The sequence below is a fragment of the Manacus candei genome, unplaced genomic scaffold, assembly GCF_025592945.1.
Source record: "Manacus candei isolate 608988 ecotype Guabito, Panama unplaced genomic scaffold, ASM2559294v1 h1tg000150l, whole genome shotgun sequence".
Taxonomy (NCBI): domain Eukaryota; kingdom Metazoa; phylum Chordata; class Aves; order Passeriformes; family Pipridae; genus Manacus; species Manacus candei.
In genome coordinates this window covers 930,450-1,198,033 of record NW_026138198.1, presented here as the reverse complement: position 1 = coordinate 1,198,033, position 267,584 = coordinate 930,450, and the positions used below count along the sequence as shown (strand labels likewise).

The following is a 267,584-nucleotide window of genomic DNA, read 5'->3' as shown; positions in this document are numbered from 1 at the left end:
GGAGCCGAGCTCCTTGCCAAAGCTGCAGGAGGCACCCAGCAAGCCAGCAGAGGCAGGCAGAGCAGCAAAGAAGAGAAACAGTTCTTCCAACCCAAAAGCACAGCAAGGACTTGCTCTCCCAAATCAGGGGTGCCAGGCAGATCTTGCTTGGAGACTGGGGAAGCAGCCCGGGGACACTCAGGGCCCATCTTGGTGCCAGGAGACCTCGGCTGGGATCCTGGTGACCTTTCCATGGAGCATCTGGGGGTACCACGGCGAGGGGATTTCGGGCCGTGCCCAGGGACTGTGGGGGCTGTTGGAGCACTGCTGAGGGAGCTGCTGCCTCTCTGTTCCCCTGCCAGTTGGGCTTCTGTGGGAACAAGTTAAGCCAGCAGCAGCTGCATTCAGTGAATTAGGATCAACCAGGAGTGTTTTGGCCTTGACTGGTTGTGGGAAGTAGCAGAGACTGTGGAAAGCTGCCTTAGGGAACTAGGGGGCAGAAGCATGAGAGAAATAGTAACATTAACATGGTATAAAAGGTAGCAACTGTAACAAAGAAAGGTCTCAGTATCCCCAAAGAGCTCAGTCCATGATTTAACACGCCACAAATGGCGCCCGAACAGGGACCTTAATAAAATCCCAGAGGGAGGACGTCTTACCCGCGGCGTAGCTGGGCTGGACGATGGGCTGAAAGGAAGCCCAGGTGCACTGCAGTTACCTTCCTGCTGGACAGCAGGGAAGCAGCCGAGGACGTGATGGGGAACTCTCTACCCAGAGAGCATAAGAATGTAATCCAAGTATTTAACATAATTTGTGGAAGCAACAGCGAGAGCTATCAGCTATGGACTTAAAGTGGCTGTTAGCATGGGCTTGTGACAATTGTCCTAACATAAATCCATACACTGTTTGTGAGGTGGAACGATGGGACAAAGTCGGAGCCTGTCTTTGGGACAAAGCTCTTAAAAAAGACAAGGAGGCCGCAGGACTTGTAAGCCTTTGGCAGACCCTCTAGGAGGCCCTGAAAGTCTCTGTTGAGTGCTTCTTTTGGAAGCACTTTCCTTGGGAAGCAAGCCCCTTGCCTCCCCAGGGATGAGCCAAGTCTGCAGCTTTCTTGGGGAAGCCCAGCACACCCAGCACTGCAGATCAGCAAGATCTTCAAGTGCACAAAGCTGTGCAAGTGGTCCTTCAGGACAGGCCCCTTTGCAGCCTGAAGTGCCCGTGTCCCAGGGTGTTTGCCCACAGTGCAGGGGGCAAAAGAGAGGCAGGAGCGGGCCCGTGAGCTGCAGGGCTGAGGGTTTGTGCCCTTTCAGTTGCACTAAGACACAGATAAAGACGCAGATAAGGGGAGAAAGCCAGGGTTTATTAACATCAGGGCAAGGGGAAGGATGAAGTGGGGTCAGGAGAAGGGAATGGAAGGAGGGAGCCGTCCCTGGGGCTGCAGAGGCCAGGAGCTGCCTGGCCTTGCGGGCTGGCTCAGTTGGGCCCAGCATCAGCTGGAGCTGCAGCCGCGCTGAGAAGTGGTCCCTGGGCTGTGGTGGGGGGCTGTTGCAGGGACATTGGTCGTCTCAGCGGAGCAGGTGGAGCTCTCATGGCACGGCTGTAAGTGGCCACGAGTGCAGCTCTCATGTTGGAGACGGAGGGGCAGTCGTCCTCGCTCATGGCTGTAAGGCCTGGAAGAGAGAGGAAGGGAGCTGGGGTCAGAGCGTGGCTGTGCAGGGACCCAGGAGCCCCTCCTGCCAGGGCCATGCCAGGCAGCTCTTGGCACGTCCAGGAGGGAGCAGGGGCCAAGGGGATGAGCGGGAAGGTGCTGGGCACCAATGGGCACCCTGCCCCTGCCATGTGTGTGTGCTCTGGCCACGGTGTGCAGGGAGCAGAGCCCTGTGCAGGCAGGGCAGGGATTGCAGCTCCCTGCCCAGGGTCTGTGCTGGTCCCCGGCAGCCCCCAGGGAGGCCCCTCTGCCCTCACTCACCCTTGAGGATGGGCCACAGGTCTTGCTGCCACTCCCTCATGTGCCAGCCGGCGACCCCTGGGAACACAGAGGCTGTCAGGGCCCAGGGGCTCCGCATGGGGAGGCCCCGGGGCTGGGCTGGCAGAGGGCGGCAGCAGCCGCCAGGGCACTCGGGGCTCCCCAGCACATCCCTGGGCCCATCCTGCTGCCGCTGCAGCAGCCGGGGCTGGGGCCGAGCTGCAGCGGGGCGGGGAGGGACCGCGGCCTTGGGGCTCACCCATGAACCTGACGGCCGCCTCTCGCAGGGGCTCCTGTGGGCTCTGCAGGTAGGGCAGGGCCTGCTGCAGGTGCTCGCCCCTGTGGCTGATGTCCTTTTCCATCTGCAGAGAGCAGGGGGTGTCTGTGGTTGCAGCAGTGGGCAGGGGCACAGGGCCAGCCCCACGCACTGGGCATTGGGGGCTGGGGACTTCTCCAGCCTGGGGCTGGGCCTCCATGCTCGTCCTTACCAGGCAGTCACAGAACCTGAAGGGCTGCTCTGTCTCCAGCAGCTGCTCCAGGTCCTTCCTGTGGAGGAAGCTTGCAGCCCAGAGCAGCGCTTCCCGAGCGGCCTGCAGAGCAGCAGAGAGCGGGACATGGCAGCGCAGCCCAGGGCACAGCCCCTGTGTCCCTGCTCCAAGGGCAGCAGGAGGCCTGAGCCCTTGAGGCCCCAGGGCAGGAGGCAGCCCAGCCCCTGCCCCGGGGACACCAGAGCCCAGCAGTGCTCACCTCTGCCACGCGCTGGTTCTCGTCGTGCCAGCGGAAGAACAGTGGGACCAGGCTCTGGCGCACCTGCATCTCCCAGGGCTCTGTTCCCTCTTCCGCCAGCACCTCCATCACCTCTCGGAAGAGGCGAATGGACAGCAGCTGCACGTGGCTGTTGTCCTGGGGCCAAAGAACACACAAAGACCTCAGCACTGCCTGCTCCAGGCCCTGAAACTCCACAAGTTTCCTGGCAGCACCCAGTGCCTGTGGCTGGGGGCACAGAGCCTTACGTTGTCAAAGACTGGCCGGAGCGCCTCAGCCAGCCTCGGGGCAGTGGAGCTGAACTCATCACTGTTGTCTCCATCCCGGAGCACATTCCGGAACACGGAGAGGGTCATGGTGACCAGCTCTCCATCTCCATCCCGCAGCAGCTCCAGGAGGGGCTCAGACAGGCTGCAGATGTCTTTGGCCTGGGTGGAACACAAGGCTGTGCTGGGAAGCCCTGAAGAGCTGCCCCACTGACCCCACTCTGCCACTGCAAGCCCACGCTGCTGCCCCGGGGCCCAGAGGCCAAAGGCCTGTCCCACAGGGCCTGGGCAGCTGGAGAGGGAGGCAGGAGAGCTGGCAGCAGCTTCCACAGCTCCCCAAGCCCAGCCAAGGCCAAGCCACTGCCCTCCCCAGCCCCAGGCTGCCCGTGTGGCTTCATCCCCTGCCCCCTTCTCACCATGGAGGGATCCACGCTCAGCACCAGGAGCCTTCGCAGAGCCAGGCGCCGCCTCTCTGGGCACTGGCTCTGCAGGTGCCTCGCCAGGATCTGCAGGACACTGTCGGGACAGGTGTTCACGTCCAGATAGTCGAGGACCTGGAAGGCAGAGAGCAGTGCCGGCCTGGATGTGCAGTCAGTGCTTGCAATGCCCTCAGTCGTGTCCTCAGATTTGGCCCCGACATCAGTTGGTGCCGTGTCAGAGCTTGTGTCGGTGTCGGCCAGCGCGGTGTCACAGGTGACTGTGCCATCCATCGGTGCCATGTCAGAGATGTCCATGCCATTAACCGGTGCCGTGTCACTGGTTGCTGTGCCCTTGAGCTGTGCCATCTCAGCGGTGTCTGTGCCATCAGTTGGTGCCATGACACAGGTGGCTGTGCAATCACTGGCTACCATGTCCGAGGTTGCTGTGCCATCATTCAGAGCCATGTCACCGCTGGCAGCACAATCCAGGGGTGCCACGTCACCGCTGGCTGCACAGTCACTGGGTGCAGTGCTGCCATCAGGCTCCACCGCGGGCTGCGCTGCCGTGTCAGTGGTTGCTGTGCCCTCGAGCTGTGCCATCTCGGCGCTGTCTGTGCCAATAACCGGTGTCGTGTCCAAGGTTGCTGTGACATGAGTTGGTGCCATGTCACCACTGGCTGCACAGTCCCTCGGTGCAGTGCTGACATCCGGCTCCGCCTCGAGCTCGGCTGCGCTGGTGTCAGGCTGTGCCGGGAGCTCGGGCGGTGCGGTCGTGGCTGTTCTGCGCCGAATTCCCACGAATTTCAGCAACCTCTGCAGGAGAAGAAAGGGCAGGGAAGAGAGGGAAGTGGCATGGAGTGCTCTGACAGCGGTGCCAGGCGGAGCAGGCACAGCAGGCCCAGCCCAGGGGGGGATGGCTGCAGGTACCTGAACTGCCCTGCGCAAGCGGCCACGGGCGCGGTCCTGCTCTTCTGGGCGGTCCCGGCCTGGATCTGGCAAAGAGCGAGCGCAGTCAGAGCTGAGGGGCCATGGGAGAGGCCAGAGAACACAGCCCAGCCCTGTGCTCCACAGGCAGGGCCAGCCCTGGGATGCCCAGGGGATGGAGCACGGATGCCGGGGGGATCAGCCTTGGACCCCTTTTCCCCTCCCTTTCCCTGGCCATGTCCAGAGGGGACGGCAAGGGGTCCAGCTGGCTGCAGCCACCATCCCTGGGGCCCAGCTCCAGCACTCACCCTGCTGCAGTGGCTGGAAGTGCTGCACCTCCTCCTCTGCTTCCTGTGCTGGGCCAGCTCCAGGGCCTCTCCTGTTCTTCCTCTTCCTCCGGAGCAGCCGGCACAGGCCGAAGCATCCCCCCGCCATGGCACAGTCTGGTCTGGAGGGCACCTGCGGGGGAGAAACCTGGGAAAAACCCCTGGCGGCCAAGTGTGACTCAATGGCCTGCGGGGCTCCTGCCACAGGGACTGGGGATGGCTTGGAACAGCCCCTGGTGGCAAAGTCTCAACAAATGGCCTCGAGGGCCACTGCCACAGGGGCTGCTGATGACTTGGAACAGCCCCTGGTGGCAAAGTCTCACAAAATGGCCTCAAGGGCCACTGCCACAGCCACTGGTGACTCCTCGGAAAAGCTCCGGGACACCAAGGCCCGTGGCCTGGCCTCGAGGGCCACTCCCACAGGGAGTGGGGTCACCTCAGAAACGCTCCGGGTCCCCAACTCCTGTGCTGTGGCCTCGAGGGAAGTTGTTCGAAAAAGAACTCTCAGAAACGCTCCTGGTCGACGAGAAAGGAGTTGGCTGCGAGGAGGCTCCTCACAGCACCGCTCTGTCCCGTCCTGCCCAGTCGCCCGCTCCGAGCACGGTGGCGTGGCCGCGTTGCCGCCGACACCTTTATCCCCACGGGTCACAAAGGACACCGGCCCATCCCCTGGGCGACGGCCACCGTGTCACAAAGGGCCCTGTGACACACTGCCATGGGCCCTGGGGCCTCCCCCAGCCCGGCCAACCTGACCCAGCTCCCAAGGAATCCATTCCCAAAAGCGGCTGCAGCCACTGGGGGCAAGGCTTGGCATCTGTGCCAAAGCAGAAGCTGTGGCTCCTTCCTGCCATCATTTCTTCATGGAAGGCTTGACCTGCAGCACAAAAACACCTGGGCTGGCAAGGCCCAGAACAATCTGGCATTGAGTAATGCTACATTCAGGAAAGCCTGACTTCCCATTCCTCAACACAAGGAGATGAAAGAAGTTGCAAATTTCCCAATGTCACTGAACTGGGAGGACCCAAAAACTATTTGGAAGTTTGCTTCCCATCTCAAACCTGCAGCTCACTTGCCTTCATGTGGTCCATTGAGAGTCAACTTCCAAACATGAACAGAGACAAAAAATCTGGGCATTGATTGGTTTGCAAACGCTTTTGCAGGAGGGGATAATAACAGGACTCTTAAAAGCAGGGAAAAATAAAACTACTCAGAATGATCACGGCTGAAGCTAAAATGCATTTCAGAAGGAACATCAACACCCACACCCCACACACCCCTCTCAGCACCTTCCCAGTCAGGAATTTCATCCAATCTCTAGGAGTAGAGGAAGGGAGGGCTTTGCTTGGCAGTGATAGGATTGCCCAGAACTAACAGAGAACCTGAGCTGGGGAGAAAAGGGGACTTAAATGCTGCTTGACAGGAGCAATATTGCAGCAGCTGTCAGCAGTACACGGGAGGAATTGTCAGGGATGCACTTGGGGCTGGTTGGGCTTGCAATGAGTTGAGAACTTTCCGGACAAACCTGTCCCTCCCAGGCAGCCAAGTGGCTGCAGGGGGACAGTGTCACCAGGGGGTTGTCACCGCAGGGTCGGTGCCCTCCAGGTGTGCTTCAGTGGGATGCCAAGGATGCTGGCTTTGTCCCCAGAGAGCCCATTTCTCATTTCTTCAGGAGAACAGAGGTTTATGGGCAGTAGAGGTGTTGGGACAGCTTCCTTCTTCCGACCAGCTGGCTGGGAGCAAGCTGGATGCACTTGGGAAAGGCTGGGTGGATGGTGAGGTGTGGCTGGAGGGATCCCCATGGATCTGCAGAGCAGAAGGCTGGAAGAGAGATGTTTTCAGGGAGCTTTTCTGAGGAGTGGCTTTTCTGAGAGAGCTGTGGGGGCTCAGCCTGGAGAAAAGGAGGCTCAGGGGGGACCTTCTGGCTCTGCAGCTCCCTGACAGGAGGATAGAGCCAAAGCAGGGTTGGGCTCTGCTCGCAGGGATCAAGGGGGCAGAAAGAGAGGAAACAGCCTCAAGTTACACCAGGGGAGGTTCAGGTTGGCTAAAATTAGGGAAAATTGTTCATGGAAAGGGTTGTCCAGCCCTGGCACAGGCTGGGCAGGGCAGTGGTGGAGTCCTGTAAGACTCCAAGCCCTTGGAGCTGCCAGCTCATGGGAGTTTGCTGGGAATTTTACTTTAATATATTGATGCAGGGTTCTTTAATAGCTCGAGATAGCACCAAGAGAATAAGCCACGGGCTTGTTCCCGAGGAATTTCTTTTTTACTTTAGGGGAGCAAATAAGGGCACTTGGCCAAAGTTCAAAAGGACACCACAAAGTGGGACAAAGATGTTCCACCACAATCCTCACTCAGCAGATCCTAGGAATCACAACACCTCAGTCAAAGTCCAGTAAACCAACAAGACTGAATCAAGATCCACTAAACCAACAACACTTAAGGCAACATCCAACCAATTCCCCCACACTTCAATCAAGATCTGATCCCTCCAGCTCCAAACCACCCCAAGCATCAGGAAAGGAGCAGAGAAAGAGAAGCAGAGGCAGCAAGAAGAGAGGAGGAGAAGGAGGGAGAGACAGATGCTGGAGCTACCACCGCAGCCCTGGAGAGGATCAGCTCTCCCCAGTCCCGTGGCAGGGCCAGCACACCAGGCCAACACGTGCCCCTGGTTTTCTTTGCTCCGGTCCCTCTGGCCAACCCCCAGGTGGGGTCTGTGACCCAGCAGCCACTCTGGGGCTTCCCTGCCGGGCTGAGGGGCCGGGTTCTCCCTGTCCCTGCCAGTGGGAGCTGGGTGTGGGGCTGCAGGAGCTGTGGCTGTTCCAGTTTTCCCGGGCTGGTTTGGACTGACAGCTACTGTGGGGCTTGCCCAGGTGAGCTCCTGGGGCTGCCCTGAGGGACACGAGGCCACCCCCCCTCCATGAGGTTCCACCCATCCCTTCCCCCTCCACACCCATGGAGTGGACTGATTAGAAGGTGGAGTCTGATTGCCAGGTGGAGTCTGTTTGCCATTGTCTCCAGCGTGGAGTTCAAAAGCCTGGATGGCACAGCCGGGCTGCTGCTGGAGCTGAGCTCCTTGCCAAAGCTGCAGGAGGCACCCAGCAAGCCAGCAGAGGCAGGCAGAGCAGCAAAGAAGAGAAACAGTTCTTCCAACCCAAAAGCACAGCAAGGACTTGCTCTCCCAAATCAGGGGTGCCAGGCAGATCTTGCTTGGAGACTGGGGAAGCAGCCCGGGGACACTCAGGGCCCATCTTGGTGCCAGGAGACCTCGGCTGGGATCCTGGTGACCTGGCCATGGAGCATCTGGGGGTACCACGGCGAGGGGATTTCGGGCCATGCCCAGGGACTGTGGGGGCTGTTGGAGCACTGCTGAGGGAGCTGCTGCCTCTCTGTTCCCCTGCCAGTTGGGCTTCTGTGGGAACAAGTTAAGCCAGCAGCAGCTGCATTCAGTGAATTAGGATCAACCAGGAGTGTTTTGGCCTTGACTGGTTGTGGGAAGTAGCAGAGACTGTGGAAAGCTGCCTTAGGGAACTAGGGGGCAGAAGCATGAGAGAAATAGTAACATTAACATGGTATAAAAGGCAGCAACTGTAACAAAGAAAGGTCTCAGTATCCCCAAAGAGCTGAGTCCATGATTTAACACGCCACAAATGGCACCCGAACAGGGACTTTAATAAAACCCCAGAGGGAGGACGTCTTACCTGTAGCATAGCTGGGCTGGACGATGGGCTGAAAGGAAGCCCAGGTGCACTGCAGTTACCTTCCTGCTGGACAGCAGGGAAGCAGCCGAGGACGTGATGGGGAACTCTCTACCCAGAGAGCAAAAGAATGTAATCCAAGTATTTAACATAATTTGTGGAAGCAACAGCGAGAGCTATCAGATATGGACTTAAAGTGGCTGTTAGCATGGGCTTGTGACAATTGTCCTAACATAAATCCATACACTGTTTGTGAGGTGGAACGATGGGACAAAGTCGGAGCCTGTCTTCGGGACAAAGCTCTTAAAAAAGACAAGGAGGCCGCAGGACTTGTAAGCCTTTGGCAGACCCTCTAGGAGGCCCTGAAAGTCTCTGTTGAGTGCTTCTTTTGGAAGCACTTTCCTTGGGAAGCAAGCCCCTTGCCTCCCCAGGGATGAGCCAAGTCTGCAGCTTTCTTGGGGAAGCCCAGCACACCCAGCACTGCAGATCAGCAAGATCTTCCAGTGCACAAAGCTGTGCAAGTGGCCCTTCAGGACAGGCCCCTTTGCAGCCTGAAGTGCCCGTGTCCCAGGGTGTTTGCCCACAGTGCAGGGGGCAAAAGAGAGGCAGGAGCGGGCCCGTGAGCTGCAGGGCTGAGGGTTTGTGCCCTTTCAGTTGCACTAAGACACAGATAAAGACGCAGATAAGGGGAGAAAGCCAGGGTTTATTAACATCAGGGCAAGGGGAAGGATGAAGTGGGGTCAGGAGAAGGGAATGGAAGGAGGGAGCCGTCCCTGGGGCTGCAGAGGCCAGGAGCTGCCTGGCCTTGCGGGCTGGCTCAGTTGGGCCCAGCATCAGCTGGAGCTGCAGCCGCGCTGAGAAGTGGTCCCTGGGCTGTGGTGGGGGGCTGTTGCAGGGACATTGGTCGTCTCAGCGGAGCAGGTGGAGCTCTCATGGCACGGCTGTAAGTGGCCACGAGTGCAGCTCTCATGTTGGAGACGGAGGGGCAGTCGTCCTCGCTCATGGCTGTAAGGCCTGGAAGAGAGAGGAAGGGAGCTGGGGTCAGAGCGTGGCTGTGCAGGGACCCAGGAGCCCCTCCTGCCAGGGCCATGCCAGGCAGCTCTTGACACGGCCAGGAGGGAGCAGGGGCCAAGGGGATGAGCGGGAAGGTGCTGGGCACCAATGGGCACCCTGCCCCTGCCATGTGTGTGTGCTCTGGCCACGGTGTGCAGGGAGCAGAGCCCTGTGCAGGCAGGGCAGGGATTGCAGCTCCCTGCCCAGGGTCTGTGCTGGTCCCCGGCAGCCCCCAGGGAGGCCCCTCTGCCCTCACTCACCCTTGAGGATGGGCCACAGGTCTTGCTGCCACTCCCTCATGTGCCAGCCGGCGACCCCTGGGAACACAGAGGCTGTCAGGGCCCAGGGGCTCCGCATGGGGAGGCCCCGGGGCTGGGCTGGCAGAGGGCGGCAGCAGCCGCCAGGGCACTCGGGGCTCCCCAGCACATCCCTGGGCCCATCCTGCTGCCGCTGCAGCAGCCGGGGCTGGGGCCGAGCTGCAGCGGGGCGGGGAGGGACCACGGCCTTGGGGCTCACCCATGAACCTGACGGCCGCCTCTCGCAGGGGCTCCTGTGGGCTCCGCAGGTAGGGCAGGGCCTGCTGCAGGTGCTCGCCCCTGTGGCTGATGTCCTTTTCCATCTGCAGAGAGCAGGGGGGTGTCTGTGGTTGCAGCAGTGGGCAGGGGCACAGGGCCAGCCCCACGCACTGGGCATCAGGGGCTGGGGACTTCTCCAGCCTGGGGCTGGGCCTCCATGCTCGTCCTTACCAGGCAGTCACAGAACCTGAAGGGCTGCTCTGTCTCCAGCAGCTGCTCCAGGTCCTTCCTGTGGAGGAAGCTTGTAGCCCAGAGCAGCGCTTCCCGAGCGGCCTGCAGAGCAGCAGAGAGCGGGACATGGCAGCGCAGCCCAGGGCACAGCCCCTGTGTCCCTGCTCCAAGGGCAGCAGGAGGCCTGAGCCCTTGAGGCCCCAGGGCAGGAGGCAGCCCAGCCCCTGCCCCGGGGACACCAGAGCCCAGCAGTGCTCACCTCTGCCACACGCTGGTTCTCGTCGTGCCAGCGGAAGAACAGTGGGACCAGGCTCTGGCGCACCTGCATCTCCCAGGGCTCTGTTCCCTCTTCCGCCAGCACCTCCATCACCTCTCGGAAGAGGCGAATGGACAGCAGCTGCACGTGGCTGTTGTCCTGGGGCCAAAGAACACACAAAGACCTCAGCACTGCCTGCTCCAGGCCCTGAAACTCCACAAGTTTCCTGGCAGCACCCAGTGCCTGTGGCTGGGGGCACAGACCCTTACATGGTCAAAGACTGGCCGCAGCGCCTCAGCCAGCCTCGGGGCAGTGGAGCTGAACTCATCGCTGTTGTCTCCATCCTGGAGCACATTCCGGAACACGGAGAGGGTCATGGCCACCAGCTCTCCATCTCCATCCCGCAGCAGCTCCAGGAGGGGCTCAGACAGGCTGCAGATGTCTTTGGCCTGGGTGGAACACAAGGCTGTGCTGGGAAGCCCTGAAGAGCTGCCCCACCAACCCCACTCTGCCACTGCAAGCCCACGCTGCTGCCCCGGGGCCCAGAGGCCAAAGGCCTGTCCCACGGGGCCTGGGCAGTTGGAGATGGAGGCAGGAGAGCTGGCAGCAGCTGCCACAGCTCCTGAAGCCCAGCCAAGGCCAAGCCACTGCCCTCCCCAGCCCCAGGCTGCCCGTGTGGCTTCATCCCCTGCCCCCTTCTCACCATGGAGGGATCCACGCTCAGCACCAGGAGCCCTCGCAGAGCCAGGCGCCGCCTCTCTGGGCACTGGCTCTGCAGGTGCCTTGCCAGGATCTGCAGGACACTGTCGGGAGAGGTGTTCACGTCCAGATAGTCGAGGACCTGGAAGGCAGAGAGCAGTGCCGGCGTGGATGTGCAGTCAGCGCTTGCAATGCCCTCAGTCGTGTCCTCAGCTTTGGCCCCGACATCAGCTGGTGCCGTATCAGAGGTTGTGTCGGTGTCGGCCAGCGCGGTGTCACAGGTGACTGTGCCATCCATCGGTGCCATGTCAGAGATGTCCATGTCATTAACCGGTGCCGTGTCACTGGTTGCTGTGCCCTTGAGCTGTGCCATCTCAGCGGTGTCTGTGCCATCAGTTGGTGCCATGGCACAGGTGGCTGTGCAATCACTGGCTGCCATGTCCGAGGTTGCTGTGCCATCAGTCAGAGCCATGTCACCGCTGGCAGCACAATCCAGAGGTGCCACGTCACCGCTGGCTGCACAGTCACTGGGTGCAGTGCTGCCATCAGGCTCCACCGCGGGCTGCGCTGCCGTGTCAGTGGTTGCTGTGCCCTCGAGCTGTGCCATCTCGGCGCTGTCTGTGCCAATAACCGGTGCCGTGTCACCGGTGGCTGCGCAATCAATGGCTGCCATGTCGGTGGTTTCTGTGCCATCAATTGCTGCCGTGTCCAAGGTTGCTGTGACATGAGTCAGTGCCATGTCACCGCTGGCTGCACAGTCCCTCGGTGCAGTGCTGACATCCGGCTCCGCCTCGAGCTCGGCTGCGCTGGTGTCAGGCTGTGCCGGGAGCTCGGGCGGTGCGGTCGTGGCTGTTCTGCGCCGAACTCGCATGAATTTCAGCAACCTCTGCAGGAGAAGAAAGGGCAGGGAAGAGAGGGAAGTGGCATGGAGTGCTCTGACAGCGGTGCCAGGCGGAGCAGGGACAGCAGGCCCAGCCCAGGGGGGGATGGCTGCAGGTACCTGAACTGCCCTGCGCAAGCGGCCACGGGCGCGGTCCTGCTCTTCTGGGCGGTCCCGGCCTGGATCTGGCAAAGAGCGAGCGCAGTCAGAGCTGAGGGGCCGCGGGAGAGGCCAGAGAACACAGCCCAGCCCTGTGCTCCACAGGCAGGGCCAGCCCTGGGATGCCCAGGGGAGGGAGCACGGATTCCGGGGGGATCAGCCTTGGACCCCTTTTCCCCTCCCTTTCCCTGGCCATGTCCAGAGGGGACGGCAAGGGGCCCAGCTGGCTGCAGCCACCATCCCTGGGGCCCAGCTCCAGCACTCACCCTGCTGCAGTGGCTGGAAGTGCTGCACCTCCTCCTCTTCTTCCTGTGCTGGGCCAGCTCCAGGGCCTCTCCTGTTCTTCCTCTTCCTCCGGAGCAGCCGGCACAGGCCGAAGCATCCCCCCGCCATGGCACAGTCTGGTCTGGAGGGCACCTGCGGGGGAGAAACCTGGGAAAAACCCCTGGCGGCCAAGTGTGACAAAATGGCCTGCGGGGCTCCTGCCACAGGGACTGGGGATGGCTTGGAACAGCCCCTGGTGGCAAAGTCTCAACAAATGGCCTCGAGGGCCACTGCCACAGGGGCTGCTGATGACTTGGAACAGCCCCTGGTGGCAAGCTCTCACAAAATGGCCTCAAGGGCCGCTGCCACAGCCACTGGTGACTCCTCGGAAAAGCTCCGGGACTCCAAGGCCCGTGGCCTGGCCTCGAGGGCCACTCCCACAGGGAGTGGGGTCACCTCAGAAACGCTCCGGGTCCCCAACTCCTGTGCTGTGGCCTCGAGGGAAGTTGATGAAAAAAGAACTCTCAGAAACGCTCCTGGTCGACGAGAAAGGAGTTGGCTGCGAGGAGGCTCCTCACAGCACCGCTCTGTCCCGTCCTGCCCAGTCGCCCGCTCCGAGCACGGTGGCGTGGCCGCGTTGCCGCCGACACCTTTATCCCCACGGGTCACAAAGGACACCGGCCCATCCCCTGGGCGACGGCCACCGTGTCACAAAGGGCCCTGTGACACACTGCCATGGGCCCTGGGGCCTCCCCCAGCCCGGCCAACCTGACCCAGCTCCCAAGGAATCCATTCCCAAAAGCGGCTGCAGCCACTGGGGGCAAGGCTTGGCATCTGTGCCAAAGCAGAAGCTGTGGCTCCTTCCTGCCATCATTTCTTCATGGAAGGCTTGACCTGCAGCACAAAAACACCTGGGCTGGCAAGGCCCAGAACAATCTGGCATTGAGTAATGCTACATTCAGGAAAGCCTGACTTCCCATTCCTCAACACAAGGAGATGAAAGAAGTTGCAAATTTCCCAATGTCACTGAACTGGGAGGACCCAAAAACTATTTGGAAGTTTGCTTCCCATCTCAAACCTGCAGCTCACTTGCCTTCATGTGGTCCATTGAGAGTCAACTTCCAAACATGAACAGAGACAAAAAATCTGGGCATTGATTGGTTTGCAAACGCTTTTGCAGGAGGGGATAATAACAGGACTCTTAAAAGCAGGGGAAAATAAAACTACTCAGAATGATCACGGCTGAAGCTAAAATGCATTTCAGAAGGAACATCAACACCCACACCCCACACACCCCTCTCAGCACCTTCCCAGTCAGGAATTTCATCCAATCTCTAGGAGTAGAGGAAGGGAGGGCTTTGCTTGGCAGTGATAGGATTGCCCAGAACTAACAGAGAACCTGAGCTGGGGAGAAAAGGGGACTTAAATGCTGCTTGACAGGAGCAATATTGCAGCAGCTGTCAGCAGTACACGGGAGGAATTGTCAGGGATGCACTTGGGGCTGCTTGGGCTTGCAATGAGTTGAGAACTTTCCGGACAAACCTGTCCCTCCCAGGCAGCCAAGTGGCTGCAGGGGGACAGTGTCACCAGGGGGTTGTCACCGCAGGGTCGGTGCCCTCCAGGTGTGCTTCAGTGGGATGCCAAGGATGCTGGCTTTGTCCCCAGAGAGCCCATTTCTCATTTCTTCAGGAGAACAGAGGTTTATGGGCAGTAGAGGTGTTGGGACAGCTTCCTTCTTCCGACCAGCTGGCTGGGAGCAAGCTGGATGCACTTGGGAAAGGCTGGGTGGATGGTGAGGTGTGGCTGGAGGGATCCCCATGGATCTGCAGAGCAGAAGGCTGGAAGAGAGATGTTTTCAGGGAGCTTTTCTGAGGAGTGGCTTTTCTGAGAGAGCTGTGGGGGCTCAGCCTGGAGAAAAGGAGGCTCAGGGGGGACCTTCTGGCTCTGCAGCTCCCTGACAGGAGGATAGAGCCAAAGCAGGGTTGGGCTCTGCTCGCAGGGATCAAGGGGGCAGAAAGAGAGGAAACAGCCTCAAGTTACACCAGGGGAGGTTCAGGTTGGCTAAAATTAGGGAAAATTGTTCATGGAAAGGGTTGTCCAGCCCTGGCACAGGCTGGGCAGGGCAGTGGTGGAGTCCTGTAAGACTCCAAGCCCTTGGAGCTGCCAGCTCATGGGAGTTTGCTGGGAATTTTACTTTAATATATTGATGCAGGGTTCTTTAATAGCTCGAGATAGCACCAAGAGAATAAGCCACGGGCTTGTTCCCGAGGAATTTCTTTTTTACTTTAGGGGAGCAAATAAGGGCACTTGGCCAAAGTTCAAAAGGACACCACAAAGTGGGACAAAGATGTTCCACCACAATCCTCACTCAGCAGATCCTAGGAATCACAACACCTCAGTCAAAGTCCAGTAAACCAACAAGACTGAATCAAGATCCACTAAACCAACAACACTTAAGGCAACATCCAACCAATTCCCCCACACTTCAATCAAGATCTGATCCCTCCAGCTCCAAACCACCCCAAGCATCAGGAAAGGAGCAGAGAAAGAGAAGCAGAGGCAGCAAGAAGAGAGGAGGAGAAGGAGGGAGAGACAGATGCTGGAGCTACCACCGCAGCCCTGGAGAGGATCAGCTCTCCCCAGTCCCGTGGCAGGGCCAGCACACCAGGCCAACACGTGCCCCTGGTTTTCTTTGCTCCGGTCCCTCTGGCCAACCCCCAGGTGGGGTCTGTGACCCAGCAGCCACTCTGGGGCTTCCCTGCCGGGCTGAGGGGCCGGGTTCTCCCTGTCCCTGCCAGTGGGAGCTGGGTGTGGGGCTGCAGGAGCTGTGGCTGTTCCAGTTTTCCCGGGCTGGTTTGGACTGACAGCTACTGTGGGGCTTGCCCAGGTGAGCTCCTGGGGCTGCCCTGAGGGACACGAGGCCACCCCCCCTCCATGAGGTTCCACCCATCCCTTCCCCTCCACACCCATGGAGTGGACTGATTAGAAGGTGGAGTCTGATTGCCAGGTGGAGTCTGTTTGCCATTGTCTCCAGCGTGGAGTTCAAAAGCCTGGATGGCACAGCCGGGCTGCTGCCGGAGCTGAGCTCCTTGCCAAAGCTGCAGGAGGCACCCAGCAAGCCAGCAGAGGCAGGCAGAGCAGCAAAGAAGAGAAACAGTTCTTCCAACCCAAAAGCACAGCAAGGACTTGCTCTCCCAAATCAGGGGTGCCAGGCAGATCTTGCTTGGAGACTGGGGAAGCAGCCCGGGGACACTCAGGGCCCATCTTGGTGCCAGGAGACCTCGGCTGGGATCCTGGTGACCTGGCCATGGAGCATCTGGGGGTACCACGGCGAGGGGATTTCGGGCCATGCCCAGGGACTGTGGGGGGCTGTTGGAGCACTGCTGAGGGAGCTGCTGCCTCTCTGTTCCCCTGCCAGTTGGGCTTCTGTGGGAACAAGTTAAGCCAGCAGCAGCTGCATTCAGTGAATTAGGATCAACCAGGAGTGTTTTGGCCTTGACTGGTTGTGGGAAGTAGCAGAGACTGTGGAAAGCTGCCTTAGGGAACTAGGGGGCAGAAGCATGAGAGAAATAGTAACATTAACATGGTATAAAAGGCAGCAACTGTAACAAAGAAAGGTCTCAGTATCCCCAAAGAGCTGAGTCCATGATTTAACACGCCACAAATGGCACCCGAACAGGGACTTTAATAAAACCCCAGAGGGAGGACGTCTTACCTGTAGCATAGCTGGGCTGGACGATGGGCTGAAAGGAAGCCCAGGTGCACTGCAGTTACCTTCCTGCTGGACAGCAGGGAAGCAGCCGAGGACGTGATGGGGAACTCTCTACCCAGAGAGCAAAAGAATGTAATCCAAGTATTTAACATAATTTGTGGAAGCAACAGCGAGAGCTATCAGATATGGACTTAAAGTGGCTGTTAGCATGGGCTTGTGACAATTGTCCTAACATAAATCCATACACTGTTTGTGAGGTGGAACGATGGGACAAAGTCGGAGCCTGTCTTCGGGACAAAGCTCTTAAAAAAGACAAGGAGGCCGCAGGACTTGTAAGCCTTTGGCAGACCCTCTAGGAGGCCCTGAAAGTCTCTGTTGAGTGCTTCTTTTGGAAGCACTTTCCTTGGGAAGCAAGCCCCTTGCCTCCCCAGGGATGAGCCAAGTCTGCAGCTTTCTTGGGGAAGCCCAGCACACCCAGCACTGCAGATCAGCAAGATCTTCCAGTGCACAAAGCTGTGCAAGTGGCCCTTCAGGACAGGCCCCTTTGCAGCCTGAAGTGCCCGTGTCCCAGGGTGTTTGCCCACAGTGCAGGGGGCAAAAGAGAGGCAGGAGCGGGCCCGTGAGCTGCAGGGCTGAGGGTTTGTGCCCTTTCAGTTGCACTAAGACACAGATAAAGACGCAGATAAGGGGAGAAAGCCAGGGTTTATTAACATCAGGGCAAGGGGAAGGATGAAGTGGGGTCAGGAGAAGGGAATGGAAGGAGGGAGCCGTCCCTGGGGCTGCAGAGGCCAGGAGCTGCCTGGCCTTGCGGGCTGGCTCAGTTGGGCCCAGCATCAGCTGGAGCTGCAGCCGCGCTGAGAAGTGGTCCCTGGGCTGTGGTGGGGGGCTGTTGCAGGGACATTGGTCGTCTCAGCGGAGCAGGTGGAGCTCTCATGGCACGGCTGTAAGTGGCCACGAGTGCAGCTCTCATGTTGGAGACGGAGGGGCAGTCGTCCTCGCTCATGGCTGTAAGGCCTGGAAGAGAGAGGAAGGGAGCTGGGGTCAGAGCGTGGCTGTGCAGGGACCCAGGAGCCCCTCCTGCCAGGGCCATGCCAGGCAGCTCTTGACACGGCCAGGAGGGAGCAGGGGCCAAGGGGATGAGCGGGAAGGTGCTGGGCACCAATGGGCACCCTGCCCCTGCCATGTGTGTGTGCTCTGGCCACGGTGTGCAGGGAGCAGAGCCCTGTGCAGGCAGGGCAGGGATTGCAGCTCCCTGCCCAGGGTCTGTGCTGGTCCCCGGCAGCCCCCAGGGAGGCCCCTCTGCCCTCACTCACCCTTGAGGATGGGCCACAGGTCTTGCTGCCACTCCCTCATGTGCCAGCCGGCGACCCCTGGGAACACAGAGGCTGTCAGGGCCCAGGGGCTCCGCATGGGGAGGCCCCGGGGCTGGGCTGGCAGAGGGCGGCAGCAGCCGCCAGGGCACTCGGGGCTCCCCAGCACATCCCTGGGCCCATCCTGCTGCCGCTGCAGCAGCCGGGGCTGGGGCCGAGCTGCAGCGGGGCGGGGAGGGACCACGGCCTTGGGGCTCACCCATGAACCTGACGGCCGCCTCTCGCAGGGGCTCCTGTGGGCTCCGCAGGTAGGGCAGGGCCTGCTGCAGGTGCTCGCCCCTGTGGCTGATGTCCTTTTCCATCTGCAGAGAGCAGGGGGGTGTCTGTGGTTGCAGCAGTGGGCAGGGGCACAGGGCCAGCCCCACGCACTGGGCATCAGGGGCTGGGGACTTCTCCAGCCTGGGGCTGGGCCTCCATGCTCGTCCTTACCAGGCAGTCACAGAACCTGAAGGGCTGCTCTGTCTCCAGCAGCTGCTCCAGGTCCTTCCTGTGGAGGAAGCTTGTAGCCCAGAGCAGCGCTTCCCGAGCGGCCTGCAGAGCAGCAGAGAGCGGGACATGGCAGCGCAGCCCAGGGCACAGCCCCTGTGTCCCTGCTCCAAGGGCAGCAGGAGGCCTGAGCCCTTGAGGCCCCAGGGCAGGAGGCAGCCCAGCCCCTGCCCCGGGGACACCAGAGCCCAGCAGTGCTCACCTCTGCCACACGCTGGTTCTCGTCGTGCCAGCGGAAGAACAGTGGGACCAGGCTCTGGCGCACCTGCATCTCCCAGGGCTCTGTTCCCTCTTCCGCCAGCACCTCCATCACCTCTCGGAAGAGGCGAATGGACAGCAGCTGCACGTGGCTGTTGTCCTGGGGCCAAAGAACACACAAAGACCTCAGCACTGCCTGCTCCAGGCCCTGAAACTCCACAAGTTTCCTGGCAGCACCCAGTGCCTGTGGCTGGGGGCACAGACCCTTACATGGTCAAAGACTGGCCGCAGCGCCTCAGCCAGCCTCGGGGCAGTGGAGCTGAACTCATCGCTGTTGTCTCCATCCTGGAGCACATTCCGGAACACGGAGAGGGTCATGGCCACCAGCTCTCCATCTCCATCCCGCAGCAGCTCCAGGAGGGGCTCAGACAGGCTGCAGATGTCTTTGGCCTGGGTGGAACACAAGGCTGTGCTGGGAAGCCCTGAAGAGCTGCCCCACCAACCCCACTCTGCCACTGCAAGCCCACGCTGCTGCCCCGGGGCCCAGAGGCCAAAGGCCTGTCCCACGGGGCCTGGGCAGTTGGAGATGGAGGCAGGAGAGCTGGCAGCAGCTGCCACAGCTCCTGAAGCCCAGCCAAGGCCAAGCCACTGCCCTCCCCAGCCCCAGGCTGCCCGTGTGGCTTCATCCCCTGCCCCCTTCTCACCATGGAGGGATCCACGCTCAGCACCAGGAGCCCTCGCAGAGCCAGGCGCCGCCTCTCTGGGCACTGGCTCTGCAGGTGCCTTGCCAGGATCTGCAGGACACTGTCGGGAGAGGTGTTCACGTCCAGATAGTCGAGGACCTGGAAGGCAGAGAGCAGTGCCGGCGTGGATGTGCAGTCAGTGCTTGCAATGCCCTCAGTCGTGTCCTCAGATTTGGCCCCGACATCAGCTGGTGCCGTATCAGAGGTTGTGTCGGTGTCGGCCAGCGCGGTGTCACAGGTGACTGTGCCATCCATCGGTGCCATGTCAGAGATGTCCATGTCATTAACCGGTGCCGTGTCACTGGTTGCTGTGCCCTTGAGCTGTGCCATCTCAGCGGTGTCTGTGCCATCAGTTGGTGCCATGGCACAGGTGGCTGTGCAATCACTGGCTGCCATGTCCAAGGTTGCTGTGCCATCAGTCAGAGCCATGTCACCGCTGGCAGCACAATCCAGAGGTGCCACGTCACCGCTGGCTGCACAGTCACTGGGTGCAGTGCTGCCATCAGGCTCCACCGCGGGCTGCGCTGCCGTGTCAGTGGTTGCTGTGCCCTCGAGCTGTGCCATCTCGGCGCTGTCTGTGCCAATAACCGGTGCCGTGTCACCGGTGGCTGCGCAATCAATGGCTGCCATGTCGGTGGTTTCTGTGCCATCAATTGCTGCCGTGTCCAAGGTTGCTGTGACATGAGTCAGTGCCATGTCACCGCTGGCTGCACAGTCCCTCGGTGCAGTGCTGACATCCGGCTCCGCCTCGAGCTCGGCTGCGCTGGTGTCAGGCTGTGCCGGGAGCTCGGGCGGTGCGGTCGTGGCTGTTCTGCGCCGAACTCCCACGAATTTCAGCAACCTCTGCAGGAGAAGAAAGGGCAGGGAAGAGAGGGAAGTGGCATGGAGTGCTCTGACAGCGGTGCCGGGCGGAGCAGGCACAGCAGGCCCAGCCCAGGGGGGGATGGCTGCAGGTACCTGAACTGCCCTGCGCAAGCGGCCACGGGCGCGGTCCTGCTCTTCTGGGCGGTCCCGGCCTGGATCTGGCAAAGAGCGAGCGCAGTCAGAGCTGAGGGGCCGCGGGAGAGGCCAGAGAACACAGCCCAGCCCTGTGCTCCACAGGCAGGGCCAGCCCTGGGATGCCCAGGGAATGGAGCACGGATTCCGGGGGGATCAGCCTTGGATCCCTTTTCCCCTCCCTTTCCCTGGCCATGTCCAGAGGGGACGGCAAGGGGCCCAGCTGGCTGCAGCCACCATCCCTGGGGCCCAGCTCCAGCACTCACCCTGCTGCAGTGGCTGGAAGTGCTGCACCTCCTCCTCTGCTTCCTGTGCTGGGCCAGCTCCAGGGCCTCTCCTGTTCTTCCTCTTCCTCCGGAGCAGCCGGCACAGGCCGAAGCATCCCCCCGCCATGGCACAGTCTGGTCTGGAGGGCACCTGCGGGGGAGAAACCTGGGAAAAACCCCTGGCGGCCAAGTGTGACTCAATGGCCTGCGGGGCTCCTGCCACAGGGACTGGGGATGGCTTGGAACAGCCCCTGGTGGCAAAGTCTCAACAAATGGCCTCGAGGGCCACTGCCACAGGGGCTGCTGATGGCTTGGAACAGCCCCTGGTGGCAAGCTCTCACAAAATGGCCTCAAGGGCCGCTGCCACAGCCACTGGTGACTCCTCGGAAAAGCTCCGGGACACCAAGGCCCGTGGCCTGGCCTCGAGGGCCACTCCCACGGGGAGTGGGGTCACCTCAGAAACGCTCCGGGTCCCCAACTCCTGTGCTGTGGCCTCGAGGGAAGTTGATCACAAAAGAACTCTCAGAAACGCTCCTGGTCGACGAGAAAGGAGTTGGCTGCGAGGAGGCTCCTCACAGCACCGCTCTGTCCCGTCCTGCCCAGTCGCCCGCTCCGAGCACGGTGGCGTGGCCGCGTTGCCGCCGACACCTTTATCCCCACGGGTCACAAAGGACACCGGCCCATCCCCTGGGCGACGGCCACCGTGTCACAAAGGGCCCTGTGACACACTGCCATGGGCCCTGGGGCCTCCCCCAGCCCGGCCAACCTGACCCAGCTCCCAAGGAATCCATTCCCAAAAGCAGCTGCAGCCATTGGGGGCAAGGCTTGGCATCTGTGCCAAAGCAGAAGCTGTGGCTCCTTCCTGGAAGAATTTCTTCATGGAAGTCATGACCTGCAGCACAAAAACACCTGGGCTGGCAAGGCCCAGAACAATCTGGCATTGAGTAATGCAACATTCAGGAAAGCCTGACTTCCCATTCCTCAACACAAGGAGCTGAAAGGAGTCGCAAATTTCCCAATGTCACTGAATTGGGAGGACCCAAAAACTATTTGGAAGTTTGCTTCCCATCTCAAACCTGCAGCTCATTTGCCTTCATGTGGTCTGTTGAGTGTCAACTTCCAAACACGAACAGAAGCAAAAAATCTGGGCATTGATTGGTTTGCAAACGCTTTTGTAGGAGGGGATAATAACAGGACTCTTAAAAGCAGGGGAAAATAAAACTACTCAGAATGATCACGGCTGAAGCTAAAATGCATTTCAGAAGGAACATCAACACCCACACCCCACACACCCCTCTCAGCACCTTCCCAGTCAGGAATTTCATCCAATCTCTAGGAGTAGAGGAAGGGAGGGCTTTGCTTGGCAGTGATAGGATTGCCCAGAACTAACAGAGAACCTGAGCTGGGGAGAAAAGGGGACTTAAATGCTGCTTGACAGGAGCAATATTGCAGCAGCTGTCAGCAGTACACGGGAGGAATTGTCAGGGATGCACTTGGGGCTGGTTGGGCTTGCAATGAGTTGAGAACTTTCCGGACAAACCTGTCCCTCCCAGGCAGCCAAGTGGCTGCAGGGGGACAGTGTCACCAGGGGGTTGTCACCGCAGGGTCGGTGCCCTCCAGGTGTGCTTCAGTGGGATGCCAAGGATGCTGGCTTTGTCCCCAGAGAGCCCATTTCTCATTTCTTCAGGAGAACAGAGGTTTGTGGGCAGTAGAGGTGTTGGGACAGCTTCCTTTTCCCAACCAGCTGGCTGGGAGCAAGCTGGATGCACTTGGGAAAGGCTGGGTGGATGGTGAGGTGTGGCTGGAGGGATCCCCATGGATCTGCAGAGCAGAAGGCTGGAAGAGAGATGTTTTCAGGGAGCTTTTCTGAGGAGTGGCTTTTCTGAGAGAGCTGTGGGGGCTCAGCCTGGAGAAAAGGAGGCTCAGGGGGGACCTTCTGGCTCTGCAGCTCCCTGACAGGAGGATAGAGCCAAAGCAGGGTTGGGCTCTGCTCGCAGGGATCAAGGGGGCAGAAAGAGAGGAAACAGCCTCAAGTTACACCAGGGGAGGTTCAGGTTGGCTAAAATTAGGGAAAATTGTTCATGGAAAGGGTTGTCCAGCCCTGGCACAGGCTGGGCAGGGCAGTGGTGGAGTCCTGTAAGACTCCAAGCCCTTGGAGCTGCCAGCTCATGGGAGTTTGCTGGGAATTTTACTTTCATATATTGATGCAGGGTTCTTTAATAGCTCGAGATAGCACCAAGAGAATAAGCCACGGGCTTGTTCCTGAGGAATTTCTTTTTTACTTTAGGGGAGCAAATAAGGGCACTTGGCCAAAGTTCAAAAGGACACCACAAAGTGGGACAAAGATGTTCCACCACAATCCTCACTCAACACATCCTAGGAATCACAACACCTCAGTCAAAGTCCAGTAAACCAACAACACTGAATCAAGATCCACTAAACCAACAACACTTAAGGCAACATCCAACCAATTCCCCCACACTTCGATCAAGATCTGATCCCTCCAGCTCCAAACCACCCCAAGCATCAGGAAAGGAGCAGAGAAAGAGAAGCAGAGGCAGCAAGAAGAGAGAAGGAGAAAGAGGGAGAGACAGATGCTGGAGCTACCACCGTAGCCCTGGAGAGGATCAGCTCTCCCCAGTCCCGTGGCAGGGCCAGCACACCAGGCCAACACGTGCCCCTGGTTTTCTTTGCTCCGGTCCCTCTGGCCAACCCCCAGGTGGGGTCTGTGACCCAGCAGCCACTCTGGGGCTTCCAGGCCGGGCTGAGGGGCCGGGTTCTCCCTGTCCCTGCCAGTGGGAGCTGGGTGTGGGGCTGCAGGAGCTGTGGCTGTTCCAGTTTTCCCAGGCTGCTTGGGACTGACAGCTACTGCAGGGCTTGCCCAGGTGAGCTCCTGGGGCTGCCCTGAGGGACACGAGGCCACCCCCCCTCCGGGAGGTTCCACCCATCCCTTCCCCTCCCCACCCATGGAGTGGACTGATTAGAAGGTGGAGTCTGATTGCCAGGTGGAGTCTGTTTGCCATTGTCTCCAGCGTGGAGTTCAAAAGCCTGGATGGCACAGCCGGGCTGCTGCCGGAGCTGAGCTCCTTGCCAAAGCTGCAGGAGGCACCCAGCAAGCCAGCAGAGGCAGGCAGAGCAGCAAAGAAGAGAAACAGTTCTTCCAACCCAAAAGCACAGCAAGGACTTGCTCTCCCAAATCAGGGGTGCCAGGCAGATCTTGCTTGGAGACTGGGGAAGCAGCCCGGGGACACTCAGGGCCCATCTTGGTGCCAGGAGACCTCGGCTGGGATCCTGGTGACCTGGCCATGGAGCATCTGGGGGTACCACGGCGAGGGGATTTCGGGCCGTGCCCAGGGACTGTGGGGGCTGTTGGAGCACTGCTGAGGGAGCTGCTGCCTCTCTGTTCCCCTGCCAGTTGGGTTTCTGTGGGAACAAGTTAAGCCAGCAGCAGCTGCATTCAGTGAATTAGGATCAACCAGGAGTGTTTTGGCCTTGACTGGTTGTGGGAAGTAGCAGAGACTGTGGAAAGCTGCCTTAGGGAACTAGGGGGCAGAAACATGATAGAAATAGTAACATTAACATGGTATAAAAGGCAGCAACTGTAACAAAGAAAGGTCTCAGTATCCCCAAAGAGCTGAGTCCATGATTTAACACGCCACAAATGGCACCCGAACAGGGACCTTAATAAAACCTCAGAGGGAGGACGTCTTACCCGCGGCGTAGCTGGGCTGGACGATGGGCTGAAAGGAAGCCCAGGTGCACTGCAGTTACCTTCCTGCTGGACAGCAGGGAAGCAGCCGAGGACGTGATGGGGAACTCTCTACCCAGAGAGCAAAAGAATGTAATCCAAGTATTTAACATAATTTGTGGAAGCAACAGCGAGAGCTATCAGATATGGACTTAAAGTGGCTGTTAGCATGGGCTTGTGACAATTGTCCTAACATAAATCCATACACTGTTTGTGAGGTGGAACGATGGGACAAAGTCAGAGCCTGTCTTTGGGACAAAGCTCTAAAAAACGACAAGGAGGCCGCAGGACTTGTAAGTCTTTGGCAGACCCTCTAGGAGGCCCTGAAAGTCTCTGTTGGGTCCAAGAAATCAGACCCACTGCCAATGGAGACAGTGCTTCTTTGGGAAGCACTTTCCTTGGGAAGCAAGCCCCTTGCCTCCCCAGGGATGAGCCAAGTCTGCAGCTTTCTTGGGGAAGCTCAGCACAACCAGCACTGAAGATCAGCAAGATCTTCAAGTGCACAAAGCTGTGCAAGTGGCCCTTCAGGACAGGCCCCTTTGCAGCCTGAAGTGCCTGTGTCCCTGGGGGTGTGTGCCCACGGTGCAGGGGACGAAAGAGAGGCAGGAGCGGGCCCGTGAGCTGCAGAGCTGAGGGTTTGTGCCCTTTCAGTTGCACCAAGATGCAGATAAGGGGGAGAAAACAAATGTTTATTATTGTGAGGGCAAGGAGAGGGATGAAGTGGGGTCAGGAGAAGGGAATGCAAGGGAGGGAGCCGTCCCTGGGGCTGCAGAGGCCAGGAGCTGCCTGGCCTTGCGGGCTGGCTCAGTTGGGCCCAGCATCAGCTGATGGTGCAGCCGTGCCGAGAAGTGGTCCCTGGGCTGTTGCGGGGCTGTTGCAGGGACATTGGTCGTCTCCTGGCACGGCTGTAAGTGTCCATGAGTGTAGTTCTGATGTTGGAGACAGAGGGGCAGTCGTCCTCGCTCATGGCTGTAAGGCCTGGAAGAGAGAGGAAGGGAGCTGGGGTCAGAGCGTGGCTGTGCAGGGACCCAGGAGCCCCTCCTGCCGGGGCCATGCCAGGCAGCTCTTGGCACGGCCAGGAGGGAGCAGGGGCCAAGGGGATGAGCGGGAAGGTGCTGGGCACCAATGGGCACCCTGCCCCTGCCATGTGTGTGTGCTCTGGCCACGGTGTGCAGGGAGCAGAGCCCTGTGCAGGCAGGGCAGGGATTGCAGCTCCCTGCCCAGGGTCTGTGCTGGTCCCCGGCAGCCCCCAGGGAGGCCCCTCTGCCCTCACTCACCCTTGAGGATGGGCCACAGGTCTTGCTGCCACTCCCTCATGTGCCAGCCGGCGACCCCTGGGAACACAGAGGCTGTCAGGGCCCAGGGGCTCCGCATGGGGAGGCCCCGGGGCTGGGCTGGCAGAGGGCGGCAGCAGCCGCCAGGGCACTCGGGGCTCCCCAGCACATCCCTGGGCCCATCCTGCTGCCGCTGCAGCAGCCGGGGCTGGGGCCGAGCTGCAGCGGGGCGGGGAGGGACCACGGCCTTGGGGCTCACCCATGAACCTGACGGCCGCCTCTCGCAGGGGCTCCTGTGGGCTCTGCAGGTAGGGCAGGGCCTGCTGCAGGTGCTCGCCCCTTCGGCTCCTGTCCTTTTCCATCTGCAGAGAGCAGGGGGTGTCTGTGGTTGCAGCAGTGGGCAGGGGCACAGGGCCAGCCCCACATACTGGGCATCGGGGGCTTCTCCAGCCTGGGGCTGGGCCTCCATGCTCGTCCTTACCAGGCAGTCACAGAACCTGAAGGGCTGCTCTGTCTCCAGCAGCTGCTCCAGGTCCTTCCTGTGGAGGAAGCTTGTAGCCCAGAGCAGCGCTTCCCGAGCGGCCTGCAGAGCAGCAGAGAGCGGGACATGGCAGCGCAGCCCAGGGCACAGCCCCTGTGTCCCTGCTCCAAGGGCAGCAGGAGGCTGGAGCCCCTGAGGCCCCAGGGCAGGAGGCAGCCCAGCCCCTGCCCCGGGGACACCAGAGCCCAGCAGTGCTCACCTCTGCCACGCGCTGGTTCTCGTCGTGCCAGCGGAAGAACAGTGGGACCAGGCTCTGGCGCACCTGCATCTCCCAGGGCTCTGTTCCCTCTTCCGCCAGCACCTCCATCACCTCTCGGAAGAGGCGAATGGACAGCAGCTGCACGTGGCTGTTGTCCTGGGGCCAAAGAACACACAAAGACCTCAGCACTGCCTGCTCCAGGCCCTGAAACTCCACAAGTTTCCTGGCAGCACCCAGTGCCTGTGGCTGGGGGCACAGAGCCTTACGTGGTCAAAGACTGGCCGCAGCGCCTCAGTCAGCCTCGGGGCAGTGGAGCTGAGTCCCTTCCTGTCTTCCTCATCCTGGAGCACATTCCGGAACACAGAGAGGGTCATGGCGACCAGCTCTCCATCTCCATCACGCAGCAGCTCCAGGAGGGGCTCAGACAGGCTGCAGATGCTTTTGGCCTGTGGGGAACAGAAGGCTGTGCTGGGAAGCCCTGAACAGCTGCCCCACCAACCCCACTCTGCCACTGCAAACCCACGCTGCTGCCCCGGGGCCCAGAGGCCAAAGGCCTGTCCCACAGTGCCTGGGCAGCTGGAGAGGGAGGCAGGAGAGCTGGCAGCAGCTGCCACAGCTCCCCAAGCCCAGCCAAGGCCAAGCCACTGCCCTCCCCAGCCCCAGGCTGCCCGTGTGGCTTCAGCCCCTGCCCCCTTCTCACCATGGAGGGATCCCCGCTCAGCACCAGGAGCCCTCGCAGAGCCAGGCGCCGCCTCTCTGGGCACTGGCTCTGCAAGTGCCTTGCCAGGATCTGCAGGACACTGTCATCACCTGCGCTCACGTCCAAATAGTTGAGGACCTGGAAGGCAGAGAGCAGTGCCGGGGTGGGCGGGCGGCAGGAGCGCGGAGCCGGCCAGGGCTGGGCCCAGGCAGCAGCACAGGGCGCAGGCACCGTCCCGGGCAGCTGCGGCTGTGAGAGGGCAGAGAGGGGGAGGCAGCGGGGCCAGGCAACGCTGGCCATTGGGCTCACCTCGACAAGGAAGGCCAGGGCAGGCAGCTCCCAGCGGGGCCCCTCCGTGCTGAGCAGCCCCAGCAGGTGCCTTGCCAGCGGGCCATAGGAGGGGACCAACACGTGGCGCATCTCCCTGTCAGGGCAAAAAGGAACCCTCGGCCCTGAGTCGGGTGGGCAAAGCTCTGCCAGCACTGGCTGGGCCGTCCCTTGGGGCCAAGGCCCTCTGTCCCACGCCCACAGGGGCTGTGTGGGCTGCCCCGTGCCCAGGGCAGAGGTGCTGGGGGCAGCGGGGACAAGGCTGTCTCACCTGGCCAGCAGCCCCACCGCGTAGTGGTGGGTGTCAGCAGAGAGGAGCGCGTCCCAGCCACGCTTGCGCTCCACTGACACCAGCTCCTGGTCCCACTGCAGCCGGCAGAGCAGGGCCCGGATGGTCTGCACCACAAAGCTGTGTGCAGAGCAAAGGCCATGTCAGGCTGGGAGCCCTGGCCCCAGCCCCCAGGGCACGGCAGGGAGAGGGGACGGGCATGGAGCACCTGTTGGGGTGGGCGGGAAGGCCGTGTAGCTCCTGGCATCCCCTCCAGAAGGTGCTGACCTCCTGTGGCATCTGCTCAGTGCTCATAGAAACTTGGCAGAGCAGAGCCAGGAGGAGACGAGGGGCATAAACAAACAGTGCATCTTGGCACTGGAGCTCCTGGACCATCAGCCACAGGGCCAGGGTTGCCTGCAAGAAAGCCACATGGAGACACCATCAGTGCCCAGAGGGAGGGAGAGGCCAGGGAGAGCCAGGGGGAGCAGCCGGCCTGCTGCCCCTGAACCTGCCCCTCAGCCCCATTTGCAGCCCAAGGCCTGAGGGAGATGCAAGGGTGGGGGAGGATGGAGAGTCGCTGGAGAGGCGACGTGGGGAGGAGCAAAGGCCACTTCCAGAAACTCACAGCCAGGGCAAAGACGTCCACGTGGTCCCCGTTGGAGGTGCACACGCTGTGCAGTGGCCAGTCCTCCATCACCCTGAGCAGCGTTGGCAGCACCTCGTGCGCTGTGGTGGCCGAGGAGGCGATGGTCCTCCACAGGATTGCAGCAGCTCTGTGGAGCCAGAGCTCTGGGTCAGGGGGGTCTGGGCCTTGGGAGCTGTGGGGGCCCAGGTGACAGAGCCACAGTGCCTTGAGGGGTAGGGAGGGCACATGGCAGCAGGATCAGGGGCTGACATGCCAGGGCTGGGAAGTGGAGGGGCCAGAGGGTGCTGAAATTGTCCACCTGTCTGTCAGACCAGGAGGGACAGGCTGGATGGGGTGCTGGGTTGTAAAGGCTGGTGAGCCCTGAGGCAGCAAAGCAGCTGGGCCCTGTACCTGTCACACGCTGGGGCACAGTGCAGGAGAGTCGTCACCACGTGCCCAGGGTGTGCGTGGGCCAGCCTGCGGATGGCAATGGGCGGCCTGACCTCTGGAGACACCCGGCACGTGAGCCACTGGTGGATGGATCTGACAATGGCTGGCACCTGGAGGGGAGTGGGAGACACTTGGAGAGCTGCCAGAGCCAGCAGTTTGCCCAGCTTGCCGCAGGAAGGGCTTCCCTTCCCACCACACTGTGCTGGCCTCAAAGGCTCTGGGGGCCCAGGAGAGCTGGCTTGAGGGGCCGCAAGACCCCTGGGGAGCTCGAGCCCTGGCCACAGGCTGCTTACTTCATTCACATTGGAGACAGTTTTCTCCTCCCAAATGTCCAGACTGGGAGCATCAGTGACACTGTCCATGGGCAGGCAGTCGGTGTCTGCGATGCTCTCAGTTGTGGCGTCAGCCTTGGCCCCGACATCAGTTGGTGCTGCGTCAGAGCTTGTCTCGGCGTCGGTCAGTGCCGTGTCAAAAGTGGCTGTGCCATCCATCAGTGCCGTGTCAGAGGTGGCTGTGACATGAGTCGGTGCCATGTCACCGCTGGCTGCACAGTCCCTCGGTGCAGTGCTGACATCCGGCTCCGCCTCGAGCTCGGCTGCGCTGGTGTCAGGCTGTGCTGGGAGCTCGGGCGGTGCGGTCGTGGCTGTTCTGCGCCGAACTCTCATGAATTTCAGCAACCTCTGCAGGAGAAGAAAGGGCAGGGAAGAGAGGGAAGTGGCATGGAGTGCTCTGACAGCGGTGCCGGGGGGAGCAGGGACAGCAGGCCCAGCCCAGGGGGGGATGGCTGCAGGTACCTGAACTGCCCTGCGCAAGCGGCCACGGGCGCGGTCCTGCTCTTCTGGGCGGTCCCGGCCTGGATCTGGCAAAGAGCGAGCGCAGTCAGAGCTGAGGGGCCGTGGGAGAGGCCAGAGAACACAGCCCAGCCCTGTGCTCCACAGGCAGGGCCAGCCCTGGGATGCCCAGGGGATGGAGCACAGATTCCGGGGGGATCAGCCTTGGGTCCCCTTTTCCCTTCCCTTTCCCTGGTCATGTCCAGAGGGGACGGCAAGGGGTCCAGCTGGCTGCAGCCACCATCCCTGGGGCCCAGCTCCAGCACTCACCCTGCTGCAGTGGCTGGAAGTGCTGCACCTCCTCCTCTGCTTCCTGTGCTGGGCCAGCTCCAGGGCCTCTCCTGTTCTTCCTCTTCCTCCGGAGCAGCCGGCACAGGCCGAAGCATCCCCCCGCCATGGCACAGTCTGGTCTGGAGGGCACCTGCGGGGGAGAAACCTGGAAAAACCCCTGGCGGCCAAGTGTGACTCAATGGCCTGCGGGGCTCCTGCCACAGGGACTGGGGATGGCTTGGAACAGCCCCTGGTGGCAAAGTCTCACAAAATGGCCTCAAGGGCCACTGCCACAGGGGCTGCTGATGGCTTGGAACAGCCCCTGGTGGCAGGCTCTCACAAAATGGCCTCAAGGGCCACTGCCACAGCCACTGGTGACTCCTCGGAAAAGCTCCGGGACACCAAGGCCCGTGGCCTGGCCTCGAGGGCCACTCCCACAGGGAGTGGGGTCACCTCAGAAACGCTCCGGGTCCCCAACTCCTGTGCTGTGGCCTCGAGGGAAGTTGATGAAAAAAGAACTCTCAGAAACGCTCCTGGTCGACGAGAAAGGAGTTGGCTGCGAGGAGGCTCCTCACAGCACCGCTCTGTCCCGTCCTGCCCAGTCGCCCGCTCCGAGCACGGTGGTGTGGCCGCGTTGCCGCCGACACCTTTATCCCCACGGGTCACAAAGGACACCGGCCCATCCCCTGGGCGACGGCCACCGTGTCACAAAGGGCCCTGTGACACACTGCCATGGGCCCTGGGGCCTCCCCCAGCCCGGCCAACCTGACCCAGCTCCCAAGGAATCCATTCCCAAAAGCAGCTGCAGCCACTGGGGCCAAGGCTTGGCATCTGTGCCAAGGCAGAAGCTGTGGCTCCTTCCTGGAAGAATTTCTTCATGGAAGGCTTGACCTGCAGCACAAAAACACCTGGGCTGGCAAGGCCCAGAACAATCTGGCATTGAGTAATGCTACATTCAGGAAAGCCTGACTTCCCATTCCTCAACACAAGGAGCTGAAAGAAGTCACAGATTTCCCAATGTCACTGAATTGGGAGGACCCAAAAAGTATCTGGAAGTTTGCTTCCCATCTCAAACCTGCAGCTCATTTGCCTTCATGTGGTCTGTTGAGTGTCAACTTCCAAACACGAACAGAAGCAAAAAATCTGGGCATTGATTGGTTTGCAAATGCTTTTGTAGGAGGGGATAATAACAGGACTCTTAAAAGCAGGGAAAAATAAAACTACTCAGAATGATCACGGCTGAAGCTAAAATGCATTTCAGAAGGAACATCAACACCCACACCCCACACACCCCTCTCAGCACCTTCCCAGTCAGGAATTTCATCCAATCTCTAGGAGTAGAGGAAGGGAGGGCTTTGCTTGGCAGTGATAGGATTGCCCAGAACTAACAGAGAACCTGAGCTGGGGAGAAAAGGGCACTTAAATGCTGCTTGACAGGAGCAATATTGCAGCAGCTGTCAGCAGTACACGGGAGGAATTGTCAGGGATGCACTTGGGGCTGGTTGGGCTTGCAATGAGTTGAGAACTTTCCGGACAAACCTGTCCCTCCCAGGCAGCCAAGTGGCTGCAGGGGGACAGTGTCACCAGGGGGTTGTCACCGCAGGGTCGGTGCCCTCCAGGTGTGCTTCAGTGGGATGCCAAGGATGCTGGCTTTGTCCCCAGAGAGCCCATTTCTCATTTCTTGAGGAGAAAAGAGGTTTGTGGGCAGTAGAGGTGTTGGGACAGCTTCCTTTTCCCAACCAGCTGGCTGGGAGCAAGCTGGATGCACTTGGGAAAGGCTGGGTGGATGGTGAGGTGTGGCTGGAGGGATCCCCATGGATCTGCAGAGCAGAAGGCTGGAAGAGAGTTGTTTTCAGGGAGCTTTTCTGAGGAGTGGCTTTTCTGAGGGAGCTGTGGGGGCTCAGCCTGGAGAAAAGGAGGCTCGGGGAGACCTTCTGGCTCTGCAACTCCCTGACAGGAGGGGGGATCCAGGAGGGATGGTACTCTGCTCGCAGGGATCATGGGGCAGGATGAGAGGAAACAGCCTTAAGTTGTGCCAGGGAGGTTTAGGTTGGCTATTTGGGAGAATTTTTCACAGAAAGGACTGTCCAGCACTGGCACAGCTGCCCAGGGCAGTGGTGGAGTCCAGATCCTGGAGGGATTTCAAAGCCATGTGGATGTGGCACTTGTGGTCATGGGTCAGTGGTGGCCTTGGCAGTGCTGGGGAACAGTTGGATTCCATGATCTTGGAGGGCTTTTATAACCTTAATGATTCCAGAATTGTTCTGGATCATCTGAAGGAAACCTGTATGCCCCATTGGTGTTCTGCTCTCCCTTGACTTGTGCAGCAGCAGCTGCAGGAGGGATATTGGAGCTGGGACGTGCAGCCATGCTGGAGAGAGGGCTTCAGCCTGTCCAGCCTGCTGTAGAGAAGGGATTGAGTCAGCTCCACGTGGATTTGGGGTCTGTTCTGTGTGTTCCCTGCCAGGAGACCTGAGAAGGCAGCACACTGGTTAAGCTCTGCCAGAAGGGCATGGAAGGCAGGCAAGAATCCTGCCAAAAACCTGTGCCAGCTGGGAGTGGGGGGAATGTGCTGCTGCAGCGAGAGGCCTGGTCTGGGTTGATCCTCACAGGGGAGCTTGAAGTGACTCCATTCAGGAGCATCCTAAATGCTCCTGGTTTAGGAGCATCTTCCTAGGGAAATAAACTTGCCAGCTGAGGGCTCAGCAGGCTGGGAGATGCTGATGCCACGGGATAAAACAAAGGGGAAGCAGCAGTGTAACATATTTATGGTGAGGCCCTAGCACAGGTTGCCCAGAGAAGCTGTGGCTGCCCCATCCCTGGAAGTGTTCCAGGCCAGGTTGGACAGGGCTTGGAGCAACCTGGGATAGTGGTGGAAGGTGTCCCTGCCCATGGTAGAGGGTTGAATGAGATGGTCTTTAAGGTCCGTTCCAACCCAATCTGTTCTGTGGTTCTATGCTGATATTTTGACAAGATATAAAGTGCAGATTTTACATTCCTGGCAGTAAAATCCAGGCTGATGGTGTTTCTCCAGAGTTCAGGGAAGCCCATGGATGATGGAGACGGTACCCAGCTGGCCTTGCAATCTGTGATTCCAGCAGAACAGTGGTTCTTCCTGGCCATGGGAGGCTCAAAACCCACCCCACATCACCCTCAGCTTCCTCAGTAATAAATACTGGCAGACAGGGTCTGTGTGAGGAAAAGTGTCACGAAAAGCAGGTGGGATCACAGAGGGTTTGCAGGGATCCCAGACCAGGATATGTTTGTTTATGCATGTGCTGTAAGTTTCATCTTATGAGTAAATATATTTTTGGGACTGTTCACCTCAGTTTAAGATGCCAAAGAATGTGTAGCCTTTGGAGATACACAGAAGGAAAGTTGTAAGGGACATGTCAGGGATATTCCATGCTTTCTGTGTTGAAATGGGGAAGTTTTCCTGCTGGGGCTCAGTGTTTGGATTTTGTATGAATGTTTTGGAGTTTCTGAGATATTGATGAGTGAACAGAATGGAAGAACTTTTCCATACCCCATCCTTGAGACTCATGGGGTGCGTGGGGGCAGTGGCTAATAAGGATTAAGTCAGCAATTGCAATCGAGTTTTGACTCTGGAGGGTTGGGTTACAATGTCTAAGCCAGGAGATGATGTGGGAATTGTCAGAATCACAGCAAACTGACTCCTCAAAGTGATGGGGCAGTGTTAGTCAAGAGTGGCCTGGGTGTAGCAGCCACTGCTACATCAGTGAGCATGTACCTGTAAGTTTGTAACTAGCACTCAGTCACTTCATATCATAAAAGTCATACAGTCCTCTTTAGGGTTTTGAAAATACCTGCCCCAAACTTACTTTGTGGCTACCAAACTGGACCAGGATAAAACAGCTGTTCATAAGAACTGTACTCATCAGTTGTGTCTGCAGGTTAACCTGCTGTATGATTCAATGTTGTAGTTATTGCTAGTCCTTAGAGTTCAACATTACATGTAAGTAGCACAGACTTAACAGGATGGAATCCTTTTCAGACTCTGAAGGGGGGAAATGTAGCCTGAAACCTCTATTATATAGCTTACTAATACAGAAATTATGCCTTTGCAGCAGTTTTCTAAGATGCTTTGTGAAGAGTTTCAACAGACAGGAATTTCTAATGAGATAAGAAGGCTCCTCTCCCTGTAAAAATGCCCTGAGAAAGAGATATACCAATGAGCAAAGCCAGTCAAAGGAGCCTGAAGCCATTCCAGAAGGCTGGTGTTGTCCCAAAGGCCCAAGGCCAGGAAAGGGACAAGAGGAGGATGAGGAAGATAGAGGTGTTTTTTGGACCCAGGAGGGGTGTCAGAGGCGTGGTGAGGGCGGTGCTGTGGGAGGGATGGTTTGGGAAGTGGGTGTAACAGGTGAAGTCACGTTAGATGTTACAGTATAAAACTACAGCACCTCTGTAACTCGGTGTGCCTACTGTGGAAAGGATTCCTACACACCCAGAGTGCTGGAAATAAAGAATGCTTTTCTTTCTACTACTCAGAAAGGAGTGTTAGAGGGTTCTTTCTGGAATCAGGGCTGTCTTGGTTGCCCCAGCTCCGAGGGGACACAGGGGACAAGAACGGGCTGTGCTGCCATGGGGAAGGGGAGAATCATGTTTTAAGCTGCCTTCAAAAAAACAATTAAAAACTTGGACTTCTAGAACAATCCCTGTGCTGTAATTCCTGATGGATCCCATGGGGTTTATCCTGACTCCCAGCCCCTGCTCCTCCTCCCCTCCCCAGGGTAAGTTCTGCACAGCGGGGCTGGGAGCAGACGGTGGGATCTGGGCCTGCACCTTCCCTCTCTCCAGAGCCAAGGGAATGTCTGGGGGGAAATAAAATTCTGCCTTCCCAAAGGAAGCATTTTGCACTGAAACTGCCCTCCTGGAAACTCCAGCCCCTGCCAGAGGCCTGGGGCAGGAAGGAGCTGAACACCACGGAGTTCTGCTGCCCCAGATCCCGGCACCTTTGCCCAGGGGTGAGGAACGAGAGAACCAACGGCTTGGGAGGACATTCCTGACCAAATGCCAGCAATTTACTTCCATGTTTGTATGCTATTGGTATCAGAGTCCATCTAAACCACGCTGCAGGACCTGGCCCTTGCTGCCCTGCCCTGTGGAAGCAATTCAGTCCCAGTAACACCAGTTGTGGGTCTGTGTCCGTCTGTCCCAGCTCCAGGTGCTGGTCCTGACTGCACCAGTTTGGGGGTGAGAACCCCCAGCATGGAATCACTTCTTCTTCCTGTTCAGGAGATGAGGTGCAGACACTTTCACCTTACCAGGAATATTCCTTGACAAATCGGTGTCCTAGAAAACAGTGAAGAGGAGAAATGGGACATGGCAGAAAAGCATTTACAGGCACCTTCCTGAGCCCTGAGCACAGGGATGATACATTTCCCACAGTGAGGGGCACAGGACACACCTCCAGCCTGAACTCCCAGGGCAAGCACCTGCCCCTGCCACAGGAATTCCCCCCCTCCCAAAACTAGAGGATTTCTTGGAAGATGCTGCTTTTGCCAGATAAGTTATTTTAGATCAGGAGTGACACAAAACAGAAACCCAAGGCCCAGTGATACCACTGAGGCTCAATTTCTAAAGGCTCTTCCCAGCCTAAGCAGCACAGGGTGCCCAGAGAAGCTGTGGATTTCCACCCCTGGAGGTGTCCAAGGCCAGACTGGATGAGGCTTGGAGCAATCTGGTGTAGTGGAAGGTGTCCCTGCCCATGGCAGGGGGTGGAACTGGATGGGCTTTAACATTCCTTCCAACCCAAACCATCCCAGGACTCTCTGACCTTCCCCAACAGTGGTAAAAAAACCCCAAAACAACCAACAGCACACTCAGTTTTGCAGCATTTCCCCCCAAAGTGGACATTTTGCTGCTGCTGTTACATTTGCACAAGAGAAATTCTGCAGAAGAAGGAGTCACCTTCACGCTGCGGAACAGGTCTTTCTCTCTTGCACTGGCTTCTTTGGACTGCATAAAATTGTGCAAGGCGATCTTGGCAGCTGTAAAAACACAGGGAAGAGTGAAACAGCTTGGAAAACCACACTGGCTTCACCAGGCAGAGCAGGGAAAAGGATTCAGGGCTTTCAGACCTTACCTTTGCCCTTCTTTTGGGTGCCCGGAGTGAGCTTGACTTTATACCTGCCCAAAGAAAAGGTTTCTCTGAGTAAAACACAGGCTGTCACCAAACCCTACCCCAAAAAAGTGCTGCCACTCACTTGTAGTTGGTCATGGCTGTGTAGGGAGCACAGATGGGGACAGCAAAGAGCAGGATGTCCTCAGGATGGGGCTGCCCAGTCAGGGAGTCCAGCAGGGCCTCACCGTCCTGAGGGGCAAAGAGCTTCACTGGGACCAGGCTGTGCCCTCCAGCCCCTCCCTGCTGGGCTTACTGGGGACTGAAGAGTCCCTCCCATGGCAGGCATTGGAACCAGGTGGTCTTTGAGGCCCCTCCCAAACCAAACCAAACCATTCTGTGATTCCATGACTGAGTGATCACAGGATCACTCACTTCACTTGCATCAAACCACCAAGCCACGATTCATGACTGACCCTCTTTGATTACTGAAATCACATCAATGGATGGATCTTAGTTTGGGACTCCCAGATGTTGTTACATCTTCACAGGGTCACCATCAGCTCCCCCCCTGACAGACACTGTTATCCTCCTTCATGAAAGAATTTAAAGGAATTCACTTATTCCCAGCCTTGGGCAACACCCACAGCCTGTAATTACAAAAAAGCTGGAAGCAATTTTATAGGTAAAGAAACTTCTAAACTAAAGAACCACCTGCCCTGCACACTGTGTCATCCTCCAGCCCAGAGCCACCTCTCCTGGGAGTGCCAGCACCTCCAGAGGCAAAAACAAGGGACAAACAGCCATGGAGCCAGCTCTGGTTTAATGGAGGCTGTGAAGATGAGCAGGGCAGGAAGAAAAGGAGGTTACTTTTAAAAAATACAATTAAGCTGGGTTCAAACAGCCCAGGGGGGCTCCTGGAGGGCTCCCATGGGAATACAGCCCTGGCCTCCACACTTATGGAGCTGCACACAAACATTTACCTCCACTCCTGGCTGATCCTGGTCCTGCTCCTCCTGCACACAAACAAAGGACAGTCAGAGCTGGAGGGAGCACACAGCTGCTCCTCCCTCCCTTGCCCCCGGGGACAATCAATGCTTTATCAGCAGTGCCCAGAAAGCCACATTCTCCCTGCCAGCAGAGCTGGACTCCTTGCAAAGCAAAGGTAAGACCATTTTGACGTGGGTGGGGGGTGGAGTGTTTCTTCCCACCCTCCGGTTTGCCTGGCACACGCCAGGCTGGGAGGGAGAGATGAGCCCAGAGATACCAACTCCCCCCAGCAGAGCTGGGAGCTCAGGTACAGCTCAGCTGAGTGGGAGTGTTGACTGCCCTGGATCCTGGGACTCCTCCGAGCCCCAGTTGTGGCTGTGCAGGGAACAGGACGTGCACAGGGATTGCTGCAGGGCTTTGGGAAACCAACGGGCTCCCTGAGCTGTGCCATTTGGCACAGAGCTCTCCAGAGTTCCCAAAACCCACAAGGAGCAGCTCAGCTCCCTCACAGTGCCAGGAGAGCACTCCTCTCTGGGGAGGCTTTTCTGCAGGAATCTGTGGGCAGATGGGAATGGAGCATCAACACATGTGGAGCAGCTCAGCCATGGACACACCAACTATGGGCAACTGGGTTGTAGCACTTTCAGCTTTCCAGTTCTTGAAAATCCCAGCTTTGGTGAATGGGAAAGGCAGGTACTGTGGGGGTGTCCATCCCTGTTCCATCCCTGCGGGTGCAGGGACAGCTCCGGGATCCCAGCAGGGACCCCGCTGCTCAGAGGTCCCGGCTCAGGACGGACACCCTGGATACCAGGAGGTATCCCCGGCTCAGGGATCCCAGCACTGGGCTGGCACAGACCCACCAGCGATGGGTTTGGCATCCCCAGGTTTTCCAGCCCTGCAGCCAAGCCACCGACCACAGGGAGAGCTCGACCCGGGGCGCTTTCCTGTCAGCCGTGGTGGAGGGATGAGCGTGTCACCTGGATGCTCAGGACACCAGGTAGGTGACATCCCTTGAGCTGTCTCAGGGGCGGCTCCGTGATGTGTGTCCAGTGCCAGCTGCCTTCCAGGACTTTGAGGGGCTGGTCCCCAAGGACAGAGTAAATGGGGCAGTGGGGCAGCAGCAGTGGGTGATGCTGATTCCACCGGGGAAGTGGTGGAAATGCAGCAGATGGTGATTCCAGCAGGTGGTGATTGTGTCAGGGAAGTGGTGGACTCATCATCCCTGGAAGTGTTCAAGAAACGTGTGGATGTGGCATATGGGGCCAGAGCTGAGTGATGGGCTTGGCAGTGCTGGGGGAATGGTTGAACTCGATGGTATCCAAGGCCTTTCCCAGTGTTAATGATTCCATGATTCCATGCTGTGGGCTGTCTGCTGTTGGCGGGAATGGGAGCACTCCTGGGCAGAGGGAAAGGCTGCAGCGTGTTCCTCCTGCAGCCTTGGCTGAAAAGAGCCAGTGGGGCTCCTGGGTGCTGGGAAGTGGGACCTGGAAGTGAAAATGAAAGGAAAACTCTGGGAAGTGGCAGGAGAAGGGGCAGCGGGAGAGCATCACTGCAAAACCCAGCGAGGCAAAGCACAGCAGGCAACAGGCTGGGATGTGCTTGGATGTTCCTCAGAGAAGGATCCTTGTGCTGCAAGATGTTCCCACAGCCACCCCTGTAGGCACCCTGATCCCTGATTCCAGCATGTCTCTTGGATCTGCACTGGAAGTCAGTGGGTCAGAGGCTGGCAGAGGAGCTCTGTTCTCAGGGCACACGCAGTGCCAGCTGTGCTTGCAGTCTCCAGAGCTGCCCCAGCGTGGCTTTGCCCCACAGGCTGATGAGTGCCCCTTGCCCTGTCCCTCTCCAAAGTGCAACAGGACACAAGGAGGGAAAGGACCACCAAGAGCCAGAGGGAGACATTTGTGCCTCCCTTCCCCGAGAACTGCTTGGGAAACACTTTCCATGAGAAGCAAGCCCCTTGCCTCCCCAGGGATGAGCCAAGTCTGCAGCTTTCTTGGGGAAGCCCAGCACACCCTTCAGCAAGATCTTCCAGTGCACAAAGCTGTGCAAGTGGCCCTTCAGGACAGGCCCCTTTGCAGCCTGAAGTGCCCGTGCCCCTGGGGGTGTGTGCCCAAGGCTCAAGGGGCAAAAGAGAGGCAGGAGCGGGCCCGTGAGCTGCAGGGCTGAGGGTTTGTGCCCTTTCAGTTGCACCAAGACACAGATAAAGACGCAGATAAGGGGAGAAAGCCAGGGTTTATTAACATCAGGGCAAGGGGAGGGATGAAGTGGGGTCAGGAGAAGGGAATGGAAGGAGGGAGCCGTCCCTGGGGCTGCAGAGGCCAGGAGCTGCCTGGCCTTGCGGGCTGGCTCAGTTGGGCCCAGCATCAGCTGGAGCTGCAGCCGCGCTGAGAAGTGGTCCCTGGGCTGTGGTGGGGGGCTGTTGCAGGGACATTGGTCGTCTCAGCGGAGCAGGTGGAGTTCTCATGGCACGGCTGTAAGTGGCCACGAGTGCAGCTCTCATGTTGGAGACAGAGGGGCAGTCGTCCTCGCTCATGGCTGTAAGGCCTGGAAGAGAGAGGAAGGGAGCCGGGGTCAGAGCGTGGCTGTGCAGGGACCCAGGAGCCCCTCCTGCCAGGGCCATGCCAGGCAGCTCTTGGCACGGCCAGGAGGGAGCAGGGGCCAATGGGATGAGCGGGAAGGTGCTGGGCACCAATGGGCACCCTGCCCCTGCCATGTGTGTGTGCTCTGGCCACGGTGTGCAGGGAGCAGAGCCCTGTGCAGGCAGGGCAGGGATTGCAGCTCCCTGCCCAGGGTCTGTGCTGGTCCCCGGCAGCCCCCAGGGAGGCCCCTCTGCCCTCACTCACCCTTGAGGATGGGCCACAGGTCTTGCTGCCACTCCCTCATGTGCCAGCCGGCGACCCCTGGGAACACAGAGGCTGTCAGGGCCCAGGGGCTCCGCATGGGGAGGCCCCAGGGCTGGGCTGGCAGAGGGCGGCAGCAGCCGCCAGGGCACTCGGGGCTCCCCAGCACATCCCTGGGCCCATCCTGCTGCCACTGCAGCAGCCAGGGCTGGGGCCGAGCTGCAGCGGGGCGGGGAGGGACCGCGGCCTTGGGGCTCACCCATGAACCTGACGGCCGCCTCTCGCAGGGGCTCCTGTGGGCTCCGCAGGTAGGGCAGGGCCTGCTGCAGGTGCTCGCCCCTTCGGCTCCTGTCCTTTTCCATCTGCAGAGAGCAGGGGGGTGTCTGTGGTTGCAGCAGTGGGCAGGGGCACAGGGCCAACCCGGCACACTGGGCACTGGGGGCTTCTCCAGCCTGGGGCTGGGCCTTTGCACTCATCCTTACCAGGCAGTCACAGAATCTGAAGGGCTGCTCTGTCTCCAGCAGCTGCTCCAGGTCCTTCCTGTGGAGGAAGCTTGTAGCCCAGAGCAGTGCTTCCCGAGCGGCCTGCAGAGCAGCAGAGAGCGGGACATGGCAGCGCAGCCCAGGGCACAGCCCCTGTGTCCCTGCTCCAAGGGCAGCAGGAGGCTGGAGCCCCTGAGGCCCCAGGGCAGGAGGCAGCCCAGCCCCTGCCCCGGGGACACCAGAGCCCAGCAGTGCTCACCTCTGCCACGCGCTGGTTCTCGTCGTGCCAGCGGAAGAACAGTGGGACCAGGCTCTGGCGCACCTGCATCTCCCAGGGCTCTGTTCCCTCTTCCGCCAGCACCTCCATCACCTCTCGGAAGAGGCGAATGGACAGCAGCTGCACGTGGCTGTTGTCCTGGGGCCAAAGAACACACAAAGACCTCAGCACTGCCTGCTCCAGGCCCTGAAACTCCACAAGTTTCCTGGCAGCACCCAGTGCCTGTGGCTGGGGGCACAGAGCCTTACGTGGTCAAAGACTGGCCGCAGCGCCTCAGCCAGCCTCGGGGCAGTGGAGCTGAACTCATCGCTGTTGTCTCCATCCCGGAGCACATTCCGGAACATGGAGAGGGTCATGGCCACCAGCTCTCCATCTCCATCCCGCAGCAGCTCCAGGAGGGGCTCAGACAGGCTGCAGATGTCTTTGGCCTGGGTGGAACACAAGGCTGTGCTGGGAAGCCCTGAAGAGCTGCCCCACCAACCCCACTCTGCCACTGCAAACCCACGCTGCTGCCCCGGGGCCCAGAGGCCAAAGGCCTGTCCCACAGGGCCTGGGCAGTTGGAGAGGGAGGCAGGAGAGCTGGCAGCAGCTGCCACAGCTCCCCAAGCCCAGCCAAGGCCAAGCCACTGCCCTCCCCAGCCCCAGGCTGCCCGTGTGGCTTCAGCCCCTGCCCCCTTCTCACCATGGAGGGATCCACGCTCAGCACCAGGAGCCCTCGCAGAGCCAGGCGCCGCCTCTCTGGGCACTGGCTCTGCAGGTGCCTTGCCAGGATCTGCAGGACACTGTCGGGAGAGGTGTTCACGTCCAGATAGTCGAGGACCTGGAAGGCAGAGAGCAGTGCCGGCGTGGATGTGCAGTCAGTGCTTGCAATGCCCTCAGTCGTGTCCTCAGATTTGGCCCCGACATCAGCTGGTGCCGTATCAGAGGTTGTGTCGGTGTCGGCCAGCGCGGTGTCACAGGTGACTGTGCCATCCATCGGTGCCATGTCAGAGATGTCCATGTCATTAACCGGTGCCGTGTCACTGGTTGCTGTGCCCTTGAGCTGTGCCATCTCAGCGGTGTCTGTGCCATCAGTTGGTGCCATGGCACAGGTGGCTGTGCAATCACTGGCTGCCATGTCCAAGGTTGCTGTGCCATCAGTCAGAGCCATGTCACCGCTGGCAGCACAATCCAGAGGTGCCACGTCACCGCTGGCTGCACAGTCACTGGGTACAGTGCTGCCATCAGGCTCCACCGCGGGCTGCGCTGCCGTGTCAGTGGTTGCTGTGCCCTCGAGCTGTGCCATCTCGGCGCTGTCTGTGCCAATAACCGGTGCCGTGTCACCGGTGGCTGCGCAATCAATGGCTGCCATGTCGGTGGTTTCTGTGCCATCAATTGCTGCCGTGTCCAAGGTTGCTGTGACATGAGTCAGTGCCATGTCACCGCTGGCTGCACAGTCCCTCGGTGCAGTGCTGACATCCGGCTCCGCCTCGAGCTCGGCTGCGCTGGTGTCAGGCTGTGCCGGGGGCTCGGGCGGTGCGGTCGTGGCTGTTCTGCGCCGAACTCGCATGAATTTCAGCAACCTCTGCAGGAGAAGAAAGGGCAGGGAAGAGAGGGAAGTGGCATGGAGTGCTCTGACAGCGGTGCCAGGCGGAGCAGGGACAGCAGGCCCAGTCCAGGGGGGGATGGCTGCAGGTACCTGAACTGCCCTGCGCAAGCGGCCACGGGCGCGGTCCTGCTCTTCTGGGCGGTCCCAGCCTGGATCTGGCAAAGAGCGAGCGCAGTCAGAGCTGAGGGGCCGCGGGAGAGGCCAGAGAACACAGCCCAGCCCTGTGCTCCACAGGCAGGGCCAGCCCTGGGATGCCCAGGGAATGGAGCACGGATGCCGGGGGGATCAGCCTTGGCCCCCTTTTCCCCTCCCTTTCCCTGGCCATGTCCAGAGGGGACAGCAAGGGGTCCAGCTGGCTGCAGCCACCATCCCTGGGGCCCAGCTCCAGCACTCACCCTGCTGCAGTGGCTGGAAGTGCTGCACCTCCTCCTCCTCTTCCTGTGCTGGGCCAGCTCCAGGGCCTCTCCTGTTCTTCCTCTTCCTCCGGAGCAGCCGGCACAGGCCGAAGCATCCCCCCGCCATGGCACAGTCTGGTCTGGAGGGCACCTGCGGGGGAGAAACCTGGGAAAAACCCCTGGCGGCCAAGTGTGACTCAATGGCCTGCGGGGCTCCTGCCACAGGGACTGGGGATGGCTTGGAACAGCCCCTGGTGGCAAAGTCTCACAAAATGGCCTCGAGGGCCACTGCCACAGGGGCTGCTGATGGCTTGGAACAGCCCCTGGTGGCAAGCTCTCACAAAATGGCCTCAAGGGCCGCTGCCACAGCCACTGGTGACTCCTCGGAAAAGCTCCGGGACACCAAGGCCCGTGGCCTGGCCTCGAGGGCCACTCCCACAGGGAGTGGGGTCACCTCAGAAACGCTCCGGGTCCCCAACTCCTGTGCTGTGGCCTCGAGGGAAGTTGATCACAAAAGAACTCTCAGAAACGCTCCTGGTCGACGAGAAAGGAGTTGGCTGCGAGGAGGCTCCTCACAGCACCGCTCTGTCCCGTCCTGCCCAGTCGCCCGCTCCGAGCACGGTGGCGTGGCCGCGTTGCCGCCGACACCTTTATCCCCACGGGTCACAAAGGACACCGGCCCATCCCCTGGGCGACGGCCACCGTGTCACAAAGGGCCCTGTGACACACTGCCATGGGCCCTGGGGCCTCCCCCAGCCCGGCCAACCTGACCCAGCTCCCAAGGAATCCATTCCCAAAAGCAGCTGCAGCCATTGGGGGCAAGGCTTGGCATCTGTGCCAAAGCAGAAGCTGTGGCTCCTTCCTGGAAGAATTTCTTCATGGAAGTCATGACCTGCAGCACAAAAACACCTGGGCTGGCAAGGCCCAGAACAATCTGGCATTGAGTAATGCAACATTCAGGAAAGCCTGACTTCCCATTCCTCAACACAAGGAGCTGAAAGAAGTCGCAAATTTCCCAATGTCACTGAATTGGGAGGACCCAAAAACTATTTGGAAGTTTGCTTCCCATCTCAAACCTGCAGCTCACTTGCCTTCATGTGGTCTGTTGAGTGTCAACTTCCAAACACGAACAGAAGCAAAAAATCTGGGCATTGATTGGTTTGCAAACGCTTTTGTAGGAGGGGATAATAACAGGACTCTTAAAAGCAGGGAAAAATAAAACTACCCAGAATGATCACGGCTGAAGCTAAAATGCATTTCAGAAGGAACATCAACACCCACACCCCACACACCCCTCTCAGCACCTTCCCAGTCAGGAATTTCATCCAATCTCTAGGAGTAGAGGAAGGGAGGGCTTTGCTTGGCAGTGATAGGATTGCCCAGAACTAACAGAGAACCTGAGCTGGAGAGAAAAGGGGACTTAAATGCTGCTTGACAGGAGCAATATTGCAGCAGCTGTCAGCAGTACACGGGAGGAATTGTCAGGGATGCACTTGGGGCTGCTTGGGCTTGCAATGAGTTGAGAACTTTCCGGACAAACCTGTCCCTCCCAGGCAGCCAAGTGGCTGCAGGGGGACAGTGTCACCAGGGGGTTGTCACCGCAGGGTCGGTGCCCTCCAGGTGTGCTTCAGTGGGATGCCAAGGATGCTGGCTTTGTCCCCAGAGAGCCCATTTCTCATTTCTTCAGGAGAACAGAGGTTTGTGGGCAGTAGAGGTGTTGGGACAGCTTCCTTTTCCCAACCAGCTGGCTGGGAGCAAGCTGGATGCACTTGGGAAAGGCTGGGTGGATGGTGAGGTGTGGCTGGAGGGATCCCCATGGATCTGCAGAGCAGAAGGCTGGAAGAGAGATGTTTTCAGGGAGCTTTTCTGAGGAGTGGCTTTTGTGAGGGAGCTGTGGGGGCTCAGCCTGGAGAAAAGGAGGCTCAGGGGGGACCTTCTGGCTCTGCAGCTCCCTGACAGGAGGATAGAGCCAAAGCAGGGTTGGGCTCTGCTCGCAGGGATCAAGGGGGCAGAAAGAGAGGAAACAGCCTCAAGTTACACCAGGGGAGGTTCAGGTTGGCTAAAATTAGGGAAAATTGTTCATGGAAAGGGTTGTCCAGCCCTGGCACAGGCTGGGCAGGGCAGTGGTGGAGTCCTGTAAGACTCCAAGCCCTTGGAGCTGCCAGCTCATGGGAGTTTGCTGGGAATTTTACTTTCATATATTGATGCAGGGTTCTTTAATAGCTCGAGATAGCACCAAGAGAATAAGCCACGGGCTTGTTCCTGAGGAATTTCTTTTTTACTTTAGGGGAGCAAATAAGGGCACTTGGCCAAAGTTCAAAAGGACACCACAAAGTGGGACAAAGATGTTCCACCACAATCCTCACTCAACACATCCTAGGAATCACAACACCTCAGTCAAAGTCCAGTAAACCAACAAGACTGAATCAAGATCCACTAAACCAACAACACTTAAGGCAACATCCAACCAATTCCCCCACACTTCGATCAAGATCTGATCCCTCCAGCTCCAAACCACCCCAAGCATCAGGAAAGGAGCAGAGAAAGAGAAGCAGAGGCAGCAAGAAGAGAGAAGGAGAAAGAGGGAGAGACAGATGCTGGAGCTACCACCGTAGCCCTGGAGAGGATCAGCTCTCCCCAGTCCCGTGGCAGGGCCAGCACACCAGGCCAACAAGTGCCCCTGGTTTTCTTTGCTCCGGTCCCTCTGGCCAACCCCCAGGTGGGGTCTGTGACCCAGCAGCCACTCTGGGGCTTCCCTGCCGGGCTGAGGGGCCGGGTTCTCCCTGTCCCTGCCAGTGGGAGCTGGGTGTGGGGCTGCAGGAGCTGTGGCTGTTCCAGTTTTCCCAGGCTGCTTGGGACTGACAGCTACTGCGGGGCTTACCCAGGTGAGCTCCTGGGGCTGCCCTGAGGGACACGAGGCCACCCCCCCTCCGGGAGGTTCCACCCATCCCTTCCCCTCCACACCCATGGAGTGGACTGATTAGAAGGTGGAGTCTGATTGCCAGGTGGAGTCTGTTTGCCATTGTCTCCAGCGTGGAGTTCAAAAGCCTGGATGGCACAGCCGGGCTGCTGCCGGAGCTGAGCTCCTTGCCAAAGCTGCAGGAGGCACCCAGCAAGCCAGCAGAGGCAGGCAGAGCAGCAAAGAAGAGAAACAGTTCTTCCAACCCAAAAGCACAGCAAGGACTTGCTCTCCCAAATCAGGGGTGCCAGGCAGATCTTGCTTGGAGACTGGGGAAGCAGCCCGGGGACACTCAGGGCCCATCTTGGTGCCAGGAGACCTCGGCTGGGATCCTGGTGACCTGGCCATGGAGCATCTGGGGGTCCCACGGCGAGGGGATTTCGGGCCATGCCCAGGGACTGTGGGGGGCTGTTGGAGCACTGCTGAGGGAGCTGCTGCCTCTCTGTTCCCCTGCCAGTTGGGCTTCTGTGGGAACAAGTTAAGCCAGCAGCAGCTGCATTCAGTGAATTAGGATCAACCAGGAGTGTTTTGGCCTTGACTGGTTGTGGGAAGTAGCAGAGACTGTGGAAAGCTGCCTTAGGGAACTAGGGGGCAGAAGCATGATAGAAATAGTAACATTAACATGGTATAAAAGGCAGCAACTGTAACAAAGAAAGGTCTCAGTATCCCCAAAGAGCTGAGTCCATGATTTAACACGCCACAAATGGCACCCGAACAGGGACCTTAATAAAACCCCAGAGGGAGGACGTCTTACCCGCGGCGTAGCTGGGCTGGACGATGGGCTGAAAGGAAGCCCAGGTGCACTGCAGTTACCTTCCTGCTGGACAGCAGGGAAGCAGCCGAGGACGTGATGGGGAACTCTATCCCCAGAGAGTATAAGAATGTAATCCAAGTATTTAACATAATTTGTGGAAGCAACAGCGAGAGCTATCAGCTATGGACTTAAAGTGGCTGTTAGCATGGGCTTGTGACAATTGTCCTAACATAAATCCATACACTGTTTGTGAGGTGGAACGATGGGACAAAGTCGGAGCCTGTCTTTGGGACAAAGCTCTAAAAAACGACAAGGAGGCCGCAGGACTTGTAAGTCTTTGGCAGACCCTCTAGGAGGCCCTGAAAGTCTCTGTTGGGTCCAAGAAATCAGACCCACTGCCAATGGAGACAGTGCTTCTTTGGGAAGCACTTTCCTTGGGAAGCAAGCCCCTTGCCTCCCCAGGGATGAGCCAAGTCTGCAGCTTTCTTGGGGAAGCTCAGCACAACCAGCACTGAAGATCAGCAAGATCTTCAAGTGCACAAAGCTGTGCAAGTGGCCCTTCAGGACAGGCCCCTTTGCAGCCTGAAGTGCCCGTGTCCCAGGGTGTGTGTGCCCACGGTGCAGGGGACGAAAGAGAGGCAGGAGCGGGCCCGTGAGCTGCAGAGCTGAGGGTTTGTGCCCTTTCAGTTGCACCAAGACACAGATAAAGACGCAGATAAGGGGAGAAAGCCAGGGTTTATTAACATCAGGGCAAGGGGAAGGATGAAGTGGGGTCAGGAGAAGGGAATGGAAGGAGGGAGCCGTCCCTGGGCCTGCAGAGGCCAGGAGCTGCCTGGCCTTGCGGGCTGGCTCAGTTGGGCCCAGCATCAGCTGGAGCTGCAGCCGCGCTGAGAAGTGGTCCCTGGGCTGTGGTGGGGGGCTGTTGCAGGGACATTGGTCGTCTCAGCGGAGCAGGTGGAGCTCTCATGGCACGGCTGTAAGTGGCCACGAGTGCAGCTCTCATGTTGGAGACGGAGGGGCAGTCGTCCTCGCTCATGGCTGTAAGGCCTGGAAGAGAGAGGAAGGGAGCTGGGGTCAGAGCGTGGCTGTGCAGGGACCCAGGAGCCCCTCCTGCCAGGACCATGCCAGGCAGCTCTTGGCACGGCCAGGAGGGAGCAGGGGCCAAGGGGATGAGCGGGAAAGTGCTGGGCACCAATGGGCACCCTGCCCCTGCCATGTGTGTGTGCTCTGGCCACGGTGTGCAGGGAGCAGAGCCCTGTGCAGGCAGGGCAGGGATTGCAGCTCCCTGCCCAGGGTCTGTGCTGGTCCCCGGCAGCCCCCAGGGAGGCCCCTCTGCCCTCACTCACCCTTGAGGATGGGCCACAGGTCTTGCTGCCACTCCCTCATGTGCCAGCCGGCGACCCCTGGGAACACAGAGGCTGTCAGGGCCCAGGGGCTCCGCATGGGGAGGCCCCGGGGCTGGGCTGGCAGAGGGCGGCAGCAGCCGCCAGGGCACTCGGGGCTCCCCAGCACATCCCTGGGCCCATCCTGCTGCTGCTGCAGCAGCCGGGGCTGGGGCCGAGCTGCAGCGGGGCGGGGAGGGACCGCGGCCTTGGGGCTCACCCATGAACCTGACGGCCGCCTCTCGCAGGGGCTCCTGTGGGCTCTGCAGGTAGGGCAGGGCCTGCTGCAGGTGCTCGCCCCTTCGGCTCCTGTCCTTTTCCATCTGCAGAGAGCAGGGGGGTGTCTGTGGTTGCAGCAGTGGGCAGGGGCACAGGGCCAGCCCCACGCACTGGGCATCAGGGGCTGGGGACTTCTCCAGCCTGGGGCTGGGCCTCCATGCTCGTCCTTACCAGGCAGTCACAGAACCTGAAGGGCTGCTCTGTCTCCAGCAGCTGCTCCAGGTCCTTCCTGTGGAGGAAGCTTGTAGCCCAGAGCAGCGCTTCCCGAGCGGCCTGCAGAGCAGCAGAGAGCGGGACATGGCAGCGCAGCCCAGGGCACAGCCCCTGTGTCCCTGCTCCAAGGGCAGCAGGAGGCTGGAGCCCTTGAGGCCCCAGGGCAGGAGGCAGCCCAGCCCCTGCCCCGGGGACACCAGAGCCCAGCAGTGCTCACCTCTGCCACGCGCTGGTTCTCGTCGTGCCAGCGGAAGAACAGTGGGACCAGGCTCTGGCGCACCTGCATCTCCCAGGGCTCTGTTCCCTCTTCCGCCAGCACCTCCATCACCTCTCGGAAGAGGCGAATGGACAGCAGCTGCACGTGGCTGTTGTCCTGGGGCCAAAGAACACACAAAGACCTCAGCACTGCCTGCTCCAAGCCCTGAAACTCCACAAGTTTCCTGGCAGCACCCAGTGCCTGTGGCTGGGGGCACAGAGCCTTACGTGGTCAAAGACTGGCCGCAGCGCCTCAGCCAGCCTCGGGGCAGTGGAGCTGAAATCATCACTGTTGTCTCCATCCCGGAGCACATTCCGGAACACGGAGAGGGTCATGGCCACCAGCTCTCCATCTCCGTCCCGCAGCAGCTCCAGGAGGGGCTCAGACAGGCTGCAGATGTCTTTGGCCTGGGTGGAACACAAGGCTGTGCTGGGAAGCCCTGAACAGGTGCCCCACCAACCCCACTCTGCCACTGCAAGCCCACGCTGCTGCCCTGGGGCCCAGAGGCCAAAGGCCTGTCCCACAGGGCCTGGGCAGCTGGAGAGGGAGGCAGGAGAGCTGGCAGCAGCTGCCACAGCTCCCCAAGCCCAGCCAAGGCCAAGCCACTGCCCTCCCCAGCCCCAGGCTGCCCGTGTGGCTTCAGCCCCTGCCCCCTTCTCACCATGGAGGGATCCACGCTGAGCACCAGGAGCCCTCGCAGAGCCAGGCGCCGCCTCTCTGGGCACTGGCTCTGCAGGTGCCTTGCCAGGATCTGCAGGACACTGTCGGGAGAGGTGTTCACATCCAGAGAGTCGAGGAGCTGGAAGGCAGAGAGCAGTGCCAGGGTGGATGTGCAGTCACTGCTTGCAATGCCCTCAGTCGTGTCCTCAGATTTGGCCCCGACATCAGCTGGTGCTGTGTCAGAGCTTGTGTCGGTGTCGGCCAGCTCGGTGTCACAGGTGACTGTGCCATCCATCGGTGCCATGTCAGAGATGTCCATGTCATTAACCGGTGCCGTGTCACTGGTTGCTGTGCCCTTGAGCTGTGCCATCTCAGCGGTGTCTGTGCCATCAGTAGGTGCCATGACACAGGTGGCTGTGCAATCACTGGCTGCCATGTCCGAGGTTGCTGTGCCATCAGTCGGTGCCATGTCACCGCTGGCAGCACAATCCATGGGTGCCACGTCACCGCTGGCTGCACAGTCACTGGGTGCAGTGCTGCCATCAGGCTCCACCGCGGGCTGCGCTGCCGTGTCAGTGGTTGCTGTGCCCTCGAGCTGTGCCATCTCGGCGCTGTCTGTGCCAATAACCGGTGCCGTGTCACCGGTGGCTGCGCAATCAATGGCTGCCACGTCGGTGGTTTCTGTGCCATCAATTCCTGCCGAGTCAGTGGTTGTTGTGACATGAGTTGGTGCCATGTCACCGCTGGCTGCACAGTCCCTCGGTGCAGTGCTGACATCGGGCTCCGCCTCGAGCTCGGCTGCGCTGGTGTCAGGCTGTGCCGGGAGCTCGGGCGGTGCGGTCGTGGCTGTTCTGCGCCGAACTCGCATGAATTTCAGCAACCTCTGCAGGAGAAGAAAGGGCAGGGAAGAGAGGGAAGTGGCATGGAGTGCTCTGACAGAGGTACCGGGCGGAGCAGGGACAGCAGGCCCAGCCCAGGGGGGATGGCTGCAGGTACCTGAACTGCCCTGCGCAAGCGGCCACGGGCGCGGTCCTGCTCTTCTGGGCGGTCCCGGCCTGGATCTGGCAAAGAGCGAGCGCAGTCAGAGCTGAGGGGCCGTGGGAGAGGCCAGAGAACACAGCCCAGCCCTGTGCTCCACAGGCAGGGCCAGCCCTGGGATGCCCAGGGGATGGAGCACGGATGCCGGGGGGATCAGCCTTGGACCCCCTTTCCCCTCCCTTTCCCTGGCCATGTCCAGAGGGGATGGCAAGGGGTCCAGCTGGCTGCAGCCACCATCCCTGGGGCCCAGCTCCAGCACTCACCCTGCTGCAGTGGCTGGAAGTGCTGCACCTCCTCCTCTGCTTCCTGTGCTGGGCCAGCTCCAGGGCCTCTCCTGTTCTTCCTCTTCCTCCGGAGCAGCCGGCACAGGCCGAAGCATCCCCCCGCCATGGCACAGTCTGGTCTGGAGGGCACCTGCGGGGGAGAAACCTGGAAAAACCCCTGGCGGCCAAGTGTGACACAATGGCCTGCGGGGCTCCTGCCACAGGGACTGGGGATGGCTTGGAACAGCCCCTGGTGGCAAAGTCTCAACAAATGGCCTCGAGGGCCACTGCCACAGGGGCTGCTGATGGCTTGGAACAGCCCCTGGTGGCAAAGTCTCACAAAATGGCCTCAAGGGCCGCTGCCACAGCCACTGGTGACTCCTCGGAAAAGCTCCGGGTCACCAAGGCCCGTGGCCTGGCCTCGAGGGCCACTCCCACAGGGAGTGGGGTCACCTCAGAAACGCTCCGGGTCCCCAACTCCTGTGCTGTGGCCTCGAGGGAAGTTGATCACAAAAGAACTCTCGAAAACGCTCCTGGTCGACGAGAAAGGAGTTGGCTGCGAGGAGGCTCCTCACAGCACCGCTCTGTCCCGTCCTGCCCAGTCGCCCGCTCCGAGCACGGTGGCGTGGCCGCGTTGCCGCCGACACCTTTATCCCCACGGGTCACAAAGGACACCGGCCCATCCCCTGGGCGACGGCCACCGTGTCACAAAGGGCCCTGTGACACACTGCCATGGGCCCTGGGGCCTCCCCCAGCCCGGCCAACCTGACCCAGCTCCCAAGGAATCCATTCCCAAAAGCAGCTGCAGCCACTGGGGCCAAGGCTTGGCATCTGTGCCAAGGTAGAAGCTGTGGCTCCTTCCTGGAAGAATTTCTTCATGGAAGGCTTGACCTGCAGCACAAAAACACCTGGGCTGGCAAGGCCCAGAACAATCTGGCATTGAGTAATGCTACATTCAGGAAAGCCTGACTTCCCATTCCTCAACACAAGGAGCTGAAAGAAGTCACAGATTTCCCAATGTCACTGAATTGGGAGGACCCAAAAAGTATCTGGAAGTTTGCTTCCCATCTCAAACCTGCAGTTCATTTGCCTTCACGTGGTCCATTGAGAGTCAACTTCCAAACACGAACAGAGAGAAAAACTCTGGGTACTCATTGGTTTGCAAATGGTTTTCTAGGAGGGGATCAGGATATGACTCTTAAAACACGGAAAAATAAAACTACCCACAATGATCACGGCTGAAGCTAAAATGCATTTCAGAAGGAACATTAACACCAATCCCACCCCGTCAGCACCTTCCCAGTCAGGAATTTCCTCCCAGTCTCTAGGAGTAGAGGAAGGGAGGGCTTTGCTTGGCAGTGACAGGATTGCCCAGAACTAACAGAGAACCTGAGCTGGGGAGAAAAGGGCACTTAAATGCTGCTTGACAGGAGCAATATTGCAGCAGCTGTCAGCAGTACACGGGAGGAATTGTCAGGGATGCACTTGGGGCTGCTTGGGCTTGCAATGAGTTGAGAACTTTCCGGACAAACCTGTCCCTCCCAGGCAGCCAAGTGGCTGCAGGGGGACAGTGTCACCAGGGGGTTGTCACCGCAGGGTCGGTGCCCTCCAGGTGTGCTTCAGTGGGATGCCAAGGATGCTGGCTTTGTCCCCAAAGAGCCCATTACTCATTTCTTCAGGAGAACAGAGGTTTATGGGCAGTAGAGGTGTTGGGACAGCTTCCTTCTTCCGACCAGCTGGCTGGGAGCAAGCTGGATGCACTTGGGAAAGGCTGGGTGGATGGTGAGGTGTGGCTGGAGGGATCCCCATGGATCTGCAGAGCAGAAGGCTGGAAGAGAGTTGTTTTCAGGGAGCTTTTCTGAGGAGTGGCTTTTGTGAGGGAGCTGTGGGGGCTCAGCCTGGAGAAAAGGAGGTTCAGGGGGGACCTTCTGGCTCTGCCACTCCGTGACAGAAGGATGGAGCCAAAGCAGGGTTGGGCTCTGCTCGCAGGGATCAAGGGGCAGAAAGAGAGGAAACAGCCTCAAGTTACACCAGGGGAGGTTCAGGTTGGCTAAAATTAGGGAAAATTGTTCATGGAAAGGGTTGTCCAGCCCTGGCACAGGCTGGGCAGGGCAGTGGTGGAGTCCTGTAAGACTCCAAGCCCTTGGAGCTGCCAGCTCATGGGAGTTTGCTGGGAATTTTACTTTCATATATTGATGCAGGGTTCTTTAATAGTTCGAGATAGTGCCAAGAGGATAAGCCATGGGCTTGTTCCCGAGGAATTTCTTTTTTACTTTAGGGGAGCAAATAAGGGCACTTGGCCAAAGTTCAAAAGGACACCACACAAGTGGGACAAAGATGTTCCACCACAATCCTCACTCAGCAGATCCTAGGAATCACAACACCTCAGTCAAAGTCCAGTAAACCAACAAGACTGAATCAAGATCCACTAAACCAACAACACTTAAGGCAACATCCAACCAATTCCCCCACACTTCAATCAAGATCTGATCCCTCCAGCTCCAAACCACCCCAAGCATCAGGAAAGGAGCAGAGAAAGAGAAGCAGAGGCAGCAAGAAGAGAGAAGGAGAAAAAGGGAGAGACAGATGCTGGAGCTACCACCGTAGCCCTGGAGAGGATCAGCTCTCCCCAGTCCCGTGGCAGGGCCAGCACACCAGGCCAACAAGTGCCCCTGGTTTTCTTTGCTCCGGTCCCTCTGGCCAACCCCCCAGGTGGGGTCTGTGACCCAGCAGCCACTCTGGGGCTTCCCTGCCGGGCTGAGGGGCCGGGTTCTCCCTGTCCCTGCCAGTGGGAGCTGGGTGTGGGGCTGCAGGAGCTGTGGCTGTTCCAGTTTTCCCGGGCTGGTTTGGACTGACAGCTACTGCGGGGCTTACCCAGGTGAGCTCCCGGGGCTACCCTGAGGGACACGAGGCCACCCCCCCTCCGGAAGGTTCCACCCATCCCTTCCCCTCCACACCCATGGAGTGGACTGATTAGAAGGTGGAGTCTGATTGCCAGGTGGAGTCTGTTTGCCATTGTCTCCAGCGTGGAGTTCAAAAGCCTGGATGGCACAGCCGGGCTGCTGCCGGAGCTGAACTCCTTGCCAAAGCTGCAGGAGGCACCCAGCAAGCCAGCAGAGGCAGGCAGAGCAGCAAAGAAGAGAAACAGTTCTTCCAACCCAAAAACACAGCAAGGACTTGCTCTCCCAAATCAGGGGTGCCAGGCAGATCTTGCTTGGAGACTGGGGAAGCAGCCCGGGGACACTCAGGGCCCATCTTGGTGCCAGGAGACCTCGGCTGGGATCCTGGTGACCTGGCCATGGAGCATCTGGGGGTACCACGACGAGGGGATTTCGGGCCATGCCCAGGGACTGTGGGGGGCTGTTGGAGCACTGCTGAGGGAGCTGCTGCCTCTCTGTTCCCCTGCCAGTTGGGCTTCTGTGGGAACAAGTTAAGCCAGCAGCAGCTGCATTCAGTGAATTAGGATCAACCAGGAGTGTTTTGGCCTTGACTGGTTGTGGGAAGGAGCAGAGACTGTGGAAAGCTGCCTTAGGGAACTAGGGGGCAGAAGCATGATAGAAATAGTAACATTAACATGGTATAAAAGGCAGCAACTGTAACAAAGAAAGGTCTCAGTATCCCCAAAGAGCTGAGTCCATGATTTAACACGCCACAAATGGCACCCGAACAGGGACCTTAATAAAACCCCAGAGGGAGGACGTCTTACCCGCGGCGTAGCTGGGCTGGACGATGGGCTGAAAGGAAGCCCAGGTGCACTGCAGTTACCTTCCTGCTGGACAGCAGGGAAGCAGCCGAGGACGTGATGGGGAACTCTCTACCCAGAGAGCAAAAGAATGTAATCCAAGTATTTAACATAATTTGTGGAAGCAACAGCGAGAGCTATCAGCTATGGACTTAAAGTGGCTGTTAGCATGGGCTTGTGACAATTGTCCTAACATAAATCCATACACTGTTTGTGAGGTGGAACGATGGGACAAAGTCGGAGCCTGTCTTTGGGACAAAGCTCTAAAAAACGACAAGGAGGCCGCAGGACTTGTAAGTCTTTGGCAGACCCTCTAGGAGGCCCTGAAAGTCTCTGTTGGGTCCAAGAAATCAGACCCACTGCCAATGGAGACAGTGCTTCTTTGGGAAGCACTTTCCTTGGGAAGCAAGCCCCTTGCCTCCCCAGGGATGAGCCAAGTCTGCAGCTTTCTTGGGGAAGCTCAGCACAACCAGCACTGAAGATCAGCAAGATCTTCAAGTGCACAAAGCTGTGCATGTGGCCCTTCAGGACAGGCCCCTTTGCAGCCTGAAATGCCCGTGTCCCTGGGGGTGTGTGCCCACGGTGCAGGGGACGAAAGAGAGGCAGGAGCGGGCCCGTGAGCTGCAGAGCTGAGGGTTTGTGCCCTTTCAGTTGCACCAAGATGCAGATAAGGGGGAGAAAACAAATGTTTATTATTGTGAGGGCAAGGAGAGGGATGAAGTGGGGTCAGGAGAAGGGAATGCAAGGGAGGGAGCCGTCCCTGGGGCTGAAGAGGCCAGGAGCTGCCTGGCCTTGCAGGCTGGCTCAGTTGGATCCAGCATCAGCTGATGGTGCAGCCGTGCCGAGAAGTGGTCCCTGGGCTGTTGCAGGGCTGTTGCAGGGACATTGGTCGTCTCCTGGCACGGCTGTAAGTGTCCACGAGTGTAGTTCTGATGTTGGAGACAGAGGGGCAGTCGTCGTCACTCATGGCTGTAAGGCCTGGAATAGAGAGGAAGGGAGCCGGGGTCAGAGCGTGGCTGTGCAGGGACCCCAGGAGCCCCTCCTGCCAGGGCCATGCCAGGCAGCTCTTGGCACGGCCAGGAGGGAGCAGGGGCCAAGGGGATGAGCGGGAAGGTGCTGGGCACCAATGGGCACCCTGCCCCTGCCATGTGTGTGTGCTCTGGCCACGGTGTGCAGGGAGCAGAGCCCTGTGCAGGCAGGGCAGGGATTGCAGCTCCCTGCCCAGGGTCTGTGCTGGTCCCCGGCAGCCCCCAGGGAGGCCCCTCTGCCCTCACTCACCCTTGAGGATGGGCCACAGGTCTTGCTGCCACTCCCTCATGTGCCAGCCGGCGACCCCTGGGAACACAGAGGCTGTCAGGGCCCAGGGGCTCCGCATGGGGAGGCCCCGGGGCTGGGCTGGCAGAGGGCGGCAGCAGCCGCCAGGGCACTCGGGGCTCCCCAGCACATCCCTGGGCCCATCCTGCTGCCGCTGCAGCAGCCGAGGCTGGGGCCGAGCTGCAGCGGGGCGGGGAGGGACCGCGGCCTTGGGGCTCACCCATGAACCTGACGGCCGCCTCTCGCAGGGGCTCCTGTGGGCTCTGCAGGTAGGGCAGGGCCTGCTGCAGGTGCTCGCCCCTTCGGCTCCTGTCCTTTTCCATCTGCAGAGAGCAGGGGGTGTCTGTGGTTGCAGCAGTGGGCAGGGGCACAGGGCCAGCCCCACATACTGGGCATCGGGGGCTTCTCCAGCCTGGGGCTGGGCCTCCATGCTCGTCCTTACCAGGCAGTCACAGAACCTGAAGGGCTGCTCTGTCTCCAGCAGCTGCTCCAGGTCCTTCCTGTGGAGGAAGCTTGTAGCCCAGAGCAGCGCTTCCCGAGCGGCCTGCAGAGCAGCAGAGAGCGGGACATGGCAGCGCAGCCCAGGGCACAGCCCCTGTGTCCCTGCTCCAAGGGCAGCAGGAGGCCTGAGCCCTTGAGGCCCCAGGGCAGGAGGCAGCCCAGCCCCTGCCCCGGGGACACCAGAGCCCAGCAGTGCTCACCTCTGCCACGCGCTGGTTCTCGTCGTGCCAGCGGAAGAACAGTGGGACCAGGCTCTGGCGCACCTGCATCTCCCAGGGCTCTGTTCCCTCTTCCGCCAGCACCTCCATCACCTCTCGGAAGAGGCGAATGGACAGCAGCTGCACGTGGCTGTTGTCCTGGGGCCAAAGAACACACAAAGACCTCAGCACTGCCTGCTCCAGGCCCTGAAACTCCACAAGTTTCCTGGCAGCACCCAGTGCCTGTGGCTGGGGGCACAGAGCCTTACGTTGTCAAAGACTGGCCGGAGCGCCTCAGTCAGCCTCGGGGCAGTGGAGCTGAGTCCCTTCCTGTCTTCCTCATCCTGGAGCACATTCCGGAACACGGAGAGGGTCATGGCGACCAGCTCTCCATCTCCATCCCGCAGCAGCTCCAGGAGGGGCTCAGACAGGCTGCAGATGCTTTTGGCCTGTGGGGAACAGAAGGCTGTGCTGGGAAGCCCTGAAGAGCTGCCCCACCAACCCCACTCTGCCACTGCAAACCCACGCTGCTGCCCCGGGGCCCAGAGGCCAAAGGCCTGTCCCACAGTGCCTGGGCAGTTGGAGAGGGAGGCAGGAGAGCTGGGAGCAGCTGCCACAGCTCCCCAAGCCCAGCCAAGGCCAAGCCACTGCCCTCCCCAGCCCCAGGCTGCCCGTGTGGCTTCAGCCCCTGCCCCCTTCTCACCATGGAGGGATCCACGCTCAGCACCAGGAGCCCTCGCAGAGCCAGGCGCCGCCTCTCTGGGCACTGGCTCTGCAGGTGCCTTGCCAGGATCTGCAGGACACTGTCATCACCTGCGCTCACGTCCAAATAGTTGAGGACCTGGAAGGCAGAGAGCAGTGCCGGGGTGGGCGGGCGGCAGGAGCGCGGAGCCGGCCAGGGCTGGGCCCAGGCAGCAGCACAGGGCGCAGGCACCGTCCCGGGCAGCTGCGGCTGTGAGAGGGCAGAGAGGGGGAGGCAGCGGGGCCAGGCAGCACTGGCCATCGGGCTCACCTCGACAAGGAAGGCCAGGGCAGGCAGCTCCCAGCGGGGCCCCTCCGTGCTGAGCAGCCCCAGCAGGTGCCTTGCCAGCGGGCCATAGGAGGGGACCAACACGTGGCGCATCTCCCTGTCAGGGCAAAAAGGGAACCCTCGGCCCTGAGTCGGGTGGGCAAAGCTCTGCCAGCACTGGCTGGGCCATCCCTTGGGGCCAAGGCCCTCTGTCCCACGCCCATGGGGGCTGTGTGGGCTGCCCCGTGCCCAGGGCAGAGGTGCCGGGGGCAGCGGGGACAAGGCTGTCTCACCTGGCCAGCAGCCCCACCGCGTAGTGGTGGGTGTCAGCAGAGAGGAGCGCGTCCCAGCCACGCTTGCGCTCCACTGACACCAGCTCCTGGTCCCACTGCAGCCGGCAGAGCAGGGCCCGGATGGTCTGCACCACAAAGCTGTGTGCAGAGCAAAGGCCATGTCAGGCTGGGAGCCCTGGCCCCAGCCCCCAGGGCATGGCAGGGAGAGGGGACGGGCATGGAGCACCTGTTGGGGTGGGCGGGAAGGCCGTGTAGCTCCTGGCATCCCCTCCAGAAGGTGCTGACCTCCTGTGGCATCTGCTCAGTGCTCATAGAAACTTGGCAGAGCAGAGCCAGGAGGAGACGAGGGGCATAAACAAACAGTGCATCTTGGCACTGGAGCTCCTGGACCATCAGCCACAGGGCCAGGGTTGCCTGCAAGAAAGCCACATGGAGACACCATCAGTGCCCAGAGGGAGGGAGAGGCCAGGGAGAGCCAGGGGGAGCAGCCGGCCTGCTGCCCTTGGACCTGCCCCTCAGCCCCATTTACAGCCCAAGGCCTGAGGGAGATGCAAGGGTGGGGGAAGATGGAGAGTCGCTGGAGAGGCGACGTGGGGAGGAGCAAAGGCCACTTCTAGAAACTCACAGCCAGGGCAAAGACGTCCACGTGGTCCCCGTTGGAGGTGCACACGCTGTGCAGTGGCCAGTCCTCCATCACCCTGAGCAGCGTTGGCAGCACCTCGTGCGCTGTGGTGGCCGAGGAGGCGATGGTCCTCCACAGGATTGCAGCAGCTCTGTGGAGCCAGAGCTCTGGGTCAGGGGGGTCTGGGCCTTGGGAGCTGTGGGGGCCCAGGTGACAGAGCCACGGTGCCTTGAGGGGCAGGGAGGGCACATGGCAGCAGGATCAGGGGCTGACATGCCAGGGCTGGGAAGTGGAGGGGCCAGAGGGTGCTGAAATTGTCCACCTGTCTGTCAGAGCAGGAGGGACAGGCTGGATGGGGTGCTGGGTTGTAAAGGCTGGTGAGCCCTGAGGCAGCAAAGCAGCTGGGCCCTGTACCTGTCACACGCTGGGGCACAGTGCAGGAGAGTCGTCACCACGTGCCCAGGGTGTGCGTGGGCCAGCCTGCGGATGGCAATAGGCGGCCTGACCTCTGGAGACACCCGGCACGTGAGCCACTGGTGGATGGATCTGACAATGGCTGGCACCTGGAGGGGAGTGGGAGACACTTGGAGAGCTGCCAGAGCCAGCAGCTTGCCCAGCTTGCCGCAGGAAGGGCTTCCCTTCCCACCACACTGTGCTGGCCTCAAAGGCTCTGGGGGCCCAGGAGAGCTGGCTTGAGGGGCCGCAAGACCCCTGGGGAGCTCGAGCCCTGGCCACAGGCTGCTTACTTCATTCACATTGGAGACAGTTTTCTCCTCCCAAATGTCCAGACTGGGAGCATCAGTGACACTGTCCATGGGCAGGCAGTCGGTGTCTGCGATGCTCTCAGTTGTGGCGTCAGCCTTGGCCCCGACATCAGTTGGTGCCGCGTCAGAGCTTGTCTCGGCGTCGGTCAGTGCCGTGTCAAAAGTGGCTGTGCCATCCGTCAGTGCCGTGTCAGAGGTGGCTGTGACATGAGTCGGTGCCATGTCACCGCTGGCTGCACAGTCCCTCGGTGCAGTGCTGACATCGGGCTCCGCCTCGAGCTCGGCTGCGCTGGTGTCAGGCTGTGCTGGGAGCTCGGGCGGTGCGGTCGTGGCTGTTCTGTGCCGAAGACCCATGAATTTCAGCAACCTCTGCAGGAGAAGAAAGGGCAGGGAAGAGAGGGAAGTGGCATGGAGTGCTCTGACAGCGGTGCCAGGCGGAGCAGGGACAGCAGGCCCAGCCCAGGGCGGGATGGCTGCAGGTACCTGAACTGCCCTGCGCAAGCGGCCACGGGCGCGGTCCTGCTCTTCTGGGCGGTCCCGGCCTGGATCTGGCAAAGAGCGAGCGCAGTCAGAGCTGAGGGGCCGTGGGAGAGGCCAGAGAACACAGCCCAGCCCTGTGCTCCACAGGCAGGGCCAGCCCTGGGATGCCCAGGGGATGGAGCACAGATTCCGGGGGGATCAGCCTTGGGTCCCCTTTTCCCTTCCCTTTCCCTGGTCATGTCCAGAGGGGACGGCAAGGGGCCCAGCTGGCTGCAGCCACCATCCCTGGGGCCCAGCTCCAGCACTCACCCTGCTGCAGTGGCTGGAAGTGCTGCACCTCCTCCTCTGCTTCCTGTGCTGGGCCAGCTCCAGGGCCTCTCCTGTTCTTCCTCTTCCTCCGGAGCAGCCGGCACAGGCCGAAGCATCCCCCCGCCATGGCACAGTCTGGTCTGGAGGGCACCTGCGGGGGAGAAACCTGGAAAAACCCCTGGCGGCCAAGTGTGACACAATGGCCTGCGGGGCTCCTGCCACAGGGACTGGGGATGGCTTGGAATAGCCCCTGGTGGCAAAGTCTCACAAAATGGCCTCAAGGGCCACTGCCACAGGGGCTGCTGATGGCTTGGAACAGCCCCTGGTGGCAGGCTCTCACAAAATGGCCTCAAGGGCCACTGCCACAGCCACTGGTGACTCCTCGGAAAAGCTCCGGGACACCAAGGCCCGTGGCCTGGCCTCGAGGGCCACTCCCACAGGGAGTGGGGTCACCTCAGAAATGCTCCGGGTCCCCAACTCCTGTGCTGTGGCCTCGAGGGAAGTTGATGAAAAAAGAACTCTCAGAAACGCTCCTGGTCGACGAGAAAGGAGTTGGCTGCGAGGAGGCTCCTCACAGCACCGCTCTGTCCCGTCCTGCCCAGTCGCCCGCTCCGAGCACGGTGGCGTGGCCGCGTTGCCGCCGACACCTTTATCCCCACGGGTCACAAAGGACACCGGCCCATCCCCTGGGCGACGGCCACCGTGTCACAAAGGGCCCTGTGACACACTGCCATGGGCCCTGGGGCCTCCCCCAGCCCGGCCAACCTGACCCAGCTCCCAAGGAATCCATTCCCAAAAGCAGCTGCAGCCACTGGGGCCAAGGCTTGGCATCTGTGCCAAGGCAGAAGCTGTGGCTCCTTCCTGGAAGAATTTCTTCATGGAAGGCTTGACCTGCAGCACAAAAACACCTGGGCTGGCAAGGCCCAGAACAATCTGGCATTGAGTAATGCTACATTCAGGAAAGCCTGACTTCCCATTCCTCAACACAAGGAGCTGAAAGAAGTCACAGATTTCCCAATGTCACTGAATTGGGAGGACCCAAAAAGTATCTGGAAGTTTGCTTCCCATCTCAAACCTGCAGTTCATTTGCCTTCACGTGGTCCATTGAGAGTCAACTTCCAAACACGAACAGAGAGAAAAACTCTGGGTACTCATTGGTTTGCAAATGGTTTTCTAGGAGGGGATCAGGATATGACTCTTAAAACACGGAAAAATAAAACTACCCACAATGATCACGGCTGAAGCTAAAATGCATTTCAGAAGGAACATTAACACCAATCCCACCCCGTCAGCACCTTCCCAGTCAGGAATTTCCTCCCAGTCTCTAGGAGTAGAGGAAGGGAGGGCTTTGCTTGGCAGTGACAGGATTGCCCAGAACTAACAGAGAACCTGAGCTGGGGAGAAAAGGGCACTTAAATGCTGCTTGACAGGAGCAATATTGCAGCAGCTGTCAGCAGTACACGGGAGGAATTGTCAGGGATGCACTTGGGGCTGCTTGGGCTTGCAATGAGTTGAGAACTTTCCGGACAAACCTGTCCCTCCCAGGCAGCCAAGTGGCTGCAGGGGGACAGTGTCACCAGGGGGTTGTCACCGCAGGGTCGGTGCCCTCCAGGTGTGCTTCAGTGGGATGCCAAGGATGCTGGCTTTGTCCCCAAAGAGCCCATTACTCATTTCTTGAGGAGAACAGAGGTTTGTGGGCAGTAGAGGGGTTGGGACAGCTTCCTTCTCCGAACCAGCTGGCTGGGAGCAAGCTGGATGCACTTGGGAAAGGCTGGGTGGATGGTGAGGTGTGGCTGGAGGGATCCCCATGGATCTGCAGAGCAGAAGGCTGGAAGAGAGATGTTTTCAGGGAGCTTTTCTGAGGAGTGGCTTTTCTGAGAGAGCTGTGGGGGCTCAGCCTGGAGAAAAGGAGGCTCAGGGGGGACCTTCTGGCTCTGCAGCTCCCTGACAGGAGGATGGAGCCAAAGCAGGGTTGGGCTCTGCTCGCAGGGATCAAGGGGGCAGAAAGAGAGGAAACAGCCTCAAGTTACACCAGGGGAGGTTCAGGTTGGCTAAAATTAGGGAAAATTGTTCATGGAAAGGGTTGTCCAGCCCTGGCACAGGCTGGGCAGGGCAGTGGTGGAGTCCTGTAAGACTCCAAGCCCTTGGAGCTGCCAGCTCATGGGAGTTTGCTGGGAATTTTACTTTAATATATTGATACAGGGTTCTTTAATAGCTCGAGATAGTACCAAGAGAATAAGCCATGGGCTTGTTCCCGAGGAATTTCTTTTTTACTTTAGGGGAGCAAATAAGGGCACTTGGCCAAAGTTCAAAAGGACACCACACAAGTGGGACAAAGATGTTCCACCACAATCCTCACTCAGCAGATCCTAGGAATCACAACACCTCAGTCAAAGTCCAGTAAACCAACAAGACTGAATCAAGATCCACTAAACCAACAACACTTAAGGCAACATCCCACCAACCTCCCCACACTTCAATCAAGATCTGATCCCTCCAGCTCCAAACCACCCCAAGCATCAGGAAAGGAGCAGAGAAAGAGAAGCAGAGGCAGCAAGAAGAGAGGAGGAGAAAGAGGGAGAGACAGATGCTGGAGCTACCACCGCAGCCCTGGAGAGGATCAGCTCTCCCCAGTCCTGTGGCAGGGCCAGCACACCAGGCCAACACGTGCCCCTGGTTTTCTTTGCTCTGGTCCCTCTGGCCAACCCCCAGGTGGGGTCTGTGACCCAGCAGCCACTCTGGGGCTTCCCTGCCGGGCTGAGGGGCCGGGTTCTCCCTGTCCCTGCCAGTGGGAGCTGGGTGTGGGGCTGCAGGAGCTGTGGCTGTTCCAGTTTTCCCGGGCTGGTTTGGACTGACAGCTACTGCGGGGCTTGCCCAGGTGAGCTCCTGGGGCTGCCCTGAGGGACACGAGGCCACCCCCCCTCCATGAGGTTCCACCCATCCCTTCCCCCTCCACACCCATGGAGTGGACTGATTAGAAGGTGGAGTCTGATTGCCAGGTGGAGTCTGTTTGCCATTGTCTCCAGCGTGGAGTTCAAAAGCCTGGATGGCACAGCCGGGCTGCTGCCGGAGCTGAGCTCCTTGCCAAAGCTGCAGGAGGCACCCAGCAAGCCAGCAGAGGCAGGCAGAGCAGCAAAGAAGAGAAACAGTTCTTCCAACCCAAAAGCACAGCAAGGACTTGCTCTCCCAAATCAGGGGTGCCAGGCAGATCTTGCTTGGAGACTGGGGAAGCAGCCCGGGGACACTCAGGGCCCATCTTGGTGCCAGGAGACCTCGGCTGGGATCCTGGTGACCTTTCCATGGAGCATCTGGGGGTACCACGGCGAGGGGATTTCGGGCCGTGCCAGGGACTGTGGGGGCTGTTGGAGCACTGCTGAGGGAGCTGCTGCCTCTCTGTTCCCCTGCCAGTTGGGCTTCTGTGGGAACAAGTTAAGCCAGCAGCAGCTGCATTCAGTGAATTAGGATCAACCAGGAGTGTTTTGGCCTTGACTGGTTGTGGGAAGTAGCAGAGACTGTGGAAAGCTGCCTTAGGGAACTAGGGGGCAGAAGCATGAGAGAAATAGTAACATTAACATGGTATAAAAGGTAGCAACTGTAACAAAGAAAGGTCTCAGTATCCCCAAAGAGCTCAGTCCATGATTTAACACGCCACAAATGGCGCCCGAACAGGGACCTTAATAAAATCCCAGAGGGAGGACGTCTTACCCGCGGCGTAGCTGGGCTGGACGATGGGCTGAAAGGAAGCCCAGGTGCACTGCAGTTACCTTCCTGCTGGACAGCAGGGAAGCAGACGAGGACGTGATGGGGAACTCTCTACCCAGAGAGCATAAGAATGTAATCCAAGTATTTAACATAATTTGTGGAAGCAACAGCGAGAGCTATCAGCTATGGACTTAAAGTGGCTGTTAGCATGGGCTTGTGACAATTGTCCTAACATAAATCCATACACTGTTTGTGAGGTGGAACGATGGGACAAAGTCGGAGCCTGTCTTTGGGACAAAGCTCTTAAAAAAGACAAGGAGGCCGCAGGACTTGTAAGCCTTTGGCAGACCCTCTAGGAGGCCCTGAAAGTCTCTGTTGAGTGCTTCTTTTGGAAGCACTTTCCTTGGGAAGCAAGCCCCTTGCCTCCCCAGGGATGAGCCAAGTCTGCAGCTTTCTTGGGGAAGCCCAGTACACCCAGCACTGCAGATCAGCAAGATCTTCAAGTGCACAAAGCTGTGCAAGTGGCCCTTCAGGACAGGCCCCTTTGCAGCCTGAAGTGCCCGTGTCCCAGGGTGTGTGTGCCCACAGTGCAGGGGGCAAAAGAGAGGCAGGAGCGGGCCCGTGAGCTGCAGGGCTGAGGGTTTGTGCCCTTTCAGTTGCACTAAGACACAGATAAAGACGCAGATAAGGGAAGAAAGCCAGGGTTTATTAACATCAGGGCAAGGGGAAGGATGAAGTGGGGTCAGGAGAAGGGAATGGAAGGAGGGAGCCGTCCCTGGGGCTGCAGAGGCCAGGAGCTGCCTGGCCTTGCGGGCTGGCTCAGTTGGGCCCAGCATCAGCTGGAGCTGCAGCCGCGCTGAGAAGTGGTCCCTGGGCTGTGGTGGGGGGCTGTTGCAGGGACATTGGTCGTCTCAGCGGAGCAGGTGGAGCTCTCATGGCACGGCTGTAAGTGGCCACGAGTGCAGCTCTCATGTTGGAGACGGAGGGGCAGTCGTCCTCGCTCATGGCTGTAAGGCCTGGAAGAGAGAGGAAGGGAGCTGGGGTCAGAGCGTGGCTGTGCAGGGACCCAGGAGCCCCTCCTGCCAGGGCCATGCCAGGCAGCTCTTGGCACGTCCAGGAGGGAGCAGGGGCCAAGGGGATGAGCGGGAAGGTGCTGGGCACCAATGGGCACCCTGCCCCTGCCATGTGTGTGTGCTCTGGCCACGGTGTGCAGGGAGCAGAGCCCTGTGCAGGCAGGGCAGGGATTGCAGCTCCCTGCCCAGGGTCTGTGCTGGTCCCCGGCAGCCCCCAGGGAGGCCCCTCTGCCCTCACTCACCCTTGAGGATGGGCCACAGGTCTTGCTGCCACTCCCTCATGTGCCAGCCGGCGACCCCTGGGAACACAGAGGCTGTCAGGGCCCAGGGGCTCCGCATGGGGAGGCCCCGGGGCTGGGCTGGCAGAGGGCGGCAGCAGCCGCCAGGGCACTCGGGGCTCCCCAGCACATCCCTGGGCCCATCCTGCTGCCGCTGCAGCAGCCGGGGCTGGGGCCGAGCTGCAGCGGGGCGGGGAGGGACCACGGCCTTGGGGCTCACCCATGAACCTGACGGCCGCCTCTCGCAGGGGCTCCTGTGGGCTCCGCAGGTAGGGCAGGGCCTGCTGCAGGTGCTCGCCCCTGTGGCTGATGTCCTTCTCCATCTGCAGAGAGCAGGGGGGTGTCTGTGGTTGCAGCAGTGGGCAGGGGCACAGGGCCAGCCCCACGCACTGGGCATCAGGGGCTGGGGACTTCTCCAGCCTGGGGCTGGGCCTCCATGCTCGTCCTTACCAGGCAGTCACAGAACCTGAAGGGCTGCTCTGTCTCCAGCAGCTGCTCCAGGTCCTTCCTGTGGAGGAAGCTTGCAGCCCAGAGCAGCGCTTCCCGAGCGGCCTGCAGAGCAGCAGAGAGCGGGACATGGCAGCGCAGCCCAGGGCACAGCCCCTGTGTCCCTGCTCCAAGGGCAGCAGGAGGCCTGAGCCCTTGAGGCCCCAGGGCAGGAGGCAGCCCAGCCCCTGCCCCGGGGACACCAGAGCCCAGCAGTGCTCACCTCTGCCACGCGCTGGTTCTCGTCGTGCCAGCGGAAGAACAGTGGGACCAGGCTCTGGCGCACCTGCATCTCCCAGGGCTCTGTTCCCTCTTCCGCCAGCACCTCCATCACCTCTCGGAAGAGGCGAATGGACAGCAGCTGCACGTGGCTGTTGTCCTGGGGCCAAAGAACACACAAAGACCTCAGCACTGCCTGCTCCAGGCCCTGAAACTCCACAAGTTTCCTGGCAGCACCCAGTGCCTGTGGCTGGGGGCACAGACCCTTACATGGTCAAAGACTGGCCGCAGCGCCTCAGCCAGCCTCGGGGCAGTGGAGCTGAACTCATCGCTGTTGTCTCCATCCTGGAGCACATTCCGGAACACGGAGAGGGTCATGGCCACCAGCTCTCCATCTCCATCCCGCAGCAGCTCCAGGAGGGGCTCAGACAGGCTGCAGATGTCTTTGGCCTGGGTGGAACACAAGGCTGTGCTGGGAAGCCCTGAAGAGCTGCCCCACCAACCCCACTCTGCCACTGCAAGCCCACGCTGCTGCCCCGGGGCCCAGAGGCCAAAGGCCTGTCCCACGGGGCCTGGGCAGTTGGAGATGGAGGCAGGAGAGCTGGCAGCAGCTGCCACAGCTCCTGAAGCCCAGCCAAGGCCAAGCCACTGCCCTCCCCAGCCCCAGGCTGCCCGTGTGGCTTCAGCCCCTGCCCCCTTCTCACCATGGAGGGATCCACGCTCAGCACCAGGAGCCCTCGCAGAGCCAGGCGCCGCCTCTCTGGGCACTGGCTCTGCAGGTGCCTTGCCAGGATCTGCAGGACACTGTCGGGAGAGGTGTTCACGTCCAGATAGTCGAGGACCTGGAAGGCAGAGAGCAGTGCCGGCGTGGATGTGCAGTCAGTGCTTGCAATGCCCTCAGTCGTGTCCTCAGATTTGGCCCCGACATCAGCTGGTGCCGTATCAGAGGTTGTGTCGGTGTCGGCCAGCGCGGTGTCACAGGTGACTGTGCCATCCATCGGTGCCATGTCAGAGATGTCCATGTCATTAACCGGTGCCGTGTCACTGGTTGCTGTGCCCTTGAGCTGTGCCATCTCAGCGGTGTCTGTGCCATCAGTAGGTGCCATGACACAGGTGGCTGTGCAATCACTGGCTGCCATGTCCGAGGTTGCTGTGCCATCAGTCAGAGCCATGTCACCGCTGGCAGCACAATCCAGAGGTGCCACGTCACCGCTGGCTGCACAGTCACTGGGTGCAGTGCTGCCATCAGGCTCCACCGCGGGCTGCGCTGCCGTGTCAGTGGTTGCTGTGCCCTCGAGCTGTGCCATCTCGGCGCTGTCTGTGCCAATAACCGGTGCCGTGTCACCGGTGGCTGCGCAATCAATGGCTGCCATGTCGGTGGTTTCTGTGCCATCAATTGCTGCCGTGTCCAAGGTTGCTGTGACATGAGTCAGTGCCATGTCACCGCTGGCTGCACAGTCCCTCGGTGCAGTGCTGACATCGGGCTCCGCCTCGAGCTCGGCTGCGCTGGTGTCAGGCTGTGCCGGGAGCTCGGGCGGTGCGGTCGTGGCTGTTCTGCGCCGAACTCGCATGAATTTCAGCAACCTCTGCAGGAGAAGAAAGGGCAGGGAAGAGAGGGAAGTGGCATGGAGTGCTCTGACAGCGGTGCCAGGCGGAGCAGGGACAGCAGGCCCAGCCCAGGGGGGGATGGCTGCAGGTACCTGAACTGCCCTGCGCAAGCGGCCACGGGCGCGGTCCTGCTCTTCTGGGCGGTCCCGGCCTGGATCTGGCAAAGAGCGAGCGCAGTCAGAGCTGAGGGGCCGCGGTAGAGGCCAGAGAACACAGCCCAGCCCTGTGATCCACAGGCAGGGCCAGCCCTGGGATGCCCAGGGGAGGGAGCACGGATTCCGGGGGGATCAGCCTTGGACCCCTTTTCCCCTCCCTTTCCCTGGCCATGTCCAGAGGGGACGGCAAGGGGCCCAGCTGGCTGCAGCCACCATCCCTGGGGCCCAGCTCCAGCACTCACCCTGCTGCAGTGGCTGGAAGTGCTGCACCTCCTCCTCCTCTTCCTGTGCTGGGCCAGCTCCAGGGCCTCTCCTGTTCTTCCTCTTCCTCCGGAGCAGCCGGCACAGGCCGAAGCATCCCCCCGCCATGGCACAGTCTGGTCTGGAGGGCACCTGCGGGGGAGAAACCTGGGAAAAACCCCTGGCGGCCAAGTGTGACAAAATGGCCTGCGGGGCTCCTGCCACAGGGACTGGGGATGGCTTGGAACAGCCCCTGGTGGCAAAGTCTCAACAAATGGCCTCGAGGGCCACTGCCACAGGGGCTGCTGATGACTTGGAACAGCCCCTGGTGGCAAGCTCTCACAAAATGGCCTCAAGGGCCGCTGCCACAGCCACTGGTGACTCCTCGGAAAAGCTCCGGGACACCAAGGCCCGTGGCCTGGCCTCGAGGGCCACTCCCACAGGGAGTGGGGTCACCTCAGAAACGCTCCGGGTCCTCAACTCCTGTGCTGTGGCCTCGAGGGAAGTTGATCACAAAAGAACTCTCAGAAACGCTCCTGGTCGACGAGAAAGGAGTTGGCTGCGAGGAGGCTCCTCACAGCACCGCTCTGTCCCGTCCTGCCCAGTCGCCCGCTCCGAGCACGGTGGCGTGGCCGCGTTGCCGCCGACACCTTTATCCCCACGGGTCACAAAGGACACCGGCCCATCCCCTGGGCGACGGCCACCGTGTCACAAAGGGCCCTGTGACACACTGCCATGGGCCCTGGGGCCTCCCCCAGCCCGGCCAACCTGACCCAGCTCCCAAGGAATCCATTCCCAAAAGCAGCTGCAGCCATTGGGGGCAAGGCTTGGCATCTGTGCCAAAGCAGAAGCTGTGGCTCCTTCCTGGAAGAATTTCTTCATGGAAGTCATGACCTGCAACACAAAAACACCTGGGCTGGCAAGGCCCAGAACAATCTGGCATTGAGTAATGCTACATTCAGGAAAGCCTGACTTCCCATTCCTCAACACAAGGAGCTGAAAGAAGTCACAGATTTCCCAATGTCACTGAATTGGGAGGACCCAAAAACTATTTGGAAGTTTGCTTCCCATCTCAAACCTGCAGCTCACTTGCCTTCATGTGGTCCATTGAGAGTCAACTTCCAAACATGAACAGAGACAAAAAATCTGGGCATTGATTGGTTTGCAAACACTTTTCTAGGAGGGGATAATAACAGGACTCTTAAAACCAGGGGAAAATAAAACTACCCACAATGATCACGGCTGAAGCTAAAATGCATTTCAGAAGGAACATCAACACCCACACCCCACACACCCCCCTCAGCACCTTCCCAGTCAGGAATTTCATCCAATCTCTAGGAGTAGAGGAAGGGAGGGCTTTGTTTGGCAGTGACAGGATTGCCCAGAACTAACAGAGAACCTGAGCTGGGGAGAAAAGGGGACTTAAATGCTGCTTGACAGGAGCAATATTGCAGCAGCTGTCAGCAGTACCTGGGAGGAATTGTCAGGGATGCACTTGGGGCTGCTTGGGCTTGCAATGAGTTGAGAACTTTCCGGACAAACCTGTCCCTCCCAGGCAGCCAAGTGGCTGCAGGGGGACAGTGTCACCAGGGGGTTGTCACCGCAGGGTCGGTGCCCTCCAGGTGTGCTTCAGTGGGATGCCAAGGATGCTGGCTTTGTCCCCAGAGAGCCCATTTCTCATTTCTTCAGGAGAACAGAGGTTTGTGGGCAGTAGAGGTGTTGGGACAGCTTCCTTTTCCCAACAAGCTGGCTGGGAGCAAGCTGGATGCACTTGGGAAAGGCTGGGTGGATGGTGAGGTGTGGCTGGAGGGATCCCCATGGATCTGCAGAGCAGAAGGCTGGAAGAGAGATGTTTTCAGGGAGCTTTTCTGAGGAGTGGCTTTTGTGAGGGAGCTGTGGGGGCTCAGCCTGGAGAAAAGGAGGCTCAGGGGGGACCTTCTGGCTCTGCAACTCCCTGACAGGAGGGGGGAGCCAGGAGGGATGGTACTCTGCTCGCAGAGATCATGGGGCAGGATGAGAGGAAACAACCTTAAGTTGTGCCAGAGAGGTTTAGGTTGGCTATTTGGGAGAATTTTTCACAGAAAGGACTGCTCAGCACTGGCACAGCTGCCCAGGGCAGTGTTGGAGTCCAGATCCTGGAGGGATTTCAAAGCCATGTGGATGTGGCACTTGGGGACATGGGTCAGTGGTGGCCTTGGCAGTGCTGGGGAACAGTTGGATTCCATGATCTTGGAGGGCTTTTCCAACCGTAATGATTCCAGGATTGTTCTGGATCACCTGAAGGAAACCTGTGTGCCCTGCTGGTGTTCTGCTCTCCCTTGCCTTGTGCAGCTGCAGCTGCAGGAGGGATATTGGAGCTGGGACGTGCAGCCGTGCTGGAGAGAGGGCTTCAGCCTGTCCAGCCTGCTGTAGAGAAGGGATTGAGTCAGCTCCACGTGGATTTAGGGTCTTTTTTGTGTGCTCCCTGCCAGGAGATCTGGGAAGGCAGCACACTGATTAAGAGCTGCCAGAAAGGCATGGGAGGCAGACAAGAATCCTGTCAAAAACCTGTGCCAGCTGGGAGTGGGGGGAATGTGCTGCTGCAGCGAGAGGCCTGGTCTGGGTCGATCATCACAGGGGAGCTCGAAGTGACTCCATTCAGGAGCATCCTAAATGCTCCTGGTTTAGGAGCATCTTCCTAGGGAAATAAACTTGCCAGCTGAGGGCTCAGCAGGCTGGGAGATGCTGATGCCACGGGATAAAACAAAGGGGAAGCAGCAGTGTAACATATTTATGGTGAGGCCCTGGCACAGGTTGCCCAGAGAAGCTGTGGCTGCCCCATCCTTGGAAGTGTTCCAGGCCAGGTTGGATGGGGCTTGGAGCAGGCCAGGTTGGATAGTGGTGGAAGGTGTCCCTGCCCATGGTAGAGGGTTGAATGAGATGGTCTTTAAGGTCCGTTCCAACCCAAACCATTCTGTAGTTCTATGCTGATATTTTGACAAGATATAAAGTGCAGATTTTACATTCCTGGCAGTAAAATCCAGGCTGATGGTGTTTCTCCAGAGTTCAGGGAAGCCCATGGATGATGGAGACGGTACCCAGCTGGCCTTGCAATCTGTGATTCCAGCAGAACAGTGGTTCTTCCTGGCCATGGGAGGCTCAAAACCCACCCCACATCACCCTCAGCTTCCTCAGTAATAAATACTGGCAGACAGGGTCTGTGTGAGGAAAAGTGTCACGAAAAGCAGGTGGGATCACAGAGGGTTTGCAGGGATCCCAGACCAGGATATGTTTGTTTATGCATGTGCTGTAAGTTTCATCTTATGAGTAAATATATTTTTGGGACTGTTCACCTCAGTTTAAGATGCCAAAGAATGTGCAGCCTTTGGAGATACACAGAAGGAAAGTTGTAAGGGACATGTCAGGGATATTCCATGCTTTCTGTGTTGAAATGGGGAAGTTTTCCTGCTGGGGCTCAGTGTTTGGATTTTGTATGAATGTTTTGGAGTTTCTGAGATATTGATGAGTGAACAGAATGGAAGAACTTTTCCATACCCCATCCTTGAGACTCATGGGGTGCGTGGGGGCAGTGGCTAATAAGGACTAAGTCAGCAATTGCAATCGAGTTTTGACTCTGGAGGGTTGGGATACAATGTTTAAGCCAGGAGATGATGTGGGAATTGTCAGAATCACAGCAAACTGACTCCTCAAAGTGATGGGGCAGTGTTAGTCAAGAGTGGCCTGGGTGTAGCAGCCACTGCTACATCAGTGAGCATGTACCTGTAAGTTTGTAACTAGCACTCAGTCACTTCATATCATAAAAGTCATACAGTCCTCTTTAGGGTTTTGAAAATACCTGCCCCAAACTTACTTTGTGGCTACCAAACTGGACCAGGATAAAACAGCTGTTCATAATAACTGTACTCATCAGTTGTGTCTGCAGGTTAACCTGCTGTATGATTCAATGTTGTAGTTATTGTTAGTCCTTAGGGTTCGACATTACATGTAAGCAGCACAGACTTAACAGGATGGAATCCTTTTCAGTCTCTGAAGGGGGGAAATGTAGCCTGAAACCTCTATTATATAGCTTACTAATACAGAAATGATGCCTTTGTAGCAGTTTTCTAAGATGCTTTGTGAAGAGTTTCAACAGACAGGAATTTCTAATGAGATAAGAAGGCTCCTCTCCCTGTAAAAATGCCCTGAGAAAGAGATACAACAACCTGCAAAGCCAGTCAAAGGAGCCTGAAGCCATTCCAGAAGGCTGGTGTTGTCCCAAAGGCCCAAGGCCAGGAAAGGGACAAGAGGAGGATGAGGAAGATAGAGGTGTTTTTTGGACCCAGGAGGGGTGTCAGAGGCATGGTGAGGACGGTGCTGTGGGAGGGATGGTTTGGGAAGTGGGTGTAACAGGTGAAGTCACGTTAGATGTTATAGTATAAAACTACAGCACCTCTGTAACTTGGTGTGCTACTGTGGAAAGGATTCCTACACACCCAGAGTGCTGGAAATAAAGAATGCTTTTCTTTCTAGTACTCAGAAAGGAGTGTTAGAGGGTTCTTTCTGGAATCAGGGCTGTCTTGGCTGCCCCAGCTCCGAGGGGACACGGGGGACAAGAACGGGGCATGCTGTCATGGGGAAGGGGGGAATCATGTTTTAAGCTGCCTTCAAATAAAACAATTAAAAACTTGGACTTCTAGAACAATCCCTGTGCTGTAATTCCTGATGGATCCCATGGGGTTTATCCTGACTCCCAGCCCCTGCTCCTCCTCCCCTCCCCAGGGTAAGTTCTGCACAGCGGGGCTGGGAGCAGACGGTGGGATCTGGGCCTGCACCTTCCCTCTCTCCAGAGCCAAGGGAATGTCTGGGGGGAAATAAAATTCTGCCTTCCCAAAGGAAGCATTTTGCACTGAAACTGCCCTCCTGGAAACTCCAGCCCCTGCCAGAGGCCTGGGGCAGGAAGGAGCTGAACACCACGGAGTTCTGCTGCCCCAGATCCCGGCACCTTTGCCCAGGGGTGAGGAACGAGAGAACCAACGGCTTGGGAGGACATTCCTGACCAAATGCCAGCAATTTACTTCCATGTTTGTATGCTATTGGTATCAGAGTCCATCTAAACCACGCTGCAGGACCTGGCCCTTGCTGCCCTGCCCTGTGGAAGCAATTCAGTCCCAGTAACACCAGTTGTGGGTCTGTGTCCGTCTGTCCCAGCTCCAGGTGCTGGTCCTGACTGCACCAGTTTGGGGGTGAGAACCCCCAGCATGGAATCACTTCTTCTTCCTGTTCAGGAGATGAGGTGCAGACACTTTCACCTTACCAGGAATATTCCTTGACAAATCGGTGTCCTAGAAAACAGTGAAGAGGAGAAATGGGACATGGCAGAAAAGCATTTACAGGCACCTTCCTGAGCCCTGAGCACAGGGATGACACGTTTCCCACAGTGAGGGGCACAGGACACACCTCCAACCTGAACTCCCAGGGCAAGCACCTGCCCCTGCCACAGGAATTCCCCCCCTCCCAAAACTAGAGGATTTCTTGGAAGATGCTGCTTTTGCCAGATAAGTTATTTTAGATCAGGAGTGACACAAAACAGAAACCCAAGGCCCAGTGATACCACTGAGGCTCAATTTCTAAAGGCTCTTCCCAGCCTAAGCAGCACAGGGTGCCCAGAGAAGCTGTGGATTTCCACCCCTGGAGGTGTCCAAGGCCAGACTGGATGAGGTTTGGAGCAACCTGGTCTAGTGGAAGGTGTCCCTGCCCATGGCAGGGGGTGGAACTGGATGGGCTTTAACATTCCTTCCAACCCAAACCATCCCAGGACTCTCTGACCTTCCCCAACAGTGGTAAAAAAACCCCAAAACAACCAACAGCACACTCAGTTTTGCAGCATTTCCCCCCAAAGTGGACATTTTGCTGCTGCTGTTACATTTGCACAAGAGAAATTCTGCAGAAGAAGGAGTCACCTTCACGCTGCGGAACAGGTCTTTCTCTCTTGCACTGGCTTCTTTGGACTGCATAAAATTGTGCAAGGCGATCTTGGCAGCTGTAAAAACACAGGGAAGAGTGAAACAGCTTGGAAAACCACACTGGCTTCACCAGGCAGAGCAGGGAAAAGGATTCAGGGCTTTCAGACCTTACCTTTGCCCTTCTTTTGGGTGCCCGGAGTGAGCTTGACTTTATACCTGCCCAAAGAAAAGGTTTCTCTGAGTAAAACACAGGCTGTCACCAAACCCTACCCCAAAAAAGTGCTGCCACTCACTTGTAGTTGGTCATGGCTGTGTAGGGAGCACAGATGGGGACAGCAAAGAGCAGGATGTCCTCAGGATGGGGCTGCCCAGTCAGGGAGTCCAGCAGGGCCTCACCGTCCTGAGGGGCAAAGAGCTTCACTGGGACCAGGCTGTGCCCTCCAGCCCCTCCCTGCTGAGCTTACTGGGGACTGAAGAGTCCCTCCCATGGCAGGCATTGGAACCAGGTGGTCTTTGAGGCCCCTCCCAAACCAAACCAAACCATTCTGTGATTCCATGACTGAGTGATCACAGGATCACTCACTTCACTTGCATCAAACCACCAAGCCACAATTCATGACTGACCCTCTTTGATTACTGAAATCACATCATTGGATGGATCTTAGTTTTGGGACCCCCAAATGTTGTTACATCTTCACGGGGTCACCATCAGCTCCCCCCCTGACAGACACCATTATCCTCCTTCATGAAAGAATTTAAAGGAATTCACTTATTCCCAGTCTTGGGCAACACCCACAACCTGTCATTACAGAAAAGTTGGAAGCAATTTTATAGGTAAAGAAACTTCTAAACTAAAGAACCACCTGCCCTGCACACTGTGTCATCCTCCAGCCCAGAGCCACCTCTCCTGGGGGTACCAGCACCTCCAGAGGCAAAAACAAGGGACAAACAGCCATGGAGCCAGCTCTGGTTTAATGGAGGCTGTGGAGATGAGCAGGGCAGGAAGAAAAGGAGGTTACTTTTAAAAAATACAATTAAGCTGGGTTCAAACAGCCCAGGGGGGGCTCCTGGAGGGTTCCCATGGGAATACAGCCCTGGCCTCCACACTTATGGAGCTGCAGACAAACATTTACCTCCACTCCCGGCTGATCCTGGTCCTGCTCCTCCTGCACACAAACAAAGGACAGTCAGAGCTGGAGGGAGCACACAGCTGCTCCTCCCTCCCCTGCCCCCGGGGACAATCAATGCTTTATCAGCAGTACCCAGAAAGCCACATTCTCCCTGCCAGCAGAGCTGGACTCCTTGCAAAGCAAAGGTAAGACCATTTTGACGTGGGTGGGGGGTGGAGTGTTTCTCCGGTTTGCCTGGCACACGCCAGGCTGGGAGGGAGAGATGAGCCCAGAGATACCAACTCCCCCCAGCAGAGCTGGGAGCTCAGGTACAGCTCAGCTGAGTGGGAGGTGTTGACTGCCCTGGATCCTGGGACTCCTCCGAGCCCCAGTTGTGGCTGTGCAGGGAACAGGACGTGCACAGGGATTGCTGCAGGGCTTTGGGAAACCAACGGGCTCCCTGAGCTGTGCCATTTGGCACAGAGCTCTCCAGAGTTCCCAAAACCCACAAGGAGCAGCTCAGCTCCTTCACGATGCCAGGAGAGCCAGAGCAAGGGACAGACATATGGACAGGTGAGGAGAGGCGAGTGCTCCTCACCTTCTTACCCTGCTCTTCACCTTCCCCTCCTGCTCCTCACCTTCCCCTCAAAATCCTCACCCTGCCATCCTGCTCCTCACCTTCTCATCCTGCTCCTCCAGGGCTGGGTCCTGTGCCTCGTGGAGCAGGATTCCTGCTGGGAGGGTGTCCTTGCCCCCTCCTGCTCCACGACGCGGGGCTTTGGGTTTCTGCTGTGGCTTCTTTGCTGCCTCTTCTTTTGTCTTCCCCTTCTTCCCTTTTTTCCCTTTGTCCTCCTTGTTGGAGCCTGCAGACTGTGGGCACGCAGGTGGTCAGAGCTGCTGAAGGAGCTCCTACAGCCCCAGGGAAGGCAGGACCCCCCTCCCTCACCCCCAGCAGCTTCATGATGAGCTCCCGGTCCTCCTCGTCCTGGTCCCTGTACTTCTCCTTCATCTTCTTCATTTTGCTCTGCAGAAGGAAACACCAACAGCTTCACAAACGGTGACTTTGGCAGAGTTTTGCATCCACAAACACCTGGGTGCTGATCCCACATGCACCCCCCTTCCCAGTACCCCAAACCTTTCAGTGCAGTTCGTCAGTAACCAAGAGACTGGTTCCAGTGAGCTCCGTGCTCACAGACCAGCAAAATCACCCCAAGCCCACTTAAAGCACCACCATGAGCCTAAGACCACGAGGCAGCCATGGATGTCTGGGAAATCTGGGATTTCTGTTCACACTTCACATGCCAACAGCTCAACCCGGGGGAGCCCCTGATCCCTGCCCACCTTCTGGCCCCGCTTGATGGGCTGAGGGGCTGGAACACCCTTGCTGCTGTTGGGAGCAGGGGGAGGCTGTGTCTCCGTCTCCTTCTGCTTCTCCTCAGGCAGCTCCGAGTTCTCAGAGTTGTTCTGCTGCTTCTTTTTCTTCATTTCTCTAAGGAAAACAATCAGGACACACTGCCCCTGGTTGTGACAAGAGAGGCTGCTGCTCTCCTGGCAGCATTCCCACCCTGATCCCTTGCCATGGAGCTCCGGAGGAACCTGAGGCACGATCTGTGGAAACAACCCCTCCTCAGGAAAACCTCTCCAGCCCACGAGTACACAAGGAACTGTTCACAACCAGCATTCCCAAAGGACAGGAGTAGGAGCCCACACTGGAACTGCAGGATGGACAATGGGTATGGATCTATGGATCAGCCCAGACTGGGAGGTGCAAGACATGCCCTGTGCCTAGGTCCTGGGGAGGGAATGGGGAGGAGGCGTTTGCCCAGAGAAGCTGTGGTTGCCCCTGGATCCCTGGAAGTGTCCAAGGCCAGGCTGGATGGGGCTTGGAGCAGCCTGGGCTAGTGGAAGGTGTCCCTGCCCATGGCAGGGGGTGGAACTGGATAAGCTTTAAAGTCCCTTCCAACACAAACCCTTCTGGGATTCTGTGATTCCATGAAACACGAAGTGGCTCTCACCTCCTCTCCTTGGCAGAGAGGTGCCTTCGCCCCTGGGCCTTGCTGTCACTCTGGGAAGTGAAAGGCAGTTAGAGCACACCCTGCCCAGCAGCAGCTCCCACTGCTCTGTGCCAAACACTGGAGTTGGGACCTTACCAAGCTGGGCTCTTCCTCTCTGGGAAGGTTTTTCTGCAGGGATCTGTGGGCAGATGGAAATGGAGCATCAACACACGTGGAGCAGCTCAGCCACAGACACAACAACCACGGTCCAGACACTTCCAGCTTTCCAATTCTTGAAAATCCCAGCTTTGGTGAATGGGAAAGGCGGGAATACTGGGATTTAGTTTCCAAAACAAGTCTTAGATCTCTGCCAGCTCCTCTTACACACACGAGCAACAATGTCTGGGCACCAAAGGAACCCCTGATGTGCAGCTTCCCAAGCACACGGCCCCCTCAGCAGTGGTGTTCCCTGCAGAGCTGTCCATTCCCACCCACTCCATCCCATCTCCTTGCCCCCCCTAAGGAATGTCTCTTCCAGGGACGACAGGGAGCTGAGCTCATCTCACAGCCCCATGCAGAGCAGGAGCTCTGCACCAGCCTGGCAGAGCAGAAATAGCTCAGGGCTCAGTTTCTCAGCTCTGAGCAGCCCTGCAATGAAAATGGGGCAGGATTCCCACAGCACTGCCTTGCTGACCATGGAAAGTAGGCATGGCAACTCATCCCAGTCCCTGTCCTGGTAGTGTTTTAGGAGACCCTCAGGGGTGCCCCCATTGCTGCTGCTTCACTCACCTCTGAGACTGGAGGTGTGACAGGTCGATTGTCGTGTCTGGGTAATTCACCTCCTCCTCCTTCCCTCCTCCCTTTGGCTCCGGAGGTTCCACTTCATCTTCGGATTCTCCATCCTCCTCCTCCTCCTCAGAGTCCCCCTCTGGAGCAGGAGGTGTGTTTCCTCCTCCCTGCTCCAGGTCAGCAACGCCCTCATCACGGTTACTCTCAGGAGGGGCTTCCACATCCTCTGGAGCTGCTTCCACATCCTCTGGAGCTTCCACATCCTCTGGAGCTGCCTCCACGTTCTCTGGAGCTTCCTCACACTCGGCTTTTTCCTCTTCACTGCTGCTGTCTCCTCCTTCTGGGGCACAGAGGGCAGGACAACACAGTCAGAAACACCAGACTGATCCATCACAGAATCACAGAATTATGGAATCCCAGAATCCCAGGATGGTTTGGGTTGGAAGGGACCTTAAAGACCAGCTCATTCCAACCCCTGCCATGGACCAGGACACCTTCCACTAGACCAGGTTGCTCCAAGCCCTGTCCAACCTGGCCTTGGACACTTCCAGGGATCCAGGGGCAGCCACAGCTTCTCTGGGTAACCTGTGCCAGGGCCTCCCCACCCTCCCAGCCAGGAATTCCTTCCCAATATCCCACCTAACCCTGCCCTCTGGCAGCTTGAAACCATCCCCCCTTGTCCTGTCAGTGATCCAGAATCCCACAGGGATCCCACAGGCCCCAGACAGCCCTGTCTGCCAGCAGCACACGCAGCACCCAGTCCCACTGTACCTAACAGCTCCACTTCTTCAGCCACCAGCTCACTGGCACTGCTGGACACCGTTTCCAGATCCTCATCCTGGACTTTGATCTTCCTCTCTTCCCGGTGTCTCCAGACACAGCTTTCATCCACCTAAAACCAGAGGCACCTTTGTGTCAGGACCAGCCTCAGTTCACTGGTCTGTTCACAGAACACCTCATTTGGCTTTTCCTTTCCTTTTTAACACTTTTTGCCATCAAAAGGCAAGAAAACTAGTCTAGCACATTTAAACTCAAGCGTGACAACCTCAAAAGTCAGGGTAACACACACAGCTGCACATCCACCTTCCCTGAACATCCACACTCTCCAGATTCCCTGAACATCCCATGCTCCAGCTGGGATAACAACCTGTCAGAGGCAGGAATGCTCAAGTCTGTTTTGCATGCAGACAGTGCACAGTGGGGAAAGATGGAAATGAAAGTAGAGTCATTATCAGCTAGAAGCGTTTTATGGGATTTGTCCCAGTGGGAAAAGAAGTAATTGGGAATATACTGATAAGCAAGACTCAGAAAATAAGCCTCCTACAGCTCAAAGCAAATTAAAAAAGCCAGGAGGAGCTGCACAGGAAAAGCTGTACCTTAAACAAGAAGCTGAAGCCCATCATCAGATAGGAAGGTGGAAGGAAATTCTTTTTCCCTGAAAAACAAAGGCAGAGTCTCATGAGGAGGTTTAACAGCCATGTTACAGGATGTACTTCCAAAATTCATTTTTATTAGAGGCTTTAGGCTACCAAAAAATTACACTGGGGCTTATTTTATCTCTCAGATGAGAACAGGAGAACTCAAAAGCAGCTGAGCCAATGAACTTCTGCCCAGGATTTGGCTAGAAATGCTGCTGCAACTGCCTGATAGTCGGTCTAAACCATTCCCCAACGGATTTTGGGGGAGAAGAGCAGGATCTGTTGGCTGTTCAGAGGGAGGGGGTGGCTGCCACTGCAGGACAGCCCAGCACCTTCAGAGAAAATGCCAAATTCCCACTGTTCCCTTGTGTCTCACCTCGGATCATGAAGCTCCCAGTAGTGAGATATTCTCCTGTGGGTGCAGTTTTAGAAACCTAAAAAAAAATCATGATATCCTATAAAAAATACATGTGACAGAAGGGCAGCATCATGTAATGACAACACCACCAAAGTAACTCCTGGGAACAGCTCTCTGGACTCCGTATCCCTCTTTTGCAGTGAATTTTCCTAAGGGATGTTTCATTCTAATCACACACTTACCAGCACTGTATTTTAGAAGTCCTGGGTGAGCAACTGGGTTATTCAGGAAATAAAAACACCAAAACATCAGAGCAATCTCTACACTCCTACACCTGAGTTACACCAAATTTGACCACATCCATCAGCTCCCAGTCTCAGTCAGAGACGCTTTGTCTGCAGTCAAAACCCTTTCCCTCAGATGTTCTGCCTGGAAAGGTCATGTCCTTACCTGGTTGTGGGAGACCCACCAGGCACTGGTGACCACCCTGGCGTCCCAGGCTGCACTGTAGCACAGGGCCATCGTTCCAGCCTCTGTCAGGGTCCGGGGTGGGATGGGCTCCCCTGCAAGGGAACACACAGCACACCATGACACAGGCACAGCAGATTAAACCCTAAACCTTCCATATGTGCCCTAATCCAGCGTGTGAGCTTTCCAGGATCCCACAGCAGCCCCAGCCAGGTACCTGAGGGGTTCTTGATGACGCAGCTCGTGGCTCCGTGGAGATCCGCGTGCACGTAGATGTCCCCTGGAAGAGAGGGGACTCCAATCAGCCACACACAGATCCCTGAGCCAAGGGGAAGTTTCCAGCTGGAAACAGCTGCTTTGGCTCCAAGCAGCAGGATGGGAAGAGGACATAAAAGCCTTTTAGTCCATCAGCTGTCCCAGGGAGAATCAGCTCCTTTGCTCCTGAGTGGGCCCATCCAACCCACTCGTGCCCACGGTGCCAGAGGGACTCCCATCACCAAAGTGATCCAAGACTTTGATCCATCCCCTTTGATCCAAGACCCAACTTAAGGACAAAGCAGACAGACCTTCCCATGTCAGTCCTGGACATCTACAAAACTGGAAAACAAGAGGCAAACCCCCCCCCTCCACTTCACTGGACTCACCTGGTTTAAGGTACCGCTTCACAATCAGCTCGTTCTGCTGCTGATCCCTCCCAGCAATAACCAGGTAATTCTCAGAGCTAATGAACCACAGGAACTTCTCAAACCTGCCAAACCACAGCAAGTCCACTGTGTGAGAAACTCCTGGAACTCATAGGACACTGCACAGGTGGGTTTTTGTAACAAACTGAGAATAACCATCTCAGCATCTACAATCTATGACACTGCAAATAGTTGCACGTCCATCCGTATGCCTGGGGCATAAAAACAAGGCATGGGACAAATACAGCACCACTGCCAATGATATTTTGAGATGAAACAAGAAGTACAATCACCACAAAGTCCTCCTACTTATTTTTATTTTAATGGTTCAGTTATTAGATGATTAAAAGCTTTGAGGTTTGGTTTCATTTGTTTGGGTTTTTTTTAAATTACAGAATCACAGAATGGTTTGGGTTGGAAGGGACCTTAAAAACCACCTTGTTCCAACCCCCTGCCATGGGCAGGGACACCTTCCACTAGACCAGGTTGCTCCAAGCCTCATCCACTTGGCCTTGAACATTTGCAGGGATGGGGCAGCCACAGCTTCTCTTGGCTACTATGCCTGAAAATCATTCTGGGATTCTATGATTTTAAGAAGCAGCTGCAAGGAGACTCAACACCAAGTGTAGTGCTTAGAAATCCTAATTAGCTCCACTTCTAAGCCAGTGGAAACTCAGCCTGACACAGGACATGAGAGAAGGACAATGGAGCTGTACTTGCCAATAGACCTTCCTGGCTTTCTGGATGGTGGTGACTGTCTGAACTTCCCTCAGTGTCTGCTTTGTCTTCTTCTCAGCTGATTTAAATGCCTGTATGGACAAAAAGCAGGATCACAATCCAGAAGGAATCACAAAATTGCTGGCTGAACAGTGGGAAATGGCTCTGAACTTTATCAGTGCAGGTTCCACACTCTGCTGTGCATCTCCTGCATGCACATGTGGGACAGCTGCCCTTGAACTTCCACCCTGGATAGCTGCTCCCTGAAATTATCAGCTCTTTGATTGTAAGGATTTGCACTGATTTTCCACTCCTGCCTCCCTAAATCCTGGTCTCTCAATATCCCCACCTGCTTTGAGCACTCCCAATGCTGCTGGTGGAAAGAGAGGATACATCAGGGATCTGCAATCCTCTGCTGAGCTTAAAATGTCAAGAATAAAACAGCCTTGCTTGGTTGTTTTTCCCTTTCATGTCTCATTATGGCTACTTAGACCAGACCAGGACTTCCCAGTTACCAATGACAGGGATTTTGCTTTTAAATATCTTCTAAAAACCAAGAACAAAAATACCTTTTCTGCAGCTTCCACTGTCTTCTGAGTTTTCTTGGCTGCGTGTCTTTTGTGATCGTAGTACCTGTGAAACACAAGTGTGTTTGTCCCTGAAATCCCAGAACATTCACTCATTTTTAGGATGTGCTTATCCCCTGCATTTTGTTCCATGTGTCACTGTGCATGATTGGACTCAAAATTAAACTAATGTGACAGGTAGAGACTTTGCACCAGTGGGTCTGGTCCAAGAAAATGCAGCTCCCAGAGCTCAAGACAAGCTGCTCATTTCAATTTTTAACAAGATATCCCAAAGCCCTCCCTCCTCCAATATTATCACCAACAACTGCAAACACAGGGAAATTTCTATCACCAAAGCACACATTTACTGAAAATCTTACTTTTTGGCATTGGCATAGGCAGACAAACTGAGATCAACATCAACCAACGAGGGTTTGTTCTTCTGAGGTTTCTTCAGCTGTTTGTTTTTATTCTTTTTCTTTTTTCCCTTTGGTTCTTCTGTTTCTTCTTTCTCTACGTCAGCATCTTCCTCCTCCTCTTCCTCTTCAGATAACACATATGGGTTCCTAAAACACATAACTATGATTAATCTTATGATTAAGAAAACTAGTTATTTTTTAATTCTTATGGCAAAGTACTCTTAATTTTATTCTCTCATGAAGCCTGCAAATGGCCTAAGGAGCTCTTAAAGCCTTTTCACTGTGCAGGCACAGGGAGGCCCTGGGATGCCTCACATGCCAGCCTGTTTATGTCCTGGTGTCAGCCAAATTTGGGGGGAAAAAAATAAAACAAAAGCAGAAACAAAGAGCCAGTTTTTTCCAATCCAAGGAACCGACTCAAAACAAGCTTGTTCCATGCAATGACATTTCTGTGAGGTAACTAAAAACTCATAAATTAACTTTGCACCTTCCAGCTTTTTCAGACCGAAAGTTCTTGCTATAAAAAAGAAATGTTGGTGGGTTTTTTTCCTCTCTAACATCCTGATACAAAGTCAGATGAGGTTTTTACAGACACTGGTCAGTGTAGTCACCTCAGCAGCATGGTGATGTGATTTGTCTGAAGCTTTAACTCTTTGATTGCACTGGCCACGGGGTCTCCCTGGGCCTGAGCTTCCTTAACGATGGCCCCGATCTCGGTCCAGTCGATCTGGTTGGCCAAGGCACTCCGGACCACCTGGATGGCTCTGTCCACCACGGCCAGGTTCATCTCTATGAGCTCCCCTTTCAGCTTATCAGCTTCCTTAGGGAAAGGAAAAGGTTATATCCATTGGAGCCAAACACACACTCAGCAACAGCTGAACAAAAAATCACAGAAAAGAGCCCTGAGAACATCGAGCCCGACGTTTGACCCAACAGCACCTGCTCTACCAGACCACGGCACCCAGTGCCACATCCAGTCTCTCCTTAAACACCTGATGAAATCCAAGGATTAAGTGATTGCATGGGATAATGGCCAACTTGATGCCTGCAAGCAGAGCAATGCAGAGATATCTCTGGAAGTGTCCAAGGCCAGGGTGGATGGAGCTCGGAGCTGGCCTAGTGGAAGGTGTCCCTGCCCACGGCAGGGGATTGGAATGACATGAACTTTAAGGTCCCTTCCAACCCACACCAGCCTGGGATTTCATGACAACGCATCTTCTCAGCTGAAAATCAAAATCTGTCTCACCTGAGCTTGCTGAAGAGCTTCCAGTCTGTGCTCATGATCCCTACGGACATTTTCGAGTTTCTTCAATGCTTGTTTTTCCTTTCAAAATTAAGATGGAAAAAAAATATATAAAGACAAATGATACCACCCAATCCCTGCAAGAAGCAAGTGAAGCCTCTGAAGCCCCTGGAGCCATCCCAGCTGTCCCAGTCCTGGATGAGGACACACCTGCTGCAAGGCCTTCAGATCAATCTTCTGTCCCTCCAGCTTGGAGTAGAACTCATCAGTTGCCTGCAAGAGAAAAACAGGTTTAAGAATCTCCAGGTGGTCCTGACTTAGACCAGCAACAAGCAGGCAGAGGAGGTTCCCTCAAGAGAAGTGGCTGCAAAGCACTAAAAGAGATAACAGAGGCCAAAACAACGTTCAGGAACTTCCTCCATTGACCTTCCCATGAGTTCAGCAAGACATGGATGTCTCTCACTGCAAACCAGGGGTTATGCACAAGTAAATAAATGGCCAAGTTATGGCTCATTTCTTTGCTAAGAGATGATGAAAAAAAAGCTGTTTTGATACAGACTAAATGGTTGCAACGACAGACTTGTCTGCCCTGAATTCCTGCTGCTTCACTGGGTCAGTTAAAAAACCACAAACACCCAGAAAAAATGCCTAAGAACTGCTCCTGGTGTTCCAGCTGTGCTAAAAAAACAAGATGAGGGAGGTTTTAGGCTGTTTAGGTCATCAGAGGGACTTTTCACAATGGCCTGGAATGACAGGACAAAGGGGGAACAGCTTCACACTGTCACAGGGCAGGGTTTGATGGGATATTGGAAAGAAATTCTTGGCTGTGAGGGCGGGGAGACCCTGGCACAGGTGGTCCAGAGAAGCTGTGGCTGCCCCTGGATCCCTGGAAGTGCTGGACAGGTGTCCCTGTGGAAGGTGTCCCTGCCCATGACAGAGGGTTGGACTGGATGGGATTTAAGGTCCCTTCCAACCCAAACCATTCCACGGTTCCATGATCAGTGCTCTGAAGGAGATGACAGAAATTCAGCCAAGAGGCAGGGCAGGAATGGGAAATGGGAATTCTGAAGATCAAGGTCAGGAATAACAGGCATTTAATGATTTCATGGGTCAAGGACCAGGAAGGACAACGCTCAAGGAAATAATAAATCAGGTGCCTGAAGCTTCCAAAGCAGTAACAGCAAAAGTATAAATGTGATGACTGTGACAACTCTCCAGAGACAACTCAGCATCCAACTCTCCACTAACAAAACATTTGGGATTCTAGGACTGTTAACATCCACCTTCCTCAGGGGTTCCACACACAGCTCCAGGATCTGAGTTCATGAGGACAACAATGCTCAGCAGGAGCCTAAAGGCCCTCTTTGAGTTGGCCTTTTCCCCCTGAAAGTATTTCTCCATAAAATTAATCATCTCTTCCAAGGTCTACATTTCCATTAACAACCCCTGCACTATATTTTAATTACTCTTTTTAGCATCAGCCCATTAAAGCACTTAAGTACAGTATCAGCAAAAGCACTGTACCTTATTGAATGAGTCAAATTCCAAGTAGGGACATTTTGAATGTTGAGAAAACAAGAAAGGATGAAATTCCTCATATCTGTAAAATACACATTTGATATTATCACCTGAAAAACTAATTTCTGTTATGCAGACTAGCAGAAAAAGGAGAAAATACTTCAAATATTTACGTGTAAATATCTTCTGCTGGTTTATCTGGTTCCAGACTTGGCTTTTTCTCCCTTTTCTGGATAATATATCCCTAAAAAAAAATACACAGATATAATTTATATTTGAAAAGGATCTTTAAAGTTTTAGGTGTAACCTCTGATCAGCACAAGACACCAAAGCATTCCAGCAGGGAGACCTTGTGACTCAGTAAATCCCTGACCGGTGGCTCATCCCGACCCCAACTTCTTCTGGAAAAAGAGGTGAACTCCTTACAACCCTCAGGACAATCCTACAGCTTTATCACACAAGTGCACATGTAATGTGCTGAATTTACTAAAGCACAAGTGTAACTCTCACAGGATTTATATCATCTGCTTGTAAATTATTTCATTGCTGCACAGTTTTTATTCCACATCACCCCCTGGAGCCCGAGCTCACAGAATAAAATCCACCCTGGTAACACCAGGAACAAGCAGATCCAGGACAATTCCTGCCTGCCAGTTTAATTCTGCAATTCCAAAATAATTTATAACCCATCCAGACCCACCTTTCCACTGAAGTTGTCAGTTAGTGCCATGTATTCTTCTGCTTTCTCTAGAGCTGAGAGCACTCTCTCAAGATTTTCTAAAGAGAAAAATAAAACAGCAGAAATGGTTTAGTCCTGATGCTTCACCCCAATTACTGTTCATCTTAAAAAGGAGTTTCAGCACACATTTTACATCTGGGAAATTTTTAATAAAAAAATCTATTTGAGTGCTTTTAAGGCACAATTATTCAAGTTTCAGGGGGGGGAAAAAAAGACCACACAAAGGCCAGCACTTTATAAAAGCAAATCTGCAGAGGCAAAGCATAAACCAGAAGCTGTGAGAGCTTATTTGTTGCAAAGTTGATTTACTGCAGCCCCCATAATGCTACAGGAAGTAAAAAATCCTTTGGATAAATGGCAAAAATAAAGCACACAAGAAAAACAAGGCTGTAGGAAAATCTATTCTGACTTTACCACCCAAATCCACAAGTTCCCAATAAATGTAAAGCTGCTACTTTATCAAATCCCCAGCCTTGGGGGGATTAAATAAAGACTATAAAGACAGACTTTGATGCTGATTCTCCTACATAGGATTCTTGTCTAACATCCTTTTACACAGACTCCACCTCATGAGTGAGGTGGTATCTCCTTATAAAATCATTTATAATGTATAAAACCTGATGTTTTATCTCCAATACACTCACAATGCAAGAGTTTTAATGTAAACAAGGTTTATAATAAAAAATATAAAAAACAAATAGTCAGAACTACAGGTTTAAGGACTACTCACCTCTTTGGGGAAAAAATACTACACAGACATAAAAATCACCAGCTTTTAAAATATTATTTCCTACATACCTTTATTTTCCAGGTGTTGATCTATTTTGACAGAGCCAGAAAATCCAGCTTCTATAAGGCAATGCTCGATGAGAGTGGCCCCATAAGCTGTTAAAGAAAATATTGAAGGATCATCTATAGTAAACATTCCCAATGAAATTTGTATTTAAATTTAATTTTAAGAAGTGTTTCAACAATCTAAGGCTGTGAAACTGCCTGCAAACAAGCTGCAGGCTATTTAAAGCTGCTGGTTTGGAGGTTCAGAACTTATTAAACAGCGGTCCAGAAAAATCCAAGGATGGTTGCCAGGACTAAACATCAGGAAAAGAGAAATTGTTACAAGCAAGAAGCTATCTGAAGTTGTGTCCCTTGTGGAAAATGGGAGACCAAATTCTAAAACACAGAAACAAAATGAATCTTTGGAAAATCTGGAAGAAAAAAAAAAAAACAAACACGACAGGATGAATAATAAAACCTTTTCCAGAGATATCATAAGCAGGAAGTCTGGTAGGGCCAGTAGGTTCAGAAAGCAACCAAGGGGCAAAAGGAAAACAAGAGCATGAAAATTAAATTTATGTCTGGAGTTTCATCCACAGTGCAGGGCACTGGGAAGCTCTGGTTGGAATGTTTCTCTGCAGGCAGGGAAATCGGCCTCAAATCCAGTCACTGGGAGAGGTGATGGATCCAACAAGCAAAACGAGCAGCAACTCAGAGGGGAGTTTAAGAGAACTCAAGGATGGAGATGCCAAACTCCTCTCCTGCCTCAGCAGCAGTGGCACAAGAAGGTTCATGCACTGAGAATTTTAAAAATGGAACAGAAAACCACCAACTCTTGTCGGGCTCCAGACTAAAACCAGCAGGGAGCTTTGCACTGGACAGAGAAGAACCAGCACATTTGGATTTTCCATCATAATCCAACCAGACAGCTTCAAGGCCCAAAGATAAGGGAGGTCACACAGATAAATAAGGTCTGCTTAGGCTTCTAGAAAGCACTTAGGAAAGCTCACCCCAAAGCTCTGGGAGAAAACAAGCTGCCACTGGATTACAGGATAGCTCCTGCCTGGATTGGGATGTGGTGAAAGACAGGGAACAGGGAGGAGGTGTGAACTGCCAGGATGCATCCTGGAGGGAGGGAGGGAGGGAGGAAGGCTGACCTCCATAGGTACTCAAATGGCCTGGGAAGGGGGACAAAGGGCAAAGCCTGGTGATGGAACACAACTCATCCAAGCCCCAACAGCCAGCTGGGAAGAACTGGAGGAGATGGAGCAACAACGAGAGCTTGGATAAAAAACTAACACATGAACTCACTGCAAAACAATAGAAAATAAAACAATATAAAATAATCTCCATGTGGAAAGACCATCCCACTTATATGTATGATCATTTCTATCTGGGAGCAAGACCCAGCAACAGCTGGCCCTGCAGAAACACAGGATCCAACGTCAGTGAACACAAGAGTCAAGCTGTGTGTGGGGAATTGGGAAAGGAACAGTAAACAGAACATGGGAATTCATGCCACAGCATAAAGCCATGGAGCATTTCCCATGTGAATGTTATAAACACTCTTACCATGTTTCACAACAGGCAGAGGCAGAAAAGGCACAGAGAAGAGCAACAAGGATCATCACAGGCTTGGAACACCAAACTATGAAATATGAAGGTGCCTCCTGCTCAGTCTCTAAAATTTCAAAGTGCTGGGATTGAGACTCTCCTGGGAAAAACTGGCAGGGCCAGAGAGCAGCACTGGCCTGAGGTTAAGCCCAGGGAATGGGATGTGAGAAACTGCTGGACACAAGTAGTGCCAAAAATCAGAGAAGGGCAGGAGGGGTGGCTGGATTTCATGGGTGGACAAGGAGGAGGGGGGTGGGAAACAGCCAAACTCCCATGGTAACTGAAGGGAAAAATTGTGGAGATTTTAGAGAGTGGAGCAGCTGTGCCTGGATAATCAGATCAGTGACACCATGTGAGGCCAAGGTTTCCTAAGTGACAGGATCAGTAACACTTAGGTCTGTAAATTAGCTCTAACAGAGGTACTGCCAGGTCCTCATCACTGCAGGATCATGGCCAGACTCATCTCTCTGCAGACAGCTTGGAGTCAATAAATCTACTCTGTTTCCCAAGGCTTAGGAGTTTTGTTGTTTTTCAAACATATATAAAAGCAGATTGCCATGAAAAACATCAAAAAAAACAAAGGACTGCTTGAGCTGGAGAGGGACTTTGGACAAGGGCCTGGAGTACCAGGACACAGGGAATGGCTTCTCACTGCCAGAGGGCAGGGATAGATGGAATATTGGGAAGGAATTCCCAGCTGTGAGGGTGGGGAGGCCCTGGCACAGGTTGCCCAGAGAAGCTGTGGCTGCCCCTGGATCCCTGGAAGTGTCCAAGGCCAGGCTGGATGGGGCTTGGAGCAACCTGGGCTAGTGGAAGGTGTCCCTGCCCAAGGCAGGGGGTGGGACTGGATGATCTTTAAGGTCCTTTCCAACCCAAACCATTCTGGGATTCTGTGAATCCATGGTAAGTTATTCACATTTTCAGCATGATCTGAACATAATGGGTATTGACTGAGCCCATTCCATTTCCTAATAAAGCCCAATTACTTACGAAGGAGTGGGTTAAGAACCCTCTTCAGTTGTTCCCCTTTGGGTGCATTTGATATTATCTCAGTTAACCTGTGAAAGAAAACGGAGAGCTGCAATTCCAAAGAATCATGTGCTTTAAACCCACCCTGTGTTACTTAGAAGCCACAAAACATTTTAAGTCTTAAGACAAGAAATTAAAAACCCTCTTAACCCACAAAAAAACACCTGAAGCTTTTCACGGCTCCAAGGAACTGGGGTTTATCCCAGCAAATACACCATGGAAAAGCAATTACCTGTCCAAGGTTGGCAGGGGCACAGCAGCTTTTGCACTGTCCACGGGGTACCGTTCCCGCACGGCAAACCTGACGTCGTCCGCCTCGTCCGTGCGGAACCTCAGGATGTTCAGGATGATGTACTCGTGGTCCGTGAGGACAACGTTCCCCTGGGGGCACAGGGACCATCAGCACAGCCACACTGGGTCCCTGCTCCAGAGAGGGACACCCCTGGAGCTCTGCACTCACCCTGTCGTACAGCTCCACGATCAGGTGATAAGCGGCTTCGTCGCTTCCGAACTGGAAGTCCACGATCCTGTCGATCCCCAGCTGGGTCACACTGACCAGTCTCCTGGTCTTCAAGTGCTTCCGGCACTGCCAGGGATGGGAAGAAGGTCTGTGAGGTGCTGCAAACACCTGGAAATGCCCTCCTGTGACACCAACCTCTTCTTATTCAATTAAAACATCCTAACGGTAAAAATATCTGTTCTTAGCAAGGTACCTTGATGCTTATAAATAATGTAATTGTTCCCAATTTTAACACTAAGACATCTTTTCCATTAAAACCGACTCCTTGGTTAGCCCAAGGGAGCAGGCAGTGAAAATTCAAAGGGTTTATTTTACAAGGAGAACTGGGATTATCCCTGCATCCATGTGGAAAGCCGTGGAAAGCCACCCCAGAGAGTCTTTGCTGAGTCACTTCCATGGGGTGGTGCCCAGAGGATAAGTAGGTCCATGTGAGCCAGTGCCCAGGTGTATCCCTGTGGATCTACCTGCAGGAACCCAGCCCAGGAGCCTGGAGCAAGAGCTGAACCCCCAAAGTCCAGCAGACTGAACAGCAGGAATCTATAACACAGGGTGCTGCTTAAAAATTCAGACAATCCAACTGGAACGACAAAGAATTTGCTGGAGTAAAATTCCAAAAGGTCTGAGTGGCCCAGAAAACATCCAGATTAGTACTAATTTTGTATAAATTTAAGTATTCACTGTTTTAGGCACTTAATAACAACAACATGATCCCAAGTCCATGTTTGCTCTTCCCTTGTCTTCAGTCACCCACCAGGTCAGGATTCACTGGGCAAATCCTTCCACTATTTTCCTGTCTCCAAGGACAGAACGTGAACATTCCTTCCTGACATCCAGCCACGTCACTAAATCAGGAAGTGCAGGTGAGTTTACCTTCATTGCAAAGCTGGATGGCATCATGTTTTTGGGCCACTCAAACTCCGTCAGGTGGATGCGAATCCCAGATTCCAGCAGCAGAGTGGCCTTGCAGTCCGGCCTGGGGACACAACAAAGCAGCTGGACCCCAAAATCCTTGTGGATCCCTCCCAGATGAGGATATTCTACCATTCCAAGGCACATGAGCAGCCACCTCTCACCACCCACCAGTCGGCAGAGTGTTTTTCTGCAGCATTTCACACTCCATACACTATTTGCCAGTGATCTTTTTGGAGTAAAAATCACTGCATTTTATCAAAAAACCAGCAGAATTTCACTGAAAACTAGTCAGAAAAGCCACATGAATTACTGCATTTTATACATACAGTAACAGCATTTTAAAAGAACTTTTAAACAAAGAAATTCCAAGTCCTTACTTTTGCAGGCGAATAAGATACGTCTTGTTATCCACATCATAAACGTTGTTCACCCTCATTCCCAGCAAGCTGCCAAAGGGAAAACACAGAATCCTTTGAGGAATCTGATACACGAGTGGCTGAAAAATTCCCGGGGGTAATTAAAATACAAAGAAGGGCAAGTTATGATAAATTATGAGGCAGTCACCAAAGAGGGAGCAAAGGGTGATTAATGGAATGAGCTGGAAGCAAAAATCCACGGAGAAATGGCTGTTAAGAGACAGCAATCAAGAGATGGAGAAAATTAGGAGATGAAGGAACTGCTATTAATGGATGAAGTACAAAAAATTGAACAAGTCACTTTGTTCAGAGTGGGGCTGGATGTGCAGACTGTCCTGGACACCAGAAATGTGTCAGAGCTCCACAGGGATGTGAGGAGCAGCAGATTCCCAGCTGGCTGGGAATCGTTCAGCCTGGAAAAGAGAAAGCTCCAGAGAGGCCTTAGAGCCCCTTCCAGTGCCTAAAGGGGCTCCAGGAGAGCTGGAGAGGGACTTGGGAGAAGGGATGGAGGGACAGGACACAGGGAATGGCTTTCTGCTGCCAAAGGGCAGGGATAGATGGGATATTGGGAAGGAATTCTCCCCTGTGAGGGTGGTGAGGCCCTGGCACAGGTTGCCCAGGGAAGCTGTGGCTGTCCCTGGATTCCTGGAAGAGTCCAAGGCCAGGCTGGATGGGGCTTGGAGCAACCTGGGCTAGTGGGAGGTGTCCCTGCCCACGGCAGGGGGTGGAATGGGATGGCAGAGCAGGTGAGGGGGGGTGTAAGCTCAGGCAGGGCAGGGCTGGGGAGCACAGCGGGGTCAGGCAGAGCTGTGCAGGCAGCACACGATGGGGGGGCTCAGCCCCCAGGGAGCAGCACCGGGGGCAGGGACAGAAACAAGAGTAGGACCAGAACCAGGAGCAGGAGCAGGACCCGGGACCAGAGCCAGGACCAGGAGCAGGACCCGGGACCAGAGCCAGGACCAGAAGCAGCGGAAGGACCAGGACCAGGACCGGAACCAGGAGCAGGAGCAGGGCCCGGACCCGGGACCAGTGCCAGAAGCAGCACCAGAGCCAGAACCAGTGCCAGGACCAGAATCAGTGCCGGGACCCCCCGGGCCGGGCCCCGCTCGGGGGGTGGCGGTACCTCTGCCGCAGCTCGGCGAGCACCGCGCGGATGTCGACGGTGCTGAAGCGGGACTTCATGGCGCCGCCGCCCGCCGAGACCCGCCGAGACCCGCCGAGACCCCGATCCCGCAGAGATCCCGGTTCCCGATCCCGCAGAGATCCCGGTTCCCGATCCCGCACACAGTTCCCGGCCCTCAGCGCTCCCGGGGCCGCCCCGCGCCTGCGCCGGGCACGCGCGCTACGGGTCGCGCCCGGTGCCAATTCCCGTCGCTCCGCGGCCGCGGGCGGGCAGGGCGGTTACCGCGCGCGCCCGGCAGGAGGCGCTGAGTGCGCGGGGCGTGAGGGGGGAACGGCGGGCCCGGGCGGGATAAAGGGATCCACGGTGTGGGATGAAAGGGTCCCGTGTGATAAAAGGATCCACGGTGTGGGATGAAAGGGTCCCCCGTGTGATAAAAGGGTCCACAGTGTGTGATAAAAGGATCCACCGTGTGTGACTAAAGGGTCCCGGGGGCGGCAAAAGGCTCCGCGTGTGACAGAAGGATCCCCCCTGTGTGAGAAAAGGGGTCCCGGGTGCCACTGAAGGATCCCTCGAGTGCGGGGGGAAGCCACAAAGGGATCTCTGCGTGTTTCCCAGGAAAAGGGATCCCACGGGTGTCCGTGTCGGGACAGCAAAAGGATCCCGAGTGTGTGGGTGCGTGTTGCCCAGGCAAAAGGATCCCACGTGTGTCCGTGTCGGGCGGCAAAAGGGCAGGATCTGGGCTTGGAGATTCGCGGCGTGCTGTTAATTTTTCGTCGAGCGCCGTGTCTGCGGTGCCGCTCGGGCCCATGAGGAGGCGCTGTTTGTGTGGGGTAAAATGGGGTCCGTGCGGGGTCGGGTGGGGTGTTGGGGATGGCTGTGGGGCAAAAGGGAGCCCGCGTGTCTCTGTGTTGCCCAGGCTACGCTGCAGGGCCTGTTCACAGGCGCGATCCCGCTACTGACCGCCACGGGAGCTTTGACCTGCTCCGTCTCCGACCTGGGCCGGTTCACCCCTCCTTAGTCAACCTGGTGTCCCGCAGCTCCCCGCGGGTCACCATATTGATGGCGGCCTTAGCTTGGACGCCCGCTCGGCACAGCGCCCTGCAGCCCAGAACTCCTGGGCTCAAGCGATCCGTCGGGCTCAGCCTCCCCGGTAGCTGGGACTACAGGCGCGCGCCACCGCGCCCGGCGAAGGAGCCGCCGGCACAGCAGCCATACAGCGCTCACGGCCCGCACGGCACCGCCCCCGACCCGCCCCCGGCCCTCCTACTTTCCTCGTTCCTCCTCCTCCTTCCCATCCTCGTTCTCCTCCTTCCCTCCCTTCTCCCTGACCTTCACCTTCCATCCCTTTCTCCTTCATTCCCTTCCCATTCCCCTTTTCCTCCTCCTTCCCTCTTTCCCTTCTCCCTTCCCCCCTCCCTCTTTCCCTTTTCCCTTTCCCCCTTCCCTCTTTTCCTTCTCCCTTTCCCTCCTCCCTCTTTCCCTTTTCCTTTTCCCCCTTCCCTCTTCTCCTTCTCCCTTCCCCCTTCCCTTTCCTTCTTTCCCTTCTCCCTTTCCTCCTCCTTTTTTCCCCTTTCCCCCTCCCCTTTCCCCCTTCTCTTTTCCCCTTTTCCTTTCCCCTTTTCCATTCTCATTCCCCCCTTCCTATTCACCTTTTTCCCCTTCCCCTTCCCTTCCTTCCCTCTTTCCCTTCTCCCTTCCCTTTTCCCCTTTTCCTTTCCTTTTTCTCCTTCCACCTTTTCCCTTTCTCCTTCTCCTTTCCCCTTTCCCTTTCCTGTTTTCCTTCCTGCTTCCCTCTCCCACCTTTCTCCTTCTCCTTCCCCCTTCCTCTTTCCCTTTTTCTCTACCCCTTCTCCTTCTTCCCCTCCCTCCTCCTTCCCCTTTTTCCTTTTCCTTTCCCCTTCCCCTCCTTACCCTTTCTCCTTCCCTCTTCTCTTTCCCCTTCCCCTCCTTCCCCCTTCTTCCCTTTACCCCTTGCCCTTCTCCCTCCCCTCCTATTTTTCCTTTCCCTCCTTCCCTTCCCACCCTCAGCACACATTCCCTTTTCCCAGCTGAGGAGGCAGCCAGGCCAAGGAAAGAGACCCTCCCCCCCATCCTCAGCACAAACACCGATTTCTCATTTCTTACACAATTTGGGGGTTGTTCCCAAAGCCTCACAGTGGGATCAGGGGCATCTCTCCAATGAAGGAATCTCTTCAGAAGACTGTTTCTGGGCCCTCTCCCTCCCCTTTTATAAAGATCTAATTTTTTGGTTCCCTCTCTTCCCCTGCAGACCCCCTGTGAGATGTGATCCCTGCTCCTCTCTCCAGGATGGGATTCTCCACTCTCCTGGCTGGGATTCCTCACTGTCCCAGCTGAAATTCCTCACTGTGTCCTTGCTGCTTGAGCCTCAGCATTAACAGATCCCCATACCTTGCTGACCCATTCCCTATGGAAAAGGAATCTGCATTTCTTTTCCATTCCCAGGCTGTGCTACAGGAAATATTCACCTACACCATCCCACTGCGGATCAACACTTGAATTTTGACCTGCTCCACTTCAACCTGGGCCAGTTCCCCCTTCCTTAGGCAACCTGGTGGCCCCCAGTTCCCTCAGGATCACCACATCCACGCCAAACTTCACACAGACACCCGCTCGGCACAGCTCGTTGCAGCCCAAAATCCCTGGAATCAAGCCGTGCTTTAACATCAGCCCGACCAGCACTCAGATTACAGGCACAAACCACCATATCCAGCTATTTTCCAGGTTTCTGCGTATTCCTCGGCATCCATCCTGTGCAGACTCTGCCCGGCCACACAGTGGCAGTGGACAACTGACGGAATGTCCTTGGGCTGCCGGTAGTTTATGTTTGAAAACGGGTGGATGGATAGACAGGAAACATTTCTGAGCAGGTTTAAGCTCCTGAGAAAACCCAAATTTCTCATTTTAAGCCAGAAGAGGCACACCCTGATGCTTTATTTTCATTTTAAGCCAAGTGAGGCACATCATGGAGCTGTATCTCCAGGATAGCTCTGCACGAGAGCAGCTAAGGGATGTCGCACTCCCTGCTTCGAAACACTCCCCGGAGAGCAAAGCTTCCTGATTTGCCAGTGTTTTCCTAAGAGTGTAAAGCTCAGAGCCGAGGACACAAATGAGCTGTGACAGTAAATACCCCGCGGAGCACTCTAATGACACGCCCAGGAGCTGGAATGCCATCTCAGCCTGGAGCGGGCTGCCTAAGCCGGGTGTTTGGGAGATGGGAACTGAGCCGGGAACACGAACTGGGAAATCCTGCTGCCTGGCATTTCCCAGTTTAATAGTTCCATCTGCCGGGATCCTGCAAGTCTGCCGTGTTTCGGAATCACACGACCCACCACAAAAACACGAGCGCACCCAGGCGAGCGGGGCTGGGGCAGCACCTTCGGGTCGAACGTCCCCGGGGAACGTAGGATGCTTCTGCCTTTCTTGACCTTTCTGTGGCTGCTCCCTGGCACAGAGAGCTGCCAAAAGAGGCTGGATCCCGGGCAGAAAGATGTCAAAAGAGGTTGGATCCCGGGGACAAAGGTGCCAAAAGAGGCTGGGTCCCGCTCTGTCACCCGGGCTGTGCTGCAGGGCCTGTTCACAGGCGCGATCCCGCTACTGACCGCCACGGGAGCTTTGACCTGCTCCGTCTCCGACCTGGGCCGGTTCACCCCTCCTTAGGCGACCTGGTGGCCCCCGGCTCCCCCGGGGCCACCATATCGATGCCGGCCTTAGCCTGGACGCCCGCTCGGCACAGCCCCTGCAGCCCAGAACCCCCGGGCTCACGCCGTCCTCCAGCCTCAGCCTCCCCGGAGCTTGGATTACAGGCACAAGCCACCGTGCCCGGCTGGCCACCGCCGCTGCCTCCGCTCTCCATCACTCCAGGACCAGCTCCTGCAGCTCGTCCTGCCTCACCACGGCAGCTGGGAACTCGCAGCGGGATGAATTAATGCCTCAGCAGCCCAGCGGGAACACAGGGGAGGAGCATCGGACACGGGAAGCAAAATTCAGCTCTTCCAAGTGAACATTCAGTGCAACACTTTGGTTTAGAAAGCACAAGTTAAGCTGTTCTAAGCCCAAAATTTAAGTTCATGGTCCTTCTTTTGGATGTGTCCAGTGAAAGCTTGGGAGGATCTGAAGAAAAGGGTCTGTTCACTGCAGGTGTAATGAGCTGAATGATTCTCAGAGAAGGATATAAAAGTAACAAAAATCTAATGCAAGGAGTAAAATGCAGGAGCCTCCTGCTTTTATCCATTCCCTGCCACAACGGGCAGCTGTTTAGAAACACTTGCACAGAGTATTTTTGATCTTCACTGTGTGTTTTGCCTCTCAAAGGTCTCAAAGAGACCTGCCCCAGGCAACCCATGGGAATAACTGCCAGGACTGTGGGTGCTGCAGGTCACCTCCCCTCTCTGATTCCACGAATGGCTCGAAGAATGGTCTCTGTATTGCATTTCTCCAGTGCAGAGGTCAAGGCAAGGGTGTCCTGCCCCAGCAGGGACGTGCCTCTGCTCCAGACACGGACACACCTCCTCCTGAAGGCACAGGGACACCTCCTGCCCTGCCAGACCCACTCGGGAGGTGTCTCAGCATTTCTTAGCAGAGCAAAGTCCAGGGCTAAAGTACACCTGGCAATCCCATCTCAGAGAAGAAAAACAAGATTTTCCCCTGTGCTGCACAAGACTGAAGCCTTAAGGGCGTCAGGGCTGCACGGGAGAGATCCCACATCCTGTTCTGGGCTCCCATGATCTACTTAAGGAAGAGCTGTCTGTGACAGCTGGAGTTTTGGTTAAAAGCATTAGGATAATGATTTAGGGGTCATGGGCATGAGGAGGTGGAGGCCTGGCATCCACAAACAGGGGAGAAAGGCAAGCCATGCACACAGAGAGAACACCAAACACATCCAGGCATCTTCCACCCGCTCCTCCTGCCACTGACACAGGGATTTGTTCTTCATGCCACAAATACACACATTTAACATGTGAAAAAACACAGCAGGAGGGAATTGGGAGAGCAGGGACATGAAACTACCTGTTTTCCCTGAGAAAATCTGATGGGAACGAGCTTGGCAGACTAAGGAGGGACAAGGATGACACAGATGTAGGTGTGACAGCGGCGCTGGGCTGCTGGTGAGGCACCAAAGCAACACTTAAAATAAAACCTGAGCCCATTCAGAGCTGGGGAAACCTCAGTTGCTCATTTTGAGCTCAGGGGCAGCTCTGCCCCGTGGAGCTTCTCTGACAGCCGGTTGCTTTGTCCTGCTCTGCGGGAGCAGCTGCTCCAGGATCCTGCTGAGCTCCTCCACGCAGGAGCTGTGGCTTTGTGCAGGGAGTTACAGCTAAGCTGAGCTCCAGCCTCCCAAAGAACCAGCTTGGGGATCCCACTGAGCTCCCTCTGAGGGCCAGGTAATCACAGAATCACAGCATGGAACCACAAAATACCCTGAGTTGGACAGGACCCACGAGGATCATCGAGTGCAGTTCATGGCCCTGCACAGGACACCCCAAAAATCACACCCTGTGCCTCAGAAATTGGTTTTACCCTTGTTAAGGCTTCAGGATTTTTCAGGCTGATGTTGCCATGGTGGTGATCCAGGATTTTGGCATATAGAGATTTAGTCAGGCAGTATCCCCCTCCCCAAAAAATTTTCTCTATCTCCTCCCGAAAATACCCTGGGAAACAGGGCCCAGTTTGTTTGCCAGTAAATTCAGACATTTTGATGTATTTAAGATATAAAATAACCCCAAACAGCCTGGAATCGGAGAATCTCAGAATGGTTTGGAGTGAAAAGGACCTTAAAGACCATCCAGTTCCAACACCCTGCCATGGGTGTTGGAACTAGCCCAGGTTGCTCCAAGCCCCAAACAACCTGTCCTGGAACATTTCCAGGGATGGGGCAGCCACAGCTTCTCTGGGCAACCTGTGCCAGGGCCTCACCACTCTCACAGCCAAGAATTCCTTCCCAATATCCCATCTATCCCTGCCCTCTGTCAGTGGGAAGCCATTCCCTCTTGTCCTGTCCCTCCATCCTTTGTCCCAAGTCCCTCTTCAGCTCTCTTGGAGCCCCTTTAGGCTCTGGAAAGGGCTTTAAGGTCTCCCAAAAGCCTTCCCTTCTCCAGGCTTCTTCTGGGTGTCGAACTGTTTTTCCTGCTGGGAGGCCACTTTGGAAGAGCTCTTCCTTGCTTCCACAGGAGGCTGGAGGAATACCAGGGAGACCAGGACCAGGTTTTCCCCTGATGATAAATGTAGGATTTCTAGTGATTCTACAGGATCCTCATTGCATCATTTCCATAGACACAGACTAACAGAAACCTGCTGCAGCCAGCATACTCTCCAACACTTCTTTCCCACCTCTACTCCTTCCCTAACTGTTCCATTTACCTTATGGGAAGATCCCAAGGATCTGTTTGGTGCCACTCTGCTGTAGAACACACACCTCTGCAGGCTGCAGGATTAGTTTCCTGCCAATCCCAGCTGCGCTTGCACAGGCACAGGCGTTGCAGAATCACAGGAAACAGGGCCCAGACATCCCTGGGGACAATTCCCACCCCTCCCTGTCCACAGGCAGGAGTCACCACGGCCAAGTGCTCTCTGAAAGCGCCTCTTACCCTGACTCACCCCACCAGAGGACACTTGGCCCATTGTGTCACGTATCTCCGTGACAGATCTACCCGTGGAATGCCATTGTTATATCAAGGATATAATTTGTTTTCACAACAGGAGAATTTATCTAACACAGATACTAAGCCCAGAGCCTTATTATATTCCCTTTTCCTTCCTTGGAAAGCCACAAAGGCCTTTGAAGGATCAGTGCAAGAGAGGTTTTTCCCATCTCCCTCTGCCAATAGAGCAAGCAAAGATGGGCTACACCTTATTAAAGCAGGTTTGGCCTGATGATCCAAACTGATTGGAATTTGATTTATATTCAAGGAGATAAAAACACGGATGAGTATCGATCCATTTCCTCGAGGTTTGGTTAATTCACTGTGACAGCACATGAACCACCAGTGGAGGACAGAACGTGACAACACAGCTGTACAAATCCATGGAAAACAATAAATGCAAACCCTGGTACCTACCCTGCCCACAAGTTCCTTAGGGATAATGAAAGATAAGGAACAGCCAGGCCCAGGTGAGTTACCACAAGGTCCTACAGATATTTGTTATCTTTTCCCTCAGGTTTAACCCCCTAATCACTTTATTACCATAATTGCTTTTTACTCTCCAGGCTGTAAATCAGCAGCGTACAACAGGCACTCCATCCAGTGACACGCTGTCAGTCAGGGCTTACCTCTAAAATATTCAACTTGCTTTTAAAATATTTAACTTACTTTTAAAATATTTAACTTCTTCAGGCTACCCAGTAACTCGCTGGGGGTTACCAAGGCCCCGAGAAGGGTTTTAATTCTTAAGCAGATGTATGAAACTGAACCCCTCCTAAGAGCTCACATTTTTCAGGTAACCCAGAACATCTTCAGGTGTTTTAAGTGCTTTTGTTGGGTATTTGACCTTGAAAATCAATCAGCACCATAAGACCCTGTGCTATATCGAGCATACAGTGCCCAAAGGTGCATTTCTTTCCCTGGGGATGGTTACAGGGAGTAGACTTATATCAATTTTCTTCAGGCTGAGCACCAAGGTGAAGAATCTGTCTTGCTCAGACCATCACACTTCATCTGTGGTGGCTCATTCCCATCCCACAGTGAATTAAGTCACTATCTTAAAAACAAGGACCTGTCTTTCAAAACTTCCTATGCTGGGACAAATTCCCAGTTTAAAGCCTCATCACTTTAAAATTCCCATTTTAAGGGCTGTGTTGTCTCCTGGCTCTCCAAGGGGAGCTGCAGTGGCTCTGCAGGGACACAGACCTGGGATTCCTCTCACAGAAAAGCCTTTATTCACTTTACTAAAGTTATGCCATTTCCATTCTGCTTCCTGTTTCCCGTCCTTCCTGTTCCTTCCTGGAAACCAACAGGACTCTACACTGAAGTGTTCCAAAAGTAGGTGGTGCTCTCTCTCCAGCTTCTCCCCCATTCCCTGGGGGATTGGTAAACGTGAGCTGCGGGAATTGACGTGCACAGGGTTTATTAGTGACTAATCTGAGATCTTAACTCCTGAAAGTGCTGAGTTCTCAGATGTCTTCTTGTTCTATCATCCTAAGGAGCACGAAGAATTACTTTAAAAACACATGCCAGGCCGTGTAAAACCTTCCTCTGGCGCACAGACAATAAGGACAGGAAGTTTTCCTGAAGGGCAGGGAGGATCCTTGGAAACAAATCCCGGTGCAGGTGGAAAAGCATTTGCCTGAGTGAATCCCATTTCTTTTTCCGAGGAAAAATTTCTCCCCTGTGTGGGTGACCATGCACAGGAACAGATTGCCCAGAGAGGGTATGGAGTTTCCCTCACTGGAGATATTCCAGAACCACCTGGGCAAAATCCTGTGGAGACTGGACCAGATGACCCACTGTGGTCCCTTCCAACCTGACCCATCCTGGGATTCTACGACATGTTGTCACATCCCCACATCCTCAGTTAAGCTTGGGCTTTCCTGTGTGAAGATGTGCAGCTGCACCACTTCTCTTTTCCAGGATTTGAGACATGGATGATGGGAAGATCAACTTTGGATTCTTCCAGCAGGTCACACAGTGGCAGAAGTGCAACCACAGCCTGGAGCAAACACGTCTCCTCTCGGCCACAGGCCCACCCAGGGCAGGACACGCACCAGGAAAGGAGCAGGTCTGAGCTGGCAAAGGGATAACAGAGATTGGAGCAGCCTCTCCTTGCTGATATCAAGCACAGGCAGGCAGGATCCCTGCAGGGAGAGGAGCTGGGCAGGAAGCGGCCGCTGAGTCATGGGAAGGGCCTGTCCCTGGGATCGGCCCCACAACGGCCCCCGTGCAGGAGCAGCTGGCACTGGAACACCTGAAGGTATTCCACAGTTTAGCAAAAGGAGAGAAGGAGTTCTGGAAAGCTGTGAAACGGGCAAAGCCAAAGCTGGCCAAGCCCTGTTTGCACCCCATCCCAAAGGATGAGGGACAACGCTCCAACAAACCACGAAAAGCTGTGATTCAAGAGGAGAGACCTGAGGAACATTATGTCAGGGTGCAAAATGTGGAGAAGGTGATGGAAAAGTAACTTTCCCACTTTGGTTACTCGTTGGGGTTTGTGCCTCGTGGTACCCACACAGGCACAGCCACCCCCTTCCCACAGCCCCGACAGCCGACTGTCCCAAACCCCATCCCGTGTTCCCCTGGCTGTGTGCTTCGAGATCCATGTTTCCCAGCTGGTGAAGAAAGCCCCAAAGGAAACTCTCAGCTACTAAAAAGGAAAGTAGAACGATCTCAGCACGGTCACACCCTCCCCTCAACGCCTCACACTGTCAGAACAAAAGCTCTAAAAAGCCATTTCCTGAAAGCGCAAAACGCTGCTCTGAGGCAGCGGGAAGGGCCATCCGTGCTGGAACACGGGCAAGGCAGGGCCTTAAAGCTCCTGACATCACCTTTCCCAAGTATTTTGAGGAGCACTTGTGGTCTCGTGCTGCCTGATTGACTGAACTTGTGCTCTCCAGCACGGAAGTGGCCACAGGGAGTGGAGCCAAGTAGAAACCCACTAACATCCACATCCTGATGGTAATTTTAGCCCTGCAAGCATTCAGCCCTCTGTTTAGATAAATATCCCTTGCTGGTTAGAGGAGGCTGAGCCAGCTGCATCCAGTGGGATCAGGGCTTGCTGTAAATCCTGATCCAGTTCAATAATTAGCAGTTTTATCTGCTGTTTTAATCATCAGAGCGTGAACTCTGGCACAACAGGGACACTCCTGAGCCCTGGGTCAGCAGGACATGCCCCTGGTGCTGCCTCTCATTAGGAGAGGCCACGGATGGCATGTTTTCCTTGGCATCCTCCCTCTTTGCTCACTGCTGGAAAGAGCAAAAGCTTCCTTGGAAACTCCTCTTGACGTTGTAGAATCACAGAATTCCCTGAGTTGGAAGGGACCCACGAGGAAATCACTTCTTGCTTTAGTTTTCCAACCCCTGGCCCTGAACAGGACACCCCAACAATCCCACCTTGTCCCTGTCCAAACCCTCCTGGAGCTCTGGCAGCCTTGGGGCCATGCCCACTGCCCTGGGGAGCCTGTTCAGTGCCCAACCACTCTCTGGGGGAAGAACCTTTTCCTGAGATCCAACCTAACCCTCCCCTGGCACAGCTCCAGCCATTCCCTCGGGTCCTGTCACTGGTCACAAGAGCTCGGTGCTTGATCCCTTAGTAATTCTGTGGTCCAGGAAACCTCCTGTCCCTTTAAAGACACCAAAGCATTTCCCTTTGGCTGTCCCAAGGGGGATTCCTTTGCATGTGCCACATGCCTGCCATAAAAATAAACTCAAAATTTGTGATGGGATGGGAGGACCTGGTGAAGTCAGGTCCCCCAGACACAATCCCAAGGGAACACACACCGGGAGAAGATGGATCACATCCCCTGGAGACCCTGGAGGGATCAAGTACATCCTAGTGGAAGGTGTCCTTGCCCATGGCAGAGGGGTGGAATGAGATGGGCTTTAAGGTCCCTTACAATGCAAACCACTCCGGGATTCTGGGATTCCGTGATTCTGGTTTTGTGTTCCCGATGCCGCTTCCCTTGTCTCTGCTCCACGAGCTCAGAAGGAGCCGCCAAACCAGAATTACTTTCCTGCCAGCAGGAATCATGTGTGCACCCCCTGCTCCAGCGCCCAGGCTGGGAGGAACAGCCCTGCAGTGTTCCCTGTTCAAGCCTCTCAGTGCTCCCCGTCCCAGCCCCGCTGGCACATTCCCAGGAGCGCAGGGCTGGGACAGGTCCCGGCTGCGGGACCGGCCCGACGTGTGTGAGCAGGAGCTGCTCTGTGTCACCCGGGCGTGCCGGGACACGGCTCCCGGAGCACCGGGGACGGACGTGGGCGAGCGCTGCGCTTCCAGAGGGGTTGTCCAGGGCTGGAGTTTCACTGATTGGAATTACAGGGAGTGTCCCGAGAGAACACGGAGTTGTAAACCCGATGATGCATCACAGAATCACAGAGTGGTTTGGGCTGAAAGGGACCAAAAGGATGATCCAGTGCCACCCCCTGCCATGGGCAGGGACACCTTCCCCTATCCCGGGTCGATCCAAGCCCCGTCCAACCTGGCTTTGGACACTTCCAGGGATCCAGGGGCACCCTGTGCCAGGGCCTCACCGCCCTCACAGTGCAGACCCAGCGTGCCCAGACAAGGATTTATCCCCACACATTCCCGGCTCTCTCCCGGTTCCCCGCGGCCGGTGCCGGGCGCGGTCCCAGCCGGCCGCTGCCCCTTTAAGGCTCGCCCCGCCCCCCCGCGCGCGCCCCGCGCTGACGCGCGATCGCGTGGCGCCTCTCCCCACCGCGGCCCCGCCCCCCGCTCTCTCCCACCAATCAACGCTGAGGCCACGCCCCCTCCATCCTCCTCCCTCCGCCCCGCGAGGGGCGCGGCACCGCCTCCCGCGCACGCGCGGCGGGCGGGCGGGAAGGCGCGGGCGGAAGGCGGGCGGGGCGGGGCGCGGCGCGCGCGCGGCGCATGCGCGGGGGCGCGGCGGCGGCGGCGGCAGCGGGGCGGAAGCGGGCGCGGGCGCGCGCGGCCCCTGTTCCGGCGGCGGCGGGTGAGGGAGCGCGGCCCGGACCGCCCGGCACGGCCCGGGCACCCTCGGGGGGCACCGCCCGGCACCCATGAGCTGAGCGCCGCGGCCGCCGCACAGCCAGCAGCGGGCGGAGCCGCCGCCGCGGGCCCGGCGGAGCAGCGGGAGCCGCCTCCCCGGCGCCCCATGCGCGGCCCGCGCTGAGCCCCGCCCGCCCCCTCTCTCGCCGCCGGGGCCCGGCGCTCGCCCTGCCGCCCTCCCTTGGATGCCGCCGAGATGGGCAAGGTGCTGTCCAAGATCTTCGGGAACAAGGAGATGCGGATCCTGATGCTGGGGCTGGACGCGGCCGGCAAGACCACGATCCTGTACAAGCTGAAGCTGGGCCAGTCGGTGACCACCATCCCCACCGTGGGCTTCAACGTGGAGACCGTCACCTACAAGAACGTCAAGTTCAACGTGTGGGACGTGGGCGGCCAGGACAAGATCCGGCCCCTCTGGCGGCACTACTACACGGGCACGCAGGGGCTCATCTTCGTGGTGGACTGCGCCGACCGCGACCGCATTGACGAGGCGCGGCAGGAGCTGCACCGCATCATCAACGACCGGGAGATGCGGGACGCCATCATCCTCATCTTCGCCAACAAGCAGGACCTGCCCGACGCCATGAAACCCCACGAGATCCAGGAGAAACTGGGCCTGACCCGGATCAGGGATAGGAATTGGTATGTGCAGCCCTCCTGTGCCACGACGGGGGATGGACTCTACGAAGGGCTGACGTGGTTAACGTCCAATTATAAATCCTAATGGGGAGAGGAACTATTTAGTCTACAAAGAATTAAAGAAACAAACAAACAAACAGAAAAACAAATTTAAAAAAAAAAATAACCCACGTGGCTTTCCAGAAGAATGATTCTCTACTGAAAAGTAAAAAAAAAAAAAAAAAAAAAAATAAAAAGCATCCATAGGATTACGATCACCTTTCTGCCACCCTTTCCTCCTGCACCCTTGGCTGGATTCCTGTTCTAACTCCTCCTGCTTGGCGTTAGGATGCTCTAACCTCGGAATGGGACACGAACACAGGCACTAGATGCTATGCCAGACTTCCAGCAAACAGGGGAAGGACACATTGTAGACTTGCTAAGTAACTTTTTTTTTTTGTTGGTTTTTTTTTTGTTGTTGTTTCCTCTCGATAGCCCTTTGCTGGTTTGAATTATTTTGGGGGGATGTTGGGGGAGGGGGTCCATTTTTCAGTGTATGCTTTCTGGGTCTACTTTTTTTGATTATATATATTTTATTTTTTTTTTTCCTCTCTCTCTCACTTTGCTGTAGATTGCTACTTTTTTGCATTCCTGCAGGATATGTTGCTAGGTCGACTTCATCTAGTAAACTGAAAATTATTGCTTAAAATCAAACCGCAGTCTGTCTTTTTATATTAAGGACTTTTTTTTTTCTTCTTTTTTTTTTTTTTTTTTTTAAAAAGAAAAGTTCTGTTAATCTGTAACTAAACAGCGACTCGGTCTGGCTCCACGGCTCAGGCTAACGAGGGGAATTCTTGCCTGCAGTGGCAGAGAGTGGGAATTCCACTGTTAACGTGTTGTTTCGAAGTGCATATCGGGCGCCGGGAAATGTAAGAACTGCTTTTGGAATGTCAGCTGGGGAGCTCTGCCCCGTCATACATCATGCATGAGGAGGGGATGCAAAGCAGCTCCCCACGCCACACAGCAAGCGAGACAGGAACGGTGTCCGTAGTTCCAGGTCAGGGTTTTTTTTTTTTGGTCTTAAAATGACGTTTAGTTGCAGTTTTTTGCTACTCGGTGCCGGTCCCCCCGAGTGGAGGTTCCTTCCAAAAGCAGATGCAGCGTTACAAATGTTGCAGCGAGTTTTGCTTTAAATCGCAGATGTTTAGGCGAAAATCCAGCACTGACTTGCCTCTACCTTAAAAGGATTCCTGGTCCTTTCCAACAGAAAGAAGGAAACTGTTGTTATTGTTATTATTTTTCCATGTTGGAGCCTTGAGAAAAGGGGCGAGTTCCGCGCTGAGCTCGACTCGAGCCCGGTGGTTTTGACATCAGTTATGGCCATTTTGAGGAAATCACTTCTTGCTTTAGTTTTCCAAGCCTGGACCGAGCTCCTGCGAGCAGCTGGAGCCTCCCGTGTGTCCCGGTTGTTGCTGTAGTCCTGTAGGAAAGGGAACTATGTTGGATGTGTGAAGCCCATTGAGTAACTACTAATGAGAGCTGGGAGGGGAGAGAAAGAGAGAGAGAGAGAGAATCGACGCTGAATGTAAACTTCCATAATTAGTTCTTAAAGGGCAAGCAGCTCGTTAGCCATGTCACAGCCTGTAGTAGAGGTGACTGGCCAATCAAAAACCCCACCCAGGGCGAGTATTTGCATAAAAAACTCAATCAAGTATTAATTAACGCTGGGTGCACAAACTGTTAAAGCAGCTGGTTCTTATTCAGCCTTAAGGATTAACTTCAGATTTCCTCAAGGAGTTAGAACTCCGGTGGGGAATTCTAGGAATGTATGCTACAAAACCAGAAGAAAATGGCTTTTATTTTCCTTTTTTTTTTTTTTTTTAATCTCTCCTTAATTTTTTTGTTTGTTTGTTTTGTTTTTTTTCCAAGAATATAAGTTTTACATGGCATTGGGGGGCGTTACACTACATTGCTGCAGTGGTGGCTCTGCATGGAGAGTACCTTGTATTATGGAGCTCTTACCAAAGATGTGTGGGAAGACAAAAAATCCTGAATTCACTTCTGAAATCCAATGCTTTGCTCGAAGTCCTTTTAGAATACGGTTCCAAAAAGACTTGTCTGGATGTGGGTTGCAAATGGGACTGGATGGGTTCTTGGTGCTAGAAGATAGAGCATTGATGGACTTTGTGAGTTAGGGAGTCTGAAGAAGCTCAATGTAGAAATAACTCTTCAATCTCAGCCCTAAAGAAGAGGAAGTGGGATTAGTTTACTTTAATCCAAGGCTTTTTTGCCATTGGAAAAATCATTGCTCTATTTTCTAGCTTTTCTTTTCTTTTTTTTTTTTTCTTTCCTGTTGCTGTAACTTAACAAACAAGTGTGGTGGTATAAAAACTTAAAAAAAATACAAGAGTATGGTTACTGTTTTCTTCTGGAGCATCAATAAAATAGCCAAGCACAAAGTAAATGCCTAAACTGGAAAACTTGAAGCTCTATTAATGGTTCTTGAACTTTCTTAAACCTATTCTCAGTCAACATGAAAACTTCAGTAACTTCATTTTTCGTCTGAGTTGGTTTCCTGTGTTTCCAAGTGCTGGGGCAGCCTTTGCGTTGACTTCACAACTTTGTATTCCCTTAGTGACTTTGTTATTCTGTTTTTGTAGGTGAAAGGAAACTGCTTTTGCTTCTGGAATTTTTTTAATGTTTTGGGGTGTTTTTTTTTGGGGGGGGGGGGAGGAACGGGGAAGGAGAAAGGGGGAGAAAAAGTTACTGAAAGATGTGGCAGAGACGTCAAAAATAAAGGGCCGTCGGTACCGAACAAACCCCACAGGTTTCACTTCCAACATGTCCTTTCTAGGCTGTAGCTGAACCTCCACCACGAGGTAGTGGCTCACAGGCAGGATAAAGTGGGAATCCTGTACGAAACCCGGTGATTTCCAAACCCATCTGGAGTTCCAAGTGCATCGATTTGTGTCCGTGTGAGTTCTGTGGAGTGAGTTCTGAGTGGCGTCAAATCGTGTCCGACCAGTGACTGAGTTTGTGGCCTGTGACCCCCCTGACTGGAGTAACCAGGAATTCTGTGTTCTCAATATGGCTGTAGTGTTGGTAAAGAACTACTAAGCAGAAAAATAAAGCAATTACACAGCGGAGCTCTCCTGGTATGTTACTTATATTTAATTACGAGAGAAACAGAAAGGGGCAATCTGGTGGCGTTGTGCTGAGATAAAGAGGGCTCTGTTCTGGATCTCCCAGCTCGGAAGCCTGGCTGTAATTCCTTGGAGAATTAGATGAGTGACTATTTTTATAAGTGGAAAAGGATGGTGCTTCTTTAATATTCCCACTTGGCGTTTAATAATCTCGAGCAAATTTCGGTGTCAGGGTTATCCAGCCTCGGTGCCAGCCCCACGTAACTTGGGAAGCTGTTCCACGGAGGGGATTGCTTGGAAAGGGAGGACAGGAGGCCGGTGTAGGACATGCAGGGATGGACAAAAGGGCTGCTGAGTGACTCGAGGTGCTTGTGGAGCGACAGATGTGACGCTGGGGCTCTGTGGTGCCTGAGCAGGACACGAGTGAGCCGATAAAAGGACTTGGGCAGGTGCTGGAGCTGTGGGGGGCTGGGATGGGAGCAGCGGGATATGGACACTGTGACAGCTGCCATCCCATGGGAGAGGCAGCGGGGTCACAGCCTGGAGCTGGGCTGCTCAGGCTCTGCCAGCAGAGTCTCCGAGGTGGCTCCCACAGCTCCAGGTGCGAGGCCGAGTCTGGGAACTGTCTTCTTGTTGCAAAGCTTTTGGGAATCCTCGGGAAACATCGTTACCTGGGCTGGTCAGTGGCATCCCTACCTGTGGCAGAGGGTTGGGAATAGATGGTCTTTGAGGTGCCTCCCCACCCAAACCATTCCATGGTTATCCAGCCAGGTGGGAGTCCCTGGGCCCAGGGGTGGTGGATTCCCCACAAAGCCTTCCCCTTCCAGGGTGTTCGGGCTCTGTCTGCCTGGATGTCAGCTCAGGGTGTGGCTGTGTAAATGAACTTACTCTGGCTTAATTAAACTCCTCGGAGTTGGGAGACAGGGCTCCAGAGGGGGAAACTCGTGTCTCTCTCATTGTAGTAGTGAGTCACATCTCAAAATGCCGGCGCTTATCGGGCCGCGGGGAGCGTGACTCTGAACTGCACCCTGACTCACTCAGGGCTCTGCCCTCGCTCACAGGGCTCTGATCCTCATGGACAGGGCTTGGAAAAAGTGTGCCTGCCATTCCTAATGCGAGATTACCCCTGCTAATCCAAGTCCTCCTGAAGGAATGTGTCTTGCTTTAAAAACGTTGTCAGAACAGCTGGACATGAGGTCTGTGAGAGCCCGTGGTGGACCTGTGGTTATATCCCTTCTCACTGGGAATTGGGAATGGGAAAAGCAACTGCCAGGGGTGGAGAGCTCGCTGCAGAGTGTGGAAGCAGCCTTGGTGTGAGCACTGTGACTCAGACTTCCCTCTAAAGCACGACTGTGCTTTTTATCTTGGATTTGCTTCCCGTATCTGTCCAGCCTGAAGGGCTCAGCGTGCGGGATCCGAAATCCCCTCAGCTTTGGAGCTTTCTGGAACGAAAAAGAAAAGCTTCCCCCTCACCTCACGGGGAAGAATCAGCTTCCAGGGGCTGTTGGTGAGAGAGTGTCACCCCTGCTGACTAACTCAGTTCCTCTTCTGGGGTCCCGCGCGCGACCCCGGCACCGCTCAGGGCTGTGTTTCGGAATTACGTCCGAACCGTCGCTCTCAGGGCTTCAGGCCGAGGTGGAGCCCCACAGTCCAGCTCACTTTCAAAACTGGGAGCACCCAGAGAGCAGAATGGTGTAATTTTAGCCCAGAGTGTTAGCTCTGGAGGGTGCAGGGCAGAGTCAAAGCTCGTGGGGAAGGTGGTTTTTACAGGCGGGAAATGGGGTGTGCGGCGGGTTGTCCAGGAAGTGCCTCTGCTCTTGCTTAAGAACAGGTATCTCTGGCCTCCTTAAAAAAAGGAGGGGGGAAAGAAAAGAGTCAAGATGTGACTCATCTGCTGAGTCTCACAGCGGTTTAACAGGCTCTGGCTCCTGCTTTGCCTCTCAAGTTTTCCCTTCCAGAGGATGCACTTCACTCCTCTGCTCCTGGTTTCTTTAGTTGCATCTCTCAGGACAGCTTTAGTGAGGAAAAATACTTCAGCAGGGTTTAATGGGTGTCCTGAGAGATGGAAGTTGGTGATGCTTGGAAATTGGTAGCACTTAAAACACTTGGTTTTCCCCGTGAGTTTTCAGGTGAGGACAACTCCCAGGGGTGCCACCAGCAACTCCTGGATCTGTGGAGGTATCCTGGTGCCCAAATTGCCCTTCAGTGGGTGAAAACTCCTTCGGTGGTTAAACAGAGGAGGGGAGGGAGCCAAGGTGTAGAAAACAACCTGAATTCCTGACTGTGAGGGGGTTGAGGCCCTGGCACAGGTTGCCCAGAGAAGCTGTGGCTGCCCCTGGATCCCTGGAAGTGTCCAAGGCCAGGTTGGACGGGGCTTGGAGCAACCCGGGCTGGTGGGAAGTGTCCCTGCCCATGGCAGGGGGTTAGAACTGGTTGGTCTTTAAAGTCCCTTCCAACCCAAACCATTCTGTGATTCTGGTCCTAAGAACTCCTAAATTATCCCTGTGTCTGTGCCTAGAATGGATTCCTTGTTTGTACTGTAATGGGTGTAACGCTGCCTGGGCCAGGCACCGGCTTCATCCCAAAGTTTCATTCTGATGTAGCAGGAGGGGAGGTTTTCTCTCTCAGCATTGCAGGAGATGAAAATACACAGAAAGCTGAAGCAAACACTGCACTGATCTGATGGTTCTTTGGCTGGTTTATGGGAGTGCACTTTTATTTCACATTTTGGGCTGAGCTGCAGCGATGCTCGTGAGGGTCCATCAGAGCACGGCACCCGCCTGGATGGAGAGGAGCAGAACCCCAGAATACCTCTGCCATTCATTTCAAGCTGGTGTTTGGAGAACAAACCCGTCCCATGAAGGGTGGGAGCTCCAGGGTTTGCAGGGCCTGGTGCTGACAGCTCCTGTCTGGGCAACACCGCTGGCTTGGCGCTCGCTCCGAAGGGGACTTTGCACTTTGCCCATGGAACGTGGGATTGCGTGGTCCTCCTGCTGTTAATATTTGCTGTTTTCTCCCTGAGGAGCTTTGTACATTTTCCCTTGGGAAGTGGGGGGGCTGTCATGGAGCAGCACAACCCCGTGGCTGGTAACTTCCAGCAGACCGGGATGTGCCGGTGCAGTTATCCCATAACTGAACATCTGCCAGGGCTCCTCTCCCCACAGGGGCTGGATTAGCCTGGAACTCACCCAGCTCTCTGGGAAGCTTTTCCTATCACGTACCTGTGGCTTCCAGGCTACTGCCCTGATTGTAACCAAGCCCAGCACCCACCTCATGCCATGGAGAGCAGGGAAGCAGGGATTTGGCTCTGCCTTTCCCTCCAGAGCAAGTCTGTCTGTTAAGTGTTCAAATTGCATCGTGTTTAAATGTCCAAATTCCACCCTATATATATCATAGTTACTCATATTTTCAACATGATGAGTGTTCTGGGCTGGGATGACCCACGTTGGGCTGGTTTTCATGTCAGCACAGGAAATAAAAGCATTTTGAGAGGGAGGTGAGGGGCAGCAGCAGGACAGACAGTGCTGGTGTGCTGGGTGAGTCCTTACTGCCCGGCACAAAGGTTTGGGACGAGCTTCCCCGGCACCTGCTCGCTGGAAGATGAGCCAAGCTCAGCAGGGCTGGGGTGGAAGGTGCTGAACCGCTGCCAACGAGCTGTCCCTACATCTCACTCTGGCTCATCTTACAGCCTTGGACTTGCTAATGAATCCAAAGTCCTCCAGCCCTTGCCTCCAAACATCCTGAGTATGTGGCGTTTGTGAGCCAGGATCACCGGCCAGGCTGGGATCTGGGATCTGGGAGCTCCTGCCGCTCTCCTGCGGCACCGCTCTGTCCAGGACCTGCTTCTGGCCACGTTGGCTGCAGCATTCCGGCCTCTCCAGGGAGGGCTGGGAATACTGCAGACCTGGGCAGTGATGTGTTTTCCTTTAAGGAACGCTGCCTGCAGCCTGGCAGCTGCAATCTCAGGATCTCGCTCCTGCCGTACCTGTTTGGCTGATTCCCCGTGGAGAAATCCTCCTCTGCATTTTCCCCTTGATGGGAGGTTGTGCTTTTAACCACGGCACCAAAACTTCCCAGCTTCTCTTTCCACCACGACCCTTATGATTTTGGAAGGGGGATGCATCTCCCCACTAGGACAAGCTGCAGCTTTTCCACCTCGTTGGAAGCTACCCGTGGGTTTCCTTGGCTCAAGGCCTCCAGGTCACAGCCTGAAACCTCTTCCCCCAACACTACACTCACTTTTTGCCTCCTCACCATTCCAGTGGTCCCCTGGAACACTGACATGGGGGAGAAGGGGCTCCATAGCTCCTCTTTCCCCTCTCCCAGGCTCTCCAGCACTCCTGCTCCCCCTGGAAACTCTCCGAGTAGTGAAACTGGTTAATCACGTTGACACTGGAGGAGTTCTGGCATCCTAGAGCGGGATCTGCGGATTAACTCCTTCAGGTGTTTGCCAGCTTCTGGGCAGCCTGATGCATATGTAACTTTTGGGCCTTTGGAAAATCTGGAGCTTCCCAACACTTGAGGGTTTATGAACTGATGTCTGTCCTCGCAGCTCCCTCCTCCCTCGGGTTGCCAATTAACCGCGGGCGCTCCGCGACAGACACGGAGTGTTTTGCCGCCGGTTCCGTCGTCTGGAGAAGAGGCCTCTGGCACCCACAGCTTCCTCCTGGGCTCTGTCCCACCTCCCAGCACCTGCCCTGGGAAAACCAGGTGCTACTTAAGGCGTCGGATCCGTGGATGTGTTTAACATCTACCAAATCCCCGGCATCCCCAGCCTGCACCAAGGAAGGCTCCGGGATATCCTCAGCTGCGTGGGGCCGGAGCAGCCCGATCCCAAACCTGCAGTTCAGGCTGGAGCACTTGCAGATGGCAGATAGGGAGGGAGAGGTGACTCATGGAGATTAAATATCCTGCTGCTCCTGCCTCCTTGGCAGCGATGGCTCAACACACCAACGGCAGATCCAGCCGGCTCCGTCATTCCTGGTTTTCTTTTGCCTCCGGGTGCAGGAGAAAATTGGGAAAGGCAGGAGGTGAGGTAGCCAGGATGCTCCTGGGGGAGGAAGGGGATGGGGACTGCAGGGATGGGAGGACAGAGAGGCAGAGCAGTGCCTGGGGGAGGCTCATTCTTCCTCAAACACGTTTATTTCCATTGGTCTCATTGGGAAAACCTGGAATGCTGCATCCTTTCCCGCTGAGTTTCTGCCGGCGGAAAGCACTTGCAGGGCCGTCAAGACAACGATTTCCCCTCTTCTCTGATTGTTCAAGGCACTGCAGAGTTGTTGTTGTCAGAGCCCGTTCCCCGTTTTGGAAACATAATTGGAATTATGCAAATTCCGGTGCGGCACCGGTGAGTGACTGACGCGCTCCGAGCCCGGCGCAGTGCTGGAATGTCTGAGCATGGAAGCCTCGTGCCATCCAGGGGGATCTGAGGGCTCAGCCCCGCTCCTGCCACAGCTCCTGAGCATCCCATCCCGCTGTGGTGATTCCCAGCAAAGCGCAGAGCTCGGCTGGGAACACCCAGTGCTCGGAGCTGTGACACCGCGCCGGTGTTGCCAAAACTCCTGTTGGTCAGGGCCTGGAGCTGCTTTGGGGATGCAGGATGCCAAACTTCCCAATGGCAGCTCGGAGGGCTGTTTGGTGGGAGCAGGGAGTGAAATCTGGAGCACGAGGCTTGAGGGATCGGGAGCAAAACTCTCCCTGTGGGGGTTGTGACTCTGCCACCCTTCAGAAACCACCCTGCCCTGATCCATGTGAGTGTAAGGGATGGTGCCTGGATGTGGCTGTGATTCCAACCAGGAATATGTTGTGGGCACTGGGAGTGAGCCCTGGCTGGGTGAGGTGCTCTCAGACACCCTTCGACTGGGCCGTGTCGGTGGGAGAGGTGACAAAGTCCAGGCTCCTGGGAGCAGCTGGATCCATGTCAGCGCTCATGGAGCGGGATCCTGGGAGGGGCTCTGACCCAAAGGGGCTCCTCGTACTGCCCAAAATCCTGCAGGGAGATTTTCAGGAGGGAGGAGGGATTTTGCCAGAATAAAAGCGCTTCCCCCCCCCAGCCATCTCAGCCTTTCCAACCGCGTGTCCCGCAGCGGTTCCTCTTTTAGCACCACGGCTCCTAAAAAAAAAAGTGTTGACTGCAGCTTTTCTGGAGGCTGCAGCGTTCCCTCCTCGGTGCCTGCACAGCTCTTCCCAGCCTCCTTCCCGCTGCGGTTCCTGGGCTGAAGGCAATCTTTTCCGGTCTGACCGCATGGCCAAGGAATGTATGTGCACATACAGTGTGTCTGGAGTAAGTTAAGTGCCAACAGCCAGGCTTTTGGGAGCAGCACGGAGGGAAAAATGATGTCCAGGCTGCTGCTTCCTCAGTTCCCTTTGGATCTGGGATGGCCACGGGGTGCCTCGTCCCGACCTCGGCGTCTCCGCCCGCGCCGTGGGTGTGTGGCAGCGATTTCTGCCTCTCCACGGTCAATAAAACCTTGGCCAACTGGAACAAAAATATTAAATCCGGTTAGTTGGGAAGGGAACGCTGGCTAATAAATAAACGGGGCCGGGAAGAAAAGCCGGGCGATCCAGCGTGTCCAACAGGCGTGTCATCCGCTCCTCGGGAGACGCCGCGGAGGGGGACGGGGGTAATTAAGAAAGCAATTAATGCAAGACATGGAGCTGCTTCCCGAAGACACGAGGAAATCCAGACTCCAGCTGTGCTGGCGTTGCCAGTCCTGGCAAAGGCCTTGCCCATGCTGGGAGGGGGAAGCACGTGGGGTGTTTGTTTGGGGGCTCCATTTTCCGGGACGAGCAGCAGGTTGGGGGTTTGGCATCTTCCAGCAGGTTCAAAACCTCTCCATGAGCTTTGGTGGGATCTGTGCTGCCCAGTCCCTTCCACCAGATTATATCTGGAAAAGGCCACCTGGAGTGGGAGGACCAGGAGTACCAGGGCTGGGTGATCCAGTGCCGGAGCTCCCTGAGCATCTTTCCAGCCCAGCTGCTTTGTCAGCTTGGAGCTCTTGGAAAAAAGAATGGGATGATGTTTCTGTAGCAGAGCCAACCTCTAACACACTCAGCTTGGCTGCAGTCCGTGCGTGGGGCCGTGGTCAGCCTGGAGCTGGAAGCAAAATGCCTTTAAACGTGGATCTAAATTAGATCTCAGTCTAAATCTGTGCTGGGGGGGAGCTCAGGGAAAGGAGAAAACCCCAGTGACTGCTGCTGGCTCCAACAACTGCAAAGATTCCTACATCTATATTTTTATATCTGTGTGTGTATAAATGAATTGCAAAGGTTTGTCTATACTGATGTTCGATGGATCCCAGATTTTATGGGCTCCATGAACCCGAAGACATTACACAGTGTAGAATCCCAGAATGGTTTGGGTTGGGAGGGATCTTAAAGACCATCCCATTCCACCCCCTGCCATGGGGGGTTGCTCCAAGCCCCGTCCAGCCTGGCTTTGGACACTTCCAGGGATGGGGCAGCCACAGCTTCTCTGGTCGTGGCAAGAAGGAAAGGCTCTGATGTGGCTCCTGGTGCCATCATATGATTTTTTGGACAGACACGCCGTCCTCTCTTGGTTTGTGGGAGACTCAGGGACTGGATCTGGGCATTTCTGCCCTTTCTTTGCATGAGTAGGAAGCCTTGGGGGGCACCCCCCCATCTCACAGCCGTGTCTTCCCAGAACCAACCCCCATCCTCCCAAAATATCCCCTCCACAAAGCCCAGGCTGCCCTGACAGTGTTCACAGGGCGTTGCCTGTGAGCCTTCCCACTGAATTAAATATAACACTTGGGTTTGGGGTGGGATTTTTTGGGAAGGAAATCTGTTGCCAAGCAATAGAGCTGTGGCCTGGCTTTCTCATCCCAAATTGAGCCCTAAAAGCATCTGCAAATAGCTGAGACGTCTGCAGTGGGGTCACAGGAGGCTGGATCACAGGAATGTGGGGGAAAAGCTGCTGCTGGGGTTGGGAGAAGGTTTCCCTTTCACTTTCCAGTGGCTGCCAAATTGAAAGTGGAGAGTTGTTTGGTCCCAGACGCTGCAAGAGATATGGAAGATCCTGAGTAATCCCAAAGGGTCTCACAGGGAGGGCAGCAGCAAAATTTCCCTATGGATTTACACCTGGCACGTGCACAGTCTCCTGGACACTGTCATGCAAAAACATCGGGTTTTCCCCCAAAATAAGGGTGGGATCAGCCCCGACACGGAGACGTTGGTGCCGCAAACTGGAGAAGGAAATTCCACACCCACTCCTCAATCCATGGCAGGTGTAGGTGAATGAGAGGGTCAGTACTGACCCACATCCACACCTGAGGAGCTGACAGTGCCCATCTGCCTCCTTGGAAAAGCTCCAGTGGGAATGACGGCACCGATCCAGTGACTGACCATCCCAGCACCGACGGGCGTCGTCTGCACCACAGCCCTGGGTGGTGGCCACAGTTCTGCTCCAGGCCCAAAACAGACCTGCAGGAGAGTTTCACCTCCCAGCAATCCAGAGGGGTATGAAGTTTTCCTGATGTTTTCCCCAGCTGTCCAGCTTCGGAGGGAAATCCCACCGGCGTGCTTTCCTCATTAACCGCTGTCACATTTTCCAGGCAGTGCCAGGCACTGATTTGCATCACCAGATCACAAGGATGTGACCTAATTAAATTTCAGCTCTTTTCAATATGATTTTCATACTCACACGGGGTGGGTTGTTATTATTTTTTTTTTTTTTTTGGGCTTGTGGAACCAGCTATCCCAGCAGGGATGTTTCAGGCTTGAAATGGAAGAGGAGAAAACATCTAAATTCCCACTGGGAGTGGCTGCGGAGGCGAGCTCTGGGGTCTCTCCCAAGCCTTCCTCTGCTCCCAGAGTTTGATTCACAAGAGTGAATTTTTTTAATGCTTCTTGCAGACTTTTTATTATTATTTATGCAGAGGGGAACATGGTCCTCCCACCCCTCTGCCCGTACAGGAGGGGTGGATTTAAGGCATACCAGGAAGAGGTGGGAGAACCTGGGATGAACAACATTCCTCCTGGACCAAACATCCTTCCCAGGGCCTTACAAGACGCCTCCAGCCAAGACAGGTCCCATCAGACCCCGTCAATGCTCATCAGCACAAGGCAAATCCAACCATTCCTTGCACCCAGACCTCCCCAGCAGTCTTTTAATCCCTGAAAAATATCACTTTGAGTCTTAGTTTTCCCTGGGAACGTCCCACTCACCAGTGAGGGTAACGTGTTTCCCAGGAGGGTATTCCAGGGGTTTTTTTTGGCTGAACAAGCAGGATACCCCGCATTTTCCCGTTGCTATGGCGAGGGGGAGAGCTGGGATTTTTTGTGCATGGGTTGGTGGATCCAGCCCAGTTCTGCACGGCTGGTTTGCCCTCCCATTAATTAAGGGCATTCTTCCCTTCCCCTCGCAATTAGCAGAAAGAAAACCCAATTAACTCCTGCGCGGTGGGCGCCGTCAAACCCTCCCGCTCTCCTGGGGGAAAAATCCCGCTGGCCAAAGACATTGTCCCGCTGAACATGGACCCCACACGGGTTCCCAGGGCACTCCAAGGCCACGTGTTGCCACCCCATCCCTATGGAAGCTCCTGGTTTTCCCTGAGTGAATCGCATTCTTGGCTTTGCCAAACCCACCGATGGCAGGGCTTGGCTGAGAAATTGGGAATTTGGGGCGGAAAAGGAGATTCCTTAAAGTTTTCTGGACACCCTCAGGCTGGTGCCTGTGTGTCCTGATTCCCACCACTCCCAGGCTTTACTGAGCACCCAGAGCAAACTCAGTAGGAAGGGCACCTCCACTTCTCCTGCCTCCCTCAGCCTCTCGTCCTCCTTTTTTTGTGGCTGGAGCCCTTTTTTGTGCAGCTGGAGCACAGGGTTCTCTCCGTCCTGCCCCAGCATTCCGGCCCCAGCGGCTCCGCCTGTGATCCCTGCCATGAGGTGCAGCAGGAATTACCTGTTCCTGGACTGCTCCAACTTGCCCTGCCTGGCTCAGGCTGCTCCGAGCAGCTCCCCGGCTACCCCCGGCCTTCCCAGATGGATTTGGGTCCTGCAGGACCAGCCTGGTGCCCGGGGCAAGGACGAGCCGTGCTCATTCCAGTCTCCCAAAATAAATATGGGAAGACCTTCCTGATGGGACAGGTTGGCAGACAAGGAGTGACTTGTGATACGGTCTGACCTGGCTCCTGCTGGTCACCAAATCCCTGGGATTTGCCCCAGGATTTGCCCCTGGAATTCCCTGTCACTGCCTCAACACATTTACTTTGCCTGACATGTCATTCCAGGGGATGCCTTGGTGGCCTCTGAGCAGGGACATGACTTGGTGACTTCCAGCTACCATCCGATATTACTCCCTTGCCTCCACTGGCTTCTCCTGAATTTTGGTTTTCCAGAGGATCATCTGGCTGATTTATCAGCCTGCAGATGACCCAGAGCAGATCTGTTGCTCTCCCTAAGCCTGGAATTGCCCCAAATCCCAAGTGCCAGCATTACCACACTTTCCTTTTGCTATTTTAACCCTAATTAGGTGTTTGTGGCCACTGCATAGCGGTTGCTGCATGTCCCCTCCAGCTAGATTGCCCTGACAAGTCTGGCAACAGGATGACTGATGTCCAGAGGATTTAGGGAGCTCACTTCCCACTCATTTCCAAGGAAATGAGGCCTTCCAGCTGCTCTGGAAAAGCAGGAGCCCTGTGGCAGGGAAGGGATATCAGAGGAGCCCCCTGTGATGCTCCTCTACCCTTGTGGGGCTGAAACCCACATCCACAATCCCTTTATTGGGCATTTCTGATGTTTTCCACCCACTGGGAACCTCCAGCTGCTGGGAACAAAAATCTCATCCCCTTCCAGAGAGTATCTCACCCCTTCACCTCACCTTGGGGTCCCTGCTTGCTTTAGAGACACCCTGTCCCAGGAAGGGCAGGATCCAACCCTGAGGATAACAGCCAACACCAGCAGCTAAAGAGGCTCAGAAAGGGCTGCACTAGGACATGTCTGGCTGCTCTGAAATTCCACAGGCCATCAGGAAAGGATGATTCCATGGTTTGCTAGTGGCTATTGGGTGGGTTTAAGGAGCTGCTGATCCATTTGGAGAGGTCATGGTGCGGGATACGGCCCCTTCCCATCACTTGGATGTGGACAGAGCAGCACCTGGAGCATCCTGTATCCCGAGGAGAGCTGGAAGTTTGTCCATGGAAGGGGTGAATCCCATAGCCCCCCATGCCCATCCCCAGGGCCACCCACGTCGCTGCCACAAGGGATTACACCGACCATCCCGAACATGATTCCAACCCCATCCATCAGCCCTGCCAATAATCCCTTGGGACAAAAGACCCCGAGGGCAGCTCCCGCCCCCGCCTGTAATTCCTCCCCTGCTCCCTAATCCCCAGCCCTTCTGTCACAGTGGCCAAATCCAATTAACTGTGCAAGGATCACACTCCACCCTCAAGGCCCAGCGGGTGCTCAAATGGAGCCACAAGGTCCCTTGGGATGGATGAGGTGGGATGGCACCACTGGGGGTCAAGAGGAGCCATCCTTGCCCTTTAGTGGGCTTTATTCCCCCCAAAAAAGGACCTTGTGAGAGCTGAGAGGTGCATCCAGGCAAGGTGTGCGGGAGGGGAGGTGGTCTGAGACCTGTGCCTGTTATTCTATCTGGGGTGACTCTTTTTTCCCATTTTCCCAGTTGGCTTGGTTGCAGTACCCGCTTCCAAGACCCCATTCCAAACACCCACATGGGTCCCACTCAGCCTCCAAGACCACTCCAATATCCACTTGCTCAGGGTTTTCCATGAGCCTCTGAGCTCCATTTCATGTCTGGTTGCAGAGGAAGGTGTTCTGGTCCTACTCTGACCTGGCACAGGGAATGGTGGGGATGGGAAGGATGCTCTCCAACCTGGCCACGACCCCCAAGGCCACGGAACCCTTTTCCCATGATCCAGTCTGACAAAAAAAAGGGCTCATGATGGAGGTACCACAAATTCAGGACAGTCCTGGTGAACCCCCACCAGGACCAGGGTGCAGCCAAATAAACACCCAACTGTTTGGATTTGTAGCCTTTGCCAGGATGAACTTGAGCTGCAAAATCAGGATGTGAAATCAGGTATTTTTGGGATTGTGAAGCTCATGGGACAGAAAGTAGGAGGGGGGCAAGAGGAACTGGAGGGTGCACAGGTACTGGGAAGGGAGTTTTGTGGGGACCACCAGGGATGTGCCAGCAGGGAGATGCTGCTTTTCAGGGCATATTCTGGGGGAAAAGGTGAATAAATGATGGTTGGCCCCAGGAGGCCACAGAAGGATCAGGAAGCACCTTAAATCAGGGGGAGAAACACGTGGAGGTGGAGGCTGAGTCCAAGGGGACGAGATCCAACCGGCAAGGGGACGGTTGAGGGTGGCCCGTCAGCAGCTGCTTCAAGACCTGAGCTAATGTTTAGCTTTGGACTTTGCCCAATTGTCCAAGGGGCAAAGGAGGAGGAGGACGAGGGCGGGAGATCCGTGAGGGGCGGAGTGTGGCCAGGGCTGTGACTCCTGCACGAGCTCTGGCTCGGAGCAGGGTGATTCTGGGTGTAGTTCCTACCAGTTTGCTCCTGGTTCAGCAGGACATTCCCTGAGCAGGCCTTGCTGAGCTCCTCCCTTTAGCTCAGCTCTTCCTGATGTGTTTTATTCCCGACACACCAGGCTCCAGAAGGGTGTTTGCAAGGGCTGCAATGAGAGAACACTGTCATGGGAACACCATCATGAACAGGGTGAGGAGCCTGGTGGCACCACTGACAAGGCTGCGAACGTGTCCCCAGCACTGGCACAGGGCTGAGCACTTCCCTCTGGCCTGGATAACCCACCCTGGGAGGTGCCTTGTCTCTATTTAAACCCCCCTCTCCCGGGATGTAATTAAGGACGTGCCTATTAATTGCTGTGTCACATCAGCTCGTCCCTGTCACCACCATCCCTGTCACCACCGGCACTCCCCAGGCAGCTCCCGTTGGACCACGGCCACGTGTTCCCTCTCCATCCCCATCCCCTTCACCCTGCAGCATCCCAAGCCTTCCCGTTTTGAGTTCTACCTTCCCAGGCAATTTTGCACGGCAACGTTCTCCAATCCCAGATTATTCTAATGACACCGTGGAAGAGCTAAAAATAGGAGCAAGGCATTTTCTGCCTCTCCCCCACCAGCCGCTGCTGGGAGTGCGGGTCGGCACCGGCAGCGGGAGCCTCCGAGGTGTTTGCAGGGAGCGTTTGGAGAGTATCACACCTCCCCTTTCCCTTCCCAGCCCCGGATCTTTAAATATCTGGCCCAAATCCACACGAGCCTGTAGTTGTTTAACTCCTTCCTTGCACTCAAATCCAAAGGAAACCGGGCACCTAAAAGGGTTTGGAGGAAACGGGGGGGGGTGTGCAAACACTGCAGGAAGCACCGAACCTGCAGGAGTGACTCAGCCACGGTGTGGGTGGTGGGGATGGGGTGGTTGGGCTCTCCCGGCTTCCCTGGGGACCTCCTGGCTCCCGTGGAAACCTCCCAGCTCCTGTGGGATTCACAGCACCCACCTGCCCCATCCCACTTGGCTTCCTCTCCTGCCGGGGCTCTTGGAGGTCTCAGGGTCCTGCATGCGCTGGGAAACACTGTGGGAAGCAACCCCTGAATCCACGCTGCTCTCCCAAAAATGCACATCCCACAAAAGTGATGTATCCCCCCTAGAAATGAAGCCCTCCAAAAAAAATGATGCCCTGCCCCAAAACCAGCCACGCTGGATTTAGCACCTGTACTGCTGGGCTGGGCAGGAAGAGCAAAACCGCTGTCACCAACAACTTTTTCCGTGGCTTTGGACCAGATTCCAAGAGTCTGCACTGGGAATGGGTCTGTGCATCATCCTGGACATGGAAGTCGGTGCTGGAATACAGGCATGGATGCCTAGGGGGTGGCAGGGAGCAGCCAGGGACACGTCCATCTCCAGCAGGGACACAACTGTTTTCCTCTTGGGACGCACAGATCCTATCCAGAGGGGAGTTAATCCCCTGCTCCAAGGCTCTGGGGCCAGGATTCTGCTGACGTGGAGCTGGAGGCAGGATGGGAGGCCGAGCAGAGTGGGAAGAGTAGTCACTGGGAAGAGAAGCAGCTGGTTCCTGGCCCACAGAGGGGAACAGAAACGCCGGTGAGCCGGTGGCTGCCACACGCCCGGGACTGCAGTGGAGCGGAGCAGAGACGGATGAGTCAGAGGTTTCGGGCACAATGGGAAGTGTGGGCTCAGCAGGGATGGGGACATGCAGGGACGGGGACACGCCAGGATGGGGACGTGCCGGGATGGGGCCTCAAGGCTGCCCTGAGCAAACCCTCCTCCAGGGCAGGGTGAGGAACAGCGGGGAGAAACGGTGGCTTTTTTGCTGCCTGGTCGCCGGGAGAGGAAGGAAAAGGGTGAACTCCTGGCAGTGTGCAGGGAGAGGGCCCTGCCACGTGTCCTGCCGGCAGCCGGGCAGGGGGATGTCCTGCACTCCTCAGCCGGCCCTGGCAGGGTACCAGGAACCACATCCCAGCTCAGCCAGAGCTGTCTCCAGCCCAGCTGCTTCCCCAAGGCCACTTCCCTCCCGCCCACTGCTGCCTCCTCACTTCCGCAGCCTTTTCCTTTTTATAACTAATCCCCAAAACCAAACCCAGAAGTGCAAGAGGAATAAAAAAGCGCCCACAGCAAAGCAGGAGCTCTGCTCTGCCACCTGATCCAAGCCACCCCGACAAGGCCTCGGCTGCCCCCACATTCCACATGGGAGCTCGTGAGGGCAGAAATAATGGGCACAAGTAATTACAGACCTGAAGATGGAGGTGCTGCTTGTGGGCCATGTGTTCCCACAGGGATGGGAGAAACCTCCAGTGGCAAACCTGGGGTGGACTCAGATGTCCAGTGGGAGACATCCTCCAAAAATGTCTCCAAAGGCCAAAGACAGAGTTTCAGCCCCTTTTCTTCCTTCCCCTTCCCACAGGATGGTGGCTGGGAGAATTTGAGCCTCAAGAGGCCACTGAGCTTGGACACAAGCCTGGAACACCATCACCCTGGAGGTCCCAGGTCACTCCCTGGGGTTGGGAGCACCCAAACACTTGGGCTCAGGGCTGGAAACCAGGGCTGTGGTTGCCCAACGGTGCAGGAACAGGCACTCACTGGGCTCTGTGCTGCACGAACCCCACAGTTTGCATGGTCCTGGAAAATTAACTTTCTCTTTCAGGATGTGAAAGGAGACCACGAGACTGAGGTCCCACAGCTTCCCCCCCCAGGATGAGAGCAGCAAGCTGATCAAACTGACAGTTTGGGGAGGCAGAGGGAGGTGAAGGCTGGGATCCCTTTTCCTCATCCCACACGCTTCTCATAGGACAGTTCCTGCAATGCCATCGAGGAGTGTCCCCATCCCCCAGCTCAGGCTGCCCAAACGCCTGGGGTTTGAAATCACAGAATCCCAGAATGGTTTGGGTTGAAAAGAATCTTAAAGCCCATCTCATTCCAACCCCTGCCATGGGCAGGGACACCTTCCACTAGCCCAGGTTGCTCCAAGCCCTGTCCAACCTGGCCTGGAACACTTCCAGGGATGGGGCAGCCACGGCTTCTCTGGGCAACCTGTGCCAGGGCCTCACCACCCTCACAGCCAGGAATTCCTTCCAAATATCCCATTTAACCCTGTCCTGACCTATGGCCCTAAAAGGGGGGAGGCAGGAGCAGTGGGATGGGAGCCCCTGGATGTGTTTTCTCATCACCAAGTGGGGGTGTGACAGTGTCACTGAGCCGTTTGCTCCCCGGGTGAGGCTCAGGAAGTGGCACAACGGCGGCAGCCACAGCCTGGGAGTGGCTGCTCCCACAAAATCAACGGGAGACACCGTTTAACGGAGCTGTTTGCCACATACCGGGAACCCACCGCGGCCAGCGGGAGGGAGCGGATCCTCTGGAATAAAAGCCATTTTCCAACACTCTCTCTTAACACTGCAGGCAAGAAGCATCATTTTCCAAGAGGAAAACCCATTTGTCCAGGATCACATGCCACGGAAAATGATTACAGAGCTGCAGGGGACAGACTTTCCCAAGCGGAGCCACCAGTCCCGTGGGATTGTGTGGGCGCAGGTCCTGCTCCCACACAGTCCCAGGGGGCTCCGCAGCAGCACTGGGAATCACTCATGGATGGATGGATTGGGACACCGGCACTCTCTGCGCCAGCTGCATGGCATTCCAAGCTTTTCCTAGGAAAGGGAAAAAATAATGACGGAGCATCACAGGCCCTGCACTTTCTGAGCCCTGTCGTGACTGGTATCACGACAAGAAGCCACCAGGGGTTTGTGCAGCTGCCACCACACACTGAGCTCCCTCCCGGGCCACGCACGCGCCGTGGATCCGAGGGGAAGTGGAAAAGCTACGCCGGCTGTCACAGCAAAGGGTGAGCAGCCCAGGAAAGCCCCAGCAGGGCCACGGGATGGTGGCACTGCCATTACTGTCACAGAGACACAGGTGACACCGGAGAGACCAATCCGAGCCACCCGCCAAGGCTGTACGAGGCGATGCCGCCCCGGCACAGGAGCACCACAGCTCTCCCGGGAAAAATCACCTCCACACCCACATCCCACACACTTTCCCATCACTCGAGCTGGTGTTGAAACCATTCCAGAAAATCATCCATGATTTAAGTGTGACTCCAGGCAAACGCCCCGGTGTCCCAAACGTCTCTGCCTGTGGCACCAAACCGGCTCCCACAGCAGCGGAGTGGGGAGGTTTCCTGCTCTCCCTTGTGAGGGTGTAACCAAATTCTGGCAAGATGAAGCACAGGATGTGGTGGCTTTGGTGCTGCCAGTTCTCACCACAGCCAGCCTGGAAGCAGCTGCACACCCTGGGATGCACTCTCCTGTGTGGAAAGAGCTGGACAGATTTGGGCTGGCAGAAGGGGTTGAACAGAGCCCGACTCCAGCAAAGTCAGACCTTGCTGAAGAGCCCCTGTGTCTAATGGAACCAGAACACCCCATCTCTCCAAGGAAAGGGGACAAAAAGCCAACAGGGACAAACCAAACAGGTGAGAGAGCAGAGAGGTCACTAAGAAGGACCAGCACTTCCCTCACATCCTGTTTTCCACAAGAACCCCGACACCCTCTCCTAGTTCAGAGCAGGCACCACCAGCCTGCTCAGACACGGTGGAGCTGAGCCGCAGTACAATCCCATCCCCTTTTCCAAAAGCCCTTTTTTGTCCCCGAAAAGCAGCAGCCATGTCACGTGGTGGCCCCTCCCTGCTGCCCAGGTTAGCGGCAGTTCCCTCCCCACGGAGCAGCAGAAGTGGTTGGGTTGTACATCCCCCTCGCCGGGTGACGGGAGGTGACACGGGGGGTGACGGGGCCCAGCCCTCCTCCCACGAGGTCCCTGTCACCAGCCAGGGACAGTCACAGTTGAGGGCACAGAGCAGCAGCCAACGAGGAAGAGAAAGCACAACTTCCTCCCTTTTTCTTCTGAGCAAGAGATTCGAGTCCTGTGCAAAAGGCAGTGCGGAAACTGCACATCCTGTAGGCAAAATAGTTACTCCACCAGCTCCAAAATCTTGGGAAAGGCTGCTGCCCCCTTTATCACCCTCAGCACCTGGCCCAGTGGGACACCATCCCCACCACCACCGGGATTTGGGACACACTGGACAATGCTTTTGGAACAAGAGCTTCCAGCCGGGAAGCCACGTTGGTCTGAACACGCCGGTAAATCCCTTCCTGCAGGCCACTGGGTAATTAAGGAGCTCCTCTCACAACGAGGTAACAAATAACACGTGTGGTTTGACAAATTACATTCTCACCTCCGCTAATCGTCGCTGCTGCGCTCGGCAAGCCAGGACAGTGTCTCAGGATGTGTGGAGTCTGCAAGGAACACTCCTACTGGAGAGAAAGGGAGCCCGAGCTCGGGGCAGGTGCAGAAAACACCTGGGAACCTGCAAAACTCCTCCCAACCCCCCAGTTTTTTGGAGAAAACCCCATAACTGTGCCAAGCAGCACCTCTGTCGCAGCCCCAACTCCCACAGCTGCTCCAACACCAAGAGAAGCGAGAATTCCTTTGAAATGACACCTCAAAGCCACCACTGTGCTGCGAGAGGCAGCGTGGTGGGAACACCGAGAGCCATGGCGACCCTGCGCACCAGAACAACGGGAAGGTGTCAAAGCTGAGCTGCAGAGCTTTCCACCCAAGAGTGCAGGTGGGAACAAAAGGCACAAGGATTGCACACAGGTGTGGTGTGTCCATGTAGGAACCACCACCACGACAGCCCCAGCTCCTGGGATAAGACTCCCAGGAGCTCTGCAGGAATGACACAGGATGAAAGAACAACCCACCATCCGAGACCCATCCCGGGTGCAGAAGTTTTATTGCCTGGCCCAGTTCTGGGTGTGGTGTCCTCGGATCTGCTCGTCAGTGCTGCCCCAACAAGCCCAGCAGAGATACCAGAACACACATCCTGGGCTGCTCCAGGTGAAGCTCCAGTCCCATTTCCTGCCTTCCTCAGCCCACAGGCATGGCCAGCCCACATCTGTCCTGCAGGAGATCTCAGCTGCTGAGCCCACCCCTGGTGCCTCGTGCCAAGTCCACCAGGGAGAAGCTGTTTGGTGTGGATGAGTCACCAACCACACCGGAGACAGTCCCTCTGTGGTGTTATCCTACCCCCTTCTCCCTCTTCTCCAGAGCTCTGGCCAGAGGACACATCCTGCGGTCAAAGGCCTCACGATGGAAAATTCTGTGAAGAGATTTTTACAAAAATCATGGATTTATAAGCACTGAACCCACATGTTGTGTCAGCACAATATGCAAAGTGTTTTCTTTGTGCTTCATTGATTAACCCCAAAATGATCGAACCAGCCCTTGGAGGTGCTGAGCACCACAGTGCCAAAACCATGGAACAAGACGATCTTTAAGGTCCCTTCCAACCCAAACCATTCTGGGATTCTGGGATTCTCTGGACCCACCGTTTGCCTCCTGTGGATGTTCATGATGTGGATGTCTTCGCTGCGATACTCCTCGTCGTGCTTATCCAGGGGAATTTTTTCCAGCTCGAAGTCCATCTGAAGCAGCTGGTTGTCCAAGGACACACAGAATGATTCCACAGAGGCCTCTACAACCACCCAAGCCATTTTTCCCACCCAGTGCAGCACATTCACCCTTGGTTTAACCACCCCAGCACCAATTCAAAGCTACGACACCTTGTAACACTTCAGAAGAATCTATATAAAGCTTGTGCTAAAACATTCTGGGGGGGATTTAAAAGATGTGTGGATGTGGCACTTGGGGACACGGGTTAATGGTGGCCTTGGCAGTGCTGGGGGAACGACTGGACTTGATGATCTCAGAGGACTTTTCCAACCTTAACAATTCTGTGGTTCCAAGATTTTGCTTCCCCCAATCTCTGAAGCGCTGAGCCAAACCACAGCACCTGCCTCTGTCTGCCAACCCTCTCAAGTGGAAGAGAGGGGAAAAAACAGGCTAAACCACCCCACCGTGGGCTCTGGACACGCTCAGATTAACTGGGCTGCACCTGGCAAGCCAAGGAAGGAAATAAATCACAAAAAAAAGCAGAAAATCAGCCAGAAACACCCACACCTGTTGTTAGTTGTGGGAGTGGCACCTCAGCAGAGCCGAGCCCAGCCCTCCTCACAGCCAGGGCCCCACAAGGGTGAGAGGCACAGCTAATTATGAAACAGGTGCTTTTAGGAACACATACAAATCAACCTGGCATTCTCACCATTCCCCTTTTTATTGTATTATTATTATTATTATTACTACTACTACTGCATATAATGCTTTTCAACAGCCATCACAGGTGCACAGTTAAATCTGCACTGACCACCATCCCACAGCTGGGAGGGATCCAGGTGTTCCCCCTGTTTCTTTCCTTTGCCTGCACACGTGACACAGCTGGAACATTTAAATAAATCACCTCAGTAGAGGACAACAGTTTTTCCAAGAGCAGCTCCATCACTCAGAAGAGAGTGCTGAGTTCCTGAGTGAAACTCTCTGTATTTTCCCCTCTCCTTTCAACGAAACAGCCTAAAAGAAAATGTGCTAAAAACCACTTACTTCAAAGTATTTTCTCTCGATTTCAGGGTTCTTCCCCATGGTTCTTTGCTCGTAGCAGCACAAGACACACGTGTCAGGGCCAGTGAGGTCCTTCAGCGTCTTCAGCAACGGCTCCAACGACTGCCCAAAAGAGGTTAAACATTTCCCACTTGGATTTCAAGTTCGTTTCCCTGGAACGATACCCTCCAGCTAAAGTCTTCACCCAAGAGAGAAATTCCCAGTTTTGCTTTGCAGGGAGTTATTTTTAGTGCTTTAACTGGGACGAGAAGAACATGGGGGCAAGCTGGGAAGCAGAGGAGAAAGGGAGACTGCACAGGAGAAGAGTTTCACAGACTGACCAAGAAAACTGAGCTACAACCAAAGCCAAAACCATCCCACCCTGCTGAGCGGGCACTTCCTTGAGGCACAACAGTATTTCCTGACATGTTTCAAAAGTGAGAGTTTTCTCAGTTATTCCTGGAATATGGCTCAGATCCAAACCACTACGTATGGAAACGGGACCAACGTGCAGGGAGTCAATGCCAGGGGCTGGTAAAACCATTGGAAGGGCACTGGGACATGGGGTTCTTCAGGTCATCTCCCTTTTCCTGCAGCTTCTCTTAGCTCTCCATGTACATCCCACAGAACTCCAACTGAGGACGTGGGTCAGACTACAACAACCACAAAGCTGAAGCATGATTCCTACTCTTGCCTTCCCAAGGGAAGCACGAGGAGAACCCAAACTGAGCAGATGTGGCACTTTCACATTTCATTTACCAATGACTCCAACAGTTCACAGTGTTTTTTGCCTTACGCTTCATTCCAAATGTAAAAAAAAAAGGGGGAGGAATAAACATTAAATTTGGGGTTTAACATAAAGTCCCTGTTTGAAACTCAAATGGCCCTGAATCTATTCAAAATGCCTTTTTCAGTCTTGTTCTATGTATTCCTCAAAATCACAGGGACCAAGACACACTATTTATTTGAACACTTCTCATACTAAACACACTGAATCCATCCCCCCCTTCCCAAGGAACCTTTCCTTAGGGGTTTTGCAAAGTCCTCTTTACCTCCTCATAGTAAATGCAATCAGCCATGAGTATATAATCAGGGGGAGGCTGAAATTCTGTTACATCTTCTCCCCTAAAAAGAACAAACAAGAAAAAAAAAAACAACAAACCAACAAAAAGTGAAAACGAGCTTCAGCAACAACACATACAACTAAAGGACTGAGTATAAAATTAACTGTGCTTTCAAATTAAGCATCCCTTAACACAGTGATGTTTTGAAGTATATTTAGCAATTTAACAAAGCCAGTACAGAATTACAGAACCACAGAACACAGAACAAATAGGAATATGGTTTGCATTGGGAGGGACCTTTAAGATCATCCAGTCTCACCTCCTGCCGTGGGCAGGGACACCTTCCACTATCCCAGGTTGCTCCAAGGGATCCAGAGGCAGCCACAGCTTCCCTGGGCAACCTGTGCCAGGGCCTCCCCATCCTCCCAGGGAAGAATTTTTTTCCTAGTATCTAATCTAAATCAACTCTCTTTCAATTCTAGCCCCGTTAAAGCCGAACAGAGACATTAAAGGTTCATACAAACCATTTCAGTACCTTGGCTCGGACTGACCCTGTGACCAGGTGCTTGTTGTTCTCTATATTCACCATCAGCAGCTCCTGCAGCTCCTCGAGGTCCGTGACCGTCACGTTCGCCCTGTAACACAGACACGGGGTCAGGGACCTACACAACGGCACCGGGCCGCCAACGGTGTTTAAAAGAGGCGTTTAAAGGCAGGCAAAGGCCCTGAGGGAGGTGGCGGCGCGGCTCCCCCTCACCCCAGCGTGGCTGCCATGATGCCGACGGCGCCGGTGCCCGCGCCCAGCTCCAGGACGTGGCGGCGGGCGAGGGGACAGGCGCCGGTCTCCAGGAACTTGGCGAGGACCAGCGCGGCGTCCCACACCACGGAGCCCACCCCTCCGGCCGCCCGCTGCTCCAGCCGCAGCGCCGGCCCGGCCCGCCGCTCCAGCTCCCGCACGAAGCCCGCCATGGCCGCGGCTCTGAGGCGGCGCGGCCCCTCCTCAGCCTCCTCCTCCTTCCCCCGAGGGGAGGAAATGGCGGGCGGGCGCCGCGCCCTCCCCTCAGCGCGCCCGCCGGAGGGGGGGTTTGCCACCGAACAGGGCAGATCTCTTTAAATCACTTTATGCTTCCTTATATCAGCTCATGCAGCAGCGGCGGGGAGTCGTCGAGAGGAGATTTAAACCCGTGAAATAGATAAAGCGATGACAGGCAGGCTCTGGAGGCGGGGATGGGAGGTCCGTGTGTTAGAAAAGCAAATTATAAAGTTAAGGGGCCTGAGGAGCTGCGGCGCTCGTGGAGCTGGGAGAGGAATCCGCTGTTGGGCACTGAACGCCAGGAAATGCACACAGTATTATATTAAAAAAAAAATTACAAAGCACAAAGACGCGTTACAGAAATCAGAGATGCCCAGTCTTAGATGCCCTAATAAAAAGACTGAAATTGTGGACTAATTAGCATGAGAAATAAGAAATCGATACCAATAAAAGATAGAGTACTAATTAACAAGAGAACTATGTAACTTGTAGCCAATAAACACTAATTCCTTTGTTTGCTAAACTATATTAGCAGGAAAAGGTTTTGATAGCGTGTGTGTTATGTGGAGCGATCCCCATGTACCTTCGGTGTTCAGTAAAGCAATGCCGACTTTCTAACCTAACAAACTGGTTAGAGAGTTTATTTTCCGGTTTTCAGTGACAGCTCCATGGTCTTGGAGGCTTTTCCAACCGAAATGATTCCATGAATCCACCACTCGTGTCCCGGAGGCCACAAAAGCCCCCCAGGCCCCGCTCCCTCACCCCTCCTGACCAACTCCAACCCGACTCTTGCTGAAGCTGCTTTTGCTAGAAATCCTCCTCATACAGTTTACAGAAAGGTTTTAATAAACCTGCAAAAGGGTTTTAAGAAACCTACAGAAAGGTTTTTAATAACCTTACAAGAAGGTTTTAATAAAGCAGCTGAATATGATGCGTTGATTGCACGTAGACATTTTGAAGTGCAAAGGCTTTTGATTTTTTTTTTTTCTCCCCCCTGGATATGTGGAAAGATTTTATTACTTTATTTCTTCGCATTTCTTTTAGACTAAGGAAAGACCTCGTGGCTATCTGGAGCTTCCTCATGAGGGGAGGCTGATTTCCTCTCTGTCCCATTGACAGAACCCAAGGGAAGGGCTGGAGCTGTGTCAGGGCAGGGTCAGGTTGGATTTTGGGGAAAGGTTCTTCCCCCAGAGGGTGGTTGGCACTGCCCAGGCTCCCCAAGGCTGCCAGAGCTCCAGGAGGGTTTGGACAATGCTCTGAGGGACAGGGGGGGATTGTTGGGGTGTCCTGGGCAGGGCCAGGGGTTGGACTGGATGATCCTTGTGGATCCCTTCCAACTCAGGGAATTCTGTGATTCTAGAACACTCACTCCCTGCATTTCCAAGGGATTCTGAACGGTGTATTCAGACTTGTGGTGGAAAATTGTAAATCTGGAAAAAAAAGGTAATAAAAAAAGGTTCCTTTTGTCCCTCCTGTTTTTTCATCTGCTTAGTGGTGCCATAGGACCCCAATTATTCCAGCTCCAGAGCAGACAAAAGTGCTGAAATTCTGGAACCCAAAATAGGATCACTGAAAACAACTACAAAGATGTTTCTTTTGCTATTAGATGCCTTCACATTCCATCTGTTGATCTGTGCTTTTCTGAAGGAACTGCCTTTTCCCACACAAGCCAACTTCAAACCCAAACTTGACATTTTTCCCCTCTGGCATTTTTTTGTTGTTCTTTTTACCTATCCCTCTAATTATGAAGTAACTGAGAAGTTAATTTATTGCTCTCTTGGCATTCCTTGAACCGCGCTGGTGGGAATCTGACCGTGTTTGACCACTTCCATGGCCATGTTATGTTTTCCTACGGGATATTGAAAATGGTTCTGGCATAAGCACTTTTACAGGAAGGCATAAAGCTGACACCTATATATTCTAAAATTTGGGGGAGAATTTTTTCCTCTTCCACAACACACAGAAGTCTTAAAAAAATATTTTTCTCCTTCTTTAGCAGTAGCTGCTGATGACAAATTCAAAAGACTTAATGCAAAGAACTAGGTAACGAATTTTACTTGGTTGAGGCATCATCTGTTTCCTACCTGCACTCCCAGTTCATGCATCTCAAATTTGGGACTTCTTGAACCTTATTTTTTCAAAATGAAGCAGCTCTCCTATAAAAAGTTGCATGAGTAGATGCCCTCTTTTCTTCCTCAGGAAAGGAACACGAAGGGGACAGGCAGTTGGAGAAGACTGTCGAAGAGATAGATGGCAAAATGCATCTTCCCAGGAGAAAATGGTGGGATTCTTGGGGTGGTCCTGTGCAGGGCCAGGATTTGGACTCGATGATCCTGGTGGGTCCCTTCTAACTCAGGATGTTTCTAATTAACATCCCTCCCCGGACATCTCTCCTTTTCCAGAGGGAACAGCCAAGACGGTGGGAGCAATACAGGCAGGATGATGAGAACCTGGAGTGTGACTTGGAAGCCTGGGATGGGCCCAGCTGCCAAAGACTGAAGACCAGCAGCATGGAAAACTGGGGCATTTTGTATTGTCCCAAATGCAATTCCCAACCTTGTCCTTACAAGGAACACGCACCGCTCAAGCTCTTAAAAATTAAGACTGGGGTGATTTATTAATCTTGTTAAGAACTCTGATACAAAGCACAGTAAAAGGCCACAGACCAGTAAATAAAATGTGGCTTCTGAAGGCCACTTTGTAAATGCTGCTACAGTACTACCAGTAAAACAGACTCACTCTCGCACCAGTTCAAACACGGCGTTCGACTGGCAAAGAAAAGTTCCATTCACTTATCAGTTCAAAAAGTTTAATAAAGCTTTTAAGTGTTTGCTGGTTTAAATGCTACCAATTTCCAAAATGGATTCACGATTAAGTTAAGTGTAGATCTACAGAAAAGTTGTTAGGTTTGGAAGGCAAGACTGTTCCCAAGCCAGAGGAAACGCTTCTGGCTGGATACGATCACAGGAGTAGCAACTGTATTATAGGCCTCAAAGTCAACTTCAATTTATACAGGTGATTAGAATATATGTAAATATACAATATAAACAATTGTACAGACACAGGCATAGTTTTGTTCTCCACAACAGTAGATAAATTCTTTAGCTTAAGACACCTTCGCCTACCAAAATAAAAAGGCACATCTGAACAGGATGTACTTGGGATCCTTCCCAATATCCCAGATGGGTACTCCGTGTTCATCCTTTCTCCAAATAACCAAGGCCAACTGAATATTTTGGTATTTAGATTTCAACCTAGTTTTTGTCTTCAGCAGCAAATCAATGGCGATTAAGACACGGCATGAAAATATCCCAGAACAGGAGCTGTCACTCAGGAACCTCCAGGCTTAGCCAGAGGTTTCAAATCGGTGACACTTCATATCCTCGTGTTGTTGAGCGTCCCATGGTTGGGTTTTTTAACTAAAAAAAAAGGCCACTGGTGCTCAAATTTTTTTGAAAAAAATTCCACAGACACACCTTTTTTTTTTTTTTGGCTCAGTGCAATTCAGTGATGTCAGTTTAAAATTGGTTTAGTGTATTTTACAGTGCAAAAGGTCTATTTTTGTGTCCTGGCAGAACTGTCGGCACTGAGGATGTGAACCAAGGCAATGCTGCTGCTCACCTGAGGGTAATGCTGCCCAACCACACAGGCTGGAGTGTTTGTGTGTGTGTCATCTGAATTTTTTCCAATTTAAACCTTTTTTTTTTTTTTTTTTTTTTTGATCAGCAGCACTTTAAGAGCATAATTTGTGAAAATACTAAAATACACCGCCTTTTTTTTTCTTTTCGAATAAATAAAAAAAAAAAAAAAAAGAAAAGAGGAAACTTTACAAATACTATTCCAGTGTCAATGACTACTATGGCAAAGGTCATTGAGGAGTTTCTGCATTTTCTAGCAAAGACAGTCTGTGCAAAGGAGGGTGGGAGAGCTCCCTTTTGTAAGTCTTTGGTGGCAGTTTTGGTAGCTGAGGGCTGGAGTTGTGCCGGGGCGGGACGGGGGGCACGGGCGGGTGCACCAGGTTGTTGTGACTCGCGCTGGTCACGCAGCAGCGGCGCAGGACCCGGGGAGAAGGGGTGCTGGGAGGGGTGCCCGGGGAGCTGGGGCCCGTGCCAGCCTCCCGCAGCCACTCGGGATCCCGGTGGAAGCGTCCCAGCGGCGGCGGCTGCAGGCTCAGCGGGCAGTTGATGAAGTGCTCGGGCGGCCGGAGCGGCACCGGCGGGGGAGTGTCGGGAAGAGGGTCCCGGGGGGGTGGAGGAGGAGGGCTGTGCAGAGGCTGGTCCAGGGGGTTGGTGTAAGCAGGAGCACGAGGCTGGATCTTTGGAGGCGGCGGCTGCCGAGGTGGGATTGCCGGAGGGTCGTCGTCCGACTTTAAGTTTCCCTGCAGCGGAAAAGGCATTGTGAGAAATGGAGATCAAGGAATCGTGGAACAGTTTGGGTTGGAAAGGATCCTGAAGGTCATCTAGTTCCACCCCCCTGCCATGGGCAGGGACACCTTCCACCAGACCAGGTTGCCTCAAGCGCCATCCAGTGTGTCCTTGGATACCTCCAGGGATCCAGGGGCAGCCACAGCTTCTCTGGGCAACCTGTGCCAGGGCCTCCCCACCCTCTCAGCCAAAACTTCCTTCTCCATATCCCATCTAACCCTGCCCTCTGGCAGCTTAAGGCCATTCCCCCTTGTCCAAGTGTTTAAAGAGCAAATCTGACAGATGCAGAATTCTCCTGATCTCTGCTACTGGTGCTGTCAGAAACAGGACAGCCCATTGATCCAAACAGGACAACTGTGTTCCTGAAATTCTTACAGTTTGGACACTGGGAACATAAAACTTGGAAAGGGCAACTGGAGCTCTGCATCTCAAAGTCTTTTAGATTGACAGAATCCCATCAGCTCGATGGCTGGACTCAACAGTCTTCAAGGTCTTTTCCAACCTAAATCATTCTGGATAATCCCTGATTTATCATCCAAGTTATTCAATCTAGGACAGAAATACCTTAGCATTAGAAGCATCCTGATCCATCTTTTTTCGTGGAGGAAGCGGAGGAGGGTTCTGAGGCTCATCACTCAGTTTGGGAAAGCTCCCCCAGGAGCTGAAGAAAGTCTCTGGAGAGGGAAAAGCAGATCTTTTACTGCTTGTGCAATATCTGAGGAACATATTCTGGAATATTAAGCCAAACTCGAAGCAGCTCAGACAAGCAGATCTTTGTGCTCCACGGCAACATGAACCAGTAACTTCAGCAGCATGAAGTTCTTTAATTCATTGCTTTAATCAGATCTAGGTCTCTCAAAGTGTTCTCCTATTTCCAGAATCAAAGATATGCATCAACAATCAGCAGGCAATGCTGAAGGACAGGAAAATAAATCAAGTAAACTCCAAGTGAGTTTTTAGAGAGGGGAAAAAATATCCTCAAATTAAGAAACAACACAAGCCCCCAACCTGTACTGGTGACTTTTGTCACCCCTTTGTTATTTCTCTCAGAAATGCCCAGAGCTGTGTGCCAATCCATCAGGCACTTGTGCTCTCCAGTTGGAAATTTTAATCGCATTATGAAAAAAAAAGATGTGGAATAAGCAAAAAGAGCAGCTGAAAACACAGGTGAATGCAGGATATCCCTCACAGGTGTGGTACAAAAGGAGCTGCTTCTTGCCCAGCAACAGAGCAGTTGTTTTCACTAAGTGAAATTGGGAAATTATCAAGTTGCTTCATTTGCAGCATTAGACAAACAGAATAATCATGAAGGACACCCAAAATAGAAGCAAAATCATGCAAGAGCCAGGAGATAAAAAACCTAAACCCCACCAAAACTAAACCAGGCAGTTTCTAGACTTTACATTCCTCACTGGACATCTGACCTACAAAGAACCCCACTGAATGCAGCCCACATTTTCATCCCAGATTTCAGATTTTCATTCCCATTCAGCTTTCCTGAACCCAGGAGAGGCAGAGTTAAATATTTAACAGAGTTCCACTACTCACTCGACTGAGGCAAACTCACGGGAGCGAAGATGCTGTTGTTACCTGTGGGGGGAAAAAAATGGATTAAAGACCTTCCAGACAGAACATCTGCACGTAAAGAATGCTTCAGTGATCTCAGAGATCACGAAAATCTCCAAGTTTATCTCCTGCCAAAGCGAATTAAAATTTCCTGCGTAAAACATTCCCGAACTACCGATTTTCAGTTACGGTGGGAATTAACTTCACTACTCTGAATTTTGCAACTTTTTTGTTTTAAAGGAATAAATCTGGGGAGCCTGAGGGACAGCAGCAACGATTCTTAGAACGTATTTACCATAAGAACTGTTGAGATCTATGTCTGAGAACACACTGAACTCCGAAGTCGCCGACACCGGTGGCGTAGACGGGGTGTTGGGAGAGGTGGGTGCCGAAACTGTGGATTCATGTTCTGCCTCAGTGATCCTACTGAAGCTTATCTTGCTGGGCTCCTTTTCGAGTGGCAGTGGATGACTCCTCAAGGTGCCAGAGGTGGAGCCGTGTCTGCCCGTGTTGGGCCTTATCCCGGGGGATTTCAGGGGGTAGGTTGTTTTCCTAGGCTGCAGACAGTGAAGCTGTTAGCACTGCTGACATTCCAGACAGCAACATTTCCAAGGCTCTGGGAGATATTTTTAACAGTATTTATCAAATACACCTTAAGGAGCTGTACAGGGACAACTGTTGTGAGGTACAGTGTTATTTATACAGCAGGAGTTTACTGGGATGTTATGGGTGCAACTTAATAAATCTTTTTTTCCCAGCTTAATTTTAGGGTTTTTTTCCACAACTATGAAGACTGAAGAGTCCAGTTTCTGATGCCAAGCAGGACAAAACACAGGGAAAATCAAGTCACAACCTTGGGAAAGACAAAGTTACTTCAAGCCACAGAGCAGCACCACAGACACACTCTGTGCTTATCCACAGGTCACCAGGACCCTACACACATCCAGGATCAGGGACACACCTGGACACACGTTGTCCACATCCTCTGGGTTAGTAAGGACAAAATTCCTACACCCAGGTCACTGGGTGGACAAACCCAGCCTTGTTAGGCTCAAGTGTAACAGCCCAGATCAAAGCTGAGCCTTGGAAGGTGAATTACGCTCCCACCCTGCAGGGGTGTCCAAATTACAGCACCCAGAACTGGACTTTCCTGAAATTCCAATAAGATTCTCTCTTTGGAAATGGTGAGCTGTAAAAGAATTCCTGCCCAGCTGACAGACTGGCAGAGTGGACTCCTATTTTTAGAAAATCTTTCACAGAAATTACTGTAACAGCATTTTTGCAACAGCGATTTCTGGCGTTTTCTTGCCACGTTTGTAATATCATCTCACTCATTCCTCCAACAGGAGATTTCAAAACTGATTTATAGCTCTCCCAAAAATCAGAGATGTCTCCAGCTCCTCAGGCAATTACAACATATAAAAAACAAGTGCTCTAGACCACGATCTTCCTGCTTAAAAAAGAATCCTGGGCTCCAGTAGCTGGTTTTTTTTTAAACCCCTAAATTGCTACTCCTTTGAATTGAACTGTATTTTCTTCAGCAAGAAGGTTGCACCTGGTCAAGTTGTGCAAATTTTGCAACAACACCAAATATTTCGACAAAAGAAAAACAGAAATTACCTTCTATTTAAAGAAAACTGAACACATTATGTGTAAAAGTCTTATTTCAGTTAGTATTAATATAAGACTTCTCGATATTGTGAAATGAGAAATGTTGCTCCACATTTTATCATATGACTATATGGTAAGACATACAAATATAACAGCAATATTTCAGGTTCTGGGGGGAAAAATGCTAATTTTAAAATAAGCCAAAGGTTGTATGTTTTAACAGAGACAAGCATCAGGAATAGAAGTATTTGTAAACCAAGTTTAGCTGGAAAATGATGATAAGGAATTCTGAAGGAAATACATATGACTTATTGAGTCAACCATGCAGGGTGACCAGTGGATTTTAGCTATTTAATTTTAATTAAATAATCCAGGAGTTGGACTTGATGATCCTTGTGGGTCCCTTCCATCTCAGGGTATTGTGTGATTCCACGAATTTTCAGGAAAACACTTACAAATCGAGGTGGCTGCTTGCAGTTCCGAGGTTCAATCTCTAAGGACTTGTTGAACAGATAATCTGTAAACTCTTTTTCTGGGATCTTCCCCATGGGATTGAGATTCTCAAAGAATTTCTAAATGAAACAAGCACCAATAAGATTTAAAAAACAAGGATACACACGAAATTTTAATTAAATACTTTGTAACTCACTGGTTTAAAATCTACTTTTTCACCACTTCTGGGTAGTTCTTAGTGGGGGTGCTTTGTTTTCCACCAGCCACTGTTCCCCCCCTCTTCTGATGATCACAATTCATGCAAAATTAGGTCCAGTATTAGAAGATTATTTGGCACTTTTTGTGGTGTACCTTTTTTCCCCCTCTCCAATCCCCAAACAGGTATTTAATGGTTGATTACCCGGATTTCTGGCTCTATCCGTAAACAATAAGGCTGGTTTTGGTACTGCTGGATTTCTCCTGTAATTTCAGCCACTTTTCTCCTCTTGCTGAAGTTAATTAATTCTTTCCCTTGTCTTTTAAGGAAGTCAGGATTCCCTTCTTCTGTCTTCAGGATATTTGTCAGGTATATTCCTGATAAAAACAGAAGGGAGTTTTTAACTGCACACCTGCAGCAAAGTCAAGTTTGGACTGACACCACAAAATATTGGTGTGACTTACCAAAGAAAGGCACACAGGGTGGGTTGATTGACTTGAGCTTAGCTAAATACTTCTTAAAATGATCTTGGCTTAATTCTACTGCTTCATCCAAGACTCTTTTCTTCCTTTCCTGTAGTGCCTAAGTTGCCAAAGGAAAAAAACAGGGATGGAAATCTTCTCAATACCGTGATCAGCAAATACAAGGCAATTCCCTGGCTGTCTCAGCAAAACTTGGGAGCTGAAATTCAGATCTGAAAGCACTTCTTGTAAATATTTGCTCTGGATTACAGCACTCCCAGCCCAACAATTCAGTCACGTGAATCCTGAGACTACTATAAACAGAAGATTATTTTGTCTATCAGTGAACAAGCAAAATCCTGGTCTTTTAATAAAAATTACACATTTGATTTTAACTTAAAATGCTGCCTTTCAAAGACACACAGAACTCAAAATATTTTATTTTTATTCTTCTTTTTCTGTTTTACTGAAGGGAGGCTTTGCTGACAACATTTCACACTTGTTTTCCTCCATGAAACCACGGATTTCCCTTCACAACTGTGTGTGGATACAGGCCTGGATGCTGATTTAATTTCTTTTTCTGTGCCCAAACCTTACCTCAAAGGTGTGATCCAGCCTGTACACTGACACAGAGTTCATGGCACTGACAATCTCCAGAACACCGTTGAAATTGTTCAGATCCTGAAAAACCTGCAGGATTTCTATGATCCTGCTCAGCACAGCCACTCTCTCCTCAAAGTTCTCCGTCTCCACGATGCACCTGATCAAAAAATGGAATTTGAGAAACACTGAGAGATAAAACCTGACATTTTGCAAGCTACTAAATCAATTTTTTTCCAAGAAAAACCGCACCGCATGCAGATTTTGGCTCTCCTTCCAGAATCTCAAGTACAAATTTAGGTAATTACATCTTACATATGTTCCGAGTTGGAAAGCCAAGAGAGGGTTTTTGGCAGGGCCTGTAAGATAAAACAGCAAACCCCAAGCAAGTCCCAGGGTAAAAGTGGTTAATGCCATTCCAGTGCCAGCCCTGTACTTACTTCTCAAACCAAAGAGTGAGATTTGTGGTGTGACGAATCATTTTCAAGAGATTTGGGGAGTTAATTTCCTTATCTTCCTTAGTCCACACGCTGCCAACCAGTTCCGAAGGCTGCACTGCCCTGGGAGTGACAAAACACAACACCCAGAATGCTCAGTACAAATAATAATTTGTAATTTCTGTGTTTGCATTAAAAGGTTATTTCTTCCCTTAACCACGACCTGGTATTTTCACAAATCCAATCTGCTGCAAAACAGTACTTGAAACAACTTTTTGACGAGCATTCGAGCACAGAGGGAAACCCGTTTTTATCTTAATTGAAATCGGGTGGGTTTGAATAAGCGTTTTCAGATAAGAAAACTGCAAAGGGGCGAGTTTAATTTTCTGAAAGGGCAGGAAAGCAACTTAAGAAGAGCTACAAATGGAAAACGGGAAGCTGAAGCACTTGGGAGCAACCTGCTGGAAAAGTGGCTTGTTTTAATAGAAAACCCGCTGTCACTGAAGCAGGAATGGATGCTTCACTTTGGAGTTCTAAGACCCATGGATTGTCCTCCTTGCACTTATTTATGTTGTCTGCTATAAAACCTTTTTTTTCTTTTTTATTCCCTTGTATATTTTGATATTGAACAGATGGCAAGGAAATCCCTTCCCGTGAACTCTGGGAGTCGCGGAGGGGGTGTCGTATTTTTGACCGATTCTGTGAACTCTTTCTTGCTCGATAATAATCTAAGAAATAAGCTAAAAAAGAACCTAAAAAAGGTGTGTTTGAGCTCAGCCCCACCTGTACAGGTCGGACTCGAGCAGGGTGAGCTGCCGAGCGATCTCTATGGGGTGCAGGGTCATGAGGTCCAGGCTCTCGCTGTGCCCCACGCGCCAGAGGTGCCACTCGATGGGGGGGGGAGGGCTCTCGAAGGTGATGTTGTGGCTGATCCCATTGGCCTGGGCTTTCTTCCTCCTGATGATCTTAGCAATGGATTCCACCCACTTCTTCATGGATTTGCCTGTAAAGCAGAAACCATTTGAAAAAAAAAAAAATCAAACCAACCCACAGCTTTTTTAATACCGTCTTAAATTTTAAACTGACAGAGGGCAGGGTTAGGTGGGATATTGGGAAGGAATTCCTGGTTGTGAGGGTAGTGAGGCCCTGGCACAGGCTGCCCAGAAAAGCTGTGGCTGCCCCTGGATCCCTCAAGTGTCCAAGGCCAGGTTGGAGCAACGTGGGATAGTGGAAGGTGTCCCTGCAAATGGCAGGGGGTTGAAACAACATGGTCCTTAAGGTCCCTCCTAACCCAAACCATTCTGGGATTCTATGATTTTAAATGACTTTTGATAATTTAGTGAAACCAACCCCCCAAAAATTTGAATATGCACTCAAAATTCTGCATTTCTGCATGCAAATTAATTAGGTTTGTGGTTCTCTATTCTCTTCTTACGGGTTCTTGCACCTCCACCAGCTGGCAGACAGACACATGTGAACCCAGGTGCTGCCCAGGTGTATTTAACCACATCCTCTGACAGTTTTGGCATGTAAAGAAGTGACCTGTATCCACTGTCTTTTACTTATTTGTCTCAGAATGATATTGCCCAGTGTAAGGCCTGGCAAGCTGAAAAGGAAAATCTGGAATTGCCAGGAGAAATATTAAAAATCGACATGCCAACACATAAAAAAAAAAAAATCTAGTTTGGAAGGAAGTGATACCAAAAGGGTCAGGTATCCTCTTCTGAAAGGATAATGATTTTCACTGGAAATTTAGATAAATGGGAGAAGAACAAGATGGGAAATCTAATCTCAGTAAGCAACAGGGAAGGAATTCTCTATGGAGAAAGGGAAGGTGACAGCCTGAATCACAGAGTCAGGCAAAGATGAACATACTGTCCAGAAGTAAATATACTTGAAGTATTATTATCCTAATGCTGTTCAGGCTCCAGGTGGCTGTTCAGGCTCCAGGCCAAAGCTTGCTCATGTGAAGGAGAGTCTCATAAACAGCTCAATTAAAGGCATTAAAATTACTCATGTGTAAAGACATTCTCATGCCTAAAACCCATCAGGATCAACCAGATTGTCCCAAATTGTGGAATGAGAACGGGACCCTGCTCCTGTACCTCTGACACTGGAAATGAAGGTCTCCAGCCTCTCCAGCAACTCCAAATCTCTCTCAAAGTCGTAAAAATGGTGCTCGACCCAGTGACGAAAAACATTCAATATTCTGAGGAAGGAGAAAAAATAAAGTTTCTTTTTAAGGACTTTCAAGGCTTATCCCACAGAAACACCAAATAAAACATAATCCTACAAAACTGAGTTACAGATTCATGTAGTTGGTAACTATCAAAATACATGTGGACAAAGGAACAGAACAAAAACTGAGCAAGGTACCCATGACCACAGAAATCTCTGGTATTTAAGACCTAATTTCCCAGTTTTAGCATATATATATTTTGGTGGTTTTTAAAAAATCTAATACAAAAAATGCCATTTCTAATGTCTTTTTTTTTTTTAATAAAAAAGCTAATTAAGATTTCCCATTTGGTAAGAAACAAAATTGTAATGGTCTCTTTCCTACACACAAATTTCAGCTTCAAAGTTGCTGCAGTTCTTGTTACTGCCCTTCTCTTACAACTTTTTAATGACACAAAAAAGCCATACTAGATCCAATACTTCCTTTAAGGATAACACTAAACTCCCTCTTGATTTTTCCCTACCCTTTCTTAAACAAATCAGTAATAAACCAGCCTCTCAAAGTGAACTCCAACTGCTCCTCTGCCTTCTACATTCAGGATAAATCAGAACAGAAAACTGGTTTGCCTCTTCCTCAGGTAAACAAGTTGAGCTCGCACCTCAAACATTTGATTTATCAAAGTGCAATGCATGACCTTACCTGAAGAGTGAGCAAAAATCTCCTACATCACCCAGGACAAGAGATATTCCTTGTGCCAACTCAACAGGATGATGGGGCTGATGGAGAACCCACGGCCTCGGGCTCAGGGGAGATGGTTCCAGGGAGATGTGGTTACTCCAGCCCTGTGCTGCTGAACTGGGAGTTTTCCACTGGGAAAACAGTGCTAATTGGGTATGAGGATACTGGGTTTGGTGGCTCAGCCCTTTAAATTGGTGGCAAGAAGATCTGAGAGGGACAGGGCAGAGACCTGATTGCAATCTGTGAGTCACAGCTCTGGAGAGGGGCTGGCTTAGCTCAGACAAATGAATTACATCCGTGTGAACACACGGAGGAGTTCCTTAGCTCTCCTTTTCCCAGGGTGTAAGGGAAAAAATAAGGTTTATCCCATAAAAGAACTGCTGCCCAAAGGGATCATTCAGGCTGGAAATCAACACCACCTTCTAAGCAGCCAAGTTTTGATGCAAGTAGCCACTAAAAGTAAAACAGGATCTTATCTAATCCATCTCTGCCTTTGAGATCCAATGGTAAAAAGCACTGGAAAAGCAAGAGAGATTGCTTGGATCTGCTGACTGCACTTCCAGCTTAGCAACTCCTCCTCATGACCTCACATGCTTTTATGCCAAAGCCACTGCCCTTTCCATGCCTGGGCACTGCACAGTGTCTCCTATGAGATGGGGAGTGTTGGGCAGGGAGGGAGGGATGAGCATCTCCCTGTTCTCCACCTCGTTCCCAAATCCCAGATCTCTCTGAAGTAGAGGTCAATGCTATTAACAACGCTGGAATCAACAGCTCAAACCCAGACACTTATTTTCAGCTCTAAGACAGTTCCAAGCTACTGGAAACACATCACAGGGATCGGAAAGAGCTCCCAGAAAACAGCAAAGCACGAGCTGAGAGGCAGCTCTCCCAAGAACTGATAACTCTGGAGACTACTGGTCCTGCTGAACCCACAGGAGCTGATAAACTGGGAACACCAAGGGCCTGATAAGCAGCCCAAGGCCAGGAGCACACGAGTATCAAGGTTACGCTGAGGTTGTATAACTTGGAGCACGTTCAAGAAGGTGGTGGCTGCTACATGTGGAGGAAAACTCCTGTATTACACACATCCTTATCTTTTTAATCCTTTATATATATATGCACACGGGTATCTGATGGAAAGGGGACCTCTAAGTGACTTTCTCAACATGCTCAAGGTACTGGCATGTCAGTGTTACCCTTCACTTTGAGTCAACTGCTGTTGCTCCAACAAGTAAACTAGGAATGTGTGCCAGAAGAATATCTGAGGGTGCCACTAATAGTTACATTAATAGTAAAATTGATGTGCCATTAATGGTAATCTCTTGATGCTACTCATCAAAACAGTTAAAAGTTGTTCTAGCAAACTCTGGTTGTGATCCGTCTCCTCCTGACTCAATCCTCAATCAGGGGAACAATTAGCCTCATTCATGCTAGAAATGCTTAATTGTTCCCCAAATTAGCTTGGTCAGCAAGACCTTGAAGATTCACTGCAGCCACTGCAATGTTGCAGCACAGACAAGAGTCTCCCTGTCTGTGTGCAAACACATCCACGGGGCTGGGAAAGGGAGCAAAACACCAGCAGGGCTGGAAAACTGGAAACAGAGGAACGATCTTCACAGGGCCTGGGAACAAGGAGCCCATTCAGAACCGCTCTCAGCTACACATCCCTCACCCACACCCGCTGTCCACAGCAGCCACGCAGTGTCTGTGGGTGGGGATCACAGCTCTGGGAACCAAAGTGCAGCTCCAACAGCTCCAGGAGTCGGTGTGACTAATGAGAGCATGATCTGGGATACCGGGCTGCTCGCAGACACGGATAAGTCCCTGCAGTCTCCAGGGGAGATTAGTGTCTCCAGGAACACCATGTAATCAGGGAACTCGAGTCTGGCTGTAACAAACTGGAAAGCAAATCAACCTGAGCTGCACTGGCTGGACGTATTCCTTGCGGAAGCGCTTCAGGTCGGCGCTGATGGGCTGCTCCCCCTTCTCGATGGCCAGCCTGTCCGCTTCCGTGGGCTCCGGCTCCGGGATCTCAAACCTAGGCAGGAGAGCACCAGAGAACTGATGGCAGTTAAGATCAAACACAAAGCCTTTATGGAGGACGTGGGGAGCAATTGTAGTTCAAATAAATTCAGTGTGGTGAGACTCAAGCACTCCTGTGACATCCAGTTCGCCTGGAATTCCCTCCTCCCCGAGGTCCACGCCCGGCTAATTCACTGGTTCTCTGCTCATCACAAGATGTCTAGACTGGGATATAAGGTTTTTAAGGGCCTGCTAGCTTGATTAAGGGAAGATTAGACGAGAGCTTAAGAGCAGCTTTATCACACTGCATTAAAATGCTGTTTACATTAAGTCTGTGTGCTCAAACAAACCGCTCAGAACATTTCTGTCTTTATTTGCATCGAGACCTGGAAGTTTAGCAGTTCACAACATCACCACCCCACAGCCCAGGCTGTGTTCCAGGTAATACCCAGTTCAGGTAACTCATTTAAACTAGGAGAAGGAAGGTTGCCTTAAAAACTTGGATCACTGTTTTATGAAGTTACTGTTTTACAAACTTCACTAAAACACGTGAAACATGACGCTGGGAACCTGAGCAGGGACTCTCTGATCCCTGTGGGTCCCTTCCAACTTGGGATGTTTATGATTCCAAACACACAAAACTCATCAGGAACTGTAGTGACAGAACAAGGGGGAATGGCTTCCTATTAACAAAGAGTAGGTTTAGATGGGATATTGGGAAGGAATTGTTGGCTGGGAGGGTGGGGAGGCCCTGGCACAGGTTGCCCAGAGAAGCTGTGGCTGCCTCTGGATCCCTGGAAGTGTCCAAAACCAGCTTGGATGGGGCCTGGAGCAACCTGGGCTAGTGGAAGGTGTCCCTGCCCATGGCAGGGGGTGGAATGAGCTGGGCTTTAAGGTTCTTTCCAACTCAAACCATTCTGGGATTCTATTCTGTGATTCTAAAACCTCTCCATAACTTCAGGAAGTATGACCATTCCTTACCTTTCTATCAGCAAACTCAGCAGCTCCTGGGGCTTGCAAAAGGAGCGGTAGGTGGTGAGGAAAGTCCGTACGAAATTGGGATCTGTAAGGACAGAAGAAGAAAATGATGGGAGTGTTTTGGGTTTGTTTTTCTTTTTTAATCCAATTGGAAAATATCAGAAATAAAATACACAGAGAAAATTTTAATGTGCAGAAAAATCTCCTCTAACACCAAAAATATCTAAATCTGCCCAAGGCAGGGGGGTAGGGCAAGATGGTCTTTAAAGTCCCTTCCAACCCAAACCAATCTGGAATTCCATGAAACTAATACTCAAACACATCAGTTTATTCAGGAAAGGTGATAAGAGCATAAGCCATCAAAATCCATCACATTTTAGGACTGGATGAGCTGGGACACACAGACAACACAGCTGAGGGTAACTTGCACACTGAGCAGCTGCTCAATACTGAGCTTTAAATGCTATTTAAAAAAAATTATTATAGTTTCACAATATCTAATCTTAATTTCACAAAAACAATCACTTAAAAACTGGCCAGTTTTGTAAAAAGCACAAAGGAGACTGTTATTATTTGCAATTAACAAAAATTGTACAGCTTCCCCTTTCAGCCTGTGCCTTTCACCCCAAAACTGAGACCTAACGTTTTCCTCAACATCAGCACTTCATGCAACTACTTCAAGGTTTCATTTCTGTGCCTTTAAGACAGTATTTCACAGCAAAGTCTGCAAAATGCTGGTTGTGCTTCGCATCCTCTTCAACACAGGGACTTCCCAGAGCGGCAGGGTGAGGATAATAAATAAAATAAACATAACTTCCAACTTTTTTCTCCCTCCACAGACACACAGCCTGTAACAGCTCCACTGCTTTAGCAACAATGATCTCAGGAAACACACTGTTGTGGGAGTTTTTTGGGGGTGAAGGGTTTGCACACCCAAAATTTTCTTATGGTTTTGCCAGCAATGCCAGGCCATTTACCAATAGATTTTTTTTCCCCCTGCAAATCTTACTTTACATTTAATTACATGCAGAAAAACCCAGCTAAAGATAAAAGATTAATTTCATTCCCCATAGAAGCATGAGCTTAAAAAACATATCTAGGATACCTGCATACATGTGGTACGTCAGCCTCTCGATGAGCTTCACCACCGTCCCTCCCTTGATGATGGGAATGCCATTCCTGCTCTGCAGGTTGTCCTCAAACACAATGTTCTCCTCAGAGTCCTCCACGACGAAACGATAAACGTTTGGGCTGGGCAGCCTCAGGGGCTGCTCGTTCTCCTCCTGCAGCAGGACTGAGTCCAGCATCCTGTCCAGGGTGCTGCGGTACTGCAGCGAGATCAGCGCCGCCATCCAGTTGCTCTTCTCCTCGGCGGACTTGGCAGCGAACAGGACGCTGTTGTCATCCTTGGACACCAGCTCAAAGGCATGTTTGTATTCAGGGGTGTCCTCTTTGTCAATCACCTGGATTTTCCTCATGATGATCTTCTCCTTCAGCCTGTACTCGGCGCTGCTGTAGCCGGGGAGCCGCGACTGCCCATGGTTGGTTTTGCAGCTGATCATCAAACCGTCGAAGAGGAAGATGTGCCGCTCGTGCTTGGCTCCTATTTTGGTCAGGCCCCCTTCCATGATGAACTCATTGCAGCACTGCCCAATGTCTTTGCCTTCCCAGCCATCAATGTTTTTCTGGATCTCGTTCATTTTCTTGATGGCCAAGTGTTTGCTCCTTATCTGTCGGTGGTAGAAGCGACAGACCGGCTCCCTTGAGAGAAGAACAGAAAAGGTCACAACAGGCACGTTCCACGTCTGCCATCCCAAGAGACCAAAATAATCAGCTAAATTAACTGCTTATACATTATTTTTTCCCCTAAATATGCCCTAAGTTCCAAATAAGCCACAAGCACTGCTTTGGTTGGGGAAGGGAGTAAGATATCCACATTATTCTCTTAGAAGTGGGGCGTGAAGGTTCTGGGCTGCTGCTCCATTTACAACGAAAACTGTCAGAAAGACATGCCTGGAAATGGGAATATATAGATTTCCTGACAAGGAAAGATGATTTATCTCCTTCCCTGCCCCTTTTGGGGAGGCAGGGTGTGTCTGTGCTCACCCAGGCCGCCGCCTCGGGGAGTGTTTGCTGTAAATGCGCTCCATGCTGCACTGCAGGTTCAGGAGGGCAGTGATGGCTTGTTTCAGGCATTCCCGATCCTCTTCATCCTCACTGCATTCCTGCAATTGCTGGGACAGAACAAACATTTATTTTCTTTCAGATTTGCCTCGTTTATAGCAGGGAAGGAAGGCTGGCAATCATTCTCACACGGTGTTGTCTGTGGTGCTCGGTGATTTCAAGCCAGTGAGTTATTACAGAAGCCCCTCAAAACAAGTTGTGCATGAAACTAAAAATATTTGTCAGATATTCAGGAAAAATCCACGGATACTCAGCAGGAGAGAGTTTAAAAAGATCACCCTTTACCCTTCAGTGAGAGCCAGTGCTAATTGTCAGATATTATTTTTCTTGTTATCTTGTCAACAATGTCCTGTTTCACAACTGGTTTTATTAAAGAGTTTGAAGGTTTGAAACAGCCCAGAATTAAATGCTGGTTTATGTAACTGTGTATATTCCTTCCATGAGTTCCTTTCAACAATCCAGAGCAAATTTAAAGGACAGAACGAGCAAGCTCCTCTCTTTGCTTCTTACCACTCTGAATTCTGCCACCTTCAGCAAACTCACCTATTTCAAGAAAAAAATGTCCACTTTGCACGGTGCAAACTAACAAGAGTCAAAAAAAGGTCTGCATTCAAGATTTGCTTCTACAGCAAAATGTAAAGACAGTGAAAATCAGCATATTTCCTTTTTATAAAGACTAGATCTGTCTCCACCACGAGGCAGAAACTTCCTGAACTAGGAAATTCCACAGGTTTTCACATCATCTCCATCCAACTGGCAGCAACATGCCTTGAGTGAAGCCTAAAAGTTCCTGGTTTTGGTTCTTTAAGGTGACACCTAAAATACTACTGATAAAAATAAAAGATTTTTTTTCTTTTTTAGCCTCTTTCACCCTCAAGATTGTATGAGCCCCTCCATGGCAGGGTGTGGAATGGGATGAGCTTAAAGGTCCCTTCCAACCCAAGTCATTGTGGGATTCTGTGAGTTGTTTGAAGGAAAATTCAAGCTAACAAATTTCTGGGAAAAATCATGACAACTTGGATAAATTTGGATAGACTCTGTTTTACCTACATACTTAAGAGAAATCTTACTTACACTCACTCAGCATGGCAGAGCCTTCTTTTCCTTTCCCCACTACGTTCCCTCAGCAAGGATCCCTCAGCTTCCTCTAAAAGTAATGGAGAGAACAGGATTTGACCAGCTTGGTCCACTCCATGTCATTTCAATTACTAAACTTTTTAGTTTTCACATGCCCAAACGACCTCCATCTTGCACATTAAACAAATCAATGTTTCATGGCCCAAAATTTCCGGGAATTTTGTGAGCTGAGGGACAGTACAGGGAAGGGAAAAAAATCTGTGGAAATCCTACTTTTCCTTACTGTCAGCCACAGAAATGCAAAGAACGTAAAAAAGGTGTGAAGTGCAAAATCCTAAAGGTGGGAAAAGCTCCTGAGTCTGATAATTTCATGTTTTGGGTTGTTTGATGACAACACAACCAGGAATTCGGGATAATCTTGTGCCTGGGAGTCACATGAGGAGGAAGAATAAACTCTCTCTTCCATTCAGGACCTTTATCCTCTTTCTTAGGCAGAGACAAGGCCCTGATGAAGATCCTGCATGTTTTTGCACCGAGGAGGAAAAGTTCTATAGTTGGAAGGAATTTTCAAGCTTTTCACACTTTAATTTCATTAATTTTAGTTTTGATATTTAACAAAAAAGCAAATATTTGAGGCCTGTGCTTTGGTAAATCATTATTTTATTTATCTCCCAGTTCAGAAGGGGTTTTTTGGTAATTTTATGTAGAAGTAAAAGTCTCAGTCTGAGCTTCTCTCCCTACAGAAACCATGAAAATATGAGTATTTTGTTGCTTTTTTGCTTCCATTTTGAACTTTTTCAATCATAGTTCCTAGAGACAAACACAATGGTGACAGAGTAGCAATACCAAAGGTTTTCAATATGTTATATATTAATATTGTTGAATAAATACTTTCTCTGTGCCTAAAAACACGCTGTGTTTTAAAAATCTCTGCTGTCAATTTAAGATGTTTTCAAAGTACAACATAAAACTCAAATTTTAAACCTGTAACTAAAGGGATCATAACAAAAAACTCTGGATTTAGCATTGATACAGAGTGATATTTCAGATTTTTGTTCTCTGCTCACAAGGTTGGAAAGGCTCAAGACAGCCAAGTGTCAGATCCCACTCAGAAATCTTGTGTACTGTGGGTAAAGATCAAATTTAATAATTTTCACTGCTAAAATTATCATCTTTCATGCACCCTCCTGCTGTACTATCCTTTAAAATGAATAAAAAGCACAACAAAATGATTTTGCACTGTCTGCCAGGCTTTATTCACCAAAAACAGGAGGAAAACTCCGCTCCAAACGAGGACAAACACCACACACTTTACACTTGTAAATCCAGTTGAAGGCTCAGATTCTCCCCAAAGCTGCAGCACATGATTTCACTCCTAAATTTCATCCTGATGCACTTTCCCAGCTCTAAGACACAATGGGTCATTAATTAGCCTGACCTTCAGCATAATGCAGGTCACTGATCCAATCATTCGGCGTGAAAGAGGAACATTTTGGGAAGTTCCAGGGAATTATCGTGGTTATGGGAAGGGAAGTTCCACTATTCTGAAAGAGAGACTATCTACAAACCAACAGTGCTCCCTTCACATAAGGCTGGCAAAACTGTGGAATCATGGAATTGTTGAGGTTGGAAAAGCCCTCCAAGATGATGGAGTCCAACTGTTCCCCAGCACTGCCCAGGCCACCACTGCCCCGTGTCCCCAAGTGCCACATCCACAGGGATTTTAAATCCCTCCAGGGATGGGGACTCCACCACTGCCCTGGGCAGCTGTGCCAGGGCTGGACAGCCCTTTCCATGAAGGAATTTTCTATAATATCCAAGCTAAACCTCTCCTGGTGACCCCTGAGGCCTCTCAAGTTGCTTTGAGGCAACTCTTGTCCTCTCCCTTGTTCCCTGGGAGCAGAGCCCGACCCCCATCTGGCTCCACCCTCCTGTCAGGGAGCTGGGAGAGAATTAAGGTTGGTTTTGGGGTATTTTTAAGCTTTGTAAACTACTTCCTAAAATGACTATCAACAGAAATGCTTAAAGATTTAAAATTTACTGAGACCACGTGTATTTAAGTGTATTGTAAGGTGTCCCTGCCCATGGAACAAGATGGTCTTTAAGGTCCCTTCCAACCCAAACCCTTCTGGGATTTAAATCTTTCCACAAAATGTTGGTCATCTACACACTGCAGGTGTGTGATTCATGGGACAAAATAAATCATCCCTTACTTTTCCTTATCTAAATCAGGACATGCAAAAAAAATCACAGCAGGCATACTGAAAACAAGAGTGAACTTCCAAAAAAAAAAGGAACTTGTACTGAATAGATATGGTATTAACATAATTGCTAGATTTGTTACTATAGATATAGTCTATGTGGCAAAGTTTCCCTTTCCTCCTTCATAGCAGTAAATCCTTTGAAATCCAAAGGAAATCCATATAACACACCTGTACAACATGGTCAGTGCCACTTTTTTACACTAAGAACCTAAAAGAGTAATTTCTGTTGCTATTTCCAAATGTCAGCTGCAGCCACAGGGTGTTTTACCTACTTAAGTCCATCCCAGTTGGTTAATAATTCACTTACCCCTAAAGCATTACAAACTTTCTTTCCCAACACAATGGGGCAAACAGAAACTTTTGTACATTATCCTCAGTTACTTCCATTTAGGACTCAGGACAAATGGTTGAACATTAAGAATGGATTATTCTGAAATAATAAGCTGAGCTGCAACTGGAGTGTGACTTGAGACTGAGAATTTGATCTGGGTTCTGTTTAGCTGCTTGTGAATGGGCAAAAATTTAGCACTCAAGGAAAGAAGAAATTAGATTTTTATATTCAATTTTTAACTATACTAGAACTCAAGGTTTGTTTAATAAATTATAGTTCAAATGCTCATACCAGAGCAACAGATGCTTCTGAAGATTTCTTTACATGTTTTTACTTTTCAGACATTTAGTGACCAGCGTCAAATTTATGTTTTCATCTCTTTCCACTTTAAGAAGAAGTAATCAACATCTTAACACCTATTTAAAAGCTCAGATTCTCCACATTAATAACTGGTTTTAGTGAGAAATGAGAGTGTGGCTTTGTTTACCTGTAGTAACTCAAAGTAGTGCAAACAGTGATAGACTGGGATGAGCAGCAGGCGGGGGAGGACGTATTGTACAGCTTCTTTAAACCCCTCAGCAGTGGACTGAAAAGGAAGAACAAACAGGATTATTTACACTGAAATACTCAAATCAGGACTGGATAGGTCTGTCCCTGGTTAAAGAGAAGTCAAGGCTTCCACACAATCAAATAAACTTGTCACAACTCCCCCAAATTTCCTTTTCTCCCAGGTATGTTCACTGTGCTTCCATTGCATCCAACATAGCACCAAAATATGGAGCTCTCATCAAGCACTGAAGAAATTAGTATTAATATCACCCTGAGAAAGTGAGAATCACAAGTTTATTACTTAAAAAATGATAAATCTTTTCCCCTTCCCAGCACTTAACTAAGACAATAACTCAGGTTGTAAGATGAGATTTTTCCAAAGGACAATGAAATTCCTGCCATCTCCCACATCAGGATAAATGACCAGAAACTGAATTACCTCATATCCATTTTAAAAATTACCTTTCTGCCTTCACTCCACAGCTCAGAGAAGAACTGTGAGGGAACATTCCTAAGAAAGCCTTTCTATGGTGATCACAGAACCATGGAATGGTTTGGGTTGGAAGGGACCTTAAATCTCATCTCATTCCACCCCTTGCCACAGGCAGGGACACCTTCCACTAGCCCAGGTTGCTCCAAGCCCCATCCAACCTGGCCTTGGGACACTTCCAGGGATCCAGGGGCAGCCACAGCTTCTCTGGGCAACCTGTGCCAGGGCCTCCCCACCCTCACAGGGAGGAATTTCTCCCTAATATATGATGACATCAGGATGAGAAATTAGTGACGAGAGTCAGGCAGGAGGCCAGATTCACTGCAAAATGACTCAATTAGCAATTTAATCTGGAATGGAGCTTTAAGCTTTAAATTTGGTAGGGAGGAAGGTAAAGAGCCTTATTTCAACACTGAGAAGTATTTAAGAGTAAGATGATCCAGCTTTCCAAGGTCTTGGAGGTGAGGAGGAAACACTCACCTGCAGGAACAGCTGAGAGGAATCTCAGCTTGCAGAGGTGCCCCAGTGAACCCTAAAAACTCAGCACCACTAAACTGGGTTTAACTGGGAGCAGAACTGACTCACCACTTGCTCAGCACCTTCTCTTATGCAGCTTTTAATAAATCAGCCACACTGGTGGACAGAACTAATAAAACAATAGAAAACTCACAGATGATCTTGGTGGGCAGCAATGACTAAGAAATTATTGAAGAATTATTCAAGAAAAACCATCAATTGCAGCCTCAGTGCTGAAGGAGGCCTTGGATATGTCTGGAAGGAAATGAAAACATGGTGTTTGGGTGCCTGTGTTTGGTTTTAAAAGGCAAGATGGAAATGGCAGTGTGAGAACTCACCCTCTGTCCTCATGCAAGTGTCTGATATGAGGACAAAAAGAACTAAAGAAGATTCATGGATGGGTCAGAGCTGTGCCCAGATTTTACAGCAAGAGGCAAAATCCAAATATCTTACACTGAAGAAAGGGCAGAACCTCGAGGATTTCTTCCTCAGTTGGAAGAAAAGAATTACTGACAGAATTCAAACCTTTGAAATATGAGAATTAAAGCCTTTCAGTGTTCCCCATTTGCACTCACCTGGAAGTGGAGAGCAACAGCAGGTTTTGCCATTAGGTTATTAAAATGCTCATGAAATTGTGGAGAGAGAATATCCTGGGACAAGGTTTCATATGGATCAAAGGCTTGTTCCTAAATAAAAACACAGAATTATATAAATACACGAAAGATGCAAGATATTTCTGTCCCAGCTGGTGCAATAATTTCCTTTGAGAAGCTGACACACAAGTGGAACTTTTCACGAAAATATCAATTTTGCAAAACAAATCCTGAGGAAACCACAACCCTTTCTCACTTCCAACTTTTAGCTGCACACGATTTTCTCAGCATTCCTCAACCTCCCAGTCCCTGTGGCCAACACAAACTTTGTTTTGCTGAAGCAGTGGGAGGCAAGAGAAGTTCTTGCTTTCGCCCCATTTCACATGGAATGGCAAATTCCCTCCTCTCTGCCTGTAAAAAAGGACACTGTGGGCAAAAGTGAACTTGGGAGACTGTCACAAGGAAAATATCTCCATCTGGGACAAAGCAACCCAGGGAAAAGTTCTCTAATCACACCAAGGGTTTCAGGTGCAAGGATTATGACTCTGGTTGGAGTATCCAGCTGTGATTCTTCAATATCAGCTACAGCAGGATGGGATGCAAACCTGACTGCCCAGGAATCCCTGCAGGAATAATTCATGGATCAGCTGTGCCAAAGCCTGTCAGGCTGATCCCAGTCCCTGCAGATCCACTGGGCTGAATCACTCCTGAGTCACCGGGTTATCCAGGATGGCACCGTGCCCGGGATAAAGCACATTCCTCTTTTCACCTCCTGTTCTTCCCAGGATACAGGCTGCCGAATTTGGGAATAGCAACCACCACAAAAGGCTGGTTTGAACATTCAGGGGGAGTCTCAAGTCTTCCAGTTGCAGAGGGTCCAGGGGAATTCCTACCTGACTCGTGGGGAGCTGCAATGGAACTCTTTGTGGGGAGCAGAGGCACAGAACAAATGCTCTTTTCATATGCAAATTGTAATTATCGCTCTCAACTCTCCTCATCGAGTTTAATCATCACTGGCCACCCGTATTTTGGGAGGGGGGGTGAAAGAGGGGAAAGTTTGGCACTGCAGCAGCTGAAGACAAATTATTAGACACTCTCTAATTGACCAAACTGGTTTTCTTCAGCAGATTCTGAATTCAGTTTAGAGCCCGGTGGGTTTTTTGTTTATTCCACTACAGCAAACATAAAAACTCACAGAAACCCAGAATGGTTTGGGTTGGAAGGGACCTTAAGGATCACCTCATTCCACCCCCTGCCATGGGCAGGGACACCTTCCACCAGCCCAGGTTGCTCCAAGCCCCATCCAACCTGGCCTTGGACACTTCCAGGGATCCAGGGGCAGCCACAGCTTCTCTGGGAAACCTGTGCCAGGGCCTCACCACCCTCCCAGCCAACAATTCCTTCCCCATATCCCATCTAACCCTGCCCTCTGGCAGTGGGAAGCCATTCCTGGTTGTCCTGTCCCTCCAGGCCCTTGTCAACAGTCTTGCCCCATCTTCCCTGTGAGTTCCCTTCAGGTACTGGAAGGCTGCAGAGGAGTCTTAAATTTAAAACATCCAAATTAAAGCCAGAGGACAATAAGACCTCAGGACACAGCTGAGAGCAGAGCTGGAGCTACTACTCACAGTGTAATCCTGCTGTAAATCTACTGGGGGAGCCCGGCCAACACATACTCTGTGCTGGTTTTTTATATTTTTACTGCACTTTAGAAGTGGTTTCAGTTTATTCCACTTAGACTTTAACCAGTATTTTAAGGTTTTGGATTTGTTTTATGAGCACAAGATTGAAAAGAACTGCATTGGGGATCTTCCCTAGGAGACCAGTCAGAAAAAAGGGGTTTTACACTTGCAATGCTGCAAAAGTTACTGAACTATGGAATTATGGAATACTGAAAACAATGGCCTTCAGTTGAAGGAGGGCAGGGTTGGATGGGATATTGGGAAGTAATTCCTGGCTGTGAGGGGGGGGAGGCCCTGGCACAGGTTGCCCAGAGAAGCTGTGGCTGCCCCATCCCTGGAAGTGTCCAAGGCCAGGTTGGACAGGGCTTGGAGCAACCTGGGATAGTGGAAGGTGTTCCTGCCTGTGGCAAGGGGTGGAATGGGATGGGCTTTAAGGTCCCTTCCAACCCAAAAAATGCCATGATTCCATGGAGACATTAACCTGATGCCCACATAAATTATTTCAATGCAGCACACAATTCTGGATTGGTGTTTGCACTGTTCAGCCCCTTCAGTGTGTGCACTGGCTTCCACCTTTTTTCCTTTGTGGATATTAAAACTTCTTCTATGGGAACACAGACATCAGCAAAACAAATTTACAATCTACTCACAATAGCTTGTTTTATCAGCTGCCTTCTGAAGATCACTCCAGAGTAGGCACAAAGACCCTCTGCTCTCATTTTGAGGCTCTCCTGCCACCATCCATCACCCTCTTACCTGTGTCAGGCATCAAGTTTCTGAATTTCCTCCACACCAGGAAAAAATTGTTTTATTTGCCCCATATTTAAAAAAAAAAAAAAAAAGTTTTGTTTTCCCCATACTCGAAATTAATGTTTTGTTTTCCCCCAAAACTTCCTTATCTCAAAACCACGACAATATTTATGTTTCTAGACCTTCCAGAGATGTGATGCAGGAAAACAGACAAAGCAGGAAGATTCCAGCCCTTGAGGATTGTTTGGTTTTAATTATCCTTCCAAAGGAGTTGAAGGACCTTTATAATGGAAACACTAAGTGAACAACCCTGGCAGTGAGATAAGCAGAGCAAATAAACACTTCACTTTCATATCTCTCTTTAATGATCCCTTTTGCAAACACTTCCAGAAAGATGATCTCACCCTGTGAGATGATCAAATCAACAGCCCAGTTATTAAGCAGGTCTTGATCCATAAGAACTGAATTAATAAATTCAAACTTATTACCCTCATAAAAAGCTTGGAAATATAATCTGCTCTTCATTTCCTATGTAATTTTTTTCAGTGAATGGCAAAAAAATCAGGTGAGATTTTTGCTCACTGGAAAGGATTTGTTTCCCTTTAAAGCACAGGATGACTAAAAGCAGCTTTTGCAATAAAATGAGATTTTTTTTTTCCCCCAGGATAGTGATGTAGTATTTCAAATTTTTAGTATTTTTTTTTCACTTTTAATATAATAGCTACTTTAATTCATTGAGCAAACATTTCTCCTTATCATTATAAAGCAATTATGCTTCAATAACTTAAGAGCTAAGACTTGGTCAACTGGAATTCCCTCCTCAAGAGTGGTCTGTTGAAGCAATGCCAAGAAAACTTGATCTTTCTGGTCTGTTCCTAAGTGAGTGGCACCAGGGCTCAAAGATCAGATTCTTTACAGCCACAGACATGTGATCATTTTCCAGGTGGTGCTGGTGTGTTCACACAGTCCTCAGATATTATGTTCACCCTCAGATTTTAAAAACTGAAGATAAGTAAAAATTAAAGAGAATTTTTATTGTTATTTTTAATCAATGTCACAATTTTAAGCTAAAAACCATATATATTCTTTTTCAAGACAGAACAACTCATTGATTTCCTCTGTAACAGTGGTTTACATGATTCCCCTCACATTTTAGGTCTAAAAAATGGGATTAATGCACATCCCAAAGACTCCATTTAAACATGTCCAATGACAGCAAAGCCTCCTCCTCACCTTGGTCATTCATTGAAGTCAGTTAAAACTGTGTGCTGGATTCTAAGCTGAATTGTCCTCTTTTTTCAGATCCTGCTTCTTCCCTGTGCACCTCTGCTGAATTCCAGAGTCATTTTGCACCTATTTCCAGGTCATGAAGGTACCTGTATACTTATATTCTGAACAAGCTGAGCTCTATCCCACTTGCTCAAAAACTTTAGTTTTGTGACCCCCTTCCATATTTCAGAATGGTTTTATGGAATAGTTGAATATGGAGCATTTCAGAATTTAAAAAAAAAAAAAAATCCTTCCAGTATTTTAGTGCCCACTAAAACAAAAAATACCTGACAAAATAATTGTTAATAATGTTCCAATATGAGCTACACCCAATCCCTGTCCAGCGTTTTCCCTTATTCCTGCTCTTTAATATCTATTTTATAGGTCAATCAACAGCACTTCTGCTACAATCCTGACCCCACCAGCTGCTTCCCAGACTCACTGCTGCGTGGAAATACCTGTGGAAATATTTCCCATTCCTGAATTAAAAACCGCGTTTCGAGCGATTTAATAGAAGCAAACATTAAAAAAAACACCCCAAAACTCCCCAATTAAACACTGTTACCTCTGCAAGATCCTCAAAGCAGCTGCCAGCCAGAGGGTGGGGGCTGCTCTCATCTGTCATTTCCACGGTGTCCTCGATCAATCCCAAAAGCTTCACCGTCAGCTCGTGGATGTCCGAGATGTTGCTGAATATCACGTCGATATCCTGCAAGCATCAAAACATGCCTTAGTCCTGCCTGGGGTAATTTATTCATTAGGTAAATACTGGAGCACTTTTTTTTTTGTCTGGATCAAGAGGTAAATGGAGAGGAGCCAATGAAAAGCAAGGAAGAAAGTCGGAACTCCAGGGCATTCCCAGTCCTTTGGGCATATCCAGCCTTGCCCAATTCTCACACCATCCTTCCCAGGCTGGTGTGGTCCCAGGACAGGCTGCTGGGGCTTTGGACAGAAATTCCTGGCTTTTCCAACTGTTATTGTCCCCTCTGCTCGTTCTTATTCCACAGAACAACAGGAAGGAAGCAATTTAAAGCAGGGAATTTACAGGTCAGATCCTCTAAACCACAGGTCCAACTAAATCAGCTGCTGGGCTCCTTCAGCAGAGGAAGAATCAGCAGCTTCCTTTCCCAAATTCTACTTTTAGATTAGAAATTTCTCATACCCATTCCCAAAAGAATATTCCTCAGCTCCAAAGCTATTATCACTTCCTTCTCCCCCTGTTATCTCTATTTGGATTCTGTCCTCACATTTGCACAATTCCCTGATACACCATGGATTCCTGAGGAACCTCCACACCCAGCTGGAATGGGCAGCTCCTGCTGCCTCTTTTTAACCTAAAAATCCCAGTTCAGGTTCTGCTGGGTCCCCTTCTCCTTCTCCCACAGGAAGGATTCCCTAATCCCTCCTTCTCTTACCAGAGCTGTGCTTCCTTTCTAAACTCCAGCATTCCAAAAACGGGATTTGCCACACGTACAATTTCAACCAAAACATTTCAACCATTTATCAAACAGAAACTGCCTTCACAGTTAGAGAATCCAGAGCCAGGGGCTGTTTTACTTGGGATTCCTACAGATTAGAGTGCCCTGGGGTAGACCTCAAATGTCAGTTCAAGTGTCCACCTGCATTCACTGCACATGCAGGTAAATAACTTAATTTTTATGTTAAGCAAAAGTGAAACTATTGCCCACATGACCAAAACAATCCTGCTGGCACCTGACAGGGAATGGTGTCCATTAAGCTGCACTCACACAACATTAATGGCAATTCCCCCCCTGGATTTCACACACAGACAACACTCATTACTCAGTGACAAGACAATAAATCAGGTTTAATTTTACCTCCAGCACAGTTAAAATGGGTAAGTCATGGCTGCTAATGGAGCAATTAGCATCACCCATGGATAACCACTAAAGGACTCACATTGGGTGTGAAGAGTTTTCTGTTGGACAGGAAAGCTTCCCGAAATACTTTGATGATCAGGTTGAGCTCCCGCAGGTATTGCCTTTCCTCTGCTATTTCGTTCCTCACAAGGTCATAGTAGTTGAGTTCCCCAGAAGAAGAGGGCTCGTCCTCACACAGAGAAACCAATCCAATCTCATCCTGATCAAACATATCCATCAAAACCTAGCAAAGGAATTAAAAAAAAAAAACAAAAAAACAAAAAAAAGACATCAAGCCTGATTTTCACACTTGGCTCAACCTCGGCTGTTTCCATGTGTGTTCAGAGAAATCCTTGGAGTTTTTAATACAATACTTTCTGTGATCACTTTCACAAGGGAGTAATATTTAAACTTTGGCAGCAGGAGGCTGGATCAGTTGCCAAAGCCATTTTTCCCTTTGGAAGTTAGTATGACCTAGAAAACAAGTTACAATTCATGCAGAATCAACTTTGAAAACAAGGCATCTTGCATAACTCTTGGCCAAAACCCTCCTGGTAAAGATAAAATTAAACAAAAATGTTTCTCATTTTAATGGGCATGAAAACTAAAGGTCTTTTCTGTATTAGGAAGAAGAGCTGTCGTGACAAAGTGACATCAAGAGGGCCGTGACAGCAGAGAAATAAAGGACAACATCATTTTCTGTCCTTACACTGTCTGTAAGTACTAAAAAGTACTTACAAATTTTAGTTCCAAAACTTACACAGGCTTAACTTAAGTTTTTGCTTAAGGTCTGGAATGAATAAGGAGAAACCTCTGCATTTGAGTAAGACCAGGCTCTCCCTCACATCCTCCTTTGGATATACCTTCCAAATGCAATTAAATTTTAAAAAATCACCTCTAGATACTGTTTTAATCCCAACTCTTTACCTTATCAGCACACATTGATACTTTAATGTCCTGCTGGGAGATCTCAAAGTGCCGGATATTGAAAACATAGTTTCCAGCCAGCTTTAAAATGTCAGCTGAGATGTATTCCAAGACAGCCACGATATAGAGAGAGACATGGTAATCCACCTTATAGCCCAGGACCTCCTGCAAAGTGAAAACAAGAGGAAAAATAAAAGGTATTTATTCCAGAAATTCATTTGGAATGACAATTAACACGTTGAGTTTTCTGCTGAAATTGGTCTTGTCTGTGGTGGTAATTGTCAAAGTAACAGCCAGGGATAAGCACATCAAATGCAAATTGGGACATCTGCCTCAAAGGGAAAGCTTGTAAATGCTTCTGTCATTTTGCCATTTGAACAGATGAAAAGCTACAGAACTTTCAATGAATCTTCCTCTAAAAATGACACTCCTAAAAATAGGGTTCCTGCAAGGAAGGAACCACTCCTGTACTTAATTTTTCGTCTGTAGCTGTGCTGATTGCAGGACTCTGGTCCTAGTCTGAACTTCTGAGAACAGAGCAGGTTTCACTGTCATAGAGTCACAGGATGGTTTGGGTTGGAAGGGACATTAAAGCCCAGCTCATTCCACTCCCTGCCATGGGCAGGGACACCTTCCACCATCCCAGGTTGCTCCAAGCCCCGTCCAGCCTGGCCTTGGACACTTCCAGGGATGGGGCAGCCACAGCTTCTCTGAGCAACCTGTGCCAGGGCCTCACCACCCTCACACACAAGAATTCCATCCAAGAATCCCATCCAACCCTGCCCTCTGGCAGTGGGAAGCCATTCCCCCTTGTCCTGTCACTCCAGGCCCTTGTCCAAAGTCCCTCTCCATGTTTCTTATTGGTTCCCTTCAGGTCCTGGAAGGCCACAATCAGGTCACCCCAAAGCTTCTCTTCTCTCAGCTTTCCCTTATGGGAGAGGTGTTCCATCCCTCTAATCATCCTGGTGGGTATATAAAGTAATCAAACTTTAATAATGAAATCCTAATCAGAAAAAAGAACAACAGGATGAACCTTGCACGTTCTCCTCAGGACACACATTCCATATCCTGCAGACCTTGTTCCACAGGGCCTCTTACCTGGGACAGGACTGTCAGGACCAGGTAAACTCTTACATTTGAATAAGGCAAATTTGTTCTTATCATGCCTTGGTGCATCCCCTAAAAAATCAGATTCTGTGCCTGTTTTCACACACTTCTAAACCAGACTTGACCAAAAACCACCACTGTTGTCTAGGAAGATCTTACTTTGTGCTGTTTTCTTGCCTAAAATCTCTTCCCCTCTCGCTGACCCTCATGAACTGAGACACTGCGAATGAGAACAGCACAACTAGACCCAAAAAAGGGCTTTAATTTCTGCTTATGCTCAAGCAAAGTTTTCTCAGCAGCTGGAAACACCTTTGCAGATCTCATGATTTTTAAACCCCAGGCTCCAGTGGCATTCAGCAGTAACTCCAAGGACACTGGCACACATCTCAGTTGACAGTACACAAGGAACAGGACCTACTTGTTCTCTCTTCTTCTGTTTTGGTTTCTGCAGCATTTTGAGACAAATAAAGGCATCAAAGCAGCGCTGCTGAAGTAGGGAAGGTATTTTAAGTTTTATTTATGTTAAAAACTAACCGGTCACATTTCAAAGAAGAGTAATAATTAACACACTGATGCCTATGATGAATTTAAGGATCTACTTTTATTATCACTGTAATAAATTCATCCTGTTCTATGGTGACTCTTTACTCCCTCAGCCAATGAGAGAAACTCCTTTAATGTCACACAAATTAAAGAAAGACATGAAAGGTTATGCTGGAGGGCAATACCACAGCAGAGGGGGTGAAGTACCTTCAGTAAAGGATGGATTTTGTCCACAGGGAGCAGGAGAGGGTTCCTTCTTTTCCGTTTCTCTATGGCAGACTGAGCATCAGCGATCGCCCACTTGTCGATGGGGTGAGGAAATGTCTTTTGGACCCGCTCCTGTCCAAACACACAAAGTGCACTGAGATCAACCACAGCCATCAGAGAGAAGTTTAAATAAAACACAGCACAGCAAATTACTTCCCCTGTAGTTCAGACAATTATCCTCCTCCTCAGTGTTTGCAACACGTTCTCCTAATTGTTCTCTCCCTCTTACCCAACTCGGCTTCTCTCTTTGCAACAATCCCAACCAACCTCCCTGCCCTGGGCACCAAGAACTCCTTCAAATCTCCTAAAATACCTCCTGATCTATCATCTTTACAAGAGCAGCAAGAAAACTCAGGTTTCAGTCTCTACTTCCAGTGGAAGGTGTCCCAGCCCATGGCAGGGGATGGAAGTGGGTGGTCTTTAAGGTCCCTTCCAACCCAAACCCTTCTGGAATTCTATGAGACCAGGAGCCCAAAATATAGACACCATCAGGAAGTACTAAACAGTTTACAGGCTACAAAAACCCCAAGTTGATATTGTTCCTGTTTCAGAAAAGGGTGTAACTTGCCCAACAGCAGGTCAAGTTTATGGCAGAAATGAAAAAGGGAAGGATGAGATGGGAAAAAATGGTGAAACCTTTGTGTCCCTTTGATAAAAAGGTTTTTGCACGTATTCTGAAATCTAACAGGAGGTCTGAGGCTTTCTTACAGGCAGGTTTTCTTAGGGGCAGCTTTTAAATATTTGCATGTGGCCATTTAATGCTCAACCTTCTGTGTCAGTGTCAGGCAAGGACACGGTGACCTTTCCTCTTGGAGAGCGGCCGACAGCGCTGGGCTGGTTCACCAAAATGGACCCTCCTCGAGATCCCACCAGGAGATCATCCCAAAACATGGAGATAATGTGGCATTCAGATGTCCTTCAACACGGAATCATAGAATTCCAGAAAGATTTGGGTTGGGAGGGACCTGAAAGACCACCCAGTGCCACCCCCTGCCATGGGCAGGGACACCTTCCACTAGCCCAGGTTGCTCCCAGCCCCATCCAACCTGGCCTTGGACACTTCCAGGGATCCAGGGGTAGCCACAGCTTCTCTGGGCAACCTGTGCCAGGGCCTGCCCACCCTCCCAGCCAGGAATTCCTTCCCAATATTCAACCTAAACTTCATGAGTAACACGTTCCTTCTGCACTCCAACTTCACTGCTTCCTACTGTTTTCTTGGGAACTCTTTTAAGGGCTTTTGCTATTTATAGAACATTTATAATTTGAGCTTTTTAGACCTTGATCTTGCAAATACTTAAGTCTAACATCATGCACAAACAGTTCCATTAACTCCAGGCTGGTATGTAAATATCTGCATGATAAACTTTAGAGAGATCACAGCCCTCATGTTTTCTCTTAACTGCTAAAAACAGCCCAGGAGCAGATCCAAAAGCCCTTATCCGTGGATCTCGGATTCCTGCTGGCAGCAAAACCTCACCCACAACCCAGAACAAAACTGAATTATAATTTCCCTGCTCTGGAAGGGTCTGAATATATCGACCTACAGAACATTTACACCTAACTCTGTGTTTCTAAATGAAATAACTTACATTGCCAAGATTAGCAATGTTTTATTCTTCACAGCTTTAAAATATATGGAAAATATACAAGATTTGGCATTTGCTGTGACACTCCCAAATCAGAATTGAGGGTTTGATCAGCTGGGAACTGCAGAAAGAACGTGGAATTTCTCAGCTCCACATCCAAAGTTCAAATCCACACTCAAATCAGACTCTCCAACCCGAGAGCTATTCAGTGGCTATTAAGTTTTGCTTTTACTTAGTGATTTGATAATCTTTATGCCTCACTATATCAAAATACATTAATCATAAACCAAAATTAATAATTAATAATGTTGAATAAAGGGTGTCTCACAAAAATCTAAAAGCCTTCAGGCAATTATTTTGCAAATATATATTTTTACATATTTTATGCATATATATATTCTTTTTTATTTCCATGACACACATACAAATATATTAGATATTTTTGTGCATTATATGTATTATTCTTTTTATTTCCACGACATCCATAGAGAATACCAGACAAGGACTTCATTTTGCTCCAGGCTATAAATCCCAGACATATAGATTAATGTAAAATTAATACTCTGCAAAGCTGTAACGGGTCACAGCCACATGCAAGCACTTCCTCCCTCCAGACTCCATTAAATCCTCATTTTGGAATGATGACACAAAAGCAGACAGCTGCAATAATACAAGAGCCTCAGTGAGTTCAGTAAAGTCCCAGGAACATCCAACTCTGTTCCCTCAGCTGCACAATCCAGCCCTGACAACAGTAACCTTTCATTCCAATATCTCCTTTTTTCCCCCCTGTGTGTTTATGTCAAGAAGTAAGAAAAATTCTTAAATCCAGGGTGCATTTGAGGAGTAAAAAAATCCCTCAAAGCATCCTGCATTTACAAAAAAAAGAAAAATTCCCAAAATTTCTATTCTTAAGGACAGGAAAACGAGTTTCCAATTAAACTTGCTAATAAAATCTAAACAGAATCAGGGAATGGTTTGGGTTGGAAGGGACCTTAAAGCCCATCCAGTTCCACCCCTTGCCACTGGCAGGGACTCCTTCCACTGGATCAAGTGTTGCTCCAAGCAAACACTTTTTTTGGGTGTTTTTTTTTTGGTTTTCCAGTCTGCAGTTGTACCTCCACATCTTGGACAGTCCGGGGCTGAGCGATGCACAGTTTGTTCAGCAGCTGAAGGATCAACTCCTCAATGTAATACAGGGAATCTTCCTTTGCCGACAGGTTTGGGTGAACCTGCTGCTGAACCTGCCCAAAGGAATGACAAGAATTAGGATTTTCTGGGGAGAAAAGGACAGGACTGCAGTGCTGCAAGCTCACACGGGTCCCAGTCTTTTCCCACAAGTTTCCCTGTGGAGTTAAGGTGGTAATTCCTACTCCTGCAAGCAAAAACTACGTGTTTGGCCGTTGTGGTGGGGAAGGAGTTTCAAGCCAAGGCAGATTTCTGCCAACACTGCAGTGAAACAATCCCTGTGGGTTACTCATCCAGGACTGAGTAACTGCAGTCCCATTACTAACCCCAACGAGTGACTGTTGGAGTCACCACCTGGAGTAACAACTCGCCCTACCTGGGTGACTGAACAAAGGAGCAGCACGGACTCACCAGAGGGAAAGACTGGATAAGCAAGGAAAAGCTGATTCCCACCTCTCCCCAGAGCAAGGCAGGATAATGGGTTTTATCTCACTACACGGAGATTAATCCCAGCTTTGGTTTCCAAGGCTAAACCAGACCAGACAACCCGAAACAGGCAACCTCAGCATGTGCCCACAATTCGCTCATCCCGGGCCACCAGGATGTTTTCCCACTAAAAATCCCCCCAACCAAACCACCCCACCTTAAAATCAAAAAAAAAAAAAAGCTCTCGAGAGTTAGTCTCTACACTCAGTTTTCCCTGGCAGCCTCTCAATCAGGAAAGCACTAACTAGACCTCAAACTATAGCCAAAAGATTCGTAAGGAATACAATCCAGGGAAATTCCCTCCTCTCCCCATACAAATTCTATGTTAATCACCTCGAAAAAAGTAACCTGACATACTCACACTGGCATTCACAAGAAAATGGGTTGGGAGCTTCTTGGGGGAAGACAAGAACACCTTTGGGTGCAGTTCTGATCCTATGAAATACAGGCACTTCCAACTCCAAACCCCCTGGGTGAGACCCCAAACCCTGGGAGGTTGTGAGGGTTTCCTCCAAATTTAACAGAATCCCAGAAAGGTTTGGGTTGGAAGGGACCTTAAAGACCAGCTCATTCCACCCCCTGCCATGGGCAGGGACACCATCCACTACCCCAGGTTGCTCCAAGCCCTGTCCAACCTGGCCTGGAACACTTCCAGCGATCCAGGGGCAGCCACAGCTTCTCTGGGCAACCTGTGCCAGGGCCTGCCCACCCTCCCAGCCAACAATTCCTTCCCAATATCCCACCTAACCCTGCCTGTCCAGATTTGTTACAGTTTTCGTACAGCCCCGTAAATGTAATTTCACTTTCTGTGCCTCAAACATGAATCTCTCTCTGCGCTTCCTAGAACTGTTTCCCAGCTGACATGGATACAAGATCCTGAAAGAAAGAAAGAATCCTCAAGAAAACCAAACCCACTCCTGGAAAACTCTTACTTAAGATGCCAGTTTTACAACAATGGTCAGGGCATTTCATGTTCTTCCTGAACATGAGAGTTTAATTCACAAAACAATGGAAAACCAGGAAGTGCTGAATTAAGGTCCCTCCACGTATCTCTCACAGAGCACCAATATAAAAAAAGCAATTGCTAGCAAGGGAATAAGATGGAATTTTATGTCCCTACAATGAACGTTTAAAGATGCTCCAGAGGACTGACAAGAACAGGAACTGTCAGAAGTTGAGGAAGGGAAGACTTTTCCCCCTCAGGAGCAGAGTGGGAACTCCCATTCCCTGTATCAGACCACATTCTACTCCCACCACTCACCCACTGTACACACAGACATCACTGCCACAAAGAAAAGGACTTTATTTGTACTTAACAGCTTCTGCCATGTTCTCCTCAGCTTTCTCAGGAGCACATGGACATCCAGCAAGGCTGAGGGGCAAGCAGAGGAGCACAGAGTCCTCCTCAAACACTGACAGGGAATCTCAGTCTCATACAAGGAACACAAATCCCAGGATTCCAGAGTGGTTTGGGTTGGAAGGGATCTTTAAGATAATATCATTCCATCCCCTTCCACTAGCCCAGGTTGCTCCAAGCCCTGTCCAACCTGGCCTTGGACACTTCCAGGGATCCAGGGGCAGTCACAGTTTCTCTGGGAAACCTGTGCCAGGGCCTCACCACCCTCACAGCCAAAAATTCCTTCCCAATATCCCATCTCTCCCTGCCCTCTGGCAGTGGGAAGCCATTCCCTGTGTCCTGTCCCTCCATGCCTTGTCCCCAGTCCCTCTCCAGCTCTCCTGGAGCCCCTTTAGGCCCTGCCAGGGGCTCTCAGCTCTCCCTGGAGCCTTCTCTTCTCCATGTGAACACCCCCAGCTTTCCCAGCCTTTCCTCCCAACTGTTCCATCCCTCTGATCATCTTCATGGCCCTCTATCATGGAGTTAATTTTCCTTCAAAAGGAGCAAAACTGACAACAAAGCCCAACATTTTTTGGTTGAGACAACTCTTCCCTGAGGATCTAGAAAATCAGCTTCCATTTGAAATGAGTCTGCCTGCAGCATCCTGGAAGGTCCCTGAGGTACCTGTGCACTCTCTGGCTTCCAGAGAAGTTATTCTGACACAAGTGATGAGAAAAATAAAATATTTTTGTTTTATCTGACTGTTTGTCAGAGCAAAACAAAAACACTTATAAAAGCCCTGCACTGGCTGATCAAATCAGATGCCTCTGGATCAAGCAACACTTATTCTCTGCAGTATTCCCCTTAATCCTGACTAAAAGGACTGGAAAAGCAAGGAGGGATTGATAAACATTGAACATACACAAAAAAAGCAGGAGGAATTACTGAGGACATGTTCCTTAGGGAAGGTACATCCACTGATTACAGGTTCAGACTGAAATATCTGAGCACAATTATATAAAGTGGCATGGAACAAACACACCAAAGTACACTGGGCTGAATATTGTTGGTCTGGTAACTGTTTAAGGGTCAAAATACCCTTTAAAAACCCCACAAGGTGTTCCAGAGCTGTGCTGCAAGAACTGAGCAGAAGGTATCACAGACACCAGATTTTTTACCTATTTTATCTCTGAAACAGTGGAGTGTCTGGAGTCATTAAAGAGGCAGATTAGGATTAGCAGGACTAATTTCTACAGTGTCATTCACATGGGATTATTCCTCTGGGAGCTGTTCCAAGGAATGGAAATTAAATAACAGGTACAAGCGTGGCATTTAAACTTGGCCTTAAGGCCTTTCTGGGGGACACATTCTTTTTTTTTAGATGGGAATTCCTAAACTCCTGCTTCTCCTGCTCCTCTCCTCTACTTCTCCCTACTTTTCTACAGCCCCAACACGTGTATGTTTGATGAAAAGCCACAAAAGTTTCTCCAGAAATGAAATCAAGCTAAAAATTCCTTCTCAGTGAGATGTTAATAATCCTGTTCAGAAAAAGATGAGGATGAAAACCTTTGAGATGGAGATAAAGAGTATTAAAACTACAAACAAACTGATCTTTTTTTTTTTGGCAAGGTTAATTTTGAAGTGCAGGAATTCTGGTGTGAAGTCTGAATGTCACTAATAGCTGCATTTGGGGTAATCCAGAACCCCAGAGTATAAAAGCAATGGTCAAAGGGTTGCATCTGACATTACAAAAAGCTGAAGAAAACAAAATTAGGAGTAAAAACTGAAAAAAACCTTCTTTTTAGCCTGTACTAATGGGACAAACCAGCAGTTTGACCATAATAATTATACATATTTTTACAGAATACATGTATTTTGATGGTAAAAACACATCCAGAAAGCTCCAGTTGTTCCACAGTGAGCACAAGAGCAAAGCAAGAGATGGCTCATTAAAAAAACCCTGAGAACAGAAAAATCCCAGCATATATCATCAGAAACACATGGATTCCTATTCCTGAAAGACTTGTCAGCAATATCCCATTTCTCTACTCACATTCAAAAGTACATTTTCAGAAAACAGAATTCCAGAATTACTTGAGATTTCAGAACAAGAAGTTTCTCATTTAAAATGTCTGTGCTTAGGTTGGGGTTTTATTCTTTCTTATCTTTTCCCTCCTGAAGATAACCCTGACCATGAGAAACACAAAACATCTGCTCCAAAGGCATTTTTAATCCCGCATCTGGATGATGCTCCAGAGGAAGGGAACCAGATGTAGTAACTTAAAAGTTTCTGATGTTCTTATTCAGTGAAAAAGGAGGTTGATATTCCCAACTGATTGATATTCCCAAAGCATAATTCTTTGGGAAGAACCACAAATATTTAAATACTTGAAGAGAAATCCCAAATAGAAAAAAAAAATTACAGAGTTGACATTTTTATCTTTAGCTATTTAACTATACTTTTCCTCTAGGATATTGTATTTGAGGGGAGGGTGAATTGAAGGAGGAATGATGGGTGGTGCAGGCAGGGAATCTGACTGAAACAGCATCAAAGACTGTCCTAAGATCTCCTGGGATCCTGCTTGGTGCAGACAGAAAAAAATATGTTAATAATGACCCAAATACACACCAACTCCCCTTTCTCCACTTGATTGTTGCTTCCTTTTATACACAGGAACTAAAATGCGGGTCTGTTTACATGTAAACAAACCATATATACATTTTAATGTCAAAAACTGATGGGAATTTAAGTGTTTGGATTTTATCCAGCCATATAAAATGCTTTGTTTAAACTGAGATAAACCCTGAATGAGCCTGGCACAGCCTCTGCCCTGTGACAGGGAAAGGAAACACCACGTGGAGATGGCTGTGCACACACCTGAATCAACGCTGATAATTCTCCCAAAATTCTCCTAATTCTCCCAAATGAGATGAGATGAGAACTGCCCTGGGTTCTGAATTCAGCATCCAGGGGCTTCCTCTCCCCACTTATTACATCCCACCCTTCCCAGGAACGGCTCACTCAGGTAGATGGAATTATTCAGACCTTGAATCTGAATCCCAGAATGGTTTGGGCTGGAAGGGACCTTAAAGACCAGCTCATTCCAACCCCTGCCATGGGCAGGGACACCTTCCACTAGCCCAGGTTGCTCCAAGCCCCATCCAACCTGGCCTTGGGACACTTCCAGGGATCCAGGGGCAGCCACAGCTTCTCTGGGCAACCTGTGCCAGGGCCTCCCCACCCTCCCAGCCAGGAATTCCTATAACCTGGAGACAGTGAAGACCCTCAGAGTAATTTCTTCATGAACCAGCTGGTCACTGAAATGACATTAAAAACTTGGGGAGAACAGAGGCCATGGGGACAGGAAAGCCACGTTTTCCACGTGACCAACCTGCTGGACTGGAGGAAGGGGAGCACAGCACTCCCTGAGAGCCTGGCAAAGGGAATCCGTGAGGGAATTGTAAAAGCAAATCAGAGACTCAATGGCTCCTCTGGAAGAGATTAGATAACGCTGTGCAAAGAGAGAGAGGGGTGAAAAAGCAGGGAGGGCAGGAGAGGTGGAGGGGAGACACACAGGGGCAGAGGTCAGGGGGTTCCCCGAAAGATGAGAAAATGGGAAAAGCACACACTGGGATTGGAGCCCAATCCTGAGGCATAAAGGCCCTACAATGAGGTGAATCACAGCTCCAGTGGTTTTTGATTCCTGTGACTGTTCTCCAAGCCAACCCAAACACTGATTTCCATGTTCCACTTTACCAGCACAGGTAGGAAGTGTTTCTTCTGCTGAAGCTGCCAAATGAAATCACACCATTCCCATTGAACACCTCACATCTAAAATCCACCTTCATTTCACGCCAGTGGCTGGGAAAACTCTCCTGTCACCATTTGCCAACTGCAGATTCCAGTGTCAGTAACTTCAGGTAAACAGTGTAAAAAAAAATAAAAAAAAAAAAGGAAGCATGAAAATAATGGGATTTAAGTAAAAGGACCAGTTCTCTTTGGTACCAAGCTGAGGCATTCATAGAATCATGGAATGTTTGGTGGGAAAGGACCTTAAAGTCCACCTCATTCCAAAGCCCTGCCATGGGCAGGGACACCTTCCACTCAAATTCATGTTTGTGGCAACTGCAAGTCTATAAAGGTCCAGACTTCTAAGCTCAAATAAACATATTTATTAGAAGCTAAATGACCTAATAGATTTCAAACCTAAATATAACTATTTAAAACTACTTAACAAGCAACTTTCCTGTTGGAATTAGAATGCATTAAATAATAACGCATGCTAATGAAATTAGAATGCATTAAATAATAATCTCCTATAATGACACCGTAATACATTAAATAATTCTAACCCAAAGGGAGGCTGATCTGCCATGGAAAACATGCAGGGAATAAAGTGGGGCACTCCTGCACTTCTCCCAACACTGGCCAACCCCAGCCATGGACCTCACACAAGTCACATACACTAACTCCCAATATGTTTTAAAATATAGAAGCACTGAACTAATGTAAACTTCAAAAAAAAAAAAAAAGGCCTCAAAACAGTCTTTTATATTTCTCCACACAACATTTGCTAAGAATAAACCCTTTAGTCATGCTCTAGAAATCTGATGAGTGGTCCAGAGCAATGGTGGAATTGTTTTAGAAAATGCAAATAGTGCCCAGTGCCAGGATTATCCCGACATGTGGTGCCTGCAGAGCCGTGGGGATTAAATGTTTGACAGTCTCTGTTTGTGGATAATGGAGAAAACCCAAAACAAGAATCCCTGTGAGATGCTTGTAAACTTAATTTAGAAAAATCAAAGAGCAAAGCAACTGATTACACAGCTCTTGTTTACAGAAATAAGTTTTAAATTTGCCAGTGGATTTGTGAAAGCCAACACAAATGATAATCCCAGAATCCCAGGATGGATTGGGTTGGAAAGGACTTTAAAGCTCAGCTCATTCCACCCCCTGCCATGGGCAGGGACACCTTCCACTAGCCCAGGTTGCTCCAAGCCCCGTCCAACCTGCCCTTGGACACTTCCAGGGATCCAGGGGCAGCCACAGCTTCCCTGGGCAACGTATGCCAGGGCCTCACCACCCTCCCAGCCAGGAATTCCTTCCCAATATCCCACCTAACCCTGCCCTCTGTCAGTGGGAAGCCATTCCCTGTGTCCTGTCACTTCAGGCCCTTGTAAAATTCATGCAGAGGATGCCCAAGAACATTTTAGGGTGAAAAAAATCCATCCATACAAATCCAACAACACATTCCTCACTATTTTCAAAACCACACACACCAGCTCCATGGAATCACTCCGTTTCATTTTGAATTTCCAAGTAATTGGAATAGTTTATTCCAGGTAGCAGTGGAAGGTGTTTGGTATTAATGAATTTGTCAACCACAATTCCCCCCAAATTTTTTATGCAGTGCAAGGCCAGCACATTGAAACTGGGACCTGGGAGTTACACACTCAGCTGGCACCACTGGAATTCAGACAGGATTGTCATGGGCACCCCTGTAACAGCAGTTCAAGTCACCAAACCTCAGTGACCACAAAAAAATATCGTTTCCTTCTGATTCACTAACTTTGACAGGACTTTTATAAGGAGTTTCAACATCCTCACTCCCTACTCAGATTTCCAGCACAGCAGCAGAAGGAAATAAAGTGTTTTAAAAGCAAGGGCAAAATCTCAGCTAAAACAGAGCCAATGTGTGAAACTGCTTTGAATTTTTCAGCTTACAAGATTCCCAGGTGCCAGTGCTAAGTATTAGGGCATATAAATATATAAAATCTCATTTAAAGATGTCTTGCCATTTAGTTTCATTTTCTACTACCTAAAAAGACTCACACTGGAAGGTGGAATTCAGCACCACCAATTTTAAAGAGTATGGCACTTAAATGAATACAAAATATTGTTCTAAAAGACACATTCTCACCTTTCTTTCACATGTTAAAGTAAGAACTGATGTATTTTACCATTTTTCCCCCATTCATCATGTGTTAAGGGTCAACTGTGTAGAATTAAACTAAAGCGAGGGTTTAAAAGTGTTTGATAGAAAGAAATGACCTTAAACTTGCTGAAATCATGATGAAAGAGACTGGAGCTCTTCAAGGTATGTTCTGGACTTAAAATCCAAGCAGCAAGGAAATATTACATTATCCATCTCCATATCTTTCTGTGTTTTAGAATGAAAGACTTCTCACACCCCAACATGAACAAGGAAAACCAAAACCTTCCCTTCTTTTTTCTGCTCCCAGCTTCTCTCCTTCAAGAAATGCTCATTAAAGGGAAAAGCTTCCAGGAATGGAAAACAGCATCCAGGACATTAAAAATCCAGCTTAGGAGTTCAAAACAACCCCCTACTCCAGGTGTTTGACTAAAAAGTTTCTAAATTTTCTTTAAAATTTTCATCTCAAAGCAACCTGCTCGGAAAGATCACAAGTAATCTGGGATGAGTGGATTTTTAAACCTCTTCAGGACAAAATTACAAACTATTTGAAAACAGGGGTGGTGATGTTTAATAAATTCTGTACTTAACACAAAACCTGATGCTCTCACACTTGGGATTCAGTGCCACACTCTCCTAGAAATAACTGAATAGTTATCTTGGATAATCTCACTATCCAAGTGAAAAAGTAAAGTTTTTGTAAACAAATCAACCCATAAATTTACTAAAATATTCTGGTTTACTCCAGTAACACTCCAGTGTTTATTTTAAAGACTATCTTTTAAAGAATGTATTCAAACTGCCAGTGTCTCCCTGCCTGCAGGAGCTGACAGTGATACAATTTTGGGTTGACTCACTGATACTGTGTGTTCACACAAGAAAAGCACATTAAAGTCCCATTGCTTCATGCTCCAGGGTGGGTCCTGCAGACAGGGAACTTTCCCCAGGGAAAAAAAACTCCAGGATATAAGCAACTACACATTTTTACAAGCAGCCACTGGTATCACAACTCTTATTTTGGAAAGTTGAAATTCCTGCTCTTTCCACCAAAACCAAATGCACAAACAGAAAGAATGGGTAAGAGCAGCATTAATCCACCAATTTTGACACTATCTGTATTTTAGGATGATGAAAACACCTTTAAATTTTAAAGAAACCACATTTGGGAGGATGCTGGTTGGTGTCAAGGTGCTGTTTCAGGTTAGATTCAAGAGGCCAGGAAAAGAACAGTGTGGAATTCTCTAAGACACTGGAAAGCAGCTACTACAAGGAGGAGATTTAGGAATAAAGAGCAGAAAATCCAGGATTCTCCAGCCAGGCAATCAGGGGTTTCTCTGCCAGCCAGAAGACTACTTAGCTGCCTTGTAACACAAGTGACAGAACAAATGCAAATCTTCTATTCTATTGAAAAAAAATCAAAGGGAATCATTGCCCCACAGCATCAGTATATCTATTCTTGGGAAAAAAAGGAGAGAAACCACTCATGAGTGCCTGCAGGACCTGTATCCCAGTCCTGCCCAGCAGCAGAGACCCAGATCAGCTGGTAACTACGAACCGTGGAATAACCCCCAACCTTTGGAAAAGACACACAGCAGGACATCGCTCCCACCACCACCAATTTAACCACTCCCTCCACTGCTGGGGGGGTCCTTCCAAAGCGGGGTGGGCTGGGGGCTTCCCTGCCATGCAGAACACATCCTAAAAGGATAAATTTATCTGCTGTGAGGTTTCCAGCACGGTTTATCTCGTTTACGGAGTGGGAAGATGTGTCAGGAAGCACAGGGTGGCTTCACCCTGCAGGGCAGCCCGGTGATCTCCCGGGTGTTACCCGAGTGTCAGAAGCACCTCGGGTGGGTGCTCGGCGAGGGAATGAGGTTCAGGAAAGAGCCTGGAAAAGCCGCCTGGGGGAAAGGGATGCAGGATGCCATCCCACTGCACATCAGCAGTGCTACCAGGCTGCCCAGAGAAGCCTTGGCTGCCCCATCCCTGGAAGCGTCCAAGGACAGGTTGGAGCAACCCGGTCTAGGGGAGGGTGTCCCTGCCCAGGGCAGGGAGAGGGGCTTCCAGGTCCCTTCCCACCCGAACCACTCTGGAATTCCAGGATTCCAGGACTGCCCTTCCACGATCTCGCCCTCCCCGCGCGAGCCCCGGTTAAGGCAGGGAGCGAACTTTAATCAAGCGAAGGCGAAGCAGCGCCCGCCGGGTCCCTCACCCGCCGCAGCATCCGCACCCGGGGCAGCTCCGCGGGGACACCGGGAGCGCCCGGCGGACCGCCGGGAGGCCGGGGGGGGGGAACCTCCGGGAGGGCCCCTTCCCTTCCCAGCGCTCCCCGGAGCGCAGGTGCCGCCGCTGCCCCCTCCCCGCCGCGGGACTGACCTTGCGCAGGGCGGGCACGAAGAGCCCGCGCCATTTCGGGCCGTTCTCCTCGCCCAGGAACTCGTAGGGCTGCGGCGGCGGCTGCATGGCGGCCGCTGCTCCGCATCGGGGCCGCGCCGCCGGGCGCTCCGCTGCTCACCCGCCCGGCCGCGCCGCCATGGCCCGGCGCGGGGGCCGCTCGGGGCTCGGCGGGGCCGGGGCCGGGGACAGGGCCGGGGACAGGGACGGGCCGGGCGGGGACGGGTCGGGCCGGGCCGGGCCCCGCTCGCTGCGGCCCCGCTGCCGCCGCCGCCCTGCGCGCCTGCGCACTGAGCCCGCAGCGCCCCCCGCGGGCGCCGCCGGGAGCGGGGCCGGCCCCGCTCCGGGGCCTGAGGGTGTTCCCGGCCCGCGGGGATCGCCCCGGCTGGAAGGTGGATCCCCGGCTGGAAGGTGGATCCCCGGCTGGAAGGTGGATCCCGGCTGGAAGGTGGATCCCCGCCTGGAGGCTGTTTCCATCCCCACGTCAGTGTGGTTGCCATCCCGACCCGGAGGCTCCCTGTGGTGTTTCTCCCGCCCTGGAGGCTGTTTCCCGCCGTACCTGGGGACTGTTTTCCTCCCTGCTTGGAGGCTGTTTCCATCCCCGCTTAGAAGTTATTTCCCTTCCTGGAGGCAGTTTCTCTCCCTTCCTGGAGGCTGTTTCCAGTCCTACCTGGAGGCTGTGCCTCTCCCTACCTGGAGCTTGTTTCCATCCTTACCTGAAGGCTGTTTCCCTCCCTGCTTGGAGGTTATTTCCCCACCTGGACGCTGTTTCCATCCTTACCTGGGGGCAGTTTTCCTCCCTACGTGGGTGCTGTTCTCCCTACCCAGGGGCAGTTTCCATCCCTACCTGAAGGCAGTTCCTCTCCCTGCTGGAGGCAGTTTTCCTCCCTACCTGGTGGATGTGCCTCTCCCTATCTGGAGGCAGTGTCCATCCCTATGTGGAGGCTGTACTTCTCCCTACATGAACGCTGTTTCCCTCCCTGCTTGGAGGTTATTTCCCTACCTGGAGGTAGTTTTCCTCCCTACCTGGAGGCTGTTTCCATCCTTACTCGGGGGCAGCTTTCTCCCCTGCCTGGAGGCTGTGTTGCTTCCCACCCGGAGGCAGTTTCCCTCCCTACCTGAGGCTGTTTCCCTATATGGAGGCTGTTCTTCTCCCTGCCCAGAGGCTGTTTCCCTCCCTACTTGGAGGTTATCTGCCTACCTGGAGACAGTTTCTTTCCCTACCTGTAGACTGTATTCCTCCCTACCTGAAGGCTGTTTCCATCCCTACAGGTAGACTGTTTTTCTCCCGACCTGGAGGCTGTTTCCATCCCTACTTGCAGATTGTTTCCCTGCCTGGAAGCTGTATTCCTCCCTACTTGGAGACTGTTTCCATCCTTACCTGGAGGCAGTTTTCCTCCCAACCCCGGAGAATGCCACTGTCACTGTTCCCTCCACCCACTGACCACCCAACTCCAGCCAAACTTCTCCTCATTTCCCTCCCAACAGCATCATATCCAAACCTCACACCTTATCTGCCCCCTACTTCCCATTTTAAGACTGGTCTACAAAAGGAGTGGATAAATTAAATCAGGAAAAAAAAGTGCCTCTCTGCCAGTGAGATCCTTCTCTGTGACAGATTTCCTGGAGGAGCCCGGCACTTCCAGAGGCAGCAATAAATAACTCCTTATGCTCTGTGGCTCAACTTTCCTGCCCCACCAGAGCAGCCTGGGAGGTTCCCAACAAAACACTTATTTCTGGGGGAAGACACTTGATCCTCAAACTGTGAGGAAGAAGAAAAAGGTATTTCCAAGTGTGACCTCGGGATAATTGTGGTGTGATCCACGGACCTGCAGTTCCACGGATCTGGGACCGCAAACTCTTCCCAGAGTCAGTGGTTTAGACAGGGAAGGAATTCCTGGCTGTGAGGGTGGTGAGGCCCTGGCACAGGTTGCCCAGAGAAGCTGTGGCTGCCCCTGGATCCCTGGAAGTGTCCAAGGCCAGGTTGGATGGGGCTTGGAGCAACCTGGGCTGGTGGAAGGTCTCCCTGCCCATGGCAGGGGGTGGGACTGGATGGACTTTAAGGCCCCTTCCAACCCCAAACCAGTCTGGGATTCCGTGATTCTATGACAATTCTGGGGAACAAACTGAGTTTGTCCACACATTTATTCAGAATGTCAGGAATTCCCATCCCACGTGCCATGACAGGCCCAGACCAGCCTCAAGACCAGTTCTGTCTAGTGAGGAAAAGCTGTGAGGTGTGAGAAGCACAGATAAGATAATTTAGGAAGACAAGTTTGGTCATGTGTCCCCCTCCTAAATAAAGTAATTCCTGTAATATAGAGCAATATCCTGCCTAATTCAGGGGAGAATTAGCAAATACCAGTGAAACTTTTCTCTGAGTCAGGAGAAACACATGGATTTTACAGCAATTTAAAAAAAAAAACCCACCACACTATTTTAATCATAATAGAAAAAGGCACATTTATAAAGTCATCAAAATGAATTAGACCCATTTGGAAAATAAATTAATACATTTTCACGCTTCATGGGCAACAAGATTCATGTCTGCAACCCCATTATTATAATCTCTGAAGTCATTTTTTTTTAACGACAGTTTATAACCTTTATCTCTAAAAATATTTATATTTCACAGAATGCTACATCAAGATTCATAATTTAAGTTTCAATTAAACTTTTCCCCAAAATAACCATCACCTGAGAGGAAAGAAACACAGGGAAATGTGCTGACTTAAGATTCCCCCTGGTCTCTGTCTGCTTTACATTTTAATGTTCCTTATTCTGTTAATACATGTCAGGGCCACACCTCGTGTGGGAGGAAGTTGGTTTTGCAACCCTTTTGTAGGATTTACTGTTGAGAGGCAACACTTCTGGCAGGGAGGGAAGAGAGGATTGTTCCACAGTGAGGAGTTTTACACATCCCTGTGGCACTGGAGCATCTGGAATAACTGAATCTCTGCCTCCTGGTATTTGGGGCTCGGAAGAGCGAGCAAAGCTTTGCTTTGAGGGGGTTTGAATTTCCAGGAGTCACTTTTCTGGTAAAGCAGGTGTCACCAGGAGAAAAAATTAAGAAAAAAAAAAGGCAGGTTAAGCCCTTTTTTCCCCTCAGAAGTGTCTCAGCTCTGCACAGTAAAACATCAGCCACACACCTGCCCTCCTGTGCTAACCCACACTTCATGCACAGAGGAGTTCAGAAAATCACTTTTTCATGAAAAATGTGTGTCAACTTGCCTGGTGCAAACTGCCCACAATGATCTGTGTTAGCCAACATCCTGTGAACTTCTGCTTTACAAGTATCAGCAAGCACTTTGTCCCTGAGGCCATAAAATTCTGGTTTATAGCAACTCTGCAGAGCACACCGAGATAACTCAGCTCAGGACCAAGATTATTTGACATCTCTCTCTCCCCAGACTCTTCCAGGTGTATCTCTGATAAAAGCTGAGTATCAACAGAGTTCAGAAGAGACACCAGCACTGTCTGAGCTCCCCCTGTGCCAGCCCTGTGGGAAATGGGAAGCCTCCCTGACTCACCCCTGTTTGGGCTCCCAGGGAAACAACGTGACTCAATTAAGGCAGGTTTCTGGAGCTTCCCTCCCTTCACATTTGCTTTTGCAAAGACCATTTCCTCTGGATTGCTCAACAGCCTGCACTAAGACCAGCTCCTGTTGCATTACCAGTATTCAAAGGTAAAAAAAAACCAACAAACCCACTGAAATAGTTTCTGAGCAGTGCTGATTCCCAGCTGTAAATTAAATGAAAAATGACTGTTTATGTCCATATTTCCATTTTCAGCTCTATAACAAATAGAGGCAGTGATCAGACAGCGTATCTGAATTGCACATCTAAATGGACTTGGGTTTGGTAATCCTTGCTAAGCTTATTTTTCTGTGAAATACTCTACATTCACGTCAAAGGCTCTGAACATTGTTTTCAATCTCTGATAAAACCCTTAATTCCATATCAGTAGGACCCTTAAGCAGGGCTTATCCTTCTATTCCATTACTTTCATGTAATCTAGAGGGCTGTGGGCTCCAATTTAAACGGAATCAGAGAGAAATCACCCAGAGAACCACCCCGTGCCTGTGCTTTTTCAGACCCACCAGTTCTCAGAGGAGGCAACGTTCCAACCAGAGGCACGGGAATAATATGGATAATCCCACCACAGAGGCTCTTCCTGCTCCACCTGTGGTTGGAGACCCTCACGTTGTGCTGGTTCCTCAGCTGGACAAGCCCCCCTTGCAGGTGGCTGGACCTCACCAGGCACCACAGCTCCTTAATCCACGACGCCGAGAAGTCGTGGGCAAAGGAGAACGTTCCAAACGCTGGCCTGGAAAGCACCACATCTCCTGTTTGATCCGTGCCCTTGAGAAGTTCAGTCAGTCCCACATTCCAGAGGGAGAGTTCAGTCAGTCCCACATTCCAGAGGGAAACCTCCCCACGGCTTCCAACCCCTCACAGCTCAAAGCGCCTCTTGGCTTCGTCGGCGATCATGCCGGCGATGGCGAGGGAGGAGGTGGCAGCGGGGGAAGGGGCGTTCCTGACGTGGAGGACCCTGCTCCCGAGGGCCCCGGTGCCTCCATCGAACACAAAGTCATCCACCAGATTCCCGTCGCTGTCCAGCGCCTGAGCTCTCACTCCGGAGGGGCCCCTGCAAAACCAAGGAGGAGCTCAGGAGACGTTTTCCTGCGGCTGGTGGAGATCAATTCCCTTGGGAAGGGGGACAGGGAGGAAGGCAGAGTGTGGAGTCAAAGCCTTTTAGGGGAGCTTGAACACTCGTGAGGCAGAGCAGGGGATGTCTCACAGTCATGGAATCGCTGAGGTTGGAAAAGCCCTCCCAGACCATCCGGTCCAACCTGTGGCCGATCCCCACCAGCCCAGAGCACTGAGTGCCACGTCCAGTCATTCCTTGGACACCTCCAGGGATGGGGACTCCAAACCTCCCTGGGCAGCCCCTTCCAATGCCTGACCACCCTTTCCAGCAAGAAATCACTGCCACAGAACAAGGGCAGGCAGCCAAGCAGAGGATCTTCTCTGTCCTTCCTGGTTGAGAAGTTACTCTCCCACACTGCCACAAACATGCCCTATCTTTCCAAGAAGGAAACCCTTTGTTTTGAAACACCAAACCTCATCAGACATGAATCTCATGCCTCTGGTGAGCTGCCAGACCTGGGTAACTCCTTCTCACCATGGCTGGCCTTTTCTTATTCTGTATTTTCTCCCTGCAAATGTTTGGACAGTTAAACCCTCCTCCATGCACTCAAATGCCTCCTCTTTCCTCACGAGCCTCTTCAGTCCCTTTCTGAACTCCTCTAAATTAGTTTCTCTCTCCACACAGCAAGAAATCAAACACAATTTTATTGAGATGATTAAACTAAGTCACTATTCACTCAGTAGCAACTCACAGTCTGGTTTCCCCTCTGAATTTCATGTTTTGCTTCCTTTGTGAACTCACATTATGTTCAGGCTACTGAATGTGTCACTAGGATAAAGAGGCCTTTTCTTTGTAGGGAATATGTCACAGGAGTTCATTTCAGGCTCTGGAGAGTGTAGAAAGTCACATAACTGTTCATCAAACCTGCCTGTACACAAGCAAATACAATATAGAAGATTTTCCTGTACAAAGTGTCACAGAACGGTTTGGGTTGGAAGGGACATTAAAGCCCAGCTCATTCCACTCCCTGCCATGGGCAGGGACACCTTCCACTATGCCAGGTTGCTCCAAGCCCTGTCCAACCTGGTCTTGGACACTTCCAGGGATGGGGCAGCCACAGCTTCTCTGGGCAACCTGTGCCAGGGCCTCCCCACCCTCAAAGCCAAGAATTTCTTCTCAGTATCCCATCTCACCCTGCCCTCTGGCAGTGGGAAGCCATTCCCTTTGTTCTGTCCCTCCAGGCCCTTGGAAACAGTCTCTCTCCATTTTTTCTGTCAGCTCCTTCAGGTCCTGGAAGGCCACAATTAGGTCACCCCGAAGCTTCTCTTCTCCAGGCTGAACAATCCCAATTGTCCCAGCCTTTCTCATAGCAGAGGTGATTCATCCCTCTGATCATTTTGGTGCCTCCTCTGGACTCACTCCAACAGCTCCATGTCCTTCCTGTGCTGGGACCCCAGAGCTGGAGGCAGCTCTGAGCTTCGGTAACATATTTTAGTGCAGGAAGAGAGAGAGCCCATGCCATGTTTGCCCCTTTTAAAACAAGATTTTCAACAAAGCCCCCGGGTGTTCCTGACAGGAGAAGCTTCCTTTACCTGAGCACATCATTGGTGGTGACCTCAGGGATGAACCTCTGGAGCTGCTTCACCTGAGCACTGAGGGAACAGGCTCTGTACATCTCCCCCACGCCGTAGGACACGTTCCTGAGCACCAGCTTCCACAGCCCACTGCAGGGAGGGAAAAAAATCACTGCAGCAAAAACAAATCTCCCACCAAAATGCAGCCAGGTCCAACTAAAGCTGTCAAAGAAGGCAGCAAATGCAACTGCACGGCGGGAATTCCCATTCCCAGCATCGGGGATCCCATATGCTTTCTATTTGAGGAACATATGTTTGCCCTTCCCTGCTCCAATAAATCTTTTTTTACAGGGATGGAGCATTGCATTTACATTCTCTGGGAATTAACTCTGAACTCCAGTCCTGGAAATGTTCACAGCCAGGTTGGATGGAGCTTGGAGCAACCTGAGATAGTGGAAGGTGTCCCTGCCCATGGCAGGGGGTGGAATGAGATGAGCTTTAAGGTCCCTTCCAAACCATTCTGTGATTCCATGATTCCTTCCTACATCCAGCATTTTTCTCTGGTCCAGTCAAATGCCAAGGGAAGACAGACATGACACCTGGGACTTTTTCCCCACGATCATCCTGAAAAGTTCATCACACTCCTAAACCCCTCAGCTTTCAGTCACTGAATCTTGCTGTGCCTTTGCAAACCTTGTTTGCTCGCTCTGCTTTCCTCAAGTCTTCCCCTATAAAAATCCATAGGCAGTGATGAAGGTGCTTTCAACTATTTACTGAATAAACTGAATTAAACTGAGCTGTTTGACAGAAAGCTCTTTTCCAGTGCCCTGACCTGTTTTTCAGCCTTTCCTTGGATCCTCCATAATATTTTCATATTGTTTTTCAAGTCTAATTTCCAAAATTGAGCACTTGGTAATAAGCATTCCTACAGATCACAGAATCCCAGAATGGTTTGGGTTGGAAGGGACCTTAAAGCCCAGCTCATCCCACCCCCTGCCATGGGCAGGGACACCTTCCACTAGCCCAGGTTGCTCCAAGACCCATCCAAACTGGCCTTGGACATTCCAGGGATCCAGGGGCAGCCACAGCTTCTCTGGGCAACCTGGGCCAGGGCCTCCCCACCATCACAGCCAAGAATTCCTTCCCAATATCCCATCTAACCCTGCCCTCTGGCAGTGGGAAGCCATTCCTTTTGTCCTGTCCCTCCAGGCCCTTGTCCCAAGTCCCTCTCCAGCTCTTTTGGAGCCCTTTTAAGCACTGGAAGGGGCTGTAAAGTCTCCTTGGATCCTTCTTTTCTCCAGGCTGGACACCCCCAGCTCTCCCAGCCTGTCTCTCTCCCAGGAATCCTCTGCAGGTATTTTAATTACACTGTCTGGGTTGATTAAAGTATTACAGTGCACTGGACCAAAACCATTCCTGGAACAGCTCCACCAGCACCTTCTGATGAGCAGCCACATTCCCAGGCTGGCTGAGACATGTCCTGCTGGTTTATGAAAATTCAAATATAAATCACACAAAGCCAAATGCCTTGGAGAATTCCACCTTTCCTGGCACAACTATCTTTAAACACACCAAAAACTCGGGGAAAGCAGGATTTTTAGCGAGAAGTGGATATTTAAAAGAAGACCATCCAGCAGACAAAAAGGACAAAGCTTTACCTGTAGGTTACAGCATCCAAAAAGTCTCCAGTGCTGAAGTCAAACAGGTTGTAGCCCTCTCTCTTAAAGGCCAACACTGCATTAGGCCCAAGCCAAACACTGCCATCCATCCTGGGCGTGAAATGGAATCCCAGGAAGGGGAACCGAGGGTTGGGAACCTGCAGTGGGATTACAGGAGTTACTGCAGCTGCTGCAAACACTAAATTGGGCTGCTTTATTTCCAACCACTACAACCAAATCCCAGTCACTGAACCATAAAATTGTCTCCTGCGCTTGTTTTTCTGCTTGTTAATTGTGCAGTTATAGCCTGTAATTAATTAAAACACCGAAGGTGATTCAGTAAGGTAAGGCTGAATCTCAGAAGGAAAACAAACAGGGGGAAAACTAAAGTCCACACATGATTTCTCAGGATAGAAATCAACCCACAACAAAACCAAAGACACACTAATGCTATTCACCAGCAGCAATTACACTGCAATAAAAGGGACTACACAATATTAGGAAAACCTCACAGGCCTGTATGGCTCAAAACAACCTGCACTCAGCAGCTCTGATTGATATTAACACTAAATATAATAATAATAACAACAACATCAATAATAATAATGCATCTGCAGCAACAACAACAACAACAACAACAATAATAATAATAATAATAATAATAATACATCTGCAGTTTCCTTTTTTGTTCCAGTTCCTCCCTCCCATCCCAAGACAGGATCCTGGATGATTCCCAGGTGAAAAGAGGTCAGACAAACACCCAACACACAGAGTTCCACAATTTTCATAAAGATCCAGCTCATATTCAGAAAGGCAGCATTTCAATGTACTGCAGAAAATGCTACTCCAGGAATTCCCTCTTCTTGCTTTATAACTATACTTTCTCTCTGGGATTGCTCCTCTTCATCCCATTATTTGTCTATTTTAGAGGGGAGAAGGGTTGTCCTTTTCCTCCCATGTCTTTTTTTATGACACAATGCAAAGCTAATTAAAAAATGAGGCTGAGAGGCAAATATTTAAGTCTAGTATTAGTTAATAATCAGGTATTTAACTGGTATTAGAACTGATATATAAGTGGCATTGATAAAATAATAATTAATAAATAATTAATAAAGTAATAATTGGATATTAGCACACAAGATTAAACCCTATGTTTCACCCCAGAATCATTTAGTCTGGAAAAGACCTCCAGTGTCCCCTGTGAGCTTCCTGAGGGTACAGTCAATCCTCTCATTCAGACTACCAATAAATACATAAAACAGGACTGTTATAATTAGTTAAATAATAAAAAAAAATTATATCATAAATAATTAATTACTGTTGTCTCTCATTGAGACTTCTAAATCCTCCCTACAGATTTATTTTAGAACATAAGGAAATAAGCCAGAGTTTTTCTGGACAACGTGGCTTTCATTATGTTTATTTTTCCCCCCTATTAAACAAATAAACAAACAAACAAAAACTCACAAACAAACCAAACCAACTGACAATAACTCCCCACGTGGCACTTCTATATTTTCCTTAAAAATGAAACCAAAAAAATGCTGTGCTGTCAAAAAAATACCCGAATCTTCATCCACGCGTTGAGCATCCCTGACAGAAATAACCCTGGAATTTTGCCCTGTTCCTGCACTTTTAGCAGTTCTTGGAGCCCACAATCCAGGGGACACATACCGGGTAAATGTTCCCTTTCACCAAATAGCACTTTTCTGGTTTCAGCACCAAATAATCCCCCCGGAATGGGACGATCCTGGGCTCGGGGCTGCAGCCACTGATCTCGGAGAGGCGGTCGGAGTAAAGCCCTGCACAGGTCAAAAGGTGCCCACAGGAGATCTCCTCACCCTTTGGAAAAGAACAGAGCCCCAAACACACAAAAATTCAGTATATCTACTTAAAAGCAGCTCAGGAAAAACCACAACCAGGTATGTTTGGTTAAATAAGGCTGTTCATTGATTTCACCCCACAGGGCGGGAGCAGTAATGATGCTTTTTCATATCCAAAAATTCACAGCACACAGATATGGAGGGCTGCTAAATATTTAAACACCTTATAATCTAATTAAAGAAAATCAAATCACAAACTATTACCTCTTTATTTAGCTCACGGTATTTGTTTTTAAATTCTATGGGGTTTTTTTTCTTTCAACCAAAAATATTTGCATTAAAAAATACCAGTATTTGGTGAAGGGATCTTAACAGATTTTGGAAGCTACTTTATAATGAAATAGCAAAAACAGAAGGAAAAAACCAGCAGAACTAAATATATAAAACACTGGAAGGGTTTTGAGGTTGGTTTTGGTCCAGATATTCTTCCTTGAGGGTGACAAGGTCACAACCACATTTCCTGGGCAGCTCTGACTTGCAGGAACACCACCTGCATATGCAGGTGTTTTACATCTGCTTGTGGCTTTCTTATAATAAAATGACAATAAAATGATGCTAAATCCCTCCTTATCACTTTACAGATGCCAAAGCATAAAAGCAAACAGGAAAAGGGGTGTTTGTCACCAAATGGACAAGTCATAAAAGGAATCCTTGGAAAGACAAGAGTAAGATTGTGCAAATAAAGAAGATAAGGGACAGTAAAACACAAGTGAGGCAGCAGAAAAATTACACTTCATTATTTTACATTATTATTATCATCATAAAATTTGAACATGCTCATTGTTAAGAACTGATTGCAGCTGTTTCATTAAATCAGGCTTAGATGATTAATCCACCAGGACTCGAGAAAAAAAAGTCTTAAGGAAAGGAGAAGCAGCTTCCTGTGTGGAATTTAAACTTCTGCTTCGTTCTTACCTTTTTGTTCCTAACAATGACTGGGTACTTCAGTCCTGTAACAGAATTGGACAAGAGAAGGAATTAATGGAAAAAGCAACAGAACATGCAGCTTGTCACCAGGAGGGATTTCTCCTTTGGAATATCTTCAAGTTATGGAACAACTATAGTTGTCATAACTGATGTTTTTGGACATAACTGTATTTATGAATAGGGTTTTTTTTTATTCTTCCACATGTGTGCCAGGACAGATCCAACCTGCCTTTCAGGATAAGGAAAACTCACTATCACAAGAACACACATGCAGGATTCAGCTAAATCTGATTTTAATGGGAGAGAACAACCTTATTCCTCAATTTTACTACTGTTTTCTTCCATCAGCTTGAAATGTTTCAGCTGAAGGGTGACCTGCTTGCAAATAAACCCCAAAGTGAGTTTGCTGAATGCTCTCACTAACATAATTTTGCCTTTTTTCTCATCCCTAGGAGACAGAAAGGTTCAAAAATTCATTTCAGTTAAAACAAACTGAATTTTTGAACAAAATCTTTGGCAAGACTCTAGTAAATGGAGGGGGAAAAAAAAATCCCTGCATTACCATCTTCACTTCCTGGAGAACTTTCTTTAGCCATCTCCATGTTTGTGACTTCAAAATCCATCAAGATTGTCCCCCCTGCTTCCTGGAAATCTTCAGCATAGGACTGGGCCACTTGTTTGTAATTCACAATGCCAGTGTATGGAGAATCAAGGGCCATCAGCCCCTGGAATGGCATGAAAGACAAAGAAGAAGAGTGAAGGCTGGAATATTCCATCTGGAATGATGTGCATTGCCATGAGAAGGGAGTGCTGGTGTCTCCCCACTTGCTCAGCTGGATCTTGATCATACAAAAAATCTTTTAAGGAGTGGAGACAAAATGTTTACAAGACAAAAAAAAAAAAAGGATAAAAAAAGGTTCTTTTCCAGAAAATTTTTGTCTGCTCCTACGACCACTCATAACACCAACAGCGAGATGCCAGATGAAACAGGGAATTTATATCCAGGTTTTCCTTTCAATCAAAGACAGACTCATCGACAACAAATCTGTATTCCATAAACTCCACACGTTTCTCCTGCTGTGAAAACAAACAGGCTGAGAAGTGCTACATAACAACCACTCCTGCAGGAAGCAACTGGACTGAAACTTGGACACAGGAAGGAATTTTCAGGCTCTTCTGAACTTGTCACTAATGGAAATTACCTCAAGGCCAGGAGCATATTTATGTTAAACTATGAAATGTTGTCACCTGAGAAACTGGGCTAATGAGAAGTACAATTCCTTACCCTGCAGAAGGGCTCCTTGGCTTGGATCTCCTTTGCCCCGATGAGTTTCAGCCCTGGGACGTTGTTCTGCAGCCCCCTCTCATACAGAGCTCTGAGCCTCGGAATTTCATCCTGTTCCACGGCTACAATCAGCTTTGGGAGACACAACAAGGCACAGCAGTGAGCAAAACACACAGAGCCAGGGCAGGTCTGGCATCGAGCCCAAGCAACAGGGAATGAGTGAACAGGGAATTACGTAAATCAAGTGTGGGAGGGGAAATGGTTGGTTGCACAAGATTCTATAATTTAATATTATTGCTGACAAAGCACTAATATATTATGGAGAGTGAAAAAACAAACGTTAAACTGCAGTTTTGAGTTACTGTCAATGGGTAATATTTGCTAAAAGTACCACAAGACTACTGTGGAAAGTATTACAGAAACAGACTACAAATCTGAATGTGAAAGAAGAGAATATGAATTTAAAGAGCCACTGGGATGTTTCAAAAATAAATAAAACTGAACTTAACCCAAGAGGTACAAATCTCAGTCTCAGTAAGAGAATAAAGGTATGTTCTGACATGGTGACTGCACCAGCTCCACTTCATTTACCCACATGGAGGTTGCTCACAACCACCACAGGAGGTGGAATACCTTGAATTACCTGTGCCAGGATTGCACAGACCATAATACTTCCAGGCCTAGCTCAGGTCTGGCCCACAGGCATGAAGCTCTCTAAGCCTGGGGCTGTTTTATGTAAAACTTCCTGTAAAGCCTCGCCATCCTCTTCCCTGGAATGAACACTGCCAGGGAAGTATCATAGAATCATGGAATTGTTTGGGCTGGAAAAGCCCTCTAGGATCACAAGTCCAACCATCCCCCAGCACTGCCAAGGCCACCACTGCCCCATGTCCCCAAGTGCCACATCCCCACGGCTGTTAAATCCCTCCAGGGATGGGGACTCCACCACTGCCCTGGGCAGCTGTGCCAGGGCTGGACAGCCCTTTCCATGAAGAAATTTCTCCCAATATCTAATCTAAACTTCCTTTGGTGCAACACATGATCAGAAAAAGCTGTCTTAGCCTCACATATAAAATGATGAAATTCAAAGTTATCCCTCAGGGCCAAGACCTGGGGGTTAGGAGAGACAATCCTATGGAAACAGCAGCCTAGTGATGGCTGGAGAGCCCTGAATTGAATTTTAGGAACAATTAGGAAAAGGATATGAGATAATACAGAGAACTCTAGTATTTCACTGCAGAACTCCAGAGTCTGACCACACCTGGAATGCTCTGCACAGCTCTGGTCCTTTCCTTGTCCCCAAGACACACTGAACTAGAAATGGTTCAGAGCACAAGGACAGGACGGGGAGAGCCATGAAAAAGCTTCTCCAAGAGGAATGACAGCAGAGTAAGACTCACCAGCTGGGAAAGAGGATTTTGGGGGAAGAGGAGATATTAAATTATGTGCAACTTGGAGAGTGTGAGCCCAAATCAGCAGTTCACCACCTCCTTCAGCACAAGGGCCAGGGGCCATTAGGTGAAGGTTGTAGGAGCCAGTTCCAAAGTGATGTAACTCCATGCAGCGGGTTGTTGATCTCTGGAAGTGCTCCTCAAAGTGTGCTCTGATGCAAAAGATTTTAATGGAAAGGCACTTGGAAGAGAAATTCATTGAGAGTTACCACAGACAGAAGAGCTCAGGCTCAGAACATAACCTGAGCTGAACACAGTTGGAAGCTTGGAGAATTAATAATTTGCTTGTCATTTCTCCTTCCTTCCTGGGTCTCTGCTTACAGACAACTTCAGAAACAGGATATGGGGTTGGGGAGACCCCAGACTGAGTCAGTGCAGCCACCCTTCTGTGGTGGGTGGATGTAACATGGGATGAACACGTGGAGCTGGGGCACATCTGGAGTGGTTTTCAAGTCACTGTGACTTTTCAGAGCCTCATGTGCCAGGAAGTTTGGCAAGCACACACTGAAAGTCTGTGTGATCCTTGGAGCTACACAGGTGCCCCTCCGTGGGAGTTGGATTCCACCATTACCTGGGATCAGAGAACTCCCTGAGCTGGAAGGGATCCACGAGGATCATCCAGTCCAACCCCTGGCCCTGCCCAGGACACCCCAACAATCCCAGAGTCCCTGAGAGCATTGTCCAAACCCTCCTGGAGCTCTGGCAGCCTTGGGGCCGTGCCCACTGCCCTGGGGAGCCTGGGCAGTGCCAACCACCCTCTGGGGGAAGAACCTTTCCCTGAGATCCAACCTGAGCCTGCCCTGGCACAGCTCCAGCCATTCCCTGGGTCCTGTCTCTGGAGAGAGAGGGATCAGTGCTGCCCCTCATGAGGAAGTTGTGATTCCATGATTCTATTCCAGCTCAGCCCACAGAAAAGGAGAATTATTATTTAGACCCAGAAAAGCAACTGATTTGAGTTGCTGGAAACAAGGAAACAAAAGGGGATTATTCATCCTGAAGGCAGTAAGTGTTGCAGAAACTCCTATTTTTGGGAAAAGACCACAACCAGGCCTATGCTATACATCACACAGCCTCAGTTTCCAAAGGTAAGGTCAGAACAGACAGGAATTCCTGTACCTTCCCACACTGTTTGTATGGAATTCCCTTCTGGTCACAGTACTGGTAGCAGAGGGCTGCACCCTGCACACACAGCTTGGCCTTCAGGGAGCCAGGGGTGTAGTAAATCCCACTGTGGATCACACCACTGTTATTTCCACTCTGGTGATGAGCTAAAGAGAAAGGAAAATACATTATTAAAACACATTTGTTCACACTTAATCACTTTCAGCTGCCTGAAAAGTGGGTTATTTGAGGTCCTGCCTTAAATCAGCGTTGTAAGAGATGTTCAAATGAGTAACTGCACAGCAAACACAATGAATTCCTCCCTTGGTCTCAAAAGGTTAGAGAAACACTGACACAGCATGACTTGGTTAATGATAATCCATCCCACCTTACAATGTGCTGGATCAAGAGGGATGAAAACCCCCAAAACCCACAAGTTTCTCCTCCAAGAGCAAATAAATAAAATAAATAAGATAAAAATATTTTACATGCTAAAATTAATTTAAAGAAATCTAATTTTGACAATTAAATGTATCCATCCCCTGGGGTTCCTTCAGCTCCCTGCAGGACCTGCCCTTGCCCTTCTACAACCTGCACTGCTCTTTACTCTGGTTGTTCACCCTCCTTGTCCTCTCTCCTGACATTCCTGCACTGCTGGAGCCCCAGGAGTCACACCTGCAGCTCTCAGACAGTGAACATTCAGGATTCTTTAACTTAAAGTTTGACACTAAGTTTAAAGTCTGACTTCAGCTTAAAGTTTGACTTGGAAGTCCCAGCAGTGAAGCACAGACTGATGAAAACTCTGCTTTTCCACTGAAGGATGTGTCCTTGGGAGAAGAGTAAAAGGAATTTTTTGTTAGGGTAAAGCCAGTGGTGCCAGGAAATGAAGATGCTGGTCCCAAGGGGAGAATCATCACGGAATCCCAGAGTGGTTTGGGTTGGGAGGGATCTTAAAGCCCATCTTGTTCCACCCCCTGCCATGGGCAGGGACATCTTCCACTATTCCAGGTTGCTCCAAGCCCTGTCCAACCTGGCCTTGGACACTTCCAGGGATGGGACATCCATCACCCACTTCAGTGACAAGGGCTCTCCCACAGCAACTACAGGGATGTCCATGAAATCCTGAGGTTTTGGCAGCGTGTGCTTTTGGCACAGCCTCTGGAAGGACTGGTCACCTCACCCGCTCCGTACCCAGCTCCTTCTCCTTCTCCAGCACGGCGAAGGACAGCGAGGGGTGACGCTGGATGAGCTCCCGGGCTGCTGCCAGTCCCACGATCCCGGCACCCACCACCACCACGTCAAAAGTGCTGCGGAGACACCGACACGGCCCTCAGGGGAGGGGGAGAGGGGAAAGGGGGTACAGGGAATACAGGCATGTAGGGAACATAGGGGACAGGGGATATAGGGAGTGTAGGGGATAGGGAACAGGGGAAAAGGATAGGGAGTGGGGGAATGGGATGGGGGATAGGAGAAGGGGAAGAGGATGGATATAGGGGATAGGAAAAAGGAGAAAGGGGAAAAGGATAGGGAGTAGCAGAACTGGATGGGGGATAGGAAAAGGGGAAGAGGATGGATATAGGGTATAGGGGATATAAGGGAAAAGGGAAAAAGATAGACAGTAGGGGAACAGAATAGTGGACAGGAGAAGGGGAAGAGGACAGGGATAGGGGATATAGGGAATATACAGGATACAGGGAATAGGGGACAGGGGGAAAAGGTAGGGAGTAGGGAAACGGGATAGGGGATAGGAGAAGGGGAAGAGGATGGATATAGGGGATAGGGGATATAGGACTGGGGATATAGGAAATATACAGAATACAGGGAATATAGGGACAGAGGAAAGGGGGAAAGGATAGGGAGTAAGGGAATGGGAGAGGGATAGGAGAAGGGGAAGAGGACAGAGAGAGGGGATAGGAATAGGGAAAGGGGATAGGGGATATAGAGGATAGGGGATATAGGGAATAGGGTGAGGGGAGAAAGGATATAGGGGATAGAGGATATAGGAGATAGAGGAAGGGGAGAAGGGATGTATATATAGGAGACAGGGGAAGGCGATATAGGGGAGAGAGGAGAGGGGAGCGAGGTGAGGGGAGGGGAAGCGGAAAGGTAAAGGGAAAAGGCAAGGGATAAGGGAAATGGATAAAGGAAGGGGCAGGACGCGGTCCGGGGCGGTCCGTCCCGCTCCCCCCGGTCTCACCTCCTCCCCCGGCTCTGGACCCGCCACAGCGCCGGGGCCCCGCCCGGGCCCGCGCGGCCCCTCAGCGCCGCCGCCATCTTGGGGGCGGAGAGACCGCCCGGCCGCGTCCGCCGAGTCCGCGTCCTCCTCCTCCTCCTCCTCCTCCGCCTCCACAGCCTCCACAGCCGCTCCGCCGGGCCGGGCAGGGCAGAGCCGGCCAAGGTTCGGCCCTCGGGGCAGCCCGGGGGCGGTGACAGACCCCCGCCTGCCGCCGCGGGCCCCGCCGGGAGGACAGCCCCGGTCAGGCCTGGAGGGGGGCGCGCCCCCCCCCCGGTGCTGCTGCTGCGGACGCTCCAAATAATATCTCCCTTTTCTCTCTCTCTTCTCCAAGGAGGTGATGATGGTGTTGGGGAGACTCGTGAAGAAGCCGCCGTCGCCGCCGGGCAGCTGCAGAGGGTTCTGGGGATGGCTGAACGCCGTGTTCAACAAGTAAGAGTGAGTCGCTGGGCAATAATCAATTATCAGGTCCCGCGGGTCCACAGCGCGGTTTGTGGAAGAGAAGAATCAAATCCCTGGGCTGCAGAGAACTTAATGCTCTTCTTTCCCTCCAGATTGCGTGTCGGTGCTTGGCAGGGGGCGTTCCGTACCTGCTTCCCATCCCAAAGCTGTGACCCTCCAGAGGAAGGTCTGTGCTCTGCCCCCTCCATGGAGTGGCCACATGGATTCTGTCCCTAAGTCCTGCTCTTCTTTGACCCCAAAACTCATTTAAACATGTAGCAGAACCAAGCCCCTTTACTTATTCAGAACAGCATCAAACCAGCCCATCACTTACCAAGTGATTCAGCCACAGGAGGGTTTCAGATTTACTTTTGAAAGAGGAAACCCTTCTCTGTGAAACTTTCTCTGCCCGTAACTTTTGCCAGGAGCTAATAGTTTTGCCTTATGTCTTCTGGCTGTGTGGGAAGGGTTGTGTGGTGTAGCTGATTACTGAAACTAAACCAGATGGGAGCCTCTTCCAGGTCTCGGCCTTCATCATTCCTCGCCAGACTAAGAAATGCATCCTTTTCCAGAATGGACCCAAGAAGTTTAACTATTGCTGAAGTGTGGTTTTTATGAAATACTGTAACTGTTGAGAAAAAACAGGCAGCCCAAGGCAGTGGTGGAGTCACCATCCCTGGAAGTTTTCAAGAAACGGGTGGATGTGGCACTTGAGGACATGGTTTAGTGGGGAATGTGGCGGTGGTGCTGGGTTGGTGGTTGGACTTAATGATCTTAAAGGCCTTTCCCAGCCTTAACAGCTCCATGATTCTATGAAAAGGATTTAGGAACGACATACTTGTGACAGGTTTCAAGATGTTTCTATATAATCAATGTCTGAGAGAGAAATTAGCAGTTGTAAAGCCTCTGGGAAGAAAAAGGCGGTTTTTTTCTCTCTCCCTACAGACATGGAAAGAAACAATCAGGAAGGTTAAGTCCAGTTGCATTTGCATTCTTTTTTTTTACCAAAAGCATCTGCCATTTAAAACAAGTTAAAAAAAACTCCTACCAGACTAAGAACCTCACAGTCCAAACGATGACACGTAGACCACGTGCAGTAAATCACACCCTTAGCTTTCTGATATCTTACCACACACATAAGCAGATATTTGCCGTGGAGCTTTTTAATTGCCAAGGGAATAACTTTTCCACCCTGTGGATGCTCTTTGTGTCGTGGCAGGGTGGACTACGAGCGGATCCAAGCCGTGGGCCCCGACCGGGCGGCCTCGGAGTGGCTCCTGCGCTGCGGGGCCTTGGTGCGGTTCCGGGGCTCCCCAAAGTGGCAGCAGGACTACAATGGGCTCCCCACGGGGCCCCTGGGCAAGTACAAGATAGAAGCAATTAATGCCACCGACTCCTGCATCATGTACAGAGGATTTGACTATCTGGGTAATGTGAGATTGTTCTTAATGGTCTTGATTTCAGTTGTGTCAAAGTGTCGATAACTGTGTCATTGTCTCGTTCCTTAGCAAGGTACTGAGAAATCTCTCGTGGGGTTTTTTTCCCTTAAAATGGCTTTATGAGTTCCTAAGGTTTTGCTGGAGGTGTGTGATTGGGAACTTCATCAGCCCTTGCCTGAAATGTCCGTAGCACTAAGGAAGTGCCACGAATTTTGATGAGCTGGAAGCAAAAAGCACTGTAAATATTCTTTTTCTTCTACACCAAACCATGATTTTGGTGCCTCTGAAGTCATAATTCTGCTTGTTCTCCAGGTATTTATGACGTCTTCAAAGACAAAAAGCAAACACTTGGTTTCTTAGAAAAGATTAAAAAGGTGTTTCAGGTCTCCTTTAAACAGCAGAAACCAAAATAGGCAACAGTTACTGTTATTATTATTTTTTCATAGCAGGGGACCTTGAATTTCCTGCATTAGCACATTTCTGTGTCAGTCATTGTTTATCACCCAAACTTGTAGGTTTTTTGTGACATGCCCATGCCAAAGCTCTTCAAATCTTACCAAAAGGGTTTTCATTTATTTGAAGTACCACAAGGGGACTTTGGAGATTCATTGTGTGTTATGGCCCCATGTATACAGGAACTTGTTGCTGGGTGGGTTTGGAGGCAGAACTTAACAACCAGCACAGGATGGTCCTGGCACTCTGAAGCAAATCCTTGTTTTTATCTTTCCAGATGGTCTGGAGCACGTCACGGATATCAGGCTGGAGAAGTGCATGTACATCCAGGACGAGTGTCTGCAGAGGCTCAGCGAGACAAACAACCTGCAGAAGAGTCTCCTCCAGCTGAAGATCATCTCCTGTGGGAATGTCACAGACAAAGGCATCCTTGCCCTTCACAAGCTGACGTACGTGAGCCCCTCACCGCTTCCACAGCCCCCTTGTCCCAGGCTGGTTTGGGATTGTGTTGGGTGGGGGAGCTGGAGTCTGGCTGTTCCAGATGTGTGGGGCTGCTCCCTGTCACAACATCCTCTCATGGAGGTCTCAGGGCAGACCTGAGTCCTTGGGCATGGGATGCACTTGGATACTGCACCTCTGCAGCTAAAAACCTCAAGCACCCACTTCATAAAAAGCTTCTATTATAACCAGTCACCATTTAAAATAATTACAGTAGAATGATCCTTTCTCTAATTTCTTCGTGAGCAGTTAAATAGTAGTTGCTGATTTTCTTTTTAAATATTTACAGGAACCTTGAGTATTTGTATCTGAGTGACCTTCCTGGAATCAGAGAGAAAGAAACCACCTTTCACGCCCTTCAGCAGGCGCTGCCAAAGCTGGAGCTGGAGCTGGACTTGGAATAAACACGACAGCACATGACTGAGATGTGACTTCCTAGTATTTATCATATATTGCATAAATTAACTTGTAGATGCTGCTGTATTGCCAGGTGTGAAAATAAGCCCAGCTCTCCCAGTGCAGCCTCAGAAAGCTGCATGTGACCTTTTCAGAAATTATGCACTGAAGTTTTGTTAAGCTTAAACTAAGTGGTGGATAGCAACAGGGAAGGCAGGTGTCTGTACAGTCACGTTTCCTGTGTCCATAGGGAGCTGTTAATACCTCAGTGAGAAGTGTTCAGCTATTTTATTGCACAGAAATAAAGTGGCAGTGACAGTGGGAGTGAAGCCGCAGTGCTGGGCGCGGTCGGTGCCGGGTGTTGGTGCTGTGGGAACAAGGGCTGTTCACTCTCAGAGAATCCCGCCCGGTCGGTGGGAGCTGATTTAATAAAAGAGGTCATGGGCCTTTTTTTGTGTTATTCATGCTTTGACTTCTGTTGTGTGGTTGCAATGGAGTCATGTACAGGCAGGCAGGGTCACCTCCTCAGGAACACTGAATGGAGCACGGCTGTCTGTGGCAGAGCAGTGGCTCTTGGATACGCCCTTGTGCACATTTTTGCCGTGTGCTGACATGGACTGAATGAGTTCTGGGCAGCTCTGTAGCTGCATCCTCATCACTGCTGATAAACAGAATCACTGCATCAGTAAGGTTGGAAAGGCCTCCAAGACCATTGAGTCCAAGCATTTCCCCAGCACTGCCAAGGCCACCACTGACCCATGTCCCCAAGTGTCACATCCACGTGGCTTTTAAATCCCTCCGGGGATGGGGACTCCACCACTGCCCTGGGCAGCTGTGCCAGGGCTGGACAACCCTTTCCATGAAGACATTTTTTATAATATCCAACCTGAGCCTCCCCTGGCACAGCTGGAGGCCGTTCCCTCTCCTCCTGCCCCTTGTTCCCTGGGAGCAGAGCCCGACCCCCCCCGGCTCCCCCCTCCTGTCAGGGGGTTGCAGAGCCAGAAGGTCCCCCCTGAGCCTCCTTTTCTCCAGGCTGAGCCCCCACAGCTCCCTCAGCTGCTCCTGCTGCTCCAGACACTTCCTCAGCATCATTCCCTTCCCTGGACACACTCCAGCCCTTCAATGTCCTTGTGAGGGGCCCAGAACTGCCCCCAGGAATGGAAGTGCCTCAGCTGTGCCAGCACAGGGGGAGGACTCATCCTCAGGGAGAACACAGCATTTTTAGCCAAATTCCTATCTTTGGTGGTAAGGAAGGGCAGGAGGCAGTGACTCCAAGAAAGATCCACAGTGCTGTCTCAGACATGGATCTCCCTGTGTAAGGACACAAAAGGCCAACAGGTACCATCTGAGGACGTGGGATCTGTCCCACTGAAATGGCTTTGACTGTTGTGGAACACAGAATGTACTGGGAAAACAAAACGTTTTTGCTCTTGGTTTCAAGTAAAAAAAATAAATCCAGTAAATTGGAAAAACAAGCTACATTTCTTTTATTCAAAATCAACCCAGTATTACATCCTGAGATTCCACAAACCCGAGTCACTCTTAATACAAACACTAAGGTAGAATCCCTACCTGTGTCTGGCCATTGTTATAAATTAAGTTCATGATTAATTTTGATCAAAACAATTCCTGTAACTACAAGCAAGTGGCTTCACTATTGTCAGAAACAGCAAAGAAGAGCAACCTCAATCAATGGATGAAACACTCAGGAGAAACTCTAAAAAGAGTAAAGAAACAAGAGGTTATGGTTGATCTGTTCTCCTGGGAGCGGTGCCTGTTGAGCCTGTGAAGTCACTACCAGTAGCTTTAATACTCTGTGATCTGTAAGTGCAGTAGTAAGGCAGGTGCATCCCTGGAGCAGGCTGGGAACTACCTGGAGCAGTCAGGCAGCCTCTCATCAGGCTGGACTCACTTTGTACATGTCATAGCATTTAGTAATTTAGTTTTCCACTGTGTATCCTCCCTTTATGAATCCCGAATTTGTCCTTGAACTTTGAACAATCAAGTCTGAATCTGGTCAGATGTTTGGGAAGTGGTAGTTGGATTTCCTTGTTTTGCAGCAGTGCTTCTTGCTGTCCAAAGCTGGGAGAACGTTACTGCTGGTCAGCTGGGGCAGGTGCTGTAACTAAAGGAAAAGTTACACGGAGTGTGTTTGTCTGGAATGAGAATAAAGCACACGTTTCCTTTTTCACATGGAAAAATGTCACTATTCCTACTGTAAACCTGCACTTCTCATACTAAGAGTCATGGTTCTGTGACTGGACTGCAACAACATCAACTCATTAAAGGGATTTCTTCCAGTCATCCAGGGCAAGAAAAATATTCCTGTTATATCCTATGGCATAGAAATGGAAGAGGTGACTCAGTGGGATCCAGGAATTCACAGGCTGTAGCAGTTCTCCATCCCTCACCTCCACCTTCCCTGTCTGTTACCAGCTCAGCCTTACAGCTGCTGTGGGGAATGTGGCTCTTGGGCATAAAAATTGCGGAATGATTCACACTGTGAGGCTGGATCTGGGGACTTGGGATGGAGTCCAGAAAGGCTGAAGCAGCAGGGAATTTGCTTGGCAACTCCAGCTGCAGAAACACCCAGTGTGTGGTGTAACGTGTGGAACTGAGTATGGGATCACGTCCTATCACCAGCTACAAACAGAACTGGGCATTTTTTCCGTCTCCATAATTTGGGATTAAAAAGCACCAAAAAGATCCCAAATTAAACCAGCCACATGCGTGTGTCCAGTTTGTTCAGCTCTCCTGCTACTCTTTGTCAGGAATGCACATTCCTGGATAACTCTGATGGTTCACAGGGCTGTGCTGCTTATCCCCAGTGCCCCATGGAGCTGCACTGCAGTATCCAGTTCATATGGATTTACTCTTTAGCCAGGAGGTTTGTTTTCTCCTCAGGATAAAACTGAGACCAGTCCAGCACCCTAAACTGCCAGCCCAGCCCAGCTCCTGGGAGCACACAAAAGAACCAGCCCCTCCTCGGGCACAGAACATGAAATACTGTGGGAAAGTTACCCCTGGCACGTGCTTCCGGGTCGGCCTAGCTGGTTTCCGAGCTGTTTTTTCCCGTTCTTTCCCCAGATCCAGTGCCTCCCTGAAGCTGTCAAAGTAGGGATGCTGCAGCAGCTGCTCACAGGTTTGCCTCTCCGCAGGGTCCATCCGAAGGCATGCCTAGAAAAGATGAAGGATCACACAAAACACTCATGAGACAGGTCTGCACAATTCCAGGCCCTCCCCACAGCCAACGAGTATTCCCACAGGTACATGTGTTAATAATTTTTTTAATGTATTATAACAGTGGCTTTTCAGTCAGCAGGAAGCTTGAGGAACAGCTGATACCCAACGACTGCAGCAATTAATCAAGGAATCATGGAATGGTTTGGGTTGGAAAGGACCTCAAAGCCCATCTCATTCTAACCCCCTGCCATGGGCAAGGACAACTTCCACTATCCCAGGTTGCTCCAAGCCCTGTCCAACCTGGCCTTGAGCACTTCTAGGGATGGGGAGTCCACAGCTGTAGTAGGAATTGTGGCTTGAGGAATAGGGGAGGAAACCAGCTCTATTTTTCAATGAATCTCTGATAACTCAGCCCCCAGCTCACACCATTTACTGGTGACACAGACCCCACTTGCTCATCTCAGTGCAGGGCTGGAGTTTTCTTACCTTCATGAGAGACAGAGCAGAGTATGAAATATTGGGGAATTTCACTTCCAATGGCTCCTGGAGGGAAAAAAAACAGTGAGTGTACTCATATGAGCAACCTGTTCATTTATCAGGGGACAGAGACCCAGCTTTCCATAGCAATGTGATCTGTTCCTCACAAAATGCCTCCCTCACTCCGTGTGCTTGCAGGCCTGGCACTACTGAGGATGCACCACCAGGAATGGGGGGAAGGGGTGCAGATCAATAATTTTTTGACTGTCTTTACACAGTGTAGAAGTTAAAATGTCATGAGACGGGTTCAACCACCTCCAAGTAATATCCTGGTGCACACTGGCAAAGGAAAGGGCAAAGCTTTTGGACTGGGAAAAAAACGCTGTGCAGCAAAGGACTGAGTGAGGCTTTTCCAGCTCCACTTCCAAAGCAGGCAGCACGTGGGTAAAAAGAAGCAGGAACATTTCCCTGCCCAAACACCCTGTCTCCTTAGCACTGCAGAGTGGATTAGAGTGGAAGAGAGACTGGCTAGCACCAGGCTCAAGGGAATTGCATCTGGAGGCAGCTCTTACCATGCTCTCCGGGTCTGGAATTCTTACCCCGCTGAAGAACTGGTTGGTGCTGAACACTTGCTGGTGCCTGGGAATGAGATCCCCTTCGACCAAGAATAAAGAGAAATTTGGATTAATTTGCTGTTTTTCTAGTACAAGGTTGTATCCTCTAACAAAGCTGATCCCATGCAAGAGAACATCCAAAGAGATGGAATATCACCAAGTGTTCTTCTGTGACAACAAATGTCCATTTGGGCCATCAGTGATCCCACACTGAGTGACTGTGCTGAGGGAAAGGCAGGGCCAGGAGTGTTCCAGCTTCAGGAAAATTTAACTCATACTGGTGAAATTCTCTTTGGACACTCCTGAGTGTGTTGTATGGAAAAGAGCTGAAGTGCAGCTCCACCAGGAACACGTTGCAGCTTTTCCCCAGGGCAGCTTTTTTGAAGCTTAGAGCAGCTCAGAGCAAGGAAAATGCTAAAATCAAACCCAGAACAAAGAGCCAGTAAAATGCCAACCCCCATAATGGCACAGCTTCCACCAAGGAGCTTTGCTCAGTCCAGCACCTGGATCCAATGGGAATCTCTTCTGGCTGAAACCCTGTCATTAAAAATGAATTATAACTGCCTAACAGTGGCTTTAATGGATTCTGGAGGATGAAGCAATCGGTGTTGAACTATTTTTCTAGCTAAGGAGCTTATCTGTTTAAAGCCATTAGTTTTATAAACTGCTCAGTAAAAATTACAACTCTCAGTTCATTCCAACAAATTTCAATTAAAAGTGGGGGGGTTGTTCGTTGCCAGGCAAGAAATCAGATGTTACACACTCAGATCAAAGAGAATCAATGACACTGGATTAATTTAAGTGTTATGGGGATAGTGGGTCTTTTATTTAACAAATAAATCTGGAGTGGCTCCTAAAATTCCTTGATGAATAAAGACAAACGCGTGGAACAGACAGGTTGTGAACATTTTTGTGAGCAAGTGTGAACATTTTCACACTCCCATTCCCAGGCACAGAGACATCCACAGGCACTGGCCACACTTATGAGACCTCCAAAGCTGGGATGAACTTAATCCAACTATTCATTGACCACTTTGCTTGATTTGCTGAAAAATACCTGGATCTTTCAAACCTTTATGCAAAACATTCCTTTCTGATACAGGCACCTCATTTCCCTGTATGGAGACAGGTGAAGATGTGGGAGGCACAGCAGGAGAGGCAGGTGGTGTTCCTGTGCTGTCCCAACCCAAGGGACACCTCAGCAGTCACTGAGCCACCCCAAGGGACCAGGAGGTCTGGTGGTCACCTAACACATCCCACATCTTTCCTAATCTGCCCAGCACCAGACTCAGCTTCCCAGAGGCCACCACTAAAGAGAGTGGAGGGATGGTTCCAGCCAGTCTGCAGGCAATGATCCTGCTTCCACAGCCCCCCGTACTTTGGGAGCCGGGAAAACCCAGCTCCCTTTTAAGGACAGGAACACCTCAAATAAACCAACACCTACTACAGGGGGAGATCCACGGGGTAAATTCACCTCTTGGCTACTCCTGATTCCCACGACAGAGGAAAGCTGCAGTCCTGCCAAGGGCACTGGGAAGGCTGTGCAGGGGGACACTCACCCAGGGTTCTCCTGATGAGGTAGAGCTGGTCCACGTCAGACTTCCCCGGCCACAGCGGGACCCCCGAGAGCAGCTCGGCGAAGACGCAGCCGATGGCCCAGACGTCCACGGGGGGCCCGTACTGGGTGTCCCCCACCAGCAGCTCCGGGGAGCGGTACCAGCGGGTGGCCACGTAGTCTGTGTAGTAGTCACTGGGACCGGCTGGGTTGGGGGCAGGGAGGAGACAAACAAACAGGAATGTGGGATCAGGGGGATGCAGAGAAGCTGTCACCAGTTGTTGCACATGTTGGGGCACCTCCTGGGCAGGCAGTGGCTGCAGGAACGGGGTGAGTCACTGGCCACAACAGGACCCTACTGTGGAAACACTTTGGATCTGGCAAAAATCAGGACCGTGTTTTTCTCCAGATGAAAATGTGCAGAGCTCACAGCAGGGCCCTGCACCAGCCAGTGGGCAGTTCCCAGAGCCCACGTGATTTGTCAGAACAGGAGCTAAAATAAACCAGATTAGGGGGTTTATTTACAAGGAAAATGTGAAGCCATTGTTTGCAGAGGCAGCCAGAGGGGTCTGGCTGCCAGGGAACTCCAGCTGTGTCTCCAGCATTGCATAAACAACGGCTGGGCAGCTCCAAGATGCCCAAGGCTGACTTCCATGTGCCAGTGCCAGCACCCCAGCAGCTCAGCTGCCCCAGCAGGGAGCTCAGGCTGTTCACAGATCCCTGTCACCGCGGTGTCTGGACTCCTTCCTTTAAGGTTGGGGATCTCTACACAGCCTTTAGTAGAGCTTCCCTGGGGAAACACAACAGCCTGTTATACAGGATGCTTTGCAGATGCATCAAGCAAAGACAAGTGAGTGTTTGAAAGGCTGATCCTACACTTCAGTGGAGTTTTCCCGTGTTAACAAATGGTGTGTGTAGCAGCACTCACTCAGTATTCGAGCAAATCCAAAGTCACAGAGTTTGATGACGGAGTGCTTTGTTATCAGGATGTTTTCTGGCTTTACATCTCGGTGGATGCACTGCAAACAGAAGGTTAGAAGCAAGTATTTAAACCTGGCCCTCATACAAAGACCCTCTTAATTCATCCACACACCCTCTGCACATTGTGCCAGGCAATCATTCCTGCTGAAGGAGATGGAAGGATTTCTGAGCAGCAGCTAAATCCATGTCCCATCAGGCAGGACAATTACCTGCCCAGAGCCCACCCTTGGGAGGAGACTCTCTGCAGGCTCAGCTGCACAGCTCTGTGTCACCTGGACAACACGGAGTCAGCTCCCAGAACCAGCTGGGAAGCTCCTGGCAGATGATCCTGCTGGCAAAGCTCAGCAAGAGCTCGGTCTCACCTGTGCTGATCTCTGCTCAGTGATCTGCTCAGCACAGGTGAGACACATCCAGAGCTCTCTGTCCAGCTCTGGGATCCTCAGCTTCTGTGGATAAATACCTGATGGGAAGAAGTAAAGGAGACCAATCCAGGCTCTCCTTGGTGGTGCCAGTGGCACCAGACAGGCAACAGGCACAAACTGAGCACACAGGAAACTCCACTTAAATCTAAGCAATTTATCTTTTTTAACTGAGAAGGTGGCCTGACACCCAAACAGGTTGTCCAGGGAGTCTGGGAAGCCTCCAGCCTTGGAAATATTCAACCCCTGACTGGAAAAGTTTCTGAGCAGCATGCTCTAGCTGAGCCAGCCTGAGTGTGAGGGCTGGACAAGATTGGCAATTCTGTGATTCTTAGGAGGTGACCTTGACCTTCACAACTGAATTTGGGCTTGGCAAAGAATTTCTGCTGATCAAACTAGCAGAGACCTTCATTTCTTTTGCTCTGCTCAGCTCACCAGGGTCTCGCTCATGTCATCCCTCCCACACCATCACCTCAGCACAAACACCTCAGACTTTCCTCCTTAAGCTGGTGGTAAATTATTGTGTCTCCTCCTGAGGACTGAAATGCTGCTTATTAAACCCCTGTCATGGAGTTCCAAAAAGGGCAGCTGCATAAAACCTCATTACCTGTGATCTACAGCAGGTCAGGCTGCAGCATCTCATTGTTCCCTCTGCTCTAAAACTCCATTAAATCTTTGAGGGGAACGGAAAAAAGACGCAAACCAACAAATCTTGGAAGCAGGAGAGAGCTGTGGCCAAGCTCCTGTGGCTCAACTGGACATAATTCTCCCAGCAAAGACAAAACACCCATCCCAGGGCCATCTCCTGCCCCACTCATCAATCTCAAACATTGGCAAGTGAACAAAAACAAAGACAATTACAGCTAAGTTTGCTTAAAGAACTTCTCCAAAGGGCTCCTTCTCCTTCCCTGTTTCTCAAAGTGTTCCCACTAAAAGGCACACAACTCGTGTCTCCCTCCAGAAAGCAGAGCAGGGGTTGTGAAAGGGGTTTACTGTGTCTGAGTTTTGAAATCTTTTAACTGGTGCCATGATTCAAGGCCTGTGACTGTCAGCAGAAGGACTTTCTGATAAATCAGCAGCAGTTTGCTCAGCTCTCAGCTGAGGAGCTGGGAAGGCAGTTTCCTGGGCATCAGCTGTAATGCACAGCACAGGAATACACAGGGATACATTCCTGTTCCACCTGGAAGCTTGTCTAAGGTCATTAGAGCAAATCATTCCTTGACAGCCAACCCAAGGGGCCTGTGTGACAGTAAATGCAGCTGTTGTGGGTACACACTGATATTTCAGATGTGTTTGCTGTTGAAAACAGGAAATTCCATCTGATTGCATTCCATGAAAGCTCTGTAATCAGGAAAGTGCCAACAGAACTCCCCTCTTGCCCCAGGCCATGTCCCAGCAATTGTTAGTGCTGTTCAGGGCACTCACATTGTGTTTATGGCAGAAGTTCACGGCCTGGAGGGTCTGCCAGGTTATGCTCTTCACCAGGTACTCTGGCACCCTGTTTGAAAAAACACAGTTGTGTTTTGGACAGTAAAAATCACTTCAGCGTTACAGAGAAAAGGAAGGGGAGGCCTTTGAGTGCTGACACTGTACAGGCATCTCTGAGCAAAATCATCAGGGAAATCAGAAAACACTTCCAAATCCAGTCAGTGCAACAAGACACAAGGGTTCATTGCAGTGTGACAGAGTGTCTGGGACCACTGTCACAGCCAGGCCTGCCACTGGTGACCACACAGCAATGTCAGATCCTGTCCCGTGGCTGTGTTCAGCATCCACATTTCCTGGCAATCCCAAAATGCCAGCAGGCATTTCTGCCTCTATAACTGCTCAGGGCTGGAACTGTTGGAGAACCCATGGTATAGATACAGCTGTGCAATGCTGTCATGGCACTGATTGTCCAGGGAGGTGACAAAATAAGGGGAGGAAGCATGTTCCTACAAGAGTATAAAGCTCTGCTTTGGTTTAGATCCCCCCTCTTCACTCCCAAAGCTGGCAAATACCTCCCAGCCCACTCTCCTCTCTTTCAGTTACCGGGCAACAGTTCTTAAACTTCCTTGGCTGCCTGTAAGGATCTTCAACAACCCCAGGAAAGGCAGAGGTGACAACCTTGGCACTTTCAATCTCAAATACCATTTTATTTCACGTGTTCGATGTTGAAAAGTTTCCGATTCATTACAAAGAAAAAAACTAAACCAAAACAACACAAGCCTGGGTTTTTCTCTAAGGCACTTTGTGCTGTCAGTGCTGAGGGTCTTGTGCTGACACTGCTGTGGCAATGCTAGAGGTTCCTTCCAGAAACATCCCAGAATGATGGGAGTGCTCCACTGACAGCCTGACAAGGGGATGGAGTTGGTCAAATGGCCTGAAAACAGCGTGTGCCCACCCACCTTAACCTGACCACAAAAGACTGGACCCTCTGCAAAGACAGGAAGCAAAGTATGCAGCCTGTGTTACGTGTTCATCCACACTGGAGTCGTTTGGATGAACAGAAAGCAAATGTGAAGTATTTTCTTCAAGGAGGGTTATGCATCCTCTCCTTCAGATTCCAGGTGAACTGGTTCAAACTGGGGTGAGAGCTGCTCACCAGCTCACAAAGCCATGTGCTGTCACCATGCTCCATTCTCCTCAAGTTCCACATCAGGGAGAAAGGCAGTAACAGGCTCTTGTTTACTCAACCCCCAGTCAGTCTCCCGCAGGCAGCTCATTTAGCTCCAGGCCTGTAAAATGATTTATGAACTCCTGCTTAGCATTTCCACAGCACCAGGTCACCGTGGGTAATTAGGGACAATGTGTGTAGTGGGAGTGTCATTTACACTGTGTGAAAGAACAGACCCCGTGTGGAGCTCACACCTGTGTGAGGAGGGAGTTCACTGGGGCTGTGCAGGGAGGTGCAGGCACAGCTCCTGGGAATTCCTGCCAACTCACACATCCCTCTGAGCATCCAAAAGCCATGTAAATGTGGCACTTGGGGATATGGTTTAGAGTGGTGGGCTTGGCAGTGCTGGATTAGTTGGACTCGATGGTCTTAGAGGCTTTTCCAACCTAAACAATTCCATGAGTCTGTGATTCTGTATCTGGGTGCTCAGTGATGTGCCCCAGTGTGCAGTGATGTGCAGCACAGCTGGGGAGCACTGGAAGGAGGGCTGGGGGCCCCCAGCACACCCCTGCAGCGACACACCAGCTGCTCCCAAGCCCTCGGGTTTGCTGCTCCCCAGCCAGCCAGAGCTCACCCAAATACCCGGCTCAGCGCTCCCGTCTCCGTGGAGAGCAGCTCTGCACAGGGACACACACGGGCTCACACACCATTCCTGGGGATGTCAGTGCTAAACCACAGTAACAGAGCAAGTGCTGGGCACGGGGCTGAGAAACTTCCCATGTTCCCAGGGGGACAATGGGCCACTCACCCCCGGGGGTGCCTGTCCAGCTCGTGGAGAACCGTGTGGTCGCAGTACTCGAACACCAGGTGCAGCTTCCGCTTCCTCCTGAACACCTCCAGCAGGTTCACCAGGTTGGGGTGTTTGAGTTGCTGTAACACACAGGGGATGGACAGCTCAGCTCCTGCACGGGGTAAAGGTGTGGGGGACAGGGATTTTGCCTGCAGGTCACAGTTCCTTAAGCTGAGCCCTTTATACAAGCACAGCACGATGTGAAGCACCAGCTCAGCTACAGCTCAGCCTGCGTGTCCTTGTTTTAGGAACTGGCCATGGGCAGTAAGTCAGCTTGGCTGCAGCAAGTGCCTCAGATAACCAATTCATCACTGTGCCCACGGCTGTTCTGGCAGTGCCAGTCACTGTGAGGATCAGCCTTTGAGGGCACCACAGTGAAAAGCAGCTCTCCATGGAAATCACACGGGGTAAGAGCCTGCAGCAGGCAAATAAACACACATTTGGCAGAAAGCAAGAGCTTTCCTGAAGCACACGGCCTCAGCTTCACCATGTTTACTGTCACAGTCTGGATGGGTCAACTAGGAGAATTTTTATTGCTGCTTCTTCCACTTCCTCTCAATCCACCTCATGTGTTCATGGAATCCCAGGATGGTCTGGGTTGGAAGAGACCCCAAAGATCATCCACTTCCAGCCCCCTGCCATGGGCAGGGACACCTTCCTCTATCCCAGATTGCTCCAAGCCCCGTCCAACCTGGCCTTGGACACTCTCAGGGATGGGGCAGCCACAGCTTCCCTGGGCAACCTGTGCCAGGGCCTCCCCATCCTCGCAGCCAAGAATTTCTTCCTAGTATCCCAGGACAAGGGGGAATGGCTTCCCACTGCCAGAGGGCAGGGTTAAATGGGATATTGGGAAGGAATTGTTGGCTGGGAGGGTGGTGAGGCCCTGGCACAGGTTGCCCAGAGAAGCTGTGGCTGCCCCTGGATCCCTGGAAGTGTCCAAGGGCAGGCTGGACAGGGCTCGGAGCAACCTGGGATGGGGGAAGGTGTCCCTACAGGAGGGTGGAACTGTATGACCTTTGGGGTCCCTACCAACCCAAACAATTCCAGGATTCTATGGTTTCAAGACTCTGCAAACTGCCCCCACCCTCCCTTGGCTCCTGGCCACAAAACCCCTTTTCTCTACAAGCCATTTACTGTGCAGAAGAATGATTTATCAGGCCCCACATTTTTTACCAATGAAACACAATCTCGCTGCATCTTTGACAAACAGGAGTTGCCTAAGCCAGTAAATACCTCAAAAAACAAACAAACTGTTACTATTTACAGAGAAAAAGCTGAAAAGACAGCCAAGCATGTCTGCACTTGTTAAAATCAACAGTGCCCCAACACAGATCCTGCCATGCCTGGCTGCAGCGATGCAAGCTTTGGTTCCCAGAGGATGATCCAGTTCCCAGCTGGGTCTTCTTCAGCAATGATTGTTTTCCTTCTCAGATCTTAAATACAATTTAAATGTTAATGCATCTCCAGCATTGTTTATTGAAATGAAATAGCACACATCTTGTGTTCGCTTAGGATAGGAGAAAAAGGCTGCTTCTCCCCAAAATCTAACTGAAAAACAAATATCCTGTTTTTCTGAGATGATGGGCTTTCCCGGATGGCAGGTGGACAAATCATGAGCACCCTGGAGAAAGTGGAAAGTGAAAAATTCTTCCCACTTCTCTGAACACACAGCTGAGGGTGCTGTGTGCCATCACCTGGCAGCAAGTTTATAACAAATAAAAGGAAATATTTTTTTCACACAACACATTCCTAAAGCCTCAGGAAACTATGGAGACCAAATGAACACAACAGTTCAAAAAAGAGATGGGACAGACTCCCAGGTCTCTAAGTAAGAAGCAACAGGCACAACCTTTGGCTCCAGAATCCTTGCCCAGAAGCTGGGAGTGTGAAAGGAAACCTTACTCCACCCTCTCCTTCTTCCTCCTGGGTCTCTCCTCATTTCTGCATGCTTGATAGACCTGGGGTGTCACCCACTGTAGATGTTCCCGTGCTTTTATTTTCACCAGGAAAATACACATAGAGGGTGAAGGAGCGACCCATTTCTGTGTGAGGGTGAGCTCTCACAGAGAGGTCAGGAAAGGATCAGCAAAGACAAGCTGCTGCCACGGCTCACAGGTGCCAGCTCTGCCCTCGATTCCTGGCATTCAATCCACAGCTGGATCTTCCTGCACGCCAGGCTCCGACACCGCAGATCCCCCAAGATCAGGGGCTCAGAAAGGGCATTTTAAGGAGGAGCTGGGGCAGATTTATCAACTGGGGAGCTGGGAGAGTTACATTCCATGGCTGTCCCCCTCCTCGTGCTGTTTAGGATCACTTTTTGCCCATGTGTTTTACACCGGCTCCAACAGTCCTGGACCGACTCTCCCAGCCTGGGCTGGGGAGGATCACCTGGCATCGCCATCCCTGGACAAGTGCGCTGGCCATTCCCTGGCACCGGCTTTCTCCCAAATAAGCTGACTTGGGCGCTTCATGGTGCTCCCTTGCACCCGAATCTTTGCTTCCCCCCCTCACGACACATCATCACCCTCACAGATGCCCTCATGCCCCCTCTCTTCAGGGTCGCCCTCCCAGCCTGTCCCTTCGTGACGCCCTGTCCCCTCACGGCTCCTCCCAGCCCTGTCCCCTCACTGCTGCCCTCACACCCCGTCCCCTCACGACGCCCTGTCCCCTCATCGCTGCCCTCACGCCTTGTTCCTCAGGACGCTCTGTCTCCTCAGAACTCCCCTCAGCCCCGTCCCCTCACGATGGCCGCGTCCCCTCAGCGCTGCCCCCACTCTTTGTACCCTCACGATGCCCTGTCCCTTCATGGCTGCCCTCATAGCCTGTCCCATCATGACAGTTCGTCGCCTCACGGCTCCCCCCTCATTGCTGCCCTCACAGCCTGTCCCCTCATGACGCCCTGTCCCCTCACGGCTGCCCTCACTGACTGTCCCCTCACGGCTGCCCTCACTGACTGTCCCCTCACACCCTGTCCCCTCATGACGCTCTGTCCCCCTCACACTCCATCCCCTCACGGCTCCCCTCCAGCCCCCGTCCCCTCACGCCCCGTCCCCGGCAGCTCCCTCAGGGCTCCCCGGCTCCCTGCCCCGGTCTCCCCACGGCGGGCACAGCCCATGCCGGGAGCGGGGCTCCGGACCCCCGCAGCCGCCCACCTTGAGCATGCGGATCTCCCTCAGGGCGATCTTCCTGATCACCGGGTCCTCCTCGGACTCCAGGAACTTCTTGATGGCCACGATCTGCCCCGTGTCCTTGTTGCGGCACTTGAAGACGACGCCGTAGGAGCCCTCCCCGACCTTGCCCAGCTTCTCGTAGCGCTCCATGGCGCGGGACGGCCCCGCCGCGCTCCCCCACGGCGCTCAGGCGGCGGAGCCGGGGCGGGCCCGCGGGCCGGGGGTGTCTCCCCGGCGGCCGAGGGTGTCTCCCCGGCGGGGACGGCCCTCGGGAACCGCCCCGGGAACACCGGGACGGCCGGGACAGTCCCCGGGAGGGAGAGAGGTGAGGGGTTGCATCCCTATGGCCTCTCCCGGCGCCACACGCTGACCCCTCAGACCCCCCGCCATGGTCATGGAATCACAGAACCACAGGATGGTTCGGGTTGGAAGGGACCTTAAAGATCATCCAGCCCCAACCCCCCTGCCGTGATCGTGTTGTCCTTGCCACGCTCTGCCTTTCCAGAGGGTTTCTGGTTTTGACTCTTTATTTCCCTGCAGGGTTGAAAGTGGGAACACCCACAGGTCTGGCCGGCCTCAATCAGCACCTGCACCTCCCTCCTTAAAGGATGAAAACCTCCTCAAAACCTGGAGGTTTCCTGGAACATCTTCCTCCTGCACCATTCCAGCATCTCGGGTACCTGTCACCTGATGGATTCCTGCCAGCAACCAGACCCTTTTATAGAGCATTTCTATCTTTTACCTTCCCATTCTCTTTCCTGTTGCGGGTTCCTGTATCCTCAGTCCTCCCCTCATCCCCTGAGGAAAGTGGCCTTTTGTGGCAATAACCACTTCCAACATTAGATCTGGAGATCTGTGTGGACACCCCGCCCCATCCTATGCCTCCTCCCTCCCCAGTCCTTTCTTTAAGTGCTTCCCAACTCTGTGTAGGACAAAGATCTGCTAATTATTTTTCTTCCCGAGCCACATCCATCAGGGATGTGTAGTCTCCTCACCTCCCAGCCTGCCAAGATTTGCCCACAGAGATAACAATCTTCTGCAGAGGAGGAATGTGGATGTGTATTTATTTACCAGTAACTGGCAGTTCTTTGTGTTGTCCAAAGGCACATTCAGTCCATTACTTACAACCCTCCTCAGCATATCCCTGAAGATCTGGGATACAGGTAGGTACACAAGGCAGTCAGCCTCGGCTTTTCCAGCCAGACAGCTCCCCAGTGGATCCATGGTGATCCCAGGTGACTGGGCTGGGAAGAATTTTCCCCTGCTATTCCTATTTCTCATCCCCCTGCTATTCCCAGACCTCCTGCTGACCTGCTGCCCGTGGGAGCTGCCGGGTGGCTCCCGGCAGTCTGGAGGACGGAGAAGAAGAGCGGCGCCAGGCCCTTCCCGCAACGGCCACAAAACCTGGAGACCAGCTGGATTCTCCCCAGATCTCTCTGACAAGGTATTGTTCCCAGCAAGTCACCACACCACCCCTCCGTATCAAATAAAGCGGTTTATTTGGCATAGACTGAACTGCAACAGAAATTCCCGTGGAACAAAGCCTGGTTACACAAACTGAACGAGTGCAGTTAAGAGTCTCAGTTACACCTAACGACTAAACAAGATAAAAAAAAAGCACATTTCAGAGTCTCCCAGTCTTGTCCTTTTCATCCAGAGACACCGTGGCTCACTGATGCATTGTACCTTTCTTCTCTAAATAGAGACGGCAGCACAATTCCAGGTGTATTTTTCAGTTACAAGGAATTCGGTTAGGAAATCCAAAGAGATTAATCCACAGGCTGCTTGCTCTTCACATAGTGTTTGTACTTCCAAGAGTACTTCCAAGAGCACTGGGAGCCTGTTTTAAGGCTTTCAAGTTGGACACATGACCTCGTGCATCCAGTAACTTTGATAACTGTCGGAAGAGGAACGAGGGGCTGGGCAAGTTTTTGCTTCATAAACCCCAATCCCCCTACACCAGGCTTTCCCAACCCTGGTTGAAATGTCACAAAAACAAAGATACAGACAATAACAGACTAAATTAAACAGTCTAATGCAAATTATACTAATCAGAGTCACCAAGACTGGCCGGGTTGGCTGTGGAGCGCACCAATCCCTTGTGTGGTAAGGAATACAAGTGAGGTTTTACACTAGGAAGATCATGCCAAAAATGCCACTGTCTGTAAAACCAGCATAAAGCATTTCACAACATGCCATTAGAAATGCTTCAACAGCTAAAAAAGATTTGATTAAACAAGGACTTTCCTAAGTTTATTATGATCCAGCAAACCAAAGCCATTTGTGTCATTCAAAGAAAAATACTTTCAGCTCGTTATTTCTGCATGACAGTGTCATGACCTAAGAGTTATTTACTCCAGTTATTCCCCATAAATATTCAGATTTTATTTACAGGTTTCTCTAGTCTTTTAGAGATCTCCTTTAAGTGTTTTCAAAGGTGAAGCCAAAATTACCTTCTGCAGTGAATGAGGTAAATTAAAAAAAAATGTTTGCTCTACAATATCTACACCTAGTGCTTCACTTTGTCTTAATTTTTGTTTTAAAGTCTCTGTAGACCAGCAGTTGCACCATTTGAGGTTAATCACCAGTCACTGTTACCTGTGAAGTAATTTCAGTACTAGAGAACTCGACTTCTTTAACAGAATTAAAAATTACATGTCCTGCTTTTAATAGCACTGATCCAATTCCAGCTGACCACCCTTAAACCACATTTTCCATAATCCGTGGTGTGATTTTAAAGTTTTATCTGTACACTTCCTATTTCTGAAGCTTTGACACAGTGTCAGAACTGAAAAGCTTGACTTGATGTCAAGTCAACAAGAATTAGTTTTGAATGACAGTGGCTAAAATGCTAAATGTGTGCAGGGCTGTTTTCCCTTCCAGACCTGCCAAGCACAAACCTCTTGCTGTCTCTAGCAACAAGAAAACATCACTGAGCCAAGACAATTCCCTCGATGTTAAATTATGGATCACGTAACCTGATGCCAACACAGACAATCCAGCACCAAAGCACTCCAAGCTGTCACACACCTTTACTACTCTGTTAAAACAACCTGTGAATTCCAGCCTGTCCTTCCTGGGGAGCAGATCTCTGGAGCTGAACAGGCAGCAGTTTGCTGCAACATTTCATTAAAAAAAACCCCACAACCTTCAGTTTAAATGTTTATCAGCTGCTACTGCACCTGCCCAAGGACTGTGTTCACATCAAAGCCAGCAGGGTAATGTGAGGTAGTAAAACCAGATGCTCTCCTGTAGTCAGTCTATATTTAATGGTACCTCAAGAATTTTAATTAATGAGGAAGACAAAAGGAACCGATGTGACTCTTCAATGGAGGAAGAAAAAGGGAAAGTTAAAAAATGCCGGTGACAAAAGAGGGAAAAAGTGATCAAAGCTCGGATATAGAATACTGGTTCTTAATCATGTTTATTCATACCACCCAGCTGGGGAGATAACCATTCCCAAAGCACTGTCTGGCAGCAGCTGGAATGCTGCACAGCCTCAGTTATCCCTATGGGCTCCCCTCTGGAATAGCATAAATAAACTACACGTCATGGGCAGTCGGATACATGATACTTTCATTCATTAAGGATTATGACCAGGTGCAATTTCCATGTCACCTCACAAGGCTTATCCCTAATTTATGAAAATAAAGCATATATATTTTGTACATTTTTATATATATATAAATATATATATATATATAAAAAATACACACTGCCAGTCAACTTCACACACATGCACACACACACACACACACATGGATATTGTACACACCCACCCAGGAGCAACAAGACTGATATCAATAGTCTACTTTGTGTACACACACCCTACATCTAGGAAGTAAGAAAAATCCCTTTTATGGCAATTCTGCAGGCAGAAAAATCAGTACAAAATACTTTGTTGTACAAAAACTGCATTTTTCTTTTTTTTTTACAAGATCACCCGACATGGTAACACACCCCTCAGTAATGCACTACATCCCTACAAGGAAAAGGAATAATCAAATCTTTATACAATTGTAAAAAAAAAAAAAAAAAAAAACAAAAAGTAAGCTGCTCTGCAACCTTCCTTTGCTAAAAGTTAGAGACATTACCCCATCCTAGCAGCAGATTAATAAATAAGGATTAAATAGTCTATTATACAAAGCCATACCCAATGGCAGATTTCAAACCAAAAAGCTTTGCAGATACTTCCACTTCCTACACAAATCTTTGTTTTATTAAGAATAAGACTCAGTATAAAACAGGGCAACAGCCAGCACTAGATCTATATCTACAGACTAACAGGAAAATCCAAGGGAAGAAAAATATTTAACAGTTTATGGCACCTTTACTGCATAACATGTTTCAAGGCTCTGTTTCCCTACAACTAACGAGTAAAGGGCTCTTTATCTCAGCTTTTATTAAGCAAACTCCATATAACCAACCACACAGTGGCAAGAGACAGAACCAGCTGTTCCCAGCTGCAAAAATGGATTGATTCCCACCCTAAAAACCAGCACAGCTTCGGTGTCAAGGAAAGAAATGGCAAGTTCCAGTTTCCTAACGCTCCTTTGTTCCTCCTGAGGCAAATTCCCTCCGTTATTTGTGTTGGGTGGGCGTTGTTCAGTAACTGTTTTCGTGTCCAGCCAGGATGTAGAGGTTGCTGTGAGCCTGAGGGTTCTCCGTGGGCCTGCTCTCCAACACAACCACTCTGCAACCAAACACAAACAGCATCCAGGAATTTAGTGGCAAAAGGTAAAAGCACGTGGGTGTGAGGAGCGAACTCCCAGGTTTCTACAGCCCGGAGGTTCTCCCAAATATCTTGGGTGTTTCATTCCTTAAAGCAGTTCCCTTGTTCTGCAGCATCACTTCTGATAAAATCCCTACAGTGTTATATATAGTGGAAGGTGTCCCTGCCATGGAACTGGATGATCTTTAAGGTCCCTTCCAACCCAAACCATTCCATGATCCCATCAACTGCGGCCCGAGTATGTTTATCCCTCCCACATCTTGTGATGGGCATCAGCCACTAACCCAAACAATTCTCCTCCATCCTAAATATTTGTCCCCCATGGGTTCACAGGGATCACTCAACCCCATCTCTGCCTGTGTCCTGCTGGGTCACATTCCTGTGGGCTGCTCTGGAAAATGAGTCTCCCCCTGTCTTGGCACACACTGACCACTGCCCCATCCCATGCTGGACCTTGACCATCAGCTGATGTGGTTGGGCCTTTGCCCTCCCTTCTCCCTCCCAAATGCCTGCATTTCTCTGCACCAGTTCCTAGGAAAATATCCTGTTGTTTCTAGGATTACACTTCTCTCTACTTTCTCCCTTCCTCAAGAGTTTTCAAATGAAGTCTCCTAACTCCCTCTGTCCCTGATCTGCACCTCTGCACCCAACCAGTTCTAGAGTGATCCAAGGCAGAAAGGTGCTACCACATCCCATTGCTGGAATGGCAGGAAAGAATCCTGCTCAGCTGAACAGAGATGGAAAATACAAATCAAGGGGTTTGGCAGTTCAAAAGCCAGATGGATCAGGGATTTAAGACCAAGAGGTATTCAAGGCCAGGTGGGATGGGGCTTGGAACAACCTGGTCCAGTGGAAGGTGTCCCTGCCCGTGGCAGGGAGGTGGAACAAGATGAGCTTTAAGGTCCCTTCCATCCCAAACCATTCTGGGATTCTGTGATTGGAACTGATTTCTGGATTCATTCCTGTCTACTCCTACATTTAGCACTGAACCCACAAGTGCACATGTCCAACCCAGAGACTGGGGCAGCTGCTGCTCAGGTTCCAAACCTGGAGGCAGCTGCACCTCTTCCCACCTCTGGAATCAGCTGGATATTATGGATAATGATTGAATTTAGCCCACTGTGATTAAAACCTGTGTGTGTTCTAGTTTGCCCTGCTATTTCGAGATCAGCAGAGATTATTTTTAACTAACTAGCTGCCAAGATAATTCACAGTTCGCCAGGAAAATCCAAGCCAGGAGCAGGCTTCTCCAGGCATCCAAGGGCATCTCTCATCTCTCCCTGTCACCTGCTGCCTACAGACAGAGCTGTGGTGGGCTGGAAGCCAGTTCCAGCTGGGAACTAGAAAAGCTGGTTTAAATAAAACAAAAGGTTTCTGTTTCTTCGGGGTGATTTACCTGTCTGACCCCAGCAAGCGGAAAACCCTGGTTTCATCGGATATCTCCTGGGTCACCTGGAGAAAAATGGAGATGTTTAGATCTGTTTCAGGGGCAAAATGAAATTTACTGGCCTGGGTCGGAAGGAAAATAAAATTCAAATGCAACTTGGTGCAAACTCCAGGAGAAACAGATAAATTGATCTTGGAGCACAAGCATTGCCAGTAGGGAAGGAGAGAGAGGAGCCAAGGGATCGAGTGGTAAATAAGGAACAGGAATAAATTAAACCTTCCTGGAGATACTGGGAGATCACTTACTTCATCTGACTTAAAGCTCTTGCCCTGCATTCCATGTTTCCAGAAGGCCAGCACGCTGTCCTGAAGGCACACTGCAAAGGAAAAACACCCATCACACCCTATTCCCTGGGTCTTTGTACCCCTAATGATCCTGGAGAAAACCCCAGGAAGGGTATAAACACCATTCCAACTACATATTTGAATTACTATATTTACTTTAAAATATGACTATTTTTAATATATAAATATATATTCAAAATTGAATTATTATATTTACTTCAAAATAGATGTATGAAAAATGGGAGGAGTTTTCCATACAGGGACAGAGGGAGCACAGAACTCCCTGCTCTGAGTGATTTTAATTCTATAATTCCAAGAGTTTATCATAGCACAAATACTTGTCTGACAATCACAATTCAAGTTTTTGAAGCAAAGGCTCCTGTCCCCTGATAATTTAAAGACAGCAGCTTGTCCTCTAAGAATTAGACTGAAATATTATGATCCTGACTATTAAAAAATGGCTGTGCTACACTTTAAATAAAATCCCAACTTTCAGAAGACTAACACAGATTTATGTATTACTAAAACACTTTCTCCTTCCCCAATTTTTTTCTCAGTTCAATGGAAATGACCAGAAACCAGCCAGTCTTTCAACACTCACCCCTGTGAGTTCTTCAACCCCGAGAGACAAGACAGAAGCAAATCACTCACCCACTGACTCGATGCAGAAATCAAAGCTCAGCTCAGAGGCCAATTTCTTGCTTGACTTCAGTTTCCCTTGTAAATTCACTATTTTCACAAATTCTCGAGAGAAACAGAAAAATAAGTATTAAAACCCACTGCTGAAAAGGATTCAAGTAAGAGATACTAATTTAATCTTTCAGGCACAAAGAAATACCCCAAGTTAACATCTACAGTATTTGCCTAAAATGAACCCAAGAGCATCTTTCTCTCAAAATAAATATAAAAAACTTTTTTGTGCACTTGGCATGTTTTTAGACTCTACTGAAAGAATGATTCACATATGAGGAGAGAAAGTGGAATGACAAGACTCAAAATGAAATCCCACTTATCCAAACTGTAGCTTATTTGGAAATATCACAACACAGATCAGTAATGAAGGGGGAAAAAATGAACTTGTGGGTAGAGTTCAGCTCAACAACTGTGGCAAAACAAGTTTTGCACGAGGTGTAGGAAGTTTTCCAAGGGAATTGTGTTACTCACTGTCCAGGCAGACCAGGACAGTGTCCCTTTCCAGCTGTGTCACGTGAATGGCATCCAACTGCTGATTGCCTGAGGAAAAACAGAGCAGATTATTTTATACACATAAAAGACTGATCTCAGCCTCCTCTCACCAAAGCTACAGCCTTTTCACTGTGCTGTTTGTTACTCTGAATTATTTTTAAAGCTCCAAGATCCCAGAATGTTCTGGAAGAAGGACAAACCCCTCAGTTCAAAGCAGGTATTTAATATAAAAGCACTACTTTGACTGGATAAAATATGTTTTATGCTACAGTTCAGCACAGCTTCCATCACAGGGAGGCACCATAATGAAAAAAAGGAACCATCAAGGGAATTCTCACTCCTAAAAAAAATGCTCCTTTCCCATAAATCCACATCTGGGAAGATTATTGTGCTGATACCAAGCTAAATTTAATAGGATTTCATAGCATTTTTTTCTGTTTTTTATTAATGAAGCTGTTGGTACAGCTTTAAAGGTAAAAAAGGGTATCCAACAAGGGCAGCTGAGAAAAGCAGATGCAAAATATCAACCAGGTTGTGAAGATAACCCAAATCCTTGCTTATTAAAAGCCATCTGAAGATGGTAAACCTCCCCCAAGGGCTGGAGGATGGACAAGAATTCATTTCTGGATTCTTTACACAGGAAAGGAGGGGAAAGAGCAGGAAGACTGATCCCAGGAAGCAGTGTGGAACCACGAAGGAGAACCCAATCAGCAGGGTCTGGTTAGTGTTTAAAGAGATTTAGAAAACAAAAGGTGTGTCTGAAGTGGAAGTTTTTTAAACAAGGAGTTTATACTGAGGTGGGTGGGTCAGCACAAGAACACAGAGAATCATGGAATTATAGAATTGTTGGGAATGGAAGTGACCTTAAAGCTCATCTCATTCCAACCCCTGCCATGGGCAGGGACACCTTCCACTAGCCCAGGTTGTTCCAAGTCCCTCCAACCTGGCCTTGGACACTTCCAGGGATCCAGGGGCAGCCACAGCTTCCCTGGACAACCTGTGCCAGGGCCTCCCCATCCTCCCAGCCAAGAATTCCTTCCCAGTATCCCATCTAACCCTGCTCAGTGTCAGTTTGAACCCATTCCCCCCTTGTTCTGTTACTCCAGGCCGTTGTCCAAAGTCCCTCTCCACCTTTCTTGCAGGTTCCCTTCAGGTTCTAAAAAACCTGGGATCTGCTCTGGGTAGAGAAGCTGCCAAGCCCAAAGCTTTTCCAACCGACTCCTGGGGAGTCATATCCAACATTCCCAGAGAATCCAAGGGCTGGGAGATGGCCAGCCAGCCTCACCTGCCCCGATCTCTGTGAACCACGAGGACGCCGAGTTCAGGTTGATTGTCTCAAACTGCACGACCTGGTTTGGCTCCGAGCCCTTGCTGATGGCCACACACACCATGGGGTACTCCTGCTCAGGGATCACCAGCATCTCAAACACATTCAGGGGGCTTGGCAGGGGGAAATCAAAGTGCTGGGGGAAAAATAAACAAAACAAACCATAATCAGGCAGTTGTAAGTTTGATTTTACAGTGAAACAAATCTACAGTAACATGTACAAAGTATAAATACACAGAATTTTTCACTGCATGAACATCAGGCTGGGCAGAGGGGGATGATGTTCTGCTGTTGTGAGTGCTGGGCTTGATCCAGCACTTAAATGACTTTTAAATGACTTACATGACTTCAGTCACAAGGTTTTCTGAGTCAAAACGTGTCAAGTCAGATTTTTCAAGTGCTCACAACCCACAAATGGCACCAGAGCGGGACGTACTTTCCATGACAAACTCTGGAAAGGTTATTTCAACAACTGTATAATTATTAAACTAAACTACAAGTAAATCCTTACCTTTATTAACATGAATTTCTGCATTGGCTCATACCACTGGAGTAGAACAATTCCAGACTGCAATGCACCACAGAGGTACTTATGGCCTGTGTATGGATTTCGTACTGCAAAAAATAAAACAAACAAAAAACCCCCCTGAAAACAGTAATTTTAAAGTCCTGGAAGTTCAATGCATAGTCAGAAAAAAATTCTCTACAGGTCTCTTTGAAAATAAGTTTAGAAATAGTGTTATAAAAACATATCAAAGAATGATTAGGGTCGGAAGGGACCCTTAAAGATCATCTCATTCCATCAGTTTCCCACTAGTTGCCATTCCAATATCCACAGTGGTTAATACTGTGCTACACTCCAGATAAATTCCATTGTGATTAATAACCAGCAGCATCCTCAGAGTCCCAGCTCAGAGCCCACACACTGAGTGGGCAGAAAAGCTGTGACTCCTCTCCGTGGGGCTGGGTGAGCTGGGGCAGGCTGGGATTGAAATAAGACAATTCCCAGGCAGAAAAGATGGGAAGCTCATAACTCCTGGGGGGGCTCTGACTGGTTTGGGGGAGTTTTTTTAAGCTCAGCTGGACACAGGACAAGGGTGACTTGAGGAATCACTTGTAAATGTGGCTGTTGTGGACACTTTAATGAGCTAAACAGGATCTCCAAGTGGCAAAGAAGTACCTGATATGAATTTTTAAGGGTGTGAAGGTACAACTGGAAGATGTGGCATTTGGACACATGGGTCAGTGGTGGGCTGGGCAGTGCTGAGGGAATGGTTGGGCCTGGTGATCTTAAGGGCCTTTTCCAAACTAAGTTAATCTAAAATTGTATATAAGACCTGGCCTTGAACACTTCCAGGGATCCAGGGGCAGCCACAACTCCTCTGGGCAACCTGTGCCAGGGCCTCCCCACCCTCACACCCAAAATTTCCTTCCCAAAATCCCATCTAACCCTGCCCTCTGGCAGTAGGAAGCCATTCCCCCTTGTCCTGTCACTCAGTGCCCTTGTCCCAAGTCCCTCTCCAGCTCTCCTGGAGCCCCTTTAGGCCCTGGAAGGGGCTCTGAGGTCTCTGTGGATCCTTCTCTTCTCCAGGCTGAACAATCCCCAACTCAGCCTTTTTTCTGAACAAAGAACTAAGTTTATTATTCAGACATGCCATGGGCAGGAAAATAAAGAGCAAAGCTGAACATCTGCTCACCTATACAGCATTTGTGGCATCCTTTTGTGTCAGGGATCTTGGTCGTTAAGGCAAACTTCCTGGAATAATAATCACCAAAAAATTCATCAGCAAGAGATGTCAAGGCCCTTCATGCACCAAACTCAAAAGCACCAACAGCATTTATGGTTATTTTCACTTATTAATAACTGTCTATAAGTGAGAGGTTTGTACCTTGGTAATATTTTGTCAGGAAATCTGTGGGTTTGAATATGAGCAGCTAATCCTGTTTTTTTGGCTTGTTCAAACAAAGCTATTAAATTATGGGAGTAGAGTTGGAACGTTTTCCCTGGAAGAGAGAAAAGCACAGTTGACACCAACAGCCACCCCTCCAGGGGAGAACTGCACCATTTAGGAAAATGTAGGTAGGGAAAATTACCTTCTGGAAACATGGAGCACGAGCAGCAGGGAGGCCAAGTCCAAGTATGAAGAAAATAAAAGAAGGTAACAATAATAGTGAATAGAGAATGAATATTGAACTTAGAGCTCATTTCAGTTATGTAAACATTTTTAGAAGGCTGTAATTATACAACAATTGATATCAGGATATTTTCTTTACCTATAAATCAATAGAAATGTTGTTACACAAACCCTGCATGTTTAAAGGCACAGTCCTATAATCAGTCTCCATTCCACAGTGCCTGTTTCCTATTTGGAATATCCTATTCCAGGACAACTGATTGTCCAAGAATCAGTATTTCCAAGCAGCAACATTGCTGGATCAACAGTGCTTCACAGTCACTTCACCTCCTTCAAATTTACACAGATTTTGCTTTAGAATCCCAGGATGGTTTGGTTTGGAAGGGACATTAAAGATCATCCAGTCCCAACTCTCTGCCATGGGCAGGGACACCTTCCACTATCCCAGGTTGCTCCAACCTGGCCTTGGACACTTCCAGGGATCCAGGGGCAGCCACAGCTTCTCTGGGCAACCTGGGCCAGGGCCTCCCCACTCTCACAGCCAGGAATTCCTTCCCAATATTCCACCTAACCCTTCCCTCTGGCAGTGGGAAGCCATTCCCTGTGTCCTGTTCCTCCATCCCTTGTCCCAAGTCCCTCCCCAGCTCTCCTGGAGCCCCTTTAGGCTCTGGAAGGGGCTCTCAGGTCTCCCTGGAGCCTTCTCTTCTCCAGGCTGATCAAACAACATTGTAATGAATCATTTATTTATTTATAATTCCCCTTTATTTATAATTTTAATAATTTCCCCTCTTTTTATACCTACCTGACAAGGACATCAAGGTGTTGTTGATAACATACAGCCAGGTGCATTTTCGGGGAAATAACTGATAAAAGAAAACATTTCCATTAATAGAAACACACAGGAATTTCCAACCATCATTTCTCTGCCTGCTCCACCTCCACCACCATTCCTGCAGGGATCCACACTGGAGAAAGTCCCAGCTTCCCTTTAATTGCCTGGTTTGGACCCTCTGTGTTTTTTTGGGATGTACCTGCCTGGCTATCTGTGTTAAGAGGCTGCTCTGTGCACAGACAGACTGTGGAAGATTGGGACTAAATTTTGTCCCAGTGGGAAGAAGTTACTCACAGGGCAGCTGCTCTGGATTTGAGGAGATTTTAAAGTTAAGAACGAACTCCTGAAAAGGGAATTGTGATAAAAGTGATGGCAAACAATGGCCTTCAGGAGTCCCACAAAAGAAGGGATGAGGATGACAGGAGAAGGGCAGAGGTTTTGTTGTAGAAATTTCTGATAAGAAAAAAAAAAGGACTTCAAATGATTAAGCTGTTTTGAAAAGAAAAAAGCCCCTTCCAGGGCCTAAAGGGGCTCCAGGAGAGCTGGAGAGGGACTTGGGACAAGGGATGGAGGGACAGGACAACCAGGAATGGCTTCCTACTGCCAGAGGGCAGGGTTAGATGGGATATTGGGAAAGAATTTTTGGCTGTGAGGGCAGTGAGGCCCTGGCCCAGGTTGCCCAGAGAAGCTGTGGCTGCCCCTGGATCCCTGGAAATGTCCAAGGCCAGGCTGGATGGGGCTTGGAGCAACCTGGGCTGGTGGGAGGTGTCCCTGCCCATGGCAGGAGGTGGAATGAGATGATCTTCCAAATCCTTTCCAACCCAAACCATTCCATGATTCTGTGATATGATTCCATAACACAGGCTTTGTCCTCTGTGCCACTTCCACAAGCAAAATAAGAAAATATGTGGTAGAAGAATCTCAGAAAGAAAAGGTACAACTGGCTGGACATAAAGTATCTCTCAGCAATTTGCTATTTAATAGAATAGGTCTGGGTCTATTCAGTATTTTCACTGAAAAACTACAAATGGAATAAAAATATACTTCTGGATTTGGGAGATATTAACCTTGGAGAGACAGCCAAGCACTTTGGAGGATACAATTACAATTAGAAGTTGAACAAGCAGTTCAAAATGTGCATTTGGAAGGGAGAAAACGAAATGAATAAATGAAAATGTGGAAACAAGTGGTGTGGCAGAAGCCTCTGGGGTCTGAGGTGGGTCACACCTGAGCTCTGCCAGCTGGGAATGCTCTCATGGAAAAGGAAACTTTCATTTTGGGATGCACTGAATGGTCTCCCTACCCACCACTGGCACAGCCAAAACCTTTCAAGGCGATATAAAAAAGCATGTGGAAGAGCCCAGAGAAGACTGTTAGGTGAAATAAATTAGGAAAGCATATATGGAAAGAGATTCCAAGAACATCCTGCTACTCCTGACCCTAAAGAAGCAAATTTAACCCAATGAATAGATGAAGTGGCTTTGGAAAGGGTCAGAGAGCCCAGGAGAAGTTTACTGGGGATAACAAAAGCAGCTGAAGTGAATGGGTGAGGGCTTTGGTTGCATCCAGAGGAGCTGCAATGTGCCATCTAGTGGGGATGGGGTGGAGGGAGAAAGGCCAGGGAATCAGTTCTCCAAGGAGAAGGAAGATCTGGCAGCAACAATAAATTCAGGTAGGTCGAGGAGCTATTAATTTTCAGACTTCCCTTGCTGGCTTTGATGTGAATCAGTTTAATCCACAGAGCCTTTTCCTTCCAATGCCAAACTTCATTGCTCCATAATATCCCCAAATCTATTCTGTGCGTTCAATCCCCCAAAACTCACCTGTTCCATTGTTGCCTCGTGAAGTTCATTCAAATTCAAAGTATAGATCCCTTCTTCTGTGCCAAAGATGATGTACTGGTCTGAAAAACAGAGAGAAGTGGATTATTTCCTAAGCTCATCACCAGGTTTAAAAGACAAACCTAAAGTAACTTTACAAATTGATTATTTCCCAAGCTTTGGCAACACAACAGGCAGGTTTCGAACACAATCCTAAATAACTTCACCTTTAGTATCTGGATGTATCCACGATGTTGCACAGTTGATCTTCAAAGGACAACCATCAAAGACTTTGGAAAAACATGCTCCCATCTGAAAGACACCAAAACTGAAACCTGAAACGAATTTAGAGTATAAGGAGTTTATTTTCTGGCACCTGGCCACTCAGAGACACCTGCAGACACCACTGCTCTCCCTTGCCACACACAGACTTCCCCTAAAATGCTTGGATGCAAAACACTGGGACCTTCCCCAAAAGCTACAGCCTTCCAAAGCTTTTTGTAGACTTCAAATGCATTAAGAAATGTAAAAAAGGGGTCGAAATTATATCAGCAACTTCAAGTACCTACTGGGTAAGAACAATATACCCTGGAGGGATTGGAAAGCCCTGTGGATGTGGCACTTGGGGACGTGGGTTAGTGGTGGCCTTGGCAGTGCTGGGAATAGTTGGATTCAATCTTAAAGGGCTTTTCCAACCTAAATTATTCTATAATTGTACTTATGAATATTAAATGTTTAAATAAATGGCACAGTGAAGGGAAAACAAGCAGGAATTGAAGCAGTGATGCCCTCCCATCACTACCACCTTTTCCCATTTCTCTTCCTAAGCAGAGATCACGACTCGGGGAGCCAGGGAAGCCTCCAACCCTCCACATCCAGACTGAATAGTGACAGGAAGGTTTTAAAAAGAGGGAACAAATATTGTGTGCTCAGCACAGGAGAAATAACTGGCTGTGAGGTGCAGAAAATCCCCCCAGATGAGCTGGTGCCTTATTCCAGTAAAAGCCTTCTGACACTGGAGAGGGAAGGTTCTGATAACTCCCAGTGCAAACGGGATTTCTTACCAGCACCTTTGGAGTCGGAGGCAAACCATTGATGGCTGGTTTCTGTGGGAAGAAACAAAGATCATAAAACACCTCCCACACACTGACACAAACCCAGCCTGTTGACACAGCCAGATCAGCCCCAGAGCCACAATACCTACAGGGAAATCTCTTTTCTCCTTTTTCCGTGGGAGCTGAGGGATTTGTCCCGATCCTTCCACGTTTTCCTCGATGAGTTTCAGCATCCCATTCCCATTGCCTGCAGAGAAGCCCAGACACCTTTTGTAGCTTATCTGACCCAGTGGAACAGAAAATCTCTTCTCCCCTGTGCCCAGCAGGAGTGGAGAAGTGAGCTCTGACACTTCCATATCCACATCCCAGGTAGCTGAAACCTTCCCAGGACAACTGGCTGCTCTTGTCCGTGCTAAGTTACACACTTTCCATTATCCAAACACTCCCTGGGCCAAATTCCACTGAGAATAAAGCTGTGGCATTCATTGTTTTTCTCCTGTTCCTGCAGGCCACACATTAATGGGATTGGCTGGCTCAGTGTCCTTGTTTTGGGAAGAACATTCCCACCATGTGTCATGGCTCTAATAAGAACCAGCACACAGGGAAAAAGGAAAGCTGCCCCTCATGATCAGTTGTGTTAAAAAATTATCTCTGAAAACAGTTGGCTCTGGAAGCAATTCCTTCTCCAGGATGCCAGTCACCTTCAGGAAAGGTCAGGCATTTACCCAGGTCGCTGTATCTGGCTGTGAGCAATCCAGGGCTGCTGATGCTGCTGGTCATTCCAATGGGGCTGGAATCAGCCTGAGGCCCACAAACTGGGATACTCTGTCTCCTGTGGGCTGGTGGGGCTCTGTTCTGTGAGTCTGGGAAATGTTTTATTGTCTGGCATCTCTCATCATCTGGGAGGTTTTCCTCGGGATAACTGTTTATTCTCGGCTGCAAGAAAGCAGAGGTGATGGTTACTTGGGAAATACAAGGAATTGGGAATGGCACCTGGGAAGCACAAACTTCAGACAAGTTTCATTCAAGTCAGACTTTCTACATTAAAAAAAATATCAGCCTTTGAAAAGTGTGTGAACTTTTGGGCATCACAAAAGCTCTCTGGTGTCCAGTGACAGGACCCAGGGAAGGGCAGGAGCTGTGCCAGGGCAGGTTTAGGTTGGATCTCAGGAAAAGGTTCTTCCCCCAGAGGGTGGTTGGCACTGAACAGGATCCCCAGGGCAGAGGGCACAGCCCCAAGGCTGCCAGAGCTCCAGGAGGGTTTGGACAACGCTCTGAGGGACAGGGTGGGATTGTTGGGGTGTCCTGTGCAGGGCCAGGAGTGGGACTGGGTGATCCTTGGGGGTCCCTTCCAACTCGGCACATTCTATGATTCTATAAAATAAAGACAACTGACAGCAGAATAATTTCAGAGGTGTTCCTCCCCGATGGAAAATCAGAGGCAGAATGCAGAACAGGAGGCCATCCCAGGCTGCCCAAGTTTTAGGGTTTGCTGCTTAAACCCCTTAAATCCCACATCTCTCACCTTGGGAGGCAGCGGAGGTGGCCCCGCTCGCTTTAGGGTCGACCTGCAATGGAAAGGGCAGTTGTTGGTTCAGTTAAACCAAAACCAGAATGAAAACCAGAACTACTTGACAAGACAGACTGGAAATAAGATCAACTAGAGGCAAAGAAGAGGCAGATCAGAGCTTTGCACACACGGGGTTAAACTGGAAGTCCAAGAGCAGGGGAAAAGCACATTAATCTCGTTAGAAGTGTTGGTTTGGGATATGCTCATGTTCTTTCATAAATGTCAATGTTACTTGTTACAGAGCATTCTGTGGGGAAGGAGATTTGGAGTTAGTAAATAAATATACATTCAGAAACTGGATCTCAGGCTAGAGAGGAACTCTGGACAAGGGATGGAGGGACAAGGGGGAATGGATTCCCACTGACAGAGGGCAGGGGTAGATGGGATATTGGGAAAGAATTTTTGGCTGTGAGGGTGGGGAGGCCCTGGCAGAGGTTGCCCAGAGAAGCTGTGGCTGCCCCTGGATCCCTGGAAGTGTCCAAGGCCAGGCTGGATGGGGCTTGGAGCAACCTGGGCTGGTGGAAGGTGTCCCTGCCCATGGCAGGGGGTGGCACTGGATGAGCTTCAAGATCCCTTCCAATCCAAACCATTCTGGAATGCTGGGATTGCAGCTTGCAGCCTTCACTCTGAATCAAACATTTGGGCACCAGAGGAGCTGCACCAGAGGAGCTGCACCAGAGCTCTACAGGATTATCTGCACATCCTGTCCCAGCCAGGCCTGGCTCATGGCTGATGGATTAATCAACATAAAATCTGCTTTAGAGTATCAGGCACTTCCATATGGACTCTGAGATAACTTCAGGAAGGAGAGCAAGGAGGGAAAGCGTGGCTTTGGACATTCCCCTGAGGATCAGGGAAGGAGTGAAGCTTGGAGAGCAGCCAGCCCTCAGTTAATGGTGAGTGGCAAAGCTGCTGCAGCAGTTTGAGGGGAGAGGTTTTGGAGCAAACACAACTGTGCAGGAAGGAGATCCACTCACTCTTCAACATCTTCACTCCCATCGCCAAATTTTGTGAGCAGTCCCCTAAGGTAAAATATTTATACAATTAAGAGCTCTGCTCTAAGGTGCAACTAAACCCATCCCTGATGTCACTGAGTTTCACAACAGCCTTTTCCAAAACAAACATTTCTGTTATTCAGACCTTTTTCCATTCAGTTTGGTCCTTTCCTTCCCCTTACCCCCCAAAAATCACTGGATCTCTCTTCCACACCAGACACCATCAGCTTTCTTTTCCCTACCTGCTATTTTAAATATTATTGACATGTCTGACAACAGTACAACATAAAAGAAGAAAAAAACAACAGAGGAAGTTACTGGGAGACAAATGGAGAAAAGCCTTTTAAAGGGAAGTTTCCATATATATATATATACATATATATATATATACACAAAAGACACAGACTGTTTCCCACCACAGTGGGAATTTTTGTTTCAAAGCTACCCCAGGGACAGCACAAAAAGGAATTGTGACTAGAGGATCAAAGCAGCACTGAAAATATAACCCTGAAACCAACAAAAAAACCTGATAAAATTTTGCAAAATGGCAATTTTCAAGTTGGGTCTTTAAAGGGTGACCACCAAGAAAACCCAGTAAAGTTTGGATTAATGTAAAATTTCCCTGCAAGTCATTTCTGAGGGAAAGCAGCAACTGCCAACAGGAACTATTAAAAAATTTAAAAGAGAAAAAGTCTTTCATTTTGAAAGGTTCTTCTTGCCTGGAGAAGCTGTGGCTGCCCCTTCCCTCTAAGTGTTCCAGGTTGGACAGGGTTTGGAGCAACCTGGGATAGTGGAAGGGGCTGGGATGAAATGGGATTTAAGATTCCTTCCAACCCAAGCCATTCTGGGATTTTATGAAAATCATAAATAAAAAACACCTCCATAGTACAGAAAATTTATACAAAAAAAGGAATTTTAAAATGCCACATTGAGAAAAACAAGGAATAAGTTTGATCAGCAGGTAACACATCCTGGTATTCCTCCTTTCCAGTCAAGTAATTCCTGAGCTGAAGATCAATCACCACTCACTCCATAAAAGCCAAAGGGCATGAAAAGCAAGGACCACCCCCCCCAGCAAACATCCTCTCTGGACATCCCTGGGATTACTCAGAGTTGCTGGGACAGAGGAGTTATGCATTTCCTGTTTATCTTTCCAGCTGGAAGTGGTTTCCAAGTAAGCAGCACGGATTCACCATCCAGAACTGTCCTGCCTGTCCTCCTCCCAACGCTGGATCCGTGTCCATGTACTCATTTATAGCCCTGGAAAGGTTTGCTGTGGCCACAGTTGTTGTGCTTTAACACAGCCTGGCACAGGCAAAGCCACAGGAACAGAATCAAGTCACTGAGTCCCTTTGCCAGGGGGAGCTTCCCTCCCTCCCTCCCTGCTCTCCTCGACCCTGCACATTCCAGCTGTCTGCAGAAAATCCAGGCTTCAGCTCATCAGGGTCACACAAACAACCCCAGAGAGGGAGGAAGGGGAGGAAAACAGTCCCTGGCTTTCCTGGGCAGGGAGAGGCAGAGCCCAGAGCCCCCCAAATGCCTCCTATGATGAGACTGAGAACAAAAAAACAGGTCGAACTTCAAAAGACTCAAATCCTGGCACACTCCACCCCCCCATGAGCTTTCCAGGGGGCTGTAGTGTCAGCTGACAGCTTATGCAAGACTTTATCTGCAAAAAACAAGCCAAAGAAATCCACTGTCTGCTGCTCAGCTCCAAATAAAGATGGGAAACAAGCTCTTTTAGCTGAGAAATTATTTCAGCCCAAACAGCACCCTTCCCTATGCCTGTGCATCACTTGGCATCACTGAACTTCCCCACTCCTCACTGCAAATCCAGGGAGTGCCTTTAAAGGCAGGATCCCCTGCTTTGCAGCAAAAGGAAGGTACATCCATAATAAATTCAATCCCAACTTGGACAGAGTTGTGCTCCTGTACTTCAGACCTGCTTTATCTGGGGGAGATCAGCTATAGCACATCACCCCAAAACACCCCATGAGTGAATTACAGATCCTACTGATCACAGCCCCAGAGCAGGAGGAGCTGTGCAGTTGGCCTGTTGGTAGAACTAAACCTTCAGAGCTGGCCTCTCCTTCCCTTTCTCGAGCTCAGGGCTGTGAACAGGACTTGTCACAGGATGTCACAACCACAGCCACGGCTCAGAAGAGAAGTGTGAGGCCAGAGCAGGATCCTGAACTCAGCCCTTTGCAAGGTCACCAGCTCTGCCTCAGCAAACTGGCTGTGGCTGTGTTATGTCAGAGCCCTGCTCGTGCATTTACACTTCACTTGCCACCTACAAACTTCAAACAAGCTTTCTGTTGGTGCTTAAAAGAGATTAAAACTCATCCTCCAAGAGAACTGACCAGAAGGAAAACTTCACACTGGGTAACATCTCCTTAATTCATGAATATTAAAGTCCATCAGGGCTTATGGTTTGATTTTTCCACCACAATTTCAGTGTAATTTCACATCAAGTGACAGACACAAAAGCTGGTTTTATTCTGTACTTACTTGTTGCTTCCACCATCAACAAAAGGATTCCAGTGTGAAGCAAAGTCACTGCCAGCTGCCACAACCTGGAGATGCAGAAATTGTCATTTTTTAACCCCCCCTTGTCAAACTAAAGTACCTTATCCATCACAAACAAAAAGGCCTGGGAGGTTCCCCAGCCCTGCAGAACGATCCAGAAGCAGTAAAATCAAATTCCAAAGTGAAACAACATTTTACAATCTCTAAAGCAATTTTTCATCATCTTAGACTTCAAAGCAGCAGCTGGAAATGGTGGAATGTCAGGATCAAGTAACAGGAAAGCAAAAATTTATGGTGAAAACTCAGTAAGGATCACTTAGGGAACCTAAAACAGGGAACTTAGGGAACTTAAAAGACATTTTTCCAGCAAGTTGCTTAAGAGCTGAACCATAAAACAGTGAAGACACTGTGATTTTAATAAATTAAGTTAAAAATAAACTTGTCCTTACCATTTCATCCCGAGCTTCCGTTTCTTTCCGAAGAGGGGGCTCAAATTGCAGCTTATCAACTGCAAAACATCACATTTTCATAATTAATACACACAGCATTGCACCAGGGCTCTTTCAGTGCTTACTACAGTGAAATGCATGTTGCAACAGATCTGAGTATTGTGTACACAACATTTAATTTGCCCGTAAAACATCAGCCTTGTTGTCTGAACGCTTAAATCTGCACACACGAAACCCACAAGAAAGCCCAAAGGTAAATACCAAGTCACTGTATGAAGGCACACTCAAATGTAACTATTTTAACCGCGTGCCACTTTTAAATGCATGTGAAAAAGAAAGAAACAGCAAGTCTCCCAGAAGTGTGATGTACGTGATGCAGAGGAGCCACAAAAGACTTTTTTGTCCCAACCTGGAGGAAACCCAATTCTACCCTCAAAATTTCAACTTAACTTAAGTGCATTAATATTAATTTGGGGGTTGAAAAGCTATGACTGAAGATTCACAGGCAGGAAGCTGTTTCTCCTGGGTTTGCTTTCCGAATGGGAAGAGGTTTTGCAGAGCGCACAACAAAAGGACGCCGCCGACGTCCTCCAGAAGGATCCCCCCCACCAAAACCAGACTTCCCCCCCAAAAAAAGGGGCAAAGCCCCCCAGGAACTCACAGTTTATCTCTGAGGCTGTTCTCTCTGCCCTGATGTTCCTGTTGGTGGAGCGGATGGTGTGGCGGATGACGGAGTGAGGCTGGGAATGGGAGAGGGGAGAAGAGTTGGAAACGCTTTGGGATCTCCCACAACAACCAAACACACAAGGAGGAGGAGGAGGAGGAGCAGCTGCTGCGGCCACACGCTGTTCAAGCTGCAATCTCACCTTCCCCAAAGCAAAGCAGGGCATTTCAAGGGGAGTTTTACCTCAAACAGAGGATGTTCTCACCTCAAAATCATCATCGTCGACTTCGCTGTAGTGCGTGTGGTTGTCGGGGTTGTTGACTTTGTCCAGCAGCTCAACTGCCAAAGACCTTGACAGACCAGGCTGCCCCACAAAGCTATGCTGGAACCACAGAAAAGAACAGAAAAGAAGGTTGGAATATGCAATTAACAGGTAACTTTCATTAGAAGACATCAAATGTTACTGATTTTTTTCTGCTTTCTGGAGGCTCAACTGTTATTTTAATAACTCCTTAATGGCTGGACTTTCTGACCCCTCCATAAACACCACACTCTGGGCCACTTGTAAACTGGAAATTAAGCTCTGAGAAGAACAAATAATTACACTTTAACTTCATTTTTTCCTTCAGTTTAGGAAAGCAGAGATCTATGAACAACTAAATTTTTGGGTGACAGGAAGGGCCAATGTCCACACAGGCACAAGGCTGAGACACCCACTTGAAGCACATTTCTGTACTTGTTCCTTCCAAAAACCCTCTACTGAACAAAATCCTGCCACTCCCTTACAGATGACCAACACCTCCCTCTTTTAGATTTCCCCACCCATGTTTTAAAATTAAAGAAAACGGTTCCAGTTGGGTTTCCTATTGATCTGTTGCTCACTTTGAAGCAAGAGATCTCCTCCTGCTGCCACTAAATGTCACTTACAGAGAGGAGTCTGTCTGCTGTTGGCCTCTTCTTTGGATTTTTTGTAAGTGCTATTTTGACAAAATTATGGAATGTTGCTGACCTGAAAAGAAAAATGAGGAGTTATGTTTAATTTTTCAATATTATTGATTTTAAGACGCTTACTAAACAGATCACAAAAGGGTGTGATAAATTAGAAAGCTGTCCAGGTACTTCATCTCAGGTTTGAATAATTACATTTCCAAATTAACAAATTAGGAAAAAACCCATTTGATTCATGGAGCTTGCATGGAAAACATTTTGGCACGGAAAATAAACCAAGCACAGCACCAGGAATTTATCACAGGCTAAAGAAACTACAAAAGGATGAAACCATTCCTATCAGGCAAATGCCCTGATAGGAATTAAGCAGAAAGGATAAAAATGATTTTCCTTCCTAGAACATACAAAGAGCCCTAAAGAAGGGTCTCTCCTTCACTAATGACAAATAGTTTGTTCCCATTATCTACACAATCATAGAGTCACAGAATGGTTTGGGTTGGGAGGGACCTTAGAGATCATCTTGTTCCAACAAAATACTGAACAAAGGAAAGAATTCCACTTACCATTTTGCTTTTTCCTTTAGCTTTGGCGGCTGAAAATTACTTTTTGACATTAGAAACAGAGCCCTGGAGGTAAAAAAAGAATGAGGTTATTATTATATGGTAAAGAAAATAATTAATTACATCCTAGTATCTAAACACTTTAATATTTTATGGTGAGAAACATACTGGTGAAAATGAATTATAGTCTACGCTGTGTTAAAAGACAGATACAGTTGATTTTCTTATCTTTAAATAAAATCTTTTTAGTGCCATAATCCTGCTAAACTTCAGGCTACAGCTTCTCCAGTGGTTTACTATCACTAGTAAATCTGTGCCTGTTCTTAATCAGATTCTTGATCATGGAATCCCATTTCATTCCAACCCCCTGCCATGGGCAGGGACACCTTCCACTAGCCCAGGTGACACTAAAATTTTGAGAATAATTTCATTTCAATTATAATTGAAATTATAATTATTTGTTATAATTTCAATTCTAAATGTAAGATGTTTAGCTCCAGACTGATCCCTCAAAACCAGGCAGGGCTCACGCAGGAGGGAGATGAAGGAATCCCAGCATGAGTTTCCAGCTCTTGAGCTACAGGGAAGGTTAAACTGAATCCCAACAGTTCCTGCTGGGATTGAAGAAGGTCCTGGAGACACAAAAGCCCCCCCTCCAGGTCTCAAACCTCATGGGGTGGAGGTCGAACATGGGTGGCTGGAGCTCTGCCAGCTCGATGGCCGTGATCCCCACGGCCCAGATGTCGCACAGCTGGTTGTACCCCCCGTTCTTCTCCACTGCTGCCACCTCGGGGGCCATCCTGAAAAAACCAAGGGCACCATCACTGCGAGCTCCAGGCCCTCTGAGCACAACCCCCCCACTCCCAGGAGTAGGTCAGGGAAGAGCCCGATGTCCTGGGAAGCACCAGGCCCTCTGAGCACAACCCCCGTTCCCAAGAGTAAGTGAGGGAAGAGCCCGATGTCCTGGGAAGCACAGAGAGGTTTTGGGAAGAACAGGGACAGTCTTGCCTGAGGTCAACACCAGGAATAGAACCAGGCCCATCATTCCTGGTGAAAAGCTTTAATGACCAGATAATCTTCCTGGCCACAGTCCTCCCTTCTCCAACCACAGCAGAACAATTCAAAGCCACTGTCTGGATGAAGCTGTTTGCAGAACAAGAACACACCCCCAGGCTCCTCCACTGCATCCCAGTGATGGCAAAACCCAGCTAAATTTGCATTTATAACCCAGCCCCAGATTTACAATGATCTGTTTGCATATTAAATGCTGCCTTGTGCAGGCATTAATCAGTAGAGATGATTAAGAGATAGTTCAAAAATCTGTTTTTCTGTCTGCACAGAAATCAGGAAGACACTGATTATTTTACTCATTGGAAGTGTAAATAAGAAAGAGAATAAAATAAGTGAGAAACTAAAGAACCATTAGAAAAAAGGGAGAATATTCTGCATTAATAAACTTGGGAAAAACAGCAATCCTGCCTCAACCATCAGGTAGCAACAGATCAGCTCCAATCAGTGCTTCCCAGATTTTTGCCCTCTGGGCATTTTACTCTGAAGAAAGGGAATTTATGCAATTGCTGGGTATATGTGTGGGTATTTTATAATTTTTGGCATAAATACAAAGTCAGCTTTGCATCACAGCAATCAAAGTGGTGTGTTACCAGTAAGGGGTGCCAATAAAGGATTTCCTCTTCGCAATGGTGGCTGTTATTTTTGCTGCTACCCCAAAGTCAGCTGGAAAATAAAAACCATCAGAGACTTAGAAATCTCAGTTTAAGACCCCAATTCTACTGTATATGAAAGAACAATCGTGTTTCTCATCCAAATTAAAAATTCATTAAGGTAAACAGTTAAAGATTAATAATGAGATCATTAATGTCTTCACTGACATGATCAGTTTTCTTTCTACATACAGCTCACTCGTGACCCTGTTCCTCTCCTAGACCATTTTTCCATCTCATAATATCATCCAAAATTAGTGGATATTCAATTTAAGAGGGAAAATGGCATCATGCTTTGGCAAAGGTACCTTTTCTGTGTTCTTTTGGAGGAACTGTGATGGGCAATCTGTTCTCAGCCCTGGACACTGTCTAGGGGCCAATAATACCTTGCCTTCAGAGTTGCAGAACATCAGGAGGTCTTGCAGAGCCAGAGATCATTTAAATCCTTTTTATTTTGATTGTTTTGTAGTTTGAAATCCACAGGATAACTGTGGGAATACCTAACCAGCTCAGTAGGCCAAAGGGAGGTACCAGCGTGTAACCCGAGTTTAATTCATGCAGTGAAATCTCCTATCAGTGCCAAGGTTTCATTCCTACTTTTTTTCCACCTTTAAAAAGCTGCCTTTTCCCAACACAGCATTCCTGGCTCACCACAGGGGTGTAAAGGTGTTGAGCTAATGCACAACCACCCCAGTTCCAACACGGGACACAGCATCCCATGGCAGTTTTCATGGATACACACTCCCTGTCATCACTTCCTATCATCATTTATTGCCCCAAATAATCATGGAATCATTTAGGTTGGAAAAGACCTTTAAACCATCGAGTCCAACCCTCCCCCCAGCACTGCCAAGGCCACCACTGACCCACGTCCCCAAGTGCCACATCCACAGGGCTTTGAAATCCATACTAAAAAATTCCAGCAACTCACCTAATTTGACATCCCCATGGTCTGTCAGGAGAATATTTGCACCCTAGAACACAATAAATAGAAAGTTACAGATCTTTTTTGGGGAATATTTGTCCTGCATTAGAAAGTTGTAAGTGTCTCAAAGTCCCAAGTTACCTTTATGTCTCTGTGCATTTTGCCCTTCATATGCAAATAAGCAAGACCCTGGAAATAAAGAGACACAACAGGTTATTTTGGCATTTGTTAACACACAAAACCAGTCTCATTCAATAAATTTTAATACATATTATATAGTATATATATATTATAATATATATATATATATATATATATTATATATAAAAATATATTTTATTTGGAAGTGGAGACATTTGAGATTTGCAGATAAGGGGCACTCTGGATTCCGTTCCTCATCTCCAACCAACATGTGAAGTCTCACTTAAACCAGTCATGGTATAATATTTTACACAGATATAGGTTTGGGTCTTTTAAATAAACCTTTACTAAAATTCTATTTTTGAAGTCCTGAAGGTTCCTCGAAGAAACAACCTGCCTGCACCTCCTCACCTTGTCTTCCTGCAGTTACCAGAAGTCACAAAAGACAATTTTATTTATCTGGTTGTAGTATTTTCCCTCCACACATCATTAAATTTACTACCACAGGGCAAGCAGGAAGTTCAAAATTTAAGCAAATATTTGCACTACTTTAATAAGAGTATCTTGCTAATTTTTATTTACAGGATGAGAAGTAAGAGGTTACCCCTGGTTAATTGGTCTCTGCTTGATTCCCAACAGTTCTGGGAACTGAAATAATCTTTATCTACTTTCATGGAATAAACACTTCATCATAAACCTGCACAAGCACAGTACCTGTAAAGTTTCTCTGCACACATATGCAATTTGTAACTCTGACAGAGGTCCTGTCACTGAAAATAAAGACAGAAGCGGGTAAGTTTGCAGCACATGTATTTATATTTAATACACAGCACACAAAGAGCATCATGGAGCAGCCAAAAAGTGCCACTGTCCATGCAGAAGTTAAAGCCTGATTTTACAGGATCTGGATTCTACACTGAGCTGAAAAGAGGGGTTTGTTTGCCTGTTTTACAGAAAGGCTTTCTGTAAAAAAAAAAACAACAACCAAACAAACAGCACCATAACAGAAGACAATGCCCACAGTGAGAAGAAAACCTGTTTTCACAGAAATCTAATTATCATTTTACAAGAGACTTCGTAGGACTGGAATATCCTGTGTTCTGAGGAGAGTAAAAATCAAAGTGACTTCTGCTAATATTTTAATATTAGAAATGGCAATGTTGTATTTTAGGGACTATCTGTGGGGCTTAGAATTGTTTTAAAACTATTTGTACCAATGTGGTTGAATATCCAATTCTGCTCCCAAATTACAAGTATTAGCCCAAAATGAGTCACCACATCTGAAAAGTGCTCTCAAAATCTCTCAAATGGTAGCTAAAAATCACTATTCATGCCCCCAAAAAAACCCAGTGCAGTGCCTGGCCATTCCCTGTTAGTTTATTATTTAATTTTCTTCTTTGCTTAAAGCTCCCAGAAGTTAAAAATGCTGAAATAAATGCCAAAGTACCGTGGTAAATATCCTGGAGGGATCCCCCACCGCAGTATTCCATGCATATCCACAGCTTCTCACGGCTGTCAAAGGAAAATAAAAACACAGGCATCAAAAGCTGATTGATTCGGATACAGAACAGAGATAATCACCATTATTTAAATTATTTTCTATTGGTCTTGATCACTCCCTGTTAAAAATACACATTCTGAGGCCTTATCAGCAGTTACACTCTTATTAGTATAACTTCTCACTTTATTAATATAAATTACCGTGTTATTAATATAAATTACCATGTTATCAATATAAATTCTCACCTACTAAAATGAAAATTTTATGCCAGAACCCCCGAGAAGTCTTTAAATATTATCAGATCTAAAAGGTGGTGCTTTAACTCTACAATAACACGGAGCAGAAACACCCAAGGTTTACCTGCTACCAGCAGAATTATATCTAAAAGAATTCATGCTCTCTAAAAGGAGGGTTTAGAGATTCAGCCATTTTATTCCATTTATTGAGTCCATTTGGGATGTACAGATTATTCAAATGCAGCCCTCCAAGATATCTAAAGGCTGCAGAAAAAAAAAGACCAAAAAGCAGGCAAAGTGCTGATTTATATTCCCACAGAGCCAACTGATAAATGGCAGAATTCCACAGAAATGGAAAATATTCCCTGATTTTCTGTATAACAACGTGCAAGCTTGAGGATGCAGCCAGTTGGCACCACCTTGGTTCTGCCTCTGTTACACCAGAACTATGAAAAATGTTATTACCAGCACCTCAAATTGAGTGTTTTGCTCTTAAAAATCCCTGGCTGGGCTTTCATAGCCCAGAAAACTGTAATTAAATAAAATATCCAGAAGCAATTCTGCTCTAGAGAAATATATTGCATGGTTTTATGTTAGAACTGATAAATGTATGGGTAGGGTTGGACGTTGCAAGAGGCTCCAAGGGAAAAGTTTCTCGCTGTTTCCTAAGTGATAAAAATATTCCAACCTTTTGGCCAGCAGAGAAAACAAACTATTAGTCACTTTTGGTTTTTAAAGCCAACTTTAAAAAAAGCCCAAAGGGAATTCAATCTATGGAAGAACATTGAGAGAGGGGGCAAGGATTAAAACCACACTGAGAGTTGTTTAGGGGAGAACCAGGAGCAATGTTGGAATAAAAAGCAGGATTTACCTGAGATAGCTCCCGAAATAGGCGACTATGTTGCAATGTTTGCATTCCTTGACCATATATATTTCTTGCTGTATCAGTGAAAAGTCATCCCCTGAAAAACAGGAAGCAGCCAGGGTTACATCACGCGGGGCTGAACGTTCGGAGAGGTCTGGAGGGATGCACGCAACCCAGGAAAAACAGGGACTGGGCTGGATCGTGGCTAAGCCCTTCTGAGCACGTCAGCCTTTCATCCACCACCCTCTCAGCCTGAATCCTTTATTCCATCCTTTTATGAGGCACAAATATTTCCTGAAGATCAACAGAGAAGGGCTGGCCTGGTGGCCTGAACACGATCCATCAGTTCAGACACGGAGAGCGTTGGGAAAGAAGGAAAGGGATCCCATGGAGGGATGGGAGCACATGAGGAACCTTGGAGCAGCCCCTGTGGAGCCACCAGAGAGTCCCAGTTGGAGCTGATCCAGCTTTACCAGGCCACAGTGCTCACAGCACAAGGGTCCCAACAACAAGAGGAAGGATTGCTGGAACTAATTCCAGAGCCTCCTGCCTGGAACCAGGAAAGCTCACATTCCACAGGCTTGTTATTAAAAAGTGTTTAATTCCCAAACCACTGGGATGGAGCAGATGGCCTGGACACCCACTCAGCTGACTCAGAGCAGGAGCACAGTCTCCCCAGCACGGACTGTGCCTGGTTGTGAGCGTGGTTTGGGATGAGGACACCTACACCAGCACGCTGGTACATCCTAAATATCCTCTGGGGGGAAAAAAAAAATCTACTGAAAAGGAAGTAATAATGTTTCAGGTGCAATTTATAGTTATAACAATATGTTTATATAGATATTAAATGGATAGCAGGGGATGTTCTCACAGAATCTACAGCTCAAACCCCACAGCTCTGCCTCCATATTTTGTACGTTATTACCTTTATTCTTCCTTTGGACAAAGGGGAATGGCTTTAAGCTGAAGGAGGGGAGATTTAGGTGGGATATTGAGAAGGAATTCTTGGCTGGGAGGGTGGGGAGGCCCTGGCACAGGTTGCCCAGAGAAGCTGTGGCTGCCCCTGGATCCCTGGAAGTGTCCAAGGCCAGGCTGGACAGGGCTTGGAGCAACCTGGGCTAGTGGAAGGTGTCCCTGCCCTGGCAGGGGGTGGGACTGGCTGAGCTTTAAGGTCCCTTCCAACCCAACCCATTCCCTGAAAACTGTAACAGCTTGCAAGACACAAAAGACTAGAATTTAACTAAAGATTTTATGTTTTAGATAAAATTCTGCTCCGGACGATGTGGGAGCTGCCATGAAGGAGGAAATTGCTTTAGGTATTTTACTGTTTAAAGTTTCCCAAGGAAAATTCTCTCACACTATTAAAGTCAGGGATGTCCAACCCAGAAAACATGAACTGCTTTGTCCTGTTCCCTTTAATTTAGATGGTTTTGACAAGTCCAAGAGGACTCAAGCACTGCTGTAAACTGAATTCTTCTTGTGTTTATTTAAGTAACAGCATAGCTAATATTTTCTAATAACCCCTTTTAAAATAGATGTTTATATTTGCTGTGCTTTGAAGCAGCTTCCCTGAGCAATGGTGCTGCTGGCAAAAGAAGTGCCAATAACAGAAATGATCAAAACCTTTATGTCTCAGTGATTGCCAGACTTTTATTTAAGAAAACAACCACGAAATATGAAGGTAGAAGGGAACACACTTCCATGAATCCATCCCTGACCCATTTCAGTAAATCCTCAAGGGCTTCTTGAAGTTGAATTATGTGGAGAAACACTTCACTGGGGCAGGAAAACATTAGCAGAAGAGTTTCAAATGTCAAGAGGCTTTTTATAAACATCAGTAGTATTTTTTTAAATAATGAAAAAGAGAAAAGGCAACAGAACTTCTATAAATTTAGCACAGGTTTCACACTGTGCTTGGTTTAGGGGTTACCTTGCAGCTACAACTTTTCCTGAATTCACAAGTCCTGCTTATAAATTATCACTATGAACAAGGGGTTTTTGAGTTTAGAGAATCATGGAATGGTTTGGGTTGGAAAGGACCTTAAAACTCATCCAGTTCCAACCCCCTACCACGGGCAGGGACACCTTCCACTAGTCCAGGTTGCTCCAAGCCCTGTCCAGCCTGGCCTTGGACACTTCCAGGGATCCAGGGGCAGCCACAGCTTCTCTGGGAAACCTGTGCCAGGGCCTCACCACCCTCCCAGGGAAGAATTCCTTCCCAATATCCAATTCCCTCTTGTCCTGTCACTACCTGCCTGTAAAAAAAGTCCCTCTCCCTCCTTTTTATAAACCCCTTTGAGTTTAAATCTGATGGATTCATTCCTCCCATTTCTCCAACAAACTGTTGGAATTCTCACAGGTAACAACTGGGGCATTTTCAAACCACACAAGTATTTTCAAGAAAGTCAAATCGAAGCAGTTTTGAAGGCAAATCCTCTCATCCCACACAGAAAAAAGGTTCTGTCTCTCTTCAACTAACTGTCCATGGGTTCAGAGGATCCAATCCCAAATCCCCATGGCCTCTTCAAATCACAGAATCCTTTGGAAACATCAGAATCCTGGCACATGTGAAAACAAAAAAGCATCCCCGTAACAGCAAAACCTTGCAGGCAGCAGCTGGAATTGCCCATGGATAGCACATGGATCAGGCCTCTGAGTGTGGAGCAACAGCCAAGCCAGTTCTAGAAACCATGACTAATGAGGAAAAATTGAAGGAAACACAGGGATTTGGGCAAGAAAAAGGCTGAGAGTGAAAAGATAACAACCTTCAGGCACACAAAAGGCAGCAGGGAAAGGGGGAGAAGGGATAATCTGTGTCCAGTTTTATAACAGGACACTTAGCAGAGGGCTTAAATTGCCTTAACCTACATTCTCTGTACAGATGAAAAGCTCTTCCTACTGGAATAATATTGCAGCACTGAATGTGAAGGGGTGGGAAGCTGTGAAAATTCTCACAGGTGAAAAAAAAAAAATGAAGAAAACACTGAACAAGAACCGACCAGGATTGACTTGGAATGATCCTGCCTGTAGTGGAGGGAGACAGAAAAGATGATCCCTTGATTTGCAATTAATAAATGAAGAATTCATGCAAGAAATGAGGGTTAACCTACAGAAAAAGGCGGGGAAATAGAATTTGGAAGAGGAAAGGGCTGAATACAGACAGGGGGCTGACAGAGAAGTGGCAAAGAGATGGAAAGAAGAGAACTATCTGTGAGAAAAGTTTGGCTAAAATATGTAGGAAATGATTGTGAAAGATCAGACACAGAGATAGGAGAGAAGATGTATAGTCACTCAAAGGGGACAAGAATGAATACAAAACAAAGGAATTCAGAGTTTCCAGGCAGCTGGAGTATTAATCTTGGCAAGAGACGCTGGAATAGGGTAAAAATGAAATATCCTTGGATAGCAGGGAAAAAACCCAGACAGAACTGGTAGAAAATCCTTCATTGAGAGGGAGACAGCAAGAGAAAAAGAATTAGACCAAAGGTGACAAAACACCCACACAAAGAGCTTTTCATCTGGTTTAGTCATCAATGGCTTGATGCTAAACAGCACAGAATTGGGAAAACGCCGGTTTTGCTGCTCACGTGTTTGCCACTATGGGATGTGCGGCACGCTGAGCAGGAACGTGGAGCAGGGAGCTGCTCGAGGCCCAGGAGCAGCAGTGACTCACTGCAGCCTCTGTTATTATGCAATTTTACCTCTGCAGAGACACAAGGACACAACTCGGCCACACAATGGAATATTCTCCCCGGATCGCGGCCGCTCCGCTCGGCACAACCAGCCGCTTGTTCTCCAGCACAGCTGGCAGGGAGGACCCTGCTGACGCCCACTGTGGGGTGTGAGCAGAGCCCTTCCCACAAGCTAAGCAAGGTAAGGCCTGGGAAATTCAGGATGAATCCGTATTTAAACAGGAGAACATGGAGAAAACTGATGGCACGTCAACAGCAGGGAATTGTTCCACTTGCAGACACGACGTCTCACCTGTGGGACAGGCTGGGAGAGCTGGGGGGGTTCACCTGGAGAAGAGAAGGCTCCAGGGAGACCTGAGAGCCCCTTCCAGGGCCTAAAGGGGCTCCAGGAGAGCTGGAAAGGGACGTTGGACAAGGGCCTGGAGGGACAGAACAAGGGGGAATGGCTTTCCACTGCCAGAGAGGAGTTTTAGGTTAGATATGATGAAGGAGAAGATGAAGGAGAGTAGACTTAGATTGGATATTAGGAAGAAATTCTTGGCTGGGAGGGTGGGGAGGCCCTGGCACAGGATGCCCAGAGAAGCTGTGGCTGCCCCTGGATCCCTGGAAGTGTCCAAGGCTGGGTTGGACAGGGCTTGGAGCAACCTGGGTTAGTGGAAGGTGTCCCTGCCCACGGCAGGGGGTGGGACTGGATGGGCTTTAAGGTCCCTTCCAACCCAAACCATCCTGGGATTCTATGATTCTATGTGGAATTGGAATGTAGATATCCTGCCAAGATTTCCTAGATGGAGAGCACATGTCATTCTTGAGTTGGCACTTGGAATTTTTAATTCTTGGCACTTGGGATTTTTAACACTATAATTAACAGCTGTTATTTAAAAGTGGTATAACTTTTAACAACAGGACCAGGTGGGCACTGCTGTGCAGGACACTGAAGGACACAGAGCAGGGTCACAGCACCACAGCCTCTGCTGGGACCATTCCTCCAACAGTTCTTACTTCAACAACCTGAGTTCCCAAACAAGGGGGAGGAAAACCCATGGGAATGACAACTATTCGTCCCACTCCACACACTCCCCAGCCAGGCAACACCCTCAGGCCACCAGCTCCTCTGTGCTGACTTCCACACATCCCCATGCTCACCAGTTCCCAATCACTCCCTCCAACCCCCCCCTGAACCTCGAGAGGGTTCAGGCTCTGCTGATGAAAAGGATGCCTTTCCCAAAATGCAGGATCCGAGCTGCTTTATCCACACTGCTTTTCACAGGACTCATGGAAACCTGCAGTCCCACAGAAAGAATTTCAATTCCCCAAACTTGAAACTCAGAAACTCGATTCCAAGCAGGAAACAGCTATTTGGAAACAGTGATGTTTCCACCAGCAAATTTTCCTGCTAGGCAAGTAGCTGCCAACTCCTAAGCACTGATGGTCCTCATTATCTCTCCACTGATATAAAATATTCCCGATGGTGACGCTGCCACAGCAGCACGAGCTCCACAGCAAGTGACACACGAGAGTTTGGATGAGTATCCAGCACCAGAACAATTTCCCTGAGGATTTCCTCTTCTGCCCAATCTATATTGCCCAGAGAACCTGTGGCTGCCCCATCCCACTGGAACTGTTCAAGGTCAGGCTGGACAGGGCTTGGAGAAACCTGGGATACTGGAAGGTGTCCCTGCCCATGGCAGTGTCACACTTGGTGTGTGGAAGGCATTGCCTTCCAATTAAAATGTGTGAACTTCCAGCTTCTTTCCTACTCAGTGCACCTCCTTATCCCACCACAACTCCTTCTGTCGACTTCTCCATCCAATAAATTTTGTGTTTTAAGTGAAAAATTAAGTTTTAAGTGATCCTTTAAGTGAAAACTTGAAACTTGAAGTGTGAACCCACCCCCCCTGGATCCACCCATTTCTTAACAATACTGGATTATAAATTCACTCTGAGGATGAAAAGTAAAATTAGCCCATATTTCAACAAGTTAAATGGCATGAAAATTGCTGGGCACTCTAGATCCAAAGACCAGGCTGCCTCTGCTTTGCTCTGTGTCTGCTCCAAAGGCTCCACAGGACATGGCACAACACAACCAGGCCATGTCCAGGCTTTAATGGCTCTGGCACACTTGGAACCTCAGGAATTCATCCCAAGACACGATCCCAAGCTCAACCAGGTCACACAGCCCAAGGCAGAGAAGGTGTGTGTGGTACTGAGAACTTATTTTCATATTTCTTCAGCTCCAGGTGCTGCCAACAACGGTTCAAGCCCAGCAGGATTAGTTTAAATCAGCCTCAGGCTTGCTCTTCTCCACAGCTCGTGTCATCTCTAGGGAATTTATTATATGGAGAAGGAGGCTGCATTGCTTCAGTCCCCTTTTCAGTCCCCAAAACACCCTGGACTGACTTGTGGTCCAGAGGGGCCAGCCCCCCATCCCAGCCTGAACCAGCCCCATGGCCATGTTCCTGTGTGGAATGTGATCTTCCTGATCTAAACCACGGGATACAACACACACATAATGAACCAGACCTGCCTCTGAATTGCTGAGCACAGCACACAACACCTTTGGAACTATTTGTACAGTTCCACCTCCAGCTTAAGATCCAGCCTGAAACAGGCAATTAATTGGCTGCTTTCTGGGATCTCACATGGAAAATGCAAACACTGGACCAAATAAAAACCAGCAATGAGATTTTTCCGCGGCCTTGCAGAAAGTTCAGAGCGAGATTTCCACCAGCCCTCTGAGTGTCAAAGGTCTCTGAGGGCACCATTTATCACCACAGCAGAATTTAAAACAGACATCAGTATATTTTAAACTATTTTATTTATTAAATTTTCCCAGGGAGAAAAGTTCTGTGGCAGAAAACTCCACTGGCAAATAGTTACCTCTTTGTATTGACCCCCCTCTGGATTCATCTGCTAAACCCATAGATGGAAGTGGCTTTAGTGTTTCAGACAGTTTTGGCTTCTCTGCTGCTGAGTACAGTTGGATTAGTTTCTGAAATAGAATTGGCTCCCAAATTATTTGAAGCATTTGTGCTCAGGGAATGCTGGGAAATGTCATTAGCGTGCCATAATACTTTTGTCTAATGCTCTCCAAGTCTATGCCAAAATAAAAAAGGGAAAAACAGTGTCTATTTTGACTCCAGCAGCACAGCTTAAGTACTGTGGGAGCAGATCTCGAGCACTGCCTCGAATTCAAATGAATTAATGACAGCAGACTTTAAGCTGAGTTTATTTCCTTTGTCTGGAGAAGAGGCAAAGGTAATAGCTGATGAAATAAAATACAGATTTATGCTGGGGTCTTGGTAAGTTGGAGTCTCTTTGTCTACTCATTGCCTGCAGTAGATGAGGGAGGAAGAGGAACAACCCCCCTGCCATGTCAGCAATTTTCTGAGTCTCCCCAAATCCTGTCATTTATTGTGTGCAGTTCCTTCAGCTTTCATTCAACACATTCCTCACCTCCTCTGGGGCACTCTCTGCTTCAGAGGCTTTTGTCTTCTGCTCCCAATTCCCCTGTCTATGTGCACTTAATCAAGTGCTGAGTTTGGAGCTCTAACTTTTCCATCTGCTAATTAATTCCCATCCACGAGCCACCTCCTCCTCCACCCCAGAAGATGCTGTACTCACAAGCCTATTTCCCTGGTGACTAAATTAGGAAATTTATTACCAATCTTTTTCTAGCTGTGCCCTGTGGTCTGACAGGAGCTTGTGCCAGTGTTCCAAGGGGCTGCCATGCCCAGGAAACCACCACAGCCACCTCCAACAGCTTCTGACACCAGCCTGCTCCAGGAATTGATGGTGCTCTGCAAGTACAATCCTACAAAACTATTCAAATCCCTTAAAAATTAGTCAGAACACTGAAGTGTGGAGCAGCTGACTATTTATTTCTTTAAAAATCCAGAATATTTTCAACATGTAGACATCTCAGACAACTAAAAAGGAGTAAATAAGTAAACAAATGCTGTGAGCCCTCCTTCAAAACAAACCAAACACCCAACAAGACTCTGCCAAGGGGCTGTGGGTGTACATGCTATGGATGGAGATCAGGTTGGCAGTGTTTAAAAGAAGATGTATTAAAAAAAAACCAAAACAAACCAGAAGAAATCGCTTCCCTGTGAGGTGAGTCAGACCAACATAATTAAACACAAGCCATGGTCATCAGTGCTAATTAAAATGGGGTTCTCAGAGGGGTGACTTTGGGCCAGAGTCTTGAATTTATCTCTTCAGTGCTTGAGCAGCACAAAGCAGAGGTAGGGGCTGCTCAGCCTCCAACAAATCCTGCTCTTCCCTCAGCTTGAACCACAGAGGATTTGGCCTCTGCTTCAGTTCAGTTTTCAAAACAGTTCTTCAAATTCACAACAAAAGCAGATACACTTCGCTGGGAGTAGGTGCAGAGACATTAACACTGGAGGAAGCCTCTCCCTGCCTTAGCAATGGGTTAATATTGTCCTTTTTCTGTCACCAAAGCACTGCTCTGCCCCATCACAGACCTGCTGAGGACAGTGGTTTGCTCCCCCCTCGGCCCCACTGCCCCCAGCTCTGGCCACAGCATTTCCCACAGGGGCTGAGGGATCCCTGCTGTGGTTCCCACTGCATTTCCAGTGCCTAACTAGCCTCATCAATGCAGTCCACTTAATAAACCCAGCCCTGGTTTGCCAAGGGAAGGTGAGCAGCCACAGCCACCCAAAATCAGTGGGTTTCGCTTCTCCCCTTAGTCTCCCCATGTTTCTTCTACCTCTAGCCTTCAAAACCATCTCTTTTTCTGCACAGAACCAACCAGAAATAAAAATTAACCCTGCACTGTAGAGTCCCTTCAGCCCTGCATCCCATCTCCAGCAGAGGATTTAAAACCAGACCACACAGGGATACCCCCAAATACTCTCCCCATCTCCAGAGATTTACAGCTCAGAAAAACCTCTCAGTCATAGTTGGGATCTTTGTATTTAAGTCTTTCATGTCCTTTTCTCTCACACAAATTCGTGCAGTTGCTTTTTGCACCTATGTAAACACAGCTTAACACAATGAGGAGATTTATAGATGTTGCAGAGAAAACCACATTTCCTCGTTGCTTGGAGCCTGCCACCCACTCACTGCCTCCAAACCCGCTGCCAGCTCAGTCCCCTCACCTGCTTCCCCCTAAATACACATCCTGGTCCAAGGAAGGCACTGGGATGGGGATGGGATGAAGCACACAGGGCCCAGAGAACCATCCTGCAGCGCTGTGCACTGCCTTTCAGATCCTAAAAGCAATTCCCAAACAAGAGGAAAACCCGCATTGCACATGGCATCAAATCATCCCAGGGCCACAGAGTGTTCTGCTCCAAAGAGGCATCACCTCAGGACATCAAAAGGACATCCTCATGTCCTTTCAAACATGGAAAGGACCACTGAAGGAGTCAAAATGGCTTGTGGGGATCGTGCTGGTGGGGGTTATGGCCGTGCCTGAGGACCTTGTTGGTCTAGAGGATGAGAGTGGCAACAGAAGCAGTGGCACCACCTGCATGACCTGGCTGCTCTTTGCTTCTTTACCTGCACTGGTAAGGAAAATAAGAGCTAAAGGATCAAGCTGAGCCTTTCTCTTCATTTATTCACTGGGATGTTTCAAATTTTTCCAGCTGAAAAAGATGTCAGATTTTAGGAACTTTTGGCTGTTAAAAAGATGCAGGTCAGAAGGGAAAGCAAGACCCCCCTGAGGAGGGAGACCCAAGTTCATCTCAACTATGTGAGAGGCTGGGAGAGCTGGGGGTGTTCACCTGGAGAAGAGAAGAATCTGGGGAGATCTGAGAGCCCCTTCTAGAGCCTAAAGGGGCTCCAGGAGAGCTGGAGAGGGACTGGGGACAAGGGATGGAGGGACAGGACAAGGGGGAATGGCTTCCCACTGACACAGAGCAGAGTTAGATGGGATGTTGGGAAGGAATTCCTGGTTGGGAGGGTGGGGAGGCCCTGGCACAGGTTGCCCAGAGAAGCTGTGGCTGCCCCTGGATCCCTGGAAGTGTCCAAGGCCAGGTTGGATGGGGCTTGGAGCAACCTGGGCTAGTGGAAGGTGTCCCTGCCCATGGCAGGGGGTGGGACTGGATGGGCTTTAACATCTTTTCCAACCCAAACCATTCTGGGGTTGTCTCATTTCCACTCAGGACACTTTCTGATTGCAACCCTCTGTGCAGGACTCAGGTGAGGCTTCAGCTCAGCAGATCTCCTGCAGCAAGTGAGCTTCTCCTGCATCTCCTGCTTTTATGTGGAGTGGTAGAAAATCCAGGGGGAAATGGGAGCACAAGGAGCCACCCTCCTCCCTCAGCACAGGTCAGAGAAAAGATGACACATGAAAAAGCACAGGGCTCTGTTTTAACCAGTTCACCTTTGGTGAGAACTAACATCACAGCCTGATCCCTTCCCCTTCTCAATTCCCACAGCCTCCCACCTCCCCACTGTCTCAAAGCTCACAATTTACCATCTGTCCTTGATCTTTTCTTTGTACTGAAAACGTGTGGTAACTGCAACATCTTTACATGCAACAAATGATAAGGGAGATAAGAGCAAACAAGGAAATAGAGAGCCAAAAGCAATGGTACATCCTGTAGTGCTTCCTGTCATCTAACCACTGAAACGACATAAAAAAATACCCAAACACTTCTTTTGTCTAGAACTTCACAGTGTGTGAAAATAAACACCTGGAAAAAATGAAAATGCTATTCAAAAATACAGGAAAGAATGTAAAACTTACCAGGCTCTAACTTGATTATTTTTACAGCAGCCAGTTCTCCTGTATGAAGATTTCTAGCCTGAAACAAGAGAGTTAAGACATATTTAATTAAATTATCCTGCAAAGGCACTTCACAGAGTCTTGCAAACTGTGCAAAGATAAACTACGATGTGTGTTACAAACACGATGCAAAGCTGAGAGTGACCTGGGTGAGCATTATCTGGGTTGGGAATCAGCACAGCATCAGCCTAGTTGGAGTTGTGAAATGTTCCTGGCAGTTCTGTTGGAGACTTTAAGGCAACCACCAGCAAATCAGAGAATTTAGGTTGGAAAAGACCTCCAAGGTCACTGAGTCCAAGCTGTGATTCCAGCCCGGAGCACTGAGTGTCACCTCCAGGGATGGGGACTCCACCACCTCCCTGGGCAGCCCCTAACAATGTTTAATCACTTTTTCTGTGAAGTAATTCCTCCTGATGTCCAACCTGAACCCGAAAATGAGAGTTCATGCCTCTCGAAGACCACTTTTAGGGGAAGTTTCTGCCGTGATGCACCACGGGCTGTCAGAGCACGGAGCACACGGAGCTCAGCCACCCATCTCGTGGTGCTAAAACCTCAGGGTGCACTGAAAGTGGAACTGAGAGGTGCAGGGGCAGGGGGAGGCACTGCAGAAGCAGCTTGAACAAGTCACAGCTCCTTGTCAACAACTTAATTCTGAAAACCAACTCCTTCGAGCAGCCCTCGCTTGCCACGATCCTCGGGAAGAAGGAGAAGGGGTAGGGAGATCCAGAAAAGCCTTTACAGAACTGTCCTCTCTGGATATGCTCAAAAATTCACACTGAGAATTCAGCACTGGAGGAGGATGTCACAGAAAAGTCAGACACAGAAAGTTTTAGAAGGGGATTTCATTAACACTTTTAACCATAACAACACGACCTAAATCACTCAGGCACCATCACCAGAGCTAAACTCTTAAATTTTGGACACACAGCGTGATTCAATCAGGCACTGTGGCATTCATTCTCCTTCTGCTGATCACCCAAAAGTTACAGGAGTCCAAACCCAATTGTTCCATTCTTACCCTAACAAACATGGAGAGTCTGCTTCAGAAGTGGATTATAGAAAAAGGAGGGAAAACTGGTTGAAATCAATTTGGGCAGTTACTTAAGAGGAGGATGTAAAGCAAATCTGACCCTGTGAAGGGAGTCATTACAGAACAAAACACTCTTCTCCTGTGGATGGATAAGTCTTAACAACAGGTAAAGCAAGAACCTGAAGGGTGAACCCCTCAGTTTTATCAAAACTTATCAAGCTTCCAAATAGGGAAAGGCTTTCCAGCCAGGAAAAAAACCACAGCAAAACCAAACCAAACCAAAAAAACCACCCCAACAATCACTGGCCTTTCAAAGCCCTGCAGTGCTGGGACGTGAGGTGGGTGTCAAACGCAGGCCAAGGACACAAATGTGACTCAGCTTGAGGTCAGAGAGAACCTGAACAACTGTACAGTGGAACCAAACATCTGAAGGCCAAATCACTGAAGCAGATTGCCATCTGCAAACCACAGAGGAAACATTCACCACTTCTTAAAGTACCTTCCTACCACAGCGAAATCCTTGGTGTCCTTCAGCATCCAGAAGGAGAATGCATCCCAGCATGGATAAAGGATTCAGACCTCTCTGCTCCTGTTACATCTGATGATACTGTTGGGAAACATGGATGTTCCCATCAGGGACACACACCCTGCCTTGGTGAAGCCAGGGATTCTTCACTATCCAGTGTTACCCACAAGGAGCTAAGCTGCTCACACAAAGACTGCACAGTTTCCAGAAAATCAGCTTCACTTCTGAAGTACAAAAAAGATCATATTCCTTACAAATATTCCTTTTCCATACAGGCAGTAACTGCCACTGTCATGCTGAAGCCTGAAGGAATGGATGGAGTCTGCCAAAGGCCTCTTGGCTGGGATTTGGAGGTCCAGGCTGGAGATCACTGCTATTCCTGGCTCTCAGCTCTCACACACAACAGCTACAGAGTTCCACCAAATTTTGTCCAATACTACCACTAAGTTTTTGCATATAACCCATAGCTTGGACATGGACTATTTCATGTTTGAACCATCAAACTCTGCCTGCTGGAACAGAAAGCTCCCTCCTGGGTTGGTATTTATGAACTAAACAAACGAAGTTCCCTGAGCCACTTGCCCTAAGACCAGTTTTCTCATCCTACAGTTTATTTTCCAGCTGTTCTGAGTTGATGACACCAAACCCACACGTGATCATTAACTCCTGTTGTGCCAGCACTGAAGGTAAAAATGCTGAGTATTCCCTGATCCTCAAAATCCTCGTTTGGATGCCCACAGGCATGGAATGGTATAAGATCTTCAGCCTAGGCAGTGGTGAGCATGCAGCAAATCACCCAAAACGCTTCCCCAAAGAGTCACCTGCCTGCAAACGTGGCCAGTGGCTTTTGTTCCCTCATCTTGGATTGCACCAGCCTCACACAGGCACACACAGCTCCCTCCCTTCCCCTTTCCCACCTGTCAGCTGCAAACCCATCAATAATGAATTGCTGTTCTCTTGCACATCATTAAAAATGCAAGAAGGCAAGGGCTGAAAACTGGTTCTCCACGGGACACACCCAGATATGAAAAGTGTCAGCTCAGGAGTCCTCAAATCATTCTGAGATGTGTGAGTTGAATAATCCTCGACTCGTTTCCCAGGGGTGACGAGTTTGCAGCATTCTGGTTGCTTTTTTTTTTCAGAAAGAATTGTGTGGTTATCAAGGAAGTCACAGACAGGAAAGTACCACATCAGCACTGCTGGCTTTCTGAATCAAACCTGCAGTTTGACTACAAATCGTGTTGGACAAAAATATAAACCCCTCTGAAGAGTTAGTTAATGATCTATCAATATTTCTTACTGAAATATTTCAACATATCAATATTTCTTACTTCTTCACCGCAGAGGCGGAATCGAAATAAGGCTAAGAAATTATAGTTCTTCTACTCCTCTTATTTACATTTTTCAAGCCCAACAGCAAAATATCTGCCTCTTCCCCACACCCTGACACTTCCTCAGTATTTCAAGTCTCAATTTAAAATTATCTGAAACCAACCAGAGGAGCTGTTACTGCACCCCAAGTAATCCAGGCCTGTTCAGTATCTCATGAGCTATTACTGACATGGAAAATTATCATTTATATGCATTTATCACATAAAAATGACATACAGATAATGAACCTTGATGATCTCTTCTGCATATTTCTAATATTTCAGTCTAATGGAAGATAAAACCTGATAGATTTCTTATTGTCTTGAATTCTTCCAGCCTTGATTCCTTCAATATGTAAGGAAGTCTCCTAAAAGCTCATCTTGACATTAAAGGCTAAAAGACCAAATCCACACCTCCATCAGCAATATGGTCTAGTTCCTGTGTACCAGAGCAGAGCCCAAGTCCCCAGGATATTTCTTTAAGACTTTCCCCCAAAAGGAAGGCAGAGCTTTTGCTATTTATTACCATTGATCTTCATTTTATTTCACGAGACTCAAAACTGAAAATCCTGCTCCGCGTTACTCAGAATGAAAATTAAAACTACGGGATTTTGGCAGAAGGATTCCAAGGCTCCAACAGAAAATGTGACCTCCACAAGGAAGGGACCAGAACAAGGTGAACCACAGCCAAAATTTCTTTTGCTCAATGTCATTCACAGAGGACATTTCCTGAGAAAGCAGCCTTTTGGTCACCTCTTCCTTCAGCTGTCCCACAGCCTGCTGAGGATGAGTGACAGCATCCCACTGAGCACAGCACTTCCAGAATATTTTAGCAGCTGAATACTAACACTGCAGAACATCACATGCAGTCTGTGTTCAAAATAAAACAAAACACAACTACTCATCTTTTCTTTTTTTTCTTTTGAATATCCCATTGCGTTGCTGCAGTGACCGAGCACATCTCACACCTCACTGATGTGACAGCACCATTAGCAGGACTATTTGGGGGAGATGGGAGAGTTTTATAACGTTCCACACACAAAAAACATTGGGGTTTTCCCACTGAGATTTAACTTCCCTCCCAAAAAGCTGCTGTGGGACGGTGGAGCCCGAGGTGACACCCGTGGCAATCCCTGTGTGTGATGTTTCCCACCGACAACACACGTGAGAAAACACGTCCTGGGTAGGACACTTTCTGCAGCCAACGACCAGAAATAACACAGAAAACTGGTTTCAGAACCAGTTGTGCACTCTGCACTTGTGTTTTATTTGTTCTCATGAGTGCAAGCCAAACAATTCCACCCTGGGGGGGGTCCACAGGACGGAGCCACGTGAGATGGCCCAAAATTAGAGAACCTTGGACATCTGAATGCAAGTGCTCAGTGTCCTTTTCCAGGCACTAAACGCTGAGGAAGAGAAAAGAGAGATTCAGGCAGCAACACCCCTCTCACAGCCTCCAAACCAGTAATTTCGATTTCCATGGTGAAATCCCCTCCTCTCCCCGGCGCTGTTGTCTCATCTCCAGCCTTGGATCAACAACCCAACTCGCCAGAAGAGCTGTTTGTTCGACCGTGTCTCCATTTAATCGAATGATAATTGCAGCTCCTGTGGCAGCCCTCCCACCCCTCCCCAGCTTATTCATCCCTTGCCAAGCTTCACTCACCAGTGACCACGACGTTCTGCTGTCTTCCAGCGCTGCCTGTTCCTCCTCAGTCACTGAATATCCTTTCAAAAGGTACCTGACCTCCTGCCCTGCCACTGAAACAGGAGCTTCTCATCTGCTTTCTAGTTTCTGACCTCTTACACTTTGCAACTCTTAACCTGCTCTTTGTGGTTGGGGAAGTCCCATTTTGCTGCGTTTTTCGTTTCATATCTCACAGCACTGTCAAGCAGACCCTTGAATTCATCTGCCTACGTCTCTAAATTCACATTTATCACTTTTTATCACTCTCAGCCAACTAAAGCGACCCAGAGAGATGTTTTTCACCTGGGCTGCCCTAAATCCATGAAAACAGAGTCCTTTCTTACACGCAGCAGGTATTTCCTTTGTGCTTAAAAATGAGAATCCAAAATATTACAGGCATTTGGGGAATAAAACAAAAAGACACCTGACATGAGATACCTGAACAAACCAAGGCTACTGAAAATATGTACAGGAAGACAGGGGCACAGAGGCCTTGCAACAGCAGATGGGAACTTGAAGATGCCACCAAAACCAGCCCATCTGTGGAGTAAACCTTCATGGAGCAACTGGCACAGCTTGGCACTACCACGAGACCCTTCAGCAGAACTCAGCCAGGAGCTTTCCTACGGGAGGGTTTGGGTTTCACTTTGAGGTGTAGAATCCCTTTCCACGATACAAACACTCCCATGAACACGACACATTCTTGTGTGTAACCCCACCTCAGTTTTTGATCTTGTGCTCAAAGAGAGATGAGGCATTTCTGTGAAGTACACACTTATTTGGGGTTGGAACGAGATGATCTTTAAGGTCCCTTCCAACCCAAACTAGTCTATGATTTCTCAAGATGAGGGCCCAGATTCCTCAGCACACAAGGAGAAACCCTCAAGACCAAACTCTGGGGTCCTGAGGTCTCCTCCAGCCTTGACACAGACCTGCCAGGAAGGACAGCAGGTCCTCAGGGGGCCTCGGGAACTCCAACACAACAAATCTGGGGGGTTTCATCATTTGCTTGGGGGTTTTTTTTGTGAACACACAGACAAACATCCATAAAATCCATAAAAGTCATTGCCCAAGAGGCAGTATTAAGAAATCTGACTGGAGCTGCCAGACTGGATTAGGTTTCTGATCCGAGCAGTTTAACATTTATCCCTCAAGCAAGTGGCAAGTGATGTGTGAGGGAAGAATTCCATCCCAGTGGACGGTGACCTGCTGGACCTTAAAAGAATTTGACTTGTGTCCTAATGCAGAAATTCAAATAAGTGTTCCTAGAGTTTATCACAATTCATTACACAATTATAATTTGCATAAATCAGCCTGTCAGTTTTAAAACTTATTTGTAAACAGAGCTGGAAAACTATCAGGCAGCTAAAACAAACATCAGCAACACAGTCTTCATGACTGGAAAGGAGATTCTTGTTCCTCTCAAACACCATCTCTTTACCAGCTGAGTTTTAAAATGTCAGTATATAGCCAGAAAACTACTCAGAAAACCCAAACTAACAGCAACAAGAGCTAATCTGCATTGTGTGAGTCTAAAATTGCCATCTTTCACATGAGGACATCACAGCCTTTTGAGGTCCTGTACCTTAGGAAAGTATTTTTGTAAAAGAAATTAAAGTCTCTGAAAACTGTGAGAAAAAAATTCCATGAAAATTTGCAAGTAAAGATTAACCCAAGCAGAGAGGTCAGAGCCAAACCTTGCTCAGAGCAGAAGACCCAAACCTTGGTGTCAAGTAGGGGAATCACCTGTACAAGCCCCAGTGTGACTGCAGAGCTCCTCTGCCTGTGCTCCAGCCAAAAACAGTACTTCCCACTACTGCTTTCCAAGTTTTGGACTGAGTAGGGACTGTGCTGGTTCCTCTCCCGCTACCAGGCAGCAAATCCCAAAAGGATCCTCAGAAGATTCACGGGAATGGCAAAGAATCCATGGATCTTACCTCCTGTGTGGGGCCAAACCCATACAGGTGCAGTTCTAGGTTTGGGGGTTTACCTCCTCTTTTATATAAGAGAAAACAAGCAAAACCAAGCCAAAATTCCCCACAGCCCCATCCCAAGAAAACCTACAGGACTGGATAAAGTCCTCCCTGCTCAGTGCTGGGAGCATCTCTGTAACAGATGCTGGACATATTCTTCTCCTTTACCTGTGGTGGTCTATGGATGGATTAAAATGTAGAAGATGGAACAAAAGAGGAAAGCTTAAAAAAAAAAAGGGACAACTCTGGCAAATGTTAATGCAAATCTTACTGGATAGGGTGAGATTTGTGCCAGACCTGTCACAGAATCCCAGAATGGTTTGGGTGGGAAGGGACCTCAAAGTTCATCTTGTTCCACCCCCTGCCAGGGGCAGGGACACCTTCCACTAGCCCAGGTTGCTCCAAGCCCCATCCAACCTGGCCTTGGACACTTCCAGGGATCCAGGGGCAGCCACAGCTTCTCTGGGCAACCTGTGCCAGGGCCTCACCACCCTCCCAGCCAGGAATTCTTTCCCACTATCCCATCTAACCCTGCCCTCTGGCAGTGGGAAGCCATTCCCCTTGTCCTGTCCCTCCAGGCCCTTGGAAATCGTCTCTCTCCATCTTTCTTGTAGCTCCCTCCCTTCAGGTACTGGAAGGCCACAACCAGGTCATACTGAAGCTCCTCTTTTCCAGGCTGAACAATCCCAATCCCCTCAGCCTTTCCTCATGGGAGAGGTGCTCCATCTCTCCCTCCCATTCCTCTCCCAAGGTGTGCCAGGACAGCTCACCTACGAATCCGATGTCTGGTTACTCTTTGCTGCTGGAAAAAGATATCTAAATACCATTTCTGATTTTCAGGGCTGCTGCTCTTTCAGGAAGCAGAATGATCCAGAGGCAATTGTTCACCCCACAATCTCCCAGCTGGATTTTTGGAGATGGAAAGCAGTACCAGGCTCCTTTATAGTGGAGGGTACAGAGGCTTTCAGAAACCATTTCCCCAACAGAGACTTCATAGATTCAAGATACTAAAACAGAATCATCTGTTACAAACATCAGCACGCCACTACTTTTGGGGAGAAACCAAAAATAAATTTTAAAAAGATAAATTCACCTGCTAATTTTATTTTCCAGTTTATCCTGCAGTGGCATCACATGAGAGCCATCGCTCTGGACCTCCCAGCTGAATACTGCACGAGGACAAATATTGACTTTGTGGGTGCTTTCCACATGGACAATGCCACTCCTGGACCTCCAGAACACACACCAGGGCAAAGCAGGAGGCAGAATTCCCAGCTGTCGCTCCCTATTTCCACATATCCAGCACTTCCATTTTCCCCTCACTCAAGGAACAGAACCCAGAATGAACAGAAGCACCAGGATTTAAACGAATTCCACATTAAAACCTGAATGCCAGATCCATGACTGGCACCCCTGACCACAGCTATAATGCAAATAAGGTTTAAATGTTATTTACTTTTACTGGTCGTTGGTGAAATTTAGATAGTTTATCTCTTGCAGGGAAAACTGGGAGGAGGGGAACCCACCTTTCACTCACAGACTTCAAACACTTTCTTACTCAAGGCCAATTAACTCAAGCAATAAGGGATTAACAGCTCATTAATGACGTTGGGCCAACTCCTTTTATTCTCCAGAAAACCAAGTGAAGGATTTGTACAAGCAAAGTGGCTTTGCAGGTCTCAGCAGCCACTAAAACACTTAATTCTCATTCCTAGCAATAATTATTAAGGCAAAGACCTATGGCAGTGAGGATAATGATAATAAAGCAAAGATAAATGCATATCTTAACATTTACTTGGGGGGGAGGAAAGAACAAAAGAAGTCAGCTCTGTGCTTCCAAGCAGAGGTTGGTTTTCTCCTATGAAATTGTCTTGGCAAGATCATCCTTTGAAAAATATTTGGCATCATTCTTTTAGAACTGAAAAGCTAAAGCTAGAAACAGACCCTGACCACAGAAGTACTATTTAGCAACTAATGCAGCACAAAAGATACAAACAAATACCACGCAAGGGGGAAGAAAAAAAAATCTACAAAAGCCCCGATTTTGACCCAGCTGCAGCAAAAACTGAACGAGAAAAGAACCTTTTCAAGTTACAACCACGTGCATTAGATGGGTTTGAAAAGCTCCTACAAATAGCTCACTTTCCTGGGGTATAATAGACATTTTTGAACATAGGATCATGAAAATCAAAGAAGGTCCATGAAGTGGTTGATATACTTAAACTTGAGCAGATGCCCAACAGCTTTACTGGCCAGAGTATAAAACAGGGGAAAAAGAAAAAAAAAAAAAGAAAATATACCTTTGAATACATTAAGCTACAAACCAAGATGGATTTTAAAAGGGTTTATTCACCAGAAGATAGGGAGAGTAAGTATAAAACAATTTTATTGTATGAAATGCATAGACCATGACACAGGAAAAAAAAAACAACAGTATTATGGAGAACACATTCAAGTAACATTAAAAGATTATGTATTTTATCAGCTGCAGGGTAATTTATTTATTCCTTAGAGATGAAAGAACTAAGAGATGTGACAACCAAAATATCTGAAAGAAAATATCTGTGTCTCTTCTTTTCACTGACAAAATAAAATAATCTGGCTTTCCAGGCAGGGAGAAAATAAGTTTCTGAAGGAAAAGGCAGTGGATTTGTTTTGGGTTATTTGAATTAAAAACTAAAGAATTTAAGACCGTCATTTACATCTTTACCAAAGAAAAGGAAATTTTTAACTACTTTGTAACCATTAGATGACACACAATAAATGTGTCTCCTCCTCAGAAAGGCAAAACTGAGGAACCACCACAGGCATTTTAAAGAGGAAAAAACTGGAATTCTGAGATTGCAACAGCCTTTCAAACCCAAGGTATAAATCCATATTGACTCCTTTTCCTTACCCTAATTTATCTGATAGAACCTAGAGAGGTGCAGGTGAAAAATGTAGATTTAAGTAGAAAAATCTCCCTCCAACCAAGCTGTTCTGTGATCACCCCCTAAAAATTTCAGGTCCTCAGAGATGAACTCACAGTGACAAAATTCAAAAGAATGAGCCCTGAAGTTGTCCTGATAAAGAAAACAGGGCTGGGTGTTTTTGCTCTTTGTTGTTGTTATTGTTAAATAAAACAGCAACCAGAACTGAGAGAATGAATTAAAAAAGAAAGCAGCTGTGTAATCAAAGAAGTTAAAGGAAAATTAATTAAAAATAGGAGCTGGGAGAATTCTTTTTCTGCTCTACAATTAAGCTTTGGTTTGCATCTGTCCTGGATCAATTGTCACCTTCTTGGGGTGGGAAATGCATAAGAGGTGAAGCTCCTTTCTCATACTGGGACAGCTGTTTCTACTGGAATAAAACCCAACATTTACTTACAATCTGAATTTTAAGGTGATGAAATAGCAATCAGTAATATTTCTAATGCAGTGGAAAAATTCAAAATCCCAGCCCAGGAATTCCATTGGAATAAACAGAATTGACATTTCAGGAGGGTTTGTTTTTTTTTAATGAGGAAAAATAGAAGTTCTCAATGTGCTAGTACATGAGAAAGGTTAGAGATAAAATATGTGTTGCACTCACACTGGTTAAGTAAAGAGGAAATATGCTGCCATTTCACTACAGATGATAACTTGCACGATTTTCAGCTCTCTTATTCCTCTCACATTTTATTTTTAGCCAGAAAGGAGGGGAGAAAATGTTTTGATTTTTCCTTTTTAATTTTTAAAATGTTTTTTTCCTCAAGTTTGGACTGCTTAACTCGTTTAAACGACGTCACTTGAAAACAAGACTCTTTTTTGATGTCACTTAAAAACGAGAATCTTTTTCTACACTTTAACCTGCAGTTATCAAGCACCAGTTTCACTTCAGTCACCTGATTTCAAGCACTTGGCCAGGCACTTCCTCACTTTACTGGTTCGGTTTTCTTTCAAAACTGAACCAAAACCACTCTGCTCAAATATTGTGCATCATTATATAATTAGAATATTGCAGTAAATTAGGCCTGATGACTTAACTGGAACTTTAAGGAAATGTTTTTAAATTTTAATATACTTGGGGACATTTTTCACCCAGCCTTATTCCTATTTGTCCCTAAATGTTTTCAAACTCGCCTTTGCTTGATCCCTGGGGAATTTTGATGGCATGTCCCTCCATCCCAGGAAGCTGCTCAGCCTGCAAGCCCACAGATCCCATCTCCAGCAAATGTAATCCTCTCCCTGCAGCAGCTGTGTGCATTTTCCATGGACCAGCCTTCCTGAGCCAGACACCACGAAGGAATGTGTTTGAGAAAGCCAGAGGAAATCGTGGTGGGGACTCTGCACAGCCTGGCTGCTTCCCTGCTCCCAAAACTAGCCCTCAGCTCTGCTCTAGGAAGCACAACAAAGCACACAGGGAAAGTTACTCAGAGAATCATGGAATGGTTCGGGTTGGAAGGGATCTTAAAGCCCATCTCATTCCACCCCTGCCATGGGCAGGGACACCTTCCCCTAGCCCAGGTTGCTCCAAGCCCCGTCCAACCTGGCCTTGGACGCTTCCAGGGATGAGGAATTGCACATCATGCCTTCCTGGAGCAAAGCCACAGCCTGCCTGTCCTCCTCCTCCATCCCATCAGGAGCTCCAGCCAGCACAGTCAGTCCGTTCTCCAGACTTCCCACTGCAGGATTTACACAAAACTCAACACCCACGGAACGAGAAAAAGGGAAAATTTATGTTCATGTGCCCTGAGCAGGCGCTCGGTCGGATGCTGAAGAGATGGCAGATCATAAAACATTCCCAAGATCTCCCTACCCACCCTCAGAAATCCCTCTGTCCCGCTGGATACTGTGAGCCAAACTTAAAAACAGACTCTGGACAGGAACTGTTTTGGCAAAGTTTAAAAGGCACTGTGTTAATCCAAAAGTTAGTCCTGCTTCTTCCCAATTAATCAAGGAGCAGAGGAGCAGAGCTCACACAGTGCTTTAAATTTAATCCCAGACGTGCCTGACAAAACAAAATGGTTTTATCAGAAACTGCTTATCCTGGGGACTGTCTGAGGTCTGGGGTCTGGGCTGGGAATGCCTGCAAGGGATACATCAAACACTTCCCCTTTCCCCACTGCACACCAAATGCTTCAAAATTTCAGCAGCTGCTGTTTTCCAACCCCACATAAATAAAACACAAAGAGCTGAAGCTGTTCATCACTGGAGAGCAAGGAGCACTCACCAGGCAATGCTTCCTGTCAGATTTTAATTCCTTCAGCTTGATCAAGACAAAATACATCTATAAAAGATGGTACGGCCCCACCTTTATTCTTTTTACCACGTTTACATCCCTGTGCCTGTGCAAGACTTTGCCACTTATCTTCCCTTGGGATTAATGACTAAATCCCCCAAATGTCTTTGGGAGTCTAATGGCTGTAATTCAGCTGTGATCCTGCATGTCTGTACATTAAACAGCGAGTTAAGGCAAATATAACACAGTTCTGTGGTGCTTCAATAGCCATGGTCAGCAAAGAGTCATCCACACAGCTGAGAACAGAACACAAATACAGCTTTTTGGGGTGGACCATCCCCCCAAATATAAGAAGATGCCTTTAATGCTGCACAGGACAAAGCTACTCAAAAAGTACCTCAGGAACGATTTCTTATCAATAAGACAACAATGTCCCCCTGCACTGACCTCTTCACTCTGAAGAGAAACAGCACCTGCCTTTCTGGAGTGCCTCAAAATTCCCATTTCAGCAGGCTGCAAATCCAGCTTTTCACACTAAGCTGAAAATACAGTTCATTCAGCTTTTTTCAGTCATTCTTTCTCCACCCAAACCTTCCTCATCTCTGTGAAAATGTGAACCTCCCAGACACCACACTTGTGCAGAAGACATGAAATCAGACTTGGGAGGAGAGTAATTCCAACATGCCAAGATATCAAATCCAGCATTAAAGATGCCACTTTGAAGGATCAGTACACGCAGCTGTTCTGGACACCAGGACTGGGGTACTTTGAGGATATCCCTGACTGCATCTTGCACAATCTTTTCACTATCTTCAGGAGCAGAGAGGTCAGCAGAAACACAGAGCAACACACAGGACAACAGACCAGGGAAAAATGCTGGAAGAGGTAAAGGCTTTGGAGCAAAACATTCAGCTCTTCTTACTCTCCCTCTGTTGCACAAAATGTCAGATTTTTTCCTGCCTGTTCCCAATGTACTGAGCAGTGTCTGCTCAAACTCTTATCTTAGTGTTATTCAGTCTCAAAAGTGAGCAATTCTGAGAGATCTGTGATGTTAAATCCACCAGATCCATAATTCAACTGACTCTTGACACAGCAGAGAGGAATGTGCCATCCTGGCTCCTGTTCCCTGACTCAGAGATAAGATGTTGAACCTTCCCCTAAAGCTCCTCCACTTCCCTGATGTTTCTGCCCAGAGAAGCTGTGGCTGCCTCATCCCTTGAAGTGTCCAAGGCCAGGCTGGACAGGGCTTGGAGCAACCTGGGCTAGTGGAAGGTGTCCCTTTCCATGGCAGGGGGTGGAACTGGATGATCTTCCAAGCCCTTTCCAACCCAAACCATTTTATGATTCTATATAAGCAACTACCCTCTTGAATCCCTTTCCTTAGGATTTCACAGGGGCAGGATGGAAACACCACCCACAAAGCAGACTGACCCCTGAGCTCCAATCCCAAGTGAAGGAGAAGCCTGAAAGCCATTCCTTTGCTCACCCTCCCATGTGCTCTTTCACCAAAAAGCTCCAGAGACACGGTCAAGCTGCAGCTTCTCAGCAGTGTTTTCCATCCATCCATCATGGAAGAAGGTCAGTTGTAGCTCTTGCAGCAGCTGAGGAGGTCTTTGTGGACACAATCCACTGTGCTGGATAAAATGAATTACTCTAACACTTGGGTGAAGGAATTTAGAGAGCTGAAGAGCAGAACAGAAATCTCTCTGTACCAAACTCAGAAACTTTTGTCAAAACCATCTAGGAAGGAAGAGTTTATCCAGCCTCTGGATGCAATTTTTTTACTGGACATCCAGAATGCACTCAGAAAAATTGCCATAAACCACAAATCAAAGGCTGCTGCATCCACCAAACATTGCTGAGCGCTCTAATTGCTAGGAATCCTTAAAAAAAATCAGGAAAGAGCTATTCCAACTTGTTTAAAAAATTTAAAATGCAAAATTCTAACACATGACAAAGTGTGAGGAAGTCACAGAATCCCAGTATGGTTTGCATTGGAAAGGACTTTAAGGATTGTGTCATTCCACTCCCTGCCATGGACAGGGACACCTCCCACTAGCCCAGGTTGCTCCAACCTGTCCTTGGACACTTCCAGGGATCCAGGGGCAGCCACAGGTTCTTGGGGTAACCTGTGCCAGGGCCTCACCACCCTCCCAGCCAAAAATTTATTCCTGATCTCCAGTCTAACCCTGTCAGTGTGAAGCTATTCCCCCTCATCCTGTCACTCCACATCCTTGTGAAAAGTCCTGTCAATCTCAAACCCGTGGATCAGGGCTGCCCTGAGCTGAAGAACAACTTCAGGAATACGGAGATTTACCCGTTTTGCATCATTCTGAACTGGAAGCACCTTGGGTTGATGCTGCCTCTCCTCATCATTCCCAGCTGTATCCAAGCAGCCAGGTGCCAAACACAACCGAAGGTGGCAGGGAAGGTTGTTTTTCCAGCTGGAGCGTGGCCGGACAGTTGCCGGTGTCAGCGGAACGCGCTGCCAAACCCCGGCACGGCCTCGCTGACAGGAAGAGCTGCTCCCTCTGACAGGGATGATCCCTGTGCTCCTACCACGCTCCTCTGCTGACAGAACTGGGACTGGCTCAGACACCTCATCCCATAAATCCTGGAGGCTTTCAAGGTTATCCAGAAATGCTGGTAATGAGAATGACCACTGCATCTTCCGGACACAGAGGTGAAGTAGGTCCCGGTGTCCTGATCTTTGTTCTTCCTTCCCGGAGATCTCCTCTGCTGTTGGGGGGTGGGGGTGGTCTGCGTTTCAAAGGGGAGGGATGAACTGCACTATTCACTTTCTTCTCAAGTTGAAAAGAAATCAGACCTTATTTTCGAGATTTTGGAGACTACCTGCTCTTCAAAGTAAGACAGGGAGAAATGGGGATAAACACTACTCTCACCACACAATTTACCATTAACAGAAAACATGGAATCCCAGAATAGCTTGGGTTGGAAGGGATCTTAAAGCCCAGCTCATTCCACTCCCTGCCATGGGCAGGGACACCTTCCACTAGCCCAGGTTGCTCCAAGCCCCATCCAACCTGGCCTGGAACACTTCCAGGGATGGGGCAGCCACAGCTTCTCTGGGCAACCTGTGCCAGGGCCTCCCCACAAAGACCAAATGCTTAACAAGAAGTTACAAATATCCCAAATGGCAAAGCAAGGGTTTCGCATTCCACTCCTGAATATCCTAACAGAGACTTGTCAATAAGCCACTGAGCATCTTAGTTCTCAAAATACAAATCCTACTGACTTAATCCTAAAAGACAAGCCTGTCATTTCCCAGGAGAGGAACCCCACAGGAACGAGAAGAAACTCGACAGCGCTGGTTCCATGCCATCCCAAACACCCTCCTCATGGAAAAAAAAAGAGTACACACAGTTCAGGCATGGCTACAGCAAACACTGCAGCCAGAAGGCTTTGATGTGCAGAGGAAGAGTGGAATCCCCCAATGTGACAGATGCTTTATGGTCATTTATATGTGGCAGCAACTCATATTCACCAGGGACAGAAGTGCTGAGTCAGGGTTGGCTAATCCAGTTGGTTGGCAGCTGCCAAAACAGATTTGTAGAAAGTTGAGAATATGTGATTAAAAACTGTCTCAGTCATAACTACTCTAGTATCAAAAAACCCTTAATACTCCACTCTTAACCCACTGATTTTAAGTAGTAAAATGCTTTAACTGATAACTTTCCTGATCTGTGAATTTAGAATGACATGTTCTAAACATCAAATACAGGCTCTAAACAGCCCTTGGCTGCATCAGGAACTATACTCCAGAGCTCTGAGAATAAGGCAGTGACCACACAAGCAGAGCCAAAACCTGACTCAAACTGAACACAGCCCCACTTTTATGGCAACCTTAGGGAAAAAAAAAACAAACCAATAAAATAAAATAAGTGGGTTTTGTTGTTTTAAATTGCATTTGAGCAGAAGAGTCTGTGTGTGCCACAATCCAATTTCACTGCTCACTATTCCTCTGCAGCAGTGATCAGTGGCAAAACAGTGCAGGTTTCTTCTAAGTTAATGCCTTTATCTGGTGCAGGAGATTAAAAAATAATAATAACAATCTCAACACAAGAGAGACTGAGCAGGTGACTCAAGAAGGAATGAAATTTCCACGATGCTCGATAAAAACCCGCCTGGTGTTTACGGGCAGGTTCTGCCATTAATTTGGTACATTCCTCGTCCCCTGTGCTTCCTTTTAAAGAAAGCTACTGCTCACAATGCTGCCTGGAAAACCCAAAACAAGCCAGCTTTGGAATGGCTGCACAAGGTCATGTTTGATCTCCCTGGGAGGACAGACATCCAGCTATTCATCCCGCGGGAGCGGCGTGCGGAGGGTGCTGGGCTGAGCACATCCATGAGCTCCCAGCTCAGCTGCCAAACAAGAGCCTCCTTCCACAAGGCACTTCCATCAACCACCCTTTTGTTCCCCTTCTGCAAAACCAAGGATTAGTTAAAAAACTCCCTTTGGGGCACTTGCCTGAAAAACCACGAAAAGCCAAGCCCTGTGAATGGTTTGGGTTGGAAGGGACCTTAAATCCCATCTTATTCCAACCCCTTGCCATGGGCAGGGACACCTTCCACTAGACCTGGTTGCTCCAAGCCCCATGCAACCTGGCCTTGGACATTTTCCTAAATCTCTCCACCAAAGCTATTCAGAGTCATTCAAAAATACAAAAAGCCTACGAAGGAAATCTCAGTAAGGATCAGCTCCAGCAAATTATCCCCCTAACACAGCTCTTATTTTCCAGCTCCCTTCAGGACACCGACTTCCACAGCTACACAAAAACTCCATGTTCTGATGCAACCAAATTCCAACAGCTAACCAAAACAGGCCAGTCTTATGCTATTCCAAGTGCTTCCAGAAAACATCGTGGCCTGCAGACACCCGGTGTTTACACAGCTCCTGATGTGACCCTGTTATCAAACCAGCCTGGCACAAATTAAGACCACAAAGCCCTACTGAAAAGCTGCAGGTTCACTGACAGGTCACACTGGTGTGAAAACCCATCCAGGGAAACATCCAACCACACCGTGGGAGTTTACCTGGGATGGGATCTGACCAGCCACTTCCTAGTGCTGGAGATTAAATTCCATTTACAGTTTCTAACCTCTTGTCTAATTTTCTGCTCCAAGACACCCGTCAGCTGGATGTTTCTGTATTAACCCCCCCCCCACACACACACACACACAGAGCATCTATTTCAGCATGAAACAGATGCCTGAGCAAATTTCATGCCATTTTTAAATACTGGTTTGGGATTTTCATGTTTATGACTAAGGTAGGCAAACAGAAAAGCCAGATTAAATTTGAGAGAGTGGGGACAAAAATACACTGTCAGCATATTATCAAGTTCTAGTGAGTTCCTAATCTTCCTTATCAGAACCTCTTTCCAAAGCCAGTAATTTAAGAGAGCTTGGTATGATGCTTTGAGAGGTAAATTATTCCAATGGCTCATAATTGGCTTAATAATAATATCCTCTATTAAAAAGGAAAAAAGCTTTCCCGCCACAGATAACTAACACATTAGGATTGCAATGGAAATCACTTCCAAGACTGTTAGACCCAAACTTGGATCTATTTACACATGCTGTGAATAGACAAGAAGAGTTCATTTACAGATGGTTTCTCCCCCAGCCTGAAATGCATTTTGGGGAAAAAAAAAGATAAGTATTAAAACAACATCAACAATCCAGCACTTACCAGCAATCCTACAATCAACCATTGTGTGCCTTGTGACAGACAAGAGAAATAAAACCCACAAACACCAAGAAAACACAGCTCACTTTTAAGCTTTCATGGCAGTAATGAAAAGCAAAGTGGGCAGGAAAATTTTAGAAAAGCCTTAAATATTCTTCTGTAACTTAATAGTGAAGAGAAATATTTGCTTAACCTCCGCCTTCACCATCCAAAAAAGAGCCAGTTACTCTAAAAGCTACCAAATGCCCCTAGAAGAATTTGAAGCATGAACCACCACCACCAGAAAGCATTTGGGGAAGAGGCAGATGTCCCACAGTCAGAGGCTGCCCGGCTTAGACATCCCAAAAACAACTGTGCTGGAGACACTGGTGACTCATTATTAGCAAAGGAGCAGAGAAACCACTTGAAGAAGTGAGGGGAAAATTCCATGTTAATTTAAGAGCACTCTCTAGCAAACCTTCCCCGAGCTCTGCAACATAAAAACAGTTGGGACAGTCACTAATAAATGCATTTTGTAAACACTGCTGACAGCACTCAGCGAGCACAAGATGTGCCATCTGCACTGAGACTTACCAGGGACTAAGGAAAATAAAAGTACAGTGTTTACACGTTAAGTCCTTTCAAGAAAAAAAAAAGGTTTACCTTACTTTTAAAAATTATCATAACATCGGTGACTTTAAAAAATAAGTTTGCTGTGCATATTTGTCATCAGAGGCAGTGCCATCTGATTCAGTATTCCCTTGATACAGTTCCTCCCTGTTGCAGGGCTTTACAAAAACAAAGAGCAAACCAATGACCTAGAAACAAATGTGGCCTCTCAAACTACTTTAAACTCATTAACTTTATACTTCTTTCAGGCTCATAACAACGTCTAAAACGACTGCCAAAACCCTGGATTTAAACTTGCCAGGCTGCACTAGGAGAAGTTTTGGGTTTATTCCTTATCTGAAACCGTTTCAGGAGTAAAAGGCACATTTTTCATAACCCAAAGAATGGAAGGGAGGGGGGGAAGAGGGTTGTGGGGTGGTTTTTTTTGTTGTTTAAAGGGGATATGTTTACATGGCACAGAGCAGAGCCATGAATTCAAACCAGCTCCGGAACCGGAAGCTGGATGACATGTCAGCACAGCTCTCCACTAATTACCAGGATAATGAGAAGCAGAATATTTCTTTTTCCACGAAGAGATGACACAAAAAAAATACTTCCCTGCAACACAACTAGTTATTTCTTGTCGTGCTGCCTGGTTGTTTCTTGTCATGCTGCCCTGTACTACGCAGGCACACACAAACAAAGCAGCTCAAGGCATGCTGAGTTCCAGGTTTATGACAGCTGAAATGTTCTTTTTAAAGGATTTAGGGCTGGAATTCCTCGGGAAAGAAGCTGAGTGATCTGTGCACAGCACCGTAGGAGGGAAAAAAAAAAAAGTAAAAGAGGAAGGTAAATATGCACCGTGAAAACTTTTAAAAATAACTCCCCGAGGTCATAAGTAACCATTTCAAAGGGGTGGTGGGAACAGGATCCATCTATAAAACTTCAATTTGAACATTAGCAAAGAGCCCTCCCCCAGCACGAGCAATTACCACTGCCTTTCATGTGGCACAGGAACACACCTTTCCTTGCACGCTTGGCTGTGTCAGGTCTATTTTAAACACACTCAACAGCACTACAAAGGAAAACATCACACAGCCTCCCTTCCCATGCAGCTGAACGTGCAGGCTGCCAAAGGCAGGCTGGAAGATTCAAGGCTTTCTTTAAAAGCCACCCAGCCCTAAAAGCTGCCGAGCATCTGCGACGCGTGAGGAACGTCCCTGATGGATGGGGAAGGTCCCTGATGGATAGGGAAGGTCCCTGATGGATGGGGAAGGAGCTCCTGTGAGAGCAACACACCGGTCCTACCCCTCCTGTCCCCCATAACTGTGGTTCTGGCAACACAGATTCATGGAGTCCCAGAATGGTTTGGGTTGGAAGGGACCTCAAAGATCACCCAGTTCCACTCCCCTGTCATGGACAGGGACACCTTTCACACGCACCATTTCAAGAGCATCTACTTGACGTGCTGCACTAACTCTGCCTCGTGCTGGAACTTCGTTCCAGCTTCTGAAGGGCTTTAATCTGCTTCTGCCTTTCGCGGGCTATTATTAACCTCGGGGATAAACTTGCACCCTTTTAATCAGGTGCTTTAGCAGGATGCGTTCTGGAAAACAGGTACGGCCAGCAGATATCCTCTACCTCCTCCGGCACTAACGTGGAAAGGATCACCTGCGACATTCACCAAGTCAAGCCTCGAGCGCAAATCACAGAATCCCAGGATGGTTTGCGCTGGAAGGGACCTTAAGGATCACGGCATTCCACCCCCGGCCATGGGCAGGGACACCTTCCACTAGCACAGGTCGCTCCAAGCCCCGTCCAGCCTGGCCTTGGACACTTCCAGGGATGGGGCAGCCGCGGCTTCTCCGGGAAACCTGTGCCCTCGCGTCCGATCCTTTTAAAGACAACCGGGAGCCCCCGGGCCGTGCCAGGGGCGGCCCCCCCGCCGCTCACCTTGTACACGTCGCCGTAGGTGCCGCTCCCGACCCGCTGGATCAGCTCGTAGTCCTGCTGCGGGTTCCGCCTCAGGATGTCCCCGCTCGCCCGCGCCGCCGGCTCCATGTCCAGCGCCGCGTCCCTCCGGGATGCTCCTACCGGCCCATGGCTCCTGCGGCGGGGAGGGGGGTCAGGGGGGGCCCGGCCCGGCCCGGCCGAGACAAAGGCGGGCGGGCGGCCGCGCCCTCCGCGGCTCCCGGGGCTCCCCGGGGCCAAGCAGGAAGCGCCGGGGCGGGCGGGGAGCGGGGCCGGGCGGGCTCGGCGGGGCGGTGCGGGGCCGTGCGGGGCCGTGCGGGGCCGGGGCGGTGCGGCTGCGGCCCGTCCGCCGGGGCGGCCAGGCCGGGCCGGCTCCTACCTGCGAGCCGCAGCCCTTTGTCCCGCCGGAGAAGGAGGGAGGGAGGGAAGGAGGGAGGGAGGGAGGCAGAGCGGCCGCCTCCTTCTGCTTTTCCCTCCTCCTTTTCCTCCTCCTTCGCGTTCTCCTTCCGCGGCCGAGCCGCGCCGGGTCCGCTCGGGTCGGGACGGGCCGGGCCGGCAGCGCCGCCGCAGCGCCCCGGCGCGGCCACGGCCGGCCCCGCTCCCCTCCCTTCCCTTCCCTGCCCTTCCCTGCCCTTCCCCTCCCCGCCCGGCCCCGCGGGAGGGGGAACCGCTGCCCCGGGGCTGTTACCGGGCGCTGCTCCCCCCCCCCTCCCGCGGCCCCGGTGCCGCCGCCACGTCCGGAGCCCGTGGAGCGGTGACAGGATGGTTTGAGTTGGAAGGGGTCGTATAAAGATCATCCGCCTCCAACGCCCCTGCCATGGGCAGGGACACTTTCCACCATTCCCAGGTGGTTCCAAGCTCCGTCCAACCTGGCTTTGGACACTTCCAGGCATCCGGGGGCAGCCACAGCTTCTCTGGCCAAACTGTGCCAGGGCCTCACCGCCCTCACAGCCAACAATTCCTTCCTAATATACATCCTAAATCTCTCCTTTTCCAGCTTAAAGCCATTCCCCTTTGTCCTGTCCCTCTATCCCTTGTCTCAAGTCCCTCTCCAGCTCTCTTGGAGCCCCTTTAGGCCCTGGAAGGGGCTCTCAGGTCTCCCCGGAGCCTTCCCTTCTCCAGGTGAACACCCCCAGCTCTCCCAGCCTGGCTCCGGAGCAGAGGGGCCTCCACCCTTGGAGCATCTCCGTGGCCTCCTCTGACCCTGCTCCAACAGGTCTTTATTGTGGAGGGACAAGTGTGGGGGCAGGCACGGCCTTTAGCCTGTGCCCCTTGGTTTGATGCAGGAGGAAAGCCCCCAGCTCACCTACTCCACCTATATATTATATATATTTATATCCACATGTGTTTCTACCAAACACAAGGCTGAGCTTTCCGTCTTTCACACCAGAGCTGTTCCTTTGTGTACATCCTGGTCGGGATTATCACAGCTGCCGTGGCAAAACTGAGCAGAGCTCCGGGGGCTGGGATGCTCCCAGAGAGGCTCTGAGGTGCAAGAGGAAGATGCAGGACTGCTCTGGATTGCAGCCTTGCAGCCACACCACGTAATCCTTCTCGTGGGC

General features: G+C 50.7%; 11 protein-coding genes across 25 annotated transcripts; 2 read left to right on the top strand and 9 right to left on the bottom strand.

Annotated features, from left to right (window-relative positions):
* Positions 1-1,296: 1,296 nt before the first annotated feature.
* Positions 1,297-67,453, bottom strand: LOC127463090 (maestro heat-like repeat-containing protein family member 6). 12 transcript variants are annotated; one of them, XM_051772153.1, is made up of 17 exons: positions 67,307-67,453; positions 50,035-50,311; positions 29,401-29,578; positions 29,095-29,159; positions 28,594-28,980; positions 28,262-28,410; positions 27,851-27,998; positions 27,452-27,639; positions 27,226-27,363; positions 26,937-27,051; positions 26,628-26,765; positions 26,194-26,373; positions 25,928-26,083; positions 25,669-25,770; positions 25,447-25,549; positions 17,420-17,476; positions 1,297-1,649 (listed from the first exon to the last, which is right to left on the bottom strand). In XM_051772153.1, exons 3-17 carry the CDS (start codon positions 29,525-29,527, stop codon positions 1,453-1,455), a joined length of 2,250 nt encoding a protein of 749 aa, XP_051628113.1. In that variant the 5' UTR covers positions 29,528-29,578; positions 50,035-50,311; positions 67,307-67,453; the 3' UTR covers positions 1,297-1,452. The 12 variants fall into 12 exon arrangements, with proteins under 12 accessions (XP_051628113.1, XP_051628114.1, XP_051628115.1 ...); XM_051772154.1 differs by lacking the exon at positions 17,420-17,476 and adding an exon at positions 9,651-9,707; XM_051772155.1 differs by lacking the exon at positions 17,420-17,476 and adding an exon at positions 1,949-2,005.
* LOC127463146 (maestro heat-like repeat-containing protein family member 6) lies at positions 46,618-58,654 on the bottom strand. The gene is made up of 13 exons (XM_051772220.1): positions 58,283-58,654; positions 57,951-58,099; positions 57,540-57,687; positions 57,141-57,328; positions 56,915-57,052; positions 56,625-56,739; positions 56,316-56,453; positions 55,882-56,061; positions 55,616-55,771; positions 55,357-55,458; positions 47,370-47,472; positions 47,114-47,170; positions 46,618-46,814 (listed from the first exon to the last, which is right to left on the bottom strand). The coding sequence occupies exons 1-13, from the start codon at positions 58,652-58,654 to the stop codon at positions 46,618-46,620; spliced, it is 2,043 nt and encodes a 680-aa protein (XP_051628180.1).
* On the bottom strand, positions 63,491-67,122 carry LOC127463145 (uncharacterized). Its single transcript, XM_051772219.1, has 9 exons — positions 66,853-67,122; positions 66,548-66,612; positions 65,552-66,433; positions 65,118-65,297; positions 64,852-65,007; positions 64,593-64,694; positions 64,363-64,465; positions 64,107-64,163; positions 63,491-63,807 (listed from the first exon to the last, which is right to left on the bottom strand). The coding sequence occupies exons 1-9, from the start codon at positions 66,977-66,979 to the stop codon at positions 63,611-63,613; spliced, it is 1,869 nt and encodes a 622-aa protein (XP_051628179.1). The 5' UTR covers positions 66,980-67,122; the 3' UTR covers positions 63,491-63,610.
* Positions 67,454-71,657: 4,204 nt separating the features above from the next.
* On the bottom strand, positions 71,658-92,388 carry NEMF (nuclear export mediator factor). 3 transcript variants are annotated; one of them, XM_051772099.1, is made up of 33 exons: positions 91,885-92,388; positions 90,040-90,108; positions 89,621-89,723; positions 88,691-88,816; positions 88,463-88,611; positions 88,192-88,259; positions 85,612-85,698; positions 84,775-84,851; positions 84,248-84,318; positions 84,081-84,156; positions 82,767-82,829; positions 82,560-82,637; positions 81,925-82,133; positions 81,275-81,460; positions 80,898-80,961; positions 80,332-80,420; positions 79,573-79,676; positions 79,146-79,208; positions 78,911-79,023; positions 78,479-78,536; positions 78,061-78,119; positions 77,456-77,576; positions 76,685-77,021; positions 76,052-76,094; positions 75,917-75,966; positions 75,243-75,390; positions 74,848-74,925; positions 74,580-74,771; positions 73,926-73,958; positions 73,086-73,192; positions 72,965-73,008; positions 72,790-72,869; positions 71,658-72,171 (listed from the first exon to the last, which is right to left on the bottom strand). In XM_051772099.1, the coding sequence occupies exons 1-33, from the start codon at positions 92,007-92,009 to the stop codon at positions 72,094-72,096; spliced, it is 3,348 nt and encodes a 1,115-aa protein (XP_051628059.1). In that variant the 5' UTR covers positions 92,010-92,388; the 3' UTR covers positions 71,658-72,093. The 3 variants fall into 3 exon arrangements, with proteins under 3 accessions (XP_051628059.1, XP_051628058.1, XP_051628060.1); XM_051772098.1 differs by having other exon boundaries at positions 71,659-72,171; positions 76,685-77,024; XM_051772100.1 differs by lacking the exon at positions 91,885-92,388 and adding an exon at positions 91,202-91,393 and having other exon boundaries at positions 71,660-72,171; positions 76,685-77,024.
* Positions 92,389-102,778: 10,390 nt separating this feature from the next.
* Positions 102,779-106,659, top strand: ARF6 (ADP ribosylation factor 6). The gene has a single exon (XM_051772209.1). The coding sequence runs from the start codon at positions 103,092-103,094 to the stop codon at positions 103,617-103,619; it is 528 nt and encodes a 175-aa protein (XP_051628169.1). The 5' UTR covers positions 102,779-103,091; the 3' UTR covers positions 103,620-106,659.
* An 11,836-nt stretch (positions 106,660-118,495) lies between these two features.
* On the bottom strand, positions 118,496-129,279 carry VCPKMT (valosin containing protein lysine methyltransferase). The gene is made up of 6 exons (XM_051772203.1): positions 128,487-129,279; positions 128,254-128,364; positions 127,718-127,790; positions 126,669-126,788; positions 125,561-125,665; positions 118,496-125,331 (listed from the first exon to the last, which is right to left on the bottom strand). Exons 1-6 carry the CDS (start codon positions 128,696-128,698, stop codon positions 125,317-125,319), a joined length of 636 nt encoding a protein of 211 aa, XP_051628163.1. The 5' UTR covers positions 128,699-129,279; the 3' UTR covers positions 118,496-125,316.
* Positions 129,280-132,439: 3,160 nt separating this feature from the next.
* SOS2 (SOS Ras/Rho guanine nucleotide exchange factor 2) lies at positions 132,440-174,049 on the bottom strand. The gene is made up of 23 exons (XM_051772097.1): positions 173,756-174,049; positions 163,555-163,680; positions 160,794-160,925; positions 158,937-159,101; positions 158,050-158,253; positions 156,695-156,838; positions 152,414-152,524; positions 150,771-150,869; positions 146,534-146,661; positions 145,533-146,188; positions 144,431-144,512; positions 143,343-143,465; positions 140,616-140,719; positions 139,294-139,513; positions 138,514-138,633; positions 138,071-138,233; positions 137,477-137,594; positions 137,217-137,389; positions 136,819-136,935; positions 135,048-135,309; positions 134,735-134,776; positions 133,751-133,860; positions 132,440-133,140 (listed from the first exon to the last, which is right to left on the bottom strand). Exons 1-23 carry the CDS (start codon positions 173,840-173,842, stop codon positions 132,631-132,633), a joined length of 3,996 nt encoding a protein of 1,331 aa, XP_051628057.1. The 5' UTR covers positions 173,843-174,049; the 3' UTR covers positions 132,440-132,630.
* A 2,161-nt stretch (positions 174,050-176,210) lies between these two features.
* On the bottom strand, positions 176,211-190,611 carry L2HGDH (L-2-hydroxyglutarate dehydrogenase). The gene is made up of 10 exons (XM_051772182.1): positions 190,500-190,611; positions 189,494-189,609; positions 188,318-188,469; positions 185,751-185,882; positions 185,028-185,190; positions 184,454-184,488; positions 183,330-183,497; positions 181,656-181,813; positions 180,016-180,147; positions 176,211-178,420 (listed from the first exon to the last, which is right to left on the bottom strand). Exons 1-10 carry the CDS (start codon positions 190,574-190,576, stop codon positions 178,225-178,227), a joined length of 1,329 nt encoding a protein of 442 aa, XP_051628142.1. The 5' UTR covers positions 190,577-190,611; the 3' UTR covers positions 176,211-178,224.
* Positions 190,574-194,213, top strand: DMAC2L (distal membrane arm assembly component 2 like). The gene is made up of 5 exons (XM_051772204.1): positions 190,574-190,700; positions 190,870-190,967; positions 192,196-192,404; positions 193,146-193,317; positions 193,656-194,213. The coding sequence occupies exons 2-5, from the start codon at positions 190,876-190,878 to the stop codon at positions 193,768-193,770; spliced, it is 588 nt and encodes a 195-aa protein (XP_051628164.1). The 5' UTR covers positions 190,574-190,700; positions 190,870-190,875; the 3' UTR covers positions 193,771-194,213.
* A 1,012-nt stretch (positions 194,214-195,225) lies between these two features.
* On the bottom strand, positions 195,226-207,841 carry CDKL1 (cyclin dependent kinase like 1). Of its 2 annotated transcripts, none has more exons than XM_051772195.1 (9): positions 207,590-207,841; positions 204,396-204,517; positions 202,417-202,489; positions 200,520-200,610; positions 199,596-199,796; positions 197,995-198,077; positions 197,432-197,488; positions 196,784-196,939; positions 195,226-195,887 (listed from the first exon to the last, which is right to left on the bottom strand). In XM_051772195.1, exons 1-9 carry the CDS (start codon positions 207,755-207,757, stop codon positions 195,780-195,782), a joined length of 1,059 nt encoding a protein of 352 aa, XP_051628155.1. In that variant the 5' UTR covers positions 207,758-207,841; the 3' UTR covers positions 195,226-195,779. The 2 variants fall into 2 exon arrangements, with proteins under 2 accessions (XP_051628155.1, XP_051628156.1); XM_051772196.1 differs by having other exon boundaries at positions 198,022-198,077.
* Positions 207,842-209,089: 1,248 nt separating this feature from the next.
* On the bottom strand, positions 209,090-266,584 carry MAP4K5 (mitogen-activated protein kinase kinase kinase kinase 5). Its single transcript, XM_051772214.1, has 33 exons — positions 266,402-266,584; positions 266,005-266,158; positions 245,933-245,990; positions 235,532-235,622; positions 234,371-234,435; positions 233,638-233,693; positions 232,924-232,971; positions 232,789-232,831; positions 231,798-231,870; positions 230,805-230,936; positions 230,140-230,202; positions 229,556-229,637; positions 228,894-229,010; positions 228,626-228,704; positions 227,965-228,023; positions 227,498-227,562; positions 223,950-223,992; positions 223,150-223,360; positions 222,574-222,671; positions 222,434-222,475; positions 221,597-221,681; positions 221,373-221,452; positions 219,520-219,580; positions 218,677-218,679; positions 218,472-218,586; positions 218,280-218,338; positions 217,094-217,197; positions 216,541-216,718; positions 215,235-215,303; positions 214,722-214,814; positions 214,032-214,102; positions 213,736-213,791; positions 209,090-212,300 (listed from the first exon to the last, which is right to left on the bottom strand). Exons 2-33 carry the CDS (start codon positions 266,110-266,112, stop codon positions 212,213-212,215), a joined length of 2,595 nt encoding a protein of 864 aa, XP_051628174.1. The 5' UTR covers positions 266,113-266,158; positions 266,402-266,584; the 3' UTR covers positions 209,090-212,212.
* Between the last annotated feature and the right edge of the window lie 1,000 nt (positions 266,585-267,584).

What these genes read in the sequence shown, in the direction of transcription:
- LOC127463090 (XM_051772153.1), bottom strand. Translation starts at nt 29,527, where the DNA reads ATGGCGGGGGGATGCTTCGGCCTGTGCCGGCTGCTCCGGAGGAAGAGG. An exon ending in GCTTGCGCAGGGCAGTTCAG is followed by an intron (nt 28,981 to 29,094) that starts GTACCTGCAGCC and finishes CTTCTCCTGCAG; the next exon opens with AGGTTGCTGAAATTCATGAG. An exon ending in CTGTCTCCAATGTGAATGAA is followed by an intron (nt 28,411 to 28,593) that starts GTAAGCAGCCTG and finishes ACTCCCCTCCAG; the next exon opens with GTGCCAGCCATTGTCAGATC.
- LOC127463146 (XM_051772220.1), bottom strand. Translation starts at nt 58,654, where the DNA reads ATGGGTCTTCGGCACAGAACAGCCACGACCGCACCGCCCGAGCTCCCA. An exon ending in TGTGCCCCAGCGTGTGACAG is followed by an intron (nt 57,688 to 57,950) that starts GTACAGGGCCCA and finishes CTGGCTCCACAG; the next exon opens with AGCTGCTGCAATCCTGTGGA. An exon ending in AGAACCAGCGCGTGGCAGAG is followed by an intron (nt 55,459 to 55,615) that starts GTGAGCACTGCT and finishes GCTGCTCTGCAG; the next exon opens with GCCGCTCGGGAAGCGCTGCT.
- LOC127463145 (XM_051772219.1), bottom strand. Translation starts at nt 66,979, where the DNA reads ATGGCGGGGGGATGCTTCGGCCTGTGCCGGCTGCTCCGGAGGAAGAGG. An exon ending in CTTCCAGCCACTGCAGCAGG is followed by an intron (nt 66,613 to 66,852) that starts GTGAGTGCTGGA and finishes GCTCTTTGCCAG; the next exon opens with ATCCAGGCCGGGACCGCCCA. An exon ending in GGCGGCCGTCAGGTTCATGG is followed by an intron (nt 64,164 to 64,362) that starts GTGAGCCCCAAG and finishes CTGTGTTCCCAG; the next exon opens with GGGTCGCCGGCTGGCACATG.
- NEMF (XM_051772098.1), bottom strand. Translation starts at nt 92,009, where the DNA reads ATGGGCCCGAGCGGCACCGCAGACACGGCGCTCGACGAAAAATTAACA. An exon ending in CGTCATCAAGAACCCCTCAG is followed by an intron (nt 79,024 to 79,145) that starts GTACCTGGCTGG and finishes GTTCCCTTGCAG; the next exon opens with GGGAGCCCATCCCACCCCGG. An exon ending in ACCTGTTCCGCAGCGTGAAG is followed by an intron (nt 72,172 to 72,789) that starts GTGACTCCTTCT and finishes ACTGTTTTCTAG; the next exon opens with GACACCGATTTGTCAAGGAA.
- ARF6 (XM_051772209.1), top strand. Translation starts at nt 103,092, where the DNA reads ATGGGCAAGGTGCTGTCCAAGATCTTCGGGAACAAGGAGATGCGGATC.
- VCPKMT (XM_051772203.1), bottom strand. Translation starts at nt 128,698, where the DNA reads ATGGCGGGCTTCGTGCGGGAGCTGGAGCGGCGGGCCGGGCCGGCGCTG. An exon ending in CGAGCCAAGGTACTGAAATG is followed by an intron (nt 127,791 to 128,253) that starts GTTTGTATGAAC and finishes TGTTCTTTTTAG; the next exon opens with GGGAGAAGATGTAACAGAAT. An exon ending in TCGAGAGAAAATACTTTGAA is followed by an intron (nt 125,666 to 126,668) that starts GTAAGTGGTTTT and finishes TTGGACAACCAG; the next exon opens with CTGCTTCAGATGGACTTCGA.
- SOS2 (XM_051772097.1), bottom strand. Translation starts at nt 173,842, where the DNA reads ATGCAGCCGCCGCCGCAGCCCTACGAGTTCCTGGGCGAGGAGAACGGC. An exon ending in ACTACTTTGAGTTACTACAG is followed by an intron (nt 146,662 to 150,770) that starts GTAAACAAAGCC and finishes GTTCTGTCCCAG; the next exon opens with CAATTGCAGGAATGCAGTGA. An exon ending in CTTCATTTCCAGTGTCAGAG is followed by an intron (nt 139,514 to 140,615) that starts GTACAGGAGCAG and finishes TCTGCTTTACAG; the next exon opens with GCAAATCCATGAAGAAGTGG.
- L2HGDH (XM_051772182.1), bottom strand. Translation starts at nt 190,576, where the DNA reads ATGGCGGCGGCGCTGAGGGGCCGCGCGGGCCCGGGCGGGGCCCCGGCG. An exon ending in TTCTCCAGGAAGTGAAGATG is followed by an intron (nt 184,489 to 185,027) that starts GTAATGCAGGGA and finishes ATTCTGTTACAG; the next exon opens with GACTGAAGTACCCAGTCATT. An exon ending in TCATTGTTAGGAACAAAAAG is followed by an intron (nt 183,498 to 184,453) that starts GTAAGAACGAAG and finishes TCTTTTCCAAAG; the next exon opens with GGTGAGGAGATCTCCTGTGG.
- DMAC2L (XM_051772204.1), top strand. Translation starts at nt 190,876, where the DNA reads ATGATGGTGTTGGGGAGACTCGTGAAGAAGCCGCCGTCGCCGCCGGGC. An exon ending in CAGAGGATTTGACTATCTGG is followed by an intron (nt 192,405 to 193,145) that starts GTAATGTGAGAT and finishes TTATCTTTCCAG; the next exon opens with ATGGTCTGGAGCACGTCACG. An exon ending in CTTGCCCTTCACAAGCTGAC is followed by an intron (nt 193,318 to 193,655) that starts GTACGTGAGCCC and finishes AAATATTTACAG; the next exon opens with GAACCTTGAGTATTTGTATC.
- CDKL1 (XM_051772195.1), bottom strand. Translation starts at nt 207,757, where the DNA reads ATGGAGCGCTACGAGAAGCTGGGCAAGGTCGGGGAGGGCTCCTACGGC. An exon ending in GGGAGATCCGCATGCTCAAG is followed by an intron (nt 204,518 to 207,589) that starts GTGGGCGGCTGC and finishes TGTGTGTTACAG; the next exon opens with CAACTCAAACACCCCAACCT. An exon ending in CCTCATCAGGAGAACCCTGG is followed by an intron (nt 198,078 to 199,595) that starts GTGAGTGTCCCC and finishes TCTTGGTCGAAG; the next exon opens with GGGATCTCATTCCCAGGCAC.
- MAP4K5 (XM_051772214.1), bottom strand. Translation starts at nt 266,112, where the DNA reads ATGGAGCCGGCGGCGCGGGCGAGCGGGGACATCCTGAGGCGGAACCCG. An exon ending in CCTACGGCGACGTGTACAAG is followed by an intron (nt 245,991 to 266,004) that starts GTGAGCGGCGGG and finishes CTCTTGTTTCAG; the next exon opens with GCTAGAAATCTTCATACAGG. An exon ending in ATGCCACAAATGCTGTATAG is followed by an intron (nt 217,198 to 218,279) that starts GTGAGCAGATGT and finishes TATTTTTTGCAG; the next exon opens with TACGAAATCCATACACAGGC.